The 261086-nt window shown below is 43.9% G+C and overlaps 4 protein-coding genes across 6 annotated transcripts; 1 reads left to right on the top strand and 3 right to left on the bottom strand.

Moving 5' to 3' along the window:
• Nucleotides 1–1098: 1098 nt before the first annotated feature.
• On the bottom strand, nucleotides 1099–173157 carry LOC139547567 (beta-1,3-glucosyltransferase-like). Of its 3 annotated transcripts, XM_071356469.1 has the most exons (16): nucleotides 172952–173157; nucleotides 166187–166268; nucleotides 145000–145043; nucleotides 110575–110614; nucleotides 74375–74484; nucleotides 70781–70857; nucleotides 68843–68954; nucleotides 66250–66386; nucleotides 65046–65109; nucleotides 57051–57182; nucleotides 42556–42625; nucleotides 41966–42079; nucleotides 21553–21652; nucleotides 21092–21211; nucleotides 3258–3402; nucleotides 1099–1806 (listed from the first exon to the last, which is right to left on the bottom strand). In XM_071356469.1, the coding sequence occupies exons 1-16, from the start codon at nucleotides 172994–172996 to the stop codon at nucleotides 1639–1641; spliced, it is 1560 nt and encodes a 519-aa protein (XP_071212570.1). In that variant the 5' UTR covers nucleotides 172997–173157; the 3' UTR covers nucleotides 1099–1638. The 3 variants fall into 3 exon arrangements, with proteins under 3 accessions (XP_071212570.1, XP_071212572.1, XP_071212571.1); XM_071356471.1 differs by lacking the exon at nucleotides 57051–57182; XM_071356470.1 differs by lacking the exon at nucleotides 166187–166268 and having other exon boundaries at nucleotides 172952–173155.
• Nucleotides 173158–183787: 10630 nt separating this feature from the next.
• Nucleotides 183788–214556, bottom strand: wdr95 (WD40 repeat domain 95). Its single transcript, XM_071356442.1, has 30 exons — nucleotides 214400–214556; nucleotides 212671–212932; nucleotides 208687–208740; nucleotides 208317–208400; nucleotides 207839–207904; nucleotides 207169–207399; nucleotides 206779–206864; nucleotides 206311–206403; nucleotides 205280–205325; nucleotides 205127–205173; nucleotides 204569–204686; nucleotides 202469–202538; nucleotides 199944–200190; nucleotides 199425–199530; nucleotides 198912–199063; nucleotides 197003–197105; nucleotides 196488–196594; nucleotides 196152–196231; nucleotides 195775–195829; nucleotides 195643–195688; nucleotides 194687–194746; nucleotides 193902–194064; nucleotides 192852–192950; nucleotides 192583–192641; nucleotides 192182–192320; nucleotides 192028–192067; nucleotides 191828–191916; nucleotides 188395–188579; nucleotides 187737–187840; nucleotides 183788–187604 (listed from the first exon to the last, which is right to left on the bottom strand). The coding sequence occupies exons 1-30, from the start codon at nucleotides 214465–214467 to the stop codon at nucleotides 187415–187417; spliced, it is 3249 nt and encodes a 1082-aa protein (XP_071212543.1). The 5' UTR covers nucleotides 214468–214556; the 3' UTR covers nucleotides 183788–187414.
• Nucleotides 214557–222793: 8237 nt separating this feature from the next.
• On the bottom strand, nucleotides 222794–223359 carry LOC139547479 (dentin sialophosphoprotein-like). The gene is made up of 2 exons (XM_071356363.1): nucleotides 223330–223359; nucleotides 222794–223240 (listed from the first exon to the last, which is right to left on the bottom strand). Exons 1-2 carry the CDS (start codon nucleotides 223357–223359, stop codon nucleotides 222794–222796), a joined length of 477 nt encoding a protein of 158 aa, XP_071212464.1.
• Nucleotides 223360–246349: 22990 nt separating this feature from the next.
• On the top strand, nucleotides 246350–249077 carry LOC139547553 (high mobility group protein B1-like). Its single transcript, XM_071356443.1, has 5 exons — nucleotides 246350–246464; nucleotides 247313–247475; nucleotides 247648–247793; nucleotides 247901–248075; nucleotides 248504–249077. The coding sequence occupies exons 2-5, from the start codon at nucleotides 247329–247331 to the stop codon at nucleotides 248624–248626; spliced, it is 591 nt and encodes a 196-aa protein (XP_071212544.1). The 5' UTR covers nucleotides 246350–246464; nucleotides 247313–247328; the 3' UTR covers nucleotides 248627–249077.
• The last annotated feature ends 12009 nt before the right edge of the window (nucleotides 249078–261086 follow it).

Genomic DNA, 261086 nt, shown 5'->3' on the forward strand with positions numbered 1-261086 from the left:
TGGACGTGCCAGGTCTCGACGGGCTCTCCGGCCAGGACTAATTGGGGCTGATTGGGAGTTGGTGAATAATCAAGGGCTGATTGCTCATCAGCTGTACAAGTCCCATAAAGCTGCCAGAAGGGCAGCACATGGGAGAGAGCGTGGGGGATGAAAGGACTCCTGTATAGCTGGGGACGGTTGCAGAGGTAACAGGAGTGAGTTCAGTTTTTAATCCCCACAGGATACAGCAAGACCCGGAGCCCAGAAGATGGTATCCCGGAGAGGGGCTTATGGGGGAGACCTATTCATTTCTTTTGAATTATTAGTTTAATAAACACCTTTGAAACTGAGCTAATCCTACTCGGTCCGTGTCTGATCTGTGTAAATGTTTTTGACCCAACCCCCTGGTCTGCCACATAACACACACATACATATGGATTTTGTATTGTAGATATGTGGTAGTGGAGTATGGGCCTGAGGGCACACACTTAGTGTGTTGTGAAATCTGTTATGAATGTATTTTAATATTGTATAACTGCCTTAATTTTGCCATAATAAATACAAGAGAACACTATTATTGGTGAATGACTCAATCTTGACTTTACACCATATAAAGCAGGTGTCAAACTCATTCCATGGAGATCCGAATGTCTACTGGTTTTCCCTCCTCCCTTGTGTACTTGATTGATGAATTAAGTTCACTAATTAGTAAGGTCCCCACACCTGGTTGTCTAGGGCTTAATTGAAAAGGAAAAAACGAAAACCTGCAGACACTAGGACCTCCATGGAAGGAGTTTGACATATTAAAGATGAATTTAACCACATCCCTGTCCCCATGCTGGGCCTGTACTGATAAGCCTTCCATAAATAAAGTTACACAAGTTAAAACTGATTATTCATGAAGTAATGAGGAAAGCTAGTGTGTCATGACGGAAATATGCCCCCCCCAAAGGCCCTTTGCTTTCAAAGTTATCATCAACAAAACATCTGGAGACATTTCTCTAAGATTCTATTTAAAATTCCATTAAACAGTATTTGTTTTGTGTGTGATATTTACAGTCAGAATTAATACTAATGAATTAATCCTGAAACCAAATGGCAGAAATAAAACTCCATTACGACAGCGCAAACACGTTTTTATAAAAATAGTACACATTGTACAGCATGTAGCAATAATGTTGAGATATATCCTTTAAAAAAAAAAAAAAAGAGTTTTGGCAAGAAATGGATTATATCATACTATAAATATACACAGACAAGATCCGAACACACACTGACAACCTCAACATGCAAATATATTGAAACTGTGGCCGGGATTCAATACAATACTGCGTGCTAGACAGCCGACAATGTGCCTTCTAAAGGCGTTTTACCCGAAGTTTGCGGAGATCGCATTCATGGTAAATGTTGAGCATGTTGGCCCAAGCGTAAATTACCTTTGAAAGTCCATAGTAGTGGGCTGCTCTAACGTGCCTGGCCTCAGTCATGAATAAGTTCCCAAACACACATTCATGGACAGAGACCTGCATGAACCTTCCAAATTATATCTCCGCAAGATTAACAATATAGAAAACATTTACACCGACGGAGGAAACATGCTTACAATTTGTTTGTCCATGACTCCACACACACACACTAAGACTGATACTGTCTGAGTGACTATAACTCTTCCTTGGTGCTCTTGTTTAGTCCGTGTGGGCTTGTCGACCTCGACTCGTCCTTTAGCCACCTGTTGAAGACTGCGATGGGGTCGATGTTCCAGTGTTTGTGGAAGGAGATGGGCACCTGGTGGGCTAGGAAGTCTCTGGAGTAGTCTTCAGGTCGAGCCTGGAGGGACATAACAACTATTATACCTGCCTCCCTTACCTTGTCCACAGACCGCTTACAGGGCAAGGAAACCAATATGCCATTTTGTCATTTGAGTGAACAATTCCTTTCAACACCTTCCATTTCTGTCAGCCACAGAGACTGCACTGGAGACTGCTGTAATTGCTACTCTTAAACAGGGTTATTAAATACACTGGTACAATCAGAGACAACCAGTCCCCCAGGGGATGAGGAGAAAGTGAGGAGGAAACTAAGGATAGATATTGGCTATTGGATACCAAAGGCTAGTGTCTTTGTTACCTGAGCCTTGCTACAACAACCATTGTTGAACTGTGAAATTGACGTACTGTGAATTAAAAAAAAAATTGGGGTAAAGAATATTAGGTCTTAGGTAACTTATTAGATAAGTTTTGGGGTTGTGTATTTATTATGGATCCCCATTAGCTACTCTTCCTGGGGTCCAGCAAACATTTAAAACATTACAATACATTCACAACACACTGTGTGCCCTCAGGCCCCTACTCCACCACTTCCACATATCTAAAGTACAAAATCCATGTGTACGTGTATGTGTAGTGCGTATGTTATCGTGTGTGATTATGCATGTGCCTATTTTTGTGTTGCTTCACAGTCCCCGCTGTTCCATAAGGTATATTTCTATCCGTTTAAAATATTTTACTGCTTGCATCAGTTACCTGATGTGGAATAGAGTTCCGTGTAGTCATGGCTCTATGTAGTACTTGTGCGCAACTGTAGTTGGTATTAGGTAAGGGTAATGGATAAACATTTATAAGGTAATGGATCTCTCCCACAGTGCAGTTTTGATCATCCAAACTCCTTTGCCATGTCGTGCAGTGGATGTGCTCCACTGTACGACATAACAGCTGATACATCTTTAGGATTTGCTATCTGAAGGGTGTTCTCACTTACCACTTGTATAAATGAAGTTACATTTCTTTTGATTTGAATTTGTCTTTTCAAAATAGAAGATAGCAGAAAGTGCTTATTTGTCAAATCTGCAATGATCTGTGTTCTAGTAGACCTACAATATGGTTAATAAAATCGGATACTTAGAAATGGTCAATTAGGGTGTAGAAAATGTTAGATAACATGCTGTGTAGAAAGATATCCCAATTGCTTCATCTTTTCTACAGTGCATGTCAGCGTTCCTATTGGCGTGGAATCTCCTTTGTAGCAGGGTTCCACACAGCACAGACACTTCTGACATGCTAGACTTTTGTTTGGGAAGATTTGGTGTTGTCAGGAAATCACAAGTGCAGTAAATCGGCTATTGTTGACCCTGCCACACTGAGCAACTCTAGAGCTGCCATTTTTCATATACGATCATTCAATGAACAATCATGAAAATAGTATGTGACACGAATCATGCCAATACAACTCCAAACTGTGGGTTCCTGGCATAAGGGTATTGGGTAAGGCCAGTGTTTTACCTGGTGGAAGAGGGAGCTATGTGTGACAGGGAGCCCCAGAGCGTTGAGACACATCCCCAGCACCATGTCATCAGGGGCGTCATTACTGTAACACTTGCAGTCACTGGCCAGGAGCCTCACCACCGCGGCCCTACTGAACACCATCCTGACAGGACACAACACACAAACACACATTAGCTTGTGTGTGTTGATCATTCTGGCACAGAAAATGATTGAGCACCTAGGTGGAGAATCCAATCAATGATTATTATTATTGTTATTAACACACACATCAACATCACTACTCTGACCAACACAATTAAGGGAGAACAAGGTGGATTGACAACTTAGACACATTCCAGCTATTTGTTTTTGGTTGAAAAACTATATCACATGTATACATACAGTAATGTACACACAGGTAAACAAATTTGCCTGTGTGCAAAATTGTGTTTTTTTCAGACACAAGTGCAAAATTCATGGAGTAGGCCATTAAAGGTCTGGTGGTGCGCTCTGATGTCATAGGCCCTTGCTTGAGGAACAAAATAGGAGCAATAGAGAACAAAAGAGGAAAAACCCCCCACCCCCATTTGTGCCATGTCAGAGGACACGTGGACCACCTATTACGATGTGCCTTTTGATAAGAACTAGGTGATAAAAGAGTTGAAAAGGAGACTGGAGTAGGACTTTAAATGTTGAATATTTCCAGTGAAGAGCGACCCTTCGCATGGTAGTCTGGTAATATCACATGTACTGTACACACACAGATCCCACAAATATTTATGAATGAGCGGCCTGATTGCAACGAAGACGCGGAACCGGGCAGATTACCTGCAGGTTGCCGCTGGATTTATTGACACGCTACTAAACGGGAGATTACACGTAGCTCCGAGCTAAAATTAAAAAAATTGCAACAAAAAAAGCTGCACAATGAAACTACTAGACCAGCTGATCTGACGCTGTTATTGTGTCAAACCAGCTTAATACTAGACAGCAGAAATGGCATGGGAAATGGTCATTGTCTGCCTTCACTACTTCCGCCCCAATGAAAAAACATCCCATTAAGAACAATGAAATCGAAATATGAAAAAGGTAAATGGAAGAATGTGACATATTACAACTGAAATAACATGATTAAACTGGAAATGTAACCCATGTCAATAACATGGAGAAAAGAAAGTTATTAAAAACCTACTTTTAAGTAATTAGCCTACCACATTGTAAATTAAAGTGATATTGGTTGCAGCAATGATTGTGATAAAAAACGTAAATATAATTATAAAACGTAACACTTTGCATCTGTTTCTTTGGATAACAACTTCCAAATAACACGAAATTACTCTCCCTACTACATTGTTTTCATATTCAGACATTGTTTCTTCAATAAAGTAGGCTACAATATGCCACGGTAGGCCTACTGGCCTAATTACTATTTTGTACAGTAGCCCTGTACTAAATTATAAAGGTTCACTATTGAGTCTTATCACGTTGTTCTACTAATAGCTTAAATAAATAATCTCCACTATCCTCACCTATATTAGAATACAATATTGTTTGATTCGAAATACAACACAATCACGATTTTGTTTCAAATATCAAATGTGTAGCCTAAAGTTCAGGAATATTTCCTTTTCCCCTCTTGATAATGTCAGGACCCGGTGCGAGAAACAGTCACTAATAATCGTCAGAACCCAGAAGATGAGGCAGACACAGCAGTACTAGAGATGGTGGTTTAATTAAAGAACAAAATCTTCAGGCAAAGAAACTAAATCCACAATGTCCAAAAATAAAGCCAAGAGGCACAAAATGGAAATCCTCCAAAATACAAAAGAGACTCCACAAAGTGGTAAAAAACAGCAGGGAAAAACAAACCTCAAAAGACTACTTAAATAATACACAAGAACTAAACCAGAGAACCTCTGGAAAATCCAACAAGAGAAATATCTGTATAAAACAAGGCTTGGGCTAGGGCTGGGTGCTAACTTACAAACACTGAGCAAAGAACTGAGGAACACACAGGGTTTAAATACTAACAAGGGAATGACCTACAGGTGCAAACAATAATTAGAGCAAGAAAAACAAAAAGTACAAAAAAGGTGCAATGGGGACATCTAGTGACCAAAAACCCGAACAGTCTTGGCCAAAACCTGACAGAATCCCCCTCCTAGGAACGGCTCCTGACGTTCCTACCAGCCTTCTCAGGGTGGAGGGTCCTGAACTGACGAATGAGGTCAGGGTCCAGTATGTCCTTGGCAGGAACCCAGGAGCGCTCCTCGGGACCGTAGCCTTCCCAGTCCACCAGATACTGCCAGGACCGCTGCACCCGGCGGGAATCCAGTATCCGGTGGACGGTATAAGCCGACTGGCCACCGATGACACGGGGCGGAGGGGGAGGTCTGCCTGCCGGGATAAGGGGAGAAAAAACAACAGGTTTTAATAAAGAAATGTGAAATGTTGGATTGATCTTAAGGGATCTGGGTAAGTGCAGGCGAAAAGTAACGGGATTGACTCTCCTGGCAATCTTAAAGGGACCGATGAACCTCTGGGACAGCTTGCGAGACTCCACCCGTAGTGGTAAGTTCTTAGTTGAGAGCCATACTCTCTGGCCGGGGTACAGGGTAGGACCGGGACGGCGACGTCTGTTGGCTTGTCGTTGGTACTGCTGAGAGGAATGCAGAAGATTAAGACGTGCCTTCTTCCACGTAAGCCGACAGCGTCTGATGAATCTCGAGGCTGAAGGCACTCTGACTTCTGCCTCCTGGTCCGGGAACAATAGAGGCGCATAGCCAAACTGACACTCATGCGGGGATATACCAGTGGAGGAGGAGCACAAGGTGTTGTGCGCGTACTCGGCCCAAACAATGAAGGATGACCATGTGGACGGGTTGTTGGAAACCATGCATCTGAGGGTGGTTTCCAGCTCCTGATTCATCCTCTCAGTTTGGCCATTGGACTCCGGATGGTACCCTGAAGATAAACTGGCCGTGGCCCTTATGAGTTGGCAGAAGGCCTTCCAAAACCTTGAGGCGAACTGGGGACCTCTGTCGGAAACCATATCTTGCGGAATCCCAAAGACTCGGAACACATGGTTAATCACCAACTCAGCTGTTTCCTTGGCAGAAGGTAATTTGGTCAAGGGAACAAACCTGGCCGCCTTAGAAAACCTGTCGATGATGACTAGGATCGTAGTATTACCATGGGACGGAGGAAGGCCAGTAATAAAGTCCAACGAGATATGGGACCAGGGTCGGTGGGGAATAGATAGAGGGTGAAGGAGTCCTTGAGGGCGGAGGTGAGAAGATTTGCCCTGGCAGCACACGGAACAGGCCTTGACGAAAGTGGCAACGTCTTCTTTTATGGTGGGCCACCAGAACTTACGCTGGATGAACTCCAAGGTGCGACCTACGCCCGGGTGACAGGTGAGGCGAGAGGAGTGCCCCCACAGAAGGACTTGGGACCTTGCTGCCTTGGGAACAAACAACCGATTAGCAGGACCTCCTCCAGGGCCCGGTTCGATGGCTTGAGCTTGTTTCACGGAATCCTCCACTTGCCACGAGATCGGAGCCACGATCTTAGCGGCCGGAAGGACAGTCATGTCAGTATCTTCTCGAATGGCAGGAGAGTAGATTCGTGACAAGGCGTCCGGTTTGAGATTCTTCGACCCGGGTCTATAGGTGAGGATAAACTGAAATCGGCTGAAGAAAAGAGACCATCGAGTTTGTCTGGAGTTCAACCGCTTCGCCTGCTGGATATACTCCAGATATTTGTGGTCCGTAAGCACTTGAAACGGTTGAGAAGCCCCCTCGAGCCAGTGTCTCCATTCCTTCAATGCCATCTTAACCGCTAGGAGTTCACGATCCCCCACATCGTAATTCCTCTCGGCCGGGGTAAGCCGGTGAGAGAAGAAGGCGCAAGGATGAAGCTTCTTGTCTTCACCCCTCTGAGACAGGACAGCTCCAACCCCAACCTCTGATGCGTCTACCTCCACCACAAAAGGTTCATCCGCCGTTGGTAGTGTCAGGATGGGAGCAGAGAGGATGCGCTGCTTGAGTCCTTGGAAGGCCGTCTCAGCTTCTCTTCCCCACAGAAACCTTGTGTTGCCACCCTTGGTTACAGCTGAGAGAGGGGCTGCCACCGAGCTGAAGTTCTTGATGAACTTGCGGTAAAAGTTGGTGAAGCCCAGGAAACGCTGAACTTCCTTAACGGACTTGGGGGTGGGCCAATCCGCTACCGCCCCTACCTTCTTGGGGTCCATCTGGACTCGACCGGGTTCCACTATAAATCCCAGGAATTGTACTCGAGAGGAATGGAATTCACACTTCTCCGGCTTAACGTACAAATGGCTGTCTAGGAGGCGTTTGAGCACTTGTCTGACATGCTTAGTGTGTTCTTGAAGGGAGCTCGAAAAGATGAGGATGTCATCCAAGTAAACAAACACGAAGATGTTAAGCATATCCCTAAGCACATCGTTTATGAGCGCTTGGAACACAGCCGGAGCGTTGGTCAGGCCGAAGGGCATCACCGAGTATTCGTAGTGACCAGTAGGCGTGTTGAAAGCGGTCTTCCACTCGTCCCCGGGTTTGATCCGCACAAGATGGTATGCGTTCCGCAGGTCAAGCTTAGTGAAGACAACTGCTTCCTGGAGCAGCTCAAAGGCTGTGGCCATAAGGGGTAGCGGGTAGCGGTTACGGACGGTTATGGCATTGAGTCCCCGGTAGTCAATGCAAGGTCGTAATCCACCGTCTTTCTTGGCCACAAAGAAAAACCCTGCTCCCGCCAGCGAGGTAGATGGACGCATGAGGCCTGCTGCCAGAGCGTCCTTGATGTAGGTATCCATAGCAGCTCGTTCGGGAGGAGAAAGGGAAAAGATCCGACCCCTGGGAGGGCAGGTCCCCGGAAACAGGTCGATGGTGCAATCGTAAGGTCTATGGGGTGGTAGTTTGGTGGCCCTCTGTTTGCTAAATACCAGTTTGAGGTCATGGTAACACTCGGGAACTCGGGACAGGTCGATGGATTCTAGAGACTCGGAAGGGGAACTCTGGGAACTCGGGAAGATACAAGTGGCTTGGCACGTAGGACCCCACTGCTTGATAGTGCCCACAGACCAGTCGATGTGAGGGTTATGGCTGTGAAGCCAGGGATAACCAAGGACGAGAGGGAACTCGGAACAGGAGATCAGATGAAAGTTCATCACTTCCTGGTGTTGGGAAACTGAAAGTCGCAAGGGGGTAGTGGCACGAGTGACAAGTCTAGATCCCAAAGGGCTTCTATCCAACGTAGTAACCCTTATGGGGTCACTTAGAGGTTCAGAAGGAACGCCATTCTCCTTCGCCCAGACCCCATCCATGAAGTTACCTGCGGCTCCAGAGTCTACCAAGGCTTGAAGAGAAAACTCGTGGTCGTCCCAGGAAAGGGTAACTGGAATGAGCAGGCGGGAGTTGGATGGATGGGAGGAGGTTATGTTTCCCATTACAGTCCTCCCAGGCCTGCACGGGAGAGTGCGTTTCCCTGGAGCCCGGGACACGTGGAGCGGAAATGGCCCGGTTTGCCGCAATATAGACAGCATCGCTCCCTCATCCGGCGGTCTCTCTCAGCCTGGGAGATGCGTCCAACCTGCATGGGTTCTGGTGGAGCCAGCGAGGATAAAGGTGGAGACTCGGAGCTGGAACCGATAGGAGCTAGGGTGAGCGGTCTACGGTTGAGTTCTCTCTCTCTCAGACGCTGGTCTATGCGTGAAGCCAACTTGATAAGGGACTCGAGGTTGTCCGGTGGTTCCCGAGTGGCCAGTTCATCTTGGATGGTGTCAGAAAGACCCTTCAAAAAACACACTGTGAGCGCCTCGTCGTTCCAGCCACTTGCTGCTGCCACAGTGCGGAACTGGATGGCATAGTCCGTCACGCTGCGCCGACCTTGGCGGAGAGTCAGGAGCTGTTTGGCTGAGTCAGGGCCGTTGGTAGGACCTTGAAACACTCGCTTGAATTCTTCAGCAAAGGTAGAGTAGCTGGCACAGCAGGGACTTTGGGCATCCCACACAGCAGTAGCCCAGGCTAGGGCTTTTTCCGACAGCAGGGTGATGAAACACTCGGATCCCACGAGAACCGTTGGGGAGGCGGCAGACGAGGTTCAGCCAGGGGGTTAACTGCCAGGGGCACTTGAATCGGATGAACTGGAGCAGAAGCGGTTGCCGGGGAAAGTCGATCCGAAATCTGCTTTATGGAAGTCAGCATCTCTGACAGAAGTTGAGAATGTCTAGCCATTAAAGCCTCTTGCTGAACCAGAGCAGCTTCGTGGCGTTGGACAGTCCCCTCGTGGTGGGACAGCATGGAAAAAAAAATCCTGGGTACTGGCTGCCTCTGGGTTCATTATAATGGCTCAGTGTTTCTGTCAGGACCCGGTGCGAGAAACAGTCACTAATAATCGTCAGAACCCAGAAGATGAGGCAGACACAGCAGTACTAGAGATGGTGGTTTAATTAAAGAACAAAATCTTCAGGCAAAGAAACTAAATCCACAATGTCCAAAAATAAAGCCAAGAGGCACAAAATGGAAATCCTCCAAAATACAAAAGAAACTACACAAAGTGGTAAAAAACAGCAGGGAAAAACAAACCTCAAAAGACTACTCAAATAATACACAAGAACTAAACCAGAGAACCTCTGGAAAATCCAACAAGAGAAATATCTGTATAAAACAAGGCTTGGGCTGGGGCTGGGTGCTAACTTACAAACACTGAGCAAAGAACTGAGGAACACACAGGGTTTAAATACTAACAAGGGAATGACCTACAGGTGCAAGCAATAATTAGAGCAAGAAAAACAAAAGGTACAAAAAAGGTGCAATGGGGACATCTAGTGTCCAAAACCCGAACAGTCTTGGCCAAAACCTGACAGATAAGAAATGGGAATATTCGATTCAGACAAGTAAAATCATTCATGTATTACAAAACCGTCTAAAAAAAGATAAAAGCGACATCTGTCTTAAGGCGTCCGCATGCTTCCCATTCGAAACATTTCGTGCATACAGTACCAGTTAAAAGTCTGGACACACCTACTCATCGCAGAGTTTTTCCTTTATTTGTACTATTTTCTACATTGTAAAATAATAGTGAAGACATCAAAACCATGACATAACACATATGGAATCATGTAGTAACCAAAACAAGTGTTTTTATTTTAGATTTTTCAAAGTAGCCACCCTTTGTCTTCGCATTCTATCAACCAGCTTCATGAGGTAGTCACCTGGAATGCATTTCAATTAACAGGTGTGCCTTGTTAAAAGTTAAATTGGGGAATTTCTTTCCTTCTTAATGCATATGAGCCAATCAGTTGTGTTTGACAAGGTAGAGGTGATATACAGAAGATAGCCCTATTTGGTAAGAGAGACCAAATCCATATGTGACCGACCGCCTTGATCCAGTCTTATGTCAGCAACATTTGAAATGGTGTATTTTACATTGGATAAAAGCAGAGACGGAGAGCTATAAAATGGTATATCATACACTGCATTTGAGGAACAATGGGAAAGTAATTCTGCTTTGAAAGTTGATAAACTTGTAACCTCACTTTTGAGAAAATGGCCTTTGAATGTTATGGTACCAACTGGAGTGCTCTTCTTTGTCTACGCCCATTCAGCATCATTCACACCCTCTTAAGCTTTAGCCCGACCCATCTCTTCAAGTGTTGATCCGAGTGTTCTGTACTAACAACAGCAGTCAAGCACCCAAGTTAACTGGCTAACTTGCTAGCTACTTCCAGACACAAATGAGAGAACAGCTCACTGAACATTACTCGCCCTAGCAGAGCTGGTTAGGCTGTTTTTATGTTACCCAGAGTGTTGGTGACTGCAACTGTGCTGTCAGATTGTCCGTACGTTAATTCAGTGTTTTCGCTCTCGGAGCGTTCAGAGTGCACACTGGACACTCTGGCCAATGAGTAGGGTTGATCCGAGCATTCCAGACACAAATGAGAGAACACCCCACTCTGACCATTTTACTCGCCCTAGCAGAGTTGGTTAGGCTGTTTTCATGTTATCCAGAGCGTTGGTGACTAACTGTGCTGCTGGCAACAAGTTAATAACACTTTTTTGGCGACGTTTACTGACACCAGCAATATTCAACGGGTGTTGAGCATTCATAAATTCATCAGCTACACTGTGCTCTGGCACACTCAGACGAGAGTGCTCTGAAATCGGAGTAGATGGCCAGACTGTATTTACGAACGCACCCGAAATGGTTTCTTGCATATTGGAGTCTTTTGTTAAGACATGTAGCTAGCTACAGTAGGTAAACAATGAACCATAATCTCAACTCATGACGTTACTACCCTGCATGAATCAGCAGCTAGCTAACCAACCATGTTCAATGTTAGCTAGCTAACATTAGGCTATAACTAGAAAGAAAATGGCTCTAAGATACGAATAATAAGATCATACACATAACGATAGCTAGCGAGCCAGCCAGCTAACATTAGCTAGCTAGCTAACAGTACACTTTAACTTGAAATGAAAAGACTTTGTCAAAATAAGAAATGTGTAATAGCTGAAAATGTAGATAGATAAACTATCCTACCCGTGGTCTGAAATCGGTGTAGATAGCCAGAGCGAATTTACCAGCTACATCTATCAACAGCTGTCGGAGTGACATTCTATTGAAATGGATACTTGCATAGTGGAGTCTTTTGTTAATACATGTAGCTAGCTAGCTAAACAATGAACCATAATCCCAATTTATGACGTTACTACCCTGCACGTAGCTAACCAATCAGGTTCAATGTCTGCAAGATAACATTAGGCTATAATTAGCCAAGCAAATGGCTCTGGGATACAAATAATAAGATCATACCCGTAACGTTAGCTAGCGAGCCAGCCAGCTAACGTTAGCTAGCTAGCTAACAGCACACTAACCTGAAATGAAAATGACTGTCAAAATTAGAAATGTATAATATCTGACAATGTAGCTAGATAGAGTACCTTACCCATATACATCATGGTTGGATGCTTCACCCTGTCACGGATGCAATGGTTACCCTTAATTTGAAGATGTAATCCGGAGACAGGTGTTTTCTCCTTAGCTATCATACTCTAATTACACTGATTTCAAAACTAGGTCCTCCAGAAAGTGGAGAGCAACACTTATACAGTTGAAGTCAGAAGTTTACATAGACCTTAGCCAAATTAATTTAAACTCAGTTTTTCACAATTCCTGACATTTAGTAATTATTCCCTGTTTTAGGTCCGTTAGGATCACCACTTTATTTTAAGAATGTGAAATGTCAGAATAATAGTAGAGAGAATGATTTATTTCAGCTTCTATTTCTTTCATCACATTCCCAGTGGGTCAGAAGTTTACATACACTCAATTAGTATTTGGTAGCATTGCCTTTAAATTGTTTAACTTGGGTCAAACGTTTTGGGTACCCTTCCACAAGCTTCCCACAATAAGTTGGGTGAATTTTGGCCCATTCCTCCTGACAGAGCTGGTGTAACTGCGTCAGGTTTGTAGGCCTCCTTGCTCGCACACGCTTTTTCAAGTCTGCCCACAAATGTTCTATAGGATTGAGGTCAGGGCTTTGTGATGGCCACTCCAATACCTTGACTTTGTTGTCCTTAAGCCATTTTGCCACAACTTTGGAAGAATGCTTGAGGTCATTGTCCATTTGGAAGACCCATTTGCGACCAAGCTTTAACATCCTGACTGATGTCTTGAGATGTTGCTTCAATATATCCACATAATTTTCCTTTCCTCATGATACCATCTATCTTGTGACGTGCACCAGTCCCTCCTGCAGCAAAGCACCCCCACAACATGATGCTGCACCCCCGTGCTTCACGGTTGGGATGGTGTTCTTTGGCTTGCAAGCCTCCCCCTTTTTCCTTCAAACAGAACAATGGTCGTTATGGCCAGAGGACATTTCTCCAAAAAGTACGATATTTGTCCCCCTGGTGCACAGTCCAATCCAAGTGTGGCGTAGCAGTCGGACGTGTCTTTGTTTTGTCCTGTCCTGTGTAAATAGTCTTCGTATTTTTCGTATACATTTCGTATATATTTTAATTTCACTTTCCATCTAGGAACTGAATATACATTCCTACACTCCGCCTCACCCAATGTGGTACGGACCTGCTATTTTTTTTATACTTTAGAACCGTAACCCCAATCAGAAGCTAGCCAGATAACTAGCTACTAGCTAGTAGTCAGTTAGCCACTGCTGCGGTCTTCACCCTCAACTCGGACACAGCCAGCTTCAATACCGGGCCAATACCTGCCAGTCTGCAAGCGCGATATCAACCCAGAGCATATAGGACTGCTTTTTCTCTACCACATCACCGGATTCCTGACGCAAGCTCTGGACATTTACACCGTATCATCACAGCTAGCTAGCTGCAACCGAGTGGCTACTACTGGCTAACACCTCTGTCCCGAAGCAAGCACCAGTTAGCCTTGAGCTAGCCTCGAGCTAGGCCCATCTGCCGGCTAGCTGAAGAGGTCTACCAGCGAATTCTTGGGCTACAATACCAGCTACAAGCTAATTTAGCCATTTTTTTTTGCCGCTGCTAGTAGCTTCTACCTTCTGCACAGACACCAGCCCTGTTATTAGCCTGGATATTACTCACCAATTTACCAGCATCGGACTGTCTCTCGACAACAACGCCGGATTCCTGCCGTAATCCCTGAGCCACTGCTTCTGATCCTCACAGCTAGCTTGCGGCTAGCGCAGCTAGCGCCACTGCCACGAAGCTAGCACCAGTTAGCAAACACAATTCTACAATTCACAACCTCTCTTTCGCCATCGCCATCTGGCTTGGATTCTCTGTCGACACGACCACGTCTGAGCAGACCCCCTCCGTCTGAGCAGACCACCCCCCGGGCTACTAACTTTAAACGCCGCGTGCTAGCTTAGTGGAGGCCTCCCTGCTCCATCTACGGCTGCCCCCTGGACACTATGATCACTTGGCTACATAGCTGATGCATGCTTGACTGTCCATTAATTCACGGTACTCCATTCTGTTTATTTGTGTTTTATCTGTCGGCTCTGTGCTTTAACTCAGGATCTGTGTGTAGTTAATCCGACCCTCTCTGCCTAGTCGTCGCCATTTTTACCTGTTGTTGCTGTGTTAGACAAGCACCCTGTTATTGCTGCTGTTATCTTACCTGTTGTTTTAGCTAGCTCTCCCAATCAAGACCTGCAATCACTTTATGCCTTATTGTATGTCTCTCTCAAATATCAATATGCCTTGCATACTGTTGTTCAGGCTAGTTATCATTATCATTGTTTTGGTTTGCAATGGACCCTGTAGTTCCACTCTCCGTACCTCTGATACCTCCTTGGTCCCACCCCCCACACATGCGGTGACCTCACCCATTGAGACCAGCATGTCCAGAGATACAACCTCTCTTATCATCACCCAGTGCCTGGGCTTGCCTCCGCTGTACCCACGCCCCACCATACCCCTGTCTGCACATTATGCCCAGAATCTATTCTACCACGCCCATAAATCTGCTCCTTTTATTCTTTGTCCCCAACGCTCTAGGCGACCAGTTTTGATAGCCTTTAGCCGCACCCTCATCCTACTACTCCTCTGTTCCTCGGGTGATGTGGAGGTAAACCCAGGCCCTGCATGTCCCCAGTCACCCTCATTTGTTGACTTCTGTGATCGAAAAAGCCTTGGCCTCATGCATGTCAACATCAGAAGCCTCCTCCCTAAGTTTGCCTTACTCACCGCTTTAGCACACTCTGCCAACCCTGATGTCCTTGCCGTGTCCGAATCCTGGCTTAGGAAGGCCACCAAAAATTCTGAGATTTCCATACCCAACTATAACACTTTCCGTCAAGATAGAACTGCCAAAGGGGGAGGAGTTGCAATCTACTGCAGAGATAGCCTGCAAAGTTCTGTCATACTTTCCAGGTCTATGCCCAAACAGTTCGAACTTCTAATTTTAAAAATTAATCTCTCCAGAAATAAGTCTCTCACTGTTGCCGCCTGCTACCGACCCCCCTCAGCTCCCAGCTGTGCCCTGGACACCATCTGTGAATTGATCGCTCCCCATCTAGCTTCAGAGTTTGTTCTGTTAGGTGACCTAAACTGGGATATGCTTAACACCCCGGCAGTCCTACAATCCAAGCTTGATGCCCTCAATCTCACACAAATCATCAAGGAACCCACCAGGTACAACCCTAAATCCGTAAACATGGGCACCCTAATAGACATTATCCTGACCAACCTGCCCTCCAAATACACCTCTGCTGTCTTCAATCAAGATCTCAGCGATCACTGCCTCATTGCCTGTATCCGCCACGGGTCCGCGGTCAAACGACCACCCCTCATCACTGTCAAACGCTCCCTAAAACACTTCTGCGAGCAGGCCTTTCTAATCGACCTGGCCCGGGTTACCCTGGAAGGATATTGACCTCATCCCGTCAGTTGAGGATGCCTGGTCATTCTTTAAATGTTACTTCCTCACCATATTAGACAAGCATGCTCCGTTCAAAAAATGCAGAACCAAGAACAGATATAGCCCTTGGTTCACTCCAGACCTGACTGCCCTCGACCAGCACAAAAACATCCTGTGGCGAACTGCAAAAGCATCGAAGAGCCCCCGCGATATGCAACTGTTCAGGGAAGTCAGGAACCAATACACGCAGTCAGTCAGGAAAGCAAAGGCCAGCTTTTTCAAGCAGAAATTTGCATCCTGTAGCTCTAACTCCAAAAAGTTCTGGGATACTGTAAAGTCCATGGAGAACAAGAGCACCTCCTCCCAGCTGCCCACTGCACTGAGGCTAGGTAACACGGTCACCACCGATAAATCCATGATAATCGAAGACTTCAACAAGCATTTCTCAATGGCTGGCCATGCCTTCCTCCTGGCGACTCCAACCTTGGCCAACAGCCCCGCCCCCCCCGCTGCTACTCGCCCAAGCCTCCCCAGCTTCTCCTTTACCCAAATCCAGATAGCAGATGTTCTGAAAGAGCTGGAAAACCTGGACCCATACAAATCAGCTGGGCTTGACAATCTGGACCCCCTATTTCTGAAACTGTCCGCCGCCATTGTCGCACCCCCTATCACCAGCCTGTTCAACCTCTCCTTCGTAACATCTGAGATCCCCAAGGATTGGAAAGCTGCCGCGGTCATCCCCCTCTTCAAAGGGGGAGACACCCTGGACCCAAACTGTTACAGACCTATATCCATCCTGCCCTGCCTATCTAAGGTCTTCGAAAGCCAAGTCAACAAACAGATCACTGACCATCTCGAATCCCACCGTACCTTCTCCGCTGTGCAATCCGGTTTCCGAGCCGGTCATGGGTGCACCTCAGCCACGCTCAAGGTACTAAACGATATCATAACCGCCATCGATAAAAGACATTACTGTGCAGCCGTCTTCATCGACCTGGCCAAGGCTTTCGACTCTGTCAATCACCATATTCTTATCGGCAGACTCAGTAGCCTCGGTTTTTCTAATGACTGCCTTGCCTGGTTCACCAACTACTTTGCAGACAGAGTTCAGTGTGTCAAATCGGAGGGCATGTTGTCCGGTCCTCTGGCAGTCTCTATGGGGGTACCACAGGGTTCAATTCTCGGGCCGACTCTTTTCTCTGTATACATCAATGATGTTGCTCTTGCTGCGGGCGATTCCCTGATCCACCTCTACGCAGACGACACCATTCTATATACTTCCGGCCCTTCCTTGGACACTGTGCTATCTAACCTCCAAACGAGCTTCAATGCCATACAACACTCCTTCCGTGGCCTCCAACTGCTCTTAAACGCTAGCAAAACCAAATGCATGCTTTTCAACCGTTCGCTGCCTGCACCCGCACGCCCGACTAGCATCACCACCCTGGACGGTTCCGACCTAGAATATGTGGACATCTATAAGTACCTAGGTGTCTGGCTAGACTGCAAACTCTCCTTCCAGACTCATATCAAACATCTCCAATCCAAAATCAAAGCAAGAATCGGCTTTCTATTCCGCAACAAAGCCTCCTTCACTCACGCCGCCAAACTTACCCTAGTAAAACTGACTATCCTACCGATCCTCGACTTCGGCGATGTCATCTACAAAATAGCTTCCAATACTCTACTCAGCAAACTGGATGCAGTTTATCACAGTGCCATTCGTTTTGTTACTAAAGCACCTTATACGACCCACCACTGCGACCTGTATGCCCTAGTCGGCTGGCCCTCGCTACATGTTCGTCGTCAGACCCACTGGCTCCAGGTCTTCTACAAGGCTATGCTAGGTAAAGTGCCGCCTTATCTCAGTTCACTGGTCACGATGGCTACACCCACCCGCAACACGCGCTCCAGCAGGTGTATCTCACTGATCATCCCTAAAGCCAAAACCTCATTTGGACGCCTTTCCTTCCAGTTCTCTGCTGCCTGCGACTGGAACGAATTGCAAAAATCTCTGAAGTTGGAGACTTTTATCTCCCTCAACAACTTTAAAAATCTGCTATCCGAGCAGCTAACCGATCGCTGCAGCTGTACATAGTCCATCTGTAAACTACCCACCCAATTTACCTACCTCACCCCCATACTGCTTTTATTTATTTACTTTTCTGCTCTTTTGCACACCAGTATCTCTTCTTGCACATGATCATCTGATGATTTATCACTCTAGTGTTAATCTGCTAAATTGTAATTATTCGATTTATTGCCTACCTCATGCCTTTTGCACACATTGTATATAGATTCTCTTTTTTTTCTACCATGTTATTGACTTGTTTATTGTTTACTCCATGTGTAACTCTGTGTTGTCTGTTCACACTGCTATGCTTTATCTTGGCCAGGTCGCAGTTGCAAATGAGAACTTGTTCTCAACTAGCCTACCTGGTTAAATAAAGGTGAAAAAAATAAAAAATAAAAATGTGCAGTTGCAAACCGTAGTCCTGCTTTTTTATTGCGATTTTGGAGCAGTGGCTTCCTCCTTGCTGAGCGGCCTTTCAGGTTATGTCGATATAGGACTAGTTTTACTGTGGATATAGATAATTTTGTACCCGTTTCCTCCAGCATCTTCACAAGGGCCTTTGCTGTTGTTCTGTGATTGATCACCAAAGTACGTTCATCTCTAGGAGACAGAATGTGTCTCCTTCCTGAGCGGTATGACGGCTGCGTGGTCCCATGGTGTTTATACTTGTATACTATTGTTTGTACAGATGAACGTGGTACCTTCAGGCGTTTGGGAATTGCTCCCAAGGATGAACCAGACTTGTGGAGGTCTACAATGTTTTTGAGTTCTTGGCTGATTTCTTTTGATTTTCCCATGATGTCAAGCAAAGAGGCACTGAGTTTGAAGGTAGGTCTTGAAATACATCCACAGGTATACCTCCAATTGACTCAAATTATGTCAATTAGCCTATCAGAAGCTTATAAAGCCATGACATCATTTTCTGGAATGTTCCAAGCTGGTTAAAGGCACAGTCAACTTAGTGCATGTAAACTTCTAACCCACTGGAATTGTGATACAGTGAATTATAAGTGAAATAATCTGTCTCTAAACAATTGTTGGAAAAATTACTTGTGTCAGGCACAAAGTAGAGGTCCTAACCAACTTGCCCAAACTATAGTTTGTTAACAAGAAATTAGTGTAGTGGTTGAAAAACGAGTTTTAATGACTCCAGCCTAAGTGTATGTAAACTTTCCGAATTCAATTTATATATATTTTTTAAACGCGTTAGACAGGATTATCTACACATACTAACCAGCTCAAATAGACAGAAGTGTGCTATATGGCAGACCAATCTGAACTCATCGCTCGGCATGTCCAGCCCACTCATTATCTCAGCCAATCATGGCTAGCGGGAAATTTACTCCCTTTTTCTGTGGCTAAACCAGCTGGTTTGTAATTTAACCATTTTATTTGTATTTACAGATGGCATACAAGTTTGTTATTGAGACACATGAAAGTTTACATGTTCCAGAAGGCATTTCTGCCAAAAAAAGCATTTTGTTAAAAAAAAAAGATTACGCTCAAATGGCTCTCGTGTGAAGTAGTGACCTGCGACATACGCCTAGTTTCCTGAAACAGGTCACATATTATGTCAAGAACAGCTCAAATAAGCAAAGAGAAACGACAGTCCATCAATACTTTTAGACATGAAGGTCAGTCAAGAACTTTGAAAGTTTCTTCAAGTGCAGTTGCAACAACCATCAAGCGCTATGATGAAACTGGCTTTCATGAGGACCACCACAGGAAAGAATGACCCAGAATGACCTCTGCTGCAGAGGATAAGTTCATTAGCGTTACCATTCTCAGAAATCGGCAATTAACAGCACCTCAGATTGCACCTCAGAGTTCAAGTAACAGACACATCTCAACATCAGCTGTTCAGAGGAGACAGCATGAATCAGGCCTTCATGATCGAATTGCTGCAGAGAAACCACCACTAAATGACACCAAAAAGGTAAAAATGAATTGCAGATTTCTTTAGTTATTGTAAGAACCGACGCTGGAGATGAGAACCAGGTACGGGGAGTTGAACATTTAATAAAGAAGAGACATCAAACAAGACAGAGACAGAGTCAGAACCCGGGTATGCAAAGACAAACAAACATTAATCCTGAAGCTGGGAACAGAGCTTGGGAACAGACAGATATAGCGGAGGTAATGACACAATGTCCAGGTGAGTCCAATAATCGTTGATGCGCATGACCGGGGGCAGGCAGGTGTGCGTAATGATTGTTGCAGTAGTGCGTAATGCTGGGGAGCCTGGCGCCTTTGAGCGCCAGGGAGGGGGAGCGGGAGAAGGCGTGACAGTACCTCCCCTCTAGGGGTGCCACCCTGCGTCCCTCCTGGGCGAGCCTGACGGGCCGGCCGAGGCACGGGTGCTGGACGAGCCGGCTGGGAGTAAAATACAGACGAACCGGCAGAGGCATGGGAGCCTGTCGATCCCGCTGAGGCGTGGGAGCCCGATGATCCAGGCTTAAGAGATCTTATAATTAGATGTTATAATTATTCCAATTCTTTTCCCATTAATTTTCCCCTTAGGAATGGTTGAACGAACCAGAGGTAACTAATTTCCGGTTTTTAGGACTACAAGTTCGCGACCTCTATAGACAAATAATATTTATTTCACAACAGACCTACTTGTAATCTATCTTAAACTAAAGCACAAACACGGAGCACAAAATAAAAAAGACAGTTCGAAAAACTTATCCAATGAAAATGCCTCAACAGAAGGAATCTAAACACTACATATTCGAAGAACTGGTTTAGATTTTTAAATATGCCTACAATAATAATAGTGATACACAATAATAATAATAATGATAAATACAAAATTGCATCAAACCTGAATAGCGAGTTGCACACAGTCCATTTGCCCGCACCAATGTTCTTCTCACCTTTGTTTACTACAATATTACAACTTGTACCCACAGAGGACGTTCCACTTGTCGACTACTTTTCACTGTACTCTTTCGCCTCTAACTTTAGTTTTACTTCAATGAAAAAGGCCTCCATCTGCGCAATCAAGAGTAGCCTATCGGCCAAAGCCCCTCTCGCTCGCTTGCGCTCTCCTCAGCAGCAGGCGCACGTGATCCGAGACAAAAGTGAGAATTTAGGACCGGGGCCCGCTCGGGTCCCTGGTCGGATCTCGGAATTTCGGGTCTGTTGGACCCATGAAGACCTCTAGTTGGAGGTACTCGAGGACCGGAGTTGGGAACCACTGCTCTAAAAGTATGGCCTCTGTCTCAATTAACATCAATTGCTGAATCCAAAACGTCTGCGTCAGATGTTAGCTTAGTCCCAAAAGGCACCCTATCCCTTACATAATACACTACTTTGACGAGGGCCAGCAAAAGTAGTGTACGGTGAAGGGAATAGGGTGCCATTTTGGATGCAAGTGTTGTAAGTGACTCACCCCCCTCCTCCGGTGATGTAGCTGTAGCCTCCCTGGCCCAGTCCGTAGCCGTACCTCTCCCCTAGACACACCGGTTCAGAGGGGTCGTAACAGCTCAGCAGCATCTGCAGTCTGGGCAGGCTGGGGAGGGTACACATGAATGTACAAACAAACACACACCGAATGCAAACAAGCACTGCTCTCCACATCCAGTAACTTCCGCACTAAATAAAATATAAGGACTGCCCTCAGGAGGCAGTCCTGACACAAGTTCTTTCAACTTTTGTACTTTTCTTTTTGACAGCTTTTTCACTGCATCAGGGGTTTTGGCATAAGTGTACACACACCCATTTTGGACTGAGGAGGAACTATCACTCAGACACACCATCAGCCATTGTGTCTGTTTGTTTGTCTGTCTGTATGTGTGTGTATGTGTGTGTGTGTGTGTGCGTGCATGTGTGTGTGTGTACTGAGAGCCTTACCTGATGAGTGTGTCATCATCCACCACCAGAAGCCATCGCGTCTTTGGCACTGCGTCGCTGACATACCTCTCCAAGATGGCAAACGTCTTCCCACAATGACCTGCGGAACAAAACACACAGAGTACCATGTCTGTAACTCTAGGATGTAAGTGTAACGGATGTGAAATGGCTAGCTAGTTAGCGGGTACGCGCTACTAGCATTTCAATCAGTTACGTCACTTGCTCTGAGACTTAAGTAGGGTTTCCCCTTGCTCTGCAAGGGCCGCGGCTTTTGTGGAGCGATGGGTAACGACGCTTCGTGGGTGTCAGTTGTTGATGTGTGCAGAGGGTCCCTGGTTCGCGCCCGAGGTCGGGGCGAGGGGACGGTTTAAAGTTATACTGTTACATAAGGTTGCCCATCATTTGACAGGACATTAAAGGTCCAGATCTTAATTTGACTCAAGAACCTCACTCAAGAACCAGAACTAAAAATAATTGTGCACATGGATCCCGAGTTAGGATTAAGATTGACTGTGGGATATAGCTTTTTTTCTTTTCTTTTTTTTTTTTTTTCACCTTTATTTAACCAGCTAGGCCAGTTGAGAACAAGTTCTCATTTACAACTGCAACCTGGCCAAGATAAAGCAAAGCACTGCGACAAAAACAACAACACAGAGTTACACATAAACAAACGTACAGTCAATAACACAATAGAAAAATCTATGTACAGTGTGTGCAAATGTAGAAGAGTAGGGAGCTAAGGCCATAGAGGCCATAGAGGTGAAATAATTACAATTTAGCATTAATACTGGAGTGATAGATGTGCAGATGATGATGTGCAAGTAGAGATACTGGGGTGCAAAAGAGCAAAAGGATAAGTAACAATATGGGGATGAGGTAGTCGGTTGTGCTATTTACAGATTGGCTGTGTACAGGTACAGTGATCGGTAAGCTGCTCTGACAGCTGATGCTTAAAGTTAGAGAGGGAGATATAAGTCTCCAGCTTCAGTGATTTTTGCAATTCTTTCCAGTCATTGGCAGCATAGAACTGTAAGGAAAGGCGGCCAAAGGAAGTGTTGACTTTGGGGATGACCAGTGAAATATACCCGCCGGAGCGCGTGCTACGGGTGGGTGTTGCTATGGTGACCAGTGAGCTGAGATAAGGTGGGGCTTTACCTAGCAAAGACTTACAGATGACCTGGAGCCAGTGAGTTTGGCGACGAATATGTAGTGAGGGCCAGCCAACGAGAGCATACAGGTCGCAGTGGTGGGTAGTATATGGGGCTTTGGTGACAAAACGGATGGCACTGTGATAGACTACATCCAGTTTGCTGAGTAGAGTGTTGGAGGCTGTTTTATAAATGACATCGCCGAAGTCAAGGATCAGTAGGATAGTCAGTTTTACGAGGGTATGTTTGGCAGCATGAGTGAAGGAGGCTTTGTTGCGAAATAGGAAGCCGATTCTAAATTTAATTTTGGATTTGAGATGCTTAATGTGAGTCTGGAAGGAGAGTTTACAGTCTAACCAGACACCTAGGTATTTGTAGTTGTCCACATATTCTAAGTCAGACCCGTCCAGAGTAGTGATGCTAGTCGGACAGGAGGGTGCGGGAAACAATCGGTTGAAGAGCATGCACTTAGTTCTACTAGCATTTAAAAGCAGTTGGAGGCCACAGAAGGAGTGTTGTATGGCGTTGAAGCTCATTTTGGAGGTTTGTTAGCACAGTGTCCAAAGAAGGGCCAGATGTATACAGAACAGTGTCGTCAGCATAGAGGTTGATCAGAGAATCACCAGCAGCAAGAGTGACATCATTGATATATAGAGAGAAAAGAGTCGGCCCGAGAATTGAACCCTGAGACTGCCAGGGGTCCGGACAAAAGGCCCTCCAATTTGACACACTGAACTCTATCTGAGAAGTAGTTGGTGAACCAGGCGAGGCAGTCATTTGAGAAACCAAGGCTGTTGAGTCTGCCGATAACAATGCGGTGATTGACAGAGTCGAAAGCCTTGGCCAGGTCATTGAAGACGGCTGCACAGTACTGTCTTTTATCGATGGCGGTTATGATATCGTTTAGGACCTTGAGCATGTCTGAGGTGTACCCATGAACAGCTCGGAAACCAGATTGCATAGTGGAGAAGGTAAGGTGGGATTCGAAATGGTCGGTGATCTGTTTGTTAACTTGGCTTTCGAAAATGTTAGAAAGGCAGGGCAGGATGGATATACAGTATATCACAAAGGTTAGTACACCCCTCACATTTTTGTAAATATTTGAGTATATCTTTTCATGTGACAACACTGAAGAAATGACACTTTGCTACAATGTAAAGTAGTGAGTGTACAGCTTGTATAACAGTGTAAATTTGCTGTCCCCTCAAAATAACTCAACACACAGCCATTAATGTCTAAACCGCTGGCAACAAAAGTGAGTACACCCCTAAGTGAAAATGTCCAAATTGGGCCCAAAGTGTCAATATTTTGTGTGGCCACCATCATTTTCCAGCACTGCCTTAACCCTCTTGGAGTTCACCAGAGCTTCACAGGTTGCCACTGGAGTGCTCTTCCACTCCTCCATGACGAGATCACGGAGCTGGTGGATGTTAGAGACCTTGCACTCCTCCACCTTCCGTTTGAGGATGCCCCACAGATGCTCAATAGGGTTTAGGTCTGGAGACATGCTTGGCCAGTCCATCACCTTTACCCTTAGCTTCTTTAGCAAGGCAGTGGTCGTCTTGGAGGTGTGTTTGGGGTCGTTATCATGTTGGAATACTGCCCTGCGGCCCAGTCTCCGAAGGGAGAGGATCATGCTCTGCTTCAGTATGTCACAGTACATGTTGGCATTCATGGTTCCCTCAATGAACTGTAGCTCCCCTGTGCCGGCAGCACTCATGCAGCCCCAGACCATGACACCCCCACCACCATGCTTGACTGTAGGCAAGTCTTTGTACTCCTCACCTGTTTGCCGCCACACACGTTTGACACCATCTGAACCAAATAAGTTTATCTTGGTCTCATCAGACCACAGGACATGGTTCCAGTAATCCATGTCCTTAGTCTGCTTGTCTTCAGCAAACTGTTTGCGGGCTTTCTTGTGCATCATCTTTAGAAGAGGCTTCCTTCTGGGACGACAGCCATGCAGACCAAATTGATGCAGTGTACGGCGTATCTATTTCCCAAAGACAACCTCTGGATATGACGCTGAGCACGTGCATTCAACTTCTTTGGTCGACCATGGCGAGGCCTGTTCTGAGTGGAACCTGTCCAGTTAAACCGCTGTATGGTCTTGGCCACCGTGCTGCAGCTCAGTTTCAGGGTCTTGGCAATCTTCTTATAGCCCATGCCATCTTTATGTAGAGCAACAATTCTTTTTTTCAGATCCTCAGAGAGTTCTTTGCCATGAGGTGCCATGTTGAACTTCCAGTGACCAGTCAGTATGAGGGAGTGTGAGAGCGATGACACCAAATTTAACACACCTGCTCCCCATTCACACCTGAGACCTTGTAACACTAACAAGTCACATGACACCGGGGAGGGAAAATGGCTAATTGGGCCCAATTTGGACATTTTCACTTAGGGGTGTACTCACTTTTGTTGCCAGCGGTTTAGACATTAATGGCTGTGTGTTGAGTTATTTTGAGGGGACAGCAAATTTACACTGTTATACAAGCTGTACACTCACTACTTTACATTGTAGCAAAGTGTCATTTCTTCAGTGTTGTCACATGAAAAGATATACTCAAATATTTACAAAAATGTGAGGGGTGTACTCACTTTTGTGATATACTGTAGGTCTATAACAGTTTGGGTCTAGAGTGTCTTCCCCTTTGAAGAGGGGGATGACCGCGGCAGCTTTCCAATCTTTGGGTATCTCAGATGATACGAAAGAGAGGTTGAATAGGCTAGTAATGGGGTTGCAACAATTATGGCTGATAATTTTAGAAAGAGAGGGTCCAGATTGTCTAGCCCAGCTGATATGTAGGGATCCAGATTTTGCAGCTCTTTCAAAACATCAGCGGTCTGGATTTGGGTGAAGGAGAAGCGGGGGGGGGGGGGGGGGGGCTTGGGCAAGTTGCTACAGGGGGTGCTGAGATGTTGGCCAGGGTAGGGGTAGCCAAGTGGAAAGCATGCCAGCCATATAATTTTTTTTATTGAAATGATCGATTATCGTAGATTTATAGGTGGTGACAGTGTTTCCTATCCTCAGTGCAGTGGGCAGCTGGGAGGAGGTGCTCTTATTCTCCATGGACTTTACAGTGTCCCAAAACTTTTTGGAATTAGTGCTACGGGATGCAAATTTCTGTTTGAAAAAGCTAGCCTTAGCTTTCCTAACTGACTGAGTATATTGGTTCCTGACTTCCCTGAAAAGTCGCATATCGCGGGGGCTATTCGATGCTAATGCAGAATGCCACAGGATGTTTTTGTGCTGGTCAAGGGCAGTCAAATCTGGAGTGAACCAAGGGCTATATCTGTTCTTAGTTCTACATTTTCTGAATATTGCATGCTTATTTAAGGTGGTGAGGAAAGCACTTTTAAAGACAACCAGGCATCCTCTACTGACGGGATGAGGTCAATATCCTTCCAGGATACCCGGGCCATGTCAATTAGAAAGGCCTGCTCATTGAAGTGTTTTAGGGAGCGTTTGACAGTGATGAGGAGTGGTCGTTTGACCGCAGACCCATTATACACGCAGGCAATGAGGCAGTGATCGCTGAGATCCTGGTTGAAGACAGTAGAGGTGTATTTAGAGTGCTAGTTGGTCAGGATGATATCTAAGAGGGTGCCCATGGTTACAGAGTTAGGGTTGTACCTGGTAGGTTCCTTGATAATTGAGGGCATCTAGCTTAGATTGTAGGACGGCCGGGGTGTTAAGCATGTCCCAGTTTAGGTCACCTAACAGTACGAACTCTGAAGATATATATTTCACATATGGTGTCCAGGGCACAGCTGGGGGCTGAAGGGGGTCTATAACAAGCGGCAACGGTGAGAGACTTATTTCTGAAAAGGTGGATTTTTATAAGTAGAAGCTCAAATTGTTTGGGCACAGACCTGGATAGTATGACAGAACTCTGCAGGCTATCTCTGCAGTAGAATGCAACTCCATCCCCTTTGGCAGTTCTATCTTGTCGGAAAATTGTATAGTTAGGGATGGAAATGTCAGGATTTTTGGTGGCCTTCCTAAGCCAGGATTCAGACACGGCTAGGACATCCGGGTTGGCGGAGTGTGCTAAAGCAGTGAATAAAACAAACTTCGGGAGGAGGCTTCTAATGTTAACATGCATGAAACCAAGACTTTTACAGTTACAGAAGTCAACAAATGAGAGCGCCTGCGGAATGGGAGTGGTGCTGGAGGCTGCAGGGCCTGGGTTGACCTCTACATCACCAGAGGAACAGAGGTGGTGTAGGATAAGGGTACGGCTAAAGGCTATAAGAACTGGTCGTCTAGTGCATTTGGAACAGAGTAAAAGGAGTAGGTTTCTGGGCGCGGAAGAATAGATTCAAGGCATAATGTACAGACAAGGGTATGGTAGGATGTGAGTACAGTGGAGGTAAACCTAGGTGCTAGCAAAAGTGCTAGCTAAGGCATATTGAGCAGGGCTGGAGGCTCTACAGTGAAATAAGACAATAATCACTAACCAAAACAGCAATAGACAAGGCATATTGACATTAGGGAGAGGCATGTGTAGCCGAGGGATCATAGGGTCAAGTAAGTAGCTTGGCGAGCTGGAGACACGGCGATTCAGACAGCTAGTGGGCCGGGGTTAGCAGGCTAGTAGATGGGCCTCCAGGGGACGTCGCAACGGAAGAGCCTGTTGAAACCCCCTCGGACGGTACCGTCGGCAGACCAGTCGTGATGGATCGGCGGGGCTCCGTGTCGGCAGTAAAGGGTCTGAGGCAATTAGTAAAAGAGTTATTGTAGCCCAAGAATTGGCTGATGGACCTCTTCGGCTAGCTGGGAGATGGGCCTAGCTCGAGGCTATCTCCAGGCTAACTGGTGCTTGCTTCGGGACAGAGACGTTAACCAGGAGTAGCCACTCAGATAGCAGCTAGCTAGAGGTTCAGAGTTTGCGGTAGGAATCCAGAGATGTGGTAGAGAAAAAGCAGTCCGATATGCTCTTGGTTGATATCGCGCTGTGCAGACTGGCAGGAATTGACCGGGCTTAGGCTGGTTGATGTCCGAGTTAACGGTGATGACCGCTAACAGTGGCTAACTGACAGCTAGCAGCTAGTTAGCTTCCTAGCTTCTGATGGGGGTTCCGTTTCTAAAATATAAAAAATAGCAGATCCGTACCACATTGGGTGAGGAGGGTTGCAGGAGATTATGTTCAATCCGTAGATGGAAATTGAGATATATATATTTTTAAATATATACGAAGAAAACGATATATACACGGGAAGGGACAAGACAAAAACAGACGTCCGACTGCTATGCCATCTTGGATCATGAAAGCTAGATTGTTGTCTGTAGCCACATACTGACTTTGTTGAAAGACTTAATACAATGTCCGACAACTTGTTGGAGACAGGTTGACTTTACAGACCAGATGTATTTCAATTCAGAGACATGGTCCACAGAATCAAAGCTCTCATTCCCGTCACAGTAGGGGAATCCTTAAGGCGAGAGGAAATCAATGAGGCTATTATGCCCTGTCTGACTAGAATTACATTTAATTGAAAAATCTTTATCCAACCTGGCCAAAAAAAAGTCAGATACTGTACAACAACAGAGGAGATGAATGTAAGCTTAGATGGAGTGAGGGAGCAATAAAATGACTAATCAGGAGACGGAAAAGAGAAAGTTACACAGTGAAGCTAGCTGGGGTCCGACTTACTGCTGTAATAATACCCACCAGCACAGACTTCGTCCTAAATGGCACCCTATTTCCTTTATAGTGCACTACTTTTGACCAGGGATCGCAGTCTGTCACAGGAGGACCACTCCATAACAAACAGCAAGAACCCAGCGAAATAATGTCGCTCATCGCCATCGGAATCCCCCGTCTGTCCCTCTCTCCAGCCATCGGGACTGAGAGATATGGTGAAATACCCCATAGGCAAGCACCACCATCACAGAGAATACACAGACCCTCATGCTTAATTTAACAGTCCCCTCGAGGTGCTCTCATTCTTTCCTTGTCTTTCCCTGTAGCACCCTCGTCTTGTTACCCCTCTCTCCTCCTCGCCCTTCATTTGGCAAATCTGACCATAACTTTATCCTCGTGATTCCTGCTTAAAAGCAAAAACTAAAGCAGGAAGTACCAGTGACTCACTCAATACGGAAGTGGTCTGAAGACGTGGATGCTACGCTACAGGACTGTTTTACTAACACACACTGGAATATGTTCCCGTGATCCAATGGCATTGGGGCGGCAGGTAGCCTAGTGGTTAGAGCGTTGGACTAGTAACCGAAAGGTTTCAAGATCAAATCCCCGAGCTGACAAGGTAAAAATCTGTCGTTCTGCCCCTGAATATAAGGCAGTTAACCCACTGTTCCTAGGCCGTCATTGAAAATAAGAATTTGTTCTTAACTGACTTGCCTAGATAAATATAAAAATAAAAATTGAGGAGTATACCACCTCAGTCACTGGCTTCATCAATAAGTGCATTGACGATGTCGTCCCCACAGTGACCGTACGTACATATCCCAACCAGAAGCCATGGATTACAGGAAACATCCGCACCGAGCTAAAGGCTAGAGCTGCCGCTTTCAAGGAGCGGGATACTAATCCAGACGCTTATAAGATATCACGTTTTGTCCTCCGACGAACCATCAGACAGGCAAAGCATCATCACAGGACTAAGATTGAATCGTACTACAACGGCTCTGAAGTTTGTCGGATGTATCAGGGCTTGCAAACCACCTCTCGGGCAAAACATTTTAGTTCCCCCGCCCATCTTGACGGCGTAGTGAAACGTTTAAGTTTTAAAGTTAATGTGGCCAGCAAATCTCTTACTGTCAAATTGACTGGGGCCGAGCAATTTGTTTAAATCAAATCAAATGTCATTGGTCGGATACACATATTTAGCAGATGCTATTGCGGGTGTAGCAAAATGCTGGTGTTCCTAACTCAAATAGTGAAGAAATATATAACAGTACACAATAATATACACAAAAAGAGTATAAATATACAGTACCAGCCAAAAGTTTGGACACACGTACGCATTCAAGGGTTTTTCTTTATTTTGTACAATTTTGTACATTGTAGAATAATAGTGAAGACCTCAAAACTATAACATAACACATATGGAATCATGTAGAAACCAAAAAAGTGTTAAACAAATCAAAATACCTTTAATATTTCAGATTCTTCAAAGTAGCCACCCTTTGCCTTAATGACAGCTTTGCACACTCTTGGCATTTTCTCAAGAAGCTTCAGGAAGAATGCTTTACCAACATGTGGTGATTCACATTTTCAGCTTTGCACGAAATGCTGACATCTATCCATGGCTTTTGGTTAGGATAGGTTTTAATTGTCACAGTGGGAACAACATCCACTTTACACTTCCTGAGTACCGCATGCTAATGGATTGTGCCACAATCGGTTAGTCTTAGGCCCAGTCAACTTGAGTGGCTCCAGTCAATTTGAGCATCTCCGTAAGCTAACTGATTTGGTTAGCGTGCGGCTCAGGCCCAGTCAATTTGACAACAAGAGCCGATCTGTCTTTGGTTGACTAATAAGTAGGATGCACCAATAGAATGCAATTTCATTACTGTAGATACAGTACAAGTCAAAAGTTTGGACACTCCTACTCATTCAAGGGTTTTTCTTTATTTTTACTATTTTCTACATTGTAGAATAATAGTGAAGACATCAACACTATGAAATAACACATATGGAATCATGTAGTAACCAAAAAAAGTGTTCTAACATATTTTATATTTCAGATTCTTCAAACCCTTTGCCTTGATGACAGCTTTGCACACTCTTGACATTTTCTTCAGGAGGAATGCTTTTCCAATAGTCTTGAATGAGTTCCTACATATGCTGAGTGCTTGTTGGCTGCTTTTCCTTCACTCTACAGTCCAACTCATCCCAAACCATCTCAATTGGGTTGAGGTTGGGTGATTGTGGAGGCCAGGTCATCTGATGAAGCACCATCACTCTCCTTCTTGGTCAAATAGCACTTACACAGACTGAAGGTTTGTTTTGGGTCACTAAGCGCAAACCAGATGGGATGACGTATCGCTTGAGAATGCTGCGGTTGCCATGCTGGTTAACTGTGCCTTGAATTCTAAATAAATCACAGACAGTGTCACCAGCAAAGCAACCCCACACCATCACACCTCCTCCATGTCACGGTGGGAACCACACATGCAGAGATCATCCGTTCACCTACTCTGCGTCTCACTGCGGTTAGAACCAAAAATCTCAAACTTGGACTCATCAGACCAAAGGACAGATTTCCACAGGTCTAATGTCCATTGCTCGTGTTTCTTGGCCCAAGCAAGTCTCTTCTTATTAGTAGTGTTTTTTTTGCAGCAATTCGACCATGAAGGCCTGATTTGTGTGACAGCGTGTATGGCGTCGTGTGGGCGAGCGGTTTGCTGATACCATACTCACTAGACATGTAACCCATTTGAGCATGTTCCGGATGCTCTGGATCGACATGTACAACAGCATGTTCCAGTTCCCGCCAATATCCAGCAACTTCGCACTTCAATTGAAGAGGAGTGGGACAACATTCCACAGGCCACAATCGACACCCTGATAAACTGTATGTGAAGGAGATGTGTCGTGCTGCATGAGGCAAATGGTGGTCACAGCAGATACTGACTGATTTTCTGATCCACGCCCTTACCTTTTTTTTTAGGTATCTGATACACATATGTATTCCCAACCAATAAAAGTGTTGCATGTTGCATTTCAATTTTTGTTCAGTGTAATAAAAGCATTGCTTGAATCTGTCATCGTATTTGGGGATCCGAGAAAATATAGCCTTTGATAAACACATTGTCAGGACCCGGTGAGAGAAACAGTCACTAATAGTCGGCAGAACCCAGAAGATGAGGCAGACTCAGCAGTACTAGAAATGGTGGTTTAATAAAAGGACAAGATCTTCAGGCAAAGAATATAAATCCACCACGTCCAAAAATAAAGCCAAGAGGCACAAAATGGATATCCTCCAAAATACAAAGAAACTCCACAAAGTGGTAAAAACAGCAGGGAAAAACAAACCTCAAAAAGACTACTCAAAAATACACAAGCACTAAACCAGAGAACCTCTGGAAAATCCAATAAGAGAAATATGTTCACAACAAGGCTGGGGCTGGGTGCTAACATACAAACACTGAGCAAAGAACTGAGGAACACACAGGGTTTAAATACTAACAAGGGAACGACACACAGGTGCAAACAATAATTAGAGCAAGGAAAAAACAAAAAGGTACAAAAAAGGTGCAATGGGGACATCTAGTGACCAAAACCTGAACAGTCCTGGCCAAAACCTGACAGAATCCCCCTCCTAGGAACGGCTCCTGACGTTCCTACCAGCCTTCTCAGGGTGGAGGGCCCTGAACTGACGAATGAGGTCAGGGTCCAGTATGTCCTTGGCAGGAACCTAGGAGCGCTCCTCGGGACCGTAGCCTTCCCAGTCCACCAGATACTGCCAGGACCGCTGCACCCGGTGGGAATCCAGTATCCGGTGGACGGTATAAGCCGACTGGCCTCCGATGACACGGGGCGGAGGGGGAGGTCTGCCTGCCGGGATAAGGGGAGAAAAAACAACAGGTTTTAATAAAGAAATGTGAAATGTTGGATTGATCTTAAGGGATCTGGGTAAGTGCAGGCGAAAAGTAACGGGATTGACTCTCCTGGCAATCTTAAAGGGACCGATGAATCTCTGGGACAGCTTACGAGACTCCACCCGTAGCGGTAAGTTCTTTGTTGAGAGCCATACTCTCTGGCCGGGGTACAGGGTAGGACCGGGACGGCGACGTCTGTTGGCTTGTCGCTGGTACTGCTGTGAGGAACGCAGAAGATTAAGACGGGCCTTCTTCCACGTAAGCCGACAGCGTCTGATGAACCTCGAGGCTGAAGGCACTCTGACTTCTGCCTCCTGGTCCGGGAACAATAGAGGAGCATAGCCAAACTGACACTCGTGCGGGGATATACCAGTGGAGGAGGAGCACAAGGTGTTGTGCGCGTACTTGGCCCAAACAATGAAGGATGACCATGTGGACGGGTTGTTGGAAACCATACATCTGAGGGTAGTTTCCAGCTCCTGATTCATCCTCTCGGTTTGGCCGTTGGACTCCGGATGGTACCCTGAAGATAAACTGGCCGTGGCCCCTATGAGTTGGCAGAAGGCCTTCCAAAACCTTGAGGCGAACTGGGGACCTCTGTCGGAAACCATATCTTGCGGAATGCCAAAGACTCGGAACACATGGTTAATCACCAACTCAGCTGTTTCCTTGGCAGAAGGTAATTTGGTCAAGGGAACAAACCTGGCCGCCTTAGAAAACCTGTCGATGATGACTAGGATAGTAGTATTACCATGGGACGGAGGAAGGCCAGTAATAAAGTCCAACGAGATATGGGACCAGGGTCGGTGGGGAATAGATAAAGGGTGAAGGAGTCCTTGAGGGCGGAGGTGAGAAGATTTGCCCTGGCAGCACACGGGACAGGCCTTGACGAAAGTGGCAACGTCTTCTCTTATGGTGGGCCACCAGAACTTACGCTGAATGAACTCCAAGGTGCGACCTACGCCCGGGTGACAGGTGAGGCGAGAGGAGTGCCCCCACAGAAGGACTTGGGATCTTGCTGCCTTGGGAACAAACAACCGATTGGCAGGACCTCCCTTAGGACCCGGTTCGATGGCTTGAGCTTGTCTCACGGTATCCTCAACTTGCCACGAGATTGGAGCCACGATCTTAGCGGCAGGAAGAACAGTCATGTCAGTATCTTCTCGAATGGCAGGAGAGTAGACTCGTGACAAGGCGTCCGGTTTGAGATTCTTCGACCCGGGTCTATAGGTGAGGATAAACTGGAATCGGCTGAAGAAAAGAGACCATCGAGCTTGTCTGGAGTTCAACCGCTTCGCCTGCTGGATATACTCCAGATTTTTGTGGTCCGTAAGCACTTGAAATGGTTGAGAAGCCCCCTCGAGCCAGTGTCTCCATTCCTTCAATGCCATCTTAACCGCTAGGAGTTCACGATCCCCCACATCGTAATTCCTCTCGGCCGGGGTAAGCCGGTGAGAGAAGAAGGCGCAAGGATGTAGCCTCTTGTCTTCCCCCCTCTGAGACAGGACAGCTCCAACACCAACCTCTGATGCGTTTACCTCCACCACAAAAGGTTCATCCGCCGTCGGTAGTGTCAGGATGGGAGCAGAGAGGATGCGCTGCTTGAGTCCTTGGAAGGCCGTCTCAGCTTCTCTTCCCCACAGAAACCTTGTGTTGCCACCCTTGGTTACAGCTGAGAGAGGGGCTGCCACCGAGCTGAAGTTCTTGATGAACTTGCGGTAAAAGTTGGTGAAGCCCAGGAAACGCTGAACTTCCTTAACGGACTTGGGGGTGGGCCAATCCGCTACCGCCCCTACCTTCTTGGGGTCCATCTGGACTCGACCGGGTTCCACTACAAATCCCAGGAATTGTACTCGAGAGGAATGGAATTCACACTTTTCCGGCTTAACGTACAAATGGCTGTCTAGGAGGCGTTTGAGCACTTGTCTGACATGCTTAGTGTGTTCTTGAAGGGAGCACGAAAAGATGAGGATGTCATCCAAGTAAACAAACACGAAAATGTTAAGCATATCCCTAAGCACATCGTTTATGAGCGCTTGGAACACAGCCGGGGCGTTGGTCAGGCCGAAGGGCATCACCAAGTATTCGTAGTGACCAGTAGGCGTGTTGAAAGCGGTCTTCCACTCGTCACCGGGTTTGATCCGCACAAGATGGTATGCGTTCCGTAGGTCAAGCTTAGTGAAGACCACTGCTTCCTGGAGCAGCTCAAAGGCTGTGGCCATAAGGGGTAGCGGATAGCGGTTACGGACGGTTATGGCATTAAGTCCCCGGTAGTCGATGCAAGGACGTAATCCACCGTCTTTTTTGGCCACAAAGAAAAACCCTGCTCCCGCCGGCGAGGTGGATGGACGCATGAGGCCTGCTGCCAGAGCGTCCTTGATGTAGGTATCCATAGCAGCTCATTCGGGAGGAGATAGGGAAAAGATCCGACCCCTGGGGGGGCAGGTGCCCGAAAACAGGTCGATGGGGCAATCGTAAGGTCTATGGGGTGGTAGTTTGGTGGTCCTCTGTTTGCTAAATACCGGTTTGAGGTCATGGTAACACTCGGGAACTCGGGACAGGTCGATGGATTCTAGAGACTCGGGAGGGGAACTCGGGGAACTAGGGAAGATACAAGTGGCTTGGCACGTAGGACCCCACTGCTTGATAGTGCCCACAGACCAGTCGATGTGAGGGTTATGGCTGTGAAGCCAGGGGTATCCAAGGACGAGAGGGAACTCGGAACACGAGGTCAGATGAAAGTTCATCACTTCCTGGTGTTGGGAAACTGAAAGTCGCAAGGGGGTAGTGACACGAGTGACAAGTCCAGATCCCAAAGGGCTTCCATCCAACGTAGTAACCCTTATGGGGTCACTAAGAGGTTCAGAGGGAACGCCATTCTCCTTCGCCCAGACACCATCCATGAAGTTACCTGCGGCTCCAGAGTCTACCAAGGCTTGAAGGGGAAGCTCGTGGTTGTCCCAGGAAAGGGTAACTGGAATAAGCAGGCGGGAGTTGGATGGATGGGAGGAGGTTATGTTTCCCGTTAAAGTCCTCCCAGGCCTGCACGGGAGAGTGCGTTTTCCCTGGAGCCCGGGACACGTGGAGAGGAAATGGCCCGGTTTGCCGCAATATAGACAGCATCGCTCCCTTATCCGGCGGTCTCTCTCAGCCTGGGAGATGCGTCCAACCTGCATGGGTTCCGGTGGAGTCAGCGAGGATAAAGGTGGAGACTCGGAGCTGGGACCGATAGGAGCTAGGGTGAGAGATCTACGGTTGAGTTCTCTCTCTCTCAGACGCTGGTCTATGCGTGAAGCCAACTTGATCAGGGACTCGAGGTTGTCCGGTGGTTCCAGCCACTCGCTGCTGCCACCGTGCGGAACTGGATGGCATAGTCCGTCACGCTGCGCCGACCTTGGCTGAGAGTCAGGAGCTGTTTGGCTGAGTCAGGACCCCTGGTGGGATCTTGAAACACTCGCTTGAATTCTTCAGCAAAGGTAGAGTAGCTGGCACAGCAGGGACTTTGGGCATCCCACACAGCAGTAGCCCAGGCTAGGGCTTTTTCCGACAGCAGGGTGATGATATATGCTATCTTGGACCGGTCGGTGGGAAACGACGAGGGTTGCAGCTCGAAGGAGAGAGAACATTGGGTGAAAAACCCCTTACAAACACTCGGATCACCTGAGAACCGTTGGGGAGGCGGCAGACGAGGTTCAGCCAGGGGGTTAACTGCCACGGGCACTTGAATCTGATGAACTGGAGCAGAAGCGGTTGCAGGGGAAAATTGATCAGAAATCTGTTTTATGGAAGTCATCATCTCCGACAGAAGTTGAGAATGTCCAGCCAGTAAGGCCTCTTGCTGAACCAGAGCAGCTTCGTGACGTTGGACAGTCCCCTCGTGGTGGGACAGCATGGGAAAAAAGTCCTGGGTACTGGCTGCCTCTGGGTTCATTTTAATGGCTCAGTGTTTCTGTCAGGACCCGGTGAGAGAAACAGTCACTAATAGTCGGCAGAACCCAGAAGATGAGGCAGACTCAGCAGTACTAGAAATGGTGGTTTAATAAAAGGACAAGATCTTCAGGCAAAGAATATAAATCCACCACGTCCAAAAATAAAGCCAAGAGGCACAAAATGGATATCCTCCAAAATACAAAGAAACTCCACAAAGTGGTAAAAACAGCAGGGAAAAACAAACCTCAAAAAGACTACTCAAAAATACACAAGCACTAAACCAGAGAACCTCTGGAAAATCCAATAAGAGAAATATGTTCACAACAAGGCTGGGGCTGGGTGCTAACATACAAACACTGAGCAAAGAACTGAGGAACACACAGGGTTTAAATACTAACAAGGGAACGACACACAGGTGCAAACAATAATTAGAGCAAGGAAAAAACAAAAGGTACAAAAAAGGTGCAATGGGGACATCTAGTGACCAAAACCTGAACAGTCCTGGCCAAAACCTGACACACATTTCATGTAATTTTACATCATTTTACATGAATGGAGACAAGAATAATATTTTTTAATACAACACCAGAGCATGTGAGTTGAGTTAAGTGAGGAGACCCGCATGCGTAATTTGGCTGGAGTGCTGAGAGAATTGAAAAAAAAGTTGGGAGTGTTGGCCCACTCTCCAGCCTTAATTTTGCTACGGCTCAACCATGAGCTCTGGGCATGATCTACACAGCATATTTCGCTTCCTTTATCACTATTCTTATAATTTGCACTATTCTGTTGTATTTATTTAGCCTACCCCACTACTAGGTAGTGTTTTTAAGGAGGGCCTGGTGACTGAAGGAATTGGCTGAGAAAATATATGGGATAGTCAACTATAATTCTGTCTGTCAAACAGGTACAGTAGGGCTACATCTTATTTCTTAACTAGGAAGAAATAGGGTCCAACACAAAGCACTCTTGCTAGAAAAAAAATGACTGTGAACACTGAGGCTGTACCCACTTAAAGTTACAGTTTTAACAGTGGCCAAGTAGACTACTGTGGATATTTGATCAGAATGTAGGCCTACCAGAGTTGCCTACTTTCAAAAACAATGGAGAAAATGCATCCCATAACATTTTAACATGGAAATAGCTGTGCTATCATTCAGCCTACAGTAGCGGTGTGGTGTTCAAAGTAGGCCTACCTTTGACCTTTGAAGAAGAAAAAAAAACACTTTACAAAATAAAACACATTATTATTCCCATTCCATTATTACAGAAAATCAGAGAAATTATGCTACCCTCTGTCTATTGGCTACTTAGCTTTTTCAAGCCAGTCTCAAAATACAACACTGCCTCTTCAGACCAAAAAAAGCTCTTTCCCCGACTCGCTTTCAAAGGTGTCTAGAAATGTACACGTTTTGTGTTCTTGTCGGAAGCAATCACTCCTCTATTGCTGACTATACACTTATCTATAACTGGGCTAATAGCGCAGTAACTAGCAAAGGATATGAACAAATGTAATGGTAGGAGGTAATGGTAGGAGGACTCACTGTAGCTGACCGGGTGGTGACATGACTACTGTAGTTAAAATAAGAGAAATGAGACTCAGATCACACAAAGTTTTTTTCACAATTAAATCTCAACAAGATACATTTGCTCATCCTATGGCCATAATATTGGGTCAAATAACATCAAATCAAATGTTATCGGTCACACACAGTACACGTGTTTAGCAGATGTTATAGCGGGTGTAGCGAAATGCTAGAGTTTCTAGCTCCGACAGCGAGGTAATATCTAACAATTTCACAACAACACACACAAATCAAAAGTAAAGGAATGGAATTAGGAATATATAAACATTGGGCGAGCAATGTCAGAGCGGCATAGACAGAGTTGAAGTCGGAAGTTTACATACACCTTAGCCAAATACATTTAAACTCAGTTTTCACAATTCCTGATATTTAATCCTAGTACAAATTCCCTGTCTTAGGTCAGTTAGGATCACCACTTTATTTTAAGAACGTGAAATGTCAGAATAATAGTAGAGAGAATGATTTGTTTCAGCTTTTATTTCTTTCATCACATTCCCAGTGGGTCAGAAGTTTACATACACTCAATTAGTATTTGGTAGCATTACCTTTAAATTGTTTAACTTGGGTCTGTAAGGACTGGGTGTCGGAGTGCGAAGTCAGGCGCAGAAAAAACAGAGGATTCAATAACAATGTTCCTTTTAATGAAACACGGCACTTCGGCCACCCCACTAATACACTGGGTGCTCTACGTAAACTGCCCCAGACACGGGGAACGAAAAACAGTCCAGTAAACAAACTCGAACATACATAAACACGTAGTCCGAACAAACACCAAGCTTACACACTAACAATCCCGCACAAAGAAACGGGCGGGCCGGCTGACTGATAAAGCCCAACTAATTAAGCACAAACACAAAACAGGTGTAACCAATAAACACATAAGGAGGGGGAGAAAAGGATCAGTGGCAGCTAATAGGCCGGTGACGACGACCGCCGAGCGCCACCCGAACGGGAAGGAGAGCCTGCCTCGGTCGGAGTCGTGACAGGGTCAAACGTTTAGGGCAGCCTTCCACATGCTTCCCACAATAAGTTGGGTGAATTTTGGTCCATTCCCTCCTGACAGAGCTGTTGTAACTGAGTCAGGTTTGTAGGCCTCCTTGCTCGCACATGCTTTTTCAGTTCTGCTCACAAATTTTCTATGGGATTGAGGTCAGGGCTTTGTGATGGCCACTCCAATACCTTGACTTTGTTGTCCTTAAGCCATTTTGCCACAACTTTGGAAGTATGCTTGGGGTCATTGTCCATTTGGAAGACCCATTTGCGACCACGTTTTAACTTCCAGACTGATGTCTTGAGATGTTGCTTCAATATATCCACATAGTTTTCCTTTCCTCATGATGCCATCTATTTTGTGAAGTGCACCAGTCCCTCCTGCAGCAAAGCACTCCCACAACATGATGTTGCCACCCTGTCCTTCACGTTTGGGAGAGTGTTCTTCAGCTTGCAAGCCTCCCCCGTTTTCCTCCAAACATAACAATGGTCATTATAGCCAAACAGTTCTATTTTTGTTTCATCAGACCAGAGGACATTTCTCCAAAAAGTACGATATTTGTCCCCATTTGCAGTTGCAAACCGTAGTCTGGCGGTTTTGGAGCAGTGGCTTCTTCCTTGCTGAGCGGCTAGGTTATGTCGATATGGGACTCGTTTTACTGTGGATATAGATACTTTTGTACCTGTTTCTGCTAGCATCTTCACAAGGTCCTTTGCTGTTGTTCTGGGATTGATTTGCACTTTTTGCACCAAAGTACGTTCATCTCTAGGATACAGAGCGCGTCTCCTTCCTGAGCGGTATGACGGCTGTGTGGTCCCATGGTGTTTATACTTCTATACTATTGTTTGTACAGATGAACGTGGTACCTTCAGGCGTTTGGAAATTGCTCCCAAGGATGAACCAGACTTGTGGAGGTCTACAATTTATTTTCTGAGGTCTTGGCTGATTTCTTTTGATTTTCCCATGATGTCAAGCAAAGAGGCACTGAGTTCTAAGGTAGGCCTTGACATACATCCACAGGTACACCTCCAATTGACTCAAATTATGTCAATTAGCCTATCAGAAGCTTATAAAGCCATGCCATAATTTTCTGGAATGTTCCAAGCTGTTTAAAGGCACAGTCAACTTAGTGTATGTAAACTTCTGACCCACTGGAATTGTGATACAGTGAATTATAAGTGAAATAATCTGTCTGCAAACAATTGTTGGAAAAATTACTTGTCATGCACAAAGTAAATGTCCTAATCGACTTGCAAAAACTATAGTTTGTTAACAATAAATTTGTGGAGTGGTTGAAAAACGAGTTTTAATGACTCCAACCTAAGTGTATGTAAACTTCCGACTTCAACTGTAGATACAGTAGAATAGGATAGAATACAGTATATACATGAGATGAGTATTGCAAAATATGTATTCTTTTTTTTAAAAGTGTCTAGTGTTCCATTATTAAAGTGACCAGTGATTCCAAGTATATGTATATAGGGCAGCAGCCTCTAATGTGTTAGTGATGGCTATTTAACAGAATTTAACAGTCTGTTAAATAGACATCAACATTAAAATAGGGAGCTGCCCCTTTTAAGGCCATTTTCTTCTCTTAATCATATGACAATCAACTTTTACCAGTTGAATGTTGACAGAAATAAAATAAGTGTCTGGTTAAAAGTAGTGCACTATGTAGTGAACAGCCATTTGGAATGATGACAGAGTGGTGAATGAGCTTTCCATGCCAGCGCTACGCCAAGGCCAACCAAGGTTTTTGATTTCCGATTTAGCGTGCCGTTGAATAATGATAAGTAGGGTGATTACACAGCCCCGGCTCTGTTGGATTGTGCGTGAAAGAAAGAGTGTTGGCTTTGTCTGTTCCAGATACACTGATTTACTGCATATTACAGCACAAGCATTCCATTACACACCATTCCCTTCCCCTGACCCTTTCCCATTGGAGAATTGATAGGTGAAATTGTCATAATTAAGATAAAATCAGAAGAGAGCAAGGTTGATAGCTAACAACCCTATTCAGAGTTTACTTGAACTCTTCTATAAAACTCAAGTCAATAACGGTAATTTACTCGCAGAGAAGTGGTACTGGTTGAATCGGAGGTTTCCATATTCATTCCAAAACCATCCTAAAAGTTGGGCATTTCCACCTGATAAGACTAAATCGTATCGAAATCTTACAGTATTTTAAGACTATTAGTATTTAAGACTGAATCTATCAAATCACACAACATCTGATCGAGCCAGCATATTCAAATTCCTGCTACTGTGGGCATATTCGACATTATTAACAGGTCTACCTGAAGTCATGCTGACATTGTTACTATCTCTTATACTTCAATAGATGCAGTCTGTCACAATAGTCCTGAATGAAAATGACCCAGGTCGCAATCATGAAAAACGGCTTTCGTCGTTTGACATTGAGAACCGTGGAAAAGATGAGAGCTGGCATTTTAGTAAATTCGCAGATTGCGCATCTGTCACAGACAAGACACCCAATTAACAACCTCATGAAAAAGCAGTGGCAAAACAGAGGCACAAAATGTTCCCAGAGCGCTTTGTTGCATCCCAAATGTTATGAGAGCAGGATCAGACAGGAAGCCAAATTATGCTTGATTAAATAATAACAACAAAATATAACGTGTAGTGCAATTGGTAGACTGGTATAACATGCCTTGTTGTACCTGTAGCATCAGACTTGCCATCTGCCAGAGTTTGTCAGACTGAATCAAATCAGGAAATAATTCAGTCCTTATCTATTCAATTCACTTGGGCATATAGCTGAATCTACACATCTGCTAGCATGCGACATAATGTCATCTCGAAATAAGAGAACTAAAAACATCCGACAAACTTAGATTTTTATGAAGTGAATTATCTTAGATCTTAGCTTCATACACATTATTTAGCGATCTTTATCTTTGAACAAAATCAACTCTGAACTGTTCAACTGTACTTTTGAAATTGCATCAAATTGTCCCAATTGCAACATGTCCTGACTAGAGTGGATATGTGGATGGGAGCAGGGCCTGTATTCACATTGCATCTCAGATTAAGTGTGCTGATCTAGGACCAGGTCCTCCCTGTCCATGTAATCTTAATAATTATTCATATCTAAATTAGGCAAAAGTGATCCTAGATTAGCACTCCAACTCTGAGACATTTTATGGATACAGGCCCTGGACTAACTCACCTCTCTCTGTGTTGGGGACTCCTAGGTCGATGGTAGGTATGGAGGGGTCAGTGTGGTCACTGTAATACTCCAACAGAGATGCCTCTCTCTCCCACGTCTTCTTCACCACTGGGACTGGGGCAGGACAAAAGAACGACAGGTAAAACAATACAGCTCAACACTTCCACACTACCATAGTAAGAAGAATCAGGCTTCTGTATACAGAAAACTTGCAGCATTATTCATTATGAATGTTAAAAACATATAACTTGTCTTTCACAGAACTTTTTGAAATAAACATGATTTAATTATTATAATCAGAACAATTAGCTGTGACCGACATGTCAGCCGGAGCTGATGTCGAATTTTCCGGGTGCTTCCGAAATTCAAACAGCCAAGTTAAAGCAAGTTGGTGACTGACATCTTGTGCTGAGAGTTAAACCAGACCTGACAGAGTCAGCACTTTACCAGGCACACATCTCAAAAGGCAAGAAATACACTCTTTTAGAAGAATAGAGAAAATGTCGACATGAATATTTTACGAACATTATGGACCCTGTCTGAGTTTCACCACCCCAGAGCTTCAGAGGAGCTTCAAAGATCTGACTCACCCCTCTCAGTGTGAAACTTCTTACAAGTTTTCACAGCGACAAAGATGTCTTCCTTCTTTACAGGCTCCCCCTGTAAAAAAAACAGGAAAACGTTTTTCCTGGTCAGGTCACGTGGTCAGGAAAAACACTGCACCCTATTGAAGGAACATACATCCTAGGAGAGGAGCTGTTATCATTGTTGAAGCACTATTGAGATGGTGAATTTTTCAAATTCCCTGCCCCGTGTTGAATTGTACTCGTGAATATTGCAATATCTCCTCAAGATGACACAGGTTATTAGGTTATTAGTTGAGTGAAATGTGAATTGGCCGTCTTTATTTAAGTGCTCAGACCTCCTGCCTGTCTATCTGTGGCTCTCAGGCTGATGAGGCCTCTCTGTGAGGCTCAAGGCCTTCTGCTTTATGGCTGCATCTCAAACGGCACACTATTCCCCATGTAGTGCACTACTTTTGACCAGGGCCAGTAGGGAACAGGGTGGAATTTGGGACACACCCAATGTGTTATCACCATCTTCTCGGCATATTAGAGCTCTGGCAACAACCAGGTTAGTGGGAAGATGAAGTGGAGAAAGGGTAGGAGGGAGGAAGGGTAGGAGGGAGGAAAGATAGAAGAGAGAATAAAAGGAACAAGCCAGAAATGAGAGGGGGAGAAAGGGTAGGAGGGAGTTATGAAATTATGAAAATGTATGCACTCGCTCTGGATAAGAGCATCTGCTAAATGACAAAAAATGTAATTAAAACATAATTAAATATTTTTTTTTAATTTAAATTAAAATGAGGGAGTAGGAGTAGGAGGGAGGAAGGATAGAAGACTAACTGGAGAGAGAGAGCCAAGATAGCCCTGGATCTCTCTCCCTAAGGGGAATGAGAGAGAAGGAGAAAGCGTATGTGATTAACATTTTATGTTCGTGCTTTTCTAATAACCAATTTCTGTGTTCATGCTAGTGACTGATGAATGAATCCTCACTATCAGTGTTTGCAATTTAGCAGTACGCCTAGACCATTGTTTTGAGAATGAAAGATATCAGTTTCAAGGTCCCAGCTTAGAGAAGAAGCCTCATCAGGTATTGGTCTGTCACATGCATGAACCAGTATTGGTTGGTCACATGAATGAAGCAAACGTTAATGATTAATTAATTATGAATAACGAATAAGCTAAATCATGCAAATATAACTTGTCTGCAGTATATAAGAAATCTAACGGGACTGCCCCAGAAGAGCTCCTGACAGATGTGTACTATGGTGCATCAAGTTTGTTGGAACCTCTCCAGTTACCTGTTGTGGCAGACCAGGGGATTGGGTCAAGACGTTTACACAGATCAGACACAGACAGAGTATGATTAGCTTGGTATCAAGGGTGTTTATTTAATAATAAATCAAAAGAAAAGGATAGGTCTCCCCCATGAGACCCTCTCCGGGATACCGTCTTCTGGGCTCCGGGTCTTGCTGTATCCTGTTGGGCACACAAACTCAAACTCCCTCGTCTTAGCTCGGGCACCGTCTCCAACTACATGGAAGTCACCTTACTTCCCCCAGTCCTCCCCTGTGTGCTGCCCTTCTAGCAGCTTTATGGGGCTTGTACAGCTGGTGAGCAATCAGCCCTTGATTACTCACCAACTCCCCAATCAGCCCCAATTAGTCCTGGGCGGAGAGCTCGTCGAGACCTGGCACGTCCAGCAGATGGAATCATCGCCTCGTGATGTATACTCCGTCTGTCACCAGGCCTCGACGAGTCTCCCCCTGGTGGCTGACCAGCTGTACGCCACACGGCTCTGTGTGGGCGGGGACTGTCGTTAGTGCGACGTACGTCTCCCTTCTCGATAGGGCATCCACGTTTCCATGCTTAGCCCCTGACCTGTGCACAACAGAAAAAGAGAAGCGTTGAAGGGACAAGAACCACATGGTAACCCGATCGTTTGTGTCCTTTCCCCTGGCCATCCAGACCAGGGGAGCATGGTCCGTGACCAGGGTGAAGTGGGTACCCAACAGGTAATACTTGAGAGTGTTTAGAGCCCACTTCACCGCTAGACACTCTTTCTCCACAACGGAGTACTTTTTCTCTCTAGGAACCAGCTTTCTGCTGATGTACATGATGGGGTGCTCCTCCCCATCGTGTATCTGGGACAGAACGGCGCCTAGTCCCGTATCACACGCATCCATCTGGACCACCATCGGCACCTGGAAATCGGGCGTTACGAGAATCGGATGGGAGCACAGCGCTTCCTTCAGACGGCTGAACGCCGCTTCTGTCTCGTTCGTCCATTTCACTGATTTCGGGAGGCAGGCCCTGGTTAGATCGGTGAGGGGGGAAGCTATAGCCGCAAAGTTGAAGATAAATCGGCTATAGTATCCTGCCAGTCCCAGGAAGGACTTGACCTGTGTTTTGGTGCGTGGAACGGGCCAGTCACGCACCGCTTGAACCTTCCTCTCCTGGGGCTTGACGTTCCCCCGTCCGATCAAATACCCCAGGTACTCCACCTCCTCGAAACCTAGTTTGCACTTCTTGGGGTTTGCGGTCAACCCGGCTTGTCTGAGCGCGTCCAGTACCGGAGGTGCATCAAGTGCTCTTTCCAACCTTGGGTTTGGATGATGATGTCATCCAAATAGGCCGCTGCGTACAACTGGGGTGGTCGAAGTACTTTGTTCATCACCCGTTGAAATGTGGGTGGGGCTCCATGGAGACCGAACGGGAGCACCTGGTACTGATACAAACCGTCTGGTGTCCGTCTTCTCCCTGGAGGAGGCTGCCAACGGTACCTGCCAATATCCTTTGGTCAGGTTCAAGGGAGCTGATGTACCGGGCCTTTCCCAATCGGTCGATGAGCTCATCCACCCTCGGCATGGGATATGTGTCGAACAAGCTGATGTCGTTCAGCCCCCGGAAATCGTTACAGAAGCGGAGGCTACCGTCCGGTTTGGGCACCAACACAATTGGGCTGCACCATGCACTGTGGGACTCTTCAATGACCCCCATCCTCAGCATAGCCTCCGCTTCTTGTTTCACGGCCTTCCTTCGGGCCTCCGGAATCCGATATGGCCTCTTTCTTACCGTTTCGCCCGGGCCGGGTACGGATTCCGCACCGGGCCGGGTACGGCCGTGTTCCGATCGACAAGCCTCCTGAGCTCTTGCTTCTGGGCCGGGTCGAGGTCCTCATTGCTCAGTACCGTTGGCGTCCTGGGTCTCGACCATAACACGGCCAAGGCTGTCCTCTCGTGCCACTTCTTCAACAGGTTCACGTGGTAAATCTGTTGAGGTTTCCGTCTCCCCGGTTGCCGTACGCGGTAATTGACAGGTCCCATTTCTCGACCACCTTGTATGGTCCGTGCCATGTTGCCAGGAACTTACTTTCGGCCGTGGGGATTTAAGACCAGCACCCTGTCTCCCACCTGGAATTCTCGGGGCTGGGCTCCCCGATTGTAGACCTGGGCTGGGGGCGTTGGGCCTTCTCCATATGTTCCCTCACGATGGGCCATATGGCTGTCATCCGCTCCCTCATCGTCTTCACGTGCTCTACCATGCTGCGTAATGGGGTCGGTTGGGCTTCCCACAACTTCTTTGCGAGGTCCATAGAACAATCAGCCCTTGATTACTCACCAACTCCTCAATCAGCCCCAATTAGTCCTGGGCGGAGAGCCCGTCGAGACCTGGCATGTCCAGCAGATGGAGGCATCGCCTCATGATGTATACTCCGTCTCACCAGGCCTCGACGAGTCTCCCCCTGGTGGCTGACCAGCTGTGCGCCACACTGTTAATAAACAATGACTCATTGAAGATTGACTTTGAACGTCCCTGTGTAGAATTTCCCAAAAATTTTGGCGTCAAGAACAGGATGATTGATTCTGCCTGCAGAGCTTTCCAGTGGAGGTCTGTGAGGAAAACCGGTGGCGCAATTTATGAAGCGTGAGGGAAATTCCCGTCTGACCAAAAGAGGACGAGACCCGCCCAGACCAGACCCTTACTGTGAGCTGCCCAGGAGGAGACACATTATCCGCGAACAATTGAGGGACTGTCTTTGAGTCAATTTAAATGAATTTGTGTAAAAAAAAAGATATATAATAAAACCAATAAAATGATGGCGAATAATGCAAAATAAGGTACCCATAGTCTTATAGAGAGAAAGGCTATTCACTAGTCTTATGAGAAGACTAGAGCAAGGGCGTAACGGTACCATGGCAGCTGTCTGTAGGCATTTATAGGAGAAGTGTCTAAGTGGTCTGCAGCCACTTCTAATAGTTTGTGAAAGATACATATGGTGCAAATGGGTAATAAGGGAGATTACCGAGTGTGTTTGGGAGTAAATGTGGATGTGAAAGTTGTGTGAGAGTGGAAAGCACATGTTAAGCTGATTGAAATGTGGATAAGCTGATTGATTGAAATTTGGATAATAAGTGGCTTGAAAATTGGATAATTAAAGGAATGAAATTTAGCTATTAAGTACTGAGTAAATGAGAGCTGTGTGAAATAAGTTTTTCGATCTATAACGCTAACTATGGTTATCTAGGGATTCCGTCCACCACCACCCATCGTAGTCTGGGACTACTAGCACGAGTGTCATTGAGCACGGGGTGTTTTATATGTATAGGAAGAAGCAGAAAGAGAATCATTGAAGATACATATGAGGCATAGGATGTAATGACAGAAATGTCTACGTGGTCTGAACCACTGATAATGGCGTTATTATTATTGTAGGAATTTAGGAATCGTTAAAGATGCACATGTGGGGGTGTGGATGTAAATACCTAAGTCCACCACTGCCCATCGGCTCTCTCAATCAATCAACCACATTTATTCATAAAGCCCTTTTTACATCAGCAGATGTCACAAAGTGCTATAGAGAAATCCAGCCTAAAACCCAAAACAGCAAGCAATGCAGATGTAGAAGCACAGTGGCTAGAAAAAACTCCCTAGAAAGGCAGGAACCTAGAGAGGAACCAGGCTCTGAGGGGTGGCCAGTCCTCTTCTGGCTGTGCCGGGTGGAGATTTTAAGAGTACATAGCCATTAAGGCCAGATATTTCTACTTGATGTTCAAATGTTCATAGATGACCAGCAGGATAATAATCACAGTGGTTGTAGAGGGTGCAACAGGTCAGTGCCTCAGTAGTAAATGTCAGTTGATTTTTCATAGCCGAGCATTCAGAGGTCGAGAAAGCTGGTGCGGTAGAGAGAGAGTCAAAAACACCAGGTCCTGGATAGGTAGCACATCCTGTAAACAGGTCAGGGTTCCCTAGTCACAAGCAGAACAGTTGAAACTGGAGCAGCAGCACGACCAGGTGGACTGGGGACAGCCAGGAGTCATCAGGCCAGGTAGTCCTGAGGCATGATCCTAGGGTTCAGGTCCTCTGGGAAGGGAGGGGGAGAAGGAGAATTAGAAGGAGCATACGTAAATTCACACAGGACACCAGATAAGTCAGGAGAATTTCACCAGATATAACAGACTGACCCTCGCCCCCCGACACATAGACTATTGCAGCATAGATACTGGAGACTGGGGTGGGTCAGGGGACACTGTGGCCCCGTCCGATGATACCCCCAGACAGGGCCAACCAGGCAGGATATAACCCCACCCGCTTTGCCAAAGCACAGCCCCCACACCACTAGAGTGATACCAACAGATTACCAATTTACTACCATGAGTAGGCTGAGTATAGCCCACGAAGATCTACTCCACCGCACGAGCCCGAGGGGGCGCAAAACCGGAGAGGAAGTTCACGTCTGTGACTCAACCCTCTCTTAGGGATGGCATGGAAGGTCACGAGTAAGCCAGTGACTCAGCCCCCGTAATAGGGTCAGAGGCAGAGAATCCCAGTGGAGAGAGGGGAGCCGGCGAGGCAGAGACAGCAAGGATAGTTCGTCTCTCCAGTGGCTTTCCGTTCACCTTCGCACTCCTGGGCCACACTACACTCAATCATAGGACCTACTGAAGAGATGAGTCTTCAGTAAAGACTTAAAGGTTGAGACCGAGTCCGCGTCTCTCACATGGACAGGCAGATCATTCCATAAAAATGGAGCTCTATAGGAGAAAGCCCTGGATCCAGCTGTTTGCTTAGAAATTCTAGGGACAATAAGGAGGCCTGCATCTTGTGACCATAGCAAACGGATAGGTGGGAGCAAGCCCATGTAATGCTTTGTAGGTTAGCAGTAAAACCTTGAAATCAGCCCTAGCTTTAAGAGGCTCTAGCACTGGAGTAATATGATAACATTTGTGGGTTCTAGTCAGGATTCTAGCAGCTGGGTTTAGCACTAACTGAAGTGTATTTAGTGCTTTATCCAGGTAGCCGGAGAGTAGAGAATTGCAGTAGTCTAATCTAGAAGTGACAAAAACATGGATTAGATTTTCTGCATAATTTTGGGACAAAAAGTTTTAGATTTTTGCAATGTTACAAGGATGGAAAAGATCTGTCCTTGACATAGTCTTGATATGTTCGTCAAAAGAGAGATCAGGGTCCAGAGTAACAGGTAGAGGATAACATTTCTCAGTATCTCAATCGAGGGTAACATGTCTCAGAGGGTAACATGACTCATTAGAGATAATGAGGATAACATGACTCATCAGTGGAGTTTGATGGTATAACGTTATTATGTATGCGGAGATATGAAAGGAGAAAGTACTATTCCAGAATATGCTGTTACTAGAGAGCACTAGTGTTAAGGAAGTATAATGGGTTACTAGAGATAAAGTAACATACAGTTGAAGTCGGAAGTTTACATACACTTAGGTTGGAGTCATTAAAAGTCGTTTTTCAACCACTCCACAAATGTCTTGTTGAAAAAACTTCTCAAGGATCGGTGTCCCGCTAGCGGGGCAACTTCCGGTGAAACTGGAGGGTGCACAATTCAAATAAATAATCATAAATATTATGGATTTTAAACATTTAGGTACATATAAGTGTCTTATATTGGCTGAAAGCTTAAATTCTTGTTAATCTAACTGCAGTGTCCGATTTACAGTAGCTATTAGAGTGAAAACATGCCATTTGATTGTTTGATGATGGCGCACCACATCAAAATATTTTTCCACCGGCACAGGTTTCATACATTCACATTAAATATTAAATATTCACTTACTTTTTGAAAATCTTCCTCTGATTTGTCATCCAAAGGGTCCCAGCTATTACATGTAGTGTCGTTTTGTTAGATAAAATCCTTCTTTATATCCCAAAAAGTCTGTTTAGTTGGCGCCATCGATTTGAGTAATCCACTCGTTCAACATGCAGAGAAAGGAATCTGAAAATCTTCCCCTAAACTTTGTTTCAACAAGTCAAAACACATTTAAATTTACTCCCCAGATACCCTAAAATGTAATCAAACCATAATATTTATTTCGGAAAGAAGTATGTTCAATAGGAAACCGATTTTAGCAGATGCGTAATGTTTTCACGGCGCGCGCAAACACAAATTTCCAAGACTGTGTCCTTCTACTAAAACTGTTATTTCTTATTCGTTTTTGAAGTTACAAGCCTGAACATAGACTGCTGACACCCCGTTGAAGCCATAGGAATTGCATCCAGGGAGCTAATTTTCAGTATGACCTTTCTCTTGCATTTCTAAGAGGATGGTCTCTACAAAAAAATATATATAATTCCGGTTGGTTTTTCTTTGGAGTTTCTCATACCATATCTATTGTGTTATATTCTCCTACATTATTTTAACATTTATACCAAATCCAAAGGGTTTTCTTTCCAATGGTACCAATTATATGCATATCCTGGCATCAGGGCCTGAGCTACAGGCACTTTACTTTGGGCACGTCATTCAGACAGGAAATGGAGAAAAAAAGGGCCTAGTCCCAATTAAATTAACAAACTATCGTTTTGGCAAGTCGGTTAGGACATCTACTTTGTGCATGACACAATTAATTGTTCCAACAATTGTTTACTGACAGATTATTTCACTTATAATTCACTGTATCACAATTCCAGTGGGTCAGAAGTTTACACACACTAAGTTGACTGTGCCTTTAAACAGCTTGGAAAATTCCAGAAAATAATGTCATGGCTTTAGGCTCTGATAGGCTAATTGGCATCATTTGAGTCATATATACATGTGGATGTATTTCAAGGCCTACCTTCAAACTCAGTGCCACTTTGCTTGACATCATGGGAAAATCTAAAGAAATCAGCCAAGAAGAAAATTGTAGTCCACAAGTCTGGTTCATCCTTGGGAACAATTTCCAAATGCCTGAAGGTACCACGTTCATCTGTACAAACAATAGTACGCAAGTATAAACACCATGGGACCACGCAGTCGTCATACCGCTCAGGAAGGAGACGCGTTCTGTCTCCTAGAGATGAACGTACTTTGGTGATCAATTCCAGAACAACAGCAAAGGACCTTGTGAAGATGTTGGAGGAAACAAGTACAAAAGTATCTATATCCACAGTAAAACGAGTCCTATATCGACATAGCCTGAAAGGCTGCTCAGCAAGGAAGAAGCCACTGCTCTAAAACCACCATAAAAAAGCCAGACTACGGTTTGCAACTGCACATGGGGACAAGGATCGTACTTTTTGGAGAAATGTCCTCTGGTCTGATGAAACAAAAATATAACTGTTTGGCCATAATGACCATCATTATGTATGGAGGAAAAGGGGGAGGCTTGCAAGCCGAAGAACACCATCCCAACCGTGAAGCACGGGTTGGCAGCATCATGTTGTGGGGGTGCTTTGCTGCAGGAGGGACTGGTGCACTTCACAAGACATCAGTCAGGAAGTTAAAGCTTGTGGCAAATGGGTCTTCCAAATGGACAATGACCACAAGCATAATTCCAAAGTTGTGGCAAAATGGCTTAAGGACAACAAAGTCAAGGTATTGGAGTGGCCATTACAAAGCACTGACCTCAAGCCTATAGAAAATTTGTCAGCAGAAATGAAAAAGCATGTGCGAACAAGGAGGCCTACAAACCTGACTCAGTTACATCAACTCTGTCAGGAGGAATGGGCCAAAATTCACCCAACTTATTGTGGGAAGCTTGTGGAAGGCTACCAGACACGTTTGACCCAAGTTAAACAATTTAAAGGCAATGCTACCAAATACGAATTGAGTGTATGTAAACTACTGACCCACTGGGAATGTGATGAAACAAATAAAAGCTGAAATAAGTAATTCTCTCTACTACTATTCTCACATTCTTAAAATAAAAGTGGTGATCCTAACTGACCTAAGACAGGGTGTGTTTACTGGGATTAAATGTCATGAATTGTGAAAAACTGAGTTGGCTAAGGTGTATGTAAACTTTCGACTTCAACTGTATGAAGCGTATCATGGGTTACTAGAGTTTTGATGAAGTAATAATATAAATAATAATAACATACAACAACATGTAGACGTACGTAAATGGTGTTAAAATAACTCAGAGAAATTAATAGCATAATGGGTTACTAGATTTGATAAAGTAACAATGTATGAATGTATAATGGGTTACAAGAGTTTAACTTGCTAGGTAGAGACTTAGTATGGACAGAGCACGCCATCTATAGGGGACTGATAGACAGTTATAGTGAAAGTTGATCCCAGAAAGAGATTCTTGTCTCAAGAGCTAAAAAAGGAAGCTCCCTCCAAAGTGTATCTCTTCCCTTCTGAATTGGCAGATGTATTTTATAAATTCAGGGCATTAGATGTTCATCTTAAAATAATAGACATAGTTTCGTTTTGTTTTAAACCTCGCAATAGGGGGAAAAGCAGAACATTGTTTGAGAGTGATCCAAATATATTAGCAGTAGAGATTAAGAACGTCTTCCTATTGGGAAGAAGAGAATCCTAGTTGAGGGAAACAGACATGGAGACTCGTGAAAGTAACAAAGTGAATGGTAATATTAGCGGCTTTCAGATAGCACTCAATATAAGGTCACATTACGAACAGAGGGATTGAGCATTGGGACTGATATTCAATTAGAGGCCGCCATCTGGTGTTTGGGTTAGAGATACGTTTCTTGTGGAACAATAGATAGCAGCCAGTACTAACTGAACTCAAACAGACTAAGGGACACAGTGGGGAAATTTGGGACAGAGGTATGAAGAATTGAATAAGATATGTTTTTGACCAGTTCCAATTATTATTACTTAATTCTATAGTTTGGGTGGATCAAATGTAATGTCATCTAAAACAATTTGTTTCCATTGCGTGGAACTGTGTCCAGATTTGAAGTAGATTCAAATAACTGTTTTGGTACCGAATATTGAGCTGATAAGCCAGCACCAACTTTTTGAAGGTCCGAGCAGATTTGTTAAACAACAGGTTTCATATTTTGACTAGTGCAATGCAACAGGTAAAACATATTAAGATTACGAGAGGGGCGCTGGGGTTGTTTACTTTAGAAGGTGCCTATTCAGCTTTACGGGAAACAGTATCATCTGATGTGTCTGAAGTATAATTCTGTGTAGGCAAGGCTTAATCAAGACTTCCTGCCCAAGATGCAGTGAACTCAATTAAGATTACGAATTTTTGGGACTGATTATGATGTGCAAACTAAGTACATGTTTATTTTCTTTCTTCCAGGACTGATGGAATGTCTGCTACCAAGTTTTTTTTTTAAAACATGTTTATCATGTCAAATACTTTGAGGCAGGTGCCTTGGGAGTTAGTATAAAGGTACACAAATCCGGCTGTTAAAGGGAACTTCCAAATTAAGTAAGGCCTAACCATGTTGTTTGTTTTTACCTGTTATGAATATTTGTTAGTGGTGTTTATACTGATTTATTGTGTGGGGTCTTGTTATTTTGGTTTTAATTGGTTTTTCACAGGTTAGAAATTATGCACCTTAAAGGGCACACAAATGAAAGCATCTATTGTCAGAGTTTTGGTTGCACACATATTCATTCTCTTGATAAGAAATGTACTGAAAAATCCAATGTAAACCTGATACACAAAATGTTTGAAATATCTTTAAGTAATGTCTGAGGTACAGGGAAAGAAACACTCACTTAATGGGGTTGAATGACCTCTGACCTCTGTTATGACTTTCTGGTGAGGCTTGATTACTCTCACTAAAAAGACTAGAGACTTAAATGGGTGAGATTTAAATGGGCTATGTAAACACTAAGAAGTTTCTAATTTATCAATAGTCCTACGTGTGATTGGGACCACGAGAAGGACAGAGAGAGATCGCTGCCCCTGAATGAGGGAACACTTGTCTGTAGTCTATTTTACTATTGCTTGAATAACCTTATAGGATACAATTAAGTTAAGATTGTCACGATCGTGTGGAAGAGATTCGGACCAAAACGCAGCATGAGGAAAATAAGCCATCTTCTTTTAATAAATGAACGAAGATGAACATGAAACGAAAACACTATACAAACAAACAAAAAACAACAAATGATCGTGAAGCTAAATAACGCAAGTGCACAGACAAGCAACAAACGTTAAACAAGACAACTACCCACAAAAGCCTACTGCCTATGGCTACCTTAAATATGGCTCCCAATCAGAGACAAATGAATGACAGCTGTCTCTGATTGAGACCCAATCTAGGCAGCCATAGACATAACTAGACAACCTCACAATTATCTATCCCATACACAATACAACACCCATAGACTAAACAAAACACACACAACATACAATGCCCACCCCAACTCACGCCCTGACCAACTAAACATAATCAAAATAACATAAAAATAGGTCAGGAACGTGACATAACCCCCCCCTCAAGGTGCGTACTCCGAACGCACCACCAAAAGTCTAGGGGAGGGTCTGGGTGGGCATCTGTCCACGGTGGTGGCTCCGGCTCTGGACGCTGCCCCCACACCACCATAGTCACTCCCCGCTTCCGTATCCCCCCCCCAATGACCACCCTCCAACTAAACCCACCTAACTGAAGGGGCAGTATCGGGATAAGGGGCAGCACCGGGATAAGGGACAACACCGGGATGAGGGACGGCAGCTCCGGGCTGAGGGACGGCAGCTCCGGGCTGAGGGACGGCAGCTCCGGGCTGAGGGACGGCAGCTCCGGGCTGGCTGGCGGATCCTGGCTGGCTGGCTCTGGCTGGTCATGGCTGGCTGACGGCTCTGGCTGGTCATGGCTGGCTGACGGCTCTGGCTGGTCATGGCTGGCGGAAGGCTCTGGCTGGTCATGGCTCGCGGAAGGCTCTGGCTGATCCGGTCTGGCGGAAGGCTCTGGCTGATCCGGTCTGGCGGAAGGCTCTAGCGGCTCCTGTCTGGCGGACGGCTCTAGCGGCTCCTGTCTGGCGGACGGCTCTGTAGGCTCATGGCAGACGGGCGGCTTTGCAGGCTCATGGCAGACGGGCGGCTTTGCAGGCTCATGGCAGACGGACAGTTCAGACGGCGTAGGGCAGACGGGCAGTTCAGACGCCGCTGGGCAGACGGGCAGTTCAGGCGCCGCTGGGCAGACGGGCAGTTCAGGCGCCGCTGGGCAGACGGGCAGTTCAGGCGCCGCTGGGCAGACGGCAGACTCTGGCCAGCTGAGACGCACTGTAGGCCTGGTGCGTGGTACCGGAACTGGAGGTACCGGGCTAAGGACACGCACCTTCAGGCTAGTGCGGGGAACAACAACAGGGCACACTGGACTCTCGTGGCGCACTCTAGGCCTGGTGCGTGGTACCGGAACTGGAGGTACCGGGCTGAGGGCACGCACCTCAGGGCGAGTGCGGGGAGAAGGAACAGTGCGTACAGGGCTCTGGAGACGCACAGGAGGCTTGGTGCGTGGTGCCGGAACTGGAGGCACTGGGCTGGAGACACGCACCATAGGGAGAGTGCGTGGAGGAGGAACAGGGCTCTGGAGATGCACTGGAAGCCTGGTGCGTGGTGTAGGCACTGGTGGTACTGAGCTGGGGTGGGAAGGTGGCGCCGGATATACCGGACCGTGAAGGAGGACACGTGCTCTTGAGCACCGAGCCTCCCCAACCTTACCAGGTTGAATGGTCCCCGTAGCCCTGCCAGTGCGGCGAGGTGGAATAGCCCGCACTGGGCTATGCAGGCGAACCGGGGACACCACCTGTAAGGCTGGTGCCATGTACGCCGGCCCGAGGAGACGTACTGGAGACCAGATACGTTGGGCCGGCTTCATGGCACTCGGCTCGATGCCCAACCTAGCCCTCCCAGTGCGGCAAGGTGGAATAGCCCGCACTGGGCTAAGCACGCGTACTGGGGACACCGTGCGCTTTACCGCATAACACGGTGTCTGACCAGTACGACGCTCTCTCACTCCACGGCAAGCCCGGGGAGTTGGCTCAGGTATCCAACCCGGCTTCGCCACACTCCCCTTTTGCCCCCCCCCAAGCAATTTTTGGGTGTTACTCACGGGCTTTTCAGGCTTCCGTGCAAGACGCGTCCCCTCATAACTCCGGTTCTTCACTCCGGTAGCTTCTGCTCTCCTCAGTGCCTCCAGCTGTTCCCATGGGAGGCGATCCCTTCCAGCCAGGATCTCCTCCCATGTGTAGCAACCTTTACCGTCCAAAACATCCTCCCATGTCCATGAGTCCTGTTTACTTTGCCGCTGTTGTTGGTTCCGCTCACGCTGCTTGATCCTGTTGTGGTGGGTAGTTCTGTCACGATCGTGTGGAAGAGATTCGGACCAAAACGCAGCATGAGGAAAATAAGCCATCTTCGTTTAATAAATGAACGAAGATGAACATGAAACGAAAACACTATACAAACAAACAAAAAACAACAAATGATCGTGAAGCTAAATAACGCAAGTGCACAGACAAGCAACAAACGTTAAACAAGACAACTACCCACAAAAGCCTACTGCCTATGGCTACCTTAAATATGGCTCCCAATCAGAGACAAATGAATGACAGCTGTCTCTGATTGAGACCCAATCTAGGCAGCCATAGACATAACTAGACAACCTCACAATTATCTATCCCATACACAATACAACACCCATAGACTAAACAAAACACACACAACATACAATGCCCACCCCAACTCACGCCCTGACCAACTAAACATAATCAAAATAACATAAAAATAGGTCAGGAACGTGACAAAGATGGAGTCATCAAGGGTTGTAATTCTCATTTATTTGTTATTTTGATTTAACAGGCAGTGTTGTTGTTTTTGGACACATGCATCACGAAAAGTGGTACACGGTGTGATACCAACACAGCTCTTGAGGACTCCAGCTGCCCGACGCTGTGAAACAGAATTCCAGCATGGAATTTCCTGCTGAAGAGTGTCTCATCCAGGAATGTAAAGTACTGGAAGAAGATTATAGGGTTCTCTAAAATAACGCTTGAGGGAGAAAGAGGATTTGGACAATGAAGTAATCCTGAGATTCCTCTCCAACTCTCTGATAGTTTGCATGCATAAAGATCGACATAATCATCGTTCCTGTGTGAGACCAGGGGGGGTGTTGCAGATTTGGCCCAAAAGCATGTATCGGCACTTTTGGGACTATTCCATTGGTGCAATGCCGTTTAAACCCCAATCAAGTGCACCAAGTAACAAAGAAAAAATATATACTATTCAACCCAGATCTGTGGTCAATAATGGACCTGTGACGTACAGTATGCACAACTTGGTACCTACACACAGGGAAGCAGGACTGCTGAGGGTGGTAGCACAGTGTTGGGCAGTGGGAGAGTGTTCTGGCTCAGTACACAGCTCTGGGACTGCCGTCAGACGAGGCCCTTGGCCATTCTCCCAGATATACAGAGCTACCTGCAACAACATGGGAAGATACTGTTACTGTTTTTTTCAGCTGCTCATGCACACACCATTTTTTCTTGAGGCAAGCCGAAATCGGTAGTTGAAGTCTACGCCCCTTCGTCGATCATTTGTCAACAGTAGGGATTCTTCAATTAAATGTTTGTCATTCAACGAGAGACGAATCGATTTCATGCACATTTTTTGACTTGAGAAAAACTGCACAAAGCATCTTAGCACCAAACATCTTAAGATCTACTCGACAAAAACGTCAAAATGATGACAGATTTCTTGAGTTATCTTAGAATAATTCAAACTTTTTTGAGGAAGTGGCTATGGCGTCTCAACGTGTACAAACAGTACTATCGCTGCTTTTTCTTCTTTTTCTAGCTTAAGTCTTTTAAAGGAGTATGCGAGCACACTCGTTCAGATAGGCGCCAGCCAAACCAAAGCATTTCGCTCAGAGCAATACAAATTGCTCTGAGAAAAAGATTTTGTTCAACAAGTAATAAAATAAATCTAAAAAAAAATGTCAAAATTATTGGCACCCTTGTTTTCAATACTTTGTACATCGTCCCCTTGCGAGGATAACGTCACTTAGCCTTTTTCTATAATGTTTTATGAGATTATAAGAACACACTGGGAGGGATCTTAGACTATTCCTCTATACAGAAACTTTCCACTTTTCTTCAGTCTGCGCTTATGGACTGGCCTTCCTCAATTCAAACCACAGGTTTTCAATGGAGTTCATGTCCGGAGACTGATGGCCATTGCAAAATGTTTATTTTGTGGCCAATTAAACATTTCTGTGTGGATTTTGATGTGTGCCTGGGGTCATTGTCTTGCTGGAATATCCACTTGATGCCAAGTTTCAGCCTCCTGGCAGAGGCAACCAGATTTTTTGGCTAAAATGTCCTACTACTAGGTAGAGTTCATGAAACTACTTGGTAGACTACAGAAAGGGCCCCAGGGCCAGTGGAAGCAAAAAAGCTCCAATAACATCAAAGATCAACCATTATATTTTACAGTAGGTATTAGGTTATTTTCTGCATATGCATCCTTCTGTCGAGGCCAAACCCACCACTGTTGTGCGTGGAGAAAGAGCTCTATTTTCATCTCATCTGACCATAGCACCCGGTTCCAATCCAAGTGCCAATGACGTTTAGCAAACTCTAGGTGTTTACATTTGTTGTTTGCTCTCAATAAAGGCATTTTTATGGTAACCCTTTCAAATAGCCTATTGGCATGGAGGTGGCGTCTAATATTAGATTTGGAGATGTGGTGACCCCAAGATGCGACCAAGTTCTGTAATTCTCCAACTGTGTCCCTTGGACTTTTCTTTGCCACCCGAACAATCTTCCTCACTGTGTGTTTAGCAAGTTTAGCATGGTTCTAGTGGTTTAAACTTCTTAATTGTTGCCCTAATAGTGGTAAGTGGTATATTTAGTTTTTCAGTTGTTTTTACGTACCCATTGCCTGATTTATGAAAGTCAAAAACCATTTGTCTCTTTTCATTTGTGAGTTATTTGGATTTTACATGCGTGTTACCTAATTTGTAATACCCCAGTGAAACAGGAAGCCACAATACAGTTATTTAAATTGATATTAAAGAGGTCCTGCACAGCCCAAATCATGTTTTTCATGAAATGTGATGATATTTGGATGAAACCAGATCAAAGCAGGATGACCAAAGTAGGAAAAAATGTATTTGCTTCTACATTGATAATCAAGTTACTGTTCGACTCCCACATGTCAAAAACTTGGATTCAGGAGGTGGGATTATTAAAAGGGTTTTTGTGATATCACAAAATCTCTCATTTGAATACACTAATGGTAACATCTTATTCTCTTACATAATTTAAATAGGTACCGCCTTGTAACCAACATCGCAGAAGGAGTTTTTGCAGAGGGGTGTGGTTTACATTGCTAAGTAGCTAGTCAACTGGTGTCAATTTTACTGCAGCGTGTCAGCAAATATAATTACAGGTTTCCCCTAAGGAAAAGATACTTCTAGGTTTTTTTTGTTGCTTTTTTCTGTTTCTGGTGTTAGCTAGTAACTGGTTAGCTAGGTCTACAGCCAGCATAGAACAAAATCGAGGGAAGGGCTTCCCAAAACTCCAACGCAGTTGTCATGTCATTACATCAAGAGACACATCAAACATAAGATTCATACAAACTTCTTGACATCGTTGATAGTCATGATATATGACCATTGTCTGGCAGTCAACATACACAGTATATTTAATGAAAAGTACCCAGACCTGTAAAAGCTGTACATGTTCAACTGAAATTGTCCAAGATGAACTAGCTAGCTAGCTTGATAACAGTGCTGACAATTCCATTTAGGCTAGCTAGCTTAATTATAGCAGCCAACATTTTGTCTATATTGATGCTGTTACAATAACCAAACAGTTGGATAAAAAAAAGTATAATTATGAAACCATGATGTGATGGATGATAGGATTGGATGTTGCATGCAATTTCAATGTTGTTTGATTTGCATTGTGTAGCAGAATATTTGCTGGAGATAATCTCACTGCAAGGTGACCACCCCACCCACTTAGCCTACTAGCTCCCCGCCCACTCAGTCTGTCTTTCAGACGTCATGGTAGTTTTTATATCTAGAGAACTCCTGATATCGCCAGGTGTGATAAGTATATTTTTTGTCTTGATCTATTGTCTATTACTGTCTTTTTGCTAGCTAGGGCCATCTACTTTAAGGCCTGCCTGTCTTCCCAGTGGCCTAGTTGGTGTGTGAACTGCTGACTGCTCATAACTTGCAGATGATTGTTGACACATCAACCAGGATTAAGGGGCATGGCGATTTGTAACTTGTTTTGGTAATCAGTGGCTGTACTGGAGGGGGAGTGGTTTCTCCTCTCCTAGGCAATCAGCAATTAGTACAGGAAAGTGTTCTCTTCACCTCTACTAAGCAATTAACAATTAGTTTAGTCTCGCCTGGTTTCTCAGCGGTAGCTGTAAGCGGCGGTCGTGTCAGTGGTGGTCTCATCAGCAAAACTAAGGCCGTCGCCGAAACAAAGACGGGTCTGCCGAGTTGTTAGAGGAAGGAAAGAGTGAATGGCTCCACACCACTCTCTCACTTGAGTATCTTAGATAGTTATTGTATCTCATTTTGCTCTTTTGTAGTTTTGGTAACTGCAGTATATACAATAGTATATGGACACACTTTCAAACTAGTGAATTCAGCTATTTCAGCCACACCCGTTGCTGACAGGTATATAAAATCGAGCACACAGCCATGCAATCTCCATAGACAAGCATTGGCAGTAGAATGGCTGTACTGAAGAGCTCAGTGAGTTTCAACGTGGCACCGTCATGGGATGCCACCTTCCCAACAAGTCCGTTTGTCAAGCCGCACACAAGCCTAAGATCACCATGCGCAATGCCAGCGAGGGTTGGACTGGTGTAAAGCTCGCCACCGTTGGACTCTGGAGCAGTGGAAACCCTTTCTCTGGAGTGATGAATAACGCCTCACCATCTGGCAGTCCCACGGACAAATCTGGGTTTGGCGGATGCCAGGAGAACACTACCTGCCTGAATGTATTGCGCCAACTGTAAAGTTTGGTGGAGGAGGAATGATGGTCAGGGGCTGTTTTTCATGGTTTGGGCTAGGCCCCTTAGTTCCAGTGAAGGTAAATCTTAACATTACAACATACAATGACATTCTAGACGATTCTGTTCTTCCAACTTTGTGGCAACAGTTTGGGGAAAGCCCTTTCCTGTTTCAGCATGACAATTCCCCCGTGTACAAAGCATTGCGCATGATTATCTTAGACTTGTGTGCGGCTGTTTGGTCATGGAAACCCATTTCATGAAGCTCCCGACAAACATTTATTGTGCTGACATTGCTTCAAGAGGCAGTTTGGAAATCGGTAGTGAGTGTCGCAACCGAGGACAGACGATTTTTACGCACTACACACTTCAGCACTTGGCGGTCTCGTTCTGTGAGCTTGATGGCCTACCACTTCGCGGCTGAGCCATTGTTGTTCATAGACATAACAGCACTTGCAGTTGACCGGGGCAGCTCTAGCAGGGAAGAAATTTGAAAAACTGTCTTGTTGGAAAGGTGGCATCCTCTGACGGTGCCACGTTGAAAGTCACTAAGTCAGTAAGGCCATTCTACTGACAATGTTTTACTATAGACACTCATGGCTGTGTGCTCAATTTTATACACCTGTCAGCAATGGGTGTGGCTTTAATAGCCAAATGCACCAATTTGAAGGGGTGTCCATAGTGCATGTTAGTGCACTACTACTATCGTGCACCCTACTTAAAATAGGAGATTATATTTTTTTAACCTTTATTTAACTAGGTAAATCCACTAATTCTTATTTTCAATGACAGCCTAGGAACAATGGGTTAACGACAGATTTTTACCTCGTCAGCTCAGGGATTCGATCTTGCCCAAAGCTCTAACCACTAGGCTACCTGCCGCCCCCTATGTGCACAGGTAAGATCAGGGATGGTATTGCGGTGAAATGGAAGAGGAGAGAGTTTGTAACTACAGTGACCTCGAAGAGGTAGAGAATGAAATTCACTCAATACTCTATTTAAACAATAAGGCCAAGGGGGTGTGGTATATGGCCAATATACCGCGGCCAAGGGCTGTTCTTAGGCACGACGCAAAGCGGAGTGCTGGATACAGCCCGTAGCCATTGTATATAGGTCATATACCACAAACCCCCAAGGTGCCTTATTGCTATTATTAACTGGTTACCAATGTAATTAGAGCAGTAAAAATAAATGGTTTGTCATACCAATGCTATACGTTCTGATATACAGTTCATTCGAAAGTATTCAGACCCCTTTACCTCTTCCAGATTTTGTTACGTTACAGCCTTATTATAAAATGGATAGAATGTACATTTTTCCTCATCAATCTACACTCTCAGACCATGAGAAACAAGATTCTCGGGGCTGATGAAACCAAGATTGAACTCTTTGGCCTGAATGTCAAGCGTCACGTCTGGGGAAAACCTGGCACAATCCCTATGGTGAAGCATAGTGGTGGCAGCATCCTTGATGAAAACCTATGGATCACGCTGTTTCAAGTTTGTCAGCATTCAGCGGTCATGGGCCAATTTGGAGCAAAACTGTTTGGCACTTAGTGGAAACCTAGCATCCGTGCAGAGCTTTTTAAAGTACCAGTCCATGCAAGCACTGATACAGGATACCACTGGCCAGCTACCTAGGACCTGGGTTGGAGGTTTTGATGCAGTCAAGGAGGGAACATGGATGTGGTCAGATTGGTCCAGATTTTATTACACTACCCGTAACACTTACGAGCCCAATAACACTGGAGTAGGAAAGGACTGTCTGGAGATGAATGCTGCAAGTGAGAAGCGCTGGTTCGACGTGCCCTGTGAGTTCGTGTTTGCCTCTCTCTGTTCCAGAAGAATGTAGGCTACGAAAATGGCACAGCTACTTCACCTCCACCTCCAGGGGACAACAGACTACACTTCAATATCAAACCAAGATCTGCCAAATCACTGCAGTTCACCACAATGACAAATAAATCCTGTATTCACAAAAAAAAGAAGCTAGCCACCGAGCTAATGATTAGCTAGCATGCCATGTCTAGCGTTTCAAAACACTGTGACAGCAGTATTTACAACAGACGGCAAACATTTAGCTACCAAAATGAAATGGTCTTTGAAGTTCAATGCAGACATTTATACCAAGTCATTATCTGCTGTTAGCTAGCTACTGTTTTGGTAGGCTAATCTTTCAAGTTAGCTAACGTTAGCTAAGCTAGTGATGAAACTGTGATGTTGATAATTCTGCTTTTGAAATTAAAGATAAATGACATACTCTGATGTATTATTACTTTTTTTTATGCAGTACCATTAGTTCGCTAATGATTAACAAGTTGTCAGTTACACCAGCAGGAGGAATGGGCCAAAATTCACCCAACTTATTGTGGGAAGCTTGTGGAAGGGTACCCAAAATGTTTGACCCAAGTTAAACAATTTAAAGGCAATGCTAACAAATACTAATTGAGTCTATGTAAACTTCTGACCCACTGGGAAGGTGATGAAACAAATAAAAGCTGAAATAAATCATTATCTCTACTATTATTGTGACATTTCACATTCTTAAAATAAAGTGGTGATCCTAACAGGGAAGTTTTACTAGGATTAAATGTCAGGAATTGTGAAAAACTGAGTTGAAATGTATTTGGCTAAGATGTATGTAAACTTCCAACTTCAACTGTACGTTTTTCCATCAGCAGACTATGATCAATAATGTCAAAAACCTCACTGAAGTCTAACCTATTAAATGACATGAACTATAAGCTTGCTAAATCATTTATTCATGGATTGTTGATGGCTTAGTAAACATACATACCATGCATAATTGCTTCGTAGATATATGAATTAATTATTTATTCAGGTTAACTCATGCATTAACTCATGCATTATCCTCATTGTAAAGTGTTACCATTCGCTGTCTTTCATATCTGAGGCTAAATCCATGAGGCAGAGAAATGTGACAGGCAATATGAGTCCAGACAGTTGGGAGAAAAACCCAGCCGAGATAGGGAGTGAGAGAGAGAGAGACAGGGATACAGTGAGCGCAATTCAATTTCTCCCCTGAATGAAGGACTGAAGATGCTCTGAGACGGGGCTAAAAAAACTGAATGGAAAGGCACAGGGACAGAGTGTCCTCAGACAACAATGTGACAGCCACCTGGGCTCTATGAGGAGGGAGATAAGTGGAGGAAGCTGCTTCTATTGGGCTATTGTCAGATGTAATGAGTTTTTGACACCTGGTTATATTAAATTATACTTCACTTGATTAGCATCTGCTTGGCTCTCCAGTCAACAGCAGCAGGAAAGGGCAGGGTGACAGCAGAGAAGGATAATACAAATTGAAGATAAACTAGGTTTCCATCCAATTGGCAACAGATTTTCATGAGAATATTCTAGAATCCGCAAAAAGAAAATATGCACATTTTCCCAACAGTGGTGTGTTTTCATCAAATGCAAAAATCAGTGTGTGATGATGTAGTGCACTGAAAATGTACAATACTTTTAACGCTCAAGTTTTCATGTCCCGAAAAAAAATCTAAAGTTCAATGTTCCATCACATTTTCAAATCTTCCGATTTTTGTCAAAAACGTTGCGTTAAATAGCAAATGTGCCTACTCTGGTCTTGGCACGTGTGCTCTAACCAACAGCTTGCAGATACAGTGCCGGTAGGCTAGTTACATCATGAGATTATTATGGATAAGAGCAAGGATATTTTTATTTGTCAAATGGCAGTCAAGCAATAATCCTCATGTCACCAGAATAAGATCCTCAATATTTTTGAGATAGGAGCATCAAGATCACTGTGCACTCACACCATACTCTGAACGTCATCATCATTTATTTAATCTGAAGCCTAATAAACTGCATTGTTTTCCGAATCGTAGTGGAAGGACCACACTACCTTATCATCGTGTGACTCCAATTTTTTTCTTCCCAATATGATGGTTATATCAATATTTGCACATTAAGACGTTTCCACTGCCATTTCTCGCATAATTAATTTTACAGGCACAAAAAGATCCCACCATGTTGAACGAACAATTATCTGATTGCATTTCTAAAATTGTACCCAAACTTCCTGTTTCCATCACAGCTGTGGTGATTCTTTTAATATGGGTTTTATATGTGCATAAAAACTGTGGAGAGATTCGTTGTTAGTGACACAAATCATGACGCGATAAAAACATCTGCTTTACTCCATGCCGTCAAACTGTAGCCGACATTTCAAAACTCAATTTTTGATTTTATTTAATTACTCTTTATACACATTTCCATTAGAACCATCAGAACTCACAGTGATAAAGCGGTCAGATATAAATCTTACCTCATGCTTCAGATCGATAGTGAAGTCAGACTTGAGTGGGTCATCTCTCACTTTGTTTGCGAGCCTGCAAGATCAAATCACTGGCTATTAGAATTTGGAGTTATAAATATTATTATTTCCCTAGACCACTAAGAATTGAACAATGATTAATGATAGAATGAAATAAACAGTATAAAATAAGTTATTGTCCAGTAGACCCCATTATTGCTGAGATGTGGTCGCTATTCAGGTTTCTAAAGACCAATAAGGAAAATAGATCTATGGGTGCATCCATCAGATCAAACTGATAGTTCTAACTAGGTTTTGAAGCTATAAAGTGTTTGTTTTCAACTTTCAACAAAAATATCAACGCAACATGCAACAATTTCAAAGATTTTACTGAGTTACAGTTCATATAAGGAAATCAGTTGAAATAAAATAATTAGGCCCTAATCTATGGATTTCACATTACTGGGCAGGGGTGCAGCCATGGGTGGGCCTAGGAGGGCTTTACCCCAAAGGTGAAGAAGCCGTATGTTACACGTGGTCTGCAGTTGTGAGGCCTGTTGGACGCACTGCCAAATTCTCTAAAACGATGTTTGTAGAGAAATTAACATTCAATTATCTGGCAACAGCTCTGGTGGACATTGCTGCAGTCAGCATGCCAATTGCTCGCTCCCTCAAAACTTGACATCTGTGGCACTGTGTTGTGTGACAAACTGCACATTTTAAAGTGCCCTTTTATTGTCCCCACCACAAGGTGCACCTGTGTAATGATCATGCTGTTTAACCAGCTTCTTGATATGCCACATCTGTCAGTTGGATGAATTATCTTGGCAAGGAAGAAATGCTCGCTAAGAAGGATATAAACAAATTTGTGCACAACATTTTAAAGAAATACGCTTTTTGTGCGTATGGAACATTTCTGGGATTTTTTATTTCAGCTCATGAAACATGGGACCAACACTTTACATTTTTGTTCAGTGTACATTGTTTACAAACAATGGACTAAAACAGCTTATATTTTGGGTTCTGATCAGATAAGACAGTTGAACTAATCTCACGAGGCATTCATAAGTTATATTTTCCAAGAGGAAATACAGTAGCTATTTAATTCATTTAGAAGTTTAAAAAAATGGATGTACAAATCACAGATTGCACCTGTAAATAAAGGTCGATGGAGACAACAAGAGTTAAACAAGGTAGATATAGATTAGGACCTGACCTGTCAAGCAGGGGGATGCTAAGGGCCCAGGCAGCAGAGAAGTCTGGGTATTTAAAGATGGAGGGGTTCTCTGCAAAGGCGTAGTGGTGGATGATGGTCGACTCCTCATCATGAAGAGGTTTACCCAGGAACCACTCCTGAGGGATGGATGTGATATCATCAGCATCATGGTGACATTGCTGCTAAAACGCGCCACACATCTGGGCTGTATTCATTGAGGTTATAAACATTAGAAACATTGCAGAAAGACATTTTATAGAAAGAGCAAACATGTTAACAAACTACTGCTTGCATGCATACACTTATTTTATTCTGATAAATGGAAGCATATCTCTGAAGGGGAGTCTACTAGTTATTGAAGTAGTAGCTGTTTCTAAAGTACCCAAAACTATTCTGGGACTTTATTTGACCATAGTAAAGATGGTCCCTGCGTTAATACTGAATCGAATTGAGTCTAAATTGAAGTCACACATACAGAGTGATTTATTTAAATTAGTCATAAGGCAGCCTACATCCTTTCCTCATCCCTGATATAGCGCTGTGCACAGAGCTCAGGGCTGTGTGTGGATGATGAGATAATACTGAATTCTATTTCTCACTTGGAATTGGAATCCCTTACAGGTTCCAGGCTGTCCCGGCTAGCAGATGGAAGGTTCACTTAATTATTATGCATAGTTTTTCAGAGTAAGAATAACTTGAACCTCTGTTTTCTGTTAATAAGAACAAAACAATTTTTTGTGAAGATCTGGTTTACCACCGGGAGGTGTAATTAGTTTGATGTTGTTCATTGGACGGTATCGGGATATACTAATCAGGATGGCCGTTGGATGACATTGGGCTTTGAGTTCTCATGCTTTGGTTTAAAGCCTGTTTCAACGGTCCAGGCTTATCAAAAAACAAATCTTTCATCCATAAAAATAAGCAACAAAAACTGAATTTTTGAACTCCCAAGACAACAAGAAATATATGTTTGACCGAATTATTGATGGTAACAAAATCCAGAAAGTTTAAGCATTCACTTTGCTGCAGTCAATAGGATGACAGGTGTTGCTTCGAAAACAAACCTAGCAACACCTCTTTCAACTGTCATTATCTGGTTTTATCCTCAGAATCCACTTTTTTAAAACAAAATGAATATTAACTCAATAACACTATGGAGGACAAAACCTTTTCTATTGGCATCCTGTGTTCGTGGTTTAAAACAACTAGCTAATCAACCTGCAACACCTGGATCCTGAACCTCAGAGAGAGTGGCTCTGGAGACGAGCTAGAAGTAAAATGGTAGATTAAAAAAAATATATATATATATTTTTATTTATTTTATTTAACCAGGCAAGTCAGTTAAGAACAAATTCATATTTACAATGACGGCCTAGGAACAGTGGGTTAACTGCCTTGTTCAGGGGCAGAACGACGGGGATTCGATCTAGCAACCTTTCGGTTACTGGCCCAATGCTCTAACCACTCGGCTACCTGCCACCCCAAATGATGACACCTTAATAAACCCTGCCTGCATCTGTGCTGCCGCTAAAATACAATCTTAACACCATTATTATTGTTGGAGTGAGACAGATTAAAATAGGCCTCCGGAGAGCGAGGCGGCTAAAGCAGCTCATACTGTGTTTGACAGACAGCCTGCTTTACAGGCTGGTTGGACAGCAGGCCTACATTCGTCTCAGATATTCCAGAACTAGGAGCAGCGCAAGCTAGGCAACGGCACAAAAGGTCTGAGGAGGATGTCGGCTTCTATCTAACATTTCGTAAAATTCCTCTTCAGACAGACAACTCTCCCAACAAATAATGAGTTTGGGTAGGCAGAGCTTAAAATGCAGGCAGGAATTGTGTTTAGCTAGAGCAGAGATGGGCAACTCCAGTCCTGGGATGCCAGAGTGGTGTCACACTTTTTCTCCATCCTTAGCAAACACAGCTTATTAAATGAATTGCATTCTAAACTGAAGTTGATGAGTCAAGTGTGTTAGCTGGGTTCCCCGAGGACTGGAGTTGCCCATCCCTGAGCTAGGGCAACAAGCGGATCCGGCAGAGACGTTACCAGTAACACGATTCCTATTTCTGACCAGACCACACTGTCCCAACTGATGCTGGAACTTCTACAGATGTGTTAAGCTGGAGCATTGGTATATTGCCGGAAGCAACCTGTCTGTCTAGAGACTAGGCTTATATGGGCCCAGATACAGGATCCAACCCAATGCTTAAAGTTGGAATGAAAAATGATGTCCAATACTCACTTTAATTTGACCATAACCAGGGTTAGTATTTCAGAGACGGTATTCTGCTGAAGAGGACCATACCCGGAATATATTTTTTTCCTTTTAGAAGTTACCATGACAGTCCATCATTAATTCCAGACCCTAGTCACTGCTGTTGCCTAGGGTGTTGGTTTCCAAGACTAGGTCCAACCCACTGACTCTATTACAGCTCCTGAGACAGAAGGCTGGTGCTCAGTGGGGAAATTCCCCTGTCGTTGGCTAAGGAGAAGTGAAGTACTGTGAATACGGTAAGTAAAGACTGGTACAGAGTGGTCCCTCCGTGTAAAAATATTATTATTACAATCCTAAGTCGGTGGGTCACTTACTTTTCTCCTGTCAAACTTCCTGAGGGCCTGGAGCAGTTTGGTCACCTTGACGTTAGTCTCCTCTTCCAGAAACACCAACCAGGATGAGTTCTTCCCAAACAACAAGGATAAGCTGAGGAAGCGGAAATACTGTCAGGGTCACCAGACCTTTGCACAGCTTATTGAACCAGTGGATACATTCATGACATGACCTTTCGTTTTGACATTGTAGGAAAAAGGCTAGCCTGGTTCCAGATCTGTATTACGCTCTTGCCTACTCCATCATTGTTGTCATTGTTTGGCATGAGAATTCAATAAATAGTTGGCAAGAGAGCAGAAACAGACTGACACCCAGGCTAGCAAAAGGCAGAACAGGGCATAAGTTGACGGGTGGCTATAGGTAACTATCATAGTATGGTAGCTAATCCTGTTATACAATAGGATAAATACCATCTAAAATTCAAACAAATTAAGTATTGTGTATATTGGTCATGTTGTACTAAATAAATAATACTTTCATATAACCTCCAATATTGCTACATGATTATTTGCCAGAGATTATATGTTTTTGCCTGACCCTAGCAGGTGGAGACAGCCATATGCTGTATAGTAGGGCTGTGCATCTTTCCCTTACAAGGCGATTCAATACGTATCTAGATACATGAGCTCCGATAGGATACAAGAACTACACGTTTTAGTTTGAAACGATTTCAAAGACTTTACCCCACCGCCACCATGAGGCACTCTGTTCTCAACGTTGACATCCGTTAACCGTTCGCCCACACGACGCCATACACGTGGTCTGCGGTTGTATGCGGAGGCCAGTTGGATGTACTGCCAAATTCTCAAAAATTACGTAGGAGGTGGCTTATGGTAGTGAAATGAACATTCAATTCTCTGGCAAGAGCTCTGGTGGGCATCCCTGCAGTCAGCGTGCCATTTGCAAGCTCCCTCAAAACTTGAGAAATCTGTGGCATTGTGTTGTGTGACAAAACTGCACATTTTAGAGTGACCTTTTATTGTCCCCAGCACAAGGGACACCTGTGTAGTGATCATGCCGTTTAATCAGCTTCTTGATATGCCACACCTGTCAGGGGGATGAATTATCTTGGCAAAGGAGAACTGCTCACTGACAGGAATGTAAACAAATTCGTGCACAAGATTTGAGAGAAATCTGTTTTTTGTGCATATGTAACATTTCTGGGATCTTTTATTTCCGCTCATAAAACATGGGACCGACACTTAACATGTTGCGTGTGTGCGTGTGCGTGTGCGTATGACGTATATGTCTATGGTGTATGTAGGCACCTGAGCCCGGCCATTAGGGAAACTATCAGTTGGGCGGGGGGCAATGTTAGATTTGATGAAGGGATGGTGAAGCTCGCCCAACATCTCTTGAAAGCTGTATGTGCATGCATGCTTGAGTTGTCTCCGGCAGTAGCTTAAGCTATTTATATTCCAGTAAATCACAATTTTCAAAAATGCATTTGAATAAAATTACCTAGCAAATTATATTGGTTGTCACTCAACAAATTAAGCCTAATATTGTGAAGGCCATTTTACAAACATTTAAATGCTGAATGTGACTTGTAGATCAGAAATAGGCCTAAATCTCGTTGGTCAGCGCACGAAGCGGCACACAGTGCGCAGTTTGAATAGGCTACTGAGGGGTTGTTCGGCATGCAAAATGACTTGCAGATCAATGACCAGCAACATAATTACATTCTTGGTTCAACACTGAAGGAGAGGACGCAGTTGTCACAAAATATGAGGGGTATTTTCAGAAGGTAGAAAGAAAGTCATTTGAGGCCCAAAAAATGTTTAACCGCCGATTCGTCAACTTTATCGGTGAATCGTTACATCCCTACTGTACTGTATGGATGGGAATTACAGGATGGAAGTCTTTGTGAATGTGGGTAATGGCTGCGCTTTTGAGAGCTGACAGGCCCAAGCACTTACTAAGGCAGCACAGGAAGGATGCTCCAGTCTCCCTCATTGTCTGTCAGACTGTGGAGGAGCAGGACCGGAGGTGGTGTCTGAAAAGAGAAAAAGTTTTTAATTAAGTCAAGCCCAACAGTGGGATCTCTGGAAATCTTTACTAAAGAAGTATTGACTTCAGAGCAGAGTAACTAAGGAAGTGTTTACAGTAGTAACCCAAGGAAGTATTTTCTTTACAGCAGATTAACTCAAATAGTATTTACTTTAAAACAGTAACCTTTTTTATTATTTATTTTTTTACCTTTATTTAACTAGGCAAGTCACTTAAGAACAAATTCTTATTTTCAATGACGGCCTAGGAACAGTGGGTTAACTGCCTGTTCAGGGACAGATTTGTACCTTGTCAGCTCGGGGATTTGAACTTGCAACCTTTCAGTTACTAGTCCAACACTCCAACCACTAGGCTACCCTGCCGCCCCAACCTAAGAGGTAGTCTTCACTTTACAGCAGTAATCTCGAGCAGAGTAACTAAGAAAGGAACTCTTCAATTTAGGGCAGAGTAACCAAAGTCTTTAGTTTACAGCAGGAGGAAAGACAACCTAAGGAACCTATGGAAGGACAGTCCTCAAAGAATCTGGTTCTAGATTAGAAGAAATTGTGTTTGTTTAGTTGGAGACGGCAGTGGCACAGAAACAAAGCCTAAGTACTAGAGCTGGGACGAGAAACCGAACATTTGACACCGACCATAGCGGTCACTTATCGCAGGCATTTTGCTGATGTTGTTCATTACAATAAGTAGCCTACACCAGAGAAATGTGTAGTTTGAATGTTTGCTAATATGGGCGATTGTTAAATGGACAATTTACAGCTACAACCATCAGACTACTAGTAGTAGTAGTTGAAAGGGTCATCCTTTTATCGCAATTTCAGGCAATTTATCACAATAAGGATTTTTGTTCATACCGCCCAGCTCTACTAAGTACCTATAGAATGGTTATTTTAAAACAAACAAACTGCGTGTAGCCTAAAGGTACTCTTGTGTGCAAAAGATTGCCACAAAGTATTGAAGTATTTGACTGCCCTAACCACTTTCGTGAAAACACAAAACTTGGGTTTCAATCAAACCTTCTCGGATTCTGAGTTCAAGGGCATGTGAGGTATTCAGTAGTGGCCTGAGGTGGTCTCACACAGAGAGGAAAACAAGGGTTCATGACTGCATCCACTCCGCTCAGCAGACTGGAAACCAAGGGGGACCATGCTGCTCACAGACACATAGCCTCTCTCCAGCTACTCAACAGCAATGCCCCACAAATACCTAGCATCCCACCATCATAGTACTGGACTGTAAATCCCTAACCCTAGCCTGTGTCCAGTATGTTAACCACATTAGTCAGCCGGGGGTTTTCCAGCAGCTCAGTCAAGCCCCATATACACACTAACAACATAACGAGGCTCATAACGGCATATTCACCAGTCTAAACTTGACTTTCACCTCAGGTAGTAAGAAACAAGTCAGTTCAAACACCAGGCAGGCTGCAGGGACAAAAACCCATCGCTTTACACCACTTCAGAGAGACACAGCCATCACAGACACACAGTATGCTAAGCTTTACTCATGGAGTAGACTGGGTGGGGTGTGTGTGGAAAGGGTGGGGTGGCTTGGTCCCTGCAACAGCCAGAGCCTCCACACTCATACGTACATGCATGCTCGCACGCACGCACGCACCCACACACACGCACGCACAAACTCTGCGAGCTCTTGCAAGGGACTGTCTTACACACAGCCACTTTTTATAGAGATATGCAGCTGAATCAGTCTGACTATACACTGAGTATACCAAACATTCAGAACACCTTCCTAATACGGAGTTGTGCACCCCCCCCCCCCCCCTCAGAACAGCCAGCCTCAATTGGTCGGGTTACCGGACTCTACAAGGTGTCGAAAGCGTTCCACAGGGATGCTGGCCCATGTTGACGCCAATGATTCCCACAGTTGTGTCAGTTTGGCAGGATGCCCTTTGGGTGGTGGACCATTCTTTATACACACAGGAAACTGTTGAGCATGAAAAATCAGCAGCGCTGCAGTCCTTGACACAAACCGGTGTGCCTGGCACCTACCTCCATACTCCGTTCAAAGGCACTTAAATATTTTGTGTTGCCAATTCACCCTCTGAGTGGCACACATACTGTACACAATCCGTGTGTGTTTTGTATCAAGGCTTAAAAATCGTTCTTTAACCTGTCTCCTTCCCTTGGATTTAACAGGTGACGTCAATAAGGGATCCTAGCTTTCACCTGGATTCACCTGATCAGTCTATGTCATGGAAAGAGCAGGTGTTCTTAATGTTTTGTATACTAAGTGTATAACCCCTATAGGGAGGCCAGCCAGAAACGATCCAATCGCTGATTACTTTGTTTTGTACAAAGCCCCTTGTTGTCCTTCGTCACCACAAACGACTTCAATGATGGCTGTCTCTAATAGATCTAGCTGGCCTCCCTGTGTTGACACAGGAAGTCAGTCTCAATGTCCCCCTGGACGTCATATAGGGGTTATGCACTGACTATACAAAACATTAAGAACACCTGCTCTTTCCATAACAGACTGACTTAGTGAAAGCTACTTTATTTCATTTCACTACTGGACAATACACTATGCTACCAGTACCTAGTTCTCTCTAACTCTCAGATGGGGATACAAACTGAGACAATGATCCCTTTCCACATAAAAAGCAATGCTGACACCATGTGGCAAAAAGCATGGGCTGCACTGGTGCCTCTTTCATGGCTAATTGATGTTGATTATGTTTGTTGTGAAAAGACATATCCTTTATTTCATTGGTTGTCTACGGTATCTGTACAGAACGTATCAACTCCACTCCTAAATTAGGTTTTATAACACAGTGTTAAAGGAACAATCTGCAGTTCAAAAAACAACAAAGCAGGCACCCCACCTCTGTTTTGGTAAGGGATGGGGCTGGAGAAATGTAACCACTCTCAATGGCTTTATTTAATTAATTTAAAAGTCTAGCTTTCTCGCTCACAAGCCTGCACTGGTATATGATCTTGCGTCCTCTGTCTCACTAACACACTTGACCACCATTTTGAAACACTTTAGCTGGAAGCTTCACCGAAAAACAATTCAAATGGTGGTATTTCAACGTGAAGAGTTGAACTTGACACGGTTACACTAAACTGATGGTTTTCCACACAAATTATTCCAAAAGAGTAACGGCTATATGGTCCACAGGGAGGAAAGAGGAATAAGTAGGTAAGTAACAGCTATTTGTGGCCATGAACCATATTGCTTAGAGAAGATGGTTGAAGTTAAGGGATGCTGTTGTTTCTCTAAAAACCTGTGTGTGTGTGTGTGTGTGTGTGTGTGTGTGTGTGTGTGTGTGTGTGTGTGTGTGTGTGTACCGGAAATCCACAAATGTCCCCACAAGGATAGTAAAACAAGGAATACTCCCTCATGGGGACATTTCCCAGGTTAGGGTTACAATTAGGGGTAGGCGTTAAGGTTAGGGTTCAGGGAAAATAGGATTTTGAATGTAAATACAGGATAGTAAAACGTATGCTGTGTGTGTGACTAAGTGGCATTGGTGGCGCTGGTGGTACCTGTGTGAGGCTCTGAGTCTGTTGTAACAGGTCTGCTCTCTGTCTCTCCGCCCGACTCACGTGGAATGAGTTACTCTGGCTCTGGATCACAAACACTATCTCTCGCAGGTCTGCAACACACGAACAGCACAGGAACAGATCAGAGACATGCACAGACCAGGTTAAAAAAAGAAGAAATACGCACACATCTTTTCAGACATTGTCAGAAAAACACAGCACAGGATGTGAATTTGTGCAAAAACCAACACGACACATTCCCTTTCTAAAGATATTCTAGAGATAATTAACAGCTCTACCTTACTCTGACCTCCATTGTTGACAATCACCATCCCCTTAATAAGAATTTCATTTGGCCTGAGTGACACATGTCACTGACACACACACACACACACACACACACACACACACACACACACACACACACACACACACACACACACACACACACACACACACACACACACACACACACACACGACAGTAAATGATGATCAGTCAGACGGGGACTAACTAATGCAGCGGCAGAACACAACAACAGATAGCTGAATCAGACTAAAGCCCAGCTGTCCACTGTGTGGCAAGGGCAGAGAAACAAGATGGGCAGCCTAGTAAATATTATTGAGTTTCTCCAGTGTGTAACGAGCCTGAGCGTAACAGGGAGCCTGCTGATAGTTTGCTGTAGCCGCTCGATAATGTCTCTTTAACAGCCTTGATCGCTCTTCAGGGAAGTGGGCCGCCTCAGCGTGTGAAACGTTTACATATCATTATTGTCACCTTTATAGGGCTCATATTACAGGCCCCACTAATGCAGTCGGCCTTAATGCGGAATCCATTTACAGAATAGTAATGATGGAATGGGGGCCTTGCCTAGGTGACGAATCACATCGGTGGCCATTGGAACGACTGTAAGCTACATAAGCTCTCGGTCTCTCTCGCTTGCCAACGGAATAACAACCTGGCTGAAGGATTAATGGAGTGAAGAATGTGTGCAATTTTGGCACCATCACACAGTTCAATGGAAATATACCCAACGACCGGCATTAAATCCCCTAAACTGTCTGACAATTTTACAGCCCTTTGCTCGGAGGATTGTGAAAATATACACTGAACAAAAATATAAACGCAACATGTAAAGTGTTGGTCCCATGTTTCATGAGCTGAAATAAAAGATACCTGAAATGTTCCAAATTTGTTTACATCCCTGTTAGTGAGCATTTCTCCTTTTCCAAGATAATTCATCCACGTGACAAGTATGACATATCAAGAAACTGATTAAACAGCATGATTATTACACAGACACACCTTGTGCTGGGGACAATAAAAGGGCTCTCTAAAATGTGCGATTTTGTCACACAAAAAAGATGCCAAAGATGTCTCAAGTTTTGAGGGAGTGTGCAATTGACATTCTGACTGCAGGAATGTCCACCTGAGCTGTTGCCAGTGCATTTAATGTTCATTTATCATAAGCCACCTCATTTTAGAGAACTGGCAGTACATCCAAACCGGCCTCACAACCGCAGACCACGTGTATAGCGCTGTGTGGGCGAGCGGTTTGCTGATGTCAAACCGCTCATGGTTATGGTGTGGACAGGCATAAGCTATGGACAAGAAACACAATTGCATTTTAATGATGGCAATTTCAATGCACAGAGATACCGTGATAAGATCCTGAGGCCCATTGTTGTGCCATTCATCCACTGCCATCACCTCATGTTTCAGCGTGATAATGCACGGCCCCATGTCCCAGTTCTTCCATGGCCTGCATACTCACCAGATATGTCAGCCATTGAGCATGTTTGGGATGCTTTGGATCGCCGTGTACGACAGTATGTTCCAGTTCCCGCCAATATCCAGCAACTTCGCACAGCCATTGAAGAGGAGTGGGACAACATTCCACAGGCTACAATCAACAACCTGATCAAATCTACGCAAAGAAGTTGTGTCGCGCTGCATGAGGCAAATGGTGGTCACACCAGACACTGACTGATTTTCTGGAGCAAATTGGCCAGGTATACCGACTGACTAGAGAGGTAGCAGGAGGCTAGCAGCCAAGCCTCTCAGGCAGCACTCCTTGTAATGACTTCTGCCGTAACCTTCCGGGGCCTCGTCAGGGTTCTAAATTACCATCTCTCATTGGCAGCACTGGTGCTCCCAACTTTAAAAAGTTAGGAGCACTTCAAATAAGTTTGTTTTAATTCAAATCAAAATCAAATCAAATCAAATCAAATTTTATTAGTCACATACACATGGTTAGCAGATGTTAATGCGAGTGTAGCGAAATGCTTGTGCTTCTAGTTCCGACAATGCAGTAGTAACCAACAGTAATCTAACCTAACAATTCCACACTACTACCTTACACACACACACAAGTGTAAGGGATAAAGAATATGTACATAAAGATATATGGATGAGTGGTGGTACAGAACGGCATGGCAGATGCAGTAGATGGTATAGAGTACGGTATATACATATGAGATGAGTACTGTAGGGTATGTAAACATAAAGTGGCATAGTTTAAAGTGGCTAGTGGTACATGTATTGCATAAAGATGGCAAGATGCAGTAGATGATATAGAGTACAGTATATATACATATGAGATGGGTAATGTAGGGTATGTAAACATTGTATTAAGTGGCATTGCTTAAAGTGGCTAGTGGTACATTTTTACATAATTTCCATCAATTCCCATTTTTAAAGTGGCTGGAGTTGAGTCAGTATGTTGGCAGCGGCCGCTAAATGTTAGTGGTGGCTGTTTAACAGTCTGATGGCCTTGAGATAGAAGCTGTTTTTCAGTCTCTCGGTCCCTGCTTTGATGCACCTGTACTGACCTCGCCTTCTGGATGATAGCGGGGTGAACAGGCAGTGGCTTGGGTGGTTGTTGTCCTTGATGATCTTTATGGCCTTCCTGTGACATCGGGTGGTGTAGGTGTCCTGGAGGGCAGGTAGTTTGCCCCTGGTGATGCGTTCTGCAGACCTCACTACCCTCTGGAGAGCCTTACGGTTGTGGGCGGAGCAGTTGCCGTACCAGGCGGTGATACAGCCCGACAGGATGCTCTCGATTGTGCATCTGTAGAAGTTTGTGAGTGCTTTTGGTGACAAGCCGAATTTCTTCAGCCTCCTGAGGTTGAAGAGGCGCTGCTGCGCCTTCTTCACAACGCTGTCTGTGTGGGTGGACCAGTTCAGTTTGTCCGTGATGTGTACACCGAGGAACTTAAAACTTTCCACCTTCTCCACTACTGACCCGTCGATGTGGATAGGGGGGTGCTCCCTCTGCTGTTTCCTGAAGTCCACAATCATCTCCTTTGTTTTGTTGACGTTGAGTATGAGGTTATTTTCCTGACACCACACTCCGAGGGCCCTCACCTCCTCCCTGTAGGCCGTCTCGTCGTTGTTGGTGATCAAGCCTACCACTGTAGTGTCATCCGCAAACTTGATGATTGAGTTGGAGGCGTGCATGGCCACGCAGTCGTGGGTGAACAGGGAGTACAGGAGAGGGCTCAGAACGCACCCTTGTGGGGCCCCAGTGTTGAGGATCAGCGGGGTGGAGATGTTGTTACCTACCCTCACCACCTGGGGGCGGCCCGTCAGGAAGTCCAGGACCCAGTTGCACAGGGCGGGGTCGAGACCCAGGGTCTCGAGCTTGATGACGAGTTTGGAGGGTACTATGGTGTTAAATGCTGAGCTGTAATCGATGAACAGCATTCTCACATGGGTATTCCTCTTGTCCAGATGGGTTAGGGCAGTGTGCAGTGTGGTTGCGATTGCGTCGTCTGTGGACCTATTGGGTCGGTAAGCAAATTGGAGTGGGTCTAGGGTGTCCGGTAGGGTGGAGGTGATATGGTCCTTGACTAGTCTCTCAAAGCACTTCATGATGACGGAAGTGAGTGCTACGGGGCGGTAGTCGTTTAGCTCAGTTACCTTAGCTTTCTTGGGAACAGGAACAATGGTGGCCCTCTTGAAGCATGTGGGAACAGCAGACTGGGATAAGGATTGATTGAATATGTCCGTAAACACACCAGCCAGCTGGTCTGCGCATGCTCTGAGGACGCGGCTGGGAATGCCGTCTGGGCCTGCAGCCTTGCGAGGGTTAACACGTTTAAATGTTTTACTCACCTCGGCTGCAGTGAAGGAGAGCCCGCAGGTTTTGGTAGGGGGCCGTGTCAGTGGCACTGTATTGTCCTCAAAGCGGGCAAAAAAGTTGTTTAGCCTGTCTGGGAGCAAGACATCCTGGTCCTCGACGGGGCTGGTTTTCTTTTTGTAATCCGTGATTGACTGTAGACCCTGCCACATACCTCTTGTGTCTGAGCTGTTGAATTTCGACTCGATTTTGTCTCTGTACTGAGACTTGGCCTGTTTGATTGCCTTGCGGAGAGAATAGCTACACTGTTTGTATTCGGTCATGCTTCCGGTCACCTTGCCCTGGTTAAAAGCAGTGGTTCGCGCTTTCAGTTTCACGCGAATGCTGCCGTCAATCCACGGTTTCTGGTTTGGGAATGTTTTTATCGTTGCTGTGGGTACGACATCGTCAATGCACTTCCTAATGAACTCGCTCACCGAATCAGCATATTCGTCAATATTGTTGTTGGACGCGATGCGGAACATATTCCAATCTGCGTGATCGAAGCAGTCTTGAAGCGTGGATTCAGATTGGTCGGACCAGCGTTGAACAGACCTGAGCGCGGGAGCTTGTTGTTTGAGTTTTTGTTTGTAGGCTGGAATCAACAAAATGGAGTCGTGGTCAGCTTTTCCGAAAGGGGGGCGGGGGAGGGCCTTATAAGCGTCGCGGAAATTAGTGTAACAATGGTCTAGTGTTTTTCCAGCCCTGGTAGCACAATCGATATGCTGATAGAATTTAGGGAGTTTTGTTTTTAGATTAGCCTTGTTAAAATCCCCAGCTACGATGAATGCAGCCTCAGGGTGTGTGGTTTCCAGTTTACAAAGAGTCAGATAAAGTTCGTTCAGGGCCATCGATGTGTCTGCTTGGGGGGGAATGTATACGGCTGTGATTATGATTGACGAGAATTCCCTTGGTAGATAATGCGGTCGACATTTGATTGTGAGGAGTTCTAGATCAGGTGAACAGAACGACTTGAGTTCTTGTGTGTTGTTATGATGATCACACCACTTCTCGTTAATCATAAGGCATACCCCCCCGCCCCTCTTCTTACCGGAAAGATGTTTGTTTCTGTCGGCGCGATGCATGGAGAAACCAGCTGGCTGCACCGACTCCGTTAGCGTCCCTTGAGTTAGCCATGTTTCCGTGAAGCAGAGCACGTTGCAATCCCTGATGTCTCTCTGGAATGCTACCCGTGCTCGGATTTCATCAACCTTATTGTCAAGAGACTGGACATTGGCGAGTAGTATGCTAGGGAGTGGAGCGCGATGTGCCCGTCTCCGAAGCCTGACCACGAGACCGCCACGTTTTCCCCTTTTTCGGCGACGCACAGGGTCGCCGGCTGGGATCAGATCCATTGTATTGTGTGGAAGGCAAGACACTGGATCCGTTTCGGGAAAGTCATATTCCTGGTAGGAACGATGATGAGTTGACGTTAATCGTATATTCAGTAGTTCCTCCCGACTGTATGTAATGAAACCTAAGATTACCCGGGGTACCGATGTAAGAAATAACACGTAAAAAAACAAAATACTGCATATTTTCCAAGGAACGCGAAGCGAGGCAGCCATCTCTTTCCGGCGCCTGTATCTAATTGATGGAGATACAGCCTATATTTCTAGCTACTTCTGAAGAACATGTTGTGCCCTAGAAACTAACATGAAACACTGTCAACACATACGTTTAATATCAAATCTAAAACGTTGACACGAACACCTGTCATTGAAATTACAAAGTCATTTGTGGAATATTAGGTTTCTAAATTGTGTAAAAGCACACTTTTCGTATTGAGATGCATCACATTGAAAATTGTACACAGTCTCTTTAAAAACGTCAGGTTTGTGACAACCACATGCAAGATAACTGCCATTCATTCATTGCTATGATCATTGATCTCCTGAAGAAGCTATCCCTTTTCCTTTCTTTCTGTGGCCCCAAATGTTTGGGTTATACTGGTAAAGTAACCAGGTTGTTAGCCAGCTAGCCAATGAAGTAACATCGAAACAAAGTGTAAACAAATGGTTAACAACGTCGACGCACGAGTAGTTTTAGAACGGCCCATGACATGGTTTATGGATGTAAAATGTGGTCCCGGTGATCCGCTGTATAGAAAGAAAAAAATATTACACCGGTAATATAGGTCAGATCATTTGAGCTAGTTGGGCTAGATGCAAGCCGTTTTCGCTGTAGTAATGGTGCTACCATGACACGTACGAGTCTGGACTCGCTTGTTTCACTAGGGCACTCAGGAAACAACGGTACAGCGTAGCCTCATCATTACAATTATTAACTGGGAGATTTTTTTCATAGTCGCACAGTGCTCCCCCAAAAAAACTCCTGGTCACACATCACAATATTTAGTTGCATATCCGACCAAATTGGCTACACTTTAGAGCCCTTGGACTCGTACATACTCTCGCATTAGGGCACAAACAAACCATTTTGAAGTCCTGGGCATTTTAATTAGCCGCTGAAGTATTTGCACACAATGTAGTCAAAGGTATTGCGTGTCGTAAATTATGATTACCGGCGGGGAGGTTTGTGTTTCTGTAAAACTTTTTTTAACAAACGGGGATTTTTTTTTAAACACAAACAAGTCACAGCAGCTAGTGTCAGGTCTGTAATCTTCCTCTGGCGAGTAGTGGAGCCAGAGCAACACGGGGAATAGAGAGAGGGGAAAAGTGGGAGGAGATAGAACCGATTCAAGCCCACTGGATGGCACTTGAGCCCATTCCCACACAGGGCCTGAAAAAACAGCACTGGGGTCAAGGGTGTGTTATGTGTTAATAACATTTAGACTACGTTACCCAGCAGGCTATGCGGGGGGGGGGGGGGGGGGGCTATGTGGGGGGGGGGGGGGGGGGCTATGCGGGGGGGGAAGAATGCCTCGCATGGCTAAACAAGGAGTTTTCTAGCTGAAGTATATGTTCATTAAAAGTAGTTAAACCTACGCCCCGGTTTGTCATTATACAAGGAACAAACATAACAAAAGGGTAAACACTGGATCGGTGTCATATATTTTTTATGTAGTGTGTGTTGCTCTGGGCGTGCAACCTCTTTCTCCACCATGGTTACCCACACCCCATCACAGATCCCCAATAGATTAAAAGGCTTTTGTTTACCGCTTCTCCAATACACACACACCACCCTCTGAAAGATCAGGTTAGAGCCAAAATCTGCCTCTTGTACCTCTAGATCACCTCTAAACACCCTTCTGCTCAGTCCGCTTAGTTTGAGTGTGATGTCTGTTTGACTCTGTGCCTGTGTGTACGCACACCCGTGTACGGTGTTGTAAGTCGCTCTGGATAAGAGCGTCTGCTAAATGACTTAAATGTAAATGTAAAACCCTAGGTGCCGTTCCACGACGGCTTAGCGTCCTGATACTACACCAAACAGCAATATTACACCAGCTGCCTGCGACTAGTGCGATCATCAGATAAGTTGTGTGCCAATCTCTCATTGTGTAGATAAATAACCCCCTCCCCCATGTCAAAGCAGAGGAGAAACTGGGGGTAAAAAAATAAATAACTAATTAAGAGTGAATTCACAGGCCCTGGTGCCATATGGGTTTCGATGAATCATCAAACAACGGAGAGGAAGGCTCTGTCCCAAATGGCATCCTATTCAAATCAAATATAATTGGTCACATACACATGGTTAGCAGATGTTAATGCGAGTGTAGCGAAATGATTGTGCTTCCAGTTCCGACCATGCAGTAATATCTAACAAGTAATTAACAATTTCACAACAACTACCTTATACACAAGTGTAAAGGAATGAATAAGAATATGTACATATAAATATATGGATGAGCCATGGACGAACGGCATAGGCAAGATGCAGTAGATGGTATAGAGTAAAGTATATACATATGAGATGAGTAATGTAAACATGATATAAAGTGGCATTGTTTAAAGTGACTAGTGATACATTTATTACATCCAATTTTTAATTATTAAGTGGCTAGAGATTTGAGTCAGTATGTTGGCAGCAGCCACTCAATGTTAGTGCTGGCTGTTTAACAGTCTGATGGCCTTGAGATAGCTGTTTTTCAGTCTCTCGGTCGCAGCTTTGATGCACCTGTACTGACCTCGCCTTGATGATATTTTTGGCCTTCCTGTGACATCGGGTGGTGTAGGTGTCCTGGAGGGCAGGTAGTTTGCCCCCGGTGATGCGTTGTGCAGACCTCACTACCCTCTGGAGAGCCTTACGGTTGTGGGCGAAGCAGTTGCCGTACCAGGCGGTGATACAGCCTGACAGGATGCTCTCGACTGTGCATCTGTAAAAGTTTGTGAGTGTTTTAGGTGACAAGCCACATTTCTTCAGCCTCCTGAGGCGCTGTTGCGCCTTCTTCACCACGCTGTCTTTGTGGGTGAACCATTTCAGTTTGTCCGTGATGTGTACGCCGAGGAACTTAAAACTTTCCACCTTCTCCAGTACTGTCCCGTCGATGTGGATAGGGGGATGCTCCCTCTGCTGTTTCCTGAAGTCCACGGTCATCTCCTTTGTGTTGTTGACGTTGAGTGTGAGGTTATTTTCCTGACACCACACTCCGAGGGCCCTCACCTCTTCCCTGTAGGCCGTTTCGTCGTTGCTGGTAATCAAGCCTACCACTGTAGTGTCGTCTGCAAACTTGATGATTGAGTTGTTGTTCACCCATGACTGCATGGCCACGCAGTCATGGGTGAACAGGGAGTCCAGGTGAGGGCTGAGAACGCACCATTGTGGGGCCCCAGTGTAGAGGATCAGTGGGTTGGAGATGTTATTTCCTACCCTCACCACCTGGCGTTGTCCAGTCAGAAAGTCCAGGACCCAGTTGCACAAGGCGGGGTCGAGACCCAGGGTCTCAAGCTTAATGACGAGTTGAGGGTACTATGGTGTTAAATGCTGAGCTGTAGTCGATGAACAGCATTCTTACATAGGTATTCCTCTTGTCCAGATGGGTTAGGGAAGTGTGCAGTGGAATGTGATTGCGTCGTCTGTGGATGTCACGTTCTGACCATAGTTCTTGTGTGTTGTGCTTGTTTTAGTGTTGGTCAGGACGTGAGCTGGGTGGGCATTCTATGTTGTGTGTCTAGTTTGTCTGTTTCTGTGTTCGGCCTAATATGGTTCTCAATCAGAGGCAGCTGTCAATGGTTGTCCCTGATTGGGAATCATATATAGGTGGCTTGTTTTGTGTTGGGGATTTGTGGGTGGTTGTTTCCTGTCTCTGTGTTTTCTCTGCACCAGCTAGGACTGTATCGGTTTGCCACTTTTTGTTATTTTGTATTTGTAAGTGTTCTCTGTTTATCATTTAATTAAACATGTTGAGCACTGGCTACGCTGCGTGTTGGTCCGATCCCTGCTACACCTCCTCTTCTCTTGAAGAGAAGGAAGGCTGCCGTTACAGTGGACCTATTGGGGCGGTAAGCAATTTGGAGTGGGTCTAGGGTGGAGGTGATATGATCCTTGACTAGTCTCTCAAAACACTTCATTATGACGGAAGTGAGCGCTATAGTCGTTTAGTTCAGTTACCTTAGCTTTCTTGGGAACAGAAACAATGGTGGCCCTATTGAGCATGTGGGAACAGCACACTGGGATAGGGATTGATTGAATATGCTCGCAAACACACAAGCCAGCTGGTCTGCACATGCTCTGAGTACGTGGCTAGGGATGCCGTCTGGGCCGGCAGCCTTGCGAGGGTTAACACGTTTAAATGTTTTACTCACGTTGGCTGCAGTGAAGGAGAGCCCATAGGTTTTGGTAGCGGGCCGTGTCGGTGGCACTGTATTGTCCTCAAAGCGAGCAAAGAAGCTGTTAAGTTTGTCTGGGAGCAAGACATCGGGGTCCGCGATGGGGCTGGTTTTCTTTTTGTAGTCCGTGATTGACTGTAGACCCTGCCACATACCTCTCGTGTCTGAGCCGTTGAATTGCGACTCTACTTTGTCTCTACTGACGCTTAGCTTGTTGGATTGCCTTGCAGAGGGAATAGCTACACTGTTTGTATTTGGTCATGTTTCCGGTCGCCTTGCCCTGATTAACAGTAGCGGTTCGCGCTTTCAGTTTTGCGTGAATGCTGCCATCAATCCACGGTTTCTGGTTGGGGAAAGTTTTAATAGTCGCCGTGGGTACAACATCACCGATGCACTTGCTAATAAACTCGCTCACCGAATCAGCGTATACATCAATGTTGTTGTTCGACGCTATCCGGAACATATACCAGTCCACGTGATAGAAGCAGTCTTGAAGCGTGGAATCAGATTGGTCGGACCAGCGTTGAACAGACCTGAGCACGGGCGTTTCCTGTTTTAGTTTCTGTCTATAGGCTGGGAGCAACAAAATGGAGTCGTGGTCAGATTTGCCGAAAGGAAGGCGAGGGAGGGCTTTGTATGCGTCGCGGAAGTTAGAGTAACAATGATCCAGGATTTTGCCTGCCCGGGTCACGCATTCAATATGCTGATAAAATTTAGGGAGCCTTGTTTTCAGATTAGCCTTGTTAAAATCCCCAGCTACAATAAATGCAGCCTCGGGATATGTGGTTTCCAGTAGATAGTACACAGTACACAGTACATTCCAGTACATAGAGTCCATTGAAGTTCTTTCAGAGCCATCGAGGTGTCTGCTTTGGGGGGATATACACGACTGTGATTATAATCGAAGAGAATTATTTTGGTAGATAATGCAGTCGGCATTTGATTGTAAGGAATTCTAGGTCAGGTGAACAAAAGGACTTGAGTTCCTGTATGTTGTTATGATCACACCACGTCTCGTTAATCATAAGGCATACATCCCCGGCCTTCTTACCAGAGAGATGTTTGTTTCTGTCGGCGCGATGCGTGAAGATACCAGGTGGCTGTATAGACTCTGATAACGTATCCCGAGTGAGCCATGTTTCCGTGAAGCAGAGAATGTTGCAGTCTCTGATGTCTCTCTGGAAGGCAACCCTTGCTCGGATTTCGTCTACCTTGTTGTCAAGAGACTGGACATTGGCAAGTAGTATACTCGGGAGCGGTCGGCGATGTGCCCGTCTACAGAGCCTGACCAGAAGACCGCTCCGTCTGCCCCTTCTGCGGCGCCGTTGTTTTGGGTCGCCTGCTGGGATCCGATCCATTGTCCTGGGTGGTGGACCAAACAGAGGATCCGCTTCGGGAAAGTCGTATTCCAGGTCATAATGTTGGTAAGTTGACGTTTCTCTTATATCCAATAGTTCCTCCCGGCTGTATGTAATAAGACTTAAGATTTTCTGGGGTAACAGTGTAAGAAATAATAAATAAAAAAACAAAATACTGCAGTTTCCTAAGAACGCGAAGCGAGGCGGCCATCTCTGTCGGCGCCGGATGTGTGGAGGATGTGTCCCTACATAGAGCACTATTTAGGGGATAGGGTGCCTTGTGGTACACACATGAAGAGAGGAAAATGATGAATCCTGGTACAGTCCCCCATTCTAACCTCATTTCCATCATGCCTTGTACTCCCGTCCTCTCCATTTAGCCCTTTAGCCCCGAATGCCTCTCCACGTTCCTCTTTTAATATCCCGACAGCCACAGCAGGTAGGCCCAGGGGAAGTGAGGGATCGATAAATCTATCAAATTACGGCAGAGTTGATTTAAAATGGCGGCTCCCATGCCAAAGACACTTCAAAACACAAAGAGATGCCTCTCAATGACAAACGGAAGTGGATTTCCCCGCTTTGCTCTGCGATGGCTAGCGGCTGAGAGGGGTGTGAAATGATGCTAAAGAGGAAAGAAGGTGGCTAGGGAGATAGTGGAGTCCCTTGGCACTGGTTGTGCGGTCGCACGGACATACACTCAAACGGACAGACACCACAGACACACAAACACACGCAAGCAAACACGCACACGGACAGACGCGCGCACGCACACACAGTCGTTAACCTCACACCATATTCAGATTATTTATTTTGCCAGGTCGTTGTCTGATCACCGAGCTGGCGAGCATATGAGTCTGTTTGTTGATCTCCTCTTCCTCTTGCTCTGCATTCTACAGGATGTGGGGGTAGTCCATAAATAAAAAATATATATATTGCCTGGAAGGAGACACCAGAAAGCTCTGCCCCTCTTCATTCCTATACTTTTTCTCATCACATGGAGCCAGCCTTCCTACAATATCACCCTCTCTGATAAATGGCAAAAGCACAATCACCCTCTCTGGTCAGTGGAGGCAGTGGAGTGTGTTAGAGTTGATACTCGATGCGCTCTGGGTGTGAGTGAGAGAAAGAGAAATAGACAGAAAGAAGAAGATAGAAAAGCAAAGCCAAGTGTGTTTATGGTGATGATCAGTAGACTGTGCACAAGAGCAGATCATGACTGCACTGTAAAGTAAGTCTGTGTTCATGCGTGGGCACACATGCTTGCTAAAATGTAGCATACAAATAGTGTTTGTGCATGTGCTTGCCTGGCCCTGCAGTGCTGTCACCTCGTTGACACAAATCCATACTGACACATGGATTTGTGTCAACTGAGCAGGGAGGGACAGGATGGCAGGGGGTGAGGGGACAGGAAACAGAGGAGCATGAGGGTAGAGAGAGGGGGGTCACCCCATCAGTGCTGCAGGTGTGGGAGTCCTAACTACAGCTCACTAGCGTTTAACCCTTCACACAGCTCAGGGCCCGACTTCACCCCCCGCGAGCGGTTAAACACACACAGCAGCACAACTAGGGGGGGAAAAGAAAAAGGGCTGAAATAGCATGACTAACTGTGCTACAGCTATAGCGGTGTAGCCTGCCGGAAAATTCTGACTGCACAAAGCATAGACAATACACCGAAAGGGAAAGATCGAGGCAGATCAATCGTGTGATTTCAATGAGACCGATATCTTTGTCAAATTACATCTGTTGGCTTCTGTTGAGAAGGACAGAGCTCCACTGGCACCAGTTGAGGCCATTGGTGTGTTGTGTGGAGAACAATAGATGTGTCATTGCAGATGTAAAGCTCTCTATTGTAGCCATCAGCGCAGACAGACACGGAGGATGTCAATAGCTGATTTCCATAAGCGGAGGGCCCCGCGTCCTCGCCTCTGATTGGGTCGGTGTAGGAAGATGCCGCGTTCCGATGGCTTGCATCAGTTGGCACTTTGGAATTATCCCGCTCCGGAATTATCCATCTCTCGCCATAAAAACCCACTCCATGTCTCTCTCTGTTGCTAGGGATCCAATTGGGAGCTCCAAAGAGATGGGGCACACAGGAGAGAATTGAGCTGCTCAAGCGTGTCCGTTACGCCAGATAGCGCCACAATCTAATACCGATCCCCAGACGCTAAGGGATATTATATCTAAAAGTACAAATTCAATATGGCCAACTTTCAGGCCTGCTGAGGGTTCGATTCAGTCGCATGGAGAGAATTTATATTCCAATAGGGGCATTTTGGCAGGCCACCGGCCCATGTGTCATACAGAGAGTGCAAACGATTTCCACTCATACCGAGTTTTAATTGCACGGCGCAGGGATCAATAGAAGCGTGGTGTGTTTAACTTTCAGTTTACGGCGGGAAAGGTCAGTGTCATAAATATCTCTCCGTGATCTGGAGAGGAGGGAGATCGGGAGCTGGAGGAAAGAGAGAGAGATTGGGAGAGAGAAAGAGAATGAGTCAGTCTCCCCCTGACTCGTTATTGGGGAGAGAAAAAAAAACAAGGTCCTTATTACGATTCTCAGAGAGTAATGGGCACAGAATGAGAGCCGGGCAGAATCAACTCCTGGAGTTCAGAGGGGTCTGTACGCCTACTTTAATCACACTCATTATAAATGCTGCAGTCCAGGTCTCCGTGGACAACTCAGCAAATGAGTGTTGAAGGCAGCTTTAAACCCCCTACTTTGCATCAATAATTCAGGACCCAGAGGCTATTTAGTTTTAACAGATTCCAAATCCTCATTCCCATCATCTGCTTTAAACCTCAACGCCTTTTAAGAGCACTGTGGATCTAGTCAACATCATCGCCACTTAGTACCGACACAGCATGTTTCTGCATAGTTCGAGAGAGAGAACACAGAGGAAGTACAGTGGGAGAGTGTTTCCTTAATAGACTAGTGTGGGATAATGTTTCTAATATTTTGTGTTTGGTGGGAGTGCGTGATGCCTTGATCTAAGAAATAAAGCTCGGGTCAGATGAGTTCAGGAAAAAAACAGGAGACAAACCGAGTGGGAAGACATGAGCGGCGAAAGGCGAGGTTTCTTTGTATGATTTTTCCCCGAGAGGCACACACACAGCCGAGCACTTTTGACAAGTACTCCCACAGTGGCCCTGATGTATAGTGTGTTGAAACATGTTAGACTATTGTAAGCTGCAACATATTTTAGGGGAGAGCTTTTGGTGGTGTAGCCTACAATAAGGTTTCTGTCAGCAACTTGTGAGCGGGCCTCCTAGGAGGGCATCATGGAGGATACCTCTCATCATGGGCTGGCTCCCTGTCATACAGTAGCATGGATATGAGGCCGCTGGCTCGAAGAACAATAGATAGCACTGCCAAGGCTTAGCCTGGCCTAATTATCTTCAGGGCCATAAGCACACTTACAAATCGCTAAAGGAGATCCACACAGATACAATTACAGTGCATTCGGAAAGTACTCAGACCCATTCACTTTTTCCACATTTTGTGAAGTTACAGCCTTATTCTAAAATGTATTAAATACATATTTTTCCTCATCAATCTAGACACAATACCCCAATAAGAAATATGTGCAGACCCTTTGCTGTAAGACTTGAAATTGAGCTCAGGTACATCCTATTTCCATTGATCATCCTTGAGATGATTTTACATCTTCACTGGAGTCGCCTGTGGTAAATTTAATTGATTGGACATGATTTGGAAAGGCAGACACCGGTCTATATAAGGTCCTACAGTTGACAGTGCATGTCAGATCAAAAACAAAGCCATGAAGTCAAAGGAATTGTCCATAGAGCTCCGAGACAGGATTGTGTTGAGGCACAGATCTGGGGAAGGGTACCAAAAAAAGTCTGCAGCATTGAAGGTCCATGAGAATACAGCCTCCATCATTCCTAAATGGAAGAAGTTTGAAACCACCAAAACTCTTCCTTCTGCTGGCCGCCCGGCCAAACTGAGCAATCGGGGGAGAAAGGTCTTGGTCAGGTAGGTGACCAAGAACCCGATGGTCACTCTGACAGAGCTCCAGAGTTCCTCTGTGGAGATTGGAGAACCTTCCAGAAGGACAACCATCTCTGCAGCACTCCACCAATCAGGCCTTATGGTAGAGTGGCCAGACGGAAGCCAATCCTCAGTAAAAGGCACATGACAGCCCGCTTGGAGTTTTCTAAAAGGCACCTAAAGGACTCTCAGACCATGAGAAACAAGATTCTCTGGTCTGATGAAACCAAGATTGAACTCTTTGGTCTGAATGCCAAATGTCATGTCTGGAGGAAACCTGTCCCAATCTCTACAGTGAAGCATTGTAGTGGTGGCATCATACTGTGGGGATGTTTTTCGGCGTTAGGGACTGAGACTAGTCAGGATCGAGGGAAAGATGAACGGAGCAAAGCACAGAGAAATCCTTGATGAAAACCTGCTCCAGAGCGCTCAAGACCTCAGAATGGGGCGAAGGACAATGACCCTAAGCACACAGCCAAGACAACGCAGCAGTGTCTTCTGAATTTCCTTGAGTGGCCCGGCCAGAGCCCGGACTTGAACCCGATCGAACATGTTTGGAGAGACCTGAAAATAGCTGTGCAGCTGAATACGTATGTAAATGTCATATTTCTGTGTTTTTTTCTAAACGTACACCATTCTGGGTATTGTGTGTAGATTGATGAGGGGGGGAAACAATGTAATCCATTTTAGAATAAGGCTGTAACGTAACAAAATGTGGAAAACGTCAAGGGGTCTGAATACTTTCTGAATGCACTGTATATGGAATAGGGTGCCATTTAGGACGCAACTTGTGTTCTGAACACACAACAACACTGCCCCAGTTGCTGCAGATATAACTTGCCTTCTTGAATACAAAACTAACGGCCAAACATCCCAGAATGTGTATGGCGTGTTTTAATGGAGTGTCCTTAACCTGCCAGTTATATGTTCTAATCTCGTGGTAGTAAATGGTCATCCCAGCCTTGGTTCACGGAAAAGCACCTTCCTGCATATTAGCAGTGATTTGTTAATTATTCCTGTATTATTGTGATGATTGTACATGCAGATCAGTGTGCATTTGAGGGAGAGAGAGAGCATGAACCATGCTCCTTTGAACAGTTTTGTTTGACAGGACCGGTGAGCTCCCAGTTAACAACAAACTTTCTCACAAATTTAGAGAGTCTCATTAGGTCATTAACTATCATTTCATAGGCATGTTCCTGTGATGTGCAAGTAATGTTTCCAAGAGACCATCTCCTTAATTCCGATTAGAATTTACCCAGAACGTGGTTACCATGTTTCCATAATTTAAGATATTAATGTTACACGTTTCATGAGAATGTTGCAAGAATGTTCATGTATCCAGTTCTCTGTGGGTTAGAATATCCCATCAACGTTCCACCAAACGTACACAGAACATGGTTGCTATGTTCTCAGATTAGATATTAATTTGTAAAATTTTATTTTCACTTTTAATTGTAATTTCTTGTCATGTCAACATATTTCAATCCCACTTTGTAACACAACAATATGTAAAAAATTATTGGGGTGTAGACTTTCTATAGGCACTGTGTGTGTGTTGGTCATGTGAGACAGCTAACCAATGGCAGTCGTGAATTAGACGCCGCCAGTGTGCCTTGACCGCGGACATAATGGTCATGGCTAGATGGGAGACTGTGTCAAATTGACGTCTAATAAAGTTCAATCATTTTTCATTCTAGCTAAACAGAACCATTTTCATAACCTTAATCTAATTCTCCTAACCTGCTACATTAATTCGCTTTACCTGCACCGTAAGTTATCCTAACCTGCTACGGAAAGTCAACTCTGACAAACTGTAACCCATCTAGTAAAAATAGGACAGAATCAGAACGCCAATTTCACTCAGCCTTTATCAATGTAGCCTACCTATTTGTACATCTTTCCTTCATTGCTGACATGTAGCCGACACGATAAAATGGCCAGCAGAAGTATTTACGGTAATTATGATGTTAAATTGTTACAATGTTGCCGATTGAACGCGATACAAATTGAAGTGAATATGATTAGAGTGTAGTTTACTACACTGTCTGTAAATAAATATTGATCATTGAAAGAAGTGGAGGGCCCTCAACCAACGTGAGTCGAAGTGCAATCAAAAAATGTAATCCTAATTGAAAAGAAAAAGGCAATACGGGCACATAAACCCTGGGCATCTTTTTTGTTTTGTTTTTCATAGTCAGTAGAAAGGCCTCTTTAGTGTCCTAAGTTTTCATAACTGTGACCTTAATTGCCTACCGTCTGTAAGCTGTTTGTGTCTTAACGACAGTTCCACAGGTGCATGTTCATTAATTGTTTATGGTTCATTGAACAAGCATGGGAAACAGTGTTTAAACCCTTTACAATGAAGATCTGTATTTTGATTTTTACGAATTATCTTTGAAAGACAGGGTCCGGAAAAAGGGACGTATCTTTTTTTGTTGAGTTTACAATAGGTTAGACTACTATGGTGAACGAGCGACGCCCTTTTTCATTTTTAATAAATATTGATTACCCATTCATTTGTCTTTGCCTGCAAATTGTCCTCATAAAAGATAGGCTATATCCTATAGGCCTATGCTAAATATAGCAAGTGTCGCTGTAGTTATTCTTGCTGCTTCCAGTTCAGTAGCCATACCTGCGAGATCAGGTGCGCGTATGGGCTCAATTAAATAAAGTAGGCTATAGCCTATGCATGGGCAGAGAAGCACAGCGCAGTTCTCTTTCCAAGGAAATGTACTTCCTAAATAGGCCTATAATTAGACTATAGTTTACTACATTGCCTAGACATAGGCCTAAATATTGATCACCCATATTTCTCCATCTAAAAACCTTACCACTCCTAAAATGTAGGCTGTAAAAATAGCTCAAGAGAAAGTGCAACTCTCCAGCATTGCTCTCTTCAAACTACATATAGCATATTGGCTGATATTGCCCAGAATCTCTGGTAATTTAATTTCTTAAGATGATTTTGCGCATTTGATATTACTTATAAGGTGTAACATTGCTGGGACCATGGCTGGCAAGTGTGTTGCGTCACATATGCCTAAAATAACATTGTGGGACTGCGGTTGGGTTTGAGACCAGTTCTTGCCAGCGGGTGTGGGCGGGAGCGGGATGAAGAAATCGGTCCCGTGCAGACCTCTACTGTGCATCAGGACAGTGAAGCCTGTAACATTACAGCTGTTTATTACTGTCAGTGTGAAAAATAGGTAATTAGCTAGGGAAACTCACAGATCAATAACGTTACATTGCCATACTAATGAAACTCACATTGCACTGAAAAAACGTCAGAATATCAAATCATCAATTGTTTGGCCGATGGGTTCATCGTTTGATTCAGGTCTACTATGATATAGGCAAAAAGAATAGCTAACGTTAGCCAACTTTTGGCTAGCTCTCTCTCTATTGGTACATCAACTGGCGAAAGCTAGCCAAATTCCTTTACTTCTGAAAAGGGACAAAACAAAGGCTACAAAAAAAATCTGTTCAAAACCACAGCTGTTTACTAACAGTAAAACTAATAATAGCCAACTCATATCGCTATCTGACAGATAACTAGAGTCTAGAGATGACTTGGCTGTGGTAGCTACTCGCTAGTGTAGCTTATTCATTCACCTAAGTCAACAGGGGATAAAACATTAGCTAACTTTATATGTCAGTTACAATACTAGCTCAGCACTGCGAAAAAAACACTAGTTTAGTATTTTTTCTGTGAAGTTTAACAGTAGTTTCCTTGCCAGCTACAGTTGAAGTCGGAAGTTTACATACACCTTAGCCAAATACATTTAAACTCAGTTTTCACAATTCCTGACATTTAATCCTAGCAAAAATGCCCTGTTTTAGGTCAGTTAGGATCACCACTTTATTTTAATAATGTGAAATGTCAGAATAATAGTAGAAAAGGATTTATTTCAGCTTTTATTCTTTCATCACATTCCCAGTGGGTCAGCAGTTTACATACACCCAATTAGTGTTTGGTAGAATTGCCTTTAAATTGTTAAACTTGGGTCAAACGTTTCTGGTAGCCTTCCACAAGCTTCCCACAATAAATTGGGTAAATTTTGTCCCATTCCTCCTGACAGAGCTGGTGTAACTGAGTCAGGTTTGTAGGCCTCCTTGCTCGCACACACATTTTCAGTTCTGCCCACAAATGTTCTATGGGATTGAGGTCAGGGCTTTGTGATGGCCACTCCAATAGTTTGACTTTGTTGTCTTTAACTTCTCTGGGATATGTGGGACGCTAACGTCCCACTTGGCCAAAAGCCAGTAAAAATGCAGCGCGCCAAATTCAAATAAATTACTCAAAAAATCTATCTTTCATGAAATCACACATGAAAGACACCAAATTAAAGCTACACATGTTGTGAATCCAGCCAACATGTCTGATTTCAAAAAGGATTTACGGCGAAAGCACACCAAACGATTATGTTAGGTCAGTACATAGCCACAGAAAAACACAGCCATTTTCCCAGCCAAAGATAGGAGTCACAAAAAGCAGAAATAGAGATAAAATTAATCACTAACCTTTGATGATCTTCATCAGATGACACTCATAGGACATCATGTTACACAATACATGTATGTTTTGTTCGATAATGTGCATATTTATATCCACAAATCTCAGTTTACATTGGCGCCATGTTCAGAAATGCCTCCAAAATATCCGGACAAATTGCAGAGAGCCACATCAAATAACAGAAATACTCATCATAAAGATACATGTTTTACATAGAATTAAAGATACACTTGTTCTTAACTTCTTTGGGATAGGGGGGCGCTGTTTTCACTTTGGGAAAAAATCGTGCCCAATTTAAACGGCCTCGTACTCTATTCTAGTAATAATATGCATATTATTATTACTATTGGATAGAAAACACTCTCAAGTTTCTAAAACCGTTTGAATTATATCTGTGAGTAAAACAGAACTCATTTTGCAGCAAACTTCCTGTCAGGAAGTGAAAAATCTGAAATTGAGGCTCTGTTCCAGGGCCTTCCTATTCATTTGCTTGAAATCTATGGATATACATGCACTTCATACGCCTTCCACTAGATGTCAAGAGGCAGTGAGAGGTGGAATCGGGTGTCTAGCTTGATCTGAGGTCGAATAAGAGCTCTTGGAATGACGTGACCACTATTTCCTTTGTTCAGCAAGGCGCGGGAAGGAACCCTGGATTGCCTTCTGAAAAGCTTTCGTTATAGACGGCTAATATCTCCGGCTTTGATTTTATTTGATACATGTGATAATATCATCGTAAAGTATGTTTTTTCAATATAGTTTTATCAGATTATTGAGTTTTGGCTTTTTCCGTTCTCTGCGTTTGGTGATGATGGACAGCTTCGCGCCACTTGGCTAGCTTTGGTTGCTAATTCGACAGGAGAAAAGGACATTCTAAAACCAAACAACAATTGTTCTGGACAAAGGACCCCTTGTACAAGATTCTGATGGAAGCTCAGCAAAAGTAGGAACCATTTATGATGTTATTTCGTATTTCGTATTTCTGTGGAAAATGTTTAGTACTATTTTCCGCCCTCATTGCAGGCGCTGTCTCGCTATAACGTAAGCTGTATGTCGTACTAAAGTTATTTTTAGAATTCTAACACGGCGATTGCATTAAGAACTAGTGTATCTTTCATTTGCTGTACAACATGTATTTTTTAGTAAAGTTTATGATGAGTTATTTGGTCAGATTAGGTGAGTGTCAGAAATATATCCGGAGATTCTGGGAAAAAGTTGCTACGTTTTCACAATGTATAACCACGGATTTCAGCTCGAAATATGCACATTTTCGAACAAAGCATAAGTGTATTGTATAACCTGATGTTATAGGACTGTCACCTGATGAAGTTTGTCAAGGTTAGTGAAAAATTATATATCTTTTGCTGTTTTTTTGCGATCGCTAACTTTTGCTGCTGATAAATGGGTTGTATTTTTGGCTATTGTGGTAAGCGGTAAGCTAATATAATGCTATATTGTGTTTTCGCTGTAAAACACTTAAGAAATCTGAAATATTGGCTGGATTCACAAGATGTTTATCTTTCATTTGCTGTACACCATGTATTTTTCATTAAATGTTTTATGATGAGTATTTAGGTATTTCACGTTGGTCTCTGTAATTGTTCTAGCTGCTTCGGTGCTATTTGTGATTGTAGCTGCAATGTAAAACTATGATTTATACCTGAAATATGCACATTTTTCGAACAAAACATAGATTTATTGTATAACATGTTATAAGACTGTCATCCGATGAAGTTGTTTCTTGGTTAGTGACTAATTCTATCTCTATTTGGGGGTTTTGTGCAAGCTACCTGTGCTGTGAAAGAAATGTCTGTGCTTTTTTGTATTTGGTGGTGAGCTAACATAAATATACGTGGTGTTTTCGCTGTAAAACATTTTAAAAATCGGACATGTTGGCTGGATTCACAAGATGTTTATCTTTAATTTGCTGTATTGGACTTGTTAATGTGTGAAAGTTAAATATTTCAAAAAAAGGCGCTCGTTTTACTGTGGATAGAGGTGAGATCTTGCATGGAGCCCCAGGCCGAGGGAGATTGACAGTTCTTTTGTGTTTCTTCCATTTGCGAATAATCGCACCAACTGTTGTCACCTTCTCACCAAGCTGCTTGGCGATGGTCTTGTAGCCCATTCCAGTCTTATGTAGGTCTACAATCTTGTCTCTGACATCCTTGGAGAGCTCTTTGGTCTTGGCCATGGTGGAGAGTTTGGAATCTGATTGATTGCTTCTGTGGACAGGTGTCTTTTATACAGGTAACAAACTGAGATTAGGAGCACTCCCTTTAAGAGTGTGCTACTAATCTCAGCTCGTTACCTGTATAAAAGACACCTGGGAGCCAGAAATATTTCTGATTGAGAGGGGGTCAAATACTTATTTCCCTCATTAAAATGCAAATCAATTTATAAGATTTTTGACATGCGTTTTTCTGGATTTTTTTGTTGTTATTCTGTCTCTCACTGTTCAAATAAACCTACCATTAAAATTATAGACTGATCATTTCTTTGTCAGTGGGCAAACGTACAAAATCAGCAGGGGATCAAATACTTTTTCCCCTCACTGTATGCTCAACTCCCCCGTGCTGGTCCAGCCAGCCTTCCAGAAGCTTTGCCTTCACACAGCCTGTCAGCCCGATCTGTGGTGTCCATGCGGTCCTAAATCCAAATTGTCTGAACACTCCAAACAGCCTACCCAACCGCTCCTAAAGCACACCTTTGCCGCTTTTTGTGTCACATTGCAATGATAAAACTGGGGGGGGACAAAAATGCAATTTCAGAATGTGGAGGGGACATGACCCCCCCCCCATCCCCAGTGAAAGTTGTGCCCCTGCAATTAGCAGTTTCTCGAATTCCAACCCCACAAACAATATCCTTCGCTTTCAGACTAGCTTAGACTCCCTGGTGTGACAGAGCAAATAACAATGGAAGTGCCAGATAGCTTGATTTGTTCAGATAACAGTGTCTGTGTGCGTTTCCACTCGGCTAAAGTGCCAAATTAGGGCATTATAAAGTTGCTTTCTTCTTCTTTTGTTTCCGACCCAGTTGAGTGAGCAAGCCGGCAGACGGCCAGAGTTCCCCCTCCAAAACTCCTTGGCAGCTTCCTGGAGACCTACCCTCATCGGAGCTATTGTATTAGAGATCTCAAGCATAAAAGGTGAACATTTGATCCCTCCACTCGCTCCACCTATGAAATGTCTGCAGCCATCAAATGAACAAGAGGAGGACTCCATTGAATGGCGAACAAGTGCAAAGATCTATTGGGTTCATTTAACTTTCCAGGGTTTCCGCACCATAGTGTCCTTTCACAGGACCAATTCGGAAAGTATTCAGGCCCCTCAACTTTTTTCCACATTTTGTGCTGCCAAAGGTGCTTCAACAATGTACTGATTAAAGTGTCAGAATACTTGCGTAAATGTGAAATTTCAGATATTTTATTTTATACATTTGCAAAAAATCAACAACAAAAAAGTTTTTGCCTTGTCATTATGGGGTATTGTGTGTAGATTGATGAGGGGAAAACACTATTTAATCCATTTTAGAATAAGGCTGTAATGTAAAACAAGGCTGTAATGTAACAAAATGTGGGAAGGGATCTGAATACTTTCCGAATGCACTGTATGTCTACACAGCTGGGAGAGGATTTCATCTCTCCCACACTACAGGACGTCTCACAAAAAACCCTATGGGGAATAAGGGCATGCCCGGAGCACACTTCCTGGTAATCCGTCTGGCCCCACAGCCTTGTGTATGTTGATCTGTTTACAGGTCTTACTCACGTCGGCTACGGAGAGCGTGATCACACAGTCATCCAGAACAGCTGATGTTCTCATGCATGCCTCAGTATGGCTTGTCTCGAAGCGAGCATAGAAGTGACTTAGCTCGTGTCACTGGGCAGCTTGCGGCTGTGCTTCCCTTTGTAGTCTGTAATAGTTTGCAAGCCCTGCCACATAAGACGAGCGTCGGAGCCGGTGTAGTATGATTCAATCTTAGCCCTGTATTGACGCTCTGCCTGTTTGATGGTTCGTTGCAGGGCATAGCAGGATTTCTTGTAAGCTTCCGGGTTAGAGTCTCGCACCTTGAAAGCGGCAGCTCTACCCTTTAGCTCAGTGCCCGACTGTTGCCTGTAATCCATAGCTTCTGGTTGAGGCCCCACTCCATCTTGGGGCTTCAGTTTCCGTGGGCCCCTCAGGGTTCTGGCCATTGAGAATCCAGGCAGCAGTCTTTTGTCAATGCTTTCTGCGTTTATGTCCTCCTCTGAAGCAGTAGATGCGATTGTGGACACCTCGTCTGTTTGTCACACCAGCAGGAAATTCACTGGCAGTATGATGTTTCAATGAACTATCTTACTCTTCTTATTAGTAGGATCTTTGACTCTGTAGATGTACACAGGGGTATTTCCATGTGATGACATACAGTAGACTGTTGAATCTCCAATCTCCAGGGTAGTACCTTTCACGCTCTTGCTATACTGCCTTGCTTTTTCTGAGCATCAGTGGTGTCGACTTGGGCGATCCTGACAGCCTCTTTCGCAGGTACTTTTGGAACGATTCAACATACTCGTCATGAGTCAACACGTCTTCGTTCCTTAATGTGCTTCCAAATACAATGTCCACTGGTAGCCGTGGAACATCAGGTAGAATGGCGTGAATCCTGCCGTTTCATGTTTGGTAGAGTTCTACAAGAAGGTGAGCGTCTATCATCTGGGGCCTTCTTTCTTTTGCTCTCGCTGGCAATGACTGGATCATGTTACTGAACGTGAGGTCGAATCTTTCCATCTGACCATTGCCCATAGGATGATATGGAATGGTATGGGACTTTTTGACTCTTGACACTTGTAGCAATTCAGAGGTTAAGGGTGTCGCAAAGTTCGCTACTTTGTCTAAGTGGATCCACTGGGGAAAACCATAGACACAGAATAACTGGTTCCATAACGTCCCAGTAACTACCTTTGCTGTCTGGTTCGGGCAAGGAAACGCGTGTGCCAGCTTCATAAAATGGTCTGTGATGGCATCATACTGCAGCACACCTTGCGGGCTGCCGCAGAATTCTATGGCACGTTATTTAAGTGTCAGCCATTAATGCTAGTTTGTGCTAGTTTGACCACCAGAGGGGATATTTGAGAAACATTTGACTTTTTAATATTGGCTGTAGTAGAGAATTTAAAACCTTTTTTTATTATTAAATAGTTAAATAAAAAAATGTAATTAAAAAATTTAAAACATTTTCAAGAACATAGTATATGGGATTGATTTGAAGACATGTTAATTTGATTAATATTATGGTGTTTCTCCAAGAAAAACAGAACCCTCAGGGTTTCCGTCAGGAAAATATGGCGCTGTACAAAGTGACCGGTCGGAAGTAGACAGTACTAAGGGCAAAAGAATCCTAACATTTCCACACCCTAATTCTAGTCTAACCAATACCCAAACAGAGATTCAGTGAAAATAAAAATCTCATTGATTTATCAAGACCAGTCCCCATGCTTGTCTCAGAGCAGTACGAAACAGTACTGAAATAGTTGACCACAGGCGGGTAGGCTATTGCTTCAAATCCTATTGCTTCTATCGTCAATATGCTTTAAATGCCACAATGTCACAAATAATTGAACACACAATTCTTAAAACTCTGAGAAGGGTAATCGGAGGTGATCTGCACTGCATATTAAACTGACATTCTTATTGCTATAATCCACGGGTTACCGTGTGTGTTTCGATCCTCTCTCTCTCTCGCACATGTACACGCACTTGCTGTCTTGACCTCTGAATGCTTGGCTACGAAAAGCCAACTAGCATTTACTCCTTAGGTGCTGACCGGTTGCACCCTCTATAACCACTGTTTATAATATTTGACCCTGCTGGTCACCTATGAATGTTTGAACCGCTTGAAAAATGATCTAGGCTTTATGGCCATGTACTCTTACAATCTCCAACCAGTTCGGATTTAAGTATAACTTAAAGACTGACGCCTTTAGTGAGAGGTCTAATGCTTTAAAATGTAATAATTTCTGCCCTCCGAATTCATATTCATTATATAAATAGATGAACCGCAACATGTCAGCTAAAGCGATTTAATTCATGAATGCATAAAATCAACCAATGTCAGCCTTTAAATGCTTTATTATCCAAATGTTTAAAGTGTGTGTGGGCGACGGAGAGAATGCATTTGACTGTTTGCGCTTTCAGGAGGAAAATTGCGTGTCAATTCATAAACAATGTGCCATCGAAAATCTCTTCCCAACTATTTTCATGGATTTCCGCCAATAATTACATTTAGAGGATTGGAGTAATCTAAATTAATATCTAAAGGGGCATTTTTCGTTAGGGAAAATCTGTAAAATGACATGCATAAGAGACGGTGGTAATATTTTTCCTTTTAGAGATTATAATACATGGTGTCCAGGTCAGGATAACCAAAACATTTCATTATTAAAGACTATCAGAAAGAATGTTGGTACTTATTTATTTTGATCCAAAGCCATGAATGAGTGAGGGGTATTGATGAAATGGGATTTTAGCCTTCTAGAGGATAATTATTTTTCATGTAAGCTCTAGCAGTCAGTTACCACGTGAGCACAGAAGTAGTATGTACATGAATGTACACCCACGTGAGCACAGACATTGTGGCAACGTGATGAAACCGCCCTCCAAGGCGAGTGCTTAAAAGGAATTAACATACCGGACCAGAAAGGGAGCGGAGGCTACATGTTGAAATGGTTTAAAACTACAAGACCAGTATACGTGCAGCGCGAGCTGGATACGTTGAAATGGTTTAAAACTACCAAACCAGAAAATGTTAAGACTCAAACTCTCGAGTGAAGAAGATCAAGAATATATCGGAACATTCAGTCTGCAGCTGTTTAAGTACTTTAGTAAACTTGACCAAGACCACCGCATGTGTACCTCTTCCAACGAACAGAGACAAAGAAGCCTACTACAACTGAGGACATTGTGACCTCTTGTGAACAACTAGAAACTTACACAACCAGATACTTTCTGTCAAACTATTCGTCACAGACGGATCGAGTGGTTTCAGAGAGACAACAGACAAAGACATATAAGCGTAAATATATGTTGCATTTCTAAATCCAAATGAGCGGTTGTTAGGGTGCTAAATATCCATATTTACGATGAGAGTATTATTCAACTGTATGTATGATAGTTGAATTCCTTTGTCTCTCCTTCTCCCGCTCTTTCTTTCCCCAACCCTTTTATTATGTAACAAGCCGTCATACTGGGTTAGTCCACCAGGGACTTTTCATTATATTATGTTAGTAATCAATTCAACCTATACTGTGTGTGTTTATGTATTTCTGTGTGATTATTTAGTTAGTAAATAAATAATTAAGCCAATTTGTGTATCGCTGAATCACCATTATAAACTAGGGTTTGTGCAGATTTATGAAGTCAAAGACTTTCAGAATGAGACTGATATGAGGTAATAATGATTAATGGATGACTGGTATGATAACGATATATTCTGATATATTCTTGAGTTAATTTGGGAAAAGGTAACTCATTAAACAAACCTTTGCCGTGGTGCCCCAAGATTGAATTAATCATGTAACAATTAACTCATTGGCAATCACGTAATAATTAAATATAGTTAATTGATTTGATAACCTGCCGTCATCTCATTAATGATAGTCATGTCACGACACTGTAGTGGCCTCTACGACTACAGTACTACCAACTGATAGAGGCACCTTTCTTTCAGTTTTCCCCAGACTAAAAGTTCAAGCTGAGGCATGAGAGCCCCACTGCTTGAGCATTACAGTTCCCACTTTGTCTGGTATCTTTGTCACCGTGCCAGCGGTTCACGTTGGCTAGCATGCTGAGTAAAAGTCCACGTGAATCTCCTTTGGCAGGTTTGGAGAAGCTGTCCCAATACCAATTTGTTTTCTTAACCTGTTGCATCATTTTAATTTTTTTTTTTATTTCACCTTTATTTAACCAGGTAGGCTAGTTGAGAACAAGTTCTCATTTGCAACTGCGACCTGGCCAAGATAAAGCATAGCAATTCGACACATAGAACAACACAGAGTTACACATGTAATAAACAAAACATACAGTCAATAATACAGTAGAAAAATAAGTCTATATACAATGTGAGCAAATGAGGTGAGATAAGGGAGGTAAAGGCAAAAAAAAGGCCATGGTGGCGAGGTAAATACAATATAGCAAGTACAACACTGGAATGGTAGATTTGCAGTGGAAGAATGTGCAAAGTAGAAAAATAAATAATGGGGTGCAAAGGAGCAAAATAAATAACTAAATACCGTAGGGGAAGAGATAGTTGTTTGAGCTAAATTATAGATAGGCTATGTACAGGTGCAGTAATCTGTGAGCTGCTCTGACAGCTGGTGCTTAAAGCTAGTGAGGTAGATAAGTGTTTCCAGCTTCAGAGATTTCATGTGTTTTATGGTGTTCAATCCAACTGTCTGTCCAGGTACAACTAAAACAGACACTGCCATCTCGAAATCTAAAAGATCAATGTTCAAGTCATATTTACACTTTGGCTGTGCCAGTTTGCCCCCACAGCCTACAATAACTTGGCTTTCTAGACTCTGGTTTTATCACGTTAGATCTCAGAAGTGTTTCGTCAGCTGACACTTAACGTGCAGGTCATGGACCCACTGTCTATCAGAGCTTGAAGTTCTACAGTTTCTTGCACTATTAATGGAACATAGAATTTTCTGATAAATTGCCTCGGTTTTCATGGTGTTTTCAGTCTTTGTATCCATGGTGTTCTTTGAGGAGGTAACATTTTCACCCACACTGCCCCCCTCTTGGAGTGAGCATGTTCGTTGAAAGCGGGCCAAGGGGAGCCTCGGCAGTCGCCTCTCCAACTCGTTTTCTTGCTGGACATTCAAAGCCTCTGGCCTGTCATGTGACACTTGAAGCATACGCCCTCAAAGCAGTGGGACTAAGTTTAACCCTTTGATGCATACGATCACATAATTGTGATCATTTACTTAGTTTGTCCACTTTTCAGCATGTGTGACTCACCACCTGGATTTGGTCTTATGTAGAAAAATTTGAAATTGTGATTTTTACATTGGATAAAAGTAGAGACACAGAGCTACAAAATTGTATAACATACACTGCATTTTTGAGGAACAATGGGAAAGTAATTCTGCTTTGAAAGTTGATAAACTAAAACTCACTTTTGAGAAAATATCCTTTGAATGTTTTGGTATCTAGTGACGAGCTCTTCTTTGCCTAAAACCATTCAGCATCATTCACACCATCTTAAGCTTAAGCCCCACACATCTCGTTTCGCTCTCGACGCTCTGGCCGATGATTTGTTTACCTAGCTAGCTAACAACAGCTCTGGGAAACTAATAATAACATCCACTAGGGAGCCAGCCAGCTAATGTTAACTAGCTAGCTAACGGTACACTTTAGCTTAAGTCATATAGCTAGCTAGCTAGGTAAACAATGAACCTAGCTAGGTAAACAACGTTCAAGATCACACACGTCACGTTAGCTAACAAGCCAGCCAGCTAGTTAAACAACATTGAACAAAGTGGCAACAATGCCACAGCGCTGGGAACTAACCAGCCAGGTTCAATGTTAGCTAGCTAACATTAGGCTCTAACTAGAAAAACAAACGACTCTGGGAAACAAATAATAACGTCAGCTAGGGAGCCAGCCAGCTAACGTTAGCTAGCTAGCTAACAGTACACTTTAGCTTGAAATGAAACCACTTTCTATCAATATTAGAAACAATAATATCAATAAAATGTAGCTAGTTAACGCTAGACAATCTTATCTGTATATATCATCATGCCTGATAGACGCGTCTCCTGTCAGGAATGCCATACCACGGTTGCCCTTAGTTTGAAGATGTAATCCGGAGACAGGTGTTTTCTCCATCTCCTAAGCTATCCTTCCCTAATTCCACTGATTTCAAAACTTGATCCTCCAGAAAGTAAAGAGCAACACTTACGCAGCTCCACTACACAATACATTAAAAAAAGCCGTTTTCAACAGGATTACCAACACAGACTGACCAGCTCAAATAGACAGAAGCCCTCTATATGGCAGACCAATCCAAACTCCTCTCTCAGCATGTCCAGCCATCTCAGTATCTCAGCCAATCATGGCTAGTGGGAAGGTTGCCTCTTTAACTGTGGCTTAATCAACAAGGCTCGTAATTTAACAAATGGTATTCGTATTTACAGATGGCATACAAGTTTGTTAGTAAGGCACATGAAAGTTCACAAGTTCCAGAAGGCATTTCTGCCAAAAAACGCATTTAGATAAAAATAGAAAAATAACGTTAAAGTGGCTCTACTGTGAAGTTGTGACTTGTGACATACACCTAGTTTCCTGAAACGGGTCACATATTACAAATCTTTGATGTACTTACAGTTACAGTGTATACAAGAACCGGGCTCCCGATTGGCGCAGCGGTCTAAGGCACTGCATCTTGGTGCAAGACTCGTCACTACAGTTATACAAGCCTATTACCTAGCCTAACAGTAGCGCGAAAGCTAAACAGGGATGAAACCATTTTAGGGAGGTTAATTTCATTTGAGGGGGGTTTTCAAGTCCATGGGGGGTAGAAATGGGGTAGGTATCATGGGGGGGGGTGTGATTCAGGAAATATTACTATGATAGGGGATTGATCAATGAATGAGGGCCAACACAGGAAAAGTTTATATGCTAAATAAAAATAAAACCCCTGGAAAGGGGGTCTGATCTGGCAACCCTGAGGTACCATAGTTAGATTCTGATGCCGCATTCAAAACAACTGGCAAATCTCTGACTTCAGTGCATTCAAGACAACTGGGAACTCTGGAAAAACGAGCTCCGACTGGGAAAAATATTTATTTACGGTCATCCAACTCGGGAACTCGGGCCTCTTTCTAGAACTTCCTTTCTGACGTGAAGATCACTGATGTCATGATTTGTATTTTTCCAGAGTCCCCAGTGTATTCCAGAGTCCCCAGAACTTTCTTGAAAGCACCATAAGTGAGTCGAGTGAACTGTTTTATAACATCTTTGGTCTGACAGACGCTTACGTGACAACCAGAATTCGTTGTATGATTTCAATAAACATGGTGCCACACACAACTGGCAAATACCTTAGCATTAGCTCATCATAACCAGTACAACCTTCAAAAAGGTATTTTACACACATTATGTGTGTCCATTACAATCTATACAAGAACCGGAATGCATTATTTGTCACCAGAACTTGAAAACAAGTAAATAAAAAAGTAATTACATTATGCTCTTTACATATAGTGCATTCGGAAAGTATTCAGACCCCTTCACTTTTTCTACATTTTGTTACGTTAGGTTAGTCTTATTCTAAAACGGAAAAAATTAAATAATCATCAATCTACACACAATACCCCATAACGACAAAGCGAAAACAGGTTTTTAGAAATGTTTGCAAATCTATTACAAATTTAAAAAACAAATACAAATCAAATTTTATTGGTCACATGCTTACTTACAAGCCCTTAACCAACATTGCTGTTCAAGACATAGAGTTAAGGAAATATTTACTAAATAAACGAAAGTAAAAAGTAACACAATACAATAACGAGGCTATATATAGGGGGTACCGGTACCGAGTCAATGTGGGGTACAGGTTAGTCAAGGTAATTTGTATGTAGGTAGGGGTAAAGTGACTATGCATAGATAATATACAGTGACTAGCAGCAGTGCAAAAACAGATGGGGGGAGGGGTGTAAATGTAAATTGTCCGGGTGGCCATTTGATTAATTGTTCAGGCTTGGGGGTAGAAGATGTTAAGGAGCCTTTTGGACTTTGCGCTCCGGTACCGCTTTCTGTGCGGTAGCAGAGGGAACAGTCTATTACTTGGGTGACTTGAGTCTGACACATTTTTGGGCCTTCCTCTGACACCGCCTAGTATATAGGTCCTGGATGGCAGGAAGCTTGGCCCCAGTGATGTATTGGGCCATACCCACTACCCTCTGTAGTACTTTATGGTCGGATGCTGAGCAGTTGCCATACCAGGCGGTGATGCAACCAGTCAGGATGCTCTCAATGGTGCAGCTGTATAACTATTTAAGGATCTGGGGACCCATGCCAAATCTTTTCAGTCTACTGAGGGGGAAAAGGTGTTTTCGTGCCCTCTTCACGACTGTCTTGGTGTGTTTAGACCATGATAGATTGTTGGTGAGGTTGACCTCAAGGAACTTGAAACTTTCGACCCACTACAGCCCCGTTGATGTGAATGGAGGCGTGTTCAGCCCTCGTTTTACTGTAGGTCACGATCAGCTCCTTTGTCTTGTTCATGTTGATGGAGAGGTTGTTGTCATGGTACCACACTTCCAGGTTTCTGACCTCTTCCCTATAGGCTGTCTCATCGTTGTTGGTGATCAGGCCTATCACTGTTGTGTTGTCAGAAAACTTAATGATGGTGTTGGAGTCTTGCTTGGCCACGCGGTCGTGGGTGAACAGGGAGTACAGGAGGAGACAAAGTACGCAACCCTAGGCGGCCCCCGAGTTGAAGATCAGCGTGGCAGATGTGTTGTTGCCTACCCTTACGACCGGAGGGCGGCCCATCTGGAAGTCCAGGATCCAGTTGCAGAGGGAGGTGATAAGTTCCAGTGTCCTTAGCTTAGTGATGAGCTTTGTCGGCACTATGGTGTTGAACGCTGAGCTGTAGTCAATTAACAGCATTCTCACATAGGTGTTCCTTTTGACCAGGTGGGAAAGGGCAGTGTGGAGAGCGATTGAGATTGCGTCATCTGTGGATCTGTTGGGGCGGTATGCAAATTGGAGTGGGTCTAGGGTATCCGGGAGGATGCTGTTGATGTGAGCCACGACCAGCCTTTCAAAGCACTTAATGGCTACCAATGTGAGCGCTACGGGGCGGTAGTCATTTAGGCAGGTTACTTTCGTTTTGTTGGGCACAAGGATGGTGGTCAGCTTGAAACATGTAGGTATTACAGACTCAGTCAGGGAGAGGTTGAAAATGTCAGTGAAGACACTTGCCAGTTGGTCCGGACATGCTCTGAGTACACGTCCTGGAAATCCGTCTGGCTCCACGGCCTTGTGAATGTTGACCTGTTTAAAAGGTGTTGCTCATATCGGCTAGGGAGAGCGTGATCACACAGTCGTCCGGAACAGCTGGTGCTCTCATGCATGCTTCAGTGTTGCTTGACTCGAAGCGAGCATAAAAGGCATTAAGCTCAACTGGTAGGCTCTCGTCACTGGGCAGCTCGCAGCTGGGTTTCCCTTTGTAGTCTGTAATAGTTTGCAAGCCCTGCCACATCCAATGAGCGTTAGAGCCGGTGTAGTAGGATTCAATCTCAGTCCTGTATTGACACTTTGCCTGTTCGTCTGAGGGCATAGCGGAATTTCTTACAGGCGTCCGGATTAGTGCACATGTGACATGCTGGTAGAAATGAGGTAAAAAGGATTTAAGTTTGCCTACAGTAAATTCCCGGCAATTAGGAGCACCGCTTCTGGATGAGCATTTTCTTGTTTGCTTATGGCCGTATACAGCTCGTTGAATGAGGTCTTAGTACCAGCACTGGTTTGTGGTGGTACATAGGCAGCTACAAAAAATACAGATAAACTCTCTTGGTAGATAGTGTGGTCTACAGCTTATCATTAGGTACTCTACCTCAAGCGAGCAATACCTTGAGAGACTTCCTTAATATTAGACATTGCGCACCAGCTGTTATTAACAAATAGACACACCCCCACCCCTCGTCTTACCAGACGTAGCGTTTCTGTCCTGCTGATGCACGGAAAACCCAGCCAAACTGTAAATGATCTGTGTCGTCATTCAGCACAACTCGGTGAAACATAAGATATTACAGTTTTAATGTCCCGTTGGTAGGATAGTCTCGAACGGAGATCATCCAGTTTATTCTGCAGTGATTGCACATTGGCCAATAGAACAGATGGTAGAGGCGGCTTATCCATTCGCCGACGAATTCTCACAAGGCACCCTGATCTCCGCCCCCTGTATTTCCATATTTTCTTCATGCAAATGACAGGGATTTGGGCCTGGTCTCTGAGAAGGAGTATATCCTTCGCGTCCAACTCAATACAGAAAAGTCTTTGTCCAGTTCAAGGTGAGTAATCGCTGTTCTGATATCCAGAAGCTCTTTCCTGTCATAAGAGATGGTAGCAGAAACATTATGTACAAAATAAGTTTCAAACTATGTGAAAAAACACAAAATAGCACAGTTGGTTAGGAGTTGGTTAGGAGCCCGTAAAACGGCAGCCATCCCCTCCTGCACCATCATGGAGTCCACCTGTGGTAAATTCAATTGATTGGACATGATTTGGAAAGGCACACACCTGTCTATATAAAGGTCCCACAGTTGACAGTGGAGATTGGAGAACATTCCAGAAGAACCACCATCTCTGCAGCACTCCACCAATCAGGCCTTTATCATAGAGTGGCCAGATGGAAGCAACTCCTCAGTAAAAGGCACATGACAGCCCACTTGGAGTTTGCCAAAAGGCACCTAAAGGACTCTCAGACCATGAGAAACAAGATTATCAAGGTCTGATGAAACCAAGATTGAACTCTTTGGGCTGAATGCCAAGCATCACGTCTGGAGGAAACAAGGCACCGCTCATCACCTGGCCAATACCATCCCTACGTTGAAGCATGGTGGTGGCAGCACCATGCTGTGGGAATGTTTTTCAGCGGCAGGAACTGGGAGACTAGTCAGGATCAAGGGAAAGATGAACAGAGCAAAGCACAGACAGTTCCTTGATGAAACCTGCTCCAGAGGGCTCAGGACCTTAGACTGGGGCAAAGGTTCACCTTCCAACAGGACAATGACCCTAAGCACACAGCCAAGACAACGCAGGTGTCCTTGAGTGGCCCAGCCAGAGCCCAGACTTGAACCCGGTCGAACATCTCCAGAGATACCTGGAAATAGCTGTGCAGCGACGTTCCCAATCCAAGCTGACAGAGCTTGAGAGGATCTGCAGAGAAGAATGGGAGAAACTCCCCAAATACAGGTGTGCCAAGCTTGTATCGTCATACCCAAGAAGACTTTAGGCTGTAATCGCTACCAAAGGTGCTTCAACAAAGTGCTGAGTAAAGGGTCTGAATACTTATTTAAATGTTATTTCAGATTTTTATTTTTATACATTTGCAAATAAAAAAAAACAACGTTTTTTGCTTTGTCATTATGAGGTATTGTGTGTCGATTGATGAGGGGGAAAAACTATTTAATCAATTTTAGAATAAGACTAAAGTAACAAAATGTGGTAAAGAGGTCTGAATACTTTTTGAATGTAGCATTCAGTATGCCACAGTAGAAACGACAACACGATATACAGAAAAAAAGGCACTTACTTTGATAGGAACGCACACATGTGCAAAGTTATTATTTGTAAGGAAAACAACAATGAAGGCAATGTGGGCGCAAGCCAGAAAATGTGCCAGGGGGGGGAAGTTTGTGCAAGGCCTGTTCTGACTAGAGGTGTGCAATGTCTTCATACTTGATCTGGGAAAACACTGGGGAATTGCTTGGGCTCTCGTGAAACATAAATTGTCCGTAACAGTGAAATGTTCCTGTTTGAGAGAAACTTTTCCAGGAGAGAAATCACTTTGTTCAATGAAGCCTGATCACTATTAGTGCACGTATAGTGATGGGTCAGGCTAGTGTATTAGAAACATTGTCACCTCATGACCTGGATCATCCACTCTTTTTCCCTGTCTTTGCAAGCACTCATTGGCAATGTCAATTGCTTTGTTCAGTCTGACCCAATAATCCAAGCAGCTCCCTGACTGTCTTGGTAAGGTTTCATAGAAGTATCCTAATGGAATTGTGGATTAGACTCCCTCCAAAGTGCCGCTCAGGATGTTGTATATGGCTTCAGGGTCTCTGTTTATATTAACGAGGGGGTTTCCACGGTGCCCAATTCTGACTATGTCTTTAGACCGCCCCATTAGTCTGTCCTGTATCTCTTGCCCCTGTTCTGATATAGTGCATCCCTTCTTTTTCAAGTAAGCTTGCATCATTTCTTGCCATTCAGTCACTGTGCACCGGTCTGTGCAATCACCCCTGAAGTGGTGGTTCTTTGACATCTGATTTCAGAATTAGGTTGAAATCTGATCATTCAGGTATTTGTGTTATGGGCTGGGGAGGGATTGGAGCAGCCCCTGCTAGGCTAGCAGCAACTTGTTTTCTTATTTCACTGCCCAGTTGTTTGTCTAACTCTGCTAGGGATTGCAATTGGGTTTGGTTTTCATTTTCACCCCCAATGGGCTTCTGATTCAGGAAGTGGGCAGTTCCGTTGTTTCACTTTCCTTTTGTACTACATTGTCTTATAACAACAGGTAAATAGGTATTGTTCAGTGCAATCATAATGTATGCAATATAGGTTGAATCAAGTGAGACATTTCAGAAGATTAGATTAGCAAACAGCTAAATCAATTCCTACTTACTGCAACTTTAAAAGTGGTCCTTTCTATTGAACCATTTCTAGCTGAATGGGGAATAATCAATGAGACTCACCAGGTTGGCTGTCATAGAGGACTGCCTTTGCATCTTGGTTCTGAGGAGAGAGAGAGAGAGAAAGACTTATTAGGAGGCCTAGTGGCACGGTTGACTTTTCAATTGAATGTAACAAAACACACCAGCAGCAAAACAAAACCAGCACTCGGCTCAATTAAGACACAGTCGGAGAGCAATTCGTCCACCGTGGCTGTCAACCTGTAGCTGCCTGCAATAGACCATGGAAGAATGAGGAAATCAATCACAGCTTTGAAGAGTCTTTTCAACTCCCATCTTTCAGAAGAAGACAGGTTTCAGTCTTTGGGGAGGAAGGAAGACTGTATAGCCTACAGTTCTGGTAAGTCTCAGGAATTGTGCAGCAAAAGCAGAGCGGTAACAGATAATGAGGAGAGAGAGAAAGAAATGTTTTGATTTATGACTACCTCTAGACTAACAATTACTCCCCTCCTGGGCTCAGCAGGTCCCTTTGGAGAAGGAGCACAATTTAAACAAGTCGTAAATTCAAAGTGAGGCGGGTGTGGCACCTCGTTTTGGCATCACCGGGGCGACCAGGGGAGGGGTGAGGACAGTCAACGGAGCCGTAAGAGGAAAGTCATCTATTACCCTGCCTCAGGAGATGACCACTAAGAACTATTAGAACAACACCGACCAGAGATGGTCATTTAGCTCATAGAGAGAGAGAGGTCTTAACCCTGGCTAAACTGCTGCCTAACCCCTGTCACAACAGCACCTCCCTTTTACTCACCTGTCACTTGCTTCTCCCTATTCCCTTCATTCCCTATAATATTCATCAAACCTTAATATGAGTCTCACAAGTACTGTATATAGCAGAGACATTTGAATGATAGGATGCTGAGATTGAAAACAAGCGGCAGGGAGCGAAAGAATGACACATCTTCCATGATGCTTGTTCACTTGCATGTACTTTGTGTTGTCAGATTTGGGTGTGATCAGAGTGAGAGATAGATTTATGCATCGGAAGACAAGATACATCAAGAGCTGATTTAATTCAGTGCCGTTGGTGGATAAAAAGACATTGGCTTAATTGGGCTCAGTAGGTTAAGTCAGTCTAGGCACATGGGTTTCTCAATCCTCATACTGCTTTCCTCTGAAGCCCGTTTCTAAGGAGAGACGCTAACATCCTCAGACTGCATTATATGAGATGAATAGCCTATATATTTCTGATATATTATAATCATCCCATCCCTGCCTCTTAGAATATTTTCAACACAATGTTTCTAAGAAAAAGTGATACAAGAGACTTTTTGTATATGTATAATTTTTGTAAATGTATAACAATTAAATTCAGCCCTCTGATTTATAATGAAGAGCAAGAGGTGCCGCCCTGCCGCCCAGCTGTAGCTTAACTAGGTCTTTCCTTATTTTTTACCTTTATTTAAATAGGCAAGTCAGTTAAGAACAAATGGTTATTTACAATGACAGCCTAGGAACAGTGGGTTAACTGCCTTGTTCAGGAGCAGAACGACAGATGTTTACCTTGTCAGCTACGGGGATTCAATCTTGCAACCTTTCGGTTACAAGTCCAACTCTCTAACCACTAGGCTACCTGCCGCCCACTAATCAAGGTTCGACTAAACTAGAGCCTGCAGGAGCATCTCTTTATTACGGACAGACTCTTTACAACCATTGATTCTATAGGTTTTGACCATGACAGTTTACAATCTAAGGTAACGCCAAGTAATTTAGTCTCCTCAACAAGTTCAACAGCCACACCAGAGTCAGCTTAGGTCTAGAACTTAGGGAATGATTTGTACCAAATACAATGCTCTAGGTTTTAGAGATGTTCAGGAGCAGTTTATGAGTGGCCATCCATTCCAAAACAGACTGCAACTCTTTGTTAAGGGTTTCAGTGACTTCATTAGCTGTGGTTAATGATGCTTATATGGTTGAATCATCAGCTTTGTTTAATGCCAGTGGCAAAAATAGAACAGAGGGCCTAGAGAGCTGCCCTGTGGTACAACACACTTTACATGTTTGACATTAGAGAAGCTTCCATTAAAGAAAACCCTTTGGGTTCTATTAGATAGATGGCTCTAAATCCACGATATGACAGAGGTTGAAAAGCCATAACACATACATTTTTTCAACAACAAGTTATGGTGAATAACAAGTTGCGCTGAAATCTAACAGTACAGCTCCCACAATCATCTTATTATCAATTTATTTCAACCAATCAATCATTTGTGTCAGTGCTGTACATGGTGAGTGCCTTTCTCTATAAGCTTGCTGAAAGTCTGTTGTTAATTTGTTTACAGATGATAGGTCTGCTGTTAGAATCGATAAAGGCCACTTGACCAATCTTGGGTAGCGGAATTACTTTGGCTTCCCTCCAGGCCTGAGGACAAAGACTTTCCTCTAGGCTCAGATTAAAGATATGACATATACTGTAGGAGTGGCTATAGAGTCAGCTACCATCCCCAGTAGCGTTCCATCTGAGTTAACAATGCCAGGAGCTTTGTCATTACTGATCCCCAAAAAAATCCACGTCTCCCACACTAACTTTACAAAATTGGAACGAGCACTATTAGTTTTTTATGCATGAATACGATGGAAGTAATCATTAAAATAATTGGCAACATCAAATGGTTTTGTGATGAATAAGCCATATGATTCGATGAAAGATGGAGTTGAATGAATTTCACTTAAAGTACTGGATATAGCCACAATTATTTTATTTAATTTCTATTTAACCTTTATTTAACTAGGCAAGTCAGTTAATTAAGAACAAATTCTTATTTACAATGACGGCCTACCGGGGAACAGTGGGTTAACTGCCTTGTTCAGGGTCAGAACAACAGATTTTTACCTTGTAACCTTTCGGTTACTGGCCCAACGCTCTAACCACTAGGCTAACTGCCGATCACTGTGATCCAATGGGTATGGAAACAGCTAGAACACAGTTCTACAGTATTAGTAAAAATGTGATCGATACATGTGGATGATCTTGTTCCTGTAGTGTTTGTCAACACCCTGGTAAATTGATTAATAACCTGGACCAGATTACAGGCACTGGTTAGTGTGAGAAGCTTGCTCTTGAGCGGACAGCTTGATGAGAACCAGTCAATATTCAGGTCCCCAAGAAAGTAGTTTTGTTTATATCAAATCAAATTGTATTTCTCACATGCGCTGAATACAATAGGTTCTGTAACGGCTGTCAATGTCGTTCTCCTCCTCAGACGAGGAGGAGCATGGATCGGACCAAGATGCGGAGTAGGAGGTATTCATGATTTTAATGGCAAACCAACAAACACTACAAATAAACAAAACAACAAACGTGACTAACCTGCAACAGTCCTGTGTGGCCCAAACGCTAACACAGGAAACAAACACCCACAAAACACCAGTGAAACCCTGGCTGCCTTAGTATGACTCTCAATCAGAGACAAACGATACACACCTGTCTCTAATTGAGAATCATACCAGGCCGAACACAAAACCCAACATAGAAATAGAAAACAGACTGCCCACCCAACACTCACGCCCTGACCAATAAAGACATACAAAACAAGAGAAAACAGGTCAGGAACGTGACATAACCCCCCCCTTAAGGTGCGAACTCCGGGCGCACCAGCACAAAGTCTAGGGGAGGGTCTGGGTGGGCATCTGACCACGGTGGTGGCTCAGGCTCTGGGCGAGGTCCCCACCCCACCATAGTCACTCCCCGCTTCCGTATCCCCCTCCCAATGACCACCCTCCAACTCAACCCACCTAAATGAAGAGGCAGCATCGGGATAAGGGCCAGCACCGGGATAAGGGGCAGCAGCTCCGGGATAAGGGGCAGCAGCTCCGGGATAAGGGGCAGCAGCTCCGGGATAAGGGGCAGCAGCTCCGGACTGAGTGGCAGCTCATGACTGTAGGGCAGCTCATGACTGTAGGGCAGCTCATGACTGGAGGGCAGCTCATGACTGGAGGGCAGCTCATGACTGGAGGGCAGCTCATGACTGGAGGGCAGCTCATGACTGGAGGGCAGCTCATGACTGGAGGGCAGCTCATGACCGTAGGGCAGCTCATGACTGGCTGGCGTCTCTGGCAGCTCCTGACTGGCTGGCGTCTCTGGCAGCTCCTGACTGGCTGGCGTCTCTGGCAGCTCCTGACTGGCTGGCGTCTCTGGCAGCTCCTGACTGGCTGGCGTCTCTGGCAGCTCCTGACTGGCTGGCGGCTCTGGCAGCTCCTGACTGGCTGGCGGCTCTGGCGGCTCCTGACTGGCTGGCGGCTCTGGCGGCTCCTGACTGACGGACGGCTCTAGCGGCTCCTGACTGACGGACGGCTCTAACGGCTCGGGACAGACGGGCGGCTCTAATGGCTCGTGGCAGACGGATGGCTCAGATGGCGCTTGGCAGACGGATGGCTCAGATGGCGCTTGGCAGACGGATGGCTCAGACGGCGCTGGGCAGACAGATGGCTCAGACGGCGCTGGGCAGACAGATGGCTCAGACGGCGCTGGGCAGACAGATGGCTCAGACGGCGCTGGGCAGACAGATGGCTCAGACGGCGTTGGGCAGACAGATGGCTCAGACGGCGTTGGGCAGACAGATGGCTCAGACGGCGTTGGGCAGACAGATGGCTCAGACGGCGTTGGGCAGACAGATGGCTCAGACGACGTTGGGCAGACAGATGGCTCAGACGACGTTGGGCAGACAGATGGCTCAGACGACGTTGGGCAGACAGATGGCTCAGACGGCGTTGGGCAGACAGATGGCTCAGACGGCGTTGGGCAGACAGATGGCTCAGACGGCGTTGGGCAGACGGATGGCTCAGACGGCGCTGGGCAGACAGATGGCTCAGACGGCGTTGGGCAGACGGATGGCTCAGACGGCGTTGGGCAGACGGATGGCTCAGACGGCGCTGGGCAGACAGATGGCTCAGACGGCGTTGGGCAGCCGGGCAGTTCAGGCACCGCTGGGCAGACGGGCAGTTCAGGCACCGCTGGGCAGACGGCAGACTCTGGCCGGCTGAGACGCACAATAGGCCTGATGCGTGGTGCCGGAACTGGAGGTACCGGGCTGAGGGCACGCACCTCAGGGCGAGTGCGGGGAGGAGGAACAGGGCTCTGGAGATGCACTGGAAGCCTGGTGCGTGGTGTAGGCACTGGTGGTACTGGGCTGGGGCGGGAAGGTGGCGCCGGATATGCCGGACCGTGAAGGAGGACACGCGCTCTTGAGCACCGAGCCTCTCCAACCTTACCAGGTTGAATGGTCCCCGTAGCCCTGCCAGTGCGGCGAGGTGGAATAGCCCGCACTGGGCTATGCAGGCGAACCGGGGACACCACCTGTAAGGCTGGTGCCATGTACGCCGGCCCGAGGAGACGTACTGGAGGCCAGATACGTTGGGCCGGCTTCATGACATCCGGCTCGATGCCCAACCTAGCCCTCCCAGTGCGGCAAGGTGGAATAGCCCGCACTGGGCTAAGCACGCGTACTGGGGACACCGTGCGCTTTACCGCATAACACGGTGTCTGACCAGTACGACGCCCTCTCACTCCACGGTAAGCCCGGGGAGTTGGCTCAGGTAACCAACCCGGCTTCGCCACACTCCCCTTTAGCCCCCTCCCAAGAAATGTTTGGGTGAGCCTCTCGGGCTTCCAGCCTCTCTTATGTGCTGCCTCCTCATACCAGCGCTCCTGGGCTGTGGCTGCCTCCTTCTCCTCCCGAGAGCGGCGATTCTCTCCCACCTTAGCCCAGGGTCCTTCTCCGTTGAGTATTTGCTCCCATGTCCATTCCTCTTCTCTCCATTGCTTTTGTTCCTGCCTTCCTTCTCCAATCCGCTTGGTCCTGGTTTGGTGGGTGTTTCTGTAACGGCTGTCAATGTCGTTCTCCTCCTCAGACGAGGAGGAGCATGGATCGGACCAAGATGCGGAGTAGGAGGTATTCATGATTTTAATGGCAAACCAACAAACACTACAAATAAACAAAACAACAAACGTGACTAACCTGCAACAGTCCTGTGTGGCCCAAACGCTAACACAGGAAACAAACACCCACAAAACACCAGTGAAACCCTGGCTGCCTTAGTATGACTCTCAATCAGAGACAAACGATACACACCTGTCTCTAATTGAGAATCATACCAGGCCGAACACAAAACCCAACATAGAAATAGAAAACATAGACTGCCCACCCAACACTCACGCCCTGACCAATAAAGACATACAAAACAAGAGAAAACAGGTCAGGAACGTGACAGGTTCACCTTACAGTGAAATGCTTACTTACAAGCCCTTAACCAACAATGCAGTTAAGAAAAATAAAGTGAAGTAAAAATTTAAATAAACAAATAATTAAAGAGCAACAGTAAAATAACAGTAGCGAGGCTATATACAGGAGGTACCGGTACAGAGTGAATGTGCACAGGTAATGGAGGTAATATGTACATGTAGGTAGGGGTGAAGTGACTATGCATAGATAATAAACAGAGTAGCAGCAGCGTAAAAGGGAGGGGGCACAATGCAAATAGTCTGGGTAGCCATTTGATTAGCTGTTCAGGAGTCTTATGGGTTGGGGGTAGAAGCTGTTAAGAAGCCTCAGGGACCTAGAAATGGCGCTCTGGTACCACTTGCCATGCGGTAGCAGAGAACGTTCTATGGCTAGGGTGGCTGGAGTCTGACAATTTTTAGGGCCTTCCTCTGACACAGCCTAGTATAGAGATCCTGGATGGCAGGAAGCTTGGCCCCAGTGATGTACTAGGCCATACGCACTACCCTAGGTAGTGCCTTGCTGTTGGAGGGTGAGCAGTTGCCATACCAGGCAGTAATGCAACCAGTCAGGATGCTCTCAATGGTGCAGCTGTAGAACTTTTCGAGGATCTGAGGACCCATGCCAAATCTTTTCAGTCTCCTGAGGGGGAATAGGCTTTGTCGTGCCCTCTTCACGAATGTCTTGTTGTGTTTGGACCATGATAGTTTGTTGGTGATGTGGACACCAAGGAACTTGAAGCTCTCACCCTGCTCCATTACAGCCCTGTCGATGAGAATGGGGGCATGCCCGGTCCTCCTTTTCATGTAGTCCACAATCATCTCCTTTGTCTTGATCACGTTGGGGAAAAGGTTGTTATCCTGGCACAACAAGGCCACCTGGCGGCCCATCAGGAAGTCCAGGATCCAGTTGCAAAGGGAGGTGTTTAGTCCCAGGATCATTAGCTTAATGATGAGCATTGACTACACTGAGCTGTAGTCAATGAATAGCATTCTCACGTAAGAGTTCCTTTTTTCCAAGTGGGAAAGGGCAGTGTGGAGTGCAATAGAGATTGCATCATCTGTGGATCTGTTTCGGCGGTATGCAAATTGGACTGGTTCTAGGGTTTCTGGGATAACGGTGTGTATGTGAGCCATGACCAGCCTTTCAAAGCACTTCATGTCTACAGACGTTAGTGCTACGGGTCGGGAAGTAATTTAGGCAGGTTACCTTAGTGCTTTGTCACAGCCGGCTGTGACTGGGAGACCAATGAGGCGGCGCACAATTGTCTGGGTTAGGGGAGGGTTTGGCCGGCCGTAACGTTTTTTGTCCCATCGCGCTCTAGCGACTCCTGGTGGCGGGCCGGGCGCCTGCAAGCTGACTTCCATTGCCAGTTGTACTGTGTTTCCAAGGAGTGTCAAGAAACAGTGTGGCTTAGCAGGGTTGTGTTTCGGAGGACGCATGGCTCTCAACCTTTGCCTATCCCAAGTCAGTACGGGAGTTTCAGCAATTGGACAAGACTAACTGCCAATTGGGGAGAAAAAGTACTATATATATATATATATATATATATATATATATATATATATATGGAAATTATATGGAAACGAGCAAAAAAAGCAAGACAAAAAAATATACATTCAGCAGGTCATTAATCAATTGGTGAGTGTGTTTGTGTGCTTTGTGGTTAAAGCTATGAACCCACAGGCTTAGCTATGGGTTCAATTCCAGGCTTCTGGGAGGGAGGTGGGACATGGAGCCTGTCGTAGCGCTCTGGCAGCTTTCATGGCTGGGATAAGTTATTTCCTCTTCTGGTGCACAGCTTCAGGATAGTCCTCGTTGCGGAAGATATAAAGTAGGTTTCTCTCAAGTTCTTGACTCTTTCCCTAACAGGTACCTTGTCCTTGAACCTCAGGAACTTGACCACTATCGGCCTGGGCTTGTCACCTGGGCCGGTGATGGGTTTTCCAGTCCTGTGGTGTGCTCCACCTACATTTTTCTGTGGTCCATCTTTAATTTCTCAGAGATCACTTTGTCCTCAGACTCCGTCCAGGTCTCATGTGGAGATTCTGCAATTCCATCCACAACCATGTTGTTTTTCCTTGATCGTCCATCGACATCCTCTCTCAATGTCTTACAGATTGCTGTCATCTTGCTGTTCTCTGGTTTCAACTCATCGAGCTGACCCTAGGAGAACTGCAAACTGTTCTTCAGGCCCTGGACCTCTCTGGTCCATTCTTTTATTAGTTGAATCCACCAGTATTTGGACAAAACACTTCAAGCAATTTTCTTTGAGAAAAAGATCATGATCATTAGAAAGCAAATTACGGACTCCTATTTGAATCTGCGTATTTCTCCAAAGCTCAGTTGTCCTGAGTCTGCACAACACTGCCAGGACCTAGGATCAAGGGAGAGACTCAAGTTTTATAATAATATATCTTGACACATTGATGAAAATAGTAATGGCCTCAACCTTCAAGCTGCATACTGGAACCTATTCCAACTAAACTACTGAAAGAGCTGCTTCCTGTGCTTGTCCCTCCTATGTTGAACATAATAAACGGCTCCCTATCCACCGGATGTGTACCAAACTCCCAAAGTGGCAGTAATAAAGCCTCTCTTGAAAAAGCCAACCCTTGACCCAGAAAACATTTTTTTTTAACTATAGGCCTATATCAAATCTCCTATTCCTCTCAAAAACTTTATACAAAGCTGTTGCGAAACAACTCACTGCTTTCCTGAAGACTAACAATGTATACAAAATGCTTCAGTCTGGTTTTAGACCCCATCATAGCACTGAGACTGCACTCGTGAAGGTGGTAAATTACCTTTTAATGGCGTCAGACTAAGGCTCTGCATATGTCCTCGTGCTCCTAGACCTTAGTGCTGCTTTTGACACCATCGATGACCACATTCTTTTGGAGAGATTGGAAACCCAAATTGGTCTACACGGACAAGTTCTGACCTGGTTTAGATCTTATCTGTCGGAAAGATATCAATTTGTCTCTGTGGATGGTTTGTCCTCTGACAAATCAACTGTACAAGGTTCCGTTTTAGGACCTCTATTGTTTTCACTATATATTTTACCTCTTGGTGATGTCATTCGGGAAAATAATGTTAGCTTTCACTGCTATGCGGACGATACACACCTGTACATTTTGATGAAACATGGTGAAGCCCCAAAATTGCCCTCCCTGGAAGCCTGTGTTTGACATTCAGGCAAATGTTTTACTTTTAAACTCGGACAAAACAGAGATGCTAGTTCGAGGTCCCAAGAAACAAAGAGATCTTCTGTTGGATCTGACAATTAATCTTGATGGTTGTACAGTCATCTCAAATAAAACTGTAAAGGACCTCGGCATTACTCTGAACCCTGATCTCTCTTTTGACTAACATATAGACTGTTTCAAGGACAGCTTTTTTTCCATCTACGTAACATTGCAAAAATCAGAAACTTTCTGTCCAAAAATGATGCAGAAAAATGTATCCATGCTTTTGTCACTTCTAGATTAGACTACTGCAATGCTCTACTTTCCGGCTACCCAGATAAAGCACTAAATAAACTTCAGTTAGTGCTAAACACGGCTGTTATAATCTTGACTAGAACCCAAAAATTTGATCATATTACTCCAGTGCTAGCCTCTCTACACTGGCTTCCTGTTAATGAGGGCGGATTTCAAGGTTTTACCAATAACCTACAAAGCATTACATGGGCTTGCTCCTACCCATCTTTCCAATTTGGTCCTGCCGTACATACCTACACGTACGCTACGGTCACAAGACCCAGGCCTCCTTATAGTCCCTAGAATTTCTAAGCAAACAGCTAGAGGCAGGGCTTTCTCCTATAGAGCTCCATTTTTATGGAATGGTCTGCCTATCTAACCCTATAGTCACTGGCTTACTGGTGCTCTTCCATGCCGTCCCTAAGAGGGTTGAGTCTCTGACGTGATCTTCCTGTCCGGGTTGGCGCCCCCCTCGGGTTCGTGCCGCGGGGAAGATCTTCATAGGCTATACTCGGCCTTGTCTCAGGGTAGTAAGTTGGTGGTTGAAGATATCCCTCTAGTAGTGAGGGGGCTGTGCTTTGGCAAAGTGGATGGGGTTATATCCTGCCTGGTTGGCCTTGTCCGGGGGTATAGTCGGACGGGGCCACAGTGTCTCCCGACCCCTCCTATCTCAGCCTCCAGTAATTATGCTACAAAAGTTTGTGTCGGCGGGCTAGGGTCAGTCTGTTATATCTGGAGTATTTCCCCTGTCATCTGGTGTCCTGTGTGAATTTAAGTATGCTCCCTCTAATTCTCTTTCTCTCTCTCTGGCATGATGACTCCTTGCTGTCCCTAGTCCACCTGGTCGTGCTGCTGCTCCAGTTTCAACTGTTCTGCCTGCGGCTATGAAACCCTACCCTGTTCACTGGACGTGCTACCTTGTCCCGGACCTGCTGTTTTCGACTCTATTTCTCTACCGCACCTGCTGCCTCTAACTCTGAATGATCAGCTATCAAAAGCCATCAAAATCCAAATGACATTTACTCCTGAGTTGCTGACCTGTTGCACCCTCTACAACCACTGTGATTATTATTATTTGACCCTGCTGGTCATCTATGAACGTTTGAACATCTTAGCCATGTACTGTTATAATCTCCACCCGGCATGGCCAGAAGAGGACTGGCCACCCCTCAGAGCCTGGTTCCTCTCTAGGTTTCTTCCTAGGTTCCTGCCTTTATAGAGAGTTTTTCCCTTGCCATCGTGCTTCTACATCTGCATTGCTTGCTGTTTGGGGTTTTAGGCTGGGTTTCTGTATTGCACTTTGTGACATCGTTTGATGTAAAAAGGGCTTTATAAATCAATTTGATTGATTGATGGTAAATCCCTGAGCGGTTTCCTTCCTCTCTGGCAACCAAGTTAAGAACACCTGTATCTTTGTAGTGACTGGGTGTATTGATACAACATCAAAAGTGTAATTAATTACTTCACCATGCTCAAAGGGATATTCAATAGCTGGGTTTTTTCCACCAATAGGTGCCCTTCTTTGCGAAGCATTGGAAAACATCCCTGGTCTTTGTGGTTGAATGTGTGTTTTGAAATGCACTGCTAGACTGAGGGACCTTACAGATAATTGTATGTTTGGTGTAGAGAAATGAGGAAGTAGAATAGTGGTTAGAGCGTTGAGCCAGTAAACAAAAGGTCGCTGGTTCGAATCGCCGAGCTGAGAAGGTTAAAAATCTGTCGCTGTGTCCTTGAGCAAGGTACATAACCCTAATTACTCCAGGGTTGCCGTTGAAAATGGCAGACCCTGGCCATGACGCCACTCTCCAAGAGAAAAAACCCCACCCATTTCCAATTCACACATGTGTATTAACACACACATAAAAGCTCCCACCTTATTTTATTATACACCATTGATGACAATTCTATATACACAGACGTTTACGTGTCTTTTGTCAAGCAGAACTTTTGTGGAAGGTACTAAGCTTCGTACAGACCCATCCCCTCGCCCACTCAACGTCGTCAAGACACCAAGTTTCCTTTGGCATATTTGGCGGGGGAAACTGAAGTGAGCTGTAGCCTGTTGGCTGTTTGTGTTTGAGTCTTTTATTAAAGAATGTGAAACAATGTTGTGTCTATTTCCTGCTTTTAATTAAATCATGTAGCTGTTTTATTGACAATTACATGAAGTTGATGCAAAGAGTCAATATTTGCAGTGTTGACCCTTCTTTTTCAAGACCTCTGCAATCCATCCTGGCATGCTGTCAATAACTTCTGGGCCACATTCTGACTGATGGCAGCCCATTCTTGCATAATCAATGCTTGAAGTTTGTCAGAATTTGTGGGTTTTTGTTTGTTCACCCGCCTCTTGAGGATTGACCACAAGTTCTCAATGGGACTAAGGTCTGGGGAGTTTCCTGGCCATGGACCCAAAATATAGATGTTTTGTTCCCTGAGCCACTTAGTTATCACTTTTGCCTTATGGGAAGGTGCTCCATCATGATGAAAAAGGCATTGTTCGTCACCAAACTGTTCCTGGATGGTTGGGAGACGTTGCTCTCGGAGGATGTGTTGGTACCATTCTTTATTCATGGCTGTGTTCTTAGGCAAAAGTGTGAGTGAGCCCACTCCCTTGGCTGAGAAGCAATCCCATACATGAATGGTCTCAGGATGCTTTACTGTTGGCATGACACAGGACTGATGGTAGCGCTCACCTTGTCTTCTCCGGACAAGATTTTTTCTGGATGCCCCAAACAATCGGAAAGGGGATTCATCAGAGAAAATGACTTTACCCCAGTCCTCAGCAGTCCAATCCCTGTACCTTTTGCAGAATATCAGTCTGTCCCTGATGTTTTTCCTAGAGAGAAGTGGCTTCTTTGCTGCCCTTCTTGACACCAGGCCATCCTCCAAAAGTCTTCGCCTCACTGTGCGTGCAGATGCACTCAAACCCGCCTGCTGCCATTCCTGAGCAAGCTCTGTACTGGTTGTGCCCCGATCCCGCAGCTGAATCAACTTTAGGAGACGGTCCTGGCGCTTGCTGGACTTTCTTGGGCGCCCTGAAGCCTTCTTCACAACAATTGAACCGCTATCTTTGAAGTTCTTGATGATGCGATAAATGGTTGATTTAGGTGCAATCTTACTGGCAGCAATATCCTTGCCTGTGAAGCCCTTTTTGTGCAAAGCAATGACGACGGCACGTGTTTCCTTGCAGGTAACCATGGATGACAGGAAGAACAATGATTCCAAGCACCACCATCCTTTTGAAGCTTCCAGTCTGTTATTCGAACTCAATCAGCATGACAAAGTGATCGCCAGCCTTGTCCTCGTCAACACTCACACCTGTGTTAACGAGAGAATCACTGACATGATGTCAGCTGGTCCTTTTGTGGCAGAGCTAAAATGCAGTGGAAATATTTTTGGGGGGATTCAGTTCATTTGCATGGCAAAGAGGGACTTTGCAATTAATTGCAATTCATCTGATCACTCTTCATAACATTCTGGAATATATGCAAATTGCCATCATACAAACTGAGGCAGCAGACTTTGTGAAAATTAATATTTGTGTCATCCTCAAAACTTTTGGCCACGACTGTACATCATTTTGGATTTCTGTGCCCATGAAAAAAAATATGGTGTTGCCTAAAATATTAATTTGAACATTTAATGAAGCAGTGCTAGATGGCCCATAAGGGGTCGATGGGTTTTGTATCCAGATAAGCTTTCAGAACATTCACAACTGGTCAATCAGCTCACAGTCGTATGGACAGGTTCCTACGTGCAGTGCAGGTCAGTCATATTTCCCTCTCCTTTTCATCAAAAAAATTCAACTGGTAGCCTATTGATACAGACTTTGCATAGGCTATTGGTGCCAATCAATATATCCTAACATGCTGACCAGACAGCACGCATGTTGATTTTGTCCACCCACACCAGACACGATCAGGACACGCAGGTTGAAATATCAAAACATTTGGGGACAGGTCGAAAAGCATTAAATATTTATGGCAATTTAGCTAGCTAGCTTGCTGTTGCTAGCTAATTTGACCTGGGATATAAACATTGGGTTGTTATTTTACCTGAAATGCACAAGGTCCTCTACTCCGACAATTAATCCACAGATAAAGCCGTCAACCGAGTTTGTTTCTATTAATCTCTCTTTCAGGATTCTTTCTTCTCCTTCAGGACTTTAAATGGCGGTTGACAACTAACTTTAAGGCGCATTACCATCAACAACTGGACTGGTATGGAACCTCAGCTCATCTTTCAATCACCCACGTGGGAATATGCTCCTAAAAACCAATGAGGAGATATGGGAGAGGATGAGACTTGCATCGCATCAAGTGTCATGAATAGAATCAAGTTCTAATTTAGCGCCTGGCTACGCAGATGCTCTTTGTCGCGTGCGAGCAGTGTGGGTGCAATGATTGAATAACGTGTAAATTGATTTTGCGACCCGAGCAGTGTGGTCAGCATGTAATACTCTGACAAACTGCAGTGCAGACAGAATCTATAATCTGTCATGTGTTGAAAATGAATGAATCGGCACAGCTCTTGCTAAAGACAATTGTGATATTTGAGTAGGCTAAGCCTATTCAAGAAAATATCATAGGCCTAGTGTTATTATATTGATCATTAGATTCTATATCTACTAATTATTACAAGGTTGAAATAACATTTATTTATGTGCACATCTTTGTTTTATTAATGTAATAGTAGATTTATGGATTTTTAAAAACCTAGTTTTCATCCAAACCGGTTTGATTTATTCTGTCTAAAAGAAAGGTAAATGCAGCATTTATTTATTTTATACAATATTCTGCCCATATGAACAAATGTATCCAAGGGCATAAGTTAACCAATATATATGAGAGCCTTCAGACAGGTTAACCTCTTGACGCTAGGGGTCAGATTTTTTACATTTTTTAAAATAACGTTCCCAAGGTAAACAGACTATTTCTCAGGTCCAGATCGTAGAATATGCATATAATTTACAGATTAGGATAGAAAACACTCCAAAGTTTCCAAAACTGTCAAAATATTGTCTGTGTATAACAAAACTGATTCTGCAGGCGAAAACCTGAGAAAATCTAACCCGGAAGTGATTTTTTATTTTTTTTATCTGTGTTTCCTGGCCCGTCTTTCTTCCATTTAAAGGGGTATCAACCAGATTCCTTTTCCAATGGCTTCCTCAGGCTGTGACCAGGCTTTAGACATAGTTTCAGACTTTTATTTTAAAAAATGACCGAGATTTTTCAAAACTAGTCAGGTGTCCTCTGAATAGTTCCTGCGCGCGAGAGGGTAGCTCTCCATTTTCTTTTTCTCTCCTATTGAATAGGTTACGGTCCGGTTGAAATATTATCGATTATGTTTGTTAAAAACAACCTGAGGATTGATTATAAAAAACATTTGACATGTTTCTACGACCATTACGGATACTTTTTGGAATTTTCGTCGAACGGAACGAGGGTTTGGTTTTCTGAACATAACGCGCAACCCAAATGGCGTTTTTTTGTAATAAAAGTAATATTTATCCAAAAAAATAAGAACATTTGTTGTGTAACTGGGAGTCTCGTGAGTGCAAACATCCGAAGATTATCAAAGGTAAGCGATTAATTTTATTGCTTTTCTGACTTTCGTGACCAAGCTAACCAAGCTAATATAAGGCTAACTGTTCTAGCATTGATTGATACACTCACAAAAGCTTAGATTGCTTTCGCTGCAAAGCATATTTTCAAAATCTGACACGATAGGTGGATTAACAACAAGCTAAACTGTGTTTTGGTATATTTCACTTGTGATTGCATGATTATAAATATTTTTAGTAATATTTTTGAATCTGATACGTTTGGGAATTGTCTTCTGCCTTTCAGGACCGGAACGAGGCTGTAGTTTTCTGAACATAATGTGCAACCCAAATGGCGTTTTTCATAAAAGTAATATTTATCGAACAAAAAGAACATTTATTGTGTAACTGGGAGTCTCGTGAGTGCAAACATCCGAAGATTATCAAAGGTAAGCGATTCATTTTATTGCTTTTCTGACTTTCGTGACCATGCTAATTTGGGGCTAGCTGTTCTAGCATCGATTGATACACTCACAAAAGCTTGGATTTCTTTTGCTGTAAAGCATATTTTCAAAATCTGACACGATAGGTGGATTAACAACAAGCTAAACTGTGTTTTGGTATTTTTCACTTGTGATTGCATGATTATAAATATTTTTAGTCATATTTTGCGCCCTGCAATTCAGCGGTTGTTTAGGAAAATGATCCCGTAAAAGGGATCCGTAGTGCAGAGAAGAGTTTCCGAGTTTCCACACGGAAGAGATACGAGAGCATTCACGAGTGCATGGAGCCACCAACACACAAGCGTTGTTCCCCAGCCAGTCGCGTGCGAAAGAGTCGCCGACAAAGGAGTTTGCTTCTGCTGCAGCCTTCAAGGTAAAATATAACATTTGCAGCAGTGCTTCGACAGACAGTAGTGAAACACTATAAAGCCAGTAAATTCTGATGAGTTCAAAACGTCCCGGAATACCAATGAGGTGAAAAGGCCATTGTCCTTCACTGTGTCCCCAGATGGAGTTCACAGTTGTCACAGATGAGCCCGAGCAGAGCAGGAGCCATAATCCCATCTGTGCCAGAGTCCCAGTCTCGCATGGACGCACTGATCCCCCCACTATCATCAACCCCACACACACAAGCTGACAGTGCTCTCTCTCTCAGTCTCCCTTAGCAGCAGCACAGCCTCGAAAGCAGAAGAGAGATGGCAGATTATTGCTCTGCCACAGAGTGAATCAAAGTGAGGACGATGATACATTGACTGGCCAGAGAGGTGCTGCCAGTAAATGGACAGAGTGTGAGTGTGGCCTCTCGTTCTGTTGTTCTCCCCAAGACCCAATCCTGTGAGACTGCAGTGAGAGAAAAAAACAAGACAAGTGGGGAATACAGATAAGGTATTTGGTATTTTATTAGGATCCCCATTAGCTGTTGCAAAAGCAGCAGCAACTCTTCCTGGGGTCCACACAAAACATGACATAACACAGAACATTAATAGACAAGAACAGCTCAAGGACAGAACTAAAAAGGCACACAGCCTACATATCAATACATACACACAAACTATCTAGGTCAAATAGGGGAGAGGCGTTGTGCCGTGAGGTGTTGCTTTATCTGTTTTTTAAAACCAGGTTTGCTGTTTATTTGAGCAATATGATATGGAACGGAGTTCCATGCAATAATGGCTTTATGTGATACTGTACGCTTTCTTGAATTTGGGGACTGTGAAAAGACCCCTGGGTAGTGTGTGTCAAAGCTGTGTGTAAGTTGACTATGCAAACAATTTGGGATTTTCAACACATTCATGTTTCTTATAAAAATAAGTGATGGTGTCAGTCTCTCCTCAACTTTTAGCCAAGAGAGACTGGCATGCATAGTATTTATATCAGCCGTGCCACTCTGTTCTGGGCCAGCTGCAGCTTAACTAGGTCTTTCCTTGTAGCACTGAACTACACGACTGGACAATAATCAAGATTAGACAAAACTAGAGCTTGCAAAACTTGCTTTTTTGGAGTGTGGTTTCAAAAAAGCAGAGCATCTCTTTATTACGGCCAGACCTCTCCCCATCTTTACAACTATTGAATCTATATGTTTTGACCATGATAGTTCACAATCTAAGGTAATGCCAAGTAATTTAGTCTCCTCAACTTGTTCAACAGCCACACCAGTCATTACTAGATTCAGCTGAGGTCTATAATTTAGGGAATGATTTGTACCAAATACAATGCTCTTAGTTTTAAAGACGTTCAGGTATTAAACCCCCTAGAGTCACACGGAGACATAATTTAGAATATTAAATAGCTCCCTGTCTTGATGCTACAGACTTACCGTTTCTTGTAGTGGCTGCAGCTCAATCCCCTCTTTCCGCCGATATAAAGTTAGCGGCAAAAAATATATGGTAGGCCTCCCGGGTGGCGCAGTGGTCTAGAGCACTGCATCGCAGTGCTATGCTGCGCCACCAGAGTCTGGGTTCGCGCCCAGGCTCTGTCGCAGCCGGCCGCGACCGGGAGGTCCGTGGGGCGACGCACAATTGGCTTAGCGTCGTCCGGGTTAGGGAGGGTTTGGCCGGTAGGGATATCCTTGTCTCATCGCGCTCCAGCGACTCCTGTGGCGGGCCGGGCGCAGTGCGCGCTAACTGAGGGGGGCGGGTGCACGGTGTTTCCTCCGACACATTGGTGCGGCTGGCTTCCGGGTTGGAGGCGCGCTGTGTTAAGAAGCAGTGCGGCTTGGTTGGGTTGTGCTTCGGAGGACGCATGACTTTCGACCTTCGTCTCTCCCGAGCCCGTACGGGAGTTTAGCGATGAGACAAGATAGTAATTACTAGCGATTGGATACCACGAAAATTGGGGAGAAAAGGGGATAAAATTTATTTAAAAAAAATAAAAAAAAATAAAAAAATATATATATATGGTAAATAGAAATCCAATATGGATGGTGTTAAGAGATAGACGGGAGGGGTTGAATGGAGCTGAAGGGTGAGACTAATAACAACAAGATAACACATGTAAAATATACTGTGTACGTAAAATGTAAATAGTTTCAGAACTTTGGTGAAATTGCACATTAAAAAATATTTGGCAAATAGAAATCAAACTGAATGGACAGATGGGGAGAGGTGGAGGGACTAAAAACAAACTAAATATAACTATTGTAAAATAGATTGTGTCTGTAAAATGTATATAGTATGTATAAACTGGAAGTAGAAGCCTAAGTCTTGTTGTTTATTAGTTTATTCCAATTAGGAGTAATCCTGGCTTAGGAAGACCACCAAAAACCTTGAAATTTCATCCCTAACTATAACATTTTCAGACAAGATAGAACAGCCAAAGGGGGCGGAGTTGCAATCTACTGCAAAGATAGCCTGCAGAGTTCTGTCCTACTATCCAGGTCTGTACCCAAACAATTTGAACTTCTACTTTTAAAAATCCACCTCTCTAAAAACAAGTCTCTCACCGTTGCCGCCTGCTATAGACCACCCTCTGCCCCCAGCTGTGCTCTGGACACCATATGTGAATTGATTGCCCCCCATCTATCTTCAGAGCTCGTGCTGCTAGGCGACCTAAACTGGAACATGCTTAACACCCCAGCCATCCTACAATCTAAGCTTGATGCCCTCAATCTCACAGAAATTATCAAGGAACCTACCAGGTACCACCCCAAAGCCGTAAACACGGGCACCCTCATAGATATCATCCTAACCAACTTGCCCTCTAAATACACCTCTGCTGTTTTCAACCAAGATCTCAGCGATCACTGCCTCATTGCCTGCATCCGTAATGGGTCAGCGGTCAAACGACCTCAACTCATCACTGTCAAACGCTCCCTGAAACACTTCAGCGAGCAGGCCTTTCCCTGAAACACTTCAGCGAGCAGGCCCTGGCCGGGGTATCCTGGAAGGATATTGATCTCATCCCGTCAGTAGAGGATGCCTGGTTATTTTTTAAGAATGCCTTCCTCACCATCTTAAATAAGCATGCCCCATTCAAGAACTTAAGAACCAGGAACAGATATAGCCCTTTCTCCAGACATGACTGCCCTTAACCAACACAAAAACATCCTATGGCGTTCTGCATTAGCATCGAACAGCCCCCGTGATATGCAACTTTTCAGGGAAGCTAGAAACCAATACACACAGGCAGTTAGAAAAGCCAAGGCTATCTTTTTCAAGCAGAAATTTGCTTCCTGCAACACAAATTCAAAAAAGTTCTGGGACACTATAAAGTCCATGGAGAATAAGAACACCTCCTCCCAGCTGCCCACTGCACTGAAGATAGGAAATACGGTCACCACCGATAAATCCACAATAATTGAGAATTTCAATAAGCATTTTTCTACGGCTGGCCATGCTTTCCACCTGGCTACCCCTACCCCGGTCAACAGCACTGCACCCCCCACAGCAAATCGCCCAAGCCCTTCCCCATTTCTCCTTCTCCCAAATCCAGTCAGCTGATGTTCTGAAAGAGCTGCAAAATCTGGACCCCTACAAATCAGCCGGGCTAGATAATCTGGACCCTTTCTTTCTAAAACTATCTGCTGAAATTGTTGCCACCCCTATTACTAGCCTTTTCAACCTCTCTTTCGTGTCGTCTGAGATTCCCAAAGATTGGAAAGCAGCTGCGGTTATCCCCCTCTTCAAAGGGGGGGACACTCTTGACCCTAACAGCTACAGACCTATATCTATCCTACCCTGCCTTTCTAAGGTCTTCGAAAGCCAAGTCAACAAACAGATTACCGACCATTTCGAATCCCACCATACCTTCTCCGCCATGCAATCTGGTTTCAGAGCTTGTCATGGGTGCACCTCAGCCACGCTCAAGGTCCTAAACGATATCTTAACCGCCATCGATAAGAAACAATACTGTGCAGCCGTATTCATTGACCTGGCCAAGGCTTTTGACTCTGTCAATCACCACATCCTCATCGGCAGACTCGACAGCCTTGGTTTCTCAAATGATTGCCTTGCCTGGTTCACCAACTACTTCTCTGATAGAGTTCAGTGTGTCAAATCGGAGGGTCTGTTGTCCGGGCCTCTGGCAGTCTCTATGGGGGTGCCACAGGGTTCAATTCTTGGACCGACTCTCTTCTCTGTATACATCAATGATGTCGTTTTTGCTGCTGGTGAGTCTCTGATCCACCTCTACGCAGACGACACAATTCTGTATACTTCTGGCCCTTCTTTGGACACTGTGTTAACAACCCTCCAGGCGAGCTTCAATGCCATACAACTCTCCTTCCGTGGCCTCCAATTGCTATTAAATACAAGTAAAACTAAATGCATGCTCTTCAACCGATCGCTGCCTGCACCTGCCCGCCTGTCCAACATCACTTCTCTGGACGGCTCTGACTTAGAATATGTGGACAACTACAAATACCTAGGTGTCTGGTTAGACTGTAAACTCTCCTTCCAGACTCACATCAAACATCTCCAATCCAAAGTTAAATCTAGAATTGGCTTCCTATTCCGCAACAAAGCATCCTTCACTCATGCTGCCAAACATACCCTTGTAAAACTGACCATCCTACCAATCCTCGACTTCGGTGATGTCATTTACAAAATAGCCTCCAATACCCTACTCAATAAATTGGATGCAGTCTATCACAGTGCCATCCGTTTTGTCACCAAAGCCCCATATACCACCCACCACTGCGACCTGTACGCTCTCGTTGGCTGGCCCTCGCTTCAAACTCGTCGCCAAACCCACTGGCTCCAGGTCATCTACAAGACCCTGCTAGGTAAAGTACCCCCTTATCTCAGCTCGCTGGTGACCATAGCAGCACCCACCTGTAGCACGCGCTCCAGCAGTTATATCTCTCTGGTCACCCCCAAAACCAATTCTTCCTTTGGCCGCCTCTCCTTCCAGTTCTCTGCTGCCAATGCCTGGAACGAACTACAAAAATCTCTGAAACTGGAAACACTTATCTCCCTCACTAGCTTTAAGCACCAGCTGTCAGAGCAGCTCACAGATTACTGCACCTGTACATAGCCCATCTATAATTTAGCCCAAACAACTACCTCTTTCCCTACTGTATTTATTTATTTATTTATTTAGCTCCTTTGCACCCCATTATTTCTATCTCTAATTTGCACATTCTTCCACTGCAAATCTACCATTCCAGTGTTTTACTTGCTATATTGTATTTACTTCACCACGGCCTTGGCCGTTTTTGCGGCCACGGCCATGGCCTTTTTTTGCCTTCACCTCCCTTATCTCACCTCACTTGCTCACATTGTATATAGACTTATTTTTCTACTGTATTATTGACTGTATGTTTGTTTTACTCCATGTGTAACTCTGTGTTGTTGTATGTGTCGAACTGCTTTGCTTTATCTTGGCCAGGTCGCAATTGTAAATGAGAACTTGTTCTCAACTTGCCTACCTGGTTAAATAAAGTTGAAATAAATAAATAACATTTTAAAAAAGGAGGGAGTGGAAGGGTTTGTGTGTGTGTGTATATTTCTATGTATGTATGTATGTATGTATGTGTGTATGTATGTGTGTATGTATGTACACTACCGTTCAGAAGTTTGGGGTCACTTAGAAATGTCTTTGTTTTTTGCCCATTAAAATAACATCAAATTGATTAGAAATATAGTGTAGATATTGTTAATGTTCTAAATGACTATTGTAGCTGGACATGGCTGATTTTATCAGCAACCATCACTCCTGTGTTCCAATGGCACGTTGTGTTAGCTAATCCAAGTTGATCATTTTAAAAGGCTAATTGATCATTAGAAAACCCCTTTGCAATTATGTTAGCACAGCTGAAAACTGTTGAAATTTGTCTGTGAAACTCAAAACGTGTGAGCTACATACTCATAAGTCACCACCATCATACTCATAAGTCACCACCATCGAAAGATGAGACTCTCACTAAGACTACAGTGTCGGTTGTTTTGCTTCACAATATCCACAAGCTTTACAAGCATTCGTCTGAACTCTGTCGCGGATTTCCTCATTCTGAAGAGGTATTCTCACAAAACCAACTGTCCAGACTGAACCGTTGGAGGGGTCAAAGGTGTCAGTTGTTCTTCTCTGCGACGCACACAAGCTTCAGGGAAGTCGTCTGAAGGTAACTCAGTACCGGGCTGAAAAAAATTGCAACCAGGGCATAGGGGGTAAAATGTGCCACAAATCACATTGAGTTTTCTTATATCGCTCAGATTTAGGACATACTTAAAAAAATGTCATAAGGAATAACGTTTTGAAGTCGGGTTTGCCATGTAAAAATGTGTTATTCAATGCGTTTCTATGGGCTATAGCAGTAAAGGCAACATGCAATGTTTCATCAAACATTTTTTAAATATTTTTTACACCAACCAATTCAAAATGAAATGGCTAAATTATGCATTTTATGACCATCTTCAAACAATTCCAAATGTTAGCTTTGTAGCTATTGCATGGGCTCCTGAGTGGTGCAGCGCTCTATAAGGCACTGCATCGCAGTGCTAGAGGCGTCACTACAGACCCTGGATCGATCCTGGGCTGTATCACATCTGGCTGTGATCGGGAGTCGCATAGGGCGACGCACAATTGGCCCAGTGTCGTCCTGGTCAGGGTTCGGACGGTGTAGGCTGTCATTGTAAATAAGAATTTGTTCTTACCTAACTTGCTAGATACAGGTTAAATAAAAAATAAATAAAAAACAATCTAAGGGCTTAGTTAACAGACAACCTTGGAGAATACACTCCAGTCACTTGGAGAACTGAGCACAAAGTCGGCAGACAGAGTATTGCTGAATCAAGGCGATGTGCAGTTGCTATCTGAATGGCATTGTTAAAGCAAAGAAACGCCGGTCCATTCAGAGCACATTCCAGGAGTGCACCTCTCTGTAGACCTCATACAGGCGTGCTGGCATAACACTGGCGTGCAAATCTCCCTCACAGTAGATGATTTGATGGACAGTGGCAGAGAGCGCTGAGGTCAAATCGAGCAGCATTTTCACCATTATCCCAGAGATGGATTATTCTCGGCTCAGAGCTGTAGCCGACCGGCTCCTTTAACTTTGTTTCTCAGAGTCTGGAGCCAGTGTCTGCTGCCAGCCAGGGCTGGAGGATAGATAGCACTCCGTCTGTCTATCTATCTAGGCCTGGTAATCCTATCTGACAGGAGGTTGTCAGCCATTTTGCAGGAACCTGTGGTGTTTAAAACACATTACACTGAGTCCACACCACTCAACCCATCTCGTAGGGCTTAGATACATCTCTCGGGTAAAACATTTCTTCCTTGACAGTCTCTCTCTCCCCCCTGGAGTGGATATCCATCAAGCGGGGGAGTAGTGAGAGTGTCGGCCACTGCAGTGAAGATACAGAGAGAAAGAGAAACAGAGAGAGTCAGAGATGGAGATGGAGGCTGACTAACTCTGACACCCATCGAATGTTAGCCTCAAAACATGGAAATTCGTGGAGTGGTTGAAAAACGAGTTTTAAGGACTCCAACCTAAGTGTATGTAAACTTCCGACTTCAACTGTATATATAAGTTGGAGGTTTACATATACTTAGGTTGGAGTCATTAAAACTTGTTGTTCCACACATTTCTTGTTAACAAACTATAGTTTTGGCAAGTTGGTTAGGACATCTGCTTTGTGCACAACACAAGTAATTTTTCCAATAATTGTTAACAGACAGATTATTTCACTTATAATTCACTGTATCACAATTCCAGTGGGTCAGATGTTTACATACACCAAGTTGACTGTTCCTTTAAACAGCTTTGAAAATTCCAGAAAATGATGCCATGGCTTTAGAAGCTTCTGATAGGCTAATTGACGTAATTTGAGTCAATTGGAGGCGTACCTGTGGATGTATTTCAAGTCCTACCTTCAAACTCAGTGCCTCTTTGCTTGACATCATGGGGAAATTAAAAGAAATCAGCCAAGACATCAGAAAAAAAGTCTGGTTCATCATTGGGAGCAATTTCCAAACGCCTGAAGGTACCACGTTCATCTGTACAAACAATAGTATGCAAGTATAAACACCATGGGACCACGCAGCCGTCATACCGCTCAGGAAGGAGACGCGTTCTGTCTCCTAGAGGTGAACGTACTTTGGTGCAAAAAGTGCGAATCAATCCCAGAACAACAGTAAAGGACCTTGTGAAGATGCTGGAGGAAACAGGTACAAAAGTATCTATATCCACAGTAAAACGAGTCCAATATCGACATAACCTGAAAGGCCGCTCAGCAAGGAAGAAGCCACTGCTCCAAAACCGACATAAAAAAGATAGATTATGGTTTGCAGCTGCACATGGGGACAAAGATTGTACTTTTTGGAGAAATGTCCTCTGGTCTGATGAAACAAAAATAGAACTGTTTGGCCACAATGACCATTGTTATGTTTGGAGGAAAAAGGGAGAGGCTAGCAAGCCGAAGAACACCATCCCAACCGTGAAGCACGGGGGTGGCAGCATCACGCTGTGGGGGTGCTTTGCTGCAGGAGGGACTGATGCACTTCACAAAATAGATGGCATCATGAAGTTTAGGGTTAAATGGCTTAAGGACAACAAAGTCAAGGTATTGGAGTGGCCATCACAAAGCCCTTACTTCAATCCTATAGAAAATTTGTTCGCAGAACTGAAAAAGCGTGTGCGAGCAAGGAGGCCTACAAACCTGACTCAGTTACACCAGCTCTGTCAGGAGGAATGGGCCAAAATTCACCCAATTTATTGTGGGAAGCTTGTGGAAGGCTACCCGAAACGTTTGACCCAAGTTAAACAATTTAAAGGCAATGCTACCAAATACTAATTGAGTGTATGTAAACTTCTGAGCCACTGGGAATGTGATGAAAGAAATAAAAGCTGGAATAAATCACTCTACTATTATTCTGACATTTCACATTCTTAAAATAAAGTGGTGATCCAAACTGACCTAAAACAAGGCATTTTTACTAGGATTAAATGTCAGGAATTGTGAAAAACTGAGTTTAAATGTATTTGGCTAAGGTGTATGTAAACCGCCGACTTCAACTGTATGTGTAAAACAGCCGAGGTGATACCGAGGTGATAGCGAGCTTAACATCCTTATCATTTATCGCCCTCCAGGTTCCCTTGGAGAGTTCATCAATGAGCTTGACGCCCTGATAAGTTCCTTTCCTGAGGATGGCTCACCTCTCACAGTTCTGGGTGACTTTAACCTCCCCATGTCTACCTTTGACTCATTCCTCTCTGCCTCCTTCTTTCCACTCCTCTCCTCTTTTGACCTCACCCTCTCACCTTCCCCCCCTACTCACAAGGCAGGCAATACGCTTGACCTCATCTTTACTAGATGCTGTTCTTCCACTAATCTCATTGCAACTCCCCTCCAAGTCTCCGACCACTACCTTGTATCCTTTTCCCTCTCGCTCTCATCCAACACTTCCCACACTGCCCCTACTCGGATGGTATCGCGCCGTCCCAACCTTCGCTCTCTCTCCCCCGCTACTCTCTCCTCTTCCATCCTATCATCTCTTCCCTCTGCTCAAACCTTCTCCAACCTATCTCCTGATTCTGCCTCCTCAACCCTCCTCTCCTCCCTTTCTGCATCCTTTGACTCTCTATGTCCCCTATCCTCCAGGCCGGCTCGGTCCTCCCCTCCTGCTCCGTGGCTCGACGACTCATTGCGAGCTCACAGAACAGGGCTCCGGGCAGCCGAGCGGAAATGAGGGAAAACTCGCCTCCCTGCGGACCTGGCATCCTTTCACTCCCTCCTCTCTACATTCTCCTCTTCTGTCTCTGCTGCTAAAGCCAATTTCTACCACTCTAAATTCCAAGCATCTGCCTCTAACCCTAGGAAGCTCTTTGCCACCTTCTCCTCCCTCCTGAATCCTCCTCCCCCTCCTCCCCCCTCCTCCCTCTCTGCTGATGACTTCGTCAACCATTTTGAAAAGAAGGTCGACGACATCCGATCCTCGTTTGCTAAGTCAAACGACACCGCTGGTTCTGCTCACACTGCCCTACCCTGTGCTTTGACCTCTTTCTCCCCTCTCTCTCCAGATGAAATCTCGCGTCTTGTGACGGCCGGCCGCCCAACAACCTGCCCGCTTGACCCTATCCCCTCCTCTCTTCTCCAGACCATTTCCGGAGACCTTCTCCCTTACCTCACCTCGCTCATCAACTCATCCTTGACCGCTGGCTACGTCCCTTCCGTCTTCAAGAGAGCGAGAGTTGCACCCCTTCTGAAAAAACCTACACTCGATCCCTCCGATGTCAACAACTACAGACCAGTATCCCTTCTTTCTTTTCTCTCCAAAACTCTTGAACGTGCCGTCCTTGGCCAGCTCTCCTGCTATCTCTCTCAGAATGACCTTCTTGATCCAAATCAGTCAGGTTTCAAGACTAGTCATTCAACTGAGACTGCTCTTCTCTGTGTCACGGAGGCGCTCCGCACTGCTAAAGCTAACTCTCTCTCCTCTGCTCTTATCCTTCTAGACCTATCGGCTGCCTTTGATACTGTGAACCATCAGATCCTCCTCTCCACCCTCTCCGAGCTGGGCATCTCCGGCGCGGCCCACGCTTGGATTGCGTCCTACCTGACAGGTCGCTCCTACCAGGTGGCGTGGCGAGAATCTGTCTCCGCATCACGTGCTCTCACCACTGGTGTCCCCCAGGGCTCTGTTCTAGGCCCTCTCCTATTCTCGCTATACACCAAGTCACTTGGCTCTGTCATATCCTCACATGGTCTCTCCTATCATTGCTATGCAGACGACACACAATTCATCTTCTCCTTTCCCCCCTCTGATAACCAGGTGGTGAATCGCATCTCTGCATGTCTGGCAGACATATCAGTGTGGATGACGGATCACCACCTCAAGCTGAACCTCGGCAAGACGGAGCTGCTCTTCCTCCCGGGGAAGGACTGCCCGTTCCATGATCTCGCCATCACGGTTGACAACTCCATTGTGTCCTCCTCCCAGAGTGCTAAGAACCTTGGCGTGATCCTGGACAACACCCTGTCGTTCTCAACTAACATCAAGGCGGTGACCCGTTCCTGTAGGTTCATGCTCTACAACATTCGCAGAGTACGACCCTGCCTCACGCAGGAAGCGGCGCAGGTCCTAATCCAGGCACTTGTCATCTCCCGTCTGGATTACTGCAACTCGCTATTGGCTGGGCTCCCTGCCTGTGCCATTAAACCCCTACAACTCATCCAGAACGCCGCAGCCCGTCTGGTGTTCAACTTTCCCAAGTTCTCTCACGTCCCCCCACTTAAAAGAGTTAGATGCACTATTGTAAAGTGATTGTTCCACTGGATATCATAAGGTGAATGCACCAAATTGTAAGTCGCTCTGGATAAGAGCGTCTGCTAAATGACTTAAATGTAAATGTCTTAAATGTAAATGTGATAGAGCAACGAACCTGGAATAAAAAACAAAATGTGTATGGGTGGAGAGAGGGTTGGATTTACAGGTTTACTTGCTCTGGATTGTCAATACTGTATGTATTCTTTGCTATCGTGCCATCGCTGTGTCAGGGTCGATTTGGAGCTAAAATTATTTTCCCTTTATGGGTAGTGTGATGAATAAGACTTATTTTTACTTGCAGTCATTAGCGGCTGTTGGAATGCATGTTCCTTATTCCTTCTTGTTGGACTATAACAGGATATAATAAGGACTACATGAAATATATCTCTCTGCCGATAGGCAGCGTGCATGTAAATGGACAAAAGAAAAGGTCTTGCGATATTTATAGGTACTTATCTCTTAATGTTTTCAAACAATTGGATCCAATGAACTGACAAGACTGGGCTGACATGCTCGTAGCGTTTGCTAGGACTTTCTTAATATGAGCATGAAGCTATAATATTGTGCTCTTATTAATTATAATAATATTATTTATTATTATTTTATTTTTGTGACTGTTCTCCATGTTATTTGGTTAGTTCTCTTAGGTCTTAGTGACAACAGACCTCCTAGATATGGGGGAGGTTTTAGTGGGTGGAATATTAAAGACAATTGGAGGTTTACACAGTTGCAGATACAGTATGCTTAAGAGGGCAAATATTATGGTACAGATATATAGGGGAGGTTTTAGTGGGTGGAATATTAGGACAATTGGAGGTTTACACAGTCCTAGATACAGTTTTCTTAACAGGGAAAGTACTATGGTACAACTATATGGACACTTAATCATCATGGTGCTTTTTAATGGTAAGTTTACAAACATTGGTTGTGGTAAGTATAATTGACACTTGGGTAATATTATGGTAAATGGGTTAATAAGTATAGCCAGTTACAATTGCAATGACTTAGCAGATCATAAAAAAAGACGAAACAGGTTTTCCTGGCAAAAAGAGAAATAATATATATATTGTTTATAGGAAACTCATTCTACAAATACAGTTGAGGTTGGGTGGAAAAAGGACTCGGAGAGAGAAATATATTTTTGTCAGGGGCAAAGAAACTCAAAAGGAGTGATTATACTAATTAACAACAATTTTGATCTAATTGTGCAAACTCTGAAAACAGATCCTCAAGGAAGAAGGATCCTTTGAAATATGCTATTGGCCCAAAAACAGATCTGGCTAATTAATCTATATGGGCCAAATAATGATGATCCACACTTCTTCGAAAATATATATAATAATCTATTGAGCTCATAAGCAACGTATGAATCTATTATGGTGGGAGATGATAATACGGTTTTAAGTACCTCAATAGATCGTAAAGGAAATCACTCTACAAACTATCACCCTCAAGCACTGAAGGAGATCATGAAGATCATGGATACATTAGAACTAGTAGATATATAGAGGTTGAAAAACCCTGACCTAGTGAGATATACATGGAGGCGGCTTAATTAAGTTAGCCGTCTTAAATACTTCCTGGTCTCATTCTTGCTGGCATCAAAAGTAAATACTTTAAATAATAGGATACCGAATTGGCCTCCATTTAACTCTTACAGAATTTCCATGTGGACAGGGATATTGGCAATGTTATCAAAGCATACTGGATTACAATGTGTTCTTAACTAAAACAAAAGGATTAATAATCAACTTTTTTCTGCACAACACAAGCACCAGTCAAAAAAGTTTGGACACACCTACTCATTCCAGGGTTTATTTATTTTTACTATTTTCTACATTGTAGAATAAAGACATCAAAACTATGAAATAACACATCATGTAGTAACCAAGAAACAAATCAACATTTATTTTATATTTGAGATTCTTCAAAGTAGCCAACCTTTGCCTTGATGACAGCTTTGTACACTCTTGGCATTCTCTCAACCAGCTTCACCTGGAATGCTTTTCCAACAGTCTTGAAGGAGTTCCCAAATATGCTGAGCACTTGTTGGCTGCTTTTCCACTGTAATGTGTATGTGGCTACTATGAAAGTGAACTGTGTTTGCGTGTGATCAGGGGTGTATTCATTCCACCGATTCTGTTAAAAACATACCTGAATTTGTCAAATAGAAACTCTTGTTTGCAACAGTTCGATTAATAATTACACTCTAGATCAGCTAGATGCATGCAAGAGTGTGCAAAGTGGTGTTAAATGTGTCCCTGTCTGTCACTGTGACATTGATTACTCCAATTTCTCTCTCGACCTATGTACCTACAGTGCATTCGAAAGTGTTCAGACCCCTTCCCTTTTTCCACATTTTGTTACGTTACAGCCTTATTTTAAAATGGATTAAATAAAATACAAAAAATCCACAATCTACACACAATACCCCATAACGACAAAGCGAAAACAGGTTTAGACATTTTTGAAACTGTATAATGAAATTAAAACAGAAATCCCTTATGTAAATAGGTATTCAGACCCTTTGCTGTAAGACTCGAAATTGAGCTCAGGTGCATCCTGTTTCCATTGATCATCCTTGATATGTTTCTAAAACTTGGTTGTCCACTTGTGGTAAATTCAATTCATTGGACATGATTTGGAAAGGCACACACCTGTCTATATAAGGTCCCACAGTTGACAGTGCATGTCAGAACAAAAACCAAGAAATGAGGTCGAAGGAACTGTCCAGAGAGATCAGAGACAGGATTGTGTCGAATAACAGATCTAGGGAAGGGTATCAAAAAATGTCTGCAGCATTGAAGGTCAATGGAAGAAGTTTTGGGGGTGACCAAGAACCCAATGGTCACTCAGTGGCAGGAACTGGGAGACTAGTCAGGATCAAGGGAAAGATTAACGGAGCAAAGTACAGAGGAGATCCTTGATGAAAACCTTCGACCTCAGACTGGGGCGAAGGTTCACCTTCCAACAGGACAAGTCTCTGAATGTCCTTGAGTGGCCCAGCCAGAGCCCGGACTTGAACCCGATCGAGCAGCGATGCTCCCTATCCAACCTGACAGAGCTTGATAGGCTCTGCAGAGAATGGGAGATACTCCCCAAATACAGGTGTGCCAAGCTTGTAGCGTCATAGCAAAGAAGACTCTAGGCTGTAATCGCTGCCAAAGGTGCTTCAACAGTAAAGTGTCTGAATTATGTAAAATGTGATATTTCATTTATTTTTTTTGCTTTGTCATTATGGGGTATTGTGTGTAGATTGATGAGGGGGACAAAACAATTTAATCAACTTTTGAATAAGGCTGTAAAGTAACAATGCATTATATGTATCGAATAGAAATCTAAAGTTTAATGTGTTTCCATCACATTTTCAATTATACCGATAGTTTTGTCACAAACGGTGCTTACTCTGGTCTTGGGAACCTGCGCTCTAGCCAACAACTCGCAGATACAGTGCAGGTCAACTAGTCTAGTAACATGATGAGATTATTATGGATAAGAGAGAGGATATTTTTATTTCTCAAATGGCAGTCCAATATCATGTCACCAGAATATGACCCTTGATATTTTTTGGAAAGCAGCATCAGGCTCATTACTCCGTAAAGTTCCTTATGACTTATTTCCCTTATAGCCTAATAAACTGCACGCTTTACCAAGTCGTAGCGGGAGGACCACACACACCACATCATCGCGCAACTTCAAGTTTATTTCGATATGATTATTATGCTGAACAAAAATAAAATGTTTTATGAGCTGAAATAAAATAACCCAGATATGTTCCACACACACACACACACACACACACACACACACACACACACACACACACACACACACACACACACACACACACACACACACACACACACACACACACACACACACACACACACACACACAGATCCAGCTCATGAGCTCCATCAGCAGCAGATGTTAATTTACCCTGAACAAAAATATAAACGCAACATGTTAAGTGTTGGTCCCATGTTTCATGACTTTAAATAAAAGATCCCAGAAATGTTGCATACGCAAAAAAAGCTTATTTCTCTCAAATGTTGTGCACAAATTTGTTTACATTCCTGTTAGTGAGCATGAACTCAGATAGAGTTCAGTGTGTCAAATCGGAGGGCCTGTTCTCCTTACCTCTGGCAGTCTCTATGGGGGTACCACAGGGTTCAATTCTCGGGCCGACTCTTTTCTCTGTATATATCAACGATGTCGCTCTTGCTGAGGGTGATTCCTTGACCCACCACTACGCAGACGAAACCATTCTGTATACATCTGGCCCTTCTTTGGACACCGTGTTAACAAACCTCCAAACTAGCTTCAATGCCATACAAAACTCCTTCCGTGGTCTCCAACTGCTCTTAAAAGCTAATAAAACTAAATGCATGCTCTTCAACCGATTGCTGCCCGCACCCGCCCGCCCGACTAGCATCACTACTCTGGAGGGTTCTGACTTAGAATATGAGGACAACTACAAATACCTAGGTGTCTGGCTAGACTGTAAACTCTCCTTCCAGACTCATATTAAACATCTCCAATCCAAAATTAAAATTAATTTCGCAACAAAGCCTCCTTCACGCATGCTGCCAAACATACCCTCGTAAAACTGACTATCCTACCGATCCTCGACTTCGGCGATGTCATTTACAAAATAGCCTCCAACACTCTACTAGGCAAACTGGATGCAGTCTATCACAGTGCCATCCGTTTTGTCACCAAAGCCCCATATACCACCCACCACTGATATGCTCTGTATGCTCTCGTCGGCTGGCCCTCGCTACATGTTCGTTGCCAGACCCACCGGCTCCAGGTCATCTATAAGTCTTTGTTAGGTAACGCTCCGCCTTATCTCAGCTCACTGGTCACCATAACACCCACCCGTAGCACGCGCTCCAGCAGGCATATTTCACTGGTCATCCCCAAAGCCAACACCTCCTTTGGCGCCTTTCTTTCCAGTTCTCTGCTGCCAATGAAAAAATCGCTGAAGTTGGAGACATATCTCCCTCACTAACTTTAAGCATCAGCTATCTGAGCAGCTTACTGATCGCTGCAGCTGTACAGTACACATCCCATCTGTAAATAGCCCATCCAATCAACCTACCTCATCCCCATATTGTTTTTATTACTTTTTTGCTCTTTTGCACACCAGTATTTCTACTTGCACATCATCATCTGCACATCTATCACTCCAGTGTTAATTTGCTAAATTGTAATTACGTCGCTACTATGGCCTATTTACTGTCTTACCTCCTTAAGCCATTTGCACACACTGTATAGACTTTCTATTGTGTTATTGACTGTACGTTTGTTTATTTCAGGTTTGTATCTCACTGCTTTACTTTATCTTGGCCAGTTCGCAGTTGTAAATGAGAACTTGTTCTCAACTGGACTACCTGGTTAAATAAAGGTGAAATATATATTTTTTAATGATCCTATGCCAAGATAATAATCCACCTGACAGCATGTGGCACTTCAAGATTAAACAGCATGATCATTACACAAGTGCACCTTGTGTAGGGGACAATAAAAGGCCACTTTTGTCACACAACACAATGCCACAGATGTCTAAAGTTTTGAGGGAGTGTGCAACTGGCATGCTGACTGCAGGAATGTCCACCAGAGCTGGTGGCAGGGAATTTAATGTTAATTTCTCCACCATAAGCCGCCTCCAACGTCATTTTAGATAACTTTGCAGTAAGTCCAACCAGCTTCACAACCGCAAACCACATGTATGGGGTCGTGTGGGCGAGCGGTTTACTGATGTCAACACTGTGAACAGAGCGCCCCATGGTGGCGATGGGGTTATGGTATGGGCAGGCAAAAGCTACGGACAACAAACACAATTGCCTTTTATTGATGGCAATTTGAATGCACAGAGATACCGTGACGAGATCCTGAGGCCCGTTGTCGTGCCAGTCATCCGCAGCCATCACCTCATGTTTCAGCATGATAATGCACCGCCCCATGTCACAAGGATCTGTACACAATTCCTGGAATTGTAGCATGTAGCACTTATATTTTTTTGTTCAGTATATAGATTTTTGCGCATAAAAAGGTGTTTCCACCTCCATATCTCCCATAATTAATTTTACAGACACAAAACGATCCCACCATGTCGAACAAACAAATGATGTTTCCATCCCAGCTGTCGTGATTTTGTTTTATATGGTAGGACTTTACTCGCATAAAAAAAAAACGTTAGTGAAATGGATTCTCAAAGCAAACAAAGTTTGGAGTCAAATAAAGATCCTTTGAAGCTTAAGTCAGTGGTCAAAGTCTGTTGGCTGTGACTGCAGCTCGAGCCGCATAGACAAATGCAAACAAGAGGCAACCCTCCTTTAGATTCCACTCTTAGTTTTTTACACCTTGTGATTGTTTTCCTCTGCCTGGCACTGTTTTAAACTGTTAAAACTGTCAAATGAAAAAATATTATATAAAACTGTGAACGTATGTGGGAGGACAAAATGGGGAGGCAGAAACTGCTGACATAAGGTAAACAAAGAGAATTTTCCGGGGGAGAGAGTGTGAAGCTAAGCAGCTCCGCCACAAGCGCTTCTGTCAGAGTTCCCCTCACACTGATAACAATTATAGTGACTGAACACCCTCATTATTTATTGAGAAGCGAGTACACAGGACTGATTGAAAACAAAAAAAGGAAAACAACAGCAAGAGCAACAGTAAAGGATCCACTATTTGAGGGCGAGAAAAATACGAGAAAAGGGGTATGGATTTGTAGTGATAGCGGAGATTTGACCAGGAGGCCATTGATCAAGCGGTTGATAGAGAACAGACAATCTTTGGGTTTGATTCAGGTTGCTTAAGAAATCAAAACCTTTAATAGGGGTTGATGAGAGAACTGGGTAGAAATATGAGAAGCATACCAATCAGCCCAAATTAGTAACAGGCACCCAAATAAAACCCGAGTGAAAATAGCATAACTGTGGCACCATGATGCAATGAACCAAAAAAAGTATCCTTACCTGGGAGCCTTGTCTTGAGCTGCTGGTGGCAATGATGGCAGGAACTTCAAAGAACGAGAGAGAAAAAGAAAATCACAAATCAAACACTGAAAGCCTGACAATGAATTGTTTATTTATTTTATTTAACCTTTAACTAAGCAAGTCAAACCATTTAGACTGGTTGACAGAAATGTGCACCAAAGATATACAGTGGGGAGAACAAGTATTTGATACACTGCCGATTTTGCAGGTTTTCCTACTTACAAAGCATGTAGAGGTCTGTAATTTTTATCATAGGTACACTTCAACTGTGAGAGACGGAATCTAAAACAAAAATCCAGAAAATCACATTGTATGATTTTTAAGTAATTAATTTGCATTTTATTGCATGACATAAGTATTTGATACATCAGAAAAGCAGAACTTAATATTTGGTACAGAAACCTTTGTTTGCAATTACAGAGATCATACATTTCCTGTAGTTCTTGACCAGGTTTGCACACACTGCAGCAGGGATTTTGGCCCACTCCTCCATACAGACCTTCTCCAGATCCTTCAGGTTTCGGGGCTGTCGCTGGGCAATACGGACTTTCAGCTCCCTCCAAAGATTTTCTATTGGGTTCAGGTCTGGCGACTGGCTAGGCCACTCCAGGACCTTGAGATGCTTCTTACGGAGCCACTGCTTAGTTGCCCTGGCTGTGTGTTTCGGGTCGTTGTCATGCTGGAAGACCCAGCCACGACCCATCGTCAATGCACTTACTGAGGGAAGGAGGTTGTTGGCCAAGATCTCGCGATACATGGCCCCATCCATCCTCCCCTCAATACGGTGCAGTCGTCCTGTCCCCTTTGCAGAACAGCATCCCCAAAGAATGATGTTTCCACCTCCATGCTTCACGGGTGGGATGGTGTTCTTGGGGTTGTACTCATCCTTCTTCTTCCTCCAAACATGGCGAGTGGAGTTTAGACCAAAAAGCTCTATTTTTGTCTCATCAGACCACATGACCTTCTCCCATTCCTCCTCTGGATCATCCAGATGGTCATTGGCAAACTTCAGACGGGCCTGGACATGCGCTGGCTTGAGCAGGGGGACCTTGCGTGCGCTGCAGGATTTTAATCCATGACGGCGTAGTGTGTTACTAATGGTTTTCTTTGAGACTGTGGTCCCAGCTCTCTTCAGGTCATTGACCAGGTCCTGCCGTGTAGTTCTGGGCTGATCCCTCACCATCCTCATGATCATTGATGCCCCACGAGGTGAGATCTTGCATGGAGCCCCAGACCGAGGGTGATTGACCGTCATCTTGAACTTCTTCCATTTTCTAATAATTGTGCCAACAGTTGTTGCCTTCTCACCAAGCTGCTTGCCTATTGTCCTGTAGCCCATCCCAGCCTTGTGCAGGTCTACAATTTTATCCCTGATGTCCTTACACAGCTCTCTGGTCTTGGCCATTGTGGAGAGGTTGGAGTCTGTTTGATTGAGTGTGTGGACAGGTGTCTTTTATACAGGTAACGAGTTCAAACAGGTGCAGTTAATACAGGTAATGAGTGAAGAACAGGAGGGCTTCTTAAAGAAAAACTAACAGGTCTGTGAGAGCCGGAATTCTTACTGGTTGGTAGGTGATCAAATATTTATGTCATGCAATAAAATGCAAATGAATTACTTAAAAATCATACAATGTGATTTTCTGGATTTTTGTTTTGGATTTTTTGGGGGGATTTTTGATTCCGTCTCTCACAGTTGAAGTGTACCTATGATAAAAATTACAGACTACATGCTTTGTAAGTAGGAAAACCTGCAAAATCGGCAGTGTATCAAATACTTGTTCTCCCCACTGTATATTGTCCCGAGGGGTTTATAGTCACGACTCTAATCAGTATAGAGGAACCTGCCTAATGAAACATCATTGGGGCCCATCATAGCAGAAAGGTTAGTTAGTAGGAGATTTAACAGACCCTCAGGGAGGAAGCTCTTTCCCGTGTGTGTCTGTGTTTGTTTCTGATAGTACGCAGTCTGTGTGCACCACCATTCATCTATGAAAGTTTGCAATTAGACCATGGGGAGCCTATATCCAATTTTAATGCTATCGATTCAATGCAAAAGGGGCCTTCGCATGAGGATTCCAAATCAATACTGAGGATCAAAACAGCAGTTTGGAGAATATATTTCTATACTAGTCAATTCGACATTAGCTGGCTGCTGTGTGTGTGTGTGTGTGTGTTGGGGCTTCTAACAGCTTCATATCTAAATGTAATCACCAGATAGAGCTGAAGAGTCACATTTCCCGTGTTGTGTAAAATAGCCTTCCGAGGCTCAAACACACAGAGCGAGAGAGAGAGAGATAAAGAGAGAGGTGTTGATAAGAAGCAGGAGCCCTAGTCTGAGGGGAAGCCAGCCAGGACACAGAATATAGCCTTATGAATATACTACTGCCTAGCACAGGCCTGGGCAACTCCAGTCCTCGGGGGCCTGATTGCTGTCACACTTTTCCCCCAGTCCCAGCTAACAAACCTGATAATGAACTAATAATGATCTTCAGTTAAAAATGCAATTAGTTTAAAATCAGTTGTGTTTACTATGGATGGGGGAAAAGTGTAAGACCAATCAGGCCGCCGAGGCCTATATTTTATATTTAGTTAACACCACTAAACATCTTCCACATCTGTGTTGTAGATTCCATATTATAAACTGGGTGGTTCGAGCTCGGAATGCTGATTGGCGTTGCGTTGTGCCTAAGAACATCCCTGGCCGCATACCACACCCCCTCGTGCCTTATTGCCTACATTTTTTGGGAATATGTATTTTTAGAGTATGTGAATCTGTGGCAATAGAAACGCAACCCCGGCATTGCTAGTGACATCTTCTTACCAACTTAGCCACACGGGAGATTCATTTCATCAACCAACCCACACGTTATGTACACTGAGAAAGAGTCAATCGTTTCTACCTACAACTACTAAAGATTCATTCCTCTACTGAATAATGAGGAAATTAGCAAATGATGGTGCACTGCGTTATTGTTTCATGTTAAAGACATGGCAGCTAATTGTAATGGAGCGAATGTATTGTAATATGGTGAATTGTACAGAATTGGGAAGCCAAGATTTATGAAATATTAATTTATGAGTACAAAACGCTTGTTGAACAATTATATAATTCTATCCAACCTTGATGGCCTATCAGCAGGACAATAGACCCTTACCGAGTTAAAACTTCTTGTCAATAGGGGGGCGCTGTTTTCACTTTGGAAAAAATCGTGCCCAAATTAAACTGCCTCGTACTCTATTCTAGATCGTACAATATGCATATTATTATTACTATTGGATAGAAAACACTCTCAAGTTTCTAAAACTGTTTGAATTATATCTGTGAGTAAAACAGAACTCATTTTGCAGCAAACTTCGATATAGGAAGTGAAAAATCTGAAAACGATGCTCTGTTCCAGGGCCTGCCTATTCAATTGCCTAATATGTATCGATATGCATGCACTTCATACGCCTTCCACTAGATGTCAACAGGCAGTGGAAGGTGGAATGGGGTGTCTAGCTTGATCTGAGGTCGAATGAGAGCTTTTGGAGTGGCAGGTCTGGAAATTTCTTTGTCTTCTCTGGCGCGAGTACATCGACATTGGCTTCTGAAAAGCGTTCGGTATACACGGCGGATATCTCCGGCTCTGATTTTATTTGATACATGTGATAATAACATCATAAAGTAGTTTTTTTCAACCGAGTTGTATCAGTTTATTCAACGTTTATTGGGAGTTTTGGAATTTTCCGTTCTTTGCGTCGAGAGAAGATGGGCATGTTCGCGCCACATGGCTAGCTAAGGTTGCTAATTCTACAGGAGAAAAGGACATTCTAAAACCAAACAACGATTTATTCTGGACCTAGGACTCTGATGGAAGCTGTAACGATAGTCTAAGTCGTCCTCCTCATCGGACGAGGAGAGGCGAGAAGGATCGGAGGACCAATTTGCAGAGTGGTAAGTTTCCATGGTAATTTAATGAACACGAAAACAATACACGATACAAAACAATAAACGAACATACCGTAACAGTCCCGTGTGGCGAAACACTAACACAGGAACAAACACCCACAAACCAAACGTGAAACCCCAGCTGCCTAAGTATGATTCTCAATCAGGGACAACGATTGACAGCTGCCTCTGATTGAGAATCATACCAGGCCGAACCCAAAATCCCAACATAGAAAACACACATAGACAACCCACCCCAACTCACGCCCTGAGCATACTAAATAAATACAAAACAAGGGAAAACAGGTCAGGAACGGGACAGAAGCTCAGCAAAAGTAAGAACAATTTATGATGTTATTTCGTATTTCTGTGGAAAATGTTCATTCCTATTCTCTGCCGTTTTGGCGGGCGCTGTCTCGCAATAACGCAAGCTGTTTGTTATGGTAAAGTTATTTTTAAAAATCTAACACTGCGGTTGCATTAAGAACCAGTGTATCTTTCATTTGCTGTACAACATGTATTTTTTAGTAAAGTTTATGATGAGTTCTGTGGTCAGATTAGGTGAGTGTCCAAAATAGCTCCGGACATTCTGGTGAATCGATGCTACATATTCACAATGTATAACCACGGTTTGCAGCTCTAAATATGCACATTTTCGAACAAAACATAAGTGTATTGTATAACCTGATGTTATAAGACTGTCATCTGATGAAGTTGGTCAAGGTTAGTGATTCATTTTATATCTTTTGCTGGTTTTTGCGAATGCTATCTCTGCGGTGAATAAATGCGGTTGTGTGTTTGGCTATTGTGGTAAGCTAATATAATGCTATATTGTGTTTTCGCTGTAAAACACTTTTAAAAAATCGGAAATATTGGCTGGATTCACAAGATGTTTATCTTTCATTTGCTGTACACCATGTATTTTTCATAAATGTTTTATGATGAGTATTTAGGTATTTCACGTTGCTCTCTGTAATTATTCTGGCTGCTTTGGTGATATTTTTGATGGTAGCTGCAATGTAAAACTATGATTTATACCTCAAATATGCACATTTTCGAACAAAACATACATTTATTGTATAACATGTTATAAGACTGTCATCTGATGAAGTTGTTTCTTGGTTAGTGACTAATTACAGTGGGGAGAACAAGTATTTGATACACTGCCGATTTTGCAGGTTTTCCTACTTACAAAGCATGTAGAGGTCTGTAATTTTTATCATAGGTACACTTCAACTGTGAGAGACGGAATCTAAAACAAAAATACAGAAAATCACATTGTATGATTTTTAAGTAATTAATTTGCATTTTATTGCATGACATAAGTATTTGATACATCAGAAAAGCAGAACTTAATATTTGGTACAGAAACCTTTGTTTGCAATTACAGAGATCATACGTTTCCTGTAGTTCTTGACCAGGTTTGCACACACTGCAGCAGGGATTTTGGCCCACTCCTCCATACAGACCTTCTCCAGATCCTTCAGGTTTCGGGGCTGTCGCTGGGCAATACGGACTTTCAGCTCCCTCCAAAGATTTTCTATTGGGTTCAGGTCTGGAGACTGGCTAGGCCACTCCAGGACCTTGAGATGCTTCTTACGGAGCCACTCCTTAGTTGCCCTGGCTGTGTGTTTCGGGTCGTTGTCATGCTGGAAGACCCAGCCACGACCCATCTTCAATGCTCTTACTGAGGGAAGGAGGTTGTTGGCCAAGATCTCGCGATCCATGGCCCCATCCATCCTCCCCTCAATACGGTGCAGTCGTCCTGTCCCCTTTGCAGAAAAGCATCCCCAAAGAATGATGTTTCCACCTCCATGCTTCACGGTTGGGATGGTGTTCTTGGGGTTGTACTCATCCTTCTTCTTCCTCCAAACACGGCGAGTGGAGTTTAGACCAAAAAGCTCTATTTTTGTCTCATCAGACCACATGACCTTCTCCCATTCCTCCTCTGGATCATCCAGATGGTCATTGGCAAACTTCAGACGGGCCTGGACATGCGCTGGCTTGAGCAGGGGGACCTTGCGTGCGCTGCAGGATTTTAATCCATGACGGCGTAGTGTGGTACTAATGGTTTTCTTTGAGACTGTGGTCCCAGCTCTCTTCAGGTCATTGACCAGGTCCTGCCGTGTAGTTCTGGGCTGATCCCTCACCTTCCCCATGATCATTGATGCCCCACGAGGTGAGATCTTGCATGGAGCCCCAGACCGAGGGTTATTGACCGTCATCTTCAACTTCTTCCATTTTCTAATAATTACGGCAACAGTTGTTGCCTTCTCACCAAGCTGCTTGCCTATTGTCCTGTAGCCCATCCCAGCCTTGTGCAGGTCTACAATTTAATCCCTGATGTCCTTACACAGCTCTCTGGTCTTGGCCATTGTGGAGAGGTTGGAGTCTGTTTGATTGAGTGTGTGGACAGGTGTCTTTTATACAGGTAACGAGTTCAAACAGGTGCAGTTAATACAGGTAATGAGTGGAGAACAGGAGGGCTTCTTAAAGAAAAACTAACAGGTCTGTGAGAGCCGGAATTCTTACTGGTTGGTAGGTGATCAAATACTTATGTCATGCAATAAAATGCAAATTAATTACTTAAAAATCATACAATGTGATTTTCTGGTTTTTTGTTTTAGATTCCGTCTCTCACAGTTGAAGTGTACCTATGATAAAAAGTACAGACCTCTACATGCTTTGTAAGTAGGAAAACCTGCAAAATCGGCAGTGTATCAAATACTTGTTCTCCCCACTGTATATCTCTATTTGGTCGGTTTTGTGATAGCTACATATGCGGTAGAAAAATTGTGAAAATATGCGGTTGAGTCTTTGGCTATTGTGGTTAGCTAATAGAAATACATATTGTGTTTTCGCTGTAAAACATTTTAAAAATCGGAAATGATGGCTGGATTCACAAGATGTTTATCTTTCATTTGCTGTATTGGACTTGTGATTTCATGATATTTATATGCTATTATTTACTTGTGGCGCTATGCTAGGCTATGCTAGTCAGCTTTTACTGATGAGGATGCTCCCGGATCCGGGATGGGTGTTAAGTAAAGGTTAACCAAATGCATTGCTTTCTAACCACATCTGGATGAATCCATAACGAATTGCTATGGGAATAAATATGACTGAATAACAGAAATATTGGAATAAAGTAGGCTAATGAAGGCAACAAATAGTTGGAACACCCAAAGTCATCCAATTGTTATAATAGGATTTGCAGCAATAGCCTAATAGCAATAGCCTGTGGTCAACTATTTCAGCACCGTTTCACGCTGTTCTGAGACAAGCATGGGGACTGGTCTTGATAAATCAATGAGATTATTATGTTCACTGAATCTCCGGTTGGGCCAGTCACGTTGTACAGCGCCATATTTTCCTAACGGAAACCCTGAGGGTTTCGTTTTTCTTGGAAAAGAAACAATAAACAAATGAATTAGCTAAATGAATTAAGCTATCCCATATACTATGTTCTTACAAAAGGTTTTAAATTCTCTAGTACAGCCAATATTAAAACAGTCAAATGCTTCTCAAAGATGCCTTCTGGTGGTCTAACTAACACTAACCAGCATTAATGCAACAATGGCTGACACTTAAATAACGTGCCATAGAATTCTGCAGCAGCCCGCAAGGTGTTCTGCAATACGACACAATTTTTAAAAGGAAGAACCACTGTATGTCCATTAGCACTACACCGTTTCACCCACACAGTAACATTGGGAAGGAAACAATGCATTTTCTGTGTGACAATCCAGCTGTGTCCCCATCATTTCAACTGGACAGATGTTCAATAGGGCATGGAAAACAAACATTTGAGTTTCTTATTGAAAACACCTGAAGTGCTCAGATTAGAATGCAATTTTTTTTTATCCTTGTTACATTTCCAAGCAAGAAACCAAAAATTGCCACTCAAACAGAAGGGGGGGAACTATCAAAGAGTCACCAACAACAAACAAAACAAGTGCAGTTCTAGGAGGGCTTCTGAAAGACACTCAAGGGGGTGTCCACTAGCAACAACAAATGGGACCTAAAAGACACCCACATTGAGGGCCCACTAAATTTGCCCAAGAGAAGGCAAACAAAATTAAAACTCACACCTGTGCTGGCACAGGTGAAACACCTTCTGACATATGAGATGACAAGGCAGCACAGGTGTAACATATACTGACTAACGAGGTGACACCAATCGGTGTGCCCAACTTGCTAACGTCCAAACTCAAAATATAAATGGAAAAACCAAAGCTCGTATCATCTTCCCCCCTTAAGACAACAAATATATCCAACTTTTTTGGTTGGACAAGTTCTCACAGCCATCAGAAAACAACTACCATTTCACAACATGATCAACGTTAATGCGTCACTATTTAAACGCGTCACCGTCTCCAATATAAACATGGTGTCTACTGGCTGTCAACACTTAAATACAAGACAAAACAGCCACCTTTTTTATACAGTACCAGTCAAAGGTTTGTACACAACTACTCATTCAAGGGTTTTCTTTATTTTTACTATTTTCTACATTGTAGAATAATAGTGAAGACATCAACATTATGAAATAACACATATGGAATCATGTAGTAGCCAAAAAAGTGTAACAAATCAAAATATATTTTATCATTTAGATTCTTCAAAGTAGCCACCCTTTGCCTTGATGACAGCTTTGCACACTCTTGGCATTCTCTCAACCAGTTTCATGAGGAATGCTTTTCCAACAGTCTTGAATGAGTTCCCACATATGCTGAGCACTTGTTGGTTGCTTTTCCTTCTCTCTGCGGTCCAACTCATCCAAAACCATCTCAATTGGGTTGAGGTTTGGTGATTGTGGAGGCCAGATCATCTGATGCAGCACTCCATCACTCTCCTTGGTCAAATAGCCCTTACACAACCCGGAGGTGTGTTGGGTCATTGTTCTGTTGAAAAACAAATGACAGTCCCATTAAGCGCAAACCAGATGGGATGGCGTATTATTGCAGAATGCTGTGGGAGCCATGCTGGTTAAGTGCGCCTTGAATTCTAAATAAATCACAGACAGTGTCACCAGCAAACCACCCCCACACCATAACATTCTCCGCCATGCTTCCTGGTGGGAACCACACATGTGGAGATCATCCGTTAACCTACTCTGCGCCTCACAAAGACACGGCGGTTGGAACCAAATATCCCAAATTTGGACTCATCAGACCAAAAGACAGATTTCCACCGGTCTAATGTCCATTGCTCGTGTTTCTTGGCCTAAGCAAGTCTCCTACTCTTATTGGTGTCCTTTAGTACTGGTTTCTTCACAGCATTTCAAGCATGAAGGCCTGATTCACGCAGTCTCCTCTGAACAGTTGATGTTGAGATGTGTCTGTTACTTGAACTCTGAAGCATTTATTTGGGCTGTAATCTGCGGTGCAGTTAACTTTAATGAACGTATCCTCTGCAGCAGCGGTAACTCTGGGTCTTCCTTTCCTGTGTCAGTCCTCATGAGAGTCAGTTTCATCATAGCGCTTGATAGTTTTTGCAACTGCACTTGAAGAAACGTTAAAAGTTCTTAAAATTTTTCGAATTGACTGACCTTCATGTCTTAAAGTAATGATGGAATGTAATTTCTCTTTGCTTATTTGAGATGTTCTTGACATAATATGGACTTGGTCTTTTACCAAATAGGGCTATCTTCTGTATACCACCCCTACCTTGTCACAACACAACTGATTGTCTCAAATGCATTAAGGAAAGAAACTCCACAATTGAACTTTTAACAAGGCACACCTGTTAATTGAAATGCATTCCACGTGCCTACCTCATGAAGCTGGTTGAGAGAACGCCAAGAGTGTGCAAAGCTGCTCCGTTCATCTTTCCCTCAATTCTGACCCAGTCCCTGCCGATGACAAACATCCCCACAGCATGATGCTGCTACCACCATGCTTGACCGATGGTGCCTTGTTTCCTCCAGATGTGACACTTGGCATTCAGGCCAAAGAGTTCAGTCATGGTTTCATCAGACCAGATAATCTTGTTTCTCATTGTCTGCGAGTCCTTTAGGTGCCTTTTGGAAAACTCCCAAGTGGGCTGTCATGTGCCTTTTACTGAGGAGTGGCTTACGTCTGGCCACTCTACCATAAATGCCTGATTGGTGGAGTGCTGCAGAGATGGTTGTCATTCTGGAAGTTTCTCCCATCTCCACAGAGGTACTCTGGAACTCTGTAAGAGTGACCATCAGGTTCTTGTTCACCTCCCTGACCAAGGCCCTCCCCCCCGATTGCTCAGTTTGGCCGGACGGCCAGCTCTAGGAAGAGTCTTGGTGGTTCCAAAATTCTTACATATCAGAATGATGGAGGCTACTGCAGACATTATTTGGTACCCTTCCCCAGATCTGTGCCTCGACACCGCTATGGACAATTCCTTCGTCCTCACAGTTTGGTTTTTGCTCTGACATGCACTATCAACTGTGGGACCTTATATAGACAAGTGTGCCTTTCCAAATAATGTTCAATCAATTGAATTTACCACAGGGAGACTCCAATAAAGTTGTAGAAACATCTCAAGGATGATCAATGGAAACAGGATGCACTTGAGGTCAATTTCGAGTCTGATAGCAAAGGGTCTGAATACTTATGTAAATAAGGTATCTGTTTTTTATTTTTAATACATTTGCAACCATTTCTAAAAACATGTTTTCACTTATTCATTATGAGGTATTGAGTGTAGATTGATGAGTAAAAAAAAATCAATAATTTAAAACATTTTAGAATAAGGCTGTAACATAACAAAATGTGGAAAAGGTCAAGGGGTCTGAATACTTTCCGAATGCACTGTATTTTTTTTATATATTTTTTTATTTTACCGTTATTTTACCAGGTAAGTTGACTGAGAACACGTTCTCATTTGCAGCAACGACCTGGGGAATAGTTACAGGGGAGAGGAGGGGGATGAATGAGCCAATTATAAACTGGGGATTATTAGGTGACCATGATGGTTTGAGGGCCAGATTGGGAATTTAGCCAGGACACCGGGGTTAACACCCCTACTCTTACGATGAGTGCCATGGGATCTTTAACGACCTCAGAGAGTCAGGACACCCGTTTAACGTCCCATCCGAAAGACGGCACCCTACACAGGGCAGTGTCCCCAATCACTGCCCTGGGGCATTGGGATATTTTTTAGACCAGAGGAAAGAGTGCCTCCTACTGGCCCTCCAACACCACTTCCAGCAGCATCTGGTCTCCCATCCAGGGACTGACCAGGACCGACCTTGCTTAGCTTCAGAAGCAAGCCAATAGTGGTATGCAGGGTGGTATGCTGCTGGTATATACATGGCTTCAGATCAAACTCTACATTGTGACTGAAAGGAGCAAGGGTCTTAAATTAAATGATCCAGGCCGCCTCTTGTTTTAACAATAAATTGTCAAGGTCCCTCCCTCTCTTAGGGAGGGTGACGTGTTCGATGCCGATATAGCGAAGGGATGAAATAGAGTGGTTCGCTTTTAAAAAGTGGGCCGCCCGCAACTGGGTACGTCGAGTTTCTGCACCTAATGGTGCTACGATGCTCAGAGATTCTTACTTTTAGTTTGCGCTTTGTTTTGCTCACATAATTTTTACCACAAGGACAAGTTATAAGATAAATAACTGCCTTAGCGGAGTATGTGATAACAACTTTGATTGGGAACTGTTTCCCTGTTTGGGGCATAGGCGGAAATCCCAGGGGGGACGGGTGGGGACACGACCCCCCCATCCTGGGAAAAAATATGATTTGTCCCACCCAATATATCACTGTAAACATAACTATGTAATTTCAAAAATATTAATAATACGCAATGAAAGCACTTGTGCTGATTATAGACACTTAATAGCGCGTTTTTAAGTTTCTAAACATTGCGACCCCCGCTCACAATGGTTTGATCCACTGCCTCCCACCCTCCCAGCCCTCAGCAGTGGCACATGATGCAGGTACAGTGCATGTGTGGGAATCTGACAGAGTCTGTCATTGGTGGCTGACCTCCAGTTAGTAGTTCAAAGGATATGTTAGACATTTCTTTACTTCTACCACTCAATACAATAAAACACATTTATAAACATCACCAGTCTTCATTTTCGCTGCATTGAATTACATGTCACTCTTTATGTTAGCTAGCGGTTAGCTGACATTTTCTAGCTAGCTACAGTAACATCAACCAGTGTTTGCAGTTGTTTGAATTCGAGTCAATGAGAGGAGCTAGCAATGCAATGTCGTGTTCCTTAGCTGGCAAGGTGACAGAGTGTTCATGTTTACCATCTGAAAGGCACTCAATGCATGTAGCTAACGTGAGGTTAATCCAGTCAATCACACCATAGCGATCTTTTATGTTGGTAGGGTTCACACACACAATAGCTGAATTTGCAGAGCTAGCGAGCAAACCGATGGCGCAAACTAAAGCAAACATTAGCTAGCACCTATTCCATTTATGTGGCATCGTCAAAGATGAAGTATTTGCTATCGTTAGTTTATTCCAAGATCAGCATGCAGCTGTAGTGCATGCTGATAAGGTTACCGATAAACTGAACTCCAAATTGAACAGAACTATACTCTCTTCCAACACTGTCTTAAATATCTTTAATGGTCTCATTGCAAAAGCTAAATTGTCGCTAGGGGACTTTGAAGCACCTGTGTGCCAATCCTGGCGTAAACTGACAATAGCAAAGATTATAGCAAACACAACAGTAACGGAATTGGTGCTGGCTAGCTCTGGAAATTCAGATATTGTGGGAGCCAATATAAATCGATAACAAACTATATTAAAATTGCAAAAGGTTTCAGCATACCTTGTGTAAATGGTGAACTCATTCAGCTGTCAATCATTGTCACTGCAATCCGTTTCACATTTGCTTGCTGATTAGCTAGCTACCTGGTAGATCGAAGCACATCTCATACTGTAAATAACCTGCACACTGTGTGTGTGTGTGTGTGTGTGTGTGTGTGTGTGTGTGTGTGTGTGTGTGTGTGTGTGTGTGTGTGTGTGTGTGTGTGTGTGTGTGTGTGTGTGTAGCCAGCCAGCCAGCCAGCCAGCCAGCCAGCCAGGTAGAAAAAAGACAGACACGAGAGCATTTTTCAGTACACCAAAACGAAAAGTAAGAACCCTAGTAGCCTAATATCTCAAAGACTAGTTGATAAAATGTTCATAAGAAAGAAGTGAAATGCTAATGGAAATGTTTCATAATGATGTCATTAGGCAGAGTAGGCAACAGATGGCACACAGACAGCAGAGCTGGGGACATACTGGCAGGGACAGACTGGCAGAGACAGGGAGTCTCAGGTAAGTTTGTTGAGTCTTTGTTTGACAACATTATGAAAGGTTCCCTCTTTTTTAGACTTGCAAAATAGGGACACAATTGCCATGGATACCCCCACTCTCAACTTAAACTGGTGACTGAACCAAGATTAGTTTAAGGCAATGGTATTGCTGTTGTGATTAATTGTGTCGTTTTGGGTACCGGTAGTTAGGAGTATGGCAAACACCTTATTTATTTTCTAGGAGACAGACTGTAAGTCAGTGAGGGTGGTGAAAGAGCCAGGGAGAGAGACTTCAGAGGACAGTGTCACAGCCACGGCAGGACCACGTGTCAACCTTGTTGCAAGCAGCACCAGTATAGGGGACAGTGGCACAGCATTTTCCAGTTACCTCAGTGATGGCACAAAACCATATCAGCCACACCCACAATTTATAGAACCGCAAACTCTAGCCAACAGAGTGTTGATGTTTCAAGATAAATGGTTTTGCGAATTTCCCTGGCTACATTATAATCCATCAATAAAATGAGTGTTGTGTTTTCACTGAAGCCAAGGGTTTTCAAGCCAGACATCTTTTGGCAAAAGAGAGGATGCTTCCTTCATTAGTGCAGGATTTAGGAACTGGAGAAAAGCCATTGTAAAATTCACAACACATCAAAACTGCCAAACCCACCGCCACTTTGTAACTGTAACAGCACACCAGCTAAATCCAATCAGTGCCCAGTTACCCAGCGCATGGGGTAAACAGCAGGAGGACGCACGGAATTGCTTGATGAAAATTGTAAGTTCGGTGCGGCACGTAGCAAGACAGGGACAAGCCTTTAGAGGCCACACGGATGACAATTGGAATTTATACCAGCTTTTGAAACTTAGGGCAGAAGAGGATAATCCCATTGTACTGAAGTGGTTAACAGAGCGTACCACAAATGTACACAGGTCCCAAAGCACATAATTAAATTCTGAACATCATGGCCAATACAGTCATTCGAGGCATTCCAGCTGAGATGAGGTCTCTTCCAATTGTACAATTTTCAGTAATTGTTGATGGTACTCAAGATGTCTCTGGTGCTGAACAGGAGAATGTCTGCCTGCGTTATGTTGACTATGGCCTTGTCCCTCACGAGGAGTTTATTGGACTATACAGGGTATCGGAGACAACAGGCGAGGGCATTGCGAAAGTGGCAACTGATGTGTTGTTGAGGCTCAATTTTCCCATGTCTGGCTTATGTGGGCAGAGTTACGATGGTGCCTCAAACATGGCAGGAAAATACACAGATGCAGAGGCAATTGTGAGGAGGCAGCAGCCATTAGCCCTCTATGTCCATTGTGGAGCACACTGTGTATATCTGATTACACAGGCTGGCTGCTCAGCCTCCCCACTGATCCAGGATTCCCTTTCTTGGGTCCATCAATTAGGTGTCCTCTATGGCCAGTCAGGAAAGTTTAAGAGCATGTTTGAATCAATAGATGATAGAAGCAGGAAAACCTGCTTCAGTCTGCTTTCCACCAGACACTGGAAGATGAATTCACCTTTCAGCAGGACAATAACCTAAAACACAAGGCCAAATCTACACTGGAGTTGCTTACCAAGAAGACAGTGAATGTTCCTGAGTGGCCGAGTTAGTTTTGGCAACAAATCAACAACCAATTTGACAGAGCTTGAAGAATTTTGAAAAGAATAATGGGCAAATGATTGTACAATCCAGGTCTGGAAAGCTCTTAGAGAGACTTACCCAGAAAGACTCACAGCTGTAATCACTGCCAAAGGTTATTCTAACATGTACTTACTCAGGGGGTTGAATAATTAACTATTCAATATATATATTAGTGGGGTTTTTTGTTTTACAAATGTTAGAATTTTTAAAAAGCTGTAATCGCTGGCAAAGGCGTTTCCATAAAGTATTGACTCAGGGTGTAACGAATTTCTTCTTCATCTGAAGAGGAGTAGCAAGGATCGGACCAATGTGCAGCATGGTAAGTGTCCATTTTAATTTATTAAAACTGAACCCCAAAAAATACAAAATAACAAAGTGAATGATACAAACGAAAATCGAAACAGTCCCAAAATGTGCAAACACAAAACAGGAAACAATCACCCACAAAACACAATAGAAAACAGGCTACCTAAATATAGCTCCCAATCAGAGACAACAACTGACACCTGCCTCTGATTGAGAACCATACTAGGCCAAACACATAGAAAATACCTACAGAACAAAACATAGAAAAACAACATAGAATGCCCACCCCAACTCACGCCCTGACCAAACTAAAATAAAGACATAAAAAAGGAACTAAGGTCAGAACGTGACACAGGGGTGTGAATACTTATGTAAATTAGATATTTCTGTATTTCATTTTCAATACTTTTGCAAAAAAATCCTAAAAACATGTTTTCCCTTTGTCATTATAGGGTATTGTGTGTATATGGGTGAGAAAAAATATATAGTTAATCAATTTTGAATACAGGCTGTAACAAAGTGTGGAATAAGTCAAGGGGTATGAATACTTTCTGAAGGCACTGTACAATCCACGTTTTCATTGCTTGCTAATAAATAAGTCTTCTATAAAAAAAGGTTGGATGTGTCTGACTATTCTTTAATTATTAGACAGCAGAAGACAAGGTTGTTCTGGCTCTGAGGCCAATAATGCACTATTGTTGTGTCAAATGGACAATTTGACAATACTCTCCACTTCATACTTGTCTTGTCATCGTATAGCCTACTTTTGGAAAGTCTAAGGTAAGCATTGGTTTCTTTATACGTTTTAAGTAGAAGAGTAAAAAATTATTTCTCATGTCTGACATACGCTGGTAGCTTTGATTGACGGGTCCTTTTATTGGGATGTACTTTTGTGTCTTGGCTGATTCTCTCTATAGGCCTATAGATTGTGGCTTTCATAAATGTAATTGTCTGCATAATTTCCAGTCCTCCACAAACTCCACATAAATGTCCTCTCACTGTCAACTGCATTTATTTTCAGCAAACTTAACATGTGTAAATATTTGTATGAACATAACAAGATTCAACAACTGAGATATAAACTGAACAAGTTCCACAGACATGTGACTAACAGAAATGGAATTGTGTGTCCATGAACAAAGGGGGGGGGGGGGTCAAAATCAAAAGTAAGTCAGTATCTGGTGTTGCCACTAGCTGCATTAAGTACTGCAGTGCACCTCCTCCTCATAGACTGCACCAGATTTGCCAGTTCTTGCTGTGAGATGTTACCCCACTCTTCCACCAAGGCACCTGCAAGTTCCCGGACATTTCTGGGGGGAATGGCCCTAGCCCTCACCCTCTGATCCAACAGGTCCCAGACGTGCTCAATGGGATTGAGATCCGGGCTCTTCGCTAGCCATGGCAGAACACTGACATTCCTGTCTTGCAGGAAATCACTCACAGAATGAGCAGTATGGCTGGAGGCATTGTCATGCTGGAGTGTCATGTCAGGATGAGCCTGCAGGAAGGGTACCACATGAGGGAGGAGGATGTCTTCCCTGTAACGCACAGCATTGAGATTGCCTGCAATGACAACAAGCTCAGTCCGATGATGCTGTGACACACCAACCCAGACAAGTCTGTTTCTGACCGTTTGAGCAGACACATGCACATTTGTGGCCTGCTGGAGGTCATTTTGCAGGGCTCTGGCAGTGCTCCTCCTTGCACAAAGGCGGAGGTAGCGGTCCTGCTGCTGGGTTGTTGCCCTCCTACGGCCTCCTCCACGTCTCCTGATGTACTGGCCTGTCTCCTGGTAGGACCTCCATGCTCTGGACACTACGCTGACAGACACAGCAAACCTTCTTGCCACAGCTCGCATTGATGTGCCATCCTGGATGAGCTGCACTACCTGAGCCACTTGTGTGGGTTGTAGACTCCGTCTCATGCTACCACTAGAGTGAAAGCACTGCCAGCATTCAAAAGTGACCAAAACATCAGCCAGGAAGCATAGGAACTGAGAAGTGGTCTGTGGTCACCACCTGCAGAACCACTCCTTTATTGGGGGTGTCTTGCTAGTTGCCTATAATTTCCACCTTTTGTCTATTCCATTTGCACAACAGCATGTGAAATTTATTGTCAATCAGGGTTGCTTCCTAAGCGGACAGTTTGATTTCACAGAAGTGTGATTGACTTGGAGTTACATTGTGTTGTTTAAGTGTTCCCTTTATTTTTTTGAGCAGTGTATATGCCGATAGTGGACAACCTTGTTTTCCTCCTCTTGACAGTTGAATACTTTCTGAGAACTAGCCATTATTTTATATAACTTTAACTCATTGTATAAGATATTCTCCAAAATGTAAATATTCCAGGCATTCTATATAAACTCGTCATACTTTATCAAAGGCCTTTTCAAAGTCAGCTGTGAACATCAGGCCTGGTTTCGCAGATAATTAATAGTGCTCTATTGTTTGGTATACCTCAACTGGTATGCCATCCAGCCCTGGCGTTATCCCGGACTTAAAGGCTTTAATTGCATCAAGAAGTTTCACCTCTGTAATTTGGCCTTCACATGAGTCTTTCTGTATAGCTGTTAAATTTTACATTAATAATAGAAACAAATCCTTACAATTAACTTCGGTTAGTGGAGATGGAGGAGACTGAAATGAAAACATATGCTTAAAATACTTTGCTTCCTCTTTCAAAATATTGTTTGGTGAATCATGGCTGACTCCGTCATTTGTAACAATATAGGTCTATATGTCCATTCATAAAGTAGCCTGGCTGGACGCTCCTAACATGATCCAGTAGCTTATGCTACGTTATTTCTCAAAAATGTTATCTTTATTTAACTAGGCAAGTCAATTAAGAACAAATTCTTATTTTCAATGACGGCCTAGGAACAGTGGGTTAACTGCCTTGTTCAGGGGCAGAACGACAGATTTTTACCTTTTCAGCTCGGGGATTCGATCCAGCGCTATTCCAACGCTCTAACCACTAGGGTACCTGCCGCCCATTACGGCATCCTCTCTTTGAAGAACATATGCCAATGCCACTGCCATCAAATGGCAGCAACAGTAGGGTTTGTGAAGTTATGCAAATATTTAGGGAAAAGTGGGAGGAAAAACCATCGGACTTCGTGGGAATGGTTTTAGCGTCAAAATAGGATCCAGATTGAAAAATTGTATATACAGAAAAGCTAACAGACAAGTGGGCATAGATCTTTATTTTGACTCTGTCATGCTGTGTCAATACGAAAATGTGACAGATTCTGTCCAATCTGGCATTTCTTAATTTGTAGATTAATATTTATTATTCATAACCTGAATAATAATAATGAAATGGCATGATAATAACAAAGTGTAATGCCTTGTTTAAAATAGGTTTTATTAAGAAGCATCCATGTAAACAAGTGTACAAACAGAATTTTTCTTTTTTCTTTTTTTACATAGGGACTTAAAGGCCTAAGACAACAGTAACACACATTTAAACAAAATGGACACATCAAAAACAATACGAAAAATAAATTAAAAAGGAAAGAGAAAGAAAAACCAGTAACGATGTGTAATGCAATAGCGAAATTGCACATTTCTTTTGAGGCCGATAGCCTGTGTTAAGTTGTGTCAATACGAAAATGTGACAATCCTCTCCTATCTGACATTTCTTAATTTGTATACGAGACTAATATTTAGAGGTAATAACTCGAATAATAAAAAATAATGAAATGCTACTGATAATAACGAAGTGTAATGGTAATAGTGAAGCTGCAGAAATAAAGCCAGCCTTTAACGGTTATGTCATTGACCGTGTGTATTGGCCTGGCCAATTAATGTAACCTCCAATTCCAAGACTGTCACAGCCCTATAGCTGACACCACCTCATTCTTTCTGCAGACATCTTTGAATCTTAATTCGGAACAGATTTTTTGAAAACGTGATCGCATAAAAAACTGAGGGAGATTTTACCATAATTCTGTTACCAAACTTTGCATCTGCACAGATCATCCAGTAAATGTGTTATGGTAAAATATACTGTGTAAATTGTTCAAAGTAGTCCTTGTGCATAGAGTTGTATGGTTTGTTAAACTTTGAAATCAATGATTTTTGTTTGGCATAGATTTTACAGTGAAAAATCTGAGTCAAAGCGTAATTCCATTACCGTTGAATTGCCCCTAAGTGACTTCAAGACAAGACCTAGCTGTTTCAAGATGACTAGAAAGGTGGGTGACTACAGTAACTCTGTACTGTTTTGGCATAGCGAATGTACAAATGCTTGCCGTGCGGACACACGCACACAAGAAACTTGTTTGGCTTTAGTCATGGCCGCTGCATTTCTTTATTACCAGGCCAAACAGGAACATGGTTTTACTGGAGGGTGGCCTTCAGAACAGCTGATTAAATGAACAATGTAGCACACAGTCCTGCAGTATGGCTGAAATACACTGACACACACCTACAGTATGGCTGAAACACAAAACACACAGTCCTATATTACGACTGACACGCACACAGACCTACCCATAGAGATCCTATAATTCACTATCATACATGTTCTATATACAATTCTATAGACCTACCACAGTACAGCTCAATCACAAAGTAGCTACAGTACAGCTGACACACTTAATTCACACAGTGCGGGAGCAAATGCTGTTGCTTGGTCAGACACTAACTGCTGGAGTACGCCTAAATAGTATGTACGAACAAACCTATAATGGCACAGAGTGGAATTCATTACTGCCGACAGAGTAGAACTGAATGATGTCCATAGTGACACTGCATTAGCTCCTCTTATAGTTAGATATAGTGGGTGGGCAGACCAGGACTTTAAAGTGATACTTCAGGATTGTGAAGCCCTTTATCTACTTCCCCAGAGTCAGATGAACTTGTGGATACCATTTGTGTGTCTCCGTGTGCAGTTTGAAGGAAGTTGCTAACTAGTGTTGGTACATAGACTAGAGGTCTATGGTAACTGCTGGCAGATACCATAGACTTCGTCATTGCGCTAACGCTAGTTAGCATTGGCTCACATAACTACCTCCATACAGGTTACAGAGACATAAAAATGGTATCCATGAGTTCATCTGACTCGTGGAAGTAGATACTGTAAAGGGCTTCATTGCCAAAATCCTTAAGTATCACTTTAACCACTATGAAATGATCATAAACCTGACGTGAATGGCCAAATTACAAAATGATGAAATGGCAAAATGATAGGCAAAACATATCTGAGCACCATTGCATATGATTGTTTTAAGAGGATATCGGATTTTATTATTTTTTAAATAAGGGTTTTTATGTGGGTTTTTAATAAGCTCTCCTTCAGCTTAGAGAGAAGGGGTGTTAAAGTTGCATGTAAATTATTCCAAAGATAAACTACAAAAGTTCGGAGAGCGAAATCCCAATCTTGATTATTAATAGTTGAGAAATGGGAAGCGGTCTAAAATCCACTTAATGATGGATTCATCATAGTAAGTAACACAAACGATCTGGGTTCCACCAGAAAGACTGGCTGCAACATTCTCATCTGGTCTTCCAGGCTCTCAATCCTATCAGCTAGAATTAAAAATGCAACATTTGGCTCGAAACGCAGCTTCCTGCAGGAATACATCCAAGTTCACTCCCCATTCTGCTACATCTGTCGCAACTTGCCATCTTTCATGGAGGTCCCTAGAGAAAGATAGGCAAAAGACAGCTTGGCGTGCACTGCCTGCATGATGCCACAAGTGATACTGCTGAGAGGACCTCACTACACACCCCGCAGTATAAATAGGCTAGCCTTGCTGTTTTCAACAATGTCTTCACTTTCCAATTTCCTTGCAATGAGACAGATTGCTAAAATATCAAAGGGAATAGTGAGCTATGTACATGGTCTAACATGCTGACCAGACGCGTTGCATGCTCTGCAAAATAAATGTACACATACATGTTATTCAAATCATTGCGCTGGTCAGCGTAGGCCAGGCGCTTAAAATAGAACCCGGTTCTATTTGTGACGCTCGAAGCACCGCGAGTCCTGCCTCTCCCATCTCCTCAATGGTTTTTAGGAACATATACCCACGTGGGTGATTGAAAGATGAACTGAGGTCCACACTCCAGTCGGTTGCCAACCGCCATATCAAGCCCAAAGAAGAAGAAGAAGCCTAAAGGAAGGAGGAGAGATTAATAGAAAGGAACTCGGTTGACGGTTTTATCTGTGGGTTAATTGTCAGAGTAGAGGACCTTGTGCCTTTCAGGTAAAATAACAACCCAATGTTTATATCCCAGAACAAATTAGCTAGCAACAGCAAGCTAGCTAGCTAAATTGCTATAAATGTTAAATGCTTTTCGACCTGTCCCCAAATTAATATAATTGGTTCCGAGCTTGTTTTGATATTTCAACCTGCGTGTCCTGATCACGTCCGGTGTGGGTGGACAAAATCAACTTGCGTGCGATGGTGTGTGCGATGTGGTCAGCACGTGAGAGCGAGGGGAACTTTGTTTGAGAGCTTTTCATGTGTCACCACATTTCATGCACGCGTGATCTCCTGTGCCTCAAAGCAATATCCTCTTACTGGTTGTGACGACAACATTTGTTCAGCTGGTTGCCCTTTCGTTTCTCAGTGCAACGGCAAACCTTAAGAATGCCACCATATTAGAACTGTTTTCACCTTTAACCCCCAGTGAGAGGACTAGGAATATGAAAATGCAGTGTTCGTGTTAAGGTCAGGGAAAAACCAACAAGGTATGCCCTATTTCATGAAAATGTATTGATTTTGTGAGACGGTCATGTCGATCGTGGTTGGTAGCACGCACGGAAACACACGCAAAGGTAAAAATACAGAATGAATCATGCTGCTGGTCAAGAGATGAGCCTTGAACTACTCTGGGTTCTATACTAGGATGGGGGAAAGAGCAATGAGCTTTATGGCAAAACACTGTACTGACCGTATCACCAGAAATTAAGGGTTGAACATATTCAGTTGTTCCTCTGATTAAACTATCTTCCTCTTTCACCCTGACTCCTATCATAGGGAAATATTTTACTCTATTGTTATTCTAGTCTAATTCTGTGCACCGGGGTTGTTCTAATTCTTGTGATTTTCAAATCAATCAATTCAGCAGTTGAAGTAATTCAATTACTGAATTGACAAATTCTCATAGAAAATAATTGTCCATTCTCAATTCATGAACTGGATTTCAATGTACTGCCTGAATTGATATTGTGATTGACCCTTACCCTGATACGCATCACATTGTACTGTATATAAACATGCATTATACAGTAACCTATATGACATGATTGCTCTCAACAGTCACCAATGACATGATGAGAGCTGATTTGTGAGCACCATCCACACACAGGCCTTCAGCACAAGGTTTCAGGGCTAAAACCTTCAGCCATAATATAGTCCCACAGTACATGTATTGTTTGGTTGAATATTTTAGAACTTTCAGGGTTTTCTATTCATATAGATTGGACACTGAATGATAGTGGCTTGAGACACAGCAGTTAACAAAACAAGAGTGAAGTGTCAATTAGTTCCCCTCTCACTTAAACACCCACATGGACAACTACACACACCGAGGGCTGCCCCCTTCCAATACAACTGTTGGATTTTCAAATCCAAACAAGGAGAGTTCTCATTCCCTCCAGGGTTTTTTGTTGAACCAATCAAAGCTCAAGCCAATTTCTGTGTGAATATTGCGCCAACAAACGGACTCTTGTCCAGACCAGTGTACCACGTGAGTCCGGTCAGCCAGGCTATGCATCCACAGATCTGCTTGAACCACAGCAAGGCAATGATCTGTCCATACAATAGAAGTCGGTAGGAGACGGAACAGCTCATAGGAGCAGGAACCATATACTGTTTCTGTAGCGTGAGGCAGCGTGATGTACAAGTATACCCCCTGGACAGGATGCTAGTCTATCGCAGGACCTTACCCCGGCCAATATATCTGCCGAGTGCCAAGCAGAGACGCATCGGGTCCCATTTTTTACAGTCTTTGGTATGACTCGGCCAGGGATCGAACTCCCAATCTTTCAATCTCAGGGTGGACACTAAAGACAAGGCCAGCGAGTTGGTTGCCCATACAATAGGCTAGTCTATAAACCTGTGGTATAACAGAAATTCATGTAACATCTATTCCATTCACTTATGCCATTCAACAATTACATTAATGTTCATGAGGCTGTTAGTAACAACAGTACAGCGTGGACAAGATGGTTACATAATCTGTAACCACTATGGTGAATAATGAATAGCAGACCCGAGTTCAAATCCTAAATGATTAAATGCCCACAAGAGCAGAAATTCAGAAATTCACTTTTTTTTTTCCAGCTGAAAGACTATGCCCATAGCTTAGCCTACCCGTGATGTTACACAAGGATAAGTCAATAAGTCATTGTTTTAGTCAAAGTATGATATATTGAGGTTGAAGTGGGAAATCCGAAGGGGTAACTTCTGATCTTTGTCATGCCAATACCATGCGTTTCCCCTATGATATGACGTGCACACACTTTACAGTCTACGTTTCTTTTCAGGGCTGGGTTTTATTTGAATGTTGCCACCCACCAGCATGGCATTGTTTATTCATCGTAAACATCCTGCAAAGTACTTCCATCTTCACGAGTCGACAACTGAGCGGAGCAATATAATAGATAATCTTTGGCTGAGCCAAACAGCTTGTCGCCGTAGCCTACACTTGGCTGCCTGAGCCATGGACCAAATTAAAATGGGGTGTAAACATGTTTTAGCACCTCCACTTTTTTTACCAGCAAATTATAATAATCCTTTTGATAATTTGTCAAGTTTCAGTTATTTTGGAGCTAGAAATCACCACAACGTTCCCACCCCCAATTTGTGAATATGTATTAGCAGCCTGCGTCATTCTTCAGAGGTAGAACCTAAAAACGACAATTTACGCTATGGGACAGAAATTACGTCGAAATAGGGGCGACATTGCACTCTGGTGGGGGTCTTTAAATCATTTCAAACGCTTTAGCTGTGCCTGATTGAGCCTGCCTGTTCCAATGGAACCATTGAAAAAGTCCCAAAAGCGCAAACACTGCCCACCTGACAAACACTTGAGGGCGGTTTCCTGGACATAGATTATACCTATTCCTGGAATAAAAAGCAAGCTCAATAGAGAATCTCCATTGAAAGCGCTTTTTAGTCGAGGACTATGCTTAACCTGTGTGCAGTAAACCTCCCCCTCAAATTACACTAGATATACAAAAGTATGTGGACACCTCTTCAAATTAGTGGATTTGGCTATTTTCAGCTACACCCGTTGCTGACGTGTATAAAATCGAATAGACAGCCATGCAATCTCTATAGACAAACATTGGCAGTAGAATGGCCTTACTGAAGAGCTCAGTGACTTTCAACCTGGCACTGTCATAGCATGCCACCTTTTCTGCCCTGCTAGAGCTGCCCTGGTCCACTGTAAGTGCTGTTATTGTGAAGTGGAAAAGTCTAGGAGAAACAGCGGCTCAGCTGCGAAGTGGTAGGCCACACAACCTCACAGAACGAGACAGCCAAGTACTGAAACACGTAAAAATCATCTGTCCTCGGTTGCAACACCCACTACCTAGTTCCAAACTGTAAAGTTTGGTGGAGGAGCAATAATGGTCTGGGGCTGTTTTTCATGGTTCGGGCTAATCCCCTTAATTTTAGTGAAGGGAAATCTTAACGCTACAGGATACAATGACATTGTAGACGATTCTGTGCTTCCAACTTTGTGGCAACAGTTTGGGGAAGGCCCTTTCCTGTTTCAGCATGATAATGCACCCGTGCACAAAGCGAGGTCCATACAGAAATCGTTTCTCGAGATCGGTGTGGAAGAACTTGACTGGCCTGCACAGAGCCCTGACCTCAAACCCATCAAACACCTTTGGGATAAATTGGAATGCCGACTGCGAGCCAGGCCTAATTACCCAACATCAGTGCCGACCTTACTAATGCTCTTGTGGCTAAATGGAAGCAAGTCCCCGCAGCAATGTTCCAACATCTAGTGGAAAGCCTTCCCAGAAGAGTGGAAGCTGTTATAGCAGCAAAGGGGGGACCAACTCCATATTAATGCCCATGACTTTCAAATGAGATGTTGGTCAAGCAGGTGTCCTTATAATTTTGGTCATGTAGTGTATTTTAAAGAATTCAAATAGTATTTGAGCTAGAGGTCGACCGATTAATTAGAGCCGATTTCAACTTTTCATAACAATCGGTAATCTGCATTTTTGGACGCCGATTATGGCCGATTACATTGCACTCCACAAGGAGACTGTGTGGCAGGCTGACCACTTGTTACACGAGTGCAGCAAGGAGCCAAGGTAAGTTGCTAGCTAGCATTAAACTTATCTTATAAAAAACAATCAATCTTAACATAATCACTAGTTAACTACACATGGTTGATGATATTACTAGTTTATCTAGCTTGTCCTGCGTTGCATATAATCAATGCGGTGCATGTTAATTTATCATCGAATCACAGCCTACACGTCAAACGGGTGATGATTTAACAAGTACATTCGCGAAAAAAAGCACTGTCGTTGCACCTATGTGTACCTAACCATAAACATCAATGCCTTTCTTAAAATTAATACACAAGTATATATTTTTAAACCTGCATATTTCATTAATATTGCATGCTAACATTAATTTATTTTAACTAAGGAAATTGTGTCACTTCTCTTGCGTTCTGTGCAAGCAGAGTCAGGGTATATGCAGCAGTTTGAGCCGCCTGGCTCGTTGCGAACTGTGTGAAGACCATTTCTTCCTAACAAAGACCGTAATTAATTAGCCAGAATTTTACATAAGTATGACATAACATTGAAGGTTGTGCAATGTAACAGCAATAATTAGACTTATGGATGCCACCCGTTCGATAAAATACGGAACGGTTCCGTATTTCCCTGAAAGAATAAACGTTTTGTTTTCGAAATGATAGTTTCTGGATTTGAACATATTAATGACCTAAGGCTCGTATTTCTGTGTGTTTATTATATTATAATTAAGTCTATGAAATGATATTTGATAGAGCAGTCTGACTGAGCTGTGGTAGGCAGCAGCAGGCTCGTAAGCATCCATTCAAACAGCACTTTCCTGCGTTTGCCAGCAGCTCCTTGCTGTGTTTCAAGCATTGCGCTGTTTATGACTTCAAGCTTATCAAATCCTGAGATTAGACTGGCAATACTATAGTGCCTATAAGAACATCCAATAGTCAAAGGTATATGAAATACAAAATGGTATAGAGAGAAATAGTCATATAATTCCTATAATAACTACAACCTAAAACTTCTTAATTGGGAATATTGAAGACTCATGTTAAAAGGAACCACAAGCTTTCATATGTTCTCATGATCTGAGCAAGGAACTTAAACGTTAGCTTTTTTTATATGGCACATATTGCACTTTTACTTTCTTCTCCAACACTGTGTTTTTGCATTATTTAAACCAAATTGAACATGTTGTTTCATTTATTTGAGACTAAATAGATTTGAATCATGTATTATATTAAGTTAAAATAAGTGTTCATTCACTATTGTTGTAATTGACATTATTACACATACATATATACACACAACAAAAACCTCTTTTTTTTCTAAATCGTCCGATTAATCGGTATTGGCTTTTTTTGGTCCTCCAATAATCGGTATCGGCGTTGAAAAATCATATTCGGTCGACCTCTAATTTGAACCCAGGTTTGCTGAATAACAACAGAGAGAAAAACATTAGTTTCCATACTTTACAAGTTCTTACTTAACATTTAGTCAGGATCGTTGAAATTGATCATTATTAATACTTTTTAAAAATGTAACCTTTATTTAACTAGGCAAGTCAGTTAATTAAGGAGAAATTCTTATTTACAAACCCTAACGACGCTGGGCCAATTGTGAACCGCCCTATGGGACTCCCAATCACGGCCGGTTGTGATACAGCCTGGATTCGAACCATTCGTGTCTGTAGTGACGCCTCTAGCACTGACATGCAGTGCCTTAGACCGCTGCGCCACTCGGGAGCCCTTATGGGTCACACATTCTTATGACAAGTCTTACGATGCATAACCACATCATAATGCATTATGCCTGGCTGCAGTCTTTAGGTATTGTTAATCTGTTACCTGAATTTTAATGCAATAGCGCGCTAATTTAAAGTTAGCCACTGAGCTGCTGTAATAACCCTAGCAGCAATTCGTCGCACATGCATGCATCACGTTGAGTTATTGGGTGGAGTTATCAAAGAATACAATTGTAAAAGTATTTCTCAGAGAATGAAGGCTACAACTCTCACACCCACAAGCTGCGCGCGCAACAGCCTGGAAACCACTGGGGCATATTCATTACGGAAACCGTTTACCGTATAAGAACCAAACAGAGCCAAAACGAAAGTTTCTATTGGACAAATTCATTTGGTCTCTACCCGTTTCATTTGGTTCCGTTAAAGAAACGTTTTGCAACATAATCGGCGTAATGAATATGCCACTGGTCAAGAAGTTTAAACTATACTCAAAATACAGTCGCTAGCTTCCACAGAGTCCTATATCCTAGGAAAAACATGCGTTTAGGCAATTCATAATGAACTAAAGACACAATGTAACACCAACGGTCGTGAACGAATGTGTAGCTAATCCAATTGGAAGTTTTTAACCAGATGCACAATGTCCAGTCATCTGTAGGCTAGCTACATGGCTAGCTAAAGTTAACTATTCCAATGTGCAACACGGTTTCCCAACAACGCATAATCTTAGCTTGCTCTACTCCCTGCTTAAAGCAGCCACTTGCCACATAAAGCACGAGTAAAATGCGCATAACTTCAAATGGAACGGTAAATCAACCAATACTTACCGAACGACAGAAAAAGTAAATAAAAAGCAACGGTGTGTACGACATCTGGGTTTTCAGGGATCATCGTGCGAGACAGAGAGAGATGCTGACAGCCTCCGGTGTGGCTTTGACAGTGTTTGGAACGGAATGCTTTTTTTTGTGCACAATTTTTAGGACAAGAGAAAGATACGAGATTTTGGCATGTTCACCGCCACTAATGTGGCTCAGGCGCGCTCTTGTGGCCAAATGCTGCACTGTTAAAAGTCGTGCTTACTAGGCTACAATAACAAACCCCGTGTCTTTGGTTGGCACAATTGTACCTATCAAATAAAAACTTCTTCACATATCATTTTACATTTATCCTATCTTTATTTGTCTATATTTAACCAGCCTGCACAAATAGCTTTGCAACGTAGGCTAAACACACTTGCTTCATTAGGCCTATTTTATTATAACATTCTAAACAATAGATTTCGGTAGCTACGGTCATTACGTCTACAGTAAAGGATAATCATTGAATCCCTTTGAAATATTTAGGCTTCAATCAGATTCCAAGCAAACATGACCGCATTAACAAGCTAGCCTACATTTTAGTCATTTAGCAGACACTCTTATCAGAACCAACTTACTGATCCCCCGTGGGAATCGCATTTACAACCCTGTCATGTCAAGCACCGCTACTCGACCAACTGAGCCACACAGGACTACACCAGCCCAACACAGGCTAGCGAACACAGGCCAGACTCACCAAGCCCAGCTAGAGGAGGGGCTCATTTCAATATTTGGGAGCTTGGTTTGCGCAGTTATTTTTGTGCAACCATTACTAAGATTATTTTTTGTTTTATCTTATACACTGCCAATGATGAAGTCTTTAAAAAAATACTTAAATAAGTGCATGTGCCATATGAGAAACTTAGTCGTCATGTCATTTGGTTTAAAGTGTAGCCTCACACAACCCAACTCTGAAATATGGTCCCTATCATAATGTTTTCTTTCTCCCTGCTTTTTACGCATGAGATGTTAGCTGTAATGAGATTTCCTAATACTGTTGGAATGAGACTCGTATCAGGACTTTTGTAATTAGTTAATTGTTTATTGGATGTTGTGTTTAGGCCTAGTACTCACCCCTCCCCAAATTAACAGAATGTATAAGCAATTTGAGGAGATTTCAGCTGCAGTGTACATGTTTTTGATTTACTATCTGCATTACTTTCCTCCCCACAGTGCTGTTGTATCGTTTAGATCCAAAAACATACTTGTGGGTAGCAGGCAAAAATATGGTAATCATTTTGACTATTGACACATTTGCAATGTGGTTCTCTGTTGGACACACAAAACACAGGTCTAAATCAGTCACTGAGTTGAAGACAAGAATGAAAACCAGATCTAGATTCATTTTTCAGGTCCCAATGATAATGAAGGTTATATGCTGTCAACTAGTCTACATATTCTTAAGAGGCCATGAAAGTGATTGGTTAAAGCATTCTATAGTACAATCACCTGTTTTCGTGTTGTTTGTAAATATATTTATTTCTGCACGTTTAACGCTGGTCTCAACTGCCTCCGACTGATCAATGACACCACAGCAGGTATCACGGGAGATTGATCCTTCTCCTCTGGCAAAGTGCTCAATTAATTATACTGTACAAGGAACCATTAATATTCATCTGTTTTCTGTCTCCCTCTAGTTGCTTTGAATTATGGCATATACTGTACAAAGAGGACCTCCCATCAGCCAATGTAAAATCCAAGATAATGGTCTTTGTTGACATGGGACATTCAGCTCTCCAACTGTCTGCCTGTGCATTCAGCAGGGCAAGTTAAAGGTATGGACAAGTCAAGTGAAACATGGCTTTAGCCAGGTAAGACATGGTAATATGTCTAACTTAAACTCCTAACTGTGCTAGCCTATAAGTACACACTATATAACATAAAATCTGATGTAAAATCAATGGAAGTGATGATGGCATGCGGTACCATTTTATTTTATTTTTTTACGTAAAACCAAATAATTGTGTTGATTTGCCCTTTTTTTACAGGTACCACATACCTCCCCCGTATATTTTTAAATAGTGGTGGCGAAAATTTTATTTAACTCTTATTTTACCAGGTAAATTGACTGAGAACATAGTTTCATTTACAGCAACAACCTGGGGAATAGTTACAGGGATGAATGAGCCAACTGGAAGCTGGGATGATTAGGTGGCCATGACGGTATGAGGGCCAGATTGGGAATTTAGCCAGGACACCAGAGTTAACATCCCTACTCTTATGATACTGTAAGTGCCATGGAAACTTTAATTGACCACAGAGAGTCAGGACACCCGTTTAACATCCCATCCAAAAGACAGCACCCTACACAGGGCAATGTCCCTAATCACTGCCCTGGGGCATTGGAATATTTTTTTAGATCAGAGGAAAGAGTGCCACCTACTGGCCCTCCAACACCACATTCAGGAGCATCTGGTGTCCCATCCAGGGACCGACCAGGTCCAATCCTGCTTAGCTTTAGTGGCAAGCCAGCAGTGGGATGCATGGTGGTATGCTGCTGGCAAATACATATATAGGGAAGGTAATCAGGCAGGTGATTGAGTCCAGGTGAGTCTGATGAGGCGCTGATGCACGTAACGATGGTGACAGGTGTGTGTAATAATAAGCACTCTGACGACCTCGAGAGCCGGAGAGGAAGAATACATGACAGTATTGCAAAATGAGTAGAAATGTATGAAATGTTTCATAAAATTGCAACGTTTTCTCTCCGCCCCATGGCAAAATATGTAGAAATGCAAGAACTGAACCCAATGCCCCAGGGCAGTGATTGGGGACACTGCCTTGTGTAGGGTGCCGTCTTTCGGATGGGACGTTAAACGGGTGTCCTGACTCTCTGAGGTCATTAAAAGATCCCATGGCACTTATCGTAAGAGTAGGGGTGTTATTAACCCCGGTGTCCTGGCTAAATTCCCAATCTGGCCCTCAAACCATCACGGTCACCTAATAATCCCCAGTTTACAATTGGCTCATTCATCCCCCTCCTCTCCCCTGTAACTATTCCCCAGGTCGTTGCTGCAAATGAGAACGTGTTCTCAGTCAACTTACCTGGTAAAATAACGGATAAATAAAAAATAAAAAAAATATGTCACTCCCTTTGGTTCTTTCCCTAGGCGTTATTGTTTCTGTTCCGTTGTTTCATGTCTGTACACTACTCATGGTTCTTGTTTTGGTCCTTGTGATATTTATTATTTAAAGTCACTCCCTTAACTTGCTTCCCGACTCCCAGCGTACAAATTACAGAATAATGCCTCACCAAGAGGGAGCATCAGGGAGTGTTTTGTGAGTGTAGGTGACGTTGGATCCGGGTGCCGCTACCGGAGCAACCAGGGATTCCTCACTTAGCTCGGCAGGCTCCTATGCCTCAGCCGGCAGGCTCCCACTCCTCAGCCGGCTCGTAAGGCTCCCACGCCTCAGGCGGCTCGTACGGCTCCCACGCATCAGGCGGGCTCGATAGGTTTACAAGACCCGGTTGCCCCATCAAGCGTCCGTTGCCGAGTCTACCGAGGATGCCTCAGCTGGCTTGTCAGGTTCATAAGACTCGTTTGGCTCGTCAGGCTCCCACGCCTGTTTTTGTTTTACCTGCTCCGTATGGTACAGATTCAGAAATTGTTGGAATTGGAATTTTGCGAAATCTGCTCCTAACAGATGCTGGTATGTATTATATTAATTTCCAGATATCATGAGGTGTTTGGGAAAAAAAACTCCCCTTCCTTTCTCCAAAGTGATCACGTTATATAAAGGAAGAATCCTTCCGTAATAGAAGCTTTTTATTTAGACCCGGCCTCTCTGCCCTAACCAGAGGCAAAGATTGGTAAACATAACATGATCATGTGATTTCATTGTACAGTAGTGTCGTTTTTTACTTCAAAGTGCATTGCAATTTTGAAATCTATTATAAATAAAGTGTGATTTGATTTTAGAGCCTTATTCCTATTTGAATCCCTGTGATGTGGTTAATTCACATATGCTATCACGACTCAGAATATGACCCAGATGCAGACACGGGAGGTGGATAATACAATTCTCAGATGATTTATTAGAAACACGGGGCAGGCAAAGGGCAGGTTGAGGGCAGGCAGAGGTTCGTGATCAGATCAGAGTCAGGCAGGTACAGGACTGCAGGCAGGCCTGGGGTCAGGGCAGGCAGAATGGTCAGAACCGGGAAAAACTGGGAAACAGAACTAGAGAAACAGGAAGGCGGGAAAGAACGCTTGTAAGACCTGGCAAGACAAGACGAACTGGCAACAGACAAACAGAGAACACAGGTATAAATACACAGGGGATAATGGGAAGATGGGCGACACCTGGAGGGGGTGGAGACAAGCACAAAGACAGGTGAAACAGATCAGGGTGTGACATATGCTATATATGCTTCATGGATAAAGATACGATTTTGTATCTGGCTCTTCTCCATTCCCAGGTGAGTTCAGAGTGCAGAATGTCCACCCTGAGGAGAATGGGGAGGGCTCCAAAGTGAAGGTGAGAGTCCAAGTGATAACAAATGTTATAGTGGGTGTGTGTCCTCGGCAGCTGTATCAGGTGATCACGGTTGGTGTGGTCAATTCACTTTTCACATCAGGAAATTCCCTTCATGAATTAAAAAATGTTTTACCCCCAGTTCATTAATTGAATTTCAATAAAATTCCTGAATTTACTGAATTGAAAAACTAATCTTGCAAGCAAGATCCTGGAGTCTGAGCCTAAGGAGAATGTCCTAGAGCAGTGGAGCAGTCCGCAGTACCTATCAGAATACCTGGATGACCGGTACTACATTCTCTCTGGGCCCCATGTCAGGGTAGGTCCATGGCCCAAGACATTTTGACTTTTTTGGGGCCATGGCTCGGAGGTAGAAACACAAAAACACTGGTGACACTGGTGCAAAGCTTGCTAGTGGAAATGCACCGTCAGTGTGACTGACTTGCTTTGAATCCAGGTCCCTTGAGTGTCACGACTGTGTTAGCCAGTCGAGCTAAAGCCTTGGCAATAACAGCAGAAATAAGATACAGTTTAATGAATGTCATTCAAATCCTGTAGGCATAATGCTATACTTTATCTTTAGAGAGCCATGACTTTTAATTGTGGACAAAAGATATAACCCCCTGGGCAGAATTGGGCCAAACTGGTTGAAATGATGAAATAATCATGTAATTTCAAACAATTTATGTAATTTCAACCAGTTTTGCCTGCTGGTAAAGTGCTGAAATTTAATAGCTAGTTCCCAGGGGACTTTGCTTCTAGGACTAAATACACACAACTAACAGCAGTCATATCCAGCATGTGGTAAACAAAGAGGTCCAGCCAACCCGACTGTGTGCCTTCCGAGGAGAGAGTTTAGTTTACTGTGTGCCTTCCGAGGAGAGAGTTTAGTTTCTTACAAATCCCCCTACTCCTATATGTGTTCATCTATCTCCCATAACAAAAAAAAATTACAGAAAAAAGGAAATGGTGGGAAACAAAAACTGTTCACTGATATACAGAAGCGTTCTGTAGGGTCAACTTTAACCAATCACATCTATATAATAATTTTGATTCATTTGTTCTTCTGTTGTGTCTGTTAGTGTTTCACATGTACAACAAACATTGACTTTGGACTTTGCTGGGATAAGTAACACATGGTTTTGACGGCTGCCGGGGAAAACGATCATACAAGACCAGCTGCAGAGAGAAAGGTGCAATGCTAAAAACTCTGTGGAGGAATATGTGTACTACCTCAGACATAAACTGGAGGGGCCTGTCATATCAAATAATGTCTCCCTGCCAAAAAGTGTCCCCCTAGTGTCACAATGGGATTCGATGAGTTCTAGCTTCCGTTGCAAGGGCTGTCGAAATTGCTATGTTGTGACCGGCCTACGTAATGAACCAAAACGTCCGTTGGTACTGTCTGCTGGTTGCTTGGCTCTATTTTACCTGGTAGCAGTCATGTAAGACGGATTTTTTTTTTAAATATCACATTTACATAAGTATTCAGACCCTTTACTCAGTACTTTGTTGAAGCACCTTTGGCAGTGATTACAGCCTCGAGTCTTCTTGGGTATGACGCTACAAGCTTGGCACACCTGTATTTGGCGAGTTTCTCCCATTCTTCTCTGCTGATCCTCTCAAGCTCTGTCAGGTTGGATGGGGAGTGTTGCCTCACAGTTATTTTCAGGTCTCTCCAGAGATGTTCAATCGGGTTCAGCCTCTTGATGGGCCACTCAAGGACATTCAGAGACTTGTCCCGAAGCCACTCCTGCGTTGTCTTGGCTGTGTGCTTAGGGTCGTTGTCCTGTTGGAAGGTGAACCTACGCCCCAGTCTGAGGTCCTGAGTGATCTTGAGCAGGTTTTTATCAAGAATCTCTCTGTACTTTACTGTGTTCAACTTTTTCTCAGTCCTGACTAGTCTCCCAGTCTCTGCCACTAAAGAACATCCCCACAGCATGATGCTGCCACCACCATGCTTCACCGTTGGGATGGTGCCAGGTTTCTTCCAGATGTGACGCTTGGCATTTAGGCCAAAGAGTTCAATCTTGGTTTCATCAGACCAGAGAATCCTGGTGCCTTGTGGCAAACTCCAAGCACGCCTTTCATGTGCCTTTTTACTGAGGAGTAGCTTCCGTCTGGCCAATCTACCATAACGGCCAGATTGCAGAGTTGGTTGTCCTTCTGGAAGTTTCTTTCATCGCCACAGAGGAAACTCTGGAGCTCTGTCAGAGTGGCCATCAGGTTATTGGTCACCTCCCTGACCAAGGCTCATCTCCCCTGATTTGTCCCCTGAGCGGCCAGCTCTAGGAAGACTCTTAGTGGTTCAAACTTCTTACATTTAAGAAGGATGGAGGCCACTGTGTTTTTGGGGACCTTCAATGCTGCACACATTTTTTGTACCCTTCCCCAGATCTGTGCCTCAACGCAATCCTGTCACGGAGCTCTACAGACAATTCCTTCGACCTCACAGCTTGGTTTTGGCTCTGACATGCACTGTCAACTGTGGGACCATATATCGACAGGTGTGTGCCTTTCCAAATGATGTCCAATCAATTGAATTTACCACAGGTGGACTCTCAAGGATGATCAATGGAAACAGGATGAACCTGAACTCAATTTCGAGTCTCCTGGCAAAGGGTCTGAATACTTATGTAAGTAAGGTATGTTTTTCTTTTTAATACATTTGCCCCCCAGAAAATGTAAACTGTTTTTGCTTTGTCATTATGGGGTATTGTGTGTATATACACTGCTCAAAAAAATAAAGGGAACACTTAAACAACACAATGTAACTCCAAGTCAATCACACTTCTGTGAAATCAAACTGTCCACTTAGGAAGCAACACTGATTGACAATAAATTTCACATGCTGTTGGAATAGACAAAAGGTGGAAATTATAGGCAATTAGTGAGACACCCCCAATAAAGGAGTGGTTCTGCAGGTGGTGACCACAGACCACTTCTCAGTTCCTATGCTTCCTGGCTGATGTTTTGGTCACTTTTGAATGCTGGCGGTGCTTTCACTCTAGTGGTAGCATGAGACGGAGTCTACAACCCACACAAGTGGCTCAGGTAGTGCAGCTCATCCAGGATGGCACATCAATGCGAGCTGTGGCAAGAAGGTTTGCTGTGTCTGTCAGCGTAGTGTCCAGAGCATGGAGGCGCTACCAGGAGACAGGCCAGTACATCAGGAGACGTGGAGGAGGCCGTAGGAGGGAAACAACCCAGCAGCAGGACCGCTACCTCCGCCTTTGTGCAAGGAGGAGCACTGCCAGAGCCCTGCAAAATGACCTCCAGCAGGCCACTTGTTTAAGTGTTCCCTTTATTTTTTTGAGCAGTGTATATTTTATTTTAGAATAAGGCTGTAATGTAACAAAATTTGGAAAAAGTCAAGGGGTCTAAATACTTTCTGAAAGCACTGTATTTACCTCAGCCTGCCTGGTCAGGCAGCCAGCTAGCTAGCCAGCTAACCAGACAGGTTTATTTAGCTAATGTTAGCTAGCTAGCTAACTGTTATTGTATGAAGTACAATTAAGTTCGAAGTAATGGTTTCATCTTATTAGCTACACAAAACTCGTTTGAATAGCGGAATTGTTGTGGAAAATCAGCCTTATTTGCATAGCGGGGCTGTAACGATCTCCGAAATTCAAATCATTAGGTCACAACCCCGTTGATATAGCAACGGACGCTAATAGTTTATCGAATCCCATTGTGACGCAGGGATGGGACACTTTTTGACTAGGGGACATTATTTGGCATGACAGGGCCCATCTGATGTTCTTGAGCACTGCAGTATTATAACACTATCAGTATCAACACTATTAGTATTAACACTAGTAGGAATTCCCAATCCACTCTTAAAAAAGAAAGAAATGCACCAGAAATGCACCAGAATGGCACCAGAATGGTTGGCCTTACAAACATTCAATATCCACAAGACTGAAGCTATCTGTACAAAACCTCATTTCAGATTAAACTTGCTGAAACATAGACATTAATAGATGTTGTAGTATATTCTTTGCCAAGAGGAGCGATCACAATGCACGTTTGTTTACATTTTTCAGGAGCTAAAGGGACTCTCAGAGCTGCTGACTGTGACAGATAACTGGCTGTACGAAGGAGAGAACGAGGACAAACTGACCTATCTGGACAAGCTGGCTCAACTACAAGTAGGACATCATTAGTCAACATTTACCAATACATAAGCACATCTGTTTGGAACCAATTAACGATGTGCCCCAGATTCCATCTACTAATTGCCTTGGCATGTTTTGATTGTCAATTAGTTTGATCAAATTTACCCGAACCGAAAAACATTTATGCAAGAGTTATTGTCTAGCTGACTACATTCCTCTCGCTCATTAGCAGTCAATGTAAATACAGTGTGTTTTAATTGACCTGCATTAAGCTGTCATCTGGCGGTATTAAGCACGCCATCACAGGGCATCAGTGGATGATAAGTAATTTGACTTATTAGAACCCTTCTCTCCAAATCCCTTGATGGACTTAATGCAGAGAGCAATCACTAATTGGCTGCTTCTGTACTGAGCCATAAGATGGATCACTGACGATGTAAATGACGATGACGATGTAAAAAATGAAATCAATTTCTCTCTCTCTCTCTCTCTCTCTCGCTCTCTCTCTCTGCAGAAAGTGGGTGTGCCTGTGGAAGACACATACCCGGAAGCTGAGAGGAGACCCACGATGTTGGAGGAGCTCTCAGCAAGAACAGCCTCCACTCTTCTGGGAAGGCTTTCCACTAGATGTTGGAACATTAGCCACAAGAGCATTAGTGAAGTCGAGCACTGATGTTGGGTGATTAGACCTGGCTCGCAGTCGGCGTTACAAATCATCCCAAAGGTGTTCGATGGGGTTGAGGTCAGGGCTCTGTGCAGACCAGTCAAGTTCTTCCACACTGAAGAAGAAATAGGATTTTGCATTCCTCAAACTGTTGCAATAAAGTTGGAAGCACAGAATTGTCAGGAATGTCATTGTATGTGTAGTGTTAAGATTTCCCTTCACTGGAAGGGGCCTAGCCCGAACCATGAAAAACAGCCCCAGACCCTTATTTTTACGCGCTGCCGCTTCAGCACTCGGTGGTCCCGTTCTGTGAGCTTGTGTGGCCTACCACTTCGCGGCTGAGCCATTGTTGCTCCTAGACGTTTCCACTTCACAATAACAGGACTTACAGCTGACCGGGGCAGTTCTAGCAGGGCAGAAATTTGACAAACTGACTTGTTGGAAAGGTGGCATCCTTAGACGGTGCCACATTGAAAGTAACTGAGCTCTTCAGTAAGGCCATTCTACTGACACTGTTTGTCTATGGAGATTGCATGGCCGTGTGCTCAATTTTATACACCTGTCAGCAACGTGTGTGGCTGAAATTGTCGAATCCACTAATTTGAAGAGGTGTCCACATACCTTTGTATATATAGTGTTTGTTGGATATGTTATAAAATACATTCATACTTCAAATATGAACCAGTTTAGTAGCTTTTTCTGTAAACAAGATTACATACTGTTCAAAATTACTTTGTGCCCTACTTTGTGAGACTGCTTAATGCTGCTTTATTGTAACAGTTGTATACTGTATCTGAAATACTAGTGACTTCAATTTTGGATTTTAATTAGTTGTTTATATCTACAGTTTGAAGGAAGTTGCTGATTAGCATTAGTGCAATTGCTCACTAGCATTAGTGCAATGAAATAAAATATGTACTAATATTTAATATATTAATAATATTATTCCGGTAGAGCTCAGTTGGTAGTGCATAGCACTTGCAGCGCCATATTTGTGGATTTGATTCCCACGGGAGACCAGCAAGAAAAAATTATAAAAATATATGCACTCATTACTGTAAGTTGCTCTGAATAAGAGTGTCTGCTAAATGACTAAAATGTAAATAAATTATTTGATTCCCCCTATACAGTATTATGATAACCAGCTACAAAGGGGTATTTGGTTTCACATCTTCGTATGTAACACAAGCATGCAAACATTCACACTTGAACAGTGAAGATAGTAGGGGAGACCGGGGTTGGTTGTCACAGTGCGTATTATGTGTAATATTTTCAAGATAGAAATGCGTGTCCTCTATAGGAGAGGTCATTCATGTGATCATTTCAGGTCAGGTTCACAAAACATTGTGATGAGAAGAATATTCTCATTTTTCACAAGCATATTCATCCCCTTCTGAGGGGATCCGTAACAATGTACCCAGTAGGCTAAATTACCTTGAAAAGACGCCTAGAATACGGATTTTTCGTATATTGAAAAGATGTGTATATTTCACAAATTTGGACAGCACAGCATAGCACAGTACAGTCCAGTAGAGTTTAATTCAGCAGAGGAGAGTACAGTGTATTACAGTACAGTACAGTTTAATTCAGTAGATTACAGTGCACTAGAGCAAAGTAGAATACAGTACATTGGAAGATGAAAAATATGTTTTATTGTGAAACAAACAAGAAATAAGACAAAAAAACAAAATTTGAGCGTCCATAACTATTCAGGGGTCATTGTCCTGCTGGAAGGTGAACCTCCATCCCAGTCTCAAATCTCTGTCAGACTGAAACTGGTTTCCCTCAAGAATTTCCCTGTATTTAGCGCCATCCATCATTCCTTCAATTCTGACCAGTTTCTCAGTCCCTGCCAATGAAAAACATCCCCACAGCGTGATGCTGCCACCACAATAGTTTTCTCGGGGTGATGAGGTGTTTCTGCCAGACATAATGTTTTCCTTGATGGACAAAAAGCTACATTTTAGTCTCATCTGACCAGAGTACCTTCTACCATATGTTTGTGGAGTCTCCCACATGCCTTTTGGCAAACACCAAACATGTTTGCTTATTTTTTTCTTTAAGCAATGGCTTTTTTCTGGACACTCTTCCGTACAGCCCAGCTCTGTGGAGTGTACGGCTTAAAGTGGTCCTATGGACAGATACTCCGATCTCCACTGTGGAGCTTTGCAGCTCCTTCAGTGTTATCTTTGGTCTCTTTGTTGCCTCTCTGATTAATGCCCTCCTTACCTGGTCCGTGAGTTTTGGTGTGCGGACCTCTCTTGGCAGGTTTGTTGTGGTGCCATATTCTTTCCATTTTTGAATAATGGATTTAATGGTGCTCCATGGGATGTTCAAAGTTTAGGATATTTTTTTATAACCCAACCCTGATCTGTACTTCTCCACAACAGCTCCTTGGTCTTCATGGTGCCGCATGCTTGGTGGTGCCCCTTGCTTTGTGGTGTTGCAGACTCTGGGGCCTTTCAGAACAGGTGTATATATACTGAGATCATGTGTACAGATCATGTGACACTTAGATTGCACACAGGTGGACTTTATTTAACTAATTATGTGACTTCTGAAGGTAATTGGTTGCACCAGATCTTATTTAGGGGCTTCATAGCAAAGGGGGTGAATACATATGCATGCATCACTTTTCCATTTTACTTTCTTTCTTTTTCTTTTTTTACAAGTTTTCACTTTTCACTTCACCAATTGGGACAATTTTGTGTATGTCCATTACATGAAATCCAAATAAAAATCCATTTAAATTACAGGTTGTAATGCAACAAAATAGGAAAAACGCCAAGGGGATGAATACTTTTGCAATGCACTGTATACTCTACTGTACTGAATAGACTACTTTTCTTTACTGTACTCTACTGTATACACTGATGTCCAAACGTATGAAACATAGATGTCTATGATTGGTTCAGATTTGGTCCGGTCCGGACCTGCTTCTCAAAACTGTTAGTCATGCGACTCCGACTGAGAGTCAACAACATTCACACACACACTCCTTATTTTCAACACAAAATTGACTTAACTAAAGCTGTGAACATTTGTGTTTTTTCACTTCATCAAAATGTTAAATTTTCATCCAAATATCATATGTTTACTGTTGTTTGTTAAATTAAGCATTGATATGATGATTTGAGTTGAGTAAGAACTACAATGTCAAAGCAAATATAACTATGTTGAATTTATTTGTACTTATTTATTTGTATTATGCTAGACAGCAATCATTTTCAATAAATAAAGGCTTTAATTTTTTTGAAACTTTGTAAATGTGTTAGATTGTTGCTGAAAAACAAATAGCAAACACTGTTACAACCAACCCCAGGATGATTCACAAAACCTTCGTAAAAAGATATTTCTTCTTAACTGCCACTTTTTCATTAACTATAGATTTAAGAAGAAAGTTAAGCAAAGTTGCTATTCTTCTAAAAGGTTTTGGGAAATTTTCTTATGTTTCTCAAGGCTCCTTTTTTCTCCATTTCCGCCTGAATGACATACCCAAAGTAAACTGCCTGTAGCTCAGGCCCTGAGGCCAGGATATGCATATAATTGGTACCATTGAAAAGAAAACACTTTGTAGTTTGTATAAATGTTAAAATAATGAAGGAGAATATAACACAATAGATATGGTAGGAGAAAATCCAAAGAAAAAACAAAACAGATATTTTTTTGGGGGAGAGACCATCCTCTTAGAAATGCAAGAGAAAGATCATATTGTAAATTAGCTCCCTGGATGCAATTCCTATGGCTTCCACATGGTGTTAGAAGTCGATGTTCAAGGTTTCAGGCTTGTAACTTCAAAAACGAATAAGAAATAACAGTTTTAGTAGAAGGACACAGTCTTGGAAATCTGTGTTTGCGCTCGCCACGAAGAAATTACGCACCTGTTAAAATCAGTTTCCTATTGAACATACTAATTCCTGAAATAAATATTATAGTTTGATTACATTTTAGGGTATCTGAGGAGTAAATAGAAACATATTTTGACTTGTTGAAACAAAGTTTAGGGGTAGATTTTAAGATTCCTTTCTCTGCCAGTTGAACAAGTGGATTACTCAAATCGATGGCGCCAACTAAACAGACTTTTTGGGATATAAAGAAGGATTTTATCTAACAAAACGACACTACATGTTATAGCTGGGACCCTTTGGAGAACAAATCAGAGGAAGGATTTTCAAAAAGTAAGTGAATATTTCATCTTTATATGTGAATGTATGAAACCTGTGCCGGTGGAAAAATATTTTGACTTGGGGCGCCATCCTCAAAATCGCATGGCATGTTTTCGCTGTAATAGCTACTGTAAATCGGACAGTGGAGTTAGATTAACAAGAATTTAATATTTATTTGAATTACGCGCCCTCCAGCTTCACCGGAAGTTGTCCAGCTAGCGGGACCCCTTAAGCAAAAAGTTAAGAAGAAATTTGATTCTAGAAAATAAGGTTCTTGGAAATGTTCTTAATTCTAAGATAGACCCTTGTCTTAAACTCAGGGCAGTGAGAGAAAAAGCTCATGAAAGGAATTGAACATGTTTAATTTACTCAAACTTTATCTGAAAGTTTCAGTATTGATTATTTTAAACCCAAGAAAATGTTTTAGAACAGTAATCTCAGTAAAAAATATGTTAGAACAGTAAAAAATATGCTAACATGATTGCCAGTGATAGCTAGCTAAAACGTTAGCCTAGCAACAAACATCTTAAGAAGATTTGTAAATAGATATTTGAAAAGTTAGTAAGATCATTACATCTTAAGATATTGTTGAGGAATTGCACTTGCGAACTATCTTATTTACTTTTTTTTTTTCTTAAGAAGCTTTTTACATTTTTGCGTAAGAAGGGTTTTGTAAATCTGGGCCCAGGTTGTCACAAGTGGACAGAGAGTGTTTAATGGCTTATAACTCCATGTTGGAATAAGATATGAGGATAGAAATGGTCCCCCATTTCAACCCAAGACCTTGGTCTTAATCTTATTGAAAATAGACTGGTGCTGGGAAATACAAACCCCTGTCTCCCCTAATCAATCCAGGACTGTGCAACTCTTTAAAGTTGTGCAACAGCTAACATTTCAGCTCTTCTGATTACTTGTGATGGTGTTGTAACTCCTCTGTCCTTGAAGCATGTTGAGTTCATGGTGCACAGGACCTATGGTCACAGTTTGATTTCCTGTTACAATTGGGATCTTATTGGAATTCAGCCGACTCCTGTTCCACAAAGCTGGACATGAAAGGATCTATGCCAGCCAGGGAAAGATCAGGCCTCTCGCAGGTAGTCGGGGTGTCGACGATATCAAAGTACTTGAGAGTGTGGTAGGCCTTGGGTCCGCCATGATTGGGTGGCTTGTTAGTATGCTTGAATATTTCATGTCGGAGTCTGAAATGTGAGAGATAGCAAACAATTTACTGCCGGCAGAAATGTATTTATTCACATGGCGTGTTCTGAGCCTAGATGTGTATCTGCTTGCCTACTATCTACTGCATGATGCGTGTAATGTGGCTCACTCACCGTTTACCATGTTCTTCTGTGTAACAAGAGGTTTTCATCTCCTCCATGATGTCTGTGTCGCTGAAGGCCAGTGGAGGGTGTCTAAGCTTGCTGGGCGAGTTGGACTGCAATTACATTTCGAAAGAGGCAGATCAGTAACATATAGAGACGAGAGAGAGACAGAGAGGGAGAGAGAGGGTGAGGGAGGATGAGAGGTAAAGGAAGAGAGAGAGAGGGGGAGATTGACAGAAGGGGAGCAAGAGAGAGAAGTTGAGAGAGAGATGAAGAGATTGAAGTAGGGAGAGCTAGAGGGAGAGAGAGGGTGAGGGAGGATGAGAGGTAAAGGAAGAGAGGGAGGGGGAGATTGACAGAGGGGGAGCAAGAGAGAGAAGTTGAGAGGGAAAGGAATAGAGATGAAGACATTGAAGTATGGAGAGCTAGAGGGAGAGAGATAGAGATGGAGAGAGAGAGAGGGAAAGACAGACAGAAAGAGTAGGTGAGAAGGAGAGGAGAGAGAGTGACAGAGAGAAAAAGAACATGAGATAGAGAGAGGAAAAGGGAGAGAAACAAAGGGAGAAGGAGAGATGCCAAATCAGCGTTGTACATGCACATTTGCCCTGAACATTCCACTTTGGCAGCGTTGATGAAGACGCTCGGAAATTGCCTTTTTTTTACGCACCTTTGGCTCGGTGCTCGTGGCCTCAGAGTTGTCAGTGTTAATGACATCGGACACTCTGGTCTCTCCCTCCAGGATGTGGTGAGCTGGCATGCTCAGAGGGTCGATCAGGATCTCATAGGGAACGGCAGGATGCTTCCAGGAGGAAGGGGTGTGGATGCTCCAATTGTCCCGCTGCCCAAACGTCCCTAAGGAGAAAGAGAGAGAGAGAAACAGTCTCCATTTGTACTTTAAATCAGTTACTTTCAATAATTTTTACTTTAAATTGGTCAGTGTTGAGAGTTAGAAAACAACTGTAGGTACTGTATGTAAAGAGAAATGATGCTGTTAGTTCAAAGGAGGAGCTGTAGTAGGAAGTTAGTGTTTAAGACCTGTTTGGGATAGGGGGCAGCATTTTCACGTTCGGATGAAAAGCATGCCCAGAGTAAACTTCCTGCTACTCAGGCCCAGAAGCTAATTTATGCATATTATTAGTAGATTTGGATAGAAAACACTCTGAAGTTTCTAAAACTGTTAGCCATAGTGGAGTTTGGAGTGTGACTGTTTGAGGTTGTGGACAGGTGTCTTTTATACTGATAACAAGTTCAAACAGGTGCCATTAATACAGGTAACGAGTGGAGGACAGAGGAGCCTCTTAAAAACTTCTTGTCACTATAGGGAGTGCTGTTTCAACTTTGTAAAATATCGTCCCCAAATTAAACTGCCTCGTACTCAATTCTTGCTCGTACAATATGCATATTATTATTACTATTGGATAGAAAACACTCTCTAGTTTCTAAAACCGTTTGAATTATATCTGTGAGTTAAACAGAACTCGAGTTGGAGCAATTTTCCTGTGAGGAAGTGAGAAGTCTGAAATCATGCAGGCTGTTCTGAGGTCGGTTTATTAATTTGCCTGTCTTCTATTGGTTGAGATGCACTGCATACGCCTTCCCCTGGATGTCAGCAAATAGTGAGAATTGGAATGGAGTTGCTAGGCAGATCTGAGGCCTTATAAATAGGCTCGGAACGTGATGTCCTCTCTTTCCTTCGTTCGCCATGACGCAAGGCAGACCTCAGGATGGCGTTCTAGAAAGCTCCCGTTATAGCCCTTAGATATATCCGGCTCTGATTTTATTCGATATAGGTGTTAGAAACATCATAACGTAGTTATTTTAAACCGAGTTATTTCAGTTTATGTGAGTATATTGCGATTTTCGAAATTTTCTTTGTGCTGCGCAATAGTGAGTTGGGCACGTCTTCGCCACATGGCTAATGTTTACAGCTAATTCCAAAGTTGAAGGCGACAATCTACAACCGAGCAACGATTCTTTTGGACAAAGGACAACTTGCCCAAGATTCTGATGGAAGCTCATCAAAAAGTAAGAACTATTTATGATGTTAATTCGTTGTTCTGTGGAAAAAAAAATAATGATTATTCCTCCATTCATTTCGGTGGGGTCTCGCTATAACGCACCCTGTATGTCGTAGTAACGTTAATTAAAAAATCTAACACAGCGGTTGCATTAAGAACTAATGTATCTTTCATTTGCTGTCCAACCTGTATTTTTTTGTCAAGTTTATGATTATTTATTGATTAGATTAGGTGCCTCTCCAGATTGCCTGAAATGTTGCTACTAATCACATTGTATAACCACGATTTGTGCTGCTAAATATGCACATTTTCGAACAAAACCTATATGCATTGTGTAATATGATGTTACAGGACTGTCATCTGATGAAGTATATCAAGGTTAGTCAAAAATTATATATCTTTTGCTGGATTGTTACGATGGCTAACCTTTGCTGCTGGTAAATTGCTTGTGTTTCTGGCTATTGTGGTAAGCTAATATAATGCTATATTGTGTTTTCGCTGTAAAACACTTAAAAAATCTGAAATATTGGCTGGATTCACAAGATGTTGGGCTTTCATTTGCTGTACGCTGTGTATTTTTCAGAAATGTTTTATGATGAGTATTTAGGTATTTGACGGAAAAAAATGGTGGAGAAAAAAAAGTTGTGTCTTTTGCTATGGTGGTTAGCTAATAGAAATACATATTGTGTCTTCCCTGTAAAACATTTAAAAAATCGGAAATGATCGCTGGATTCACAAGATCTGTATCTTTCATTTGGTGTCTTGGACTTGTGATTTCATGAACATTTTATTATATGATATCCCTGTAGCTTTAGGCTAGGCTATGCTAGTCTGCTTTTTTGATGGGGGGATCCCGGATCCGGGTTTGTGACTCGTTAGAGGTTAAAGAAGAAGTTACAGGTCTGTGAGAGCCAGAAATCTTGCTTGTTTGTAGGTGACCAAATACTTATTTTCCACCATAATTTGCAAATAAATTCATTAAAAATCCTACAATGTGATTTTCTGGATTCTTTTTCTCATTTTGTCTGTCATAGTTGAAGTGTACCTATGATGAAAATTACAGGCCTCTCTCATCTTTTTAAGTGGGATAACTTGCACAATTGGTGGCTGACTAAATACTTTTTTGCCCCACTGTAAATATGAACTTTATCGAACAAAACATAAATGTATTGTGTAACATGAAGTCCTATGAGATCATCAAAAGTTTGTGATTCATTTTATCTCTATTTCTGCTTTTTGTGACTCCTCTCTTTGGCTGGAAAATGGCTGAATGTGTTTTTGCTACTAGGCTCTGACCTAACATAATCATATGGTGTGCTTTCACTGTAAAGCTTTTTTGAAATCGGTCACGATGGGAAGTTAAGCTTTAATTTGGTGTATTGCACTTGCAATATGAAAGGTACATATTTCAAAAAAATATTTTTGAATTTCGCGCTCTGCCTTTTCAGCGGAATGTTGTCGAGCGGTTCCTCATAAGAATTAACTGATCTAAATACCATAATTATAACAGTGGCTATTATTGTCACAACCTGATCTGTTTCATCTGTCCTTGTTATTGTCTCCACCCCCTCCAGGTGTCGCTTATTTTACCCGGTGTATTCATCCCTGTGTTTCCTGTCTCTGTGCCAGTTCGTCTTGTACGTTTGTCAAGTCAACCAGCATGTTTTTTCCCGTACTCCTTTTTCTATTCTCTTTTGCTAGTCCTCCCGGTTTTGACCCTTGCCTGTTTTCTGGACTCCATTCCCGCCTGGCTGACTATTCTGCCTGCCCTGACCTCGAGCCTGCCTGCCCTTCGGTACCTACTGGACTCAGAACTGGTTTTGACTTTCTGCCTGTACACGACCATTCTCTTGCCTACCCCTTTTTGATTAATAAACATCTAAGACTCCAACCTTCTGCCTCCTGTGTCTGCATCTGGGTCTCGCCTTGTGCCCTTATAATTATAGAATATACAAGGGAAATATCTATCCCCAAAACACATCCCTATCTACTGAACATTAATCTTAAAACATAAATCATAAAACTTGTATACAGAGTAGGAGTAGACAACAGGACAAAAGACCTGTGTGATTTTACCCCTACCTATGAACTCTCCGTAGGCACTCCACAGGCGCACAGTGCAGTCTATAGACGAGGTGAGCAGTACTTGGTCATTGTCAACAATCTGCAACCTGGACAAGATAGTAAAAGGATGGGAGGGAGTGAGCAAAATGAGCGAAATGTGAAGCACAATTTTGTTTATGTTTGAGATGGTGTTCCCGATTAGAAGGGGCTGCACGTACCCGGTGATGCTGCCAGTATGGGCACGCCAGTAGTTTTCAGCTGAATAAATAAAGTTGCTTTTTACTTTTTGAATTCATAGATCAAAATAAATCATGCTGTCTTTTGATCTCGTCTTATCAGACCTGTTCTAACGAGTTGAAAAAACAATCTTACCTCTCGGTGGGGTTCTCTCTGAGCCAAGAGCGTATGTCTTTATGTCATAAACATAGACATAGCCAAGTTGGTCAGCCGCATACAGTGAGGTATCTTCCTTTGTCACTGCCAGTTTAGTGATCAGCTGCTGGAACCTAGACTGAAGAACATATTCCTTTAGTTACACTTGGTTCAAAACGTTCACAAAAAAAGCCTCAAACATTTTATAAATATTGTACATAGGCTACTATTAATAAATAAGCACAATCATTTATAACATGTTAGCATTACAATATGCATTTTAAGCATTTACTACCATTACTAATATATTTCAAAGCATTTATACACATTGAGTAATAATTTCAGGTTAAGGGTTTCAACATAAAAAGGAGCAGATGGAAAGTTGCCATGGTAACACATACTGCCTCGAAGTTGGCCAATAATTTCCCACCGTTGAGCACGTTCCAGAAATTAATGCAACCTTTGTTTGAAGACATATAATAATACATCATTAGAACATATTCCTCTGTGAATTGCACTGCACAATATATTATAATACATTTTGTTTCTTATAATATATCATATGCCGTTCAGCAGATGCTTTAATCCAAATCGATTTAAAGTCATGTGTGCATACATTTTCGTATGGGTAGTACCGGAGGGAATCAAACTCATGATTCCTGGCACTGACCTGTGGGTCCTGAGGACAGGAGGCATGCAGCGGAGGAGAACTTAGCATGTAATGCTCGGCTCCTCAGGAAGATGATGCTGGGAACACAGGTATCCATCCCTTATAGGGCACAAACATCCCACAGTTTGTATTTGTCTTCCTATTTCCTTTTTTACTTTGTCCCTTTATACTGCACATTCCTCATTTAGCTTTGAAAAACAAGTATTTACCTTGAGGATTGTTCCACACTCGAAAAAAAAAAAAAAGAGTACGGTCAAGGTGCATTTCTGTTTCCCAGGGTACAAATGTAGGGCACACGAATGATTGGTGGTGATCTGTACCTTTGCTTAGTAGAAAAGGTACAAATTGACAATGTATTGAAGAAAGGTATATATTTGTACCCGCACAGGGAACAATAATGAATCCACCTGTGTCATCTCTTTAGAGGTGTGGCTTAGTGGGGGCGGGGCTTTCAGTTAGCTCTTTTTGGCCACCCATCCATGAGTGGAAGGGTTGTACCAGTTTAAGTGTTCTATAGTTATGTTAATTCAGGTTTTCTAAAGTCTTTATAATGGCTAACATAGGAGCATGTGACAAGAGCTTTTATTAATATGGTAGCGACCTTCACCCAACACCTTGCTACCTCATCAAGCAGTTCGGGCCTCATGGCGTAATGGTTAAGTTGTTGTCTTGACACTTGCTGGATCTGGGTTTGAGTCCATCTCGAAGATACCTGCTTATTTCGCTACATTCAGACAATTGGAGTGGTGTGTACACTTAAAGGCACAAATGGCTTTGTCATTGTGGTGGTATCCTAAAAAGTCAAATTTGTACCTTTTCTAAAGGTACACTTTTGTACCTTGTCCCCTAAGGAACACTATTGGCTCTTCTAAGGTACAAACCGCAAGAGTACAATTAGTTACCCATAATGGTACATCCATGGTACAATGTACCCTACAGCATTTGAACCCTTTTAAGTACAATTCAGTACCTTTTCTTCTGAGAGTGTAGGCTTTAGCTACACTCTCTGGCATGCAGGCGAACCACTCCGGTTTGATAGTGTGATCTGACCTTGGGCATGGCAGCAGTCAGGTTGCAGAGGGCTGGCAAAGCGACACTGGATGTGTCCGGAGACCAGGTTCCACACAATGACCTCCCCGTCATAGCTGCTGGTGGCCAGAAGGGAGGGGGGACACTGGGCCACACACAGGATGTCCTCTATGTGGCCCCTCCTCTGGAGACATCACAGTAAGACCATTCAATTATATTCTATAATTCTAGTCTATTCTATATTTCCATTCTATAATTCTATTATATTTAATTGAATTTTATTGTATTCTATTCTATTAAATGTATCTTTATTCGTCCCCGCCAGCTCTACATCACTGGCCAACAAGAGCTTGAATGATCGACAGCAGGAATGGGCAGTCCTCTGAGCCTGAGTGTCTGCAGGTTTTTGGTGCGTTCTCCAAATCAGTGTCTAATTTAAATCATTAGACCTTAGAATGCAAGTGTATACTACTCAGTGACATGATGGATGAATCAGTGGCATGATGGATGAATTAGGTACCAGGCAAAGGAGAAAACCAGACCCTCAAGGACTGGAGCTCCCCATCCATGACCTGCAGTAGTATATCAAAGATAACTGGGCTGACAACTTGGGCCGTAACGTAGGAGTACTGATTTAGGATCAGTTGAGCCTTTTAGATCACAATGAATAAGATTATATGGACAGGGAGCGGCTGATTCTAGATCAGCATTCCTACTCTCATAAGCACTTAGGTTAGCCCTATATATTCTGAATGGCATTGCATGTCTAGTTCCCTATTCATGTTCCTCATTCATTCCTTATTCACCAGATCATCTTGCCATGAGGGCTGAGGCTTCTGGATGTGGTGAGGCTCGTCTGGTGAATCCTAGCATGGAAACATACAGGGCATGCAGTTAACATTTTGAAATTTAGGATCTTCAACCAGCCATCTATTGTTGAAGTCTAGAAATGAGAGAGGCATGTGTGTATTTCTAACTGGATCCCTCTGATGCCCGTTTTTGTGACTTCGTAAAGTGGGCTGCCATCTCTACGGCTCTGGTCTCTGTGCCTCTGACCTCGTCCCCAGGCAATTTGGACGGAAGTGGCTGGGAACGAGATTACTATGCCTCATAGTTATGTGGTGTTTGTTATTTTATCAAAAGGTGGTTACAGAGGTTACTTATGGAGAAGGACAGTCTTTGAAAACCAGCTCTTATGATGTTGTCGATGCTCTCAGAATCAAAGGTGGATGGTAGTGCTCTGTGGGAGGAATTACAGCTCTGTGGACAGGTCTGTGTATACCTTTGGTACTACAGGCCTGGAAGAGTGTGAGTGTCACTGAAGTGCTATGGAATGTGGAATTCTACAGAAAGTCAATTCTTTAGAACATATCACCTCTTCCTTTAATTCTTAGAAGTCTCTTATACTGTATGGCAAAGTAAAGAGGCAGGCAAGCTTATTAGGACATTTATATTCCTCGCTGATAAAATATTCAGAATATACTCTTGAAGGGTTTTCAAAGATTATCTTGTATGTGTTTTTGTGAAATCTTAGAAATGTGTCATGGCTACTGGTGCAGACCCTCAGGTAGCCTCTGCTCTGGCGAGGCGAACGCAGAAGGTAATGAAAACGGAAATGGGATCTCAAGGCAATAAAGTTGAATAGGTCCTGAGGGGAAGACGGGTCATTGGAGTCAATAAATGTATAGAATCCAATAGTGAACTCATTCACGTAGAAAATATGTGGCCTAAGAAGATAGTTCTTCTTCACGTCTATACTCACAGAGTAGATGTCAATCCTGCGGTCCCATCCAACAGACATCACATACCTGGAGAAATGTATTACACAAGGCTAAGATGAATCATTATTCCTCTCAAATCAACAGTTGTCACATCCATCATCGGTTCTACTCACGTGTTTCTGTGGACTGTCAGGTAGGCGCAGTCACACACCTCGCTGGACTCCCCATCTGTGTGACATGTTCATGTGAAACTATTATAGCACATTAGTGGTTATATAGCCTGTGTTATGGAGGCAGTTGACATAAGGGACAACAACAAATTAGCCTGTCATCTATATTACCTTTATAATGGCTTATGCTGTTGTTCATAATGTTTACGACTGCCTATGACAGATGTTATAATGTATTATAAAGCTGTAATAATGGCTTTATGAGTGCATACATAAGGGGGCTACCGTAGCATATAACAGAGAGAAGACAAAAATCCTGAACACTGTAATGCTCCGAACACCACCTTTATACTGTGAGATATGAATTAGAATGTACTCACCCTTTTTTAGTATCTTCAGACACTGACCATTGTTAAAGTTCCAGATCTTTAGAAAGCCATCTCTCCCCCCAGTGACCAGTCTGTAATGAGGAAGATTAATCTTATTTTTTATCTTTCAAACATTTATTGAAACACATTTTTTGTTTGTTTTATTTTGAATAAAATAAGGCAAACACCACAATACAAACAAAATAGCATCTGCAGTGCACACTCTTCATCACTCTTCATTTTCGTCATTACTCTGAGCTTCCATTAGGTAGGCAACAGTATGGTCACATTGCACTTATGGGAAAATATCACATTGCAATAATCAGTCATTAAAAAGAGCTTCCATACCTCCTTCCCTTGGGGTCAAAAGTCATACAGGTAATGGCAGATTGTCCGTGGGCACCACCAAATTCAAACACATGGCTCCCTGTGTCGAAATCCCACACCTTCACCACCTAGAATCAGTTAGACAACATGGGGTGTGACCAATGACATATCGTATACAATATATGTGTAGTGTTCATTAAATCTTTATAAGGTACTGTATATGGGTGGGACCACAGATGTCATATTAAATTACTATTACTAGTTCTATGTGTACATAATTATGTCTGTGGGACCAGTATCTACTGCATGATTTGCTGGAATTATGTCCTGGGTGAAAGAAAGGGTCTCAGTGCCGGAGTTTGGAGTACTGGTCTATGTAGCCGACTCCGGACAGCACAACGCCCCTGTGACGGGGATTCTGTCCGTCTCCTTCCCAACTGTTGAAATAAAGTCTAAGAAACTAAAGTCCATTCCCCCCCTTTTTTAAAGAGCGGAATAAATAAAGGGTTCCGAGGTGAGAATTACTTAAAACTTACGGATCCTTCTGTGCAGCTGACGACCTGTCTGAACTCGTGGCTATAGCCGCAGCACAACACAGGCTCCATGTGAGACACGATCAGATGTCCCTGGGGCTGGGGGCTGAAGGAGAAAAGAGGAGAGAGATGGTGAGGAGGAGAGAGGAGAGGAAGATTGTTAGGACGTGGTGAGGAGAAAAGAGGAGAGAGAAGGTGAAGAGGACAGAGGAGAGATGTTGAGGAGAAAGGTGACATGATGAGGAGTAGAGACGATGTAAGCGGTGCGTAACTGGCGGCAGGGAAGTCAGGCGCAGGAGAGCAGAAATGGGTAACAGCTGGAGCACTTTAATGATGCAAAAAACAAACAGCACCCAGAACAGCAAAATACGGGTTGAAACAACCCGTCGCCAACCAGTCAGAAATGCACAAAACACTTACAACAAACAATTCCACACACAGACATGGTGGGGAACAGAGGGTTATATACACGTCAAATAATGAGGGAATGTAAACCAGGTGTGTGGGAAAACAAGACAAAACAAATGAAAAATGAAAGGTGGATCGGCGATGGCTAGAAGACCGGTGACGTCGACCGCAGAACGCCGCCGGAACAAGGAGAGGAACCGACTTCGGCGGAAGTCGTGACAGACGGGAGCAATGGAGAAGAAAGAAGAGCAGAGATGGTGAGGGGAGAAGATAAATGGTGACCAGAGAGAGATGGTGAAGAGAAGAGTTGAACACATGAGAAAAGGAGAGGTGTGAAAACCATTACCTCAACCTGAATAACTTTTGATAACAAATCTTTGTCTCTTTGGTGAAAACCTGGGTTTTGTCCAATCATGTCCAAACAATTGAATTTACCACAGGTGGACTCCAATGAAGTTGTAGAAGCATCTCAAGGATGATCAATGGAAACAGGATGCATATGAGCTCAATTTCGAGTCTCATAGCAAAGGGCCATTTTGAGCCTATAATCGAATCCACAAATGCTGATGCTCCAGATTTTCAACTAGTCTAAAGGACCGTTTTATTGCTTCATTAATCATCACAAAAGTTTTCAGCTGTGCTAACATACTTGCAAAGGGTTTTCTAATGATCAATTAGCCTTATAAAATGATAAACTTGGATTAGCTAACACAACGTGCCGTTGGAACACAGGAGTGATGGTTGCTGATAATGGGCCTCTGTACGCCTATGTAGATATTACATTTAAAAAATCAGCCTTTTCCAGCAACAATAGTCATTTACAACATTAACAATGTCTGCATTGTATTTCTAATCAATTTGATGTTATTTTAATGGACATACATTTTTGCTTTTCTTTCAAAAACAAGGACATTTCTAAGTGACCCCAAACTTTTGAACGGTAGTGTATATTTTGGAATTCAGTCAGGGTCTCAATTTACTGTTGAGAGAAAGAATAATATAATACACAAGGTACAACTTTGAAATTTGGTTGTGCATCAGCAGTCACTCAATTAGCTCATGTCAGCAAAAACTATTTAGATTGGTAATTTAGTCTAGCTGCCAGCTATCTAAACTTGTAGTAAGCATGGTCAAATTACCAACCGGCGTGGGGCCCATTGATCCTCAGTTATCATATTAAAAACTGCAAACATTTGTCCCCCATGGATGGTTTGGATGTGGGTATGCAGACCCACGAGCCACTGCAGCCCCTCATGATGAGTTCTGTTTTTTTGTGGCCCCCTGTCCCATCAAAGTTGCCCATTCCTGCCTTAGTTGAACAAATATGTCTTATTAACTCCCAGGGGCAAATTTGACAGAATATTCCCTATTTAGGGGCACCCTAATGGTAACAAATTGCTCCCTATTCCCTATAAAGTGCACTTCTTTTGACCAGAGAGAAGTAGTGCATCATACATGGAATAGGGGGGCATTTAAGATACAGCCCAGTAGCAAAGTAATCAACCTGGTCCTGAGAGAGAGCAGCGCTAGTGAGTCTGCTGCGATGTACAGTGCCTTGGTGGAAGGAGAATACAGGCATGCAGACATGTCTCCACGGATGAGGCTGGCTTTGGGGTGGGCTGTGATGAGGCAGCTTTGGTCATGGATATCCCAGATCTGAAAGACAGACAGTCATCAATTATTGAAAAGGCCATTACACTCCAAACGCCAACTTTTTTCAGATGTTTTCAGACCTCAAAAGTAGTCTAAGGTCAAGATGAGTTCACATTCCTCGCTATCGGTTGCGCAGATACAGCTATAGGCCTCCACTTTTCAACCCAAAACGAATGGAAAAGATGAGCACCACGAGTCTAGATTACATTGCATGGTGCTCATCTTTTCCATTCATGGATTCTGGCCTACAGCTGTGTCTACCAAACTGATGGCCTAGGGTGTGGATTTATCTCAACAGAAGACCAATTTTGAGGAAAGTCAGGCAATAAGTTGTAGTTCGAAGGAGAAGTAAATGGTGTCCCACCTTGGCAGTGTTGTCCATAGAGACAGAAAATATACGGTTTTCCTCTGAGGAGATGAAGAGGTAGAAGATGGGAGCAGAGTGTCCCTTTAACACACCTGTGGGCTTCCTGTTATAGAACAACAACAGAGTGTCCCTTTAACACACCTGTGGGCTTCCTGTTATAGAACAACAACAGTGTCCCTTTAACACACCTGTGGGCTTCCTGTTATAGAACAACAACAGAGTGTCCCTTTAACACACCTGTGGGCTTCCTGTTATAGAACAACAACAGAGTGTCCCTTTAACACACCTGTGGGCTTCCTGTTATAGAACAACAACAGAGTGTCCCTTTAACACACCTGTGGGCTTCCTGTTATAGAACAACAACAGAGTGTCCCTTTAACACACCTGTGGGCTTCCTGTTATAGAACAACAACAGTGTCCCTTTAACCATGCCGGTGCCTTACTGCAGGGCTGGATGAAAAGCCTGTACACCTAGTAGCATTCAGAGAAATAACAGTTTCCTGTGTGTTTCCTCACCCAGGGACGTAAGGGTTCCACAGACGCAGCACCCTGTCCATCCCTCCGGTCACCAGCAGGTTGTGCTGTTTGCTGAGGTCAAAGGTCATGACGCCCTTGTAGACAGGGAAGACGGTCTGGTCACATGGTGCCCGGGGCTGAGGAGACCCGTTGTTATTAGAAAGCGCCCTCTTGGCCTTCCCATCCCGACACACCTCCCTGATCTCCCTCATCTGCTGCTCGATGTTGGTGGACGGGAGAACGCAGCCTGGGCATGAGATCGGAGTGTGTTGTTTCAAAATCATAAGTGATACATTCAATTATATCAATTAAACATAAAAGCACTAATATGCTGTTTAATATATGAGCATACCTACACTCTTACTTACAGACAGACAGACAGACAGACAGACAGACAGACAGACAGACAGACAGACAGACAGACAGACAGACAGACAGACAGACAGACAGACAGACAGACAGACAGACAGACAGACAGACAGACAGACAGACAGAAACTACCATTCAAAAGTTTGGGGTCACTTATAAATGTCCTTGTTTTTGAAAGAAAAGCACATTTTCTGTCCATTAAAATAACATCAAATTGATCAGAAATAACGTGTAGACATTGTTAATGTTGTAAATAACTATTGTAGAATTTTAAAATTGAATATCTACATAGGCGTACAGAGGCCCATTATCAGCAACCATCACTCCTGTGTTCCAATGGCACGTTGTGTTAGCTAATCCATCCATTATAATTTTAAAAGGCTAATTGATCATTAGAAAACCCTTTTGCAATTATGTTAGCACAGCTGAAAACTGTTGTCCTGATTAAAGAAGCAATAAAACGGTCCTTCTTTAGACTAGTTGAGAATCTGGAGCATCAGTATTTGTGGGTTCGATTACAGGCTCAAAATGGCCAGAAACAAAGACCTTTCTTCTGAAACTCATCAGTCTATTCTTGTTCTGAGAAGTGAAGGCTATTCCATGCGAGAAATTGCCAAGAAACTGAAGCTCTCGTACAACGCTGTGTACTACTCCCTTCACAGAACAGTGCAAACTGTCCCTAACCAGAATAAAAAGAGGAGTGGGAGGCCCCGGTGCACAACTGAGCAAGAGGACAAGTACATTAGTGTCTAGTTTGAGAAACAGACGCCTCACAAGTCCTAAACTGACAGCTTCATTAAATAGTACCCGCAAAACACCAGTCTCAACGTCAACAGTGAAGAGGCGACTCCGGGATGCTGTTCCTCTGTCTAGTGTCAGTGTTCTTTTTCCCATCTTAATCTTTTATTTTCATTGGCCAGTCTGAGGTATGGCTTTTTCTTTGCAACTCTGCCTAGAAGGCCAGCATCCCGGAGTCGCCTCTTCACTGTTGACATTGAGACTGGTGTTTTGCGGGTACTATTTAATGAAGCTGCCAATTAAGAACTTGTGAGGCGTCTGTTTCTCAAACTAGACACTCTAATGTACTTGTCCTCTTGCTCAGTTGTGCAACGGGGCCTCCCACTCCTCTTTCTATTCTGGTTAGACCACATTTGCGCTGTTCTGTGAAGGGAGCGCAAACTGGTTTCAGAAGAGTTTCAGAAGAAATGTCTTTGTTTCTGGCCATTGTGAGCCTGTAATTGAACCCACAAATGCTGATGCTCCAGATACTAAACTAGTCTAAAGAAGAACCGTTTTATTGCTTCTTTAAATCAGGACAACAGTTTTCAGCTGTGCTAACAAAATTGCAAAAGGGTTTTCGAATGATCAATTAGCCTTTTAAAATGAGAAACTTGGATTAGCTAACACAAAGTGCCATTGGAACACAGGAGAGTGATGGTTGCTAATTATGGCCCTCTGTACGCCTATGTAGATATTACATAAAAGAATCTGCCGTTTCCAGCTAAAATAGTAATTTACAACAATAACAATGTCTACACTGTATTTCTGATCAATTTGATGTTATTTTGATGGACAAAAATTGTGCTTTCTTTCAAAAACAAGGACATTTCTAAGTGACCCCAAACTTTTGAACGGTAGTGTACATAGACACGTCAACAGACACACACACACAACTTGAGAGATAACTTGATAGATAAGTCACGAGTCATCACCTTCCAGAATGTTATTCAGAACAGATTAACACAAATTCTATTACATGGAGACTGTAGTTTTTGACAGGTGCATCTGCACATATTAAATATACTGGATTAATTGTTGTTTTTAGGTAAACACATCCTTTTCAGGTTATAATGAGGCAGAAAGCCATACAATGACCGATATTATTTTCAGAACCTGTGCTCTACAACCTAACTCCCATACCAGAAGTGAATTTCTATGTGTTTTTTTTTTAGATTAAAAAAAGTGCTTTATTCAAAAACCAGTAGAAACAGTGTGGAAGAAAAATGAGGAGAAGACAATTTGGGAAGGTTGAAGACAAGTATTGAACCATAAATGTACTCAGACCACCAGACCAAAGGGCCTGCACACCAGAAGTGAGTTTGAACTTGAATACATCCAGCTGAGATGAGAATATGGATGTGACAATGACTAATTACCTATGACGAGGGAAGAGGCTTCATGATTGGAGGTGGAAACAATCGCACAAATGTTTGGAAAATATTTCACCTAAAATTTAAAAGAAATCTCAAGGTATTGTTGTGTGTAAAAATTATGAAAATATACATACAGTGCCTTCAGAAAGTATTCATACCCCTTGACCTATTCCACATTTTGTTGTGTTACAGCCTGAATTCAAAATTAATTTAATTGATTATTGTCTCACCCATCTACACACAATACCCCATGATAACAAAGTGAGAAAATGTTTTCAGAAATGTTTGCAAATTTATTGAAAATGAAATAGAGAAATATAAAATGTAAGTATTCACACCCCTGAGTCAATACATGTTAGAATCACCTTTGGTAGTGATTACAGCTGTGGGTCTTTCTGGATAAGTCTCTATTAAAAGCTTTACACACCTGGATTGTACAATATTTGCACATTATTCTTTTACAAATTCTTCAAGCTCTGTCAAGTTGGTTGTTGATCATTGCTAGACAGTCTTTTTGTCACGCCCTGACCGTCGATTGCTTTGTATGTTTCTATTTTTTGTTTGGTCAGGGTGTGATGTGGGTGGGCATTCTATGTTTGTATATCTATGTTTTCTATTTCTATGTGTTTGGCCTGGTATGGTTCCTAATCAGAGGTAGCTGTCTATCGTTGTCTCTGATTGAGAACCATACTTAGGTAGCCTGTTTTCCCACTGTTAGTTGTGGGTGGTTATTTTCTGTTTAGTGTTTGTATCACCTGTCAGAACTGTTTCGGTTATTCCTTTTGTTATTTTGTATTTAGTGTTCAGTTTCGAATAAATAATATGAACACGTATCACGCTGCACCTTGGTCCTCACCTTCTTCTTCTGAATGCCGTTACACATTTTCAAGTTTTGCAATAGATTTTCAAGCCAATTTCAGTCAAAACTGTAACTAGACCACTCAGGAACATTGGTAAGCAACTCCTGTGTATATTTTGCCTTGCGTTTTAGGTTATTGTCCTGGTGAAAGGTGAATTTGTCTCCCAGTCTCTGTTGGAAAGCAGACTGAACCAGGTTTTCCTCAAGGATTTTGCCTGTGCTTAGCTCTATCCTCCTTCTTTTAATAAAAAATGTTTAATGATGACAAGCATACATATAACATGATGCAGCCACCACCATGCTTGAAAATATGAAGAGTGGTACTCAGTGATGTGTTGTGTTGGATTTGCCCCAAACATTACGCTTTGTATTCAGGACATTCAGGATGTTAATTTCTTTGCCACATTCTTTGCAGCTTTACTTTATTGCCTTAATGCGAACAGGATGCATGTTTTGGAATATTTTTTATTCTGTACAGGCTTCCTTCTTTTCACTTTGTCATTTAGGTTAGTATTGTGTAGTTACTACAATGTTGTTGTTCCATCCTCAGTTTTCTCCTATCACAGCCATTAAACTCTGTAACTGTTTTAAAGTCATCATGGTGAAATCCCTGAGCGGTTTCCTTCCTCTCCGGCAACTGAGTTAGGAAGGATTATTGTATCTTTGTGGTGACTGGGTGTATTGATACACTATCCAATGTGTAATTAATAACTTCACCATCCTCAAAAGGGATATTCAAAGTCTGTTTTTTTATAACCATCTACCAATAGGTGCCCTTCTTTGCGAGTCATTGGAAAACCTCCCTGGTCTTTGTGGTTGAATCTGTGTTTGAAATTCACTGCTTGAATGAGAGACCTTACAGACAATATGTGGAGTACAGAGATGAGGTATTCATTCAAAGATCATGTTAAACAATATTATTGCACACAGAGTGAGTCCATGCAACTTATTATGTGACTTGTTAAGCACATTTTTAGTCCTGAACATATTTAGGCATGCCATAACAAAGGGGGTTGAGTACTTATTGACTCACAACATTTCAGCTGGTGAAATGTGTAAAAATGATCAAGCAAAAGTACTATAGTGGGCATATTTGTGCATCACGACCAGTATTCATGTTGAGTCTATGGGGAGAGGGGGTCCCCCTTTTTGTACCATACACAATCATCTAACAGGCAGAAATGGTTATTCCATAGATAGACAAAAAGGAACCCCAGTGTGCATCGAGAAATACTAAACATCACCTTTGTCACCCAGTCCTGGTGGACCTTCCATCGAATGTATGTCACATTCTGAGAAATCACTGCGTTGTCTATCCCTATGTTAGGCACATTCTCAATTTTTGGTAATTTCTTCCACATTCTGCGAATAAAGACGTAGAACTGTATGAAATAGCACTAAATTATAGTTACAGTGTTGGCACAGAGATGTTTGGCTGTCACATATTCTGTGCGAGTGCGACCAATCTGTTCAATGACATCACATTCCCATAATGATTTACCAGCAAAGATATTACAAATTCAAAAAAGGAATACTTTGAAATGTTTCTAATTGTGTGCAAACCACCCTCTTCGTATCACATAATCAAAAACTGAAATAGTAGATTTGTTATCACCCAAAACCTCAAATTAGGCTATTAAGTTACAAATCGCCATGGAAACAGTAGAAAGCCATTTTAAGTTACATTAGCCTTTTTTACTAATACTTTTTTGTTGACTTAACAATTTGCCTTTAAGATGATGATGCATTCCTGTGGTTGTTTATTAGATGCATAAAGCTAACATTAAAAAAAACATGTTTACCTCAGAGTCTCCCCCACGGATGTAATTAATATGATATTCACGCAGCCCTAGAAAGAGAAAAACAACCCTTTATAATTAATGAGCCGAGTGGCATTTAACTTTTCCCCTCTGGTAATTTAATCTGTTGTCAAGCAGAGAGAGGATTTACATTACCTGGGAGTCTCCATACAAAATAGAACACTCATCAGGTCCAGTGTAGCTGCGGGGAGAGAAAGACAAGAATAACACTAAAGCAGGTCTCAGATCAGATTAGACATTAGTGAGACATGGTTTAGACTGCCAGTGTGTGATCTGGTATTACAAGGTTTAGACTGCCAGTGTGTGATCTGGTATTAGTGAGACATGGTTTAGGCTGCCAGTGTGTGATCTGGTATTAGTGAGACATGGTTTAGGCTGCCAGTGTGTGATCTGGTATTAGTGAGACATGGTTTAGACTGCCAGTGTGTGATCTGGTATTAGTGAGACATGGTTTAGGCTGCCAGTGTGTGATCTGGTATTAGTGAGACATGGTTTAGGCTGCCAGTGTGTGATCTGGTATTAGTGAGACATGGTTTAGGCTGCCAGTGTGTGATCTGGTATTAGTGAGACATGGTCTAGGCTGCCAGTGTGTGATCTGGTATTAGTGAGACATGGTTTAGGCTGCCAGTGTGTGATCTGGTATTAGTGAGACATGGTTTAGGCTGCTAGTGTGTGATCTGGTATTACAAGGTTTAGGCTGCCAGTGTGTGATCTGGTATTAGTGAGACATGGTTTAGACTGCCAGTGTGTTATCTTGTATTAGTGAGACATAGTTTAGGCTGCCAGTGTGTGATCTGAAATTAGTGAGACATGGTTTAGACTGCTAGTGGGGGATCTGGTATTAGTGAGACATGGTTTAGGCTGCCAGTGTGTGATCTGGTACTAGTGAGACATGGTTTAGACTGCTAGTGGGTGATCTGGTATTACAAGGTTTAGACTGCTAGTGGGTGATCTGGTATTACAAGGTTTAGACTGCTAGTGTGTGATCTGGTATTAGTGAGACATGGTTTAGGCTGCCAGTGGGTGATCTGGTATTAGTGAGACATGGTTTAGGCTGCCAGTGGGTGATCTGGTATTAGTGAGACATGGTTTAGACTGCCAGAGTGTGATCTGGTTTTAGTGAGACATGGTTTAGGCTGCCAGTGCGTGCTAGACTAGAGGCTCACCAGTAGTCCAGTCTCAGAGGGACTGTCTCCAGGGAACTGATCTGACAGTACGGCTCCAGAGAGGACAGCTCATACAACTGGATCTCTCTGTCTCTGTAACACAGGACACACCGATAGGAACATTGTCCCCGAGTGCATTCCAAATGGCACCCTATTCCCTTGTCCTAGTGCGCTTCTTTTGAACAGGGCCCATGGTCAAAAGTAGTACACCATATAGGGAATAGGATGCCATTTGGGACGCGGCCTCTAACTGCTACCATGGGTATGACAGGTCACACTGTTCAACTGAGACTCAGCGATCTGGGAATTGACCATGATTAGCGGTGGAACACAGATGTTGTCAAGAGAGTGCATAGCAACAGGCTGCACTAACACAAGACAGTAAAAGAAAGGAATTTGTACAAAAGTAAATGCTCTAGTTACTTTTCAGCTGAGCCTACATTCTGAAACAGACAATACAGTTCTTACCCTGTTCCCATGATAAGTTTGTTGTACTGTGGCATGGTGGTAAAATCAGTTGCCCATTTTGGTTTTCTGCTCACAGGTCTTTCATGCTGCATTCAAAGCAAATCATTAAATTTAATTGATGCAAAATTCAAAACACATTTCCAATCTATGACAGCATACATGCTCCTCTGAGAAGGGTGTGGTCCTACATAAAAAAAGGACAAGTCTACTTGCTCACACTTCAAAACTACACACACACACACACACACACACACACACACACACACACACACACACACACACACACACACACACACACACACACACACACACACACACACACACACACACACACACACACACACACACACACACACACACACACACACACACACACACACACACACACACAAACACGCTCTTGCTCCTCTTCAGGTTGAGCTCGGGGCTCCAGTAGTAGACAGCCCCATCCTCGCGGACGGTGATGATGGTGCCATCGGGGGTGGAGTGGACGCGCAGAACGGGCTCTCCGTGGCTTAGGGCCCTGACCGTGGCTGGCAGGGAGAACGCCACCTGTTTGCCGCGCAACACTGACTCCTCCTTCTCCGTGTACTCCAACTGCATGTACGTACAGAACTCGTCCTGCAGGAGATAGGGCAATGTCAAATCAACATAGTGCTTTATTTATTCCACAAGCTGCAATAGGCAATAACGCGGGCAAGCAGTGCGAATACATATGACAAATAACACGAGACACATCAAATGGAACATCGAGATAATAGTTATTAAAAACATGTGTGGTGTATGATAGATGTGCAACTCAAGAGTGATCATCAGCAGTTGTGACGTACATATATGTACAGTACACTCTATAAATGGGGTATCAAACTAAATTCCTGGGATCAGGCTCAAATAAAATCTTTGTTCGACATGGAATCAAACCCAAACATTTTGAGGGCCAGTTTCATGGAAATTGTACTTCATATTTTGTCAGTTGCTTTCCTTGGGCTGTCACCATTCCACTCTAAGGGGAATAAATATTTTGTGACCTGAGTAAAGGAAATTAATCTTATCATCTCACCCATTCAATCCTCCCCTGGCCAGAATAATCGATCTTCATGAATAGTTCTTGGATCTGGGCATTGTTCTGACGTTCACAGAACAAAGGAATGATGGGACAGACAACAATAACATAGCTGAGTCCAGACATCATTATCAGGGTTGTTAAAAATACAATGAAACATTTACAGTGTGACAAATAGAAAACTATTTTATTTAGAGAGAGAGAGAGATACAGAGACAGAGAGACTGCACGAGAGAGGGGAAGAGAGTTCTATTTCACTTGCTTTGGCAATGTAAACATATGTTTCCCATGCCAATAAGCCCATTGAATTGAATTGAATTGAATTGAATTGAATTGAATTGAATTGAATTGAATTGATTTGAGAGAATGAAAGAGACAGAGATATGGGCCAGAGATCCAGCCATTTATTCATCTGTCTGTCTTATAATTAAAAGTTGCGTCGTCTTGCTGCTTTTCCAGTCCCATTGACACTTACTATGTTGTGTAAGCCCAAACACTTCTTCACTATCAGTCCAAAGTTGAACACATCCAGTGATCTCAGGCCACCCATTTCAAATTCCTGCAGAGGAGAAGGTGTCACTAAATGCATTGGATCACTGAATTCCAAATCGACCCCTAGCCCCTACTTCTGTAGATTTGAGGATTGGATATGCATTATAGTAATAGCTTCATCTCGCCTTTCTGATTGGCTAGATAGAAATGTTGCCAAATTGCTTCCGCCTACCAATCCTCTCAGATCTATAGGATTGGCTAGGGTTCGATTGGAATTCAACGCGTATATCCATAAGGAATGGCAATACTAGGTCATGCCAACAACACATTCTCAAACCATAGCAGAAATGTACCTCAAATGCCAGCTTGAGCTTTGTCAGGCTTTCAATGGATACTCTCTGCTCAATCTATTTGGGAAAAAAAGATGCATTTTTGTCATTATAGTGTCACAAATTATATATTTTTTTTAAGTAATTCCACACAGGCATGAACAGAAACTTCAGATCAAAGCAGTGTTTTAATACACAATAAGATAATAATGGAATTGGAAAATTGTTTCATAATTGTTCCATTACTTCTGGGAAATGAAGAACAGTGAAATAACAAGGAGAGGTGACAAATCAAACTGCTCCTTCAATTCTCACAGACACCACTTACCAGCCAGTTAATGAACTCAGAGCGCTAGAGAACCAAGGGAGGGGAGCAGAGGGGACAAGGTTGAGAGAGGACTCTGGCTAACATGGCACACAATTTGCATTTAATTAACAACACACTAGGTGGCAACGTTGAGTGGGGGTTAGACCCCCGTTTTAGTGGCCCTGAGATGCAGGCATCACTCATACATACACTCACAAACACTCATACACACTAACACACACACACGTAACAATATTGCTTCTGTCCCTCTCCTTGTCCCAACCTGGGCTTGAACCAGGGACCCCCTGAACACATCAACAACTGCCACCCAAGAAGCACCGTTACCTATTTCTCCACAAAAGCTGCGGCCCTTGCGGAGTAATGGAAACAACTACTTCCACTAACTAGCTAATCATTTCACATCAGCTACACACACACACACTTACCCGAGACACAGCAATGCACACACCCACACAGGACAAACACACACACTCATATAGATTCAATCTTACACTGCACGCACAAAGAGGAGGGTGGGGGAGAGCTAGGAACATACATCTCTGTATGTTCCTAGGGGGAGGGCGGTGTGACACCTTGACATGGTGACATGCCATGCTCTCTGTAATAATGGCCTCTTTCAGATGTGACAGCCAGGGTCTTCTAGCAACAGGCCTTTCATCCAGGGAGCCTCTGATCTGTCATTAATAAATATCAGGGATAAACACACTAACAAACTCCTGGACTCTGTGTGTGTGTGTGTGTGTGTGTGTGTGTGTGTGTGTGTGTGTGTGTGTGTGTGTGTGTGTGTGTGTGTGTGTGTGTGTGTGTGTGTGTGTGTGTGTGTGTGTGTGTGTGTGTGTGTGTGTGTGTGTGTGTGTGTGTGTGTGCGCGCGCGCGTGCGTGCGTGCGTGCGTGCGTGCGTGCGTGCGTGCGTGTGGCTGATGTGAAATGACTAGCTAGTTAGTGGATGGGAAATGTGGGTCTGTACTATATATCAACAGTTAAATACTAGTGGAGATAGAGAATTGAATCAATCATTACGTTTTAGGTGCATTTGAAACATGTTTAACAACACCATTCAGCGTCAAACACCGGAACTATGCCAGGGTTCTAACAGGAGCCATCACACCGCTAGAAGAAATGGTGCTATATAGAACCAAAAATATAAGGGTTAATTTCATATAACCATCAAAATTGTTTTATAAAGACCCACAAAGCATTCTTATTGTTTAGCAGTGCAGGACAATCATTATTTATATGAGACTGGGAGGGAGCATCACTCTCATAACCCCATTGCTCTCCAAATCCTTCTACTGGCAGACTTCTACTACTGACTCCATTAATGTTTCCACCTGAGGCAGAATGTACCTGCTATCACATGGAAGTCCTTAAACGGGCAATCTGGGATTGGTACATCCATTTTTTTTTTTTACTTTTACTTCATGATATATGGCCATTGATTGTTGATTTACTTTATTGTTTGTAATCCATTCATAAACAAACATTGTAGAGCTTCAAACATGGTTCATGTTTGATCTCATGAATGGTCAGTTCTTGCATCCGTAGCTCCATCTATTTTAGAGTGGCCCTTTAATAAACAGGTAAACTATAAAGAGAATCTGCAATCGAGCCAAGCTATTTCAGCAGAGCAGTATTCTCATTAGATGACCAAAGCCAGAAGAGGCTAGCATGGAATCCATACAATATTGCTCTGTTTCACTATTGCCTGACTTTACTGAATAGAGCAATGTTCAATGTTAATTCCAGTGACAGTCTATTAAGAAGAGACAGTGATAGACAGACAACTGTAGTGGTCAAGGTTCAGGTCAATTCCGTTTTCGATAAAGTCAATTCATGAATTGAAAACTGTCCATTATCTTCAATTCACTTCCTGGATTTCTAGAATGGACTGAATTTATTCCTAACACTGTAGTGACAGTTTGGGATTACCAATCTCAGGGCTGCTCCCCTTCCTCCAGTCAGGTTGAAGGTTGTTATTTGTTGTCACACCCTGGCCTTAGTTATCTTTGTGTTCATTATTATTTTAGTCAGGTCAGGGTGTGACGTCATGAAGTATGTGTTTTTGTATTGTCTAGGGGGTTGTATGGTTTAGAGGGTTAAGGAGTATAGATGGTTTAGTGTTGTGTGTAGTTGTCTAGGAAAGTCTATGGTTGCCTGAATGGGTTCCCAATTAGAGACAGCTGGTTACTGTTGTCTCTGATTGGGAGCCATATTTAAGACAGCCATAGGCTTTAGCTGTTGTGGGTCATTGTATATGTCTAGTCTATGTCGAACGTAAGTAGTTTGTGTGTGCACTTGCGTTTGTAGTTTCACGGTCGTTTGTTGTTTTGTTAAGTTTGAATAAGTGTTTAGTGTGCCGTCTTCTATATAATAAAAAGAAGATGTATTCATATCATGCTGCGCCTTGGTCCTCTCACTCATATCAAGACGATCGTGACATTTGTATCAATGGAAATCCCTTTAGCAAGACCCAGTAATTGTGTTTGCTTTAGTTCGGATCTAAAACACAGCCTTCACTGGTCCTGATAATTCGCTGCCTGCCAGAGGCCCTGTCATGTAATTAGAAAATATATTCTCAACTTGATTCAAAATGTCATTTCTGGCATAACCTCAAATTGATTCCTCCCTTGGGTGTCTGCTTCAATTCTACCACAGCAGTTGTATATCTGTGGGGGGAGGGAAGGGGACTGATGGTGGAACGATGCAGAACCTCAGCAGACACTCTACTGACACCTTAAGGTTAAACTCATCATGATACAGATTCTATGATTCAGTCAGTTAGCGTTTCAGCCCAGTTTAGTATAAAGATAAGGGATGGGGCTGGTCAAACAAATTTTCAAATGTTTGTGTAACATTACCTTTTTAGGTACCAGTACCCAATTCATTTTTAATTCATCAAGACTGTCTGTGTCGCTTCTATCCAGCAAAAAATACAATTACATTTGCACTTCCACTATTCCAGAGCTTTTTACATCCTCATGGAGACACGTTCATGGATAGTGAACAAGTAGGCCACTGATCCGTTAGCTACCCTGACGTCTGTCTATACCTGTCTCTAAGTAACAGGTGCCCAACAAACCTTCCTCTGCTGCTCTCTGATAACCAATTCCTGGTAACACCTCCCAGGGTATGAGGAGGGTAATGGGTTGGTAGTCACAGACTATATAATAATCCCACGACATCAAACCACATTCATCTCCCAAAATGAGTTTGCAAGACCTACAACGAGGATAAATATTCAAGTGAAGAATTAAAAAGCCGACTTCTGTAATAAAAACTATGGGACAGCTGGAGATCGAATTTGAATATTGAAACAATTTTGCAAATGTCAGAGGTTTATAGAAATCCCCGCTGTTGAAAACTAAATGTTAGTCTAAAAGAAATGTGAGATGATATGTCTAGATGCTTTTTATAGTAGAGATCAAGTTTATAAATTGCTTGGCTGGGCTGATGAGACAGTGGATTGCGCAGTCAGATGGAACAGAGTAAATAGGCATTTTAACGTCATAGATTTAGCCAGTGGTGACTTCTGGAATAGACACTGGCTTGAATGCATTTTTAACCAATCAGCATTCAGGATTAGACCCACCCGTTGTATAATGGGAAACAACATATTTCGCTTTTTAGTCCAGAACTAGGCTTAATCTCGCTCCGGGAAACTGTCCTTTAGGGTGATATACCTTGAGCTTGCTGAGGCTGCGTGTGGGATCGACACTGTAGAGTAGTCGTGACCTCAGTTTGACCTGGTCCCCCATGGTTACAGAGTGGCGACGGTTCTCCTGTCTCAGCAGCTCACGCTCCAGCCACTTAGGAGGTGGCCTGTCCTCTGACACGGCCCCCAGGTACGCCCTCGCGACACCAGGGTCCGATCTCTCTCCCCGCTGCTCTGGCCCCGACATCTTAGTCCCTCGCTCTCCTGCACTCCCCAGCTCAGCAAAGACGCTGTGGAGGAAGAACCCAAAAGTCTCAATTTAAGTCCAGAAAAGAAGACCCTGTTTGAGTACTTTGAAAATGCATCCCTCCTTCCTCCCTTCAAGTAATCACTGAACTAACACAAATTGATAGGTATAAGCAATGGTTATATCACAGCTTTCACCAATCCAGCCATGTCAGGTCAGGAATGTAGGCCTAGTCAAGGAAGGGAGGATAGACAAACAAAAAATGGTAGTAGCTCCACCTTGCCCTCTGATAGGCTTGGTAGGACTTTCACCATATTTATTACACTGTACCAATAAAATCATTTCAGATGTCCACAATTGCCAAGTAAGTAGGGGATAGGGGTTGTTTCTGGACTGGTAAACATTAAAATAAATACAAGTGAATCATTTGTCTGTGGGTGGCATGTCTAAGCAGAAGGGAGTGCTGTATGCAAGTTCTGGTTTAACTTCTAAAAGATATGTTAAATATGCAAATCTGTAATAATTACAGTATAAATCCCAAGTCTCAGACTTCACAGTGTTGTGTAATTGGTGCTCTGACCTAGAAGGGATCCAACCTTACATTTCCTTGCTGCGTCCACACAGGCAGCCCAATTCGGATCTTTTTTTCATGAATTGGTCTTTTGGCCAACCAGATCACCTCTGAAAAAGATCTGATGTGAAAAGATCTGATGTGATTGGTCAAAAGACTAATTAGTGGGAAAACTAACCGAATTGGGCTGCCTGTAGAAACGCAGCCTTGGAGTCAATGCTGTGAGAGGGAGGAAAGCCCTGTTTGCAGCTACATCCACCAGATAATTTTGTCAGTCTCAAAAGCCTTCCAGGCAAACCAAACACACAGCAGACGGGGGTTGCAAAATAAGTTGTTCCTTACGTAATACGCGGTAGATAACTACTGTACATCAGCGGGAGTCTGTGTGTATAGCAGAACTTCTCTGTGAGGTTATAAACTTTGCTTGACACAGCCACTTTTATGACAAATTCCGCATGATCTGGCAACTACAATTTTGTTTACCAAAACAGAAGATAGGAGGGGGGCTAGGAATAACAGGCATAAAATCTTATCAAATCTGGGGAACTGTATTTAATCAAAGCTCAAATGAATTAGGTTTCCAGTGCTACATGGTAAATGTAGAGCTGTGCCACCGAGGCCACGTCCACAACCCCTTGACAACAGTCAACAGGCTCTGAAAAATAGGCGTTCTGCTCCTTTGGAGAGCAACAACATCGCAGTGCAACAACGCAAAAGCCTCAACCCAAATCACCTGTCACCCCAGCTCAACCTCGTTAGCCCCATGCTGAGATGAAAGCCCACACTGGAAAACAGCAGAGCAACAAATGTGATAATCAATTAGAAAACCAGCATGGAATCACGGCTGATCTGCTGTTAAAAGCCACGACAACGCAGTGGCTCATGACTGACTCTCAAACTGACAGGGGAAAAAGCCGAGGAGAAGGAGAGGGAGAATACCTGGACACATTCTGAATCTCTAGTTTCCCAGCAGCTGAAGAAGGGCGAACTTTCTTCCCCAGCGGCATCACGGTAGTCTTTGTATGTCTGTGTCTGTTTGTCTGTCTGTCAACCTGGTCCAGTGTTCACTTGTCTGTTAGAGTGGAGGAAATGGAGGAGCTCAGTCTTTCAGATCCAGTTCAGCCCACAGCCTCTGCTTCTCAAGGTCTCACATTACCTGACACAGTTCACCTGGACTCACGTGGGTGGCTCTCTGGTAACTAAGATACTCTCTGGTAACTAAGATACTAAGATAACTACTGGATGCATTTCTGCTAATATTGTCTGTTCCACAAAGCAGACAGAACCTTGGATTAGATCTAAAGGGCACCACCCTATTTGGTGTAAACCTGCGTAGATGTCATGTAACTGCCATGTTATAATGATGGTATTACACTATCGACTGTCTCTGAAACTTCATTCTGACGCCTTTTAAAACAGTAGGAATACCCGTGGCGACCCGTCATTCAGGGCAGGTGGGGCAGAGGTGGTGGGGCAGATCCCCACCTGCCAGAGACAACCGCTACAGTGTAATACCATCATTATAACACGGCAGTTACATGACATCTACGCAGGTTTACACCAATAGGGTGGTGCCCTTTAGATCTAATCCAAGGTTCTGTCTGCTTTGTGGAACAGACAATATTAGCAGAAATGCATCCAGTAGTTATCTTAGTATCTTAGTTACCAGAGAGTATCTTAGTTACCAGAGAGCCACCCACGTGAGTCCAGGTGAACTGTGTCAGGTAATGTGAGACCTTGAGAAGCAGAGGCTGTGGGCTGAACTGGATCTGAAAGGCTGAGCTCCTCCATTTTGTCCACTCTAACAGAGTGTTGGAGGCCCTAGGCGAAGTTGTGTTGTGGGGGCACCACACCTTGTGCATTTTAGAGTTAATTCTCTGCAATTCTGCACATTTTGTCAAGGGGCATAGAACATGTTGCCATTTTAAAGCAAGTTTGCTGCAATTCTACACATTTTGCCATGGGTTGGAAGAGAACATTTTGCAATCGTATAACTCTTGTACAATTTTACTCATTTTGCCATGGGGTGGAGAGAAAACCTGCTGATGCACAGCCACATTTTGAAATTGCACACTGTGTATTCTACTTCAACTGAGTTCCAAATGTATTTATTCAAATTGTATTCATTTTTTGGGGAAATTGATCTGCAACCTTACAAAAGTGTGACCGGGGGCTGCCAGTTGCCCATCCCTGCCCTATATAATATTCCCTACTTGTCAAAAGAAAAGGGAATAAGATGCCTTAGAGCAGCGGCATTTGCGATTGGTCTACAACAACACAAAGTTCTCATATTTTTATTCAAGTTTATATTTTATAATTCATAGGCTGTGTTTTAAATGTTAATAGAAGTCGCCTCCGTGGGCGCATAGGCCATGAGAACATTGCTTGGATTGTTTTGCCAGCTATTTGCTATGAGAAGGAATTGCCCCCAATGAAATCACAGGATTTCATAGCACAACGCTCGACAGCACAAAGTAAATGGACCGTCCTTGGGCGCTCAAATGTATGTCCGTTCTGTCAGAACTTCTGGGTCTGCTCTACTCTCCCTCCCAATGAGTTTCTTCCCCCAGACGGCTTACTTCCGCACGTGAGACTAGATCTGCTCTATCAGGTACAGATGACGCTAAAGCAAAAAGAAAAAGACAATAATTAACTTGAAATAAATAATCATAACAGTCATTGGAGCCTGGGACCTGATAAACTGGACAACTACATCCAACAAGAGTCGAAGGACACACTAGCTAGAAAATTCTCATCGCGGATCTGGTAACAAAAAGAAAGCATGGCCAATTTGATTGTTTCCCCCCATGTTGTTTATCAGGTTCTACTGTAGGTGACTGGGTGACATGTTGTGTGGACTAAAACAGCATAAACCGAATGATTTACAAAGCATGATCAAATTAAATAGCATGCCACAGTAATTTCTTGAAAATTGTAGATTTTTAACTAGTTTATCTACCTTTAATAAACAGCTAGCTTTCTAGCTAGTTAGCGCCATAGCCAATTTCAAGACTCGGAAATATTAAGTTATTTCAGGATGAAACTTAACTTGCTTTGTGACATTATGTTTGTCACGCTCTGACTGGTTTCACCTGTTCCTGTTATTGTCTCCACCCCCTCCAGGTGTCGCTTATTTTCCCAGTGTATTTATCCCTGTGTTTCCTGTCTCTCTGTGCCAGTTCGTCTTGTATGTTTCCAAGTCAACCAGCGTTTTTCCCATTCCCCATGCTTTTTGCATTCTCCTTTTTCTAGTCCTCCTGGTTTTGACCCTTGCCTGTTTCTGGACTTTGTACCTGTGCCTGCCTTGACCACGAGCCTCTCTGTTACTTTGTACCTCCGGTACTCTGATCTGGTTTTGACCTTTTTGCCTGTCCACGACCATTCTCTTGCCTACCCCTTTGGATTAATTAACATTGTAAGACTCCAACCATCTACCTCCTGTGTTTGCATTTGGGTCTCACCTTGTGCATTGAGAGTACGAACTGGCCATGTCAGATCCAGCAGACTTGGACCAGCTCTTTGAGCTACAGTCATCTTTGTTTTCTTCAGACCGATCGAAGATAGCGTATATAATTACGCTAATGTCGGCAAGGGCGCTCTCCTGGGCTACGGCAGTTTGGGAACAACAATCTGCCATTTGCGGTCATTTGGAGGAATTCATGGCAGAGGTGAGAAAAGTTTTTGAGTCTCCAGTATCTGGGAGAAAGGCAGCCAGCAAACTGCATGACTTACGTCAAAACTCCCGTAGTGCGGCAGACTACGCCGTGGACTTTTGCACGTTGGCCGCCGAGAGTGCCTGGAATACGGAGTCTCTTTTCGATACTTTTCTGCACGGATTATCTGAGGAGGTAAAGGATGAGCTAGCTGCTCGGGAACTGCCGGTGGACCTCGACTCTCTTATCGCCTTAACCACTAAAATTGGTGGACGCCTAAGGGAACGCAAGACTGAGAGGAGGTCTGGTCTCGGACACACTCGTACACACGATATGGCGCGTTCACCTCCTATGGAATCCGGAAGTTTCCAAAGGCAGCTCTTCCGAAAGGAGTCGAAGTCACCCGAGCTCACTCGTGAATCTACGACGGGTGAATTGGATACTCCTGAACCTATGCAGTTGGGAAGAACTAGTTTGGGAGCGCTCACGGAGGATGAATAATAACTGTTGTCTGTACTGTGGAGGGGCAGAACATTTTATAGCTACCTGCCCTATTAGGAAACCCTTGTCTCTACTGGGTACCAGTACTATGGTGAGTCAGACTGGGAGTTCCCTAATTCCCATCATCCGCACACCCCTTTTTGCTCTTGTGCTGTGGGGGGACCAATCTAAGTCTCTCCGAGTGCTCATTGACTCTGGGGCTGATGAATGTTTTATGGATTCCACGATAGCTTCGAAGCTTGGTATTCCCACTCAGCCTCTCTCTGTTCCCATGGATGCTAGGGCATTGGACGGCCCCTCTATAGGGGAAGTCAACCATAGTACTGTGCCCGTTCAATTACGGGTTTCTGGTAACCACAGTGAGACCATACAGTTCCTCCTCATTGCATCTCCCCATGTTCCAGTTGTATTGGGATTTTCCTGGCTACAAAAACACAATCCTGTGATTGACTGGACCACAAGCTCCACCCTGGTTTGGAGTCCTTTTTGCCTTTCCCACTGCATTCAATCAGCACAGCCTTCCCCAAGTCGTCCTCCTCAGGATGTTAGCAAGACTGTGGATGTCTCTGCTATTCCTACTGAATACCATGACCTCCTGGAAGTGTTCAGTAAGGCAGGTGCTACTTCCCTTCCCCCGCACCGTCCTTATGATTGTGCCATTGACCTTCTCCCAGGCACTACACCACCTCGGGGTCGGTTGTATTCTCTGTCCGGACCAGAGACCAAAGCTATGGAGGAGTACATAGAGGAGTCTCTGGCCACTGGGGCCGTCTGTACTTCTGTATCATATCACTGTCAAATCGTTACCCTCTACCTCTCCTCGGCATTTGAACCTCTCCAGGGGGCCACCATATTTTCCAAGTTGGACCTTCGGAATGCCTACCACCTGGTTCGGATACGCGAGGAGGATGAGTGGAAGACAGCCTTCAACACAGCCAGTGGACATTATGAGTACCAGGTCATGCCAGTTGGACTCACTAACGCCTCCGCTGTCTTCCAGGCTTTGGTCAATGATGTGCTTCCAGACATGCTAAACCGGTTTCTGTTCGTCTACCTGGACGACATCCTGTTTTTTTCCCGATCTGCCCAAGAACATGTACTCCATGTCAGACAGGTCCTTCAGCGCCTTCTGGAGAACCAATTGTTCATGAAAGCCGAAAAGTGTGAGTTCCACCACTCTTCTATCACCTTTCTGGGATATGTCATTGCTGAGGGCAATCCTCTCCCCAAACTACCTTCTGCCAAGGAGACGGACCAGCTTATGGTGCAGCATGTCTTCCGGATCCATGGACTCCTGGTAAACATGGTCTCCGATCAGGGTCCTCAGTTCTCGTCTCAGTTCTGGAAGGCATTCTGCACCCTTATTGGGTTGTCGGCCAGCCTGTCATCCGGATTCCATCCCCAAACTAACGGTCAGTCGGAGCGAGCCAACCTTAAGGTGCCTGGTCTCAACTAACCCCACTACCTGGAGCCGTCAACTGGTCTAGGTGGAGTATGCCCAGAGCACTCTTCCCAGTTCTGCAATGGGACTCTCCCCTTTCGAGTGCTCCATGGGGTATCAGCCTCCACTCTTCCCTGAACAAGAGCAGGAGGTCAGCGTACCCTCATCCCAGATGTTTGTCCGCCGCTGTCGACGTACCTGGAGAAGAGCCAGGGCGGCTATTCTCAAGACCAACACTAGGTATCGTTGACAAGCGGACCGTCGCCGGACCCCAGCTCCCCGCTACCGCATTGGGCAGAGGGTATGGCTTTCCACCCGGGATATGCCGCTTCGGGGAGAGTCCCGCAAGCTGTCTCCCCTGTTCATTGGTGCTTTTCCCATCTCCAGAGTCCTGAGATCCACTGCTGTCCGTCTTGTGTTACCCCGTACCCTCCGTATTCACCCAACCTTCCATGTGTCTAGGATTAAGCCTGTGTCTCACAGTCCTTTGTCTTCTGTGTCCAGGCCCATCCCTCCCCCCGGGTTATTGGTGGCCAGCCAGCGTATACAATGAGATGCCTCCTGAAGGTTCGACCACTGAGCAGGAGTTTCCAGTACCTGGTTGACTGGGAGGGGCGCAGGGGGGTCACAAGGAGAGAATCAGTCTCTTCCTCATTGACTCTCCTGCGTTTCCCGTGGTGCTAGGCCTACCCTGGTTAGCTTGTCATGACCCCACTGTTTCATGGCAATGGAGGGCTCTCACGGGGTGGTCGCGAGAGTGCTCGGGGAGGTGTGTAGGGGTTTCCGTTGGTGCTACCACGGTGGAAAGTCCAGACCAGGTCTCCACCGTGCGCATTCCCCCAGAATATGCCGATTTGGCTCTCGCCTTCTGTAAAAAGAAGGCGACTCAATTACCACCCCATCGACATGGGGGTTTGTGCGATAAATCTCCTGGTAGATACTGCACTTCCCAGGAATCACGTGTATCCCCTGTCGCAAGCGGAGACGGTGGCTATGGAGACACATGTCTCCGAATCCCTGCGTCAGGGGTAAATTCGGTCCTCCACTTCACCCGCCTCCTCGAGATTCTTTTTTGTGAAGAAGAAGGATGGAGGTCTGCACCCGTGCATTGACTATCGAGGTCTCAATCAAATCACGGTGAGGTACAGTTACCCGCTACCTCTTATCGCCATGGCGATTGAGTCAATACACGGGGCGCGCTTCTTCACTAAACTGGATCTCAGGAGTGCGTACAACCTGGTGCGTATCCAGGAGGGAGACGAGTGGAACACAGCGTTTAGTACCACCTCAGGGCATTATGAGTACCTCGTCATGCTGTACGGGTTGATGAATGCTCCATCAGTCTTCCAATCCTTTGTAGACGAGATTTTCAGGGACCTGCACGGGCAGGGTGTAGTGGTGTATATCGATGACTTTCTGATATACTCTGCTACACGCGCCAAGCATGTGTCCTTGGTGTGCAAGGTACTTGGATGACTGTTGGAGCATGACCTGTACGTCAAGGCTGAGAAATGCCTGTTTTTTCAGCAGGCCGTCTCCTTCCTAGGGTATCACATTTCCACATCAGGGGTGGCGATGGAGAGTGACCGCATTGCAGCCGTGCGTAATTGGCCGACTCCCACCACGGTAAAGGAGGTGCAGCGATTTTTAGGGTTTGCCAATTACTACCGGAGATTTATCCTGGGTTTTGGCCAGGTGGCTGCTCCCATTACCTCACTGCTGAAGGGGGCTCCCGTACGTCTGCAGTGGTCGGTTGAGGCGGACAGGGCTTTTGGGCACCTAAGAGCTCTGTTTACCTCGGCTCCCGTGCTGGCCCATCCGGATCCCTCTTTGGCGTTCATAGTGGAAGTGGACGCGTCCGAGGCTGGGATAGGAGCCGTGTTCTCTCAGCGCTCGGGCACGTCACCGAAGCTCCGCCCCGCTTTCTTCTCGAAGAAGCTCAGCCCGGCGGAGCGGAACTATGATGTGGGGGATCGGTAGCTGTTGGCTGTGGTTAAGGCTTTGAAGGCATGGAGACATTGGCTTGAGGGTGCTAAACACCCTTTCCTCATCTGGACTGACCACCGCAACCTGGAGTACATCCGGGCAGCTAGGAGACTGAATCCTCGTCAGGCAAGGTGGGCCATGTTCTTTACCCGTTTTGTGTTTACCCTGTCCTACAGACCAAGTTCCCAGAATGTGAAGGCAGACGCACTGTCCCGGCTGTATGACACAGAGGAGCGGCCCATGGATCAGACTCCCATTCCCCCGGCCTCCTGCCTATTAGCGCCGGTCGTGTGGGAGCTGGACTCGGACATTGAGCAGGCGTTGCGTTCAGAGCCCGCTCCACTCCAGTGTCCGGTCGGGCGCCAGTACGTTCCATCTGCTGTCCGTGACCAGTTGATCTATCCAGTTGATCTATCCGGGGATTGGTCGGACGGTGCGCTGTCTGACTGGGAAGTACTGGTGGCCCACCTTGGCTCGGGATGTGAGGGTTTATGTTTCCTCCTGCTCGGTGTGCGCCCAGTGTAAGGCTCGTAGACATCTGCCCAGAGGTAAGCTACATCCCTTACCTTCCACAACGGCCTTGGTCACACCTGTCTGTGGATTTTCTAACGGATCTTCCTCCCTCACAGGGAAACACCACGATCCTGGTCGTTAGGGATCGTTTCTCTAAGTCATGTCGTCTCCTCCCTCTGCCCGGTCTCCTACAAACTGCGGCCCTACAAACTGTGGAGGCCCTTTTTACACACGTCTTCCGGCACTACGAGGTGCCTGAGAATATAGTGTCTGATCGAGGTCCCCAGTTCACTTCGAGAGTTTGGAGGGCGTTCATGGAACGTCTGGGGTTCTCGATCAGCCTTACCTCAGGTTTCCACCCCGAGAGTAACGGGCAGGTGGAAAGAGTGAACCAGGATGTGGGCAGGTTTCTGCGGTCCTATTGCCAGGACCGGCCGGGGGAGTGGGTGGCGTTCGTGCCCTGGGCAGAGATGGCGCAGAACTTGCTCCGCCACTCCTCCACTAACCTCTCCCCCTTTCAGTGTATCTTGGGGTACCAGCCGGTTCTGGCACCGTGCCATCAGAGTCAGACTGAGGCTCCTGCGGTGGACGATTGGTTCAGGCGCGTGGAGGAGACATGGGAGGCCGCCCATGGTTACCTCCAGCAGGCCGCGCTGCGCCAAAAGACCAGCGCGGACTGTCACCGCAGTGAGGCCACGGTGTTCGCACCGGGGGACAGGGTCTGTCTCTCGACCCGAAACCTGCCCCTCCGCCTGCCCTGCCGGAAGCTGGGCCCGTGGTTTGTGGGGCCATTTAAAGTCCTGAGGAGAGTGAACGAGGGATGTTACAGGTTACAGCTTCCCCCCGATTACCATATTAACCCTTCGTTCCATGTGTCTCTCCTCAGGCCGGTGGTGGCTGGTCTGCTCCAGTAGTCTGAGGTGCGGGAGGTTCCTCCGCCCCCTCTGGACATCGAGGGGGCCCCGGCGTACTCCGACCGTTCCATCCTGGATTCGAGGCGTCGTACCTTCAGTACCTCGTGGAGTGGTAGAGGTACGGTCCGGAGGAGAGGTGCTGGGTTCCGGTGGCGGATGTGTTGGACCCTGAACTGCTGAGGGAATTCCACTGTCGCCGGCCGGATCGCCCTGCGCCTCGCCCTCCGGATCGTCCCCGAGGCCGGTGTCGGCATGCCGCTGAGGCTGCGCGTCAAGGGGGGGGGGTACTGTCACGACTTCCGCCAAAGTCGGCTCCTCTCCTTCTTCAGGCTTCGTCGCTGGAGGCACCGGACCGTGGATCATCGCCGAAGGTTCTGAACTGGGAACCACCCCTGGAGGCTCCGGACTGCAGATCATCGCCGGAGGCTCTGGACCGGGAACCCCCGCTGGAGGCTCTGGACTGCAGCTCGTCGCTGAAGACTCTGGACTGCAGATCGTCGCTGGAGGCTCTGGACTGCAGATCGTCGCTGGAGGCTTCGGACTGCAGATCGTCGCTGGAGGCTTCGTCGCTGTAGGCACCGGACCGTGGATTATCACCGGAGGCTCTGAACTTGGAACCACCACTGGAGGCTCCTGACTGCAGATCGTCGCCGGAGGCTCTGGACTGGGAAACCCCGCTGGAGACTTTGGACTGCAGCTCGTCGCTGAAGACTCTGGACTGCAGATCGTCGCTGGAGGCTCCGGACTGCGGACCGTCGCTGGAGGCTCCGGACTGGGGACCGTCGCTGGAGGCTCCGGACTGGGGACCGTCGCTGAAGGCTCCGTACTGGGGACCGTCGCTGAAGGCTCCGGACTTGGGACCGTCTCAGGAGGTTCCGGATTGTAGACCATCTCAGGAGGTTCCGGACTGTAGACCGTCTCAGGAGGTTCCGGATCTCTGCCCTCTGCGGCCACAGATGGTGCACGTGAAGGCCCCTCCTCCAGCCTCCCTACGCGCAGCCCCTCCCAGCTCCATGGGCACCGGAGCGGGAGTGCTGGAAGATGGAACCAACAGAGCCCCCTCTGGATGTCCGCAGGTAACCAGCAGGTTATCCAACCGAATGGACAGATCCACCAGTTGGTCAAATGTGATGGTGGCATTCCTGCAGGCCAACTCCCGTCGGACGTCCTCGCGCAGGCTGCATCGGTAGTGGTCGATGAGGGCCCTGTCATTCCATCCTGCTCCAGCGGCCAATGTCCGGAATTCCAGTGCGAACTCCTGTGCGCTCCTTGTCCCCTGCCTCAAATGGAAGAGCCGTTCCAACGCCACGTCTCCTTCTCCCCATACGGTGTTTGCCCACTCCAGAGTTCTCCCCGAGAGGCATGAGACGAGGGCGGACACTCTCTCCCTTCCCGAGGGAGCTGGGTGAACGGTGGCCAGGTATAAGTCCATTTGTAGGAGGAACCCCTGGCACTGTGCTGCCGTCCCGTCATACTCCCTGGGAAGGGAGAGACGCATCCCACTGGAACTGGATCCGGACGGGACGGGTAGAGGTAACCCCGGGTGCGCTGGTCGAGGTGCTGGAGAGACTTCCTGTCTCTCCCAGCGGTCCATGGTCTGGACAACGCGATCCATCATGGCACCGAGATGATGCAGCATTGCTGAGTGTTCCTGGACGCCCTCCTCGACTCGTCTGACCGGGGTACCTGCTCCTGCTGACTCCATGGTAGGTGTGTGATTCTGTCAATGTTGTGCGTACTGGGAGCGGAGTCAGGTGCAGGAGAGCAGAGAGTTGTGAACAGGCGCACACTTTATTTAGGCAGGAGAAAACCAACAGACGGACGCCACTGCGTCGAAACCTCCATCCAATATGCCAAAGTGCAAAAACGCGCAAACAGTCACAATAATAAAGTACAAACAAATAAACATACCATGTGAAAAATAAAACACGGAATAAACGCACACCAGAAATAGCGCGTCAAATTACACTTAACACGAAACAATCACACACAAAGACATGAGGGGGAACAGAGGAATAAATACATGTAGTGTGATTGGGGAATGAAAACCAGGTGTGCAGGGAACAAGACAAAACGAATGGATAAATGAAAAATGGAGCGGCGATGGCTAGAAAGCCGGTGACGTCGACTGGCGAACGCCGCCCGAACAAGGAGAGGAGCCGACTTCGGCGGAAGTCGTGACATTTTGGAGTGGGTCTGTGGACTTTCCGTGTGAATATTAATCACCAAACATTTGAATATTATCTGCCATGACTACAAGGTCCGATAGGAAGTCAGGGAACTCAGTGAGGAATGCTGTATATGGCCCAGGAGGCATAGATTTCATGACTAGAAGCTCAAAAGACGAACACGCAGAAATTTGCTTTCGTAAATGTTAGCAACACCTCCGCCTTTGCGGGATGTGCGGGGATATGGTCAATAGTGTAACCAGGAGGAGAGGCCTCATTTAACACATTAAATTCATCAGGCTTAACCTTTACTTCATACCCATCCCGGATCTGGGAGCATCCAAGATAAACATCTTGTGAATCCAGCCATCATTTCCGATTTTTAAAATGTTTTACAGCGAAAACACAATATGTATTTATATTAGCTAACCACAATAGCCAAACACACAACGGCATATTTTCACCATGTTTCCACCGCATAGGTAGCCTTCACAAAACCCACAAATAGAGATAAAATGTATCACTAACCTAGAACAACTTCATCAGATGACAGTCTTATAACATCATGTTATACAATACATTTATGTTTTGTTCGAAAATGTGCATATTTATAGCTACAAATCCTGGTTTTACATTGTAGCCACCATCACAAATAGCACCAAAGCAGCCAGAATAATTACAGAGAGCAACGTGAAATACATAAATACTCATCATAAAACATTTATGAAAAATACATGGTGTACAGCAAATGAAAGATAAACATCTTGTGAATCCAGCCAATATTTCCGATTTTTTAAGTGTTTTACAGCGAAAACACAATATAGAATTATATTAGCTCATCACAATAGCCAAACACACAAAGCTATTTATCCACCGCCAGCATAGATTTCACAAAAACAGCAATATAGATCAAATTAATCACTAAGCTTTGGACAACTTCATCAGATGACAGTCTTATAACATCATGTTATACAATACATTTATGTTTTGTTCGAAAATGTGCATATTTAGAGCTGCAAATCGTGGTTATACATTGTGAATATGTAGCAACAATTCACCAAAATCTCCGGAGATATTTTGGACAGTCACCTAATCTAATCAAAGAACTCATCATAAACTTTACTAAGAAATACATGTTGTACAGCAAATGAAAGATACACTGGTTCTTAATGCAACCGCTGTGTTAAATTTAAAAATAATAACTTTACTACAACATACAAAATGCATTATTGTGAGACAGCCCTCACATATTCTCCGCCCTGTTGGATTCTACATATTCCACAGAAATACGAAATAACATCATAAATTGTGTCTTACTTTTGCTGAGCTTCCATCAGAATGTTGTGCAAGGAGTCCTTGGTCCAGAATAAATCGTTGTTTGGTTTTAGAATGTCCATTTCTTCTGTCGAATTAGCAACCTTGGCTAGCCATGTGGCGCGAACATGCCCATCTTCTCTTGGCGCAAAGAACGGAAAATTCCAAAAGTCCCAATAAACGTTGAATAAACTGATCAAACTCGGTTGACAAATCCTACTTTATGATGTTTTTCTCATATGTATCAAATAAAATCAGAGCCGGAGATATTCGGCGTGTATACCGAACGCTTTTCAGAAGACAATGTGGAGCTCCTTCGCGCGCCGTGGAAAACTGACAAAATGGCTGACCTGTCACTCCAAAAGCTCTTATTCGGCCTCAGATCAAGCTAGACACCCCATTCAACCTTCCACTGCCTGTTGACATCTAGTGGAAGGCGTATGAAATGCATACATATCGATAAATAAAAGCCAGTTGAATAGGCAGGCCCTGAAACAGAGCCTCGTTTTCAGATTTTTCACTTCCTGTATGGAAGTTTGCTGCCAAATGAGTTCTGTTTTACTCACAGATATAATTCAAACAGTTTTAGAAACTTCTGAGTGTTTTCTATCCAATAGTAATAATAATATGCATATTGTATGATCTAGAACAGAGTACGAGGCCGTTTAATTTGGGCACGATTTTTTCCAAAGTGAAAACAGCACCCCCCTATTGACAAGAAGTTTTAAGCCATGTTTCAGTCAGGTCAACTATAACTACCTTGAAAGCGAGGGATCTAACATTAAGTAGCCTTATTTTGAGATGTGAGATATCACAATCACTTTCAATAATGACAGGAATGGAGGACGTCTTTATTCCAGTGAGATTGCTAAGGAGAACACCGCCATGTTTAGTTTTGCCAAACCTAGATCAAGGCACAGACACGGTCTCAATGGGGATAGATGAGCTGACTACACTGACTGTGCTAGTGGCAGACTCCACTAAACTGGCAGGATGGCTAACAGGCTACACCCTATCTCATTGTGGAGTTAGAGCCATGTCTATGTTCATATGAACATATATATATATATATATAATTAACTGCATGCATAATCAGAAGGATAGCTAAATATTTACTGGGAATGTTCATATGAACATTGATATGGCTCTAACTCCACACTGAGATAGAGCACCCCTCCAGCTAGGATGGAGTCCGTCACTACTCAGCAAGCCAGGCCTGGTCCTGTTTGTGGGTGAGTCCCAGAAAGAGGGACAATTATCTACAAATTCTATATTTTGGGAGGGGAAGAAAACAGTTTTCAACCAGCGATTGAGTTGTGAGACTGCTGTAGAGCTCATCACTCCCCCTAACTGGGAGAGGGCCAGAGACAATTCCTCGATGCCGACACATCTTTCTACCTGATTTCCACTCTGAAGCTATATTGCGCTTGGTGACCTCTGACTGTTTCATCCTAACATCGTTGGTGCTGATGTGGATAACAATATCCCACTCAGAAGTTGTCCGAGCCCTAGAGGCATATGCGACTGGGCGCCGTCTAGTGCCACATTTCTGTAACAACACTGCACCTAAACCTGCTTTAGAGGCATTTGCTGTGACTTTGGTTTTGCACTTTTCATCATTGAACCTCAGTACTGGAGCATGCATGATCAATGCCTTGAGCTGCTCCAACTCTTTCTGGTGATTACTGTTCCAACACCACTCTGTAGTTTTACACAGTAGACTTCTCATCTGACTCGTTTGAGTTGCCAGATTAGGTACATATTTGCCCACATAGTTAACCGTGCCTAAGTATCTAAACTAGAAATTGATTAACAGAATTGTAGAACACTACGTAATTATGCCGTTAAATTAAATCGTAAGAAAAAATGCTTTTATTGATTATAAAAATGATTCAAAAAAAGGTACGGAATACAGTTATTGGCTTACTTGGTACATCTATCTCATCATGCCCATCTAGTGTGAAGGTTGATGAGAGAACAATAACAAAACCATCTGATATTGACAATCATTTTGCAGATTCTTTTACAATGAAAATGTATTTACTGAGCGATAATGTAAACACCCATTCTTCCAAACAATCCATTGTCCAGATTTTAGTGCAGCATTTGATTTAGTGGATCATTAAATCATTGACAAAATGATTGCATTATGGGTTTAAGGAGGCAGCATTGAATTGGGTACAGTCATATCTAACTGACAGGAAACAGTAAACCTATAATCAATGGGTCGTTTTCTTCCCCTCATGCTTTAAACTGTGGAGAACCGCAGGGCAGCTACCTTGGGCCATTTCTTTACTTAATATATACTAACGACCTTTCTTATGTAACTCAAGCTACTATATTTGCAGATGATACTACAAGTTATACAGCAAGACAATCGTTTCAACAGGTACAGCAAACTCTGGGAAATTTCAGGGAGTGGGTTTGCCGGAACGAACTAGTTTTGAACACCAACAAAACCAAGGTTAAGTTGGTCTGTTCCACTAGGAAAAGGCCAACACAGCATGGGATACAATTATGGGGGGAGTACAAATTGAGGAAGTGGCAGAAACCAAACTACTAGGAGTGCAGCTAGACAACTGCTTATCGTGGTCGTCTCAAATAACTAATTGAAGTAAAAAATATATATATAATTAACTGCATGCATAATCAGAAGGATAGCTAAATATTTACCGGGAAATAGACAAAAGAACATTTAGATTCAGAGCAATAAAGAAATTGAATCATTTATTTCAGCAAACCAGAAACCTTTCAAATATATAAATTCAAAAACAGTACTTTAGAACCATTTAAATATAATATATTGGAATGTTGTACAGGACTGTGGTAGATGAAGGAATCAATCTACTATTTTAGACTGTTAGAGTATTTATCTGGTCAATATGTCAGTGTGTTATAAGTGAAAATGTGATCATATTATAAACTGTATTTTCATGTTTAAGGACTCTTGTGTAACGGCTGTCTTCGGGTGAAAGAGAGGAGGACCAAACTGCAGCGTGATGATAATCCATATTTTAATAGGCTACTTAAACAACGAACAAAAACAACAAACTAACAGAAAGAACCGAAGACGCTACAGTCCCGAACTAGTGAACACAGACCAGATGAACACACAAACAGGAACAATCACCCACAAAACACACTACAAAAACAGGATACCTAAATATGGTTCCCAATCAGAGACAATGACTAACACCTGCCTCTGATTGAGAACCATATCAGGCCAAACAAGAAACCCCACATAGAAACAGACAACATAGATAATACCCACCCAGCTCACGTCCTGACCAACTAAATAAAAACAAAGGAAATAAGGTCAGAAACGTGACATCTTGGAAGATTAGCCATAATGAGGACAAAAAGATATCCTAATAAAATAAAATCAGTTTAGTGCTCCTGAGTGGTGCAGTGGTCTAAGGCACTACATCTCAGTGCTAGAGGCATCACTACAGACCCTGGTTTGATCCCGGGCTGTATCACAACCGGCCGTGATCGGGAGTCCCATAACCAGAGCACAATTTGCCCAGCGTTTTATTATTATTTTTTATTTCACCTTTATTTAACCAGGTAGGCTAGTTGAGAACAAGTTCTCATTTGCAACTGCGACCTGGCCAAGATAAAGCATAGCAGTGTGAACAGACAACAACACAGAGTTACACATGGAGTAAACAATAAACAAGTCAATAACATAGTAGGAGAAAAAAAATATATACAATGTGTGCAAAAGGCATGAGGAGGTAGGCAATAAATAGGCCATAGGAGCGAATAATTACAATTTAGCAGATTAACACTGGGGTGATAAATCATCAGATGATCATGTGCAAGTAGAGATACTGGTGTGCAAAAGAGCAGAAAAGTAAATAAATAAAAACAGTATGGGGATGAGGTAGGTAAATTGGGTGGGCTATATACCGATGGACTATGTACAGCTGCAGCGATCGGTTAGCTGCTCAGATAGCAGATGTTTAAAGTTGTTGAGGGAGATAAAAGTCTCCAACTTTTAACTTCCAGTCGCAGGCAGCAGAGAACTGGAAGGAAAGGCGGCCAAATTAGGTTTTGGCTTTAGGGATGATCAGTGAGATACACCTGCTGGAGCGCGTGCTACGGGTGGGTGTTGCCATCGTGACCAGTGAACTGAGATAAGGCGGCGCTTTACCTAGCATAGCCTTGTAGATGACCTGGAGCCAGTGGGTCTGACGACGAACATGTAGCGAGGGCCAGCCGACTAGAGCATACAGGTCACAGTGGTGGGTGGTATAAGGTGCTTTAGTAACAAAACGGATGGCACTGTGATAAACTGCATCCAGTTTGCTGAGTAGAGTATTGGAAGCTATTTTGTAGATGACATCGCCGAAGTCGAGGATCGGTAGGATAGTCAGTTTTACCTGGGTAAGTTAGGCGGCGTGAGTGAAGGAGGCTTTGTTGCGAAATAGAAAGCCGACTCTAGATTTGATTTTGGATTGGAGATGTTTGATATGAGTCTGGAAGGAGAGTTTGCAGTCTAGCCAGACACCTAGGTACTTATAGATGTCCACATATTCTAGGTCGGAACCATCCAGGGTGGTGATGCTAGTCGGGCGTGCGGGTGCAGGCAGCGATCGGTTGAAAAGCATGCATTTGGTTTTACTAGCGTTTAAGAGCAGTTGGAGGCCACGGAAGGAGTGTTGTATGGCATTGAAGCTCGTTTGGAGGTTAGATAGCACAGTGTCCAAGGAAGGGCTAGAAGTATACAGAATGGTGTCGTCTGCGTAGAGGTGGATCAGGGAATCGCCCGCAGCAAGAGCAACATCATTGATATATACAGAGAAAAGAGTCGGCCCGAGAATTGAACCCTGTGGTACCCCCATAGAGACTGCCAGAGGACCGGACAACATGCCCTCCGATTTGACACACTGAACTCTGTCTGCGAAGTAGTTGGTGAACCAGGCAAGGCAGTCATTAGAAAAACCGAGGCTACTGAGTCTGCCGATAAGAATATGGTGATTGACAGAGTCGAAAGCCTTGGCCAGGTCGATGAAGACGGCTGCACAGTACTGTCTTTTATCGATGGCGGTTATGATATCGTTTAGTACCTTGAGCGTGGCTGAGGTGCACCCGTGACCGGCTCGTAAACCGGATTGCACAGCGGAGAAGGTACGGTGGGATTCGAGATGGTCAGTGATCTGTTTGTTGACTTGGCTTTCGAAGACCTTAGATAGGCAGGGCAGGATGGATATAGGTCTGTAACAGTTTGGGTACAGGGTGTCTCCCCCTTTGAAGAGGGGGGTGACCGCGGCAGCTTTCCAATCCTTGGGGATCTCAGATGATACGAAGGAGAGGATGAACAGGCTGGTAATAGGGGGTGCGACAATGGCGGCGGACAGTTTCAGAAATAGAGGGTCCAGATTGTCAAGCCCAGCTGATTTGTATGGGTCCAGGTTTATCAGCTCTTTCAGAACATCTGCTATCTGGATTTGGGTAAAGGAGAAGCTGGGGAGGCTTGGGCGAGTAGCAGCGGGGGGGGGCGGAGCTGTTGGCCAAGGTTGGAGTAGCCAGGAGGAAGGCATGGCCAGCCGTTGAGAAATGCTTGTTGAAGTCTTCGATTATCACGGATTTATCGGTGGTGACCGTGTTACCTAGCATCAGTGCAGTGGGCAGCTGGGAGGAGGTGCTCTTGTTCTCCATGGACTTTACAGTGTCCCAGAACTTTTTGGAGTTAGAGCTACAGGATGCAAATTTCTGCTTGAAAAAGCTGGCCTTTGCTTTCCTGACTGACTGCGTGTATTGGTTCCTGACTTCCCTGAACAGTTGCATATCGCGGGGACTATTCGATGCTTTTGCAGTTCGCCACAGGATGTTTTTGTGCTGGTCGAGGGCAGTCAGGTCTGGAGTGAACCAAGGGCTATATCTGTTCTTAGTTCTGCATTTTTTGAACGGAGCATGCTTGTCTAAGATGGTGAGGAAGTTACTTTTAAAGAATGACCAGGCATCCTCAACTGACGGGATGAGGTTAATATCCTTCCAGGATACCCGGGCCAGGTCGATTAGAAAGGCCTGCTCGCAGAAGTGTTTTAGGGAGCGTTTGACAGTGATGAGGGGTGGTCGTTTGACCGCGGCCCCGTAGCGGATACAGGCAATGAGGCAGTGATCGCTGAGATCCTGATTGAAGACAGCAGAGGTGTATTTGGATGGCTGGTTGGTCAGGATAATGTCTATTAGGGTGCCCATGTTTACGGATTTAGGGTTGTACCTGGTGGGTTCCTTGATGATTTGTGTGAGATTGAGGGCATCTAGCTTAGATTGTAGGACTGCCGGGGTGTTAAGCATATCCCAGTTTAGGTCACCTAACAGAACAAACTCTGAAGCTAGATGGGGGGCGATCAATTCACAGATGGTGTCCAGGGCACAGCTGGGAGCTGAGGGGGGTCGGTAGCAGGCGGCAACAGTGAGAGACTTATTTCTGGAGAGATTAATTTTTAAAATTAGAAGTTCGAACTGTTTGGGCATAGACCTGGAAAGTATGACAGAACTTTGCAGGCTATCTCTGCAGTAGATTACAACTCCTCCCCCTTTGGCAGTTCTATCTTGACGGAAAGTGTTATAGTTGGGTATGGAAATCTCAGAATTTTTGGTGGCCTTCCTAAGCCAGGATTCAGACACGGCAAGGACATCAGGGTTGGCAGAGTGTGCTATAGCAGTGAGTAAAACAAACTTAGGGAGGAGGCTTCTGATGTTGACATGCATGAAACCAAGGCTATTTCTATCACAGAAGTCAACAAATGAGGGTGCCTGGGGACATGCAGGGCCTGGGTTTACCTCCACATCACACGAGGAACAGAGGAGTAGTAGGATGAGGGTGCGGCTAAAGGCTATCAAAACTGGTCGCCTAGAGCGTTGGGGACAAGGAATAAAAGGAGCAGATTTATGGGCGTGGTAGAATATATTCAGGGCATAATGTGCAGACAGGGGTATGGTGGGGTGCGGGTACAGCGGAGGTAAGCCCAGGCACTGGGTGATGATAAGAGAGGTTGTATCTCTGGACATGCTGGTTATAATGGGTGAGGTCACCGCATGTGTGGGAGGTGGGACAAAGGAGGTATCAGAGGTATTAGGAGTGGAATTACGGGCTCCATTGTAAACTGAAACAATGATAACTAACCCGAACAACAGTATACAAGGCATATTGATATTTGAGAGAGACATATAGTAAGGCATAAAGTAATCGCAGGTCTTGATTGGGAGAGCTAGCTAAAACAACAGGTGAGACAACAGCAGCTAGTCAGCTAACACAACAACAGCAGGTAAAATGGCGATGACTAGGCAGAGAGGGTCGGATTACTACACACAGAGCCTGAGTTCGCGGCTGGAGCCGACAGATAAACACAAATAAACAGAATGGAGTACCGTGATTAATGGACAGTCCAGCAGGCATCAGCTATGTAGCCAAGTGATCATAGTGTCCAGGGGGGAGCAGTGTATGGAACAGGGAAGCCGTCACCACGCTAGCACGCGGCGTTTAAAGTTAGTAGCCCGGGGGTGGTCTGCTCAGACGAAGGCCGGTTGAGGGCACAGCGGATGGAGTATTCGTCGGCATACCAGACGTGGTGGTGCGGCGGGGCGCCGTGTCAACAGAGAATCCAAGCCTGATGGCGAAAGAGGTATTGTAGAATTTTGTTTGCTAACTGGTGCTAGCTTCGTGGCAGTGGCGTTAGCCACTATAGCCAATCGGTAGCAGTGGTGATCCGGTGCCAAGGTCCAGAGTTAACAGCAAGGATCCGGTGGAGTATTGGGCTCTAGTCGTGTATGAGTGGGGTTCGGGTAAACAGCTGAGTAGGCCGGGGGTGGGCCTCAGGGATAGCTTCGGTACTGGGTGCCACGGAGGGTGCAAGCTAGCTGTGAGCTAGCTAGCTGCAAGCTCGCTGTGAGCTAGCTAGCTGCAAGCTGTGAGCTAGCTAGCTGCAAGCTAGCTGTGAGGATCAGAAGTAGTGGCTCAGGGATTCCGGCAGGAATCCGGCGTTGTTGTGGAGAGACAGTCCGATGCTGGTAGATTGGCGAGTAATATCCAGGCTAAGAACAGGGCTGGTGTCTGTGCAGAAGGTAAAAGTCAAGGCAGGCAGAATGGTCAGGCAGGCAGGTACAGAGTCCAGAAACAGGCAAGGGTAAAAACCGGCTGGACTGGGAAAAGGAGAATAGCAAAAAGCAGGAGAACGGGGAAAACGCTGGTTGACGTGGAAAAACATACAAGACGAACTGGAACAGAGAGACAGGAAACACAGGGATAAATATACTGGGGAAAATCAACGATACCTGGAGGGGGTGGAGACAATCACAAGGACAGGTGAAACAGATCAGGGCGTGACAGTTACTTCATAGTTTTGATGTCTTCACTATTATTCTACAATGTAGAAAATAGTAAAAATAAAGAAAAACCCTTGAATGAGTAGGTGTGTCCAAACTTTTGACTCGTACTGTATACTGTTGAAAACATACCTTTCAAATGTCTCATTTCTTCTGGGAGTACAAAAATACAGAAATTTGGCTAATACAGCTCATAATCTGCTTGCTATTCATCCGTTAGCTGAAAGCTGTTGTAGACATCAATGGTGTCTGAGCCAGCTACTGTGAGACAGTTCGACCTTCTGTGCGTCGTCTTTTTCATCCGCTCCTATCGCCGTCAGATAGAGGGTGAAACGCTGCTTGAACCACTTCCATTGCCCTTCAACATTGCCGTTAAGTTTCAGGTCTGTTGGAGGCTTTAGCACACTCCGTTAGTTCCGGCGTGGTTATTTTACCTCAGTCTCGTTAGCCCAGTGACTAGTTAGCTAATGTTAGCTAAAGTTAGCTAGTTGACGTGAAGCCTCTTGGCGCCGTTCAGCATTTTCGACCAAAACTGATGGATGAGTCAAAGGCGAGTTCTGTCACTCCTGGTACTATGTTGTATATCTTCTTGTCTAAGGAATACTAAAGAAAACAACTGTTCTTTAAAACAAAAGTTATTCTTTATTGAAGTTAACCGGAGCCGTACAAGCATCGTGCATTTAGTTGGGATCTCCCACTCCTCTGCCCGTCCACTGAGTGGTCACATGGCCTCAGATACAAAATGCCACACCAATGAAAACTAGTTTGAAAATTCAAACTAAAAATATTTTATGGTTGACAACGTGACTGAGTGGGGCAGATTGCTTAAGCAATAATGCCTGAGAACTTGGGAATTATATGGGATAAATGAAGACGTTCTGTACATTACCTTGGAAATAATGGAGGACGCAGCGGGACGAGGCGGAGCCAAGTACATTTTTCTAAGGTAATGTAAGGGTATTTATGCCGCTTATACCACAGTTGCAAAAGAAAACCATACTAAAGCACACATTTACTGATTTTCATAAGTGAATTCATACTCAAATTTTGGTTGGTATTGTTAGGTTCTTATTTTTCAGAGTAAATAACCCACGGACACTAGAGCTTCTCTTTAACCAAGTTTAATTACTCCCAAAGGTTCTGTACAGCTTTAACAGGAAGCTAATAAAGAGGGTAACAGGATGACAAACCTTTATTACTGCCTTAAGAGAATCTGTCCTCACCTCCTGAACTCAACACATTCCTTCATCTAATCCACAGATGTCCATTGTTTTTCTTCCGAGAACCATTAACTTCTGACATAACCCAGTCTCTTTCATTCCTATCATTCATGTACTATCTCAATGATCAAAGTTTAGCCGATTCCAACAGTATAGGCACGATCCAGTCTTTCGTTCGATTAGTTCGATATTTATGTTGCCAGGCTCAGTGGCAATGTTCTTATCCCTTGCTCGAAAGCTAGCCAGCCAACTAACTAACGTTACGGCTACACAGTCACGACCTCTGCAGCCAGAATAACAGTGTAACCGATGTGAAATGGCTAGCTAGTTAGCGGGGTGCATGCTAATAGCGTTTCAATCGGTGACATCACTCGCTCTGAGACCTTGAAGTAGTTGTTTCCCTTGCTCTGCAAGGGCCTTGGCTTTTGTAGAGCGATAGGTAATGATGCTTCGTGGGAGGCAGTTGTTGTTGTGTTCAGAGGGTCCCTGGTTTGAGCCCAGGTAGGGGCAATGAGAGGGACGGAAGCAAAATTGTTACAACAGCAAAGTTTATTTGTTTAAGCTGTTTATCCCGGTTATACCACAGTTACCAAAGAAAACAATAGTAAGCACACATTTACCGTTACAAAAAACATTTTCATTGATATTTTCATTTATATAAGCAAATTCATACTTTCTCATCTTTTGGTTGCTAGAGATGCGACCCAGACGTTCTTCCGATTAGTTCAATATTTATAGACACGAACCAGTCGCCTCGTTCTTTATGTTCCGTTGCCATGTTCGCTGGCAACATTCTTATCCCTTGCTTGCTAGCTAGCCAGCTAGCTATAGCTAATACAGTCACGACCTCTGCAGCCAGAATAACAGCAAAGTAGCTGTTTTCTATTGACGTTAATTTGGATACATCCATAACAATGAACTGATAATGGCCGATTATGCCTGGTATAGCGAGAAAAGTTTCCCTTCTCATCAGGACACTCAACAAGGGGATCGCATTGCATATCAAACACTAGGTAGACGCTAGCTAAATAGTTTGTTGCTAGCAAAACCTGCCAAAATGACAACAAAATAAAAAAATATCAGTTGCTGAAAACAGCTGGTCAAACTACACTGAATAACAATATAAACGTGTGTTGGTCCCATGTTTCATGAGCTGAAACTAAAGATCCCAGAAATGTTCCTTGTGCACAAAAAAACGTAATTCTTCAGTTACTTCCCTGACTGGTGTGGCATATCAATAAGCTAATTAAACAGCACAATCTTTACACAGGTTGTGCTGGGGACAATAAAAGGCCAGTCTAAAATGTGAAGTTTTGTCACACAACATAATACCACAGAGTTTTGAGGGAGCGTGTAATTGGCATGCTGACTGCAAGTTGTTTTCCTGCGTTACAGGTGGCTAGAGTGGGTCCGCTAATACAGGACTAGTATATGCCCAGTGCACTACTTTTGGGAGAGAAATATTTTGGTGCATTTTTTAATATTATTTGTTTATTATTTAAAAAAATATATATATACGTTTTCAGAGGGTGCTGCTGCACCCTCAGCACCCCTACTTCCCTCGGCTATGGCAACATATTATGGTTGGTGAGTCCAAGCTAACCAACCTAGTTGGTGATGTTAATGGTGACATTTCCGTTGAGTGGAAGAACTGTCCATCGTCCTGGTGCTGGTTCGTGACATCCAGTGTTTGCCTCTTTTTTGGCGGAGAATGGGACGTCACACTCCCATCGTTGCCAGCTAAAATGGCACTCCAGTGCTTTCTGTTCTCCATGTTAAGGGCTGCCAATAACTCTTGAGCTCCCACACCGATGACCACTCCACAGTCGCAGCTATGATTTTCCTTGCCTCCCTCATCGGATAACTTTTGCATTCTGAAGTTGGTACCCAAGTGGATCAGAATGGATCAGAATGGCCGTTATAATCAAATCAAATTGTATTAGTCATATGCGCCGAATACAACAGGTGTAGACCTTACAGTGAAATGCTTACTTATGAACCAACAACGCAGTTTAAAAAAATAAAATAAAATAAAATACAGATAAGAACAAGAGATAAAAGTAACAAGTAAATAAAGAGCAGCAGTGAAATAACAATAGCGAGACTATATATCGGGGGTACCGATACAGAGTCAATGTGCAGGGGCACCGGTTATTTGAGGTAGTATGTACATGTAGGTGGAGTTATTAAAGTGACTATGCATAGATGACAACAGAGAGTAGCAGTGGTGTAAAGAGGGGATGAGAGGAGGGGAGGGGCACTGCAAATAGTCTGGGTAGCCTTCCTCTGACACTGCCTGGTATAGAGGTCCTGGATGGCAGGAAGCTTGGCCCCAGTGATGTACTGGCCATTCGCACTACCCTGTGTAGGTCCTTGGGGTCGGAGGCCGAGCCGTTACCATACCAGGCAGTGATGCAACCAGTCAGGATGCTCTCGATGGTGCAGCTGTAGAACCTTTTGAGGATCTGAGGACCCATGCCAAATCTTTTCAGTCTCCTGAGGGGGAATAGGTTATGTCGTGCCCTCTTCACAACTGTCTTGGTGTGCTTGGACCATGTTAGTTCGTTGGTGATGTGGACACCAAGAAACTTGGTGTTCCTTTTGTCCAGGTGGGAAAAGACAGTGTGGGGTGCAATGGAGATTGCATCATCTGTGGATCTGTTGGGGCGGTATGCAACTGGGTGTGGGTCTAGGGTTTCTGGGATGATGGTGTTGATGTGAGCCATGACGAGCCTTTCAAAGCACTTCATGGCTACAGACATGAGTGCTATGGGTCGGTAATCATTTAGGCAGGTTACCAAAGTGTTCTTGGGCACAGGGACTATGCTGGTCTGCTTAAAACATGTTGGTATTACAGACTCGGACAGGGAGAGGTTGAAAATGTCAGTGAAGACAGTTGTTGGTCAGAACATGCTGACCAACTGTGTGACATAGTTGGTCAGCGCATGCTCGCAGTACACGTCCTGGTAATCCGTCTGGCCCTGCGGCCTTGTGAATGTTGACCTGCTTAAAGGGCTTACTCACATCGGCTGCAGAGAGCGTGATCACACAGTCTTCCGGAACAGCTGGTGCTCTCAGGCATGTTTCAGTGTTATTTGCCTCGAAGCGAGCATAGAAGTAGTATACCTCGTCTGGTAGGCTTGTGTCACTGGGCAGCTCTCGGTTGTGCTTCCCTTTGTTGTCTGTAATGGTTTGCAAGCCCTGCCACATCTGACGAGCGTCAGAGCCGGTGTAGTACGATTCAATCTTAGTCCTGTATTGACGCTATGCCTGTTTGATGGTTCATCGGAGGGAGTAGCATGATGTCTTATAAAATCCCGCTGCCGGTCCTTGAAAGCGGCAGCTCTAGCCTTTAGCTCAGTGCGGATGCTGCCTGTAATCCATGGCTTCTGGTTTGGGTATGTATGTACAGTCACTGTAGGGATGACGTCATCAATTTACTTGTTGATGAAGCCAATGACTGATGTGGTGTACTCCTCAATGCCATCGGAGGAATCCCGGAATATATTCCAGTCTGTGCTAACAAAACAGTCCTGTAGCTTAGCATCTGCTTCCTCTGACCACTTTTTTATTGATCTAGTCACTGGTGTTTCCTGCTTTTAATTTTAGCTTGTAATATTCTTTTAATTTTTTTTAACCTTTATTTAACTAGGCAAGTCAGTTAAGAACAAATTCTTATTTACAATGATGGCCTACCAAAAGGACTCCTGCGTGGACGGGGGCCTGGGATAAAATAAAAATACAATATAAATATAGGACAAAACACACATCACAACAAGAGAGGCACAACACTACATAAAGAGAGACCTAAGACAACAACATAACAACAAAACATGACAACACAGCATGGTAGCAACACAACATAACAACAACATGGTAGCAGCACAAAAACATAGTAAAAACATTATTGGGCAAAGTCAACAGCACAAAGAACAAGAAGGTAGAGACAACATTACATCATACGAAGCAGGCACAACTGTCAGTATGAGTGTCCATGATTGAGTCTTTGAATGAAGAGATTGAGATAAAACTGTCAGTTTGAGTGTTTGTTGCAGCTCGTTCCAGTCGTTAGCTGCAGCGAACTGAAAAGAGGAGCGACCCAGGGATGTGTGTGCTTTGGGGACCTTTAACAGAATGTGACTGGCAGAACGGGTGTTGTATGTGGAGAATGAGGGCTGCAGTAGATATCTCAGATAGGGGGAGTGAGGCCGACGAGGATTTTATAAATAAGCATCAACCACTGGGTCTTGCGACGGGTATACAGAGATGACCAGTTTACAGAAGATTGCAGTGATGTGTCCTATGAGGAGCATTGGTGGCAAATCTGATGGCCGAACGGTAAAGAACATCTAGCCGCTCGAGAGCACCCTTGCCCACCGATCTAGTTTGGCAGCTTGGTGAAAGAAGAGCGATTACGATAGAGGAAACCATGTCTAGATTTAACTTTAGCCTGCAGCTTTGATATGTGCTGAGAGAAGGACAGTGCACCGTCTAGCCATACTCTCAAGTACTTGTATGAGGTGACTACCTCAAGCTCTAAACCCTCAGAGGTAGTAAAAACACCTGTGGGAAGAGGGGCATTCTTCTCAAACCACATGACCTTTGTTTTGGAGGTGTTCAGAACAAGGTTAAGGGTAGAGAAAGCTTGTGGGACACTAAGAAAGCTTTGTTGTAGAGCATTTAACACAAAATCCGTGGAGGGGCCAGCTGAGTATAAGACTGTATCATCTGCATATAAATGGATGAGAGAGCTTCCTACTGCCTGAGCTATGTTGTTGATGTAAATTGAGAAGAGCGTGGGGCCTAGGATTGAGCCTTGGGGTACTCCCTTGGTGACAGGCAGTGGCTGAGACAACAGATTCTCTGACTTTATACACTGCACTCTTTGAGAGAGGTAGTTAGCAAACCAGGCCAAAGACCCCTCAGAGACACCAATAGTCCTTAGCCGGCCCACAAGAATGGAATGGTCTACCGTATCAAAAGCTTTGGCCAAGTCAATAAAAATAGCAGCACAATATTACTTAGAATCAAGGGCAATGGTGATATCACTGAGGACCTTCAAGGTTGCAGAGACACATCCATAACCTGATCGGAAACCAGATTGCATACCCGAGAGAATACTATAGACATCAAGAAAGCCAGTCAGTTGATTATTGACACGTTTTTCCAACACTTTTGATAAACAGGGCAAAATAGAAATAGGCCTATAACAGTTAGGATCAGCTTGATCTCCCCCTTTAAATAAAGGATGAACTGTGGCTGCATTCCAAGCAATGGGAACCTCCCCAGAAAGGAGAGGCAGGTTATAAAGGTTGGAGATAGGCTTTGCGATGATGTTATCAGAATGTTAGGGGACAGGGAATCCCAAGAAAGACATACATACCTTATATTTTGTAAAATGTATTGATCAACCATGAAGTTACAAAGTGATTAAATGTAATAGTAAGGTGGTGAAATATGATTGTATGTAAATATGTGAATATACCTTAACCTTAAAGAAGAAAGGGTCTAAACCATCTGTCCCAGATGGTTCTTTGGGGTCAAGTTTAAGGAGCTCCTTTAGCACCTCGGACTCAGTGACTGCCTGCTGGGAGAAACTTTGTAGCGGGGCAGGGGAAAAAGAGGGAGAAGCATCGGGGATAGTCCCATTAGAAGGGGTGGGAGATGAGGAAATGTTGGACGGGCAAGGAGGCAGGAAATAGGAATAGGAATCATGACTTAATGAAGTGATGATTAAAGAGCTCAGCCATCTGCTTCTTGTCAGTAACAACCACATCATCAACATTAAGGGACATGGGCAGCTGTGAGGAGGAGGGTTTATTCTCCAGGTCTTTAACCGTTTTCCAGAACTAAGCAGGAATGAGGAGGATAGAATTATGGTCAGATTTGCCAAATGGAGGGCGAGGGAGAGCTTTGTATGTGTCTGTGTGTGGAGCATAGGTGGTCCAGAGTTCTTTTTCCTCTGGTTGCACATTTAACATGCTGATAGAAATTTGGTAAAACGGATTTAAGTTTCCCTGCATTAAAGTCCCCGGCTACTAGGAGCGCCGCCTCTGGGTGAGCGTTTTCTTGTTTGCTTATGACGGAATACAGCTCATTCAATGCTGTCTTAGTACCAGCCTCTGACTGTGGTGGTATGTAAACAGCTACAAAGAATATAGATGAAAACTCTCGATAGGTAGTGTGGTCTACAGCTTATCATGAGATAGTCTACCTCAGACGAGCAATAGCTTGAGACTTCCTTAGATATCGTGCACCAGCTGTTGTTTACAAAAATACATAGGCCGCCGACCCTTGTCTTACCAGACGCCGCTGTTCTTTCCTGCCGGTACATCGTATAACCAGCCAGCTGTATGTTGATGTTGTCATCATTTGTAAGTCGCTCTGGATAAGAGCGTCTGCTAAATGACTTAAATGTAAAATGTAAAATTCAGCCACGACTCCGTGAAGCATAAGATGTTACAGTTTTTAATGTCCCATTGGTAGTTTAATCTTCCGCATAACTCGTCAATTTTATTGTCCAAAGATTGCACATTTGCTAGCAGAATGGAGGGAAGTGGGGGTTTATTCGATTACCTACAAATTCTCAGAAGGCAGCCTGACCTTCGCCCCCTCTTTCTCCACCTCCTCTTCACACAGATCATGGGGATCAGGGCTTGTTCCCGAGGAAGCGGTGTATTCTTCGCGTCGGACTCGTCTGTGTCGTGAAAGGAAAAAGAGGATTCTGCCAGTCTGTGGTGAGTAATTGCATTCCTGATGTCTAGAAGTTATTTTCGGTCATAAGAGACGGTAGCGGCAACATTATGTACAAAAAAAGTACAAAAATAAGTTGCAAACAAAAAACAATCGGCTGGGGGCACGTAAAACTTCTGCCATCCTCTCCGGCGCCATTTTTTAACAACACAACAAAATGCAACAATTCAAGTTTTTCTGTCAATGAAGTATGCTCTCAATGGGATTTTATAGGAGTGACGCCAAATCCAAGCTGGCTTCCCTTGAAGGCAAGAGAAGCCAGCAAGCATCTGGCCTCCCTTGACTAAAAAAAATATTAAAAATGATCCAATCAGTGTTGAGCTAAAGTGAGCGAGCTCAACTGTGAATGGTCCTGGCGCACCAAAAAAAAGTGTCAATGGAAGCCAGCTTGGATTTGGCATCACTCCTATCATATCCCATTGAGAGCATACTTCATTGACAGAAAAACTTGAATTGTTGCATCTTGTTGTGTTGTTTTCCTCCAGTGGCTAGCTAGCCAGCTATCTAAAATTGGCCCTTTCCTAAATTAGCCAAGGATGGAGATAGGGATTTGGACTTGTGATTTTACTTAATTCTTTGTACTAGCCAATGATTATAACAGCGATTCTGATCCAACAATTAATTCATACATTGATGTGCCCCTTGGCCTGAGAGGATGGAAGTTCAATATGTAGCTAGATGTAGAAGGCTAATGTTAACTAGCTAACATTGCCCATGAATGGAAGTTAGGCTAGCGAGCAAGCATTTTAGCCAGGTAGCCTAGTAACAACAAAAATTGTAAGTGTGTACTGTATGACAGAGTAATAGACTGATTCGTCAACATGAAAGAGAGGAGGATGACATTGGCGTTTCTCTACAAGGAGGGTGAGTCCACATGTTTTTCTACTTGCACAAACATGTATGCACACACATGCACACACAGAAATCAGAACCATAGACAGCCACATTATATTTAGCATACGTTGACTGGACTAAATTGTTTTTGGTGTATTTTAGTTGCCACTGTATTAGACTAAGCAGACATGATTTGATGATGTTGAAATGGTGCTGGAATAGTGAAGGCAGCTCCTGTTTTCTTTGCAACTTGTGGTAACTCTATATGGTTCTACATCAATACTTGTTTAGTGGTCAAAAAATGGCAGAAACATTTGTGTTTCGGGACCATGCTGTGTAGGTCATGTAACTGTTACTGTACATGCAATTTGCTTTCTGGACTTCACCGGACAGAGTTTGCTATGCGGCTTTGTGATAAAACCAAGGTGTGGTTGAATTTATTCTGCCACTGCGTCTTCTTATTGTCTCGGCATTTAAGCCTATATATCACGGCATATGAATTAACAGGTTATAGAGACAATCACTTTAATAAATAATGATTTCATAAATATACAATAGGCCGACATGGGCCGCACTGTGATGGTTAATGAATGCATGGAATTCTTCGACATCTCCAGTAAGAACTGTGGAAAGCAATCGCCCGAAGCAGTTGGCGGCAGCCAATAGGAGCCACAATGTATGGAGCCAGCGAAAAGACCGCTGATCAAAGGTGACCAGCATCGTCCCATTACCGTTCTCGTAGCAGCAGGATATTATGCTGGCAGCACGATCTCAGGATGCGACATTTAAAAATATATAATAAGAGTCCCCCTGCAAAGAAAAACTAAACTTTGGGAATATCGACACTGGCCAAGTGTGAGGTGTGTGCAAAATGTCAACCTTGTCATCCTGAACCAATGATGGCAATGGCGCTGCCAAAACGGCCATGGCAAAATTTAGGGGAAGATATGTTCTATTGGAAAAATGACACATCTGCTAGTGGTAGATTACTATTCAAGATACATTGAAATTGCAAAGACACCCATAACCACATCAGATGGTGTTTATCAGTACATTTTTGGTTACAGATAACGCTGTTCTCCGCGAGCTCCTTTTCTGCTTTTGCAGAATATGACTTCACACGTGACCAGTAGCCCCTACCATGCACAGAGCAACGGTGAGGCAGAGAGAGCTGTGAAAACAGTCAAGGGACTGCTGAAAAACAACAAGGATCCATACAGGACTCTGTTAGCTTACAGAGTTACACCACTGCATCATGGGCTGTCACTTGCCGAGCACCTGATGGGCAGGAGGCTGCACTCCCCATTGCCTGTCTCGCCGGCTCAGCTTAAATCTCAATGACCTAACAGGAAGGCCTTGGCTGAGAGGGACAAACGGCTGAAGCAAACACAAACTGGAGACTTTAATCAGAGACACCGTGCTACGGAGAGACCAAAGTTTACAAAAGGCCAATGTGTGTGGACTACAAACTCAAAGACACCAGCAATAGTGCTGAGGAAAGCGGATGCCCCACGCTCCTATGTGGTGGACACAGGCTCAGAGGAGGTACGGAGGAACAAAACACACCTCAGAGCTCTTCCAGATCTACCAGCCGCACAGGCTGAGGAGGCCACAGACAACGCACAAAAAGAGGGGGAAGGAGAGAATGCTCACAGAGCCACAAGCTCGCCCAAAAAGCATTCTCACAGAGCCACAAGCTCGCCCAAAAAGGGATGTGAAGCCACCAGAGTGGCTGAAAGACTATGTCACATGAATAGGATACATATTGTTGGGGACCATACCCAGCAAAAAGAGACTGTGTAATTGAATGCTTTCATACTGATTCGGAATGTGAAGTAGCATGTTAAGAGAATAATACTGGTTCCAAATTATATTTCAGTTGTTCTTCAGTGGTTATGAATGTTGAATTCTTCTTCATTGGAGAGGGGAAGATGTAGTAGGAAGGCCCTTATGGGTATGCACAATGCCCATTCTTATCATGTAGGATTGCGGTTTGTTGAGGAGGGGCGGATCAAGTTGCCAAACCTGAGGAATCCATTTGAAGTATCCAAGCTGGTGGAAAGAGTGATGGGTAAAGTAAATGCAGTAAGGATTACAAGAAGTGGACTTTGTTTGATTTTTGTGTACTTCTGATAAGCAGAAAGAGATTGAGTTGCGTTGCGTTGTACTCGAGTCGAGAATGTTGCCGTGTCGTGCGTAGCTCTTCGGAACAGGGCCCCCTCAAGGGGGTAATATCTGGCGTTTCGTGGGAAGTCGAGTTGGAAGATTGATGCACTTCAGATGAAATGAGTAGTTAATAGAGAGAAATTCAAAAGTCTATCTGTTGTTTTGTTTTTTGAGGTGGAGTCTCTCCATACCTGTGGTGAAGTTGGGGTATATGAATTACTGTGTAAAAGCATTTGTCCCAAGATTGTGATCGCTGTAGTGCTTTTGTTGGTGGATAGGCATATTCTACAGGTTAAAAAGGTAGACTTTGTACTCTTTATGGCTATGGTGATCAACGACACTGCATAAGTGGAGAAGAAGTCTACAAAAATGGACAACATTGTGAATGCAGCGGAGCGGTTTCTGAGATTGGAGGACTTCTCTGCGAATGAGTCACATGAAAGGCTATCACAAGCCGTACTACTCTCTCAGGTCCCAGAGCCTGAGTCGGGAGATATGGAACTTTGAAGGACGGAAGAAGTGGGAGTCTGTTTTGCTTTGTTTTGTTTCCTCAACTATTTTAGTTGTGAGGAGTAACTTTGTTTTTCCCCATCAAGTATGGTTTTCTTTTTTACTTTGAATCCAGTAGTGGGCAGCAATACAACTTTTTGAATGTCGTCCGCATCAAAACCCTAGCCTCGTACGAACCATCCTGATGTCGCAAGCTTACATTCTGTTTCACTAGATCAGGATTGTTCGTACGAGGTACCTAAAACCACTGAGGTAAAAGGGCACGTGACACGGCATCCAAGATGACCCCCATTTTTTTAAAGGAAATCTACTCACATTCGCATATGCCGATCATGGACCGTCTATATTTGGGTTGCATCCTGTTTATATGGACCAGCATCTGCATACAGTTTATACGGACCAACATCACATGCACACTAGCACTCAGTGCACACAGGGAGCAGCGTGAGCAGTGACGGGTCCAACTGCTGTACGGAAGCAAAACTGTAGGAGCTGTCGAAACAGTGCTTCTAGACCGGAACCCTGGCCACCTGACTAAAACCCCACCGAAGAAGGTACACGTTTCAATTGTGGGCTTTTATTTTGAAGGATTTATCATTACCATACGAAAGTGACGTGATTGTTTGTACTTCTGGCGGAATATTAATCATCGTCCCATTGTTGTTTGTTGAGGCAGCTGGCTAGCTAACTTAGGGTATGTATTTACACCACAAATATTAGCTAAAATATATAGCGAGTTATTGGAAATAAGAACATGGCAATGATTTATTTTTGTTGAAATGTGTGTATTATGCTGAGCATTCATAAAGCATTAGCTTGTTAACCAGCTAACGTTATGTAGATGGGGGCTAACAAAGACAGCGAACAACCAAATTTTTTCAGGCACCACCTAAAACGATTTCAGTAACCTTAGTTGCTTTTACGAACTCATGGAAGCCAGACATCTAACTAGCTATATTCTATTACATCTAGATAGCTATCTAAGGTTAGTTATTTTTGCTATGGCTAGCTGTGGCTAACAAGCAGCTGCTGCGCTGACGTTAGGTAACGTTAACAGAGAGCATCTCGATTTTCTTTGCTGTAACGTAGTTGTTTTGTCCCATGTGATACGAGTCAGATTTTCGGTCTTCATTTAGTTTTTTGCAACACTAACACGTTAGTTAGTTATCTATAACGGTTCGCTAGCACACTGCAAGGCTAACGTTAGTTACCTACGACACAACAATGGGATGGATCCATGATGGCTAGCTAGTAACTATATGCTGAGCGTTTGGTGTTGAGGGGGCTGGATTCGAAGCTAGCGAACTGCCGTTGTAGCTAGTTAGCGACAGTACACCAACCCTCTGTATAACTGCACCTTTAATTAGTTGCGAACAGTAGAAAAATATGTATTGCATTTAGTTTGCATTATTAGTGATTACAAATGTTTATTTTCAATTAAGGTCGAGACATGGTCGGGACACTAATTTAATATGGCCAAAGCTCAGGGTGACAAATTTGGTTTTATGTTTTTGAAACTGTATCTATTCCCTCTCCTACTAGGCCTACACAAGTCACCATGGGGAAAGATCCTAGGAAACCGAGAGGCAAGATGTCGTCATATGCTTACTTCGTGCAGACCTGCAGGGCAGAGCACAAGAAGAAACACCCCGAAGCCAGTGTCAACTTCGCCGAGTTCTCCAAGAAATGCTCAGAGCGATGGAAGGTAGCATTACACAACAGTGAACGATTGTGAAGTGACATGTTTCTGGTACATACATAGAATGATTATGGCTATATTTCCACCATAGTATGTTTTGTTACACTTGAGTGACCTTGTGGACAGTCTAGCGGTGGCCATGTAGATGTGTAATCTGAGTTTATACCTCTATATCCAGCCCATGTCTCCTAAAGAAAAAGGCAAGTTTGAAGACATGGCGAAGCAAGACAAGGTCCGCTACGAGAAAGAAATGAAGAACTACATCCCACCCAATGGCCAGAAAAAGAAGAGGTTCAAGGATCCTAATGCCCCCAAGAGACCACCGTATGTACCATAGTTTACTGGGTTTGCATGGCAGCTAGACTGGTTAGCAATTATAGAGGTGAATTAAACTTCCCTTTCAATTTACATATGTTTTTTTTGTTTCTCAGGTCTGCGTTCTTCATCTTCTGTGCTGACTTCCGGGCCAAGATAAAGAGCGAGCACCCAGGCCTGTCCATTGGAGACACTGCTAAGAAGCTGGGAGTGATGTGGAACAGCTCTGCAGCTGAGGAGAAGAAGCCGTACGAGAAGAAGGCAGCCACGCTGAAGGAGAAATACGACAAGGTGAGTAGGGCTTTGTTAAAACCCAAAGAGATGGGGTTTTCCCAATGACTGGTATTCCTGCTTTTCTGAGATTATCCTCTATTCAATCGTCATTGAAGTTGATTTACAAACTTCTGATTTCCTGATCACGATGCCGTGACATTTTATTTGAATAAGATGGGTGCAGACAATTCCACAGATCTTAAATAAATAGGATGGAAAAAAGGGAATCTAATGCTTATCTAAACACATGTGACCATTCTCATGTGTCACAATGGAAAGTTTTAAGCATTTTCTTGGACATTTGCTCTTTTGGATGGCAATATGAGAATTCCGTGTGGAAAAATTGCTTTTTCATTTTCCCGCTGTAAAACGGTATGTCTGCAGATGTATTGGATCCCAGAAAAGCATATTGGTCAGGCTCTAAATAATTATGTTGTGTTACACAGGATATCGCCTCATACCGCACCAATGGTAGAGTAGATACGGCCTCCTCCGCAGCTGCTGACGACGACGACGAAGAGGAGGATGATGAGGAAGAGGATGATGACGATGAGGATGATGACGAGTAGCCTCTCTGCTGTTGTAGCCTACATACTTGTTTAATGCTATGTAACTCTATTGTACACACCTTACATCTCTGAACAGACCCAGACGCAACGAGAACACATTAGGATGTGTGTCTATTTAATGTTTTTAAGATGGATGGTGTTATGCTCCATAACTGGTTAAAGTTAACACTACATGTCTTGAATTTGATGTTTTGATATTTTTGTTGTAGTAGCCCTTTTTTCCTGCCCTTGCCTGTAACTGCTTTGGAGGATTATGAATCAATATGGAAGTAAAAGGTGTGCAACTCTCAAATCAGATTTCTGGGTTGGTAGCTAGTGTATTTGTTTTTTTCCTGTATTTGTTTGAAATATTTTTTCATATGTTTGTCACAAGGTCTTTTTATTCTTTGAATACCACTCTAATTGCAGCTGACATTCAGGAATGTCTAAAATAAAGGTCTTTTTTAATAAATTGTGTTTTTTTTAGAAGATTTTCTTGAACTAAGGCATTTGGTTGATTTCGATAAATATTTACATAGTGCCTTCAGAAAGTATTCATACCCCTTGACTTATTCCATGTTTTGTTGTCAAAGCCTGAATTCAAAATTGATTAAATATTTTTTTCACCCATTTACACACAATACCCCATAATGACAAGGTGAAAACATGTTTTTAGATATTTTAGCAAATTAATTAAATGAAATTTCTAATTTACTTAAGTATTCTCACCACCAAGTCAATACATGTTCACCAGAGTCAGTAACTACAGCTGTAAGTCAGCTTTGCACACCTGGATAGTACAATATTTGTGAATTCTTAAAAACATTATTCAAGCTCTGTGAAGTTGGTTAGTTGTTAACCACTGCTAGGCAGACATTTTCAAATCTGGCTATAGATTTTCAAGCTGATTAAAGTCTGACGTTCAATCTCGTATTTGTAAGAAACTCCAGTGTATATTTGGCCTTGTTTTAGGTTATTGTCCTGCTGAAAGGTGCATTTGTCTCCCAGTGTCTGGTGGAAAGCAGACAACCAGGTTTTCCTCTAGGATTTTGACTCTGCTTAGCTCTATTCCATTTATCTTTATCCTAAAACACTCCCTAGTCCTTGCCAATGACAAGCATACCCACAACATAATGCAGCCACCACAATGCTTGAAAATATGAAGTGGTACTCAGTGATGTGTTTTGTTGGATTTGCCCCAAACAACGCTTTGTATTCAAGACATTAGACATTAAGTTTTAAGTGCATTATTGCTAGCAGTTTTGGAATAGTTGTATTATGTACAGGCTTCCTTCTTTTCACTATGTCATTTAGGTTAGTATTGTGGATTAACTATAATGTTGTTCTGTCCTCAGTTTTCTCCTATCACAGCCATTAAACTCTAACTGTTTTAAAGTCACCATTGGCCTCATGGTGAAATTCTTGAGCGGTTTCCTTTCTCTCCGGCAACTGAGTTAGGAAGGTCGCCTGTATATTTGTTGTGATTCGGTGTATTGATACACCATCCAAAGTGTAATTAATAACTTCACCATGATCAAAGGGATATTCAATGTCTGTTTTTATTCCACATCTACCAACAAAACAGTTACAGAGTTTAATGGCTGTGATAGGAGGAAACTGTGGATGGATCAACAACATTGCAGTTACTCAACAATACTAACCAAAATGACAACGTGAAAAGGAGGAAGCCTGTACACAAGGAAGCCTTTGTGAGGCATTGGAAAACCTCCCTGGTCTTTGTGGTTGAATCTGTGTTTGAAATTCACTGCTCAACTGAGGGACTTTACAGATAATAGTATGTGGGATACAGAGATGAGGTAGTCATTCAAAAATCATGTTAAACACTATTATTGCACACAGAGTGAGTCCATGCAACTTATTATGTGACTTGATAAGCACATTTCTACTCCTGAACTTATTTAGGCTTGCCAAAAAAAATGTGCTTGAATACTTGTTGACTCAAAGACATTTCAGCTTTTCATTTTGTATTCATTTGTAAACATTTCGAAAATCATAATTCCACTTTGACATTGTGGGGTATTGTGTGTAGGCCAATGACACATCTCAATTGAATCAGTTTTAATTTTAAGATAAACATAACAAGATGTGGAAAAAGTGAAGGGGTGTGAATCCTCTGAAAGCAGTGTAGATTTCACATGACCGTTTAAATCAAGGTTATCATCTGAGATTATTGAATCTAACTATAAGAACGCTCCAATAAATGGATAGTATTAACCATAAAATGTTCTATTTGTGTGATCGAGTTGCACAATAGTGGCAGTAGAATACAAGTGTATATAAGTACTATGTAAATCCAGCAAGTGGTGCCATGGAAAGGAAGGTTTGCTGCCCAAAGAAGATATGGAGAAGGACAAATGAGAAGGAGATGAAAACCACAGCGTTTGCTGGAGATGCACTGTTGAGGCCTTGCATTGCTCCAATATGAGTTGAAAGGAATAAGAAATAACAGTGTCTCTTGACAAATGCATGTCACTAAATAATTCAAATATAATCTATGTTCAACCATAAGACCTTTGATCAAATATGTGAAGCAATACAATGGTATGCTGAGCAATACAGACTCCAGAACCTGGCATAGATATGCCTCCCTGCATCTGCTGTATGAGTTGACCAAAAACAAAATGATTATTGAAATACAATCCAAAATGTACACATTGAGTTCATTTGTTCAGAAGGACTCTCATTCTATCCCTAATCAAACCTTTTTTGGTATTTGCTGACTTGGCAATCTATTGATTTGCTGCTTTCTTTGTAATGTGTTGTATGTTTTGTTAGGAATGCCTGACTTTTAAGTATGTCAATTTGTGTTTATTTAATAGCCAAACAAAATTTTCTCTCTCTCTCTGCATGCTGGGAATTGTTTGAGCGATTGCTAAGTGCGAGTGTTTGTGTAGAGTTAGATATCCTGGGTTTTCTTTCGGTTTTCCTTTTCTTGGTGATATCCTTCTTCTTTTATGCATCATTAGGGTTATTATTTTTATTTTCTTGTTGTGGTAGAATTAAGTATATTGTTTTTCTGTGTCGAAATTACCCTGACTTTGGCAGGGATGGTGACCCAAAAGGGGACGCCGTCCCTGTCACTTCCGCGCGGCTTTAGGTGTGTTACTGAAGCTACTGTCACGGTGGAGGAGTTTCTGGTCGCCGTAGGAGAGACGGTAGGATATGAGAATGTTGTTTATGCGTCACGGATGAATAAAGCGGTGGTGGTATTTCTTAAAGAAGAGCGTCTTGTTGATCGTATGGTTGAGCATGGCGTACTTCTTAAAGATATGTTTATTCAAGTTACGCCGCTTTTTTCTCCGTCAACAAGGGTAACGATTTCGAATGTACCGCCGTTTATTCCCAATGAGCTATTGGAGCGCGAGTTATTGCGGTTTGGGAAGTTTGCAAGTTCAATTAAGATTGTCAGGTTGGGTTGCAAACACCCGGCGTTGAAACAGGTTGTCGTTTCGGCGACAGGTGTTTATGTTTTTGGACTCACCGGAACAGACTTTGGAGTTATCGTTTAAGTCAAGTATGACAATAGACTGTATATGGCTTATGCTAGTACGGGTAGTCAACAGTGTTTTGAGTGTGGTGATGTTGGCCATAAGCGACATGCTTGCCCGAGAAGGCAGAGGGAGGGGCGCAGGTGGTCCTCGTAACGCCTGGGCCCACTGATGTAGGGAGAGGTGGGCCGACAGCGGTAGAGCAGCCAAAAGCACCTGTTGCTGAGGAACAAGTTGTCGATGTTGAGGGCACGGAGTTGCAACTTGTACCAGAGGGAAATGTTATGCAGCAGAAAAATATTGTTGTAGAAGGTAAGGCTGTATCTGAAGAGCCATTTCCTCAGACTGGTGAGGAGTTGCACAGTAGGAGTGCTGGGGTACAGGAGGGGGTTCATGTGGAGTTAGGCTCCCAGGTAGTGGAGGAGATGCCCACTACGAGTAATGGGATACAGGAGGGGGTTCACGGGGAGCTAGGCTCCCAGGTATTGAAGGAGATGCCCACTATGAGTAATGGGGTTCAGGTGGGGCTAGTATCCCAGGTAGTGGAGGAGATGCCTGGTACGAGTGATGGGGTGCAAGTGGGGAGTGTTGAAAGGGATGTGGTAGAACTGGCTTCCAGTTGAAGCTCGCATCCGCTACAAGACCATGGTGCTTGCCTACGGAGCTGTGAGGGGAACAGCACCTCCGTACCTTCAGGCTCTGATCAGGCCCTACACCCAAACAAGGGCACTGCGTTCATCCACCTCTGGCCTGCTCGCCTCCCTACCTCTGAGGAAGTACAGTTCCCGCTCAGCCCAGTCAAAACTGTTCGCTGCTCTGGCACCCCAATGGTGGAACAAACTCCCTCACGACGCCAGGTCAGCGGAGTCAATCACCACCTTCCGGAGACACCTGAAACCCCACCTCTTTAAGGAATACCTAGGATAGGATAAAGTAATCCTTCTAACCCCCCCCCCCCCCTTAAAAGAGTTAGATGCACTATTGTAAAGTGGTTGTTCCACTGGATATCATAAGGTGAATGCACCAATTTGTAAGTCGCTCTGGATAAGAGCGTCTGCTAAATGACTTAAATGTAATGTAATGTAAATGTAGAGGGGAGTCAGGGTTCTGTGGCCTCAGTTGAGGAGGATCAGGAGAAGGATATGGATATCTCTCCTGATACGATAGCAGCTGGTGAGGACTCAATTAACAATCTAGAGGAGGTAAATGGGTTTCTGGATCAGACTTTTGGGAAATCTGTCAAATTGGCAGATGTTTTTGATGTTGGTAAGTTTGTGAGGTCAGCTGTGATGTTACAGAAGACGGTGGGGTTAGACCAGTTGAGTGAGAAGAAGCGTTTTCTATTGAGGAAATGTGTTACTGCTGTCACAGCAGCAAAAGGTACTGGGAAACGTGGTCAGGTTAAGAGAAAATTAAAACAATGACGATGATCATGCCTCACGGTGTTTTTTTTCTCTTTGTCTGGTTTCTCTGTGGTTTCTTCTGCTTTTCCTTTCTCTTTTCTATATGGAGGCACTAAGGGTAGGTTCTCTCTATTAATGGGGGAAGGGACAGGAATAAGAGGGCTTGGGCATTAGAAGTAATAAAACAGAAAAGGCTTAATGTAGTTTTTCTACAGGAGACACATAGTGATGAGGCTAATGAGGTTGACTAGGTTATGTGGTGGGAGGGGCAGCATATACTCAGTCATGGTACTAATTTCAGTGCTGGGGTGGCAATCTTGTTTTCCTCAGGCTTAGGGGTGACTGTAGTATCTGCAACAGAGATTGTCAAGGGTCGGGTTTTATTGGTCAGGGTGGATGTTATGGGGTTTTTGTTTGCTTTTTTGAATGTTTATGCTCCTAATGAGGGTACAGAGCGTATTGTTGTCTTTGATAAATTAAAGGAAACCTTAAGACCAAGAGGGGTGTATGGTTTTAGGGGGGGACTGGAATTGTACAGTAGACTTTACTGTTGACCGCACCGCTGAAGAACCTCACCTGCGGTCAGCCACTTGCCTGTCTGGTCTATTAACTGAGTTTGAGCTTTCTGATGTGTGGAGAGTAAGGAATGCTAAAGTTAGGCAGTACACATGGTTAAAAGTTAATGAAGGTCGTGTCAGTGCAGCAAGGTTAGACAGGTTGTATGTATCTGATCACTACTGTAGTAGGTTTGGAAGGTGTGACATTACTCCTGTGGGTTTCTCTGATCACCATATTGTTACTGTTGATATTCACTTGTCCTGTCCACGGAGTTCATCATCTTACCGGTATTTTAATGTTAAATTGTTACATGATGTCATGTTTTGTGAAAGGTTTTTGTAGTTTTGGGGAAAATGGAGGGTTACAAAAGGGAATTTTGAGTCCTTGAGACAATGGTGGGAGGTTGGGAAGGCCCAAATACGATTATTTTGTCAACAGTATACTGCTCTGTCTTGTATTGAAGTTAAAGAGACTATCAGGGCCCTTGAACAGGACATCAAATCTATTGAATTGAAGCTGCTCACTCAGAACGACCCTGGACTAGTTATGAACTTACAGGACAAGAGACATGAACTGAGGTCGTTTCTACATGAAAGAGTGAAGGGTGCCTTGATTAGGTCTCGTTTTGCTACCCTCAAGGATATGGATGCTCCTAGCGCTTTAAAACTAGGACAGTCGACATTGCAACGTAAACAGATGGTCTGCCTTCGTCTCCCTGATGGGAAGGTGACCACGGATGACAGTGAAATGCCTCAACATGCCGTGGATTTCTACTCTGCCCTCTATAAGGCGGAGGTTTGTGACTCTCTGTGTACTGAACAGTTGTTACACGGTCTTCCTCAATTGGGACCTGAGCAGAGAGCTGCTTTGGACTCTGACATTACTCTGCAAGCGCTTTCCACAGCAGTTACACAGCTCTCATCAGGCTTTACCATCAGATGGTTTACCATCTGAGTTTTATAAGCACTTTTGGGGGTCTATTGGGGGGGATTTTTATGAAGTGGTGTGTGTGAATCTTTTCATGAGGGTTCTCTTCCTGTATTCTGTCAACGTGCGCACCGCTGTTTCACTGTTGCCAAAAAAGGGGGATTTGGCTCTCATAAAAAATTGGAAACCTGTTGCTTTGCTGTGCGCAGAATATAAATTGTATCTAAATGTCTCTCAAACAGGTTGAAAGAGTATCTGGGATTGTTGGTCCACAAGGACCAGTCCTACTGTGTACCTGATCACTCTATTGTTGACAAACTTGTTTCTAATAAGATATGTTTTAGACATTTGTAAACTGTCTGATGTAAATGTGGGTTTACTTTCTTTGGATCAGGTGAAGGCTTTTGATCGTGTGGACCACCAGTACTAGTTTAAAACAATGAAAGCCTTTGGGTTTGGGGATGCTTTTTTTGTCTTGGATGAGTTTACTGTATGCTGGGGCCTCGTGTATGGTGAAGGTGGGGGGTGGTTTGAGTTGCCCCATCCCTGCCTGATGCCCAATTTCAGGGCAGTTGTATAGTCTGGCAATTGAACCAATGCTTTGTTTTTTTAAGAGCGAGGCTTACTGGTTTCTCTGTGCCAGGGGTTATGAAGGTTCCCACGATCGCACTCTCTGCGTCTGCAGATGACGTGACTGTTTTTATTACAGGTGCTGAGGATGTTAAGGTTCTCTCAAACGCTTTAAAGGTGTATGAGAGGGCCTCCTCAGCTAGAGTCAATTGGGAAAAGAGTGAAGCGCTGTGGGCAGGTCAGCTTCAGATGGGGTTCGCTCCACGGTTACCAGGGGGGCTTCAGTGGGGCAGAGATGGGATGAAGACTTTTTCTTTCTTTCTAGGCTCCGATGTCTTTCAGAAAAATAATTGGGAGGGTGTAGTGGAGAAAGTGTGTGCCAGACTGGCAAGGTGGAAATGGGTGCTACCCCAGCTGTCTTATAGGGGAAGGGTACTGGTAGCTAATAATCTTGCTGCCTCTACCCTGTGGCACAGACTAATGATTTTACAAGAGCTTCAGAGGACCCTTGTCAATTTCTTCTGGTCTGGACAACACTGGATTAAAGCTGCGGCCCTGTACCTGCCACTGCACGAGGGTGGGCAAGGCCTGGGTGACATTTCTTCTAGGATCAAGGCTTTCCGGCTTCAAGCAGCCCAGAGACTGCTATACAGTAACGATTCTAGCTGTGTCGACACAGTCTACACATTGATGAGGAGAGCGGGCTGTTTGGGCTTAGACAAGCACCGTTTCTTCTTAAAGCTGGAGGGGGGGTGATTTGCCTGGCCTGACTCCATTCGCCCTGGGGCGGCAGGGTAGCCTAGTGGTTAGAGCGTTGGACTAGTAACCGAAAGGTTGCAAGTTCAAATCCCCGAGCTGACAAGGTACAAATCTGTCGTTCTGCCCCTGAACAGGCAGTTAACCCACTGTTCCTAGGCCGTCATTGAAAATAAGAATTTGTTCTTAACTGACTTGCCTAGTTAAATAAAGGTAAAATAAAAAAAATAAAAAAAATTCTATGAGTCTGTTATGCAGGCTTGGAGAGTTCCTGTCAAGTCCCATAAGGCCGGCACGCTACCAGGGATGTGGCTTTTTGAAGAGCCTCTTTTTCACAACACTGCCATCCAGTCTCATGCTCTGGGTTCAGCTAGCCTACGTTCATGCCTTTTAGGTGTGGGGGTGTACCAAGCTGGGTCATTTGATGTTGAGCAGGAGCAGATCGTTGGAGGAGCTGGGAGAAAGAGCGGGGATCCGGTCATCTCGCCTACTGAGAAAGGTCATCGCTGAGGTCAGTGACTCCTTGCCAGTACTTCATCTGCAGTATGTGACTGACACTTCCAATTCTGATCGGTGGAAGGAGGGTCTGTATTATGTGTTCCCTGCACTGATTGTTAGTGCTGCGGTGGGGGCATTCGAGGAGGATGTGGGGATGCTGCTTTCCTTCGATACCCCGGAGCTGGGGGAGTTCAAGGAGGTGGGAAAGAAGGCCATGTACAGAATATGTATAAAAGTATCCCATGCCTCTTCCCTTGAAGGGGTAAAATCGACGAGGTGGGCGGGTGTGTTTGGTTCAGGTGCATCCCCAAAAGGCTGTTGGCGGTCTTTATACAAACTGCCTATTGAAAAGAGGACAGCTGACCTCCAATGGAGGATAATACATGGAGCCATAGCCACCAACATGCATCTGGTACACCTGGATCCTACTGTTGGGGAAGGGTGTCCATTCTGTGCTGAGTCTGAAACTCTGGCACATCTGTTTTTACAGTGTCCCAGGTTGGTCGGGATGATTGACCTGCTCACTAGTTGGTTCTCAGCTCTGGGAGAGGTTTTCTCTTCCCAACTGTTTATATTTGTGCTAAAGTACAGGTTTAGTCAAAAGGGTGTAGTTGTGTTGCTTAATTTTGTGTTAGGGGCAGCTAAATTATCGATATGGAAGACCCGAAAGAACAGTATTTGGGGACAGGGGTCTGTGGATGTGGTGGGAATGCTGGAGGGAATGTTGGCAGCGAGACTGAGGGTTGAGTTTGCCTATTATAAACTGGTCAACAATATTGATCTGTTTATGAGTATATGGGGTATTCAGAGTCTTATGTTTAGTTACTGTGGAGGAGGATATGGAGTTGTGTTTTTAATTGATGTGTAACTATGGTTTTGTATGAGTATTTATTGTGTTGTGGGCTCTGACCCAATAAAGAGTATTTAAAACTCAAGCTCGCTCGCTCTCTCTCTCTCTCTCTCGCTCGCTCGAATGGAATCTCTATTCTAGTGCCCTTTCCCACGCAGACAATTCTCTCGAACTTAAAGGTTGTAATTAATATAACTGTGAAGTATCCCCCCCTTTCTGTAATTATCCAGGGCTTTGTTTCCCAAACATTAAAAAGCAGACATATTGTACACTGCAGTAGTAAGGGTGCATAAAAAAGGAAATGCTGAGAAATGGAATTATGTTATGGTCTGGATTATCTGTATCTTTACCATGTGTCACTCTACCTGTACTTAGAAAAGTCACTGAGCTCTTCAGTACTGACTATTCTACTGCCAATGTTTGTCTATGGAGACAGAATGCCTGTTTGCTCGATTTTATACACCTGTCAGCAATGGGTGTGGCTGAAATAGCCAAATCCACTAATTTGAAGGGGTGTCACATACTTTTGTAGATATAGTGTCTCATCGTCTGACAAACACCACTCTAGCTCTGCCACCTTTCACCGCAGATGCGGAAGTGCGACATCGGCAGATGTGGTGAATTGAGACACATCCAATGCATCCAAACATATCTCTAGTTTAAACTGACGGATTGTGATGGGGATTTTTTGTTATTATGTTACTTAGAGATTCAATTGACTCACGGGTGCGTCACTCTATGGGGTTTAATAAGTGACAACAAACAACAACTATTTAAAGACAACTTCATCCAATTACTCAACAATATGAAAACGGATCTAATTAAATGGAACAGTCTTCACATAAATCTTACAGGTAGAATTAAACCTCTTCAGAATGGCATGGCTCCCAAAGTTTTTAAATTTATTCTAGGTAATAATCTTGAGGAACACCGAAATTTACAGTTGATTTGTCAGAGGACAAACCATCCACAGAGACAAACTGATATCTTTCCGACAGATAAGATCCAAACCAGGCCAGAACTTGTTCGTGTAGACCAATTTGGGTTTCCAATCTCTCTAAAAGAATGTGGTGATCGATGGTAGCAAAAGCAGCACTAAGGTCTAGGAGCACGAGGACAGATGCAGAGCCGCGGGCTGACACCATTAAAAGGTCATTTACCACCTTCACAAGCGCAGTCTGTGCTATGATGGGGTCTAAAACCAGACTGAAGCGTTTCATATACATTGTTTGTTGGAGGCCACGAAAGGAGAGTTGTATGGCATTGAAGCTCGTCTGGAGGGTTGTTAACACAGTGTCCAAAGAAGGGCCAGAGATATGCAGAATGGTGTCGCCTGCGTAGAGGTGGATCAGAGAATCACCAGCAGAAAGAGTGACATCATTGATGTATACAGAGAAGAGAGTCGGCCTGAGAATTGAACCCTGTGGACTGCCAGAGGTCCATACAACAGGCCCTCCGATTTGACACACTGAAATCTGTCAGAGAAGTAGTTGGTGAACCAGGCGAGGCAATCATTTGGGAAACCAAGGCTGTTGAGTCTGCCGATAAGAATGTGGTGATTGACAGAGTCGAAAGCCTTGGCCAGGTCAATGAACACGGCTGCACAGTGATGTCTCTTATCGATGGCGGTTATGATATCATTTAGGACCTTGAGCGTGGCTGAGGTGCACCCATGACCAGCTCTGAAACCATATTGCATAGCGTAGGAGGTACGGTGGGATTCGAAATGGTCGGTAATCTGTTTGTTAACTTGGCTTTCGAAGACCGTAGAACGGCAGGGTAGGATAGATGTAGGTCTGTGGCAGTTTGGGTCTAGAGTGTCTACCCCTTTGAAGAGGGTGATGATCGTGGCAGCTTTCCAATCTTTGGGAATCTCAGACGATACTGAAGAGAGGTTGAACAGGCTAGTAATAGGGTTTGCAACAATTTCGGCAGATAATCATAGAAAGAGAGGGTCCAGATTGTCTAGCCCGGCTGATTTTTAGGGGTCCAGATTTTGCAGCTCTTTCAGAACATCACCTATCTGAATTTGGGTGAAGGAGAAATGGGGGAGGCTTGGGCGATTTGCTGTGGGGGGTGCCGGGCAGTTGCCCGGGGTAGGGTAGCCAGGTGCAAAGCATGGCCAGCCGTAGAAAAATGCTTATTGAAATTCTCAATTATTGTGGATTTATCGGTGGTGACAGTGTTTCCTAGCCTCAGTGCAGTGGGCAGCTGGGAGGAGGGTCTCTTATTCTCCATGGACTACAGTGTCCCAGAAGTCTTTTGAGTTTGTGCTACAGGATGCAAATTTATGTTTGAAAAAGCTAGCCTTAGCTTTCCTAACTGCCTGTGTATATTGGTTCCTAACTTCCCTGAAAAGTTGCATATCACGGGGGCTATTCGATGCTAATGCAGAACGCCACAGGATGTTTTTGTGCTGGTCAAAGGCAGTCAGGTCTGGAGTGAACCAAGGGCTATATCTGTTCTTCGTTCTAAATGTTTTGAATGGAGCATGCTTATTTAAGATGGTGAGGAAGGCACTTTAAAAAAAATAGCCAGGCATCCTCTACTGACGGGATGAGGTCAAAATCATTCCAGGATACCCCGGCCAGGTCGATTAGAAAGGCCTGCTCACTTTAGGGAGCGTTTGACAGTGATGAGGGGTGGTTGTTTGACCGCAGACCCATTACGGATGCAGGCAATGAGGCGGTGATCGCTGGGATCTCGGTTGAAAACAGCAGAGGTGTATTTGGAGAGCAAGTTGGTTAGGATGATATCTTTGAGGGTGCCTGTGTTTATGGATTTGGGGTTGTACCTGGTAGGTTCATTGATCATTTGCGTGAGATTGAGGGCATCAAGTTTAGGTTGTAGGATGGCCGGTGTGTTAAGCATGTCCCAGTTTAGGTCACCTAGCAGCACGAGCTCTGAAGATAGATGGAGGGCAATCAATTCACATATGGTGTCCAGGGCACAGCTGGGGGCAGAGGGTGGTCTATAGCACGTGGCAACGGTGAGAGACTTGTTTCTGGAAAGGTGGATTTTTAAAAGTAGAAGCTTGAATTGTTTGGGTACAGACCTGGATAGTAAGACAGAGCTCTGCAGGCTATCTCTACAGTAGATTACAACTCCACCCCCTTTGGCAGTTCTATCTTTTCGGAAAATGTTATAGTTAGGGATGAAATTTCAAGGTTTTTGGTGTTCTTCCTAAGCCAGGATTCAGACACGGCTAAGACATCCGGGTTGGCAGAGTGTGCTAAAGCAGTGAATAAAACAAACTTAGGGAGGAGGCTTCTAATGTTAACATGCATGAAACCGAGGCTTTTACGGTTACAGAAGTCAACAAATGAGAGCAGCTGGGGAATAGGAGTGGAGCTAGGCACTGCAAGTCCTCGATTAACCTCTACATCACCAGAGGAACAGAGGAGGAGTAG

The sequence above is a fragment of the Salvelinus alpinus genome, chromosome 21 (assembly GCF_045679555.1).
Source record: "Salvelinus alpinus chromosome 21, SLU_Salpinus.1, whole genome shotgun sequence".
Lineage (NCBI taxonomy): Eukaryota > Metazoa > Chordata > Actinopteri > Salmoniformes > Salmonidae > Salvelinus > Salvelinus alpinus.

Bases quoted from the DNA above. Each gene is read 5' to 3' on its own strand.
- LOC139547553 (XM_071356443.1), top strand. From the start codon at position 247,329: ATGGGGAAAGATCCTAGGAAACCGAGAGGCAAGATGTCGTCATATGCT. The intron at 247,476-247,647 runs GTAGCATTACAC...CTCTATATCCAG, and splicing joins AATGCTCAGAGCGATGGAAG to CCCATGTCTCCTAAAGAAAA. The intron at 247,794-247,900 runs GTATGTACCATA...TTTGTTTCTCAG, and splicing joins AATGCCCCCAAGAGACCACC to GTCTGCGTTCTTCATCTTCT.
- wdr95 (XM_071356442.1), bottom strand. From the start codon at position 214,467: ATGCCGCTGGGGAAGAAAGTTCGCCCTTCTTCAGCTGCTGGGAAACTA. The intron at 206,404-206,778 runs GTAAGAACTGTA...CCTGTGTTACAG, and splicing joins AAACTTATCATGGGAACAGG to AGACAGAGAGATCCAGTTGT. The intron at 196,232-196,487 runs GTATGGAAGCTC...TCCTCATTACAG, and splicing joins TTTGACCCCAAGGGAAGGAG to ACTGGTCACTGGGGGGAGAG.
- LOC139547479 (XM_071356363.1), bottom strand. From the start codon at position 223,359: ATGGTCTACAATCCGGAACCTCCTGAGACG. The intron at 223,241-223,329 runs GTCCCAAGTCCG...GACGGTCCCCAG, and splicing joins ATCCGGAACCTCCTGAGACG to TCCGGAGCCTCCAGCGACGG.
- LOC139547567 (XM_071356469.1), bottom strand. From the start codon at position 172,996: ATGTCGTACACACCGTTGCTTTTTATTTACTTTTTCTGTCGTTCG. The intron at 66,387-68,842 runs GTAAGTGACCCA...TCCATCCCTCAG, and splicing joins GGAAGTTTGACAGGAGAAAA to GAGTGGTTCCTGGGTAAACC. The intron at 57,183-65,045 runs GTAAGATTTATA...ATGTTGTTGCAG, and splicing joins CTATCGATCTGAAGCATGAG to GTAGCTCTGTATATCTGGGA.